At 37.2% G+C, this 248943-nt stretch overlaps 1 protein-coding gene, 3 long non-coding RNA genes and 2 other non-coding genes across 12 annotated transcripts; 3 read left to right on the plus strand and 3 right to left on the minus strand.

The window, feature by feature from the left end:
• The first annotated feature begins 61462 nt into the window (after nt 1-61462).
• TRNAA-CGC (transfer RNA alanine (anticodon CGC)) lies at nt 61463-61534 on the plus strand. Its single transcript has one exon. It is a non-coding gene; the product is annotated as a tRNA-Ala (tRNA).
• Nucleotides 61535-61868: 334 nt separating this feature from the next.
• Nucleotides 61869-61939, minus strand: TRNAG-GCC (transfer RNA glycine (anticodon GCC)). The gene has a single exon. It is a non-coding gene; the product is annotated as a tRNA-Gly (tRNA).
• A 14516-nt stretch (nt 61940-76455) lies between these two features.
• Nucleotides 76456-81165, minus strand: LOC143676339 (uncharacterized). Its single transcript, XR_013172016.1, has 4 exons — nt 81075-81165; nt 77775-77890; nt 77463-77690; nt 76456-76520 (listed from the first exon to the last, which is right to left on the minus strand). It is a non-coding gene; the product is annotated as an uncharacterized LOC143676339 (long non-coding RNA).
• Nucleotides 81166-81263: 98 nt separating this feature from the next.
• On the plus strand, nt 81264-86055 carry LOC143676338 (uncharacterized). Its single transcript, XR_013172015.1, has 3 exons — nt 81264-81335; nt 84983-85092; nt 85877-86055. It is a non-coding gene; the product is annotated as an uncharacterized LOC143676338 (long non-coding RNA).
• Nucleotides 86056-90859: 4804 nt separating this feature from the next.
• On the plus strand, nt 90860-243256 carry GPD2 (glycerol-3-phosphate dehydrogenase 2). Of its 7 annotated transcripts, none has more exons than XM_077153874.1 (17): nt 90860-90985; nt 123380-123489; nt 155298-155469; nt 172856-172980; nt 174258-174355; nt 175390-175553; nt 213129-213293; nt 214098-214242; nt 220523-220716; nt 230254-230388; nt 230619-230794; nt 231368-231499; nt 232901-233059; nt 239566-239678; nt 239764-239842; nt 240050-240148; nt 242992-243256. In XM_077153874.1, the coding sequence occupies exons 2-17, from the start codon at nt 123388-123390 to the stop codon at nt 243115-243117; spliced, it is 2184 nt and encodes a 727-aa protein (XP_077009989.1). In that variant the 5' UTR covers nt 90860-90985; nt 123380-123387; the 3' UTR covers nt 243118-243256. The 7 variants fall into 7 exon arrangements, with proteins under 7 accessions (XP_077009989.1, XP_077009985.1, XP_077009984.1 ...); XM_077153870.1 differs by lacking the exon at nt 90860-90985 and adding an exon at nt 91524-91701; XM_077153869.1 differs by lacking the exon at nt 90860-90985 and adding an exon at nt 121287-121417.
• On the minus strand, nt 230252-239014 carry LOC143677640 (uncharacterized). Its single transcript, XR_013172770.1, has 3 exons — nt 238798-239014; nt 238014-238120; nt 230252-230930 (listed from the first exon to the last, which is right to left on the minus strand). It is a non-coding gene; the product is annotated as an uncharacterized LOC143677640 (long non-coding RNA).
• Nucleotides 243257-248943: the final 5687 nt, after the last annotated feature.

The raw sequence follows: 248943 nt of genomic DNA on the forward strand, positions 1-248943 counted from the left end.
CTGGACTTTAGCAATGGCTTCCTATGTTGTCTTCTGTCACCAGTTGCTCCTTGTTCTGGTCAGTTCCTTCTTGGCGCCATCTCCGCGGTAGTCTCTGTAAGAAGCACTGGCTCGTGTCCTTCCCCAGCACCCTGCCCCTCCCACTGAAGAAAAGCCTTCCTTAAACCTACATTTGTCCTCAGGATTTGTGTTGAAAGCTGTGCCTTTCATTTGAAGACTTGGGTATTCAAAGCTAGTGAATCGAGCCTTTTGTTGAACCATTAAAAATGTGTAATTGTGTTCCATTTAGAGGTGCCATTAAAGTAATTTGCCATTTTAAGAGTATTCCACTGACTATCATTTAAAGATTACCCACATTTTTAGTACTGAGACATATGACACTACAGTGGAAGCAGTGAAGTCCTTGAAAAGATGTTGATTTTGTTTGGGAAATTAAACACCCACGTAGTGATTGATAAGGCTTGTGGAATATACTTCTTTAATAATTCTGTAATTCCAGTATTTATGATCCTAGATGAATTTGAGTGGGGAGAGATGGTAATACTGCATGTGACTGAGAGCATGCTGGGATCCATGAACACAGATTTTGGACACAAGTGGACTTGTTCTGACAAGTGGTGGAATTTAGGGGTATAGCAAGCACTTCATTTCTCTGCATGTCATCATTATCATGTTATATCAGGGACTTTATGGCATACATACAACCCATTTAATTTCCTAAAAGTTAATAATTTCTAGCATTTTCAAAACTCTTCTATAAAGTTAATTTCATGCCCCTAATTTCTAAAATCCATAATGCACTGGGTTTATAAACACATGAAGTGAAAGTAAATGCCTGAAAATATCCCCCTCTCTCCATCCCAGTCAGTCATGCATTGAGCATAGGACTTGGGCATAGCTTTGAAGTCCAGTCTGAAGTTCCTGTTAACTCTGTCTTTTCACATCTTTGGACTACCTTGATTGAATGGAGAGCACAAAGCTGGTATATGGAGCCTTACCCTTATCTATATCATTGAAAAGTATAACACTGATATCTCATATATGCCATTGATATAAGATTTCCCCTATATCAACAATGACGTTATAATACATTCAACTTTGGTATTTAGTTTATATGCCTTTATTCAAAATCTCTTCACCCACTGCTGCCCACATATACTGACAACTGTTCTGATCCCAGCAGGAGTAACAGATTGTATTTCTTAAGCATTGCAGAACTACAACCGGAGTGTTATTATTAGATGAAAGACCTCATACTGGCTTTATGATAGAGGAAGAGAAAAAAATTAGATGAAAATAATCCAGACTATTTCAAAATGCCCCACATTTTCAAAATTGTTATTCAGTTTGGTTTTTGAAGGTAGCATGTTCACATGGCTCAAAATTCAAAAGGTACGAACATGTATAAAGAATTTCTGTCATGTCCCGGTTCCCCTACCATTCAGTTCTTTCCAGACTAAACAGTGCTGTACCATGTTTGTATTTTCTCCCAGAAATAGTCTATCTTCATACAAGCAAAAGTTAAGACACATATGTGCTTGGACTTGCATCTTGTCTATTTTCCCTTAGCAGCTTATCTTGGAGATGGTTTATCAGTACATAAAGAGATTTTAAATTATATTTTTTGTTGCATATTATTCCATTTCAGGAATGTGCATAATTTTTTTTTTACCAATACTAAATTGATAATCACTTAAGTTGTTCCCAGTATTTTGCTAGCACAAACAATTCCATAATGAGTATCCCTGCACTTAATGTCATTTTGCTTATGGGTTGGTATTTCTTTAGTATGAACTCCTATAAGTGGAATTTTTTGGTTAAAGTTATGTGTTTTAAGGAATATAAGTTATACACGTTTTAATTGTTATAAAAATTCCACAGGAACTAAAAGGATAGATTTTGAAAAGTAAATCTTCTTCATACCCCTTTTGCCCTACATTTCCTCTCCACAGAGGCAAATATGTTACTAGCTTCTTTATGTCTCTTTCAGAGATAATAATCCTTGCTCCCAAAGATAGGCATAGAGAATCACTGGAATTATCACTTTAAATGATTATAGTGTATGAAAGAGTATGCTAATTTAAATGGTTACACTAACTCCTTTCAGCCAGCATCTTGGCAAGAGCCTTCTTAGCCTGATGCAGAAGAAAATACATACCTGCCTAAATAACTTAAATTCTTCTTTAGGTACATTCTTGTGCATATGTGCCTGTATTTAGGGGGCGTGGGCGGGGAGGGAGGCTATGGATAAGGAGCCCTTCACTCTCCTTAGACAAAAATTTTCTAACTAGATCCAGTCTGGACCATTTGCCCTCTCTCTCTCCCTGCCACCCTGTAATCCTCTCTTCATCTAGGAATTCTCTCTTCCTTTTGACTTTTGTTGGATTCCCTGTTTCCTCTACTGCATGTAATCTTATTTTTCTTAGTGTACCCTCTTTGTCTCCCTGTCACCCTACTCTCTCCTTCCGTCCCTCCCTCTGTTTCACTTACCTCTCAGAATACTTCCTCCAGAGTGGGCCACAGTGGCTCAGCAGGTAGAGTTCTTACCTGCTGTGCTGGAGACACGGGTTCAATTCCAGGTACCTGCCCACTCGAAAAAAGAATACTTCCTCCACTAGTCCCCAAACAAGAATGACTTGGAAGTAAAATTTTTGAGAGATTACAATTCCGAAAGTTCTTTATTTTTCCCTTCCATCAGATTAATGGTTTGGTTGTTAACAGAGTTCTAAGTGAGAAATGATTTTTTACCTCAAAATTTATAAGTATTGCTTCAGTCTGTTAAGAAATCCAATGCCATTGAGATTTCTGACCCAATTTTTTCCTCTCTGGAAACTTTCATGATCTTTTCTTTGTCCTCAATATTCTAAAATTTTCCAAAGATATGTCTTGATGTGTATTTATTTATTTATTTTTACATTGTATTGAGCACTGAATGGACCCTTTCAATATGGAAATTCATGTCCTATGATTGTGGCGAATTTGTTAAAAGTTTTTCACCAATGATTTCCTTCTGTATTTCTTTTTTCTCTTTCTGGAGCTCCTATTTATTCGTTTTTTAATTGATGATGGACCACCTGGACCAGTCCTCTGATTTTCCTATTCCTTCTCTACTTATTTTCTTTTTTAACGTGGGCAGACTGTAGAAATTGAACCCGGGTCTCTGGCACAGCAGGCAAGTAAATTCTACTTCTGAGCCACCACTGCACCACTCTACTCTTTTTTATTTCTATTGTTTTTGTTCTATTTTCTGGGAAATCTCAACTTTATCCTCCAGTTTACCTCCTTACATATTTAAAAAATTTCTACTATCATATTTTAAAATTTCATGATTTCTCTTTTGCTCTGTTTCACTTTTATAGTATTGTGCTCTATTTTCAAGACTGTAATATCTTCTTGTGCCAGTTTGAAAGGATATACGTACCCTAGAAAAGCCTAATTCCACTTTGTAAGGGGAGCTGCTGCTTCTAATCCCTATTCAGTACTGTATATTTGAAACTGTATTTAGATCATCTCCCTGGCAATGTGACTCGATCAAGACTGGTTGTTAAACTGGATTAGGTGGAGACGTGTCTCCACACATTTGGGTGGGTCTTGATTAGTTTACTGGAATCCTATAAAAGAGGAAATGTTTTGGAGAATGTGGGAGATTCTGAAAGAGCAGAACAATGTAGCCAGAAGAAGCAGAGTCCACCAGCTAGTGACCTTTGAAGATGAAGAAGGAAAATGCCTCCCAGAGAGTGTCATAAAACAGGAAACCAGGAGAAGAAGCTAGCAGATGACGCAGGGTTTGCCACGTGCCCTTCCAGCCGAGAGAGAAACCCTGGCTATGTTCGCCATGTGCCTTCTCACTTGAGAGAGAAACTATGAACTTCATCGGCCTCCTTGAATCAGGGTATCTTTGCCTGGATGCCTTTCATTGGACATTTCTATAGACTTGCTTTAATTGGCACATTTCCATGGCCTAAAAACTTGCAACTTATTAAACTTCCTTTTCTAAAAGCTGTTCTCGCAATTTGGTATATTGCATTCCAGCAGCTAGCAAACTAGAACACCTCTCTTATTGTTTGAGAATATGAAAGTTAGTATGTATGTGTATATACATATACACTTATATACATATTACATATGTATATATGTGTGTATATTTAAATTTCTTTCTCTTGGCAAGCTGTTTCCTCCAAGTTGTATTTGATTGCTTATTTTGGTCTTTTTCTCTTTTAGAGGTTCTCCTCAGATGTCTTATAATGCTTGACTTTCTGCCTTTGATTAAAAATGAGGACTAAAAAGTTGATTGGAAGGTCTGCTGCATATGGAGCTCACTGATCGTGAGCTTTACTGCAAGGTGATCTGGGAAGGATGTTTGCTGGGATTCCTTAGTCATATTTTTAGGTCTCTCTAGTCATTATCTCCTTCCTGGACAGTAGAGATCTGGCTGCCACTGTCCTGGAAGCTTATTATGGGGAGTGGACTAAGAAGATGTGTTTCATAGAATAATTAGGTCTTCAACTGTACTTAGCTTCCCTCAGTTCAGAAACACTCTGTTGTATGTTTTTCCAGAAAATAAAGCTGCAGACATTTGCCAAAATGGGGAGAATCAGCTTCTCACTGGCATGTAGTTGGGAGCAAGATGTAAAGAGATCATTGCTTCTCCATCAGCTTTCCCACCATCCTCCTGGCTTTCCCTCCTTTGCTTACAGTTCCAGAATTATCTGGTGCCACTATTTTAGGAACCTTTTGAGAATTCTGTTTTTTTTATTGGGGCTATTTCTCGTCTTTTCCCATTACTAGTTTCTACTCTCTGTAGTCTGCTAAGTCAGTCTGGTTTCATCCTCTTATTTGCCAATTTTCAAAACTTTGTTGCTCTTATTTCCTCTCTCTTTCCCCATCTTTTTGTTTCTTTAAAAAATGTCTTTAACATCATTTTAATAGGATTTCCTGAAGTGGTGACAGGTAATATGTGTGTGTGTGTGCTCAATCCTTATTTTAATCCTGAACTGGCAGAGCATATTGAATGCTTGTCTGGGAAAAAGCAGAAGGATCTTCTGAACTCACCAAACTTCTGAAGGATTAAGGACTTAAAATTTAATTTCATGCCATTAACTTAATGTTGCTTTATGGAAAATACTATAATTTCCTCATTTTTAGGTAAGATTTAGAAATTGGCTTATTTACTTCATAACTAAGGCATTAAAGTTTGGACCTAAATCAGAAAAGGCACTTTCCTGAAAAAGTAATTGACATGTCACCACGCACATATTATTTTTACAAAAAATAAGGGGAAATTTGCCTATAAATACTCTATTAGAAGGAATCACCATTGAGAAAATTTTATTTACTTGTGATAGTCTTTAAATTTTAAGTGAGTTAGTTTATTTGATCCCATTTATAAAAAAAAGTGAGGGACTCCTCAAGTTGGGCATTTTGGAGATTTTTCACTGTGTCTTTGAGGTCATTGCAATTGGGCAAATTAAAATTGTGATTCAGTAGTCAAAGTGAATCCGCAAGAAAAAACATAAAGTTAAAAATAAAAATGGCACCTGTTTATTACCCAGATATATCTGTTCCCTCTGCTTCATTTTAGTCATAGCTATTTGATTTCCTGAAACAAAAAATAAACAGATTTTTCACTAATGTCAGTACTGCGGAGCTAACATAGGACAGAAGAGCCAGCTGTACTCTATTTCGTCTTCTGCATCATCAACAAAATTGGCAGCTAAGTTATGATTTCAGAGGCTTTATGGTTAATGATGAGGTACAAGCTGTGCTTGATTTTTAGACACAAGACTGATCTTGCTTTGCTGACAGAAAAATCTATTTTTGATTTGTAAATTGAGCAAATCTGATGTAAAATTATTGATGTAGGATAAACGCAGATCATTTTTAGACTCACATCCTTAACCCTAAAACTGCTTCAGTTTATTGTTATCCTCATCATTATCATCCTTATAATTATTAGCATTTAGGTGATGGGAAGTAAACATTTAACTAAAATTGCCATTAAGTTTAATGAACGAGTCATATATTGACCAGCATTGTACTAAAATGAAAAGGAGCAAAACAACCATATATACAAAAGAGCAATAAATTTCAAAGCACATTGCTAATATATTAATAATTAGTAATTAATTATATTAGCATCTCTGTCCTGGGTATAATCTAATTAAGATTCAGGTGATCATACAGGTGTTCAAGGGTAAAATCTTCTGATATTATTTAAAGAATAGTGGAGCAAACAGATGTGAAAGAGGGAAAAAAAAGTTTCCTTAATTATAAGCTCCTTGACAGCAGGAATAATTTCTCAGTCACTGCTTAAAGCAGGTGCTATATTGCTGTAATTCATAGAAAGGGATTTGATCATATTTGCTAACAGTGCACCAATAGATTTTTTGTTGATGGCAGCAATATTGGCCTTTTGTAAAATTATGTGCTGTAAAATTTTGTCCTGGACGTTTTCTTTCTTTGCCCAATTTGGAGTTACCACCACACAAGAAAAGTACTTTCATGCTGCCTGTTTCCTAAACAGTAATACCCCCACTCCCTACTTAAATTGGCCGTTCCTTTGATTCATACCTGTGACTCAATAAGCCTATCAAAACATACCTGACTTTTATCTCATTAGATTAAGATTTTGCAAGGACAATATAATTTACCACACATGTTGAAAGCCTGAAAAGACTTGTTGTTTAATATGTTATTCTTTTTAGGAATACAAATTTGCTTTTTTTTCTTTTTTTTTAAATTAGAGCTGTTGTAAGTTCACAGAAAAATCATGTAGAAAGTACAAAATTTCCATATACCCTGCTCTCCCACTCACATTTTCCCTGTATTAACATTTTGTATTAGTGTGATAACTTTATTACAGTTGATGAAACAATATTATTATTATTAATATGCTATTTTTAGCCCACTGTCTACATTAGGGTTCATTCCTTGTGTTGTACAATTCTGTTTTTATTCGTTTTTAAAATTATTTTTTATTGATAGATATATTTTCACATACCATGTAACCATCCAAACTGTATAATCAATGGTTCACAATATCATCATACAGTTGTGCATTTAACATCATAATCAACTTTTCTTTTTTTTGTGAAAAATGACATATATACGAAAGAGCAATAAATTTCAAAGCACATTGCAACAATTAGTTGTAGAATAGATTTCAGAGTTTGGTATGGTTTACAATTCCACAATTTACTTCTAGCTGCTCTAAAATACTGGAGACTAAAAGAAATATCAATATAATGTTTCAGCAGTCATACTCATTTGTTAAACCTTACCTTCTCTGTATAATTCCGTCATCAACTTTGATCTTTCTCCCAATCTTTAGGGGAATTCTATGTTTTCTTGTGTGTGGTAAATAATATCCAACCTAAAATTTCACTTTTTTTCCTTTCTCAAATATACTATCCATTGGTGTTAAATACATATACAGAGCTCTGCCTCCATCACCATCATCCATTGACAAAACTTTTCTATTTCCCCAACCAGAAACTCCGCACCAATGAAACATTAACACCCCATTCCTTTTCCCTACCCAGCCACTGGTAACCTGTATTCTAGTTTCTGAATGTATGAATTTGCATTTCCTGCTTATTTCTTATAAGTGAGACCAAACAGTATTTCTCCTTTTGTGTCTGGCTTATTTCACTTAACATGATCAAAGGTTTGTCCATGTTGTAACATGCATGAGAATTTCAATCCATTTTTTGTCCAAATAATATTCATTGCATGAATATCTAACGTTTTGTTTACACTTTCACATGTTGATGGACACTGGGGTTGCTTTCACCTTTTGGCAATTGTGAGTAATGCCACTATGCACATTGATATGTAAATATCTGTTTGAGCCCCTGTATTTCCCATTTCCAAAAGTGAGAAGCTATATGTATACAGAAAAATCATGCATAAAATACAGAGTTCCCATATGCTACCCTACTATTGACATCTTGCATTAATGTGGCCCATTTGTTGTAATTGATAAAAGAACATTTTTATGATTCTACTATTACAATCCTTCCAGTTTTAATATTCTTGCTGCTGAAGCAAGCCCCAATTCAGTTTTGATTACTGTAGCTTTGTAACAAGTTTAAAATCAGGAAGTCTGAGTCTTCCAAACTTGTTCTTTTATTTCAAGATGAATTGGCTATTCAGGGCTGATTACCCTTCCATGTGAATGTGATGATTGGTTTTTCCATTTCTGTGGCAAAGTCTGTTGAAAATTTGATTGGGATTACATTGAATCTGTAAATTGTTTTGGGTAGAATTGACATCTTAACAATATTTAGTCTTCCAATCCGTGAACAAGGAATACACTTCCATTTATTTAGATTGTCTTTTAATTTCTTTTGCCACTGCTTCCTAATTTTCCATGTATTAGTCTTTACATCCCTTTAAAAAGTTATTCCTAGGTAATCAACTCTTTTAATTGCTTTGGTAAATGGGATTTTTTCTTGATTTCCTCTTCAGATTGTTCATTACTGGTTTATAGAAACTCTACTGATATTTGTCTGTTATCTTGTACCCTGCCACTTTCCTATTTTTGTTTATTAGCTCTAGTAGGTTCGTGTGTATTTTCAAGGTTTTCTGTATATAAGATCATGTCATTTGAAATAGGAAAGTTTTTCATTTCATATATAGATTTATTTTATTTCTTTTTCTTGCTTAATTGTTTTGGCTAAGACATCTAGTACAGTGTTGAATAATAATAGTGACAGTGGGCATCCTTGTCTTGTTCCTGATCTTAGAAGGAAGGCTTTCAATCTTTCACCATTATGATGTCAGCTTGTAGGTTTTTATTAGGAAAGGATGCTGAATTTTGTCAAATGCCTTTCTGCCTCAATTGAAATGATCATGTGGTTTTTATCCCTTCCTTCTATTGATCTGTATTACACTAATTGATTTTCTTTTGTCAAACCACCCTAGGATACTTGGGTAAACACCCATTTGATCATTATGCATAATTTTTTAACATGTGCTGTTGGATTCAGTTTGTTAGTAGTTTGTTAAGGATTTTTATATCTATAGTCATGAAGGATGTTGGTCTCTAATTTCCTTTCTTGTGGTACCTTTATCTGGCTTTAGTATTATGGTGATGCTGGCCTCACAGAATGAGTTGGGAAATATTCTTTACTCTTCAATTTTTTGGAAGAGTTTGAGTAATATAGATATAAATTCTTAAATGTTTGGTAAAATTCACCAGTGAAACCATCTGGTCTTGGGCTTTTTTGTTGTTGTTGGAATGTTTTTGATTACTCATTGAATCTCTTTACTTGTTATTGGTCTATTGTCATTTTCTGTTTCTTCTTGACTCAGTATAGGTTGTTTATGTGCTTCTAGAAATTTGGCAATTTCATCCAGTTTATTTAATTTGTTGGCATACATTTAATCATGGTATTTTCTTACAATCCTTTTTATTTCCATGGGGTTGGTGGCAATGCCCCCCCCCTTTTATTTCTGATTTTAGTTATTTGCATCTTCTCTTTTTTTCTTTGTCAGCCTAGCTAATAGTTTGTCAATTGTATTGATCTTTTCAAAGAACAAACTTTTGATTTTGTTGATTCTTTCTGTTGTTTTTTATTGTCTATCTCGTTTATCTCTACTCTAATCTTTGTTACTCCTTCCTTTTGCTTGCTTTTCTTTTTCTAGTTTTTCCAGGTATGTGGTTAGGTCTGTGATTTGAACTGTTTCTTCTTTTTTTAACATAAATATTTAGGACAATAAATTTCTGTCTCAGCACTGTCTTACTGTGTTCCATAAGTTTGATATGTTGTGCTTTAATTTTCATTTGTCTTAAGTTGTATCCTAATTTTCCTAGTGATTTTTTACATTGACCTATTGATTGATTGCTTGTTAGTGTGTCGTTTAACTTTTTGTACTTGAGGATTTTTCAGTTTCCCCCTGTTATTGAATTCTAGCTTTATTCCATTGTGTTCAGACAAGATGCTTTGTATAATTTTAGTCTTTTTAAATTTATTGAGACTTATTTTGTGAACCAACATATACTCAGTCCTGGAGAATAATCCATGGGCACTTGAAAAGTATGTCTTGCTGTTATGAGATGCAAAGTTCTGTATATGTCTGTTGGGTCTAGTTCATTTATCATATTACTCAAGTTCCCTGTTTCCTTATTGATCCTCTGTCTAGATGCTTTATTCATTGATGAGAGTGGTGTATTGAAGTCTCCAACTATTATTGTAGAGATGACTATTTCTCCCTTCAGTTTTACCCATATTCACCTCATGTATTTTGGGGCACCCTGGTTAGGTGCATAAATATTTATGATTGTTCCTTCTTCTTGGTGGATTGCTCCTTTTATTGATATATAGTGTCCTTCATTGAATCTTGCAACAGTTTTGCATTTAAAGTCTATTTTGTCTGATATTAGTATAGCTACCCCATCTCTCTTTTAGTTGCTATTTGCATGGAATATTTTTTCCACCTTTTCACTTTCAACTTATTTTTGTCTTTAGTTCTGGGTTGACTCTCTTATAAACAACGTATAGTCAGATCATGCTTTTTTATCCAATTATATATTCTCCCAAACTTTGTATTTTGATTGTGGAATTTAATTCATTACATCCGGTGTAATTACTGATAAGGCAGGATTTCAACCATTTTGTCCTTGGTTTCTTATATGTCATATGTTTTTAGTCCCTCTTTTCCTTTATTGCAGCCTTCTTTTGTGCATAGTTGATCTTTTATGATATAGTTGATCCTTTTCTAATTTTTATTTCTCTGTATATTAAAAATACTTCCTTTGTGTTTACCATGGGTTTGTATTAAACAACCTAAGTCTATAACCTACTAGATACCAACTTAACTTCAATAGCACACACAGTGTCTGCTCCTATACTCCTCTGTTTCCCTTGTTTTTGTTGTTTTGTCACACATTACCTCTTTATATTTTGCATGTCCATAACGTGGAAATATCAATATGTCTTATTCAATTGTATTCTAAATCTTCTAGGAAATAGAGTAGAATTAAGTATGAGGATACCATAACTATTGTGTTTTGCATTTACCTATGTACTTGTACTGAGGTCTCTTTCACATGCTCCAAGCTACCACCTCCTGTCCTTTCAGCCTAAAGAACTCCCTTTAGCATTTCTTGTAGGGCAGGTCTCTTGGTTACATACTTCTCAGATTTGTTTACCTGTGAATGTCTTAAACTTTCCCTCATTTTTGGAGGATATTTTTACCAGATATAAAATTTTTGGCTGGTAGGTTTTCTCTTTAAGTACCTTCTTGCCTCCATGATTTCTGATGAGAAATCAGTATTTAGACATGTTGAAGATCACTTTTTGTGATGAATTGCTTTTCTCTTGCTGCTTTTGTAATTCTATCTTTCTCCTTGGCCTTCAGCATTTCAATTAGTATGTATCTTGGAGTAGGTCTATTCGGATTTGTCCTTTTTGGAAGTTGCTGCACTTCCTGTACATGTATATTTATGTATTTCTTAAAATTTGGGATGTTTTCAGTTACTATTTCCTAAAACATTCTTTCTTCCCCCTTTTCCTTCTCCTTTCCTTCTGGGACTCTCATATTATTTATTTGGTATGCTTCATCTTATCTTACAGATCTCTTAGGCTCTGCTCACTTTTTTTTCCTTTCTTTTCTCAATGTGCTCTCTGACTGTATGATTTTACTTGTCCTGTCTTCTTGTTTGCTGATTCTTTCTTCTGCCTGTTCAAATCTGCTGTTGAATACCTCTAATGTACATTTAACCTCCATTATTGTGTTTTTCATCCCTAGCAATTATTTTTATTTCATTTTAAAATTTCTAATTCTTCTTTTTGTTCATGTATCATATTTTTATCCTTTAGTTCTACATCCATATTAAGTTTATTTCTAGCCACACTTTCCTTTAGCTCATTGAACTGATGTAGGAAATTTGACTGAAAGTTCTTTCATTAGTTATTCCAATATCTGTGTTTCATCTGATATTTTAATTTATTCCCTTGAATGAGCCATCTCTTTCTTTGCATGGTGTTTGATCTTTTGTTGCTAACTGTGCAATTTCATTAATTTTTAAATTCTTATTAATAAAACCAATCAACATATAATATGAACATTCTTTTTTTCATCACATAGTTGTATATTCATCATGATTGTTTCTTAGAACATTTGCATCAATTCAGAAAAAGAAATAAAAAGAAAACAGAAAAAAATTCACCTATACCATACCCCTTCCCCTCCTCCTCCCCGATCACCAGCATTTCAATCTACTAAATTTATTTTAACATTTGTTCCCCCATCATCTACTTATTTTCAACCCTTATGTTTTACTCATCTGTCCATAAGGTAGATAAAAGAAGCATCAGACACAAGATTTTCACAATCACACAGTCACACTGTGAAACCTATATCATGATACAATCATCTTCAAGAAACATGGCTACTGTAACACAGCTCTACATTTTCAGGCAGTTCCCTCCACCCTCTCTGTTATGCCTTAACTAAAAAAAGTGTTAACTATTTAATGCGTAATAAAGAACTTCAGGATAACCTCTCGACACTGTTTGGAATCTCTTAACCATTGACACTTTATTTTGTCTCATTTCTCTCTTCCCCCTTTTGGTTGAGAAGGTTTTCTCAATCCCTTGGTGCTGAGTCCCAGCTCATTCTAGGATTTCTGTTTCATGTTGCCAGGAAGGTCCACACCCCTGGGAGTCATGTCCCACATAGAGAGAGGGAGGGCAGTGAGTTTGCTTCTCATGTGGGCTGAGGGAGAAAGGCCACATCTGAGCAACAAAAGAGGTTCTCTTGGGGGTGACTCTTAGGCCTAATTTTAAGTAGGCTTAGCCTACTTTGCGGGGTTAAGTTTCATATGAACAACCCCCAAGATTGGGGCCTCAGCCTGTTGCTTTTTTTGTCCCCACTGCTTGTAAGAATATCAAGAATTCTTCACTTGGGGAAGTTGAATTTTCCAGTTTTCTCAACATTTCCCCAAGGAGACTTTGCAAATACTTTTTTATTCACTGTTCAAATCCTTCTGGGATTTATCGAGGCATCACCCTGGACAAACCTACACCATGCCCTACTCAAGGTTCCATGTACTTATGGTGTTCAATTAAGCTGAAAACATAAGTTATATTAGGAAATGCACTTGTCAAAATATAAGTTTTGTACCAAATAAACATTTTTTGCGTTGGTCTCACACATAAGTTAAGTTTTAAAATATAAATTACCATCTATTTTCAATACGCTGCATTATTGACATTCCTTTGTTCTTCCTCATGCAGAAACATTTTAAATTTGTACATTTAGTTATTATCATTATACACTCTAGGCATTCCTAGATTATACCATCTCAGTCTTTATCATCTATCTTTCCTTCTGATTTCATTTGTGTCCCCAGCCCTCCTCCCTCTATCATTATCACATTCAGCTTCATTCAGTGTTCTAACATTATTGTATTACAGTTAGGTAGTATTGTGCTATCCATTTCTGAATTTTTACAATCAGTCCCGTTGCACAATCTATATCCCTTCAGTTCCAATTACCCAATATCTACCCTATTTCTATCTCCTGATGCCCTCTGTTCTTAACTGAAATTCTCCAAGTTCATTCACTAATGCTAGTTCATATCAGTGAGACCATACAGTATTTGTCCTTTTGTTTCTGGCTAATCTCACTCAGCATAATGTCCTTAAGGTCCATCCATGTTGTTACATACTTCATAACTTTATTCTTACAGCTGCATAATACTCCATCATATGTATCTACCATAGCTTGTTTAACCACTCTTCTGTTGATGGACATTTTGGGCTGTTTCCATCTCTTGGCAATTGTAAATAATGCTGCTATAAACATTGGTGTGAAAATGTCCGTTTGCATCTTTGCCCTCATGTCCTCTGAGTAGATACCTTGGGATGGTATTGCCGGATCATATGGCAATTCTATACTTAGCTTCCTGAGGAACCGCCAAACAGCCTTCCAAAGCGGTTGTACCATTTGACATTCCCACCAACTGTGAATAAGTGTGCCTCTTTCTCCACATCCTCTCCAGCACTTGTCGTTTTCTGTTTTATTGATAATGGCCATTCTGGTGGGTGTGAGATGATATCTCGTTGTGGTTTTGATTTGCATTTCTCTAATAGCCAGGGAAGTTGAGCATCTTTTCATGTGTCTTTTGGCCATTTGTATTTCCTCTTCTGGGAAGTGTCTGTTCAAGTCTTTTGCCCATTTTGTAATCAGGTTGTCTGTCTTTTTGTTGTGGAGTTGAACAATCTCTTTATGTATTCTGGATACTAGACCTTTAACTGATATATCATTTCCAAATATTGTCTCCCATTGAGTAGGCTGTCTTTTTACTTTCTTGATGAAGTTCTTTGATGCACAGAAGTGTTTAATTTTGAGAAGTTCCCATTTATTTATTTATTTATTCAGTGCTCATGTTTTGGGTGTAAGGTCTAGGAAACTGCCTCCTATTTGTAAGATTTATAAGATATTTCCCTACATTTCCTTCTAACAGTTTTACGGTCTTAGATCTAAAGTTTAGGTCTTTGATCCATTTTGAGTTAATTTTTGTATAGTGTATGAGATATGGATCCTCTTTCATTCTTTTGCGTATGAACATCCAGTTCTCTAGGCACCATTTATTGAAGAGACTGTTCTGTCCCAGGTGAGTTGGCTTGACTGCCTTATCAAAGATCAACTGTCCATAGAAGAGAGGGTCTGTATCTGAACACTCTATTCTATTCCTTGGTCAGTATATCTATCTTTATGCCAGTACCATGCTATTTTGACCACTGTAGATTCCCAGTACACCTCAAAGTCAGGGAGCATGAGGCCTCCAACTTCATTTTTCTTTCTCAGGATACTTTTAGCTATTCGGGGCACCCTGCCCTTTCAGATAAATTTGGTTATTGGTTTTTCTATTTCTGAAAAGTAAGTTTTTGGAACTTTAATTGGTATTGCATTGAATCTGTAAATCAATTGAGGTAGAATTGACATCTTCACTATATTTAGTCTTCCAATCCATGAACATGGTATACCCTTCCATTTATTTAGGTCTTCTGTGATTTCTTTTAACAATTTCTTATAGTTTTCTCTGTATAGGTCTTTTGTCTCCTTAGTTAAATTTATTCCTAAATATTGTATGCTCTTAGTTGCTGTAAATGGAATTTTTTCATGAATTTCCCCTCAGATTGTTCATTACTAGTGTATAGAAACACTGCAGATTTTTGATTGTTGATCTTGTAACCTGCCACTTTGCTGTACTCATTTATTAGCTCTTGTAGTTTTGCTGTGGATTTTTTTGGGTTTTTGATATATAGTATTATATCATCTGCAAACAGGGAGAGTTTTACTTCTTCCTTTCCAGTTTTGATACCTTGTGTTTCTTTTTCTTGTCTAATTTCTCTGGTTAGAACTTCCAACACAATGTTGAATAACATTGTTTTTCACAATGTTGAATAACAATGGTGATAGTGGACATCCTTGTCTTGTTCCTGATCTTAGGGGGATAGTTTTCAGTTTTTCCCCATTGAGGATGATGTTAGCTATGGGTTTTTCACATATTCCCTTTATCATGTTAAGGAAGTTTCCTTCTATTCCTATCCTTTGAAGTGTTTTCAACAGGAAAGGATGTTGAATTTTGTCAGATGCCTTTTCTGCATCAATCGAGATGATCATGTGGTTTTTCTGCTTTGATTTGTTGATATGGTGTATTACATTAATTGGTTTTTTGTGCTGGACCATCCTTGCATACCTGGGATGAATCCTACTTGGTCATAGTGTATAATTCTTTTAATATGCTGTTGAATTCAATTTGCAAGAATTTTGTTGAGGATTTTTGCAACATATATTCATAAGAGAGATTGGTCTGTAGTTTTCTTTTTTTGTAATATCTTTGTCTGGCTTTGGCATGAGGGTGATATTGGCTTTGTAGAATGAGTTAGGTAGCTTTCCCTCCCTTCAATTATTTTGAAGAGTTTGAGTAGGATTGGTACTAATTCTTTCTTGAATGTTAGGTAGAAGTCATATGTGAAGCCATCTGGTCCTGGACTTTTCTTTTTGGGGAGCTTCTAAATGACTAATTCAATTTTTTAATTCTGATTGGTTTGTTGAGGTCGTCTATTTCTTCTCAAGTCAATGTTTGTTGTTCATGCCTTTCTAGGAAGTTGTCCATTTCATCTACATTGTCGAGTTTATTAGCATAAAATTGTTCATAGTATCCTGTCATTACTTCCTTTATTTCTGTGGGGTCAGTGGTTATGTCTCCTCTTCCATTTCTGATTTTATTTATTTGCATCCTCTCTCTTCTTTTTGTCAATCTTGCTAAGGGTCCATCAATCTTATTGATTTTCTCATAGAACCAACTTCTGGTTTTGTTGATTTTCTCGATTGTTTTCATGTTCTCAATTTCATTTATTTCTGCTCTAATCTTCATTATTTCTTTCCTTTTGCTTGTTTTGGGGTTAGTTTTCTGTTCTTTCTCTACTTCTTCCAAGTGGACAGTTAATTCCTTGATTTTTGCTCTTTCTTCTTTTTTGATATAGGCATTTATGGCAATAAACTTCCCTCAGCACTGCCTTTGCTGCATCCCATAAATTTTGATGTGTTGTGTTTTCATTTTCATTTGCCTTGAGATATTTACTGACTTCTCTCGTAATTTCTTCCTTGCCCCACTGGTTGTTTAAGAGTGTGTTGTTGAGTCTCCTTATGTTCGTGAATTTTCTGGCATTCTGCCTGTTATTGATTTCCAACATCATTCCCTTATGATCTGAGAAAGTGTTTTGTATGATTTCAATCTTTTCAAATGTATTGAGACTTGCTTTGTGACCCAGCATATGGTCTATCCTTGACAATGATCCATGAGCACTTGAGAAAAAGGTATAACCTGCTGTTGTGAGGTATAACATTCTATAAATGTCTGCTAAGTTTAGCTCATTTATTGTATTATTCAAATTCTCTTTTTCTTTATTGATCCTCTGTCTAGATGTTCTGTCCATTGATGAGAGTGGGGAATTTAAGTCTCCAACTATTACAGTAGATGTGTCTATTTCTCTTTTCAGTGTTTGCCTCATGTATTTTGGAGAATTCTGGCTCAGTGCATAAATATTTATGATTGTTATGTCTTCTTGTTGAATTGTTCCTTTTATTAATACATAGTGTCCTTCTTTGTCTCTTTTAACTGTTTTACATTTGAAGTGTAATTTGTTGGATTTCCTGCTCTTTTCTGATTGTTATTTGCATGAAATATCTTTTCCCAACCTTTCACTTTCAATGTATGTTTATCCTTGAGTCTAAGATGCGTTTCCTGTAGACAGCATATAGATGGGTCCTGATTTTTAATCCATTCTGCCAGTCTATGTCTTTTGATTGGGGAGTTTAATCCATTAAGATTTAGTGTTATTACTGTACAGGCAGTGTTTTCGTCTACCATTTTGCCTTTCGCATTTCATATGTCATAACTAATTTTCCTTCTTTTACCTTTAGTGATATTCTTCATTTCTACACTCTTCTCCACCCCTCTCTTTCCTGTCTTTTCCTGTCTGTCTCTAGTGCTCCCTTTAGTATTTCTTGCAGAGCTGGTCTCTTGGTCACAAATTCTCTCAGTGACTTTTTGTCTGAAAATGTTTTAATTTCTCCCTCATTTTTGAAGGAAAATTTTTGCTGCATATAGAATTCTTGGTTCACAGTTTTTCTCTTTTAGTATCTTAAATATATCATCCCACTGTCTTCTCACCTCCGTGGTTTCTGCGAGAAATCTATGCATAATCTTATTGGGCTTCCCTTGTATGTGATGGATTGCTTTTCTCTTGCTGCTTTCAAGATTCTCTCTTTCTGTTTGACATCTGACATTCTGATTCATAAGTGTCTTGCAGTAGGTCTCTTTGGATCTGTTCTGTTTGGGGTATGCTGCACTTCTTGGATCTTTAATTTTAAGTCTTTCATAAAAGTTGGGAAATTTTCAGTGATAATTTCCTCCATTAGTTTTTCTCCTCCTTTTCCCTTCTCTTCTTCTTCTGGGACACCCACAACATGTATATTTGTGTGCTTCATGTTGTCATTCAATTCCCTGAGTACCTGCTTATATTTTTCCATTCTTTTCTCTATATTTTCTTTTGCTAGTCTGATTTCAGGTGTCTCGTCCTCCAGTTCACTAATCCTATCTTCTGCCTCTTAAAATCTGACATTGTAGGTTTCCTTTTTTTTTTCATCTCTTCTACTGTGCCTTTCATTCCCATAAGTTTTGTGATTTGTTTTTTCAGATTTTCAATTTCTTCTTTGTGTTCCTTCCTTGCCTTCTTTATGTCCTCTCTCAATTCACTGATTTGATTTTTGATTGAGATTTTCCATGTCTGTTTGAACATTCTGAATTAATTGTTTCAACTCCTGTATCTCATTGGAATTGTTGGTTTGTTCTCTTGACTTGGCCATATCTTCAATTTTCCTAGTACGATTCATTATTTTTTGGTGGCATTTAGGCATTTAATTACCTTAATTAGAGTGTTCTTGAGATTGTTTTCACTTTTTTTACCTAGGATTTTCTTGCTGGATGACTTTGTTGTCTATCTGTACTTTGACATTCCTTTCAGCTTATTCTGGACCTCTAGCTTATGTTTTGTTTAACAGATCAGAATTTTTCAGTTCTTGTTTTCTTCTTTCTTGCCCTGCCTGTATGGTGCCTTTTCCCCACCTTAGGAGGGTCTACTTAGGTATTATATACCCCAGTCAGATCTTCCCAGACCAAACTGGCCTCCTGTCAGGAAGAAAGAGTCACCTACATCAGTTTTCCCTGAGGGTGAGACCCAGCAGATTGAAAGGCTTTCCTATGAAGCCTCTGGGCTCTCTGTTTTTCCTATCCTGTCTAGTATGTGGCATTTTTCTGCCTGCTGTTCCCACCAGCGTAAGGTGATGTGGTACCTTTAACTTCAGCAGACTCTCCCTGCTGGGGGCATGGTGGAGACAGAGGAGAGGTTGTTGTCTGGTTTTAATTGCTTCCCTTTTCCAGACCCTGGGGTCTGAACTCCTTGAGGGAGGGATTCCACCTGAGCTGGGCCCCGCCCCTCTCCTGGGAAAGGCACAGACTCCAGACAAACACTCAAACAAGCTTAATTCTTCCTATGCCTGGGACAGTGGAGCTTGAGAAGCCTTGCAGCTGTATCCAAAGGGCAGTCAAGCCATAGAAACACAACCACCAAAATGAAAGAGAAAAATTCTCCTCAGAGCTGGACTCCCATTTTTCAGGTTTGCCAATCAAGAGCTTAAGTTGGTTGTTGCTCTGTGTATCTTCGGGTCCTATGTGCCCCCTCTTTTCCTTCAAGGTCCAGACTTTTTCAAATCCAGAAAAGACTCTGTTTTTTTTTTTCTTTTTCTGTCAGCCCTGACCCCTCTGTGCTGGGGCAAAACCAGCGACCTCAGCTTTTACTCGAGGTTCAGCTGAGCTGGGAGCCTATTTTTAAATAGTTAGAATTTGTGAATTAATTCCACAATTGAAGCTTAGTTGTGCTCAGCCTCTGCTACTGGTAAAGTTCCTTTCCTTTCCCCCCTGGGAAGCAGCCTGTGGGGGAGGGGTGCCAGCCGCTGTGGCTTGGGGAACTCTGGGGGGGCTCGCAGTTCTGGGGGGGCTCGTTGCCAGTCCAGCTGGTCCAGACTGGTATATGCTGTGTGTCTGGTCACTGACATGGCCCCAGCTATTGTTCTGTACTGTTCCTAGCTATTTATTAGCTGCTCTGGAGGATGAACTAAATCCCACCCCTTGCTAAGCCGCCATCTTGTCCCCTGTCTGCATTTGATTATTTTGATGTGCTAACTCTGTAATTTAATTTCTCCCTTTTGCCTAGGATTTTAGTGTAGATTGGCTGTGTGTTAAGGTTCTTTTTCAATGGCTGGTCCAATATTTACTGAATCATTACAGCAGCCATATTTAACAGTGAATTTTCTCAAGTCTTTTTGTAGCTGCCCCTTATCCTGGGAATGCCCAGTTACCTTTTAAGATTACCCTATTATGTGTGACTGTTTCCCCTACAGAAGAGGATTTCCTTTCCACTGTTCCTTCTCTGGGAGTCCTAACCATTCTCTTCATTTCTATATAAATTTTCCTCTCAGCAGCTATAATTTACTCAACTACTCTTCTGCATTCTGGGTCACCTTTTCACTACAGCTTTCAGCCCTGGCACACCCAGCATCAGGCAATTCAGTTTCCCCATTTTAGATAACTTTCACATTAAGGGATCCTGACCCATGGAGCCAGATGAGGTCAGTGTTCAAAAACATCTGAATTTTTCATTTACATACACCAACAATTAGGACCAGGCTGGGAGTGTACACTGCTTGCCAATAGTTCTGCCACTGGTTGCTCTGGTTTCCAGGGGGCCATTTTGTATAAGCATGCACACTGACAACCAGGGTCCTGTCATGGGTCTGTGTGGCCCTGGGCCCCCATGCCCCATGCATGTGGCTGGCTTTATGGTCAGCCAACATGGCTGTAGGTGCCCAGTTGGAGCACTGCCCCTCTCTGTCTCTTAAACCATGTGGGACTGAGTGTGGGTTAGGGACCCAGACTGACAAGTCAATGCTGCTCCCTTAACTTTTTGTTGTGTCTGGGTTTTTGTTGTTGTTGTTGTTTCTTTCCTTGATGCAGCATTTGTGGAGTCTTTCTCTAGTTTCTATCATCCCCAAGTTCCAAGCCTGTTGGAACTGTCTTTTGTTTAGCTGTCTCTAAGAGAAAATATTTTGGGGAATGTCTAAAGCTGCCATCTTGATGATGTCACCTCACAGCTTTGCTTTTTTAGGAGGAACTCTTGAAGACCTATTGCTAGTAGTTAAAATATCACATCTTTCTGTCTGTAAACAGTGGCAAAAATCCATCTCCTACAAGAACCAGCTTTTAGTCCTTTATTCTGCCCAGTTTACAAGATGTTTTTCTGAAGCACAATGAGATAGAGATTAAAATCAAGGGCTTCGCAGTTAGGACTTAGTTTTGAAACAGCTCTGCCACTCAGTTTTGAAGCTTAGCTTGCCACTTATTAGCTGTTAATCACAATTCCCTATCTTTAAAATGTGGTAACAGTACCTATTGCACAGAGCGTGTGAGAAGCAAGTGAATTAGCATGTAAAGTGGTTACCTCATGTTGTATATTAGTAAAGTTTCAATAATCCTAAACTGCTGTTATTATTTATATAATTGATATTGCATCATTCCAAAATTCTTTCATAATTTCTGATTTTTCTCAGTCTCATATATAACAACATATATAGGAACATTTCTACCTTATACAAAAGGTTGTATAAACTTAATTACACCAAGGATATGTAAGGCATCAAACCATATTCAACTTTGTTTCCCCAACAGAGTATAGCATGAGACTTTACATGTAATAATTGCAAAATGCATATAGAATTTTATTCTGAATTTTTTCTGCCATTAAATGTCTTCAAAAAAATGTATGTTTTTTATGAGGCAGATACGGCTTAAATAAAGGTAGGTTTGTACACTAATGCACATTAATTAAATTAAATTTTTTGCATGTGTTTTTCATCAGTTAAGATAAAATTAAGCACTTTCTTAAAAGAAAGGCCATCTCTTTTGTCATCAATAGAGCAGAAATCTCACAAGTTATAAGCAATAAACCAGTATCCCAGGGCCTAATTTATTATTAAGAAGGACATTAGACATCTTCAGATTATTAGCAAAGTACTCAAATTATACTCCAGGGATCTGAAAAAGTTACTATCTTCCTGTAAAGGGCTACCTAGTTTATTAGGAAATAATTTAAACATTTGAAGAGCCTGTTTCAATAATATCAACAAAATATAACAACATCAGTGATGTTTAGCCCAATTCTGTAGAGCATAGTTATGATCTGGAAGGTAAAATCTTTCAGAAATAAAGGTAAAAACCTGTTGTTCAAGAATCATTCAAAATGAACATTCTAGAAACTATCTCTGGGTACAGAGTTTACTTACCATTTGCTGTGATCTCAATCTAGGGATCTTTTAAATTTTGTTTCTATAGGTTGAGTTCAAGATGCTGTCATAATGAGTAATGGGTAATGAGTCTATGTATGTCTGATGCAAAAAACTACAGACCTCAATAGACAATTTGATAGCTAACATGCTATAAAACTCTGCTTGATTGGAAATTGTTGAATCATTTATAAACTTATTCGAGAAACCTGAATGAATCTATTTACTGATTGTGTTTTTGGATATAGACATAACCTGAGTAAGAAAACCCTGTCATTCCCCTATTTATCAATGCCTACATCTTCTACTATTTCTTTAGAAATTCAGTCAAGGTGGTTCCATGTATATAAAGCCTTTCCTAACTCTTTCCTCCTGAGTTGGCTGAATGGATTTTCTATACTCCCATAGAACTTATCCTCTCACATAGAACTCACCACTCTGAGAGAAGAGACAGCAACTTAGGACACTTCTCTCTGAGCATCTTGAAAGGAGGTAGTCACAAGCCCTTAACTCCAGATGAGAGCCCCTTACCAACCTGTGTTACACTGGGACCACACAAAAGCAGATGCTCTCACCAAATCTGATTCTCCTTTTCCCTTATCCCAGCAGTTCCATGTCCAGGTCTACTCTCATACCAGGTTGTCATATCTGGGAGCTTCTGGGGCAAGCAAATGCTTGGTTGCTTCACCTCTCCCATCTTGAACTGGTTATCCTTCATACGAAGATATCAGATACTCATATCTTCATGCTTTGTTAAAGATTGAATCATGCACCCCACAAAAGGTATGTACAGGTTCCAATCCCTGGTCTGATGAGTGTGAAGCCATTTGTAAACAGGACCTCTGAAGATGTTATTAGTTAAGGTGTGCCCGAACTGAAAGAGTATGGGCCTTAATCCAACATAGCTGAAGTCCTTATAAACAAACAAACAAAAAAATGAGACATAGATGAGAATCCATGGGGAACAGCCAGAAGCTGGAAGTCAACAGAACCTGGAAGAGGAAGAAGATGCAGCCATCTGCATTGTCTTGTGATAGAAAAGCCAAGGACCAAAGATCATCACAGCCAGCTCGAGAATACCACTATCTTTCAGTGGGGTGGGGAGGGGGAGGCATTGTCTTGCTGGCATCTCAAATTTTTTACTTCTCCTAGCCTCAAAACCATGAGTCAATAGATTCCTGTTTAAGCCACCCCATTGTATAGTATTTGTTTAAGCAGCTAAGAAACTAACACACACATTTCTATTTACCTCACTCATCATTAGAAGCCCAAGCTCTTTTTATTACTAGCTTTCTGTTTATTATCCATGAACCAATTCAGAACACTGCCTGTTTTTGTTATTAAAGTTTTATTGGAACATTAGCCACAACCTTTCATTTACATATTGTCTATGGCTATTTTCATGCTAAAAAGGCATTGTTGAGTAGTTGCAATGCAGGTCATCTGGACTGCAAAACCTAAAATACTTGCCATTTGACCCTTTATAGGAAAAGTTTACTACTCTGTACATCTACTCATCTGATGTGCTTTTTCATTTTTCCTGCCATCTCAAGCCCTTCTACACTGCAAACTGGTGCTAATGGTTCATCATCAGTAAACATCTCTTTCTCCTCGACTTCACCTCTGATTCTTCCCTTTGCTTTCTTGCCAGGTGAAACCTGGTTGATGCCATCACTCCTGATTTAGTCATTGTTGGTGGAAGCTGTTTTTTAATTTTACATCCTACATAATTACCAGCCTGACCCTGGGGTGGGGGTTCTTGCTCTCTAGTGCCACTTCTAAATCTATTATCTTCTCTCATGCTTCCAAGCCTCCGGCTCCTTTGAAGTTTGTGACATTAGACTGTCACCTACTACCTCTCCTTGTTGTTGTCATTTAGAGATCACAGTTGCCTTCATTCTTTGATAATTTTAGTACCTGATACCTTGTCTTTTTATTATTCTGCTATGATTGTTACTAAGTTCATTCTTGCTACTTTAATACTCACACGGATGATACATCCAATACTTTGGGCTCAGATTCTGGACCTCCCACCTCACATTAGAATAACATTATTCAGTATCCACTCTCAACAACCCACTTCTGTGTTCATACTTTTGGCGTAGTGATCATCAGTAAGTCCATCGTCTCCAAAATCTCATATTCAAGCTTAGCACCCTCTAACTACCATCTCCTATTGTAACAGCTCATTAAATCAAATACCTCTACACAAGCAACATCTGGACTTCATGAAAACTTTCGAATCATTTTAATTTATGTCCTTCTCACTATCAATTTGCCCTCTTTGGGGCCTCTTTTCCCTCTCTACCCAGCTTAGATTTTATGATATATTATTAAATCACTATTTGAAAACACTGTTCACTCCCCTGCCTCTGTCTCTTTCACCTGACCAAGATACAACCCTGATGGCACACAGCAGTCCCTTTGTATCCACACAGCTGAACATTGATGAAGACACAAGAACTATGCTGATCAGTGCCACTTTAAATTCTGGATACAAAACCCAAATGAGTATTCAAGAGCAATCTTATTACTTGCATAGAATTTTCACATTTCCACTTTCCAAAGTGACAATTTCATACCTTTCTACCCTTTAACCTCCTATCCTGCTTTTACTATCCATACTCTCAGTTTATACATTGCTTCATAAATCATTGAGAAAAAAGTAGTACAACAAGAATTCCATCATTTTTCCACCCTCTAACTACCTATCCACCTCAATCCATGCTTGTTGTCTGCCTGCCTTCGCTTTATTACAGATCAAGTGTCCCTTCTGCTATCACTGAGTTACCCCTCTATTTTTGCTCTGGATCCCATTCCCCTTCGCCTTCTCAAGAGTTTGATTTCTCAATTATTTCCTCATCCCTTCCTGAATCATCACTTCTCTACTCAATTGTCGTAAATTCCTTCTGGAAGTTCCTTTCTTAAACATACCCAACAGCACAACAATAGCAGCGGCAAAATACCCATCCTTAATCCTACAGCCTCCTCCAACAATCTTTTGCATCTCAGCTTAAATGTTTTTATCTCAGAGGAGTCTTCCCTTCTACCCATTTAAAAGTAGGCACCTCGTTAGTCTCTATCATTATTCTATTTTAAATCTCTATTGCACATATCACTGTCTTATATGCATATGTGTTGTTTGTTTATTATTTTTCTTCCCTTAATATTGCCCAAGGGCTGTGAGAGTAAAGATTCTGTATTTCACCTCTGTGTTATTAGTACGCATGGTCAACATAGAAGGTCCTCAATAATTATTTGAATGATTGGATGAATGAATTATTTCCTTTTTTTTTTTTTTTTGTCCACTACTAGACCATAGAGTTCTCAATAGTAAGGACTTTGTGTCTTTTATGTCTTTGTAGTTGTGTTTAACAATTATTTATTGAATGAATCATTGATATAGATGAGCAATAACCTAAAGAAAAAAGTTGTTAACGAGATGTTGTGCTTTTAAGATTTGCACTGGCATTTTTACTTTAAAAAAATCAGGATGATTTCTTATGAAGTATACTAATGCCTTTTAAACTAGTGCTAATTTGTGTCACTTATCCATGTACATCTTAAATTAATTTTTCTAATCTTAAATAGAGCTTATAAATAAATAAGTATACATATATGTATGTGGATGAATGGCTATATATACACCTACCCACACATATATAAAACATATGTTAGTCCTTTTCTAAGACTCTGCCAAACTTTCTGGGTGAAACTTGCCAATTGCAGTCATGTGACAAGATGACAGTTCTCTTCCCTGGGAGAAGTCCAGACTTCCAGTGTCTGGGACAGAAATAATATAGACCAAGAAACATATATAGCTGATGATGGATAATTTTTGGCTCCCATAATTTAAGGTTTGGGCCTTTTATTGGCCCAAATCATTCGACCAGAAGTTATTTTTATTTAAGTCAACTGAAAGAAGTTGTCCTTCTTGTATTTCCATATGCAGGCATACTGCAAAAATAATTTGCCTGGTCAACATAAGTTTATACTAAACTCTACCACTCAGTGATAGCTTGAGATCTTTTTTGCCAGTGCAGCTGCCTTACTTTTATTGGCAAGTAAATATATGTCCACATATTCAAAATTACAGATGGTTTCCTGTTGTTAATAGTCCAAGATTGCTTAAGAGTGAAGATGACAAAGAGATTTCAGCAATTGTGTTTATACACACAGAGTTTGTGAATGTGATGCTTTCAGCTGCAAGTAACAAAATAATCAACTAGAAGAGGTTTAAACAAATTGAGGCTCAGAGGCTCAATGACCTTAAGGCTTCCGTCTGTGCAATTTGCTAGGCTTTCCCCTCAAAGTCAAATGGTGACTGCAGCACAGAAGTGTTCTTACACATTTATCCTAGAAAAAAGGTATTCAAAGGCAGGAAGCAGGAGGTAGTGTCGGCAAGTGAGTTTCTCCTTCTGTACTGATCTCTTATCAAGGATAAGCTCTCCAATAAGCTTCTCTTTATGTCTTATTGGCTAAAAATTGATACCATGATAGTCCCTAGACCAGTTGCTGGAGCTACTTCTCTTAAGATTCTGATATTGTTGCCTGATTTCTGAACAAAATCAAGGCTCCATTTGTAAGAATTTAAAAAGGGAATGGCTTTTGAGTTCATAAGGAATAATGTCTGCCACAGGAGACTACCAAATTCACTCATGAGGTTTTGAGGAGGTGATCGTGCTAAATATTAAATACAAGTAGAAGGTGGCCAGACGAATAAAGTTTGGAAAGATCAAAAAGGCAGAGAGAGCTGGTATACAAATGAATGGAACAATCAGAGAACTACAGATAGCTGTAACTGAGGCAATATCTAAGTGTGGGAGAATAGTGAGAGAAGTGATCGCCAAGGTTGGCAGAGACAATGCCATGAAGTCAGGGAGTAAATTTCTCATACCAACAGCATTCATTCTGAGTTTGTTAAACAAGAGCAAATAAATACTTATGTAGGCTTTCCCTTCATATAAGACTGAAAAAAAATCTGGACATTTAAAGAATATTACTGTCATCTCTATATAGTAAAGAAGAAAGGGGAGGGTAGTCATTGTTCATGATACCTTGTTGCTGTCTCTCCCTAGCTAACCTTACCCAGGGATTTTCAGCTGTTTTCTAAAACAGATCGTATTGAATGGATTATGGGACCTTAGCGAACTTGCCAGCTATACCTTATACCTACTGAAACCAAGATGCATTCTTGTAGTGAAAGCACTCCTTCTATGTTGATCATTGTTGATTGGGCCAAAGGGTCAGAAGCTGAGCAGAAATCAGCCTCATAGGAATATAACATATTGAGTAATGACCAACCAACATAATTAGATCTTCTCGGCTTGGAGAGGTTGACACAGTGAAGGATGGATCCAGAAACATCGGAAGCAGAGGCAAAGAGCAGGGCAGGGAAAAGAGACGGAGAGAAAAAAGCTAGACAGAAAATAAAAGGAAGAGAGAAAGTGGGTAACAGTTGAGCTTTAAAAACTAACACAGTAAATCTCTGATCTTGGAAACCGGAGGAAACTGGAGGGGAAAGCCTAGAGAATTGCACAGATGGAAGCCTTGAAGTATTAGCTATTGAACATTTCTTTAGAAAACTGGATTGTATCACCATCATTATTTTCATCAGATCATAGGAATCATTGAATCTATTCTCAAAATGTAATCTAATCCTATTCCCCCAAGGGCTATAACATGTTCAGATAAAATTACTGATGAAGGTTGGCTATCTTAGATTATTTTGTTCCCAGGCTGAAATACATCTCACCTTCCAAGGTAAGTGTCTGAGGTTTGAGGTCTTTGGGAATAATCTTGCCATTGTTTCCTCTCATGAGTTTGGGGATGATGGTTCATAGAGAAACCTTCCTTTCTTCCATAGATTGTTCTGCATAAGGAAACAGCAGTCAAAATGGATCCAGGTAATCACTGAGGCAACGAGAAAAAGAGGAATGATGTTTAGTTATTAGAAACTGAAGGCCAGAAGAAATATAATACTCGAATCCCCCAGGCTGAGTACAGCCTAAAGTGAAAATAGAAGTAGAGTGGAGAAAAAGAAAGAAACTTCTGTGGAAAGCAGGGAAAAGAGACCTGTTCCAGTTGAAGGATATGTTATGTTTCCCAGAACAGTGGTTCTCAATACTGGCTATATGTTAGAATTACCTGGTGTGCTTTTGAAAAATCACATTTCCAGACCTTACTCAACTCCTATTAAATCAGAATATCCAACAGGCAGGCCCACGAATTTGTATTTTTAAACAAACTTCCCTTGTGGCTTTTTATACAACTGATCTGCACCCACACATGATGGAGATTTCACCCATCCATGGTAAAAATATCCATGTAATGATGTCTTTTCTTCCTTAAGAAGGATTGTCTTTTGTTCTGGGACCATGACCATCTTAATTCTGATTAAGATGGCCTTAATTTCTGATTAGAATGTTCTTCCTTATATGAATTGTTATAATACATATGGTAGGGTGGGCCACAGTGGCTCAGCAGGCAGAGTTCTTACCTGCAATGCCAAAGACCTGGGTTTAATTCCTGGTGCCTGCCCATGCAAATAAAGAAAGAAAAACATATGGTAAAGCTTTGGTTTTTTAAAAACTGTTCTTACTGAGAAAAATTAAAATAAGTGAAAGTCCTATAAATTTGTAATCTTGGGTAGATTACCAATATCACTATCCCTGGTATTATATGAGTAATAAAAGCTAATAGGATGGTTTTGTGTAGATCAAGTGAAATAATTTGTATAATATGCCCAGGACATAAGTAACACTCAAAATTTTCTCTTGCTGTGTTATCAGGTAAAATACTTTGGTTTGAAAAAGAAAAGAGAGAGAAATTGGAACTTAAAAAAAAATTAGGTTTGCTGAGTTTAACCTCATTTGTACAATAAAGGTGATTTATAGTCTCAGGTAGTGGACCATCTCGATCTTGTAATGGACATCAGGTATTGTTCAAACATGACTATTTTCTTATGATTATTTCTGTTTTTACCCTCCTTTGTGTTTTGATTTTTAGCTTCCAGCTAACTTCTTAAGATGGCTGCCGAAGTCCACAAAGAGAAAGAGAGAGAGATAATGTGTAATACTGTTCCTCTAACCAGGAAAACAGTTCCTTCCCTAAGGTGACAGGGCCATCCCCGAACCAAGGACTATGGCCAGGGATTGTCATGCACTGATTGGCTCAGCCCTGGATTAGAATAAATCCTGAACCAATGACTGTGCCAAGGGAAATGTGATTAATCTAATCTGTTTAACACTTCGTGACCCATCTCTGAAACTGCTTGTCATTTTATATTAATTAAAGAAAAAAAAAAGAAATTAACCCAACATACTGCTTGTCATTTGAGATGCTTGTCAACTCCTTCAAAACCAAAAGTCTGCTACATAATGGGCAGGGGGAGAATTAAAGTTGTAGGAATGACCACAATTTTCCTTATCCCTGTTATTTCCAAATATATCCACATATAGCAGCTCCCTTCACATACCCTTGCTATCTATAGTAAAATAATTTCGGTTAAATTTAAAGAAGCTGCTAACACTGTATTTAAGGAAAACTTTACTTGCTTTACCTAACATCTAGAAATATTAAAATGTTGTTACTGAACTTTCAGAAATATAGAAAATTAAAAGAAAACCTGCTTATCCCATCAGAGAACATAACTACCATTAAAATGCAACATATTTTTTTCTTTATATTATGTGTGTGTATAGTTATCAAGTTACATAAAAAATTATGTTTATATTTTATTTTAAATTGTGTTTTAAACTAATATCTGCATTTCTTGGTTATAAATACCTATTTAAGTTTTAAAAATGGGAAAATACAGAAATGTAAAGAAAAATAAGAAAATAAAAGTTACACTGAGATATCTTCACTATATTTCCATATACATCAAATATTTGTTTCATGTAGTTGAGGAAAAGCTATTTATATTGTGTTGTAAGTATAATTAACAAAGGAATGTTCACTTGTCTTAGATGACAATGCCTACAACTGGATGGTTTTTAAATCTTTTTCCATTAAAAAAAAATGACTCAGGTAAGCAAGATGAGTTTTAAAGATGTAGAAACTCATAGCATTTCTTAGCAATAAAAATGACTACTTATGTCGCTCTGTTTTATGGAAGGGTGAAAGGGGCTTATGTGTAATAATTCTCTCAGTATAGCTCACAATTTTGTAAATAATTAAGATGTTTTTCATTTTAATTTTATGCAAAAGTAAGTATATGCTTATAATTTTAACAGCCAAATACAAAATGAGGAGTCCTTTTCTCCACCTTCCACTCCCTCTAGTCCCTTTCCCCACGTTTTCTGGTCTCTACCGTTATCCCTTAATGCTTTTAATTTCATTTGTATAGTTATTGATTTTAGACATTACTCATTACCTCCCTTTAGTACTCTTGCCCTCCTCTTCACCCTCCAAATATTTTTATATCAAAATTTTTGGTTAAATCAACGCAAATTGTTTCTATTTCTATGTTTATGTAAATGTTGTTTATAGATGAGTAGGTAGCGCACTGTGATTATATGTCATTTCTTCTACAACTTTGCTTTCCCTGCATTTAATTATTGCCTATTTTTGTTGTTGTTCACTTTACTGTCTGTATACTAACCTAATTAACCCCTGACCCCCCCAAAAAAGACTTCCTCTTAATTTTTTTTGTATCAAATTGTCATACTGAAGTGGAAGACATAATAATGGAGAAAAACATATCAAGTTTCTTTTTTTTTCTTTTCTGTTCTGTCTTTTCTCTTCTTCCTTCTAATCCCCCACCCCGTGTGTGTGTGTGTGTGTGTGTGTGTGTGTGTGCGCGCACGCGCATGTGCATGCATGCGCACACATGTGCACAACTTCCCTTCAAGCATATCCGTTCTCTTGTTCCAGTCACACAGACAGATTTGTAAGTCCTCTGCTGTTGTCCTTAGAATTTTCATTGCCATTCCTCCGTGTTGACGATTTTCTGGATCCAAGACTCTCTCTTTTTTTATGTTCTCCTTCATTTGTATAGAGCAAATCATACATTGAGAGGTCATTTTTTAAAGAATTTGTTTGTCTGAAAGATTTTTTTATTCATTCTGAGCTGATAATTTAAGGTTAAAAGTTATTTTCTCTTGGGACACTAAAGGCATTTCTCCCCACTTATGGCATTCTGGGTTTGCAGTGACACTTCCTTGCATGTGATACACTGCTTTCTCTCTAGAAGCGCTTACCTTTAATCACAGGTGTTCTGAAATCTTAACATCATGTGTGTTGATGTCTTTTCTTTTTCGTTCCTCATACCAAGTATTTAATGGGAATGTGTTCTTCAGTAATAGGATGTTTTCTTATGTTATATCTTTGATCATTTCTTTTTACCCATTTATGTGCATGCTGTTTCTCTCTTTTCCACTTTCTGAAATTATTATTGATCTGATTTTCGATCTCCTAGGTTGGTATCCTTAATTTTCTTATTTTTCCTCTCCTATTGCTACCTTGTTTGCCTTTTATACTACTTTTCTGAAGGATTTCTCCAACTTTACATCACAACAATTCTATTAATTTTTAAAATTTATGCTGCCATGTATTTATAGTTTCTTTGAACTCTTGGTCTCTCTACCTTCCCTTCTACTTCTTTTTCTTCAATAATATGCAGTTCTTGATATATAGATGCAATATCTTCTCTAAGTTATTTTATTATATTAATTGTAGATTTTAAGCACATTTTTCTGCCCCTCCCCCACTTATGTTTCTTCTGCAATCAATTTAACTTTAGTTTTAATTCTCCTTTTTCTATTTTGGAGGTTTCATCCACATTTCTGGAAATAATTGGGCTGTCTGTCTAGATTCAAGAGACAAAATCTGTATGCCAATTTCAGGCTCTGTTCTTGTGTATGTGTGGGTTGGAGCATTGCAGTATGCAATGGGAAGGAAGTTTGTTGAATTTAGGCTTTACAATAGGGGGAAAAGAGAGGGACTCATCAAAGTATTCATAATTCTTGGCTCTTTATTTTTCCAGACTCTATTAGTTTTCAATGGCTGTGTAAAAAACTACCACAAACTTAGTGATTTCAAACAAAATTTATCATCTTACAGTTCTGTAGTTTAGAAGTCCAAAACAGGTCTCACCTAAAATCAAGATTTTGGCAGGACTGTTTTCCTTTCTGGGGGCTCTAGGAGAAAATCAGATTTCCTACCTTTTTCAGATTTTCCTTGGCTCATGGCCCCCATTCCATATTTATATTCAGCAACGTGCTGGCAGTGTTTTTCTCACATCTCACCACTCTGACTTTTCTAGTACCTCTTCTACATTGATGGGACCCTTGTGATTACATTGGGGCCACTGGGAGAATTCTTGATAATGTCTTCTTTTAACATCAGTTGATTAACAACGTTAATTACACCAGCAAACTTAATTGCCCCTTGTCATGTAACATAACATATTTCCAGATTCCAGGGATTGAGAAATGTACATTTTTGGCGGCACACTATTCTGCTTACTATACACTCCATTTCCTTCCTGATGAGTCCTTCTAGTTGCCAAGCAGGGAATGGGGCTGAGATGTCTCAAAATTCTGTAGCAGTTTCACATACTGCTTTCAGCAGGGGGCTAACTTCCCATTCTCTGTTGTGCCTTGTCTCCCCAATTATGGAGATTTTATGGTTTAATTTGTCTGGATAACAAATCTCTGGTTCTTTCTAAAAACAGAAAGAAAACCAGGAGCCTGAAACCTCAGGAAGGTAATATTTACCTATATGGAGGCTGTGCTGGTTTGAAAGGAAGTGTGCCCCCTAGAAAAGCCATGTTTTAATCAAAATCCCATTCATAAAGGTAGAATAATCCCTATTCAATACTGTATGTTTGAAACTGTAATCAGATCATCTCCCTGGATGATGTGATTTAGTCAAAAGTGGTTGTTAAACTGGATTAGGTGACGACATGTCTCCACCCATTTCGGTGGGTCTTGATTAGCTTCTGGAGTCCCATAAAAGAGGAAATATTTTGGAGAAAGCAATTCAGAGAGAGCAGCACCACAAAGCAGAGATTCCATGAGCCAGCGACCTTTGGAGATGAAGAAGGAAAACGCCTCCTGGGGACCTTCATGAAACCAGAAGCCAGGAAAGAAAGTTAGCAGATGACACCGTGTTCACCATGTGCCCTTCCAGCTGAGAGAGAAGCCCTGACTGTGTTCACCATGTGCCTTCTCATTTGAGAGAGAAACCCTGAACTTCATCAGCCTTCCTGAACCAAGGTATCTTTCCCTGGATGGATGCCTGTGATTGGATATTTCTATGGGCTTGTTTTAATTGGGACATTTTCTCGGCCTTAGAACTGTAAACTAGCAACTTATTAAATTCCCCTTTTTAAAAGGCATTCTGTTTCTGGTATACTGCATTCCGGCAGCTAGCAAACTAGAACAGGGGCAGAGGAGAGGATTATAGAATGGTTGAGCTGAGTGGGTAGCTGCTTGGCTGGGTAGTGTGGGGTGCAGGAATGTGATTGCCTAATGGCTCATTTTTCAGACTTCCAATTAGTCCTTCCACTTTCAATTCTAGCCACTATCTCACCTTTTGAGATACATGATGTCTCTAATATCTGAACTTTTCCAAAGTTCATCTCTCTGCTTTCCTTCTTCCACAGATTTGTGGCCTATTGTCTCCTATAATTTCTTCTCACATTCTTTTTTCTTCTTGGAAATTTAGGCCTTATTTTATTATTTTATTTTTATATTAGGGATATTTGAAGATTGATCAGAGATAATCATGTGATCATTAATTGAAAGTAGTTTATGATTTTTAACAATAGATAAAACTAAAGAACATCTTTCCAATATGAAAAATTTATAATGACCATTGCCCAAATACCCCTAAAGAGAGGGATGGAAAGATCAAAGATGATGGTGGAGTTATACAATGAAGATAGGGTTTAGCAAATGAATATGAATGCGGAATCATTAATTTGATATCTCTTTTAGTCTCCAGTATCCAAGAGCAGCTGAAAGTAAAAACCTAAAATAGTAGAATTGTAACCTATGTCAAACTCTGAAATATGTTCTACAACTAATTCTGGTGCTGTGCTTTGAAATTTATTGCTGTTTTGTATATATGTTATTTTTCACAAAAAAAGAAGGAAAAAAAGTCGATCATGATGATAAAAAATATCTAAACCATCTAGCCTCCCATATTCTGGAGCATCTAGAAGAAAAAATCTGAGAGGATCAGTATAATAGCCCATGACAAACTCTGAGGTCTGTCCTGTAACTACTTGTTGAAGATTGCTTTGAAAATTATTGCTTTTTTGTTTCTTTGCTTTGAATATATGTTATACTATACAATAAAGAAGTTAAAAAAAACTAAAGAACAACAGATAGTACTTAAGTTGATATTAAATGCGATGAGAGGTTTTATATAAATTGAGAGGTAAAGATTTTCAAATAAACATCCATGTTCATGTAATGGAAAAGTTAAAAAAAAATAACAGCAAAAAATAGATTAGGAAGCAGTGCAGATTAAGATTGTCCCAAGGATGAGCTGAGACCCAGCATCAATGGATTGAGAAAACCTTCTCGACCAAAAGGGGGAAGAGTGAAATGAGGCAAAGTGTCAATGGCCGAGAGATTCCAAAGAGAGTTGAGAGGTTATCCTGGAGGTTATTCTTATGCATTAAGTAGATATCACCTTGTTATACAAGAGGAAATGGAGAGGCTGGAGGGAACTGCCTGAAAACGTAGAGCTGTGTTCCAGTAGTCATGTTTCTTAATGATGATTAGAAAATGATATAGCTTTCACAATGTGACTGTGTGATTGTGAAAACTTTGTGTCTGATGTTTCTTTTATTTACCTTGTTGACAGATGAATAGAACATATGGAATAAAAATAAATAATAGGGGAACAAATGTTAAAATAAATTTAGTTTGAAATGCTAGTGATCAATGAAAGGGAGGGGTAAGGGGTATGGTATGTATAATTTTTTTTGGCTGTTTTCGTTTTATTTTTCTGTTGTCTTTTTATTTATTTTTCTGAATTGATGCAAATGTTCTAAGAAATGATCATGATGATGAATATGCAACTATGTGATGATATTGTGAATTACTGATTATGTATGTAGAATGGAATGACCACATATTAAGGATGTTTGTGTTTCTTTCCTGTAATTTTTTTTAATTTAAAAATTAATAAAAAGAGAAAAAAAAAGATTGTCCAAAGGCTGTAGAATTCATCTGATATCATATTTTCAAACAGATTAATGGGAGCAGTCCAAACTGAAATCTGCAAGTTCTTTCATATTACTACTTCTGTATTCTTAAATTAGAATCATCTCATTGGGTTATCTGACTATAACTACAGGATACTATATTTCTGTAGATAAACCATACCTAAGAAAGTCTTTCTTTTGCCCTCATGCCTGAAAGATAGCTGTTTAAGTGTAAAATATTTTAGTTATTTTTTTAATTTGAAATTCTTAAGATGTTTTTTCCATTGCCTTGGAAAGATATTGTTGTGAAGTGTGTGGCCAGCTTGGTTTATATTCCTTTCTACACCTAGATGTTTGCAAGACATTAAAAAAATTCTTGAAATCATAAATGTAGGAAAATTTGTGTTATATGCTATTGGCAGCCTAAAAATTATAAGCCAGAAAAGTTACTTTAACAAACATATTGACACATAACTAAGATCAGGGTAAAATATGAAACAATATAAATAATCAAGAGTTCTTTGAATCAAATACAGATTGTCCTGCTTAATGATCTGTCCTAATTAAAAGCTGTCATAATTTTTAAATCAGATCTTCTCTGGATACACAAGTGGGGTTATAAATTAAAGGCATGTAAAAAGCTACATCACTTAATTGTCTGGAAATTTCTTACTTTAAAATCTGTGTAAATCTGTTCACTCTCCTTATTTCAGAATGTCAAAGTCTTAAAGGCTAGTGTTTACCCTTTTTGTTGGTGATGACAGATGTATGGAGCTTGAACTTTTATTACCAAGAGTGGACCTTACTACATTGCTACAATCATACTTGGTCACTTTATAGGCAAAAACAAAGACAAAACAATTTCAGCTGGTTCTCTCTTCATTTTAATATTTACTTTTTTTTTTACGTTTGAGAAATTCTCTATTCAAAATACAAGTATTGTTTTGTGTTTTCTAACCTGTTATCTCAAGGTATGATTTTTATGAATTATTAGCCCCTTGATGATAAGATGAAAAAGGAATATCATCTATTTCTATATTTGCAGAGCTGAGCCCAATGATCAGCTTCAGTGTTGCTGAGTGAATTTTAAATTCTGTGCATTTACATGGGGTGTCCACATTTAAGGAAGGAGTCACAATGACCTAACTCCCATCACTGCATACTCCTCTCAGCCTCCCACAGTTGTTGAACCAAACTCTGGCTTTAATTGTGAATTTCCCATCTGGAGGCATGGGCTGTAACTCAACACACACAAGATATTTGCCTTTAGGGAGTCTATTGCCCATTCCACCCACCCAGATTAACTGAGCAGTGGTTCTGCCAACAACATACTGGGCAATATCTTGAGAGTTTGAGATCAGGGCTAGGATCTCTGCTGTGAAGCTATAACATATTCGAATAAATAGCTCAATCAATGCAAATGCTGAAGGAGGTGAGAGAGAAATGAGAGTCCTGAATTCTATTCAGGAAGGTGAGATTTACCTGACAGATCTAAAGAACAACATGAAGCAGAAACCATTAATTGCTAAATTACTTGGCATAGAATGTAGTGCATTTGGATTCATATAACCCAAGAAAGTCCTAGTCATTATTTTGGCACTGAATTTTTTGGGTACATCACTATTCTCTTCATGTTCTCAGGACACATATTCTATAGGTTATCCCCACTGAAGAGTCAAATCTACTTACTCTCCAATCTCGAATGGAGAATTTTTTATCATGTGCTCTGCCCATTCCTTTAACAAACAAGTAAGGCCCTGTCAATAGCTAAAATATTTCAAGCACGCTTGTAGGCAGAAACTTGTAGCTGGGTCATTGCCAGTAGAACTGAACTTTTTTAAAAGCCAAAACAAGATAATTCAAGAATTAATCATCCTGAATTACACTCCAGATGTTTGTTTCAGTTTTTGGCCTTGCCACAAGTCTGTGAATGATTGGGATAGAGTTTATGAACAGTCATCCTGGTGGGTGGGAGTGTGCAACCCTCCCGCCCTCTCCTGCATTACACCCCTGCATAATGCTCCAACCATTTATTGTACAGTTGTCATGGTAGAATTTCAGGATCATGATGGCTCAGATTAGTCAAAACCATGTCGGAGAAAATGTCAATCAAATCTTAACTCCATCATGAAACGGATATCAAAACTCATGTAATCACAAATCCCTTAAATACTACATACTACATAAATCCCTTAAATACTACATATTATATGATTATTTCTTTATAAAGCAAATTGAAATTCAAGGCAATATGTGAGATTCTGCAAAGGAACTTTTGTCAAATTCCTTCTAGAATTAATTTTTTTATGTATCCTAAGGATCTCTTAATATGTAGCTTCCAAACTATGGTATCTGTATTCCTGATAATTGATTTATAGAATTTAATCTCTTTAATGCAATTAGACAGAGAAAGTTAACATTTATTGCTTCTGTGCTCCAGGCATTGTTGTAAGTACTTTGCCTATATTAGCAACTCAATCCCCATTTACCTATTGTTATTCTGATATGGAAACTGAGGCACAGAGAGGATAGTAACATTCTCAAGTTTGCACAGGTAGGAAGTGGCAGAATTAACACCCAGTTCCAGAAGGTCTGACTCCACCATCAGTGTGCTTAATCACACAACAATGCTGCTCTAAAATTCCTTAGTCACTATACATACTTATCAAATTCTTTGATTGTCAAATAAGAGTTTTCTGAGTGGAAGGGGGAAGCAAAGGAGAACTGCTCAAAAATGTTAGAATCAAATTTTTAATGTTGTCTTCATTTAAAAAATATCTTTCACTGTTCTCAAGAGTGCAAAGAAATATGGCCCCACCCAGATGTGCATCAAAATGGGTGTTCCAGAAATGGATTTGAACTCAGAAACTTTGATATCCATAGATAAGATTCATGGAAGAATCTAATATAAACAAATTGATTTGAGCTAAACATGGAGCTCAAATTAATTGTACAAACTAGAAACACCTCTCTGAAAAGCTAAATCTTTGCTTTAGCTAGATTTTTATACTATCTGGAAAAGAAGTGGATTCTGTTAATAGGACAGACTTCATGCAACATATGTTAAGAAAAAATTTGGAAGCACTTAAAAAAATGCAAACTTGGAAGCTTAATTCTGCAAAAAAAAAAAAAAAAATCCTTAAAATATTTTAGAGCTTTTAGGAGAGAGTCAATATTAAAATTAGTACTGTACATAGAGACGAAGGGCTTCATGAGTCAAGTGACATTATTGTTTTTCTAAATGTTAGCATGGAAACCCAAAGGGAAGGAGGCGACTTGGGTCCCTGAAAGACTGACTGGGAAAGCTGAGCGTTAAGGTTGTGACTCGGTTGATGGCAACCAAAAATTGTCAAGTGCGTGATGAAAAAATATTTCCTGTTTCTAGGGGCTGCTTTTAGGTAATGCTGTGGGGTCATTTGTTTTAAACCATGCTTGGATATATATGTAGTTTGAACAATGTTCCCAGACAGTACTCTCTGGAATTTGGAAACCATTTATAGATAGTTGGAGCTAGGCTTTAACTGAGTCGACAATTTTTGGATAGAGCCAAGGAAAATAGCCAGCTTTAAAACATAACTTGCACTTTGCCTTCATTTTAACGTCATGATCTTGAAAATATATTACTTGGCTCTTTACAGGGGGTAGAACTTAATTATAGTTTTTAGGGTCTCATCCTGAAAATCGTATTTGAGTATTTACATTAATTAATAACTTCCTCTAAAGGTACAACTACCTTTTCTAGGGAAAGCAGCAAAGCGTGTGCTCTAGTTTGGTTACAAACCCCTTTAGGCCTTGCTTTTCTCATCCAGATTGCTCTAAAACTTTTATAAGTGTGTATGAGTTTTGTTCTGGTTGTCATTTTCCTCCTCATAATCAAATTCAGATATTGTTGATATGACCCTGTCCCTAGAGTCACTTTCAATTCCAGTGGAAGAAAACAGAGGCCTAGATTTGTGTGCATGCGTCTTACATGTACATATATATATATATATATATATATATATATATATATATATATATATATATATATACACACACACACACATATACATATACATTAGGTGCACCTCTGCACTAAATATGCACAATGTATTATATATATATCTCATAAATGAATATGGTGTTTAAAAAATTTACCATATTGAAAGTTAAAATAAAAAATTCTTTCTGTGAAAATCTGTAAAGAATCTTATCTACCTTTTTCAAAATGTTCTCCCCAGAACATTTTCTCCTCACAGAGTAGGAAAAGCATTTTGCAAAATATATTAAACATCAGCCTAAACAGAGTATGACTCTTACAAAAGCCTGGAGTGTTTTTGGCTTATACCTTCCCATTTCTGGGACCATGTAAGTGTTTTCATTTAAAAGTCTTTCCCTTCAAAGCAAACAGAAATGGAACTGAGCGAACAATGGCATTCTAGAAGGTGACAAGCTGAAAATGTCAATAAACTACTGAAGGACAAGCTCTGTCTAGAATTATTTGGAAGTTGTATTGATCCTTAATTCCTAATTAGAGTAAAAGACCATTAGATTAGATGAGCCTTAGTAGTAGCTGAGGAACATTAGCCAAATCTTGATTCTTTCCCCTTACAAACTCTCTGATCACAGGTGGAAAGAGAAGACCAAGGCTTGCCTGATTTTCAGGAAGGAGGAAAATCACACGCTACTTTGGCAATGTGGCCAATGTTTTCCCCTATAGTGCCTCCTAACACATTTGTAAAATGGAGGGACTTTTTTCAGTAGGAGGCCACCAGCAATAAAAAGCAGACTAGCTGGGTGACACGCAATGTTTTTTTGTTTTTCTTTGTCTATTATTCGTTATACTTAGGCTTGGGGTAGGGCGTTCTTTATAGATGGACCACAGAGCAGCCCTAGCTGCCATAAAAACTTTAACTAACCCCATAGTTCTCAAATTTTGTGGTGATTGTTGCACAACTTTGAGAATAAACTAAAACCATTGAATTATACATTTTTAACTTAGTGAATTGTATGATACGTGAATTATATATCAATAAAGTTATCATAAAAATTAGCATAAATTAGGATGTTTGTCTAAAATACAGATTCTCAAGTCTAAGCCAAAAGGCTGAGGAAACTGCATTTTAAACAAACAACTTAGGTTGTTACAGTAGGATGACCCAAGTTCACACTTTTAAGGAAATCTAAAAATGTATTTTGGAATTTTCCCTATGCAAAAAAAAAAACAAAAAAACCCTAAAACAACAACAACAAAAAAACCCAACCCCACAACATATAGTAATCAATAAACAAATCAATAACCTTCAGAAAACATACTGTTCAAATTCCTAATTCAGCATTATGAATGTGAATATTATCAGTATTATAAGGGCTTCGATAAAAAAATCTTCACTAGTTTTAGATCAGTAGTCTCCTCAGATAACTTAGATGAGCATTTAGACCTTATAGGAAATTTCTGGCTGTTTTCTTACTGAGTCCTTGTAAAGACCCCTTGAGTTGTAGGAGTTATAAAGTTCACCTGTCTTCTGAGATAGAGAGATGGAGATTCAAGTAAGGTTAAATGTATTTCCAACAATACCCGACTGAAAACTAACCAATGGAATTTGGAAACTAAGTCTTCTGACTACTAGTTCAGCACTGTTCTCACAATAAATATCTTGTCATTAAAAATGCTTCTCCAGCATGTACATGCATGGACTACCACCTAGACTTTTGAAACTATTGTTTGAGGACATTTCTGAAGTTTCTGTTGTTAATGGTTGCTCTAGTCTGCTAGCTGCTGGAATGCAATATACCAGAAACAGAGTGGCTTTTAAAAAGGGGAATTTAATAAGTGGCTAGTTTGCAGTTCTAAGGCCGGGAAAATGTCCCAATTAAAACAAGTCTATAGAAATGTCCAATCAAAGGCGTCCATCCAGGGAAAGGGACCTTGGTTCAAGAAGGCCGATGAAGTTCAGGGTTTCTCTCTCATCTAAGAAGGCACAGGGCAAACACAGTCACAGTTTCTCTTGCATCTGGAAAGGCACATGGTGAACACGGTCAGGGTTCCTCTCTCATCTGGAAGGGCACATGGCGAACACAGAATCTGCTAGCTTCTCCTGGCTTCCTGTTTTCATAAATCTCCCCGGGAGGCATTTTCCTTCTTCATCTCCAAAGGTCGCTGGCTGATGGACTCTGCTTCTCGTGGCTGTGATGTTCTGCTCTGCTCTCTCTGAATCTCTCATTCTCCAAAATGTTTCCTCTTTATAGAACTTCAGAAACTAATCAAGACCCACCCAAATGGGTGGAGACATTTCTTTACCTAATCCAGTTTAACAACCACTCTTGATTAAATCACATCTCCAGGGAGATGATCTAATTACAGTTTCAAACATATAGTATTGAATAGGGATTATTCTGCCTTTATGAAATGGGATTTTGATTAAAACATGGCTTTTTTAGGGGACATACATCCTTTCAAACTAGCACAATGGTGCTAATAACTCTCCAACTTTTTGTTTGTTTGTTTGTTTCTGCAGCACAAAAAGAAAATGCACAATTTGATATATTTCCTCCAGATTCTCTGCAACATAGTTTTTGCCTAAACAGGATATGCCTATGTCAGAAGGGTTTGCATATGTGAGTGAGTGTGTGTATGTGTGTGTGGAGAGAGAGGAGATAAGGAGAGAAAGAAAGAGTATATAAGTACATGTCTCCATGCATTTGCAGAGAGAAGGATAAGTGAAATTACATATAAAATCATATGTAAGTCAGGTTAAATTATTAATTTGTTATGTGAACTGTCTGACATTTATTGGATATTTACTATGCTGTAAGTCTCCCTCCCTCTTGTCACTACCATCTCCCTCTCCGTTTCATTTGTTGAAGATTTATACATCTGGCCTAATTCATGTCTGCTCCTCCCAAACCCTTACCATCATCCTCCTAAGGTGGTTTAAATTTCCCTATGCATATCTCAGGTCTCTCAGTTCCTTGAATTTCCATTTTTAATAATCTTCACCTCCACTCCTGTTCAGGTTGCCACTCTTGGGCCCTATCATCACCAAGAAACTCCCCATCTTTGAAATAATAATTCCATCATTCCCCACCAGCCACAGCTGTCATTTATTTGACCTCATAAAATACGTCAAACATCCTGGTCAACCCATTCCTCTCTTTATCGCCTTCCCTTCCCATTTTAGATTTTTATATTCATTTCTTCATTCACACTCCTGTCAATTCTCAAACTTCTGTCCCCATTATCCTTTTGCCAAAGGCAAAGGCAAGATGTAACTGACTCTGCCCAGGCAAGCTAGCCATCCCCTTTCTGTGAGCGTAGCCCGATCAGTGGCTCTGTGCTTTCCTCTCTCCAGTCTCAGCTGGATTTCAATGCTTCCTGAAAATCCAACCAGCTCTTTTAGAACTTTTATATTTTCTTCAAATATTTTACCCAATAACTTGGCACTTGAAAGCCAGACAGATGAACTCTCTTCTTTAATGGAAAATATAAGGTTTTTTTCAAGGGAACCTCTTTAATTTAGTATCAACAAATCTATATCCCCCATAATAATTGGTATGTAAGTCCTGTTAGACTCCTCTTCTCAATATTTCTTTATTCATCCAACTTTCTCCATTCCCAGTGCCAAGGCTCTAGATAAGCACTGTCCAATGGCTATACAATGTGAGCTGCATATGTAAAAGTTTAAGTTTTCAAGTAGCCATAATAAATACTTAAACAAAAATGAAAAATCAGTGTGGGCCATGGTGGCTCAGCAGGCAGAGTTCTCGCCTGCCATGCCTGTGACCCGGATTGGATTCCTGGTGCCTGCCCATGCAAAAATAATAATAATAATAATAATTTTGATATATTTTATTTAATCTAATATATCAAAGAATGTGGTCATTTCAACATGTATTCATCATGAAAAATTATTGAGATATTTTATATTCTCAGTTTACATTGGCTACATTTGAAGTGCTCAAAAGCCACATCTTGCTAGTGGCCAGCATAAGGGACAGTGCAACTCTAAATCATCATCTCTTATCTGACTCTGTTGTCTCTTTCATGAATACCAGGAGGAAGCTTCCAGTGGTCTCCTTGCTTCCTGTCAGGGTCCTCTCCCATATATTCTATATACTACAGTCAAAATGGTTTTTCTAAACAGAAAATCTCTTGTTGTTTTCATCTGCATTACCCTGTGTGGTTTCACAGTACTATAAATTCTTAAGATAGTTACAAAGCCCTGCATAAGCTGGACCCTGCCCACTTTCCTCTCATTTCTTCCTTCTCATTCCATAATATAGTTGCCCCTCTCCCATCTACTTAATATATTTTTGGTCCTAAACCCATCATGATCTGTTTGGCTTCCGGGTCATTGCATATTCTGTTCCTTCTGTTTAGGATACCCTTCTGCATCCTCTTATCCCCATTCATCCTCAAAAGGCTAACTGCTCCTCACACTTCACATCTCCCCAGCAGTCTTCCATGATGCCCCATGTGGCAATTTTTGGCATTTTACCTGACTTCTTAGTTGCCAGCCTTTTGAAACTTAGGTCTCTCTATTTTCAAAAGGTAAACTTTAAAAATAATTAACTAGAATAATGTTTACTAAAGATATAATCTTTATGCTTAGATAATAACAGATATGGTTTACTGATAGATTTAAGTAATTCACATAGCTGTAGGTGTATCTTCACATGGATACTGTGCCATGTGAAAAGTGTGGTGAAACTCTGACATTTTGAATGAAGATTTCCAACTGAGGGACTACTATACAGCAAACTACAGGGTAGAAGTAGTCAAGGATCTGAAGTAGTGACAACTTTATAATGGCAAGAATTTTATTTTTGTTTTTGAAGTTGTTGGGGTTAATGGTTTTCCACTTTTTTTTTTTATTAGAGAAGTTGTGGATTTACAGAACAATCATGCCTAAAATACAGGAACACCATGTATCACTGTGTATGGGTGTGTTACAATTGATGATAGCACAATTTGTAATAAACTATAGTGTATGGTTTAACTTAGGCTCACTGTGTAGTGTACTTCCACAGTTTAAAGAAATTTTTTTATTCTGTACCATATACACTTTATACTTAGTGTACTTTCCCCTTTTAATCACATTCAGATAGATATTTCAGTGCTATTATGTTCACAATGTTATGCTACCATCACTAAACTACCTCTGTCATGGTCAGGAACACGTGTCAACTTGGCCAAGTTGTGGTACCTGTCTATCTGGTTGGGCAAGTGCTGGCCTGTCGTTGCAATGAGGACATTTCATAGAATTAGATCATGATCACGTCAGCTGCATCCACCGCTGATTCCATTTGTAATCAGCCAAAGGGAGTGTCTTCTACAATGAGTGATGCTTAATCTAATCACGGGAAGCCTTTTAAGGAGGATTCAGAGGAGGCAGGTTCCATTCCTGCTTTGGCTGGTGAGCCTCTCCTGTGGAGTTCATCCAGACCCTCCATCGTAGTCGTCAGCTTCACAGCCTGCCCTGCGGATTTTGGACTCTGCATTCCTGCAGTCACATGAGACGCTTTTATAAATTTTATATTTGCAAGTGTTCCCTGTTGATTCTGTTTCTCTAGAGAACCCTAACTAATACATCTTGGTACCGGGAGTGGTTCTTAAGACACAGAATCTTAAAAATGGGTTTTTATGAATGGTTTTCTACTCTGACTGGACTCAGAGACACTAAGGACTCTGATTCCCGTAATCAGAATGACACTCCCAATCCATGGAGTGAGTTGGCAAAAGAGATAGTCAAAATGTCATCATTCAATTCTCCTAATGCCAGACTCTGCAGGATAATGTTTTTTACACCTTTACAGAGTTTTGTAGAAATAAGAGGTATAGAGATATTGCTTGGTTGTTCTTAGATACACTGGCTACATTAAGGGGTGAAAGGGATGGGCTTAAGGCTTCAAACGAGAAGCTTAAGTGCTGTCTGAAAGATGAAGATGTTTCTATGAGTATCCTGAAGGAAAATCTTATTTTCTGTAGCCGTAGACTTGAGATCTCTGAAAATCAGACTCAGAATCTTATTGTTAGAGTAGCAACTTTACAACATAAACTGAAATCTCAATCTTGTATGGTGTCTGCCATTAAAGTGAGGGCATTGATTGGAAAGGAGTGGGACCCTGAAAAATGGGATGGTGACATATGGATTGATAATGATGTTGGGGGTGAGGTTGAAACCCTAGGTCATTCTGAGTCTTCTCCAGATAACCCTGTAATATTTTGCCCTGAGGATATAAGCGCTCCACCTCCAGCCTGCCTTGAGGAATTGGCCACCCAACCTCCTCCTGAAGGGATTAGCCCTAGAGTGATTAATCCTGTTTCACCAGATGAAACTGCAAATGAAGGCTCTGAAGCAAATGGCTTGGAAGATATTTCTAATTCTTTTCATGAACCACCCCCACCACCCCTCATTTCTTTCAGACCTATAACTAGACTAAAGTCCCAACAAGCCCCTAAAGGTGAGGTACAAAGTATCACACATGAGAAGGTATGTTATACTCCAAAATAACTGTGTGAGTTTTCCAATTTATATAGACAGAACCAGGGGAATATGTGCGGCAATGGATTTTAAGGGTGTGGGATAATGATGGGAGGAATATAAGGCTGGATCAGACTGAATTCATTGATATGGGCCCACTAAGCAGAGATTCTGCATTCAATGTTATAGCTCACGTGGTTAGAAAAGGTATTAACAGTTTTTTTGGATGGTTGGTTGAAACATGGATCAAAAGGTGGCCAACATTACCTGAGGTTGAAATGCCAGAACTGCCCTGGTATAATGCAGATGAAGGGATCCAGAGGCTTAGAGAGATTGGAATGTTAGAGTGGATTTATCATGCAAAGCCTGCTCTTACACCCCAGGAATGTCTGGAGGATGCACCTTTTACCAGAACAGTGAGAAATAAATTTGTGAGGCTAGTACCATCATCCCTAAAAGGGTCTGTGGTTGTATGTCTTTGTAGGTCAGATATTACTGTAAGGACTGCTGTCACTGAGCTGGAATCCTTAAACACAATGGGAATGACAGGATCCCGAGTTGGCAGAAGCCAGGTGACAACACTTAATTGCCAAAGTCAGGGTAGACGTGGCTATTATAATAGACAGCAAACTCAAAGCAGGCGTCAAAATTATATGACACGCATAGATTCGTGGCATTGGCTAGTAAATCATGGGGTGCCTAGAAATGCAATAGAAGGGCAGTCTACAAAATTCTTGTTCAAGCTGTATAAACTAAGAGTTCTAGGTCAAGTGAACAGAAGTCTAACCTGAATTACAAAAACACAGAGTCACGGTCCCTTAATCAATTTCCAGACTTGAAACAGTTTACAGACCCAGAGCCCCTTGAATGAAGGGACACCAGGTCCCTTTGGGGGAGAAACCTGTTACACTGCCGCAAATTTATACTGTTAATCTTCCTCCAAGCCTTCCCTAAGGAGACCGATGGCCTTTTTCCAGGGTAACTGTGCATTGGGGAAAAGGAAATGATCAGATATTTTGGGGATTATTAGACACTGGTTCAGAAGTGACATTAATTCCAGGGGACCCAACACTTCACTCTGGACCACCAGTCAGAGTGGGGGCTTATGGAGGTCAGGTGATCAATGGAGTTTTAGCTCAGTTCCAATCACAGTGGGTCCAGTGGGCCCCTGTACCTATCCTGTAGTTATTTCCACAGTCCTGGAATGTATAATTGGTATAGACATACTGAGCAACTGGCAGAATCCCCACATTGGCTCTCTAACTCATGCAATGATTGCTATTATGGTGGGAAAGGCCAAGTGGAAGCCACTAGAACTGCCCCTCCAAGCAAAATAGTAAACCAGAAGCAATACCGTATTTCTGGAGGGATTGCTGAGATTATGCCACTCTTAAGGACTTGAAAGATGCAGGGGTGGTGATTCCCACCACATCCCCATTCAACTCTCCTATTTGGCCTGTGCAGAAAACAGATGGGTCTTGGAGGATGAGAATGGATTATTGTAAGCTCAACTAGGTGGTAACTCCAATTGCAGCTGCTGTTCCAGATGTGGTATCATTGCTTGAGCAAATCAGTACATCCCCTGGTACCTGGTATGCAGCTATTGATCTGGCAAATGCTTTTTTCTCAACAGCTATTAGTAAGAACTACCAGAAACAGTTTGCTTTCAGCTGGCAAGGTCAGCAATATACTTTCACTGTCCTACCTCAGGGGTATATCAACTCTCCCGCCCTATGTCATAATCTTGTCCGCAGAGAACTTGATCATTTCTGCCTCCCACAAGACATCACACTGGTCCATTATATTGCTGATATCATGTTGATTGGACCTAGTGAGCAAGAAGTAGCAACTACTCTAGATTTACTGGTAAGGCATTTGCGTGTCAGAGAATGGGAGATAAATCCAACAAAAATACAGGGTCCTTCACCTCAGTGAAATTTCTAGGTGTCCAGTGGTGTGGGGTATGTCGAGATATCCCTTCTAAGGTGAGGGATAGGTTGCTGCATCTGGCCCCTCCTATGAACAAAAAAGAGGCACAACACCTAGTTGGTCTTTATGGATTTTGGTGACAACATATTCCTCATTTGGGTGTGCTATTCTGACCCATTTATCGAGTGACCAGAAAAGCTGCTAATTTTGAGTGGGGACCTGAACAAGAGGAGGCTCTGTGACAAGTCCAGGCTGTTGTACAAGCTGCTCTGCCACTTGGGCCATATGATCCAGCAGATCCAATGGTGCTGGAAGTGTCAGTGGCAAATAGAGATGCTGTCTGGAGTCTTTGACAGGCCCCTATAGGAGAATCACAATGCAGACCCTTAGGATTTTGGAGCAAAGCCTTACCATCTGCTGCAGATAACTACTCTCCTTTTGAAAAACAGCTTTTGACCTGCTACTGGACCTTAGTAGAGACTGAACGCTTAACCATGGGCCACCAAGTTACCATGAGACCTGCCTTTCATGAGCTGGGTGTTGTCTGACCCATCAAGCCATAAAGTTGGGCATGTACAGCAGCACTCTATTGTAAAATGGAAATGGTATATACGAGATAGAGCCAGAGCAGGTCCCGAAGGCACAAGCAAGTTACATGAAGAAGTGGCCCAAATGCCCATGGTTTCCCCTCCTGCCACATTACCTTCTCTTTCCCAGACTAGAGTTATGGCCTCTTAGGGAGTTCCTTACAGTGAATTGACTGAGGAAGAGAAAATTTGGGTCTGATTTACAAATGGTTCAGCATGATATGCAGGTTCCACCAGAAGGTGGACAGCTGCAGCACTACAACCCCTTTCTGGGGTGTCCTTGAATGACAATGGTAAGAGGAAATCTTCCCAGTGGGCAGAACTTCGAGCAGTGCACCTGGTTGTTCATATTGCTTGGAAGGAAAACTGGCCAGAGGTTTGTTTGTATATGGACTCATGGGCTGTTGCTAATGGTTTGGCTGGATGGTCAGGGACTTGGAAAGACCATAATTGGAAAATTGGTGACAAAGAGATCTGGGGAAGAAGTATGTGGATAAACCTTTCTGAGTGGGCTAAAAACATGAAGATATTTGTGTCCCATGTGAATGCATACCAGAGGGTGACTTCAGCAGAGGAAGATTTTAATAATCAAGTGGATAAGATGACCCATTCTGTGGATACCAGTCAGCCTCTTTCCCCAGCAACTCCTGTCATTGCCCAATGGGCTCATGAACAAAGTGGTCATGGTGGTAGGGATGGAGGTTATGCATGGGCTCAGCAACATGGACTTCCACTCACCAAGGCTGACCGGGCTACAGCCACTGCTGAGTGCCCAATCTGCCAGCAGCAGAGACCCACACTCAGCCCCCTATATGGCACCATTCCCCAAGGTGACCAGCCAGCTACACGGTGGCAGGTTGATTACATTGGACCACTCCCTTCATGGAAGGGGCAGCGATTTATTCTAACTGGGATAGACACATACTCTGGATATGGGTTTACTTTCCCTGCACGCAATGCTTCTGCCAAAACTACCATCCGTGGGCTTACAGAATGCCTTATCCATCATCGTGGTATTCCACATAGCATTGCTTCAGATCAAGGAACACACTTCACAGCAAATGAAGTGCAGGAATGGGCACATGCTCATGGAGTTCTCTGGTCTTACCATGTTCCCCATCATCCAGAAGCAGCTGGATTGATAGAATTGTGGAATGGCCTTTTGAAAACTCAATTATGGTGCCAACTATGTGGCAAAAACTTGAAAGGCTGGGGTAATGTTCTCCAGGAAGCTGTGTATGCTCTGAATCAGTGTCCGCTGTATGGTGCTGTTTCTCCCATAGCCAGGATCCATGAGTCCAGGAACCAAGGGGTGGAAATGGGTGTGGTACCACTCACTATTACCCCTAGTGATCCACTAGGAAAATTTTTGCTTCCTGTCCCTGCTACCCTGAGCTCTGCTGGTCTACAGGTTTTAGTTCCAAAATGGGGTGTGCTTCCTCCAGGGGAAACAACAATGATTCCACTGAACTGGAAGTTAACACTGCCGCCTGGTTACTTTGGGCTACTTATGCCATTGGATCAACAAGCCAAGAAGGGGATTACATAATTGTCTGTACTATTGACCCTGAGTATCAGGAGGAAGTAGGACTGCAACTAAATAATGGAGGTAAAGAAGACTTTTCTTGGAATATAGGAGATCCCCTAGGGTGTCTTTTAGTACTACCATGCCCTGTGATTAAAATCGATGGAAAACTGCAACAACGCAATCCAGGCAGGACTACTAATGGCTCTGAAACTTCAGGAATGAAGGTTTGGGTCACCCCACCAGGCAAAGAACCACGGCCAGCTGAAGTGCTTGCTGAGGGTAAAGGGAACATGGAATGGGTAGTGGAAGAAGGTAGTGATAAATATGAACTTCGACCACGTGATCAGTTACAGAAATGAGGACTGTAATGCTGTTTTGTTCATTTTATACTATTTAAGTTGTAAGATATCAAGTTTAAGAATGAATGTTGCCCAAGGATTTGCACCCTATTCTGGAGAGATTTAATGTGTTTCCAGTGTATGCAGGACAATTGAGTATTGTCAGGAAAAAAAAATGTGTGTTTTATTGTTTTCATTTGGAAATTAAGTATGGTTTAAGGTGATACATATATAGCTGCCAAGTTAACAAGGGGTGGACTGTCATGGCCAGGGACATGTGTCAACTTGGCTAAGTTGTGATACCTGTCTATCTGGTTGGGCAAGTGCCGGCCTGTTTGTTGCAATAAGGACATTTCATAGAATTAGATCATGATCATGTCAGCTGCATCCACAGCTGATTCCATTTGTAATCAGCCAAAGGGAGTGTCTTCTACAATGAGTGATGCTTAATCTAATCATGGGAAGCCCTTTAAGGAGGATTCAGAGGAGACAGTTTCCATTCCTGCTTTGGCTGGTGAGCCTCTCTTGTGGAATTCATTCAGACCCTCCATCGGAGTCATTGGCTTCACAGCCTGCTCTGCAGATTTTGGACTTTGCATTCCTGTGGCCACGTGCAACACTTTTATAAATTTTATATTTTCAAGTGTTCCCTGTTAATTCTGTTTCTCCAGAGAACCCTAACTAATACAACCTCTATTACCAAATATTTCCATCTTTCCAAATGGGAATTCTGTATATTTTAAGTCTTAACTTCCCATTCCATAATTTGAAGTATTCTTTTCACTTTGGTACCCCTAAAACCTTATTCTTCTGTTTTTCCTCCTATGTCTCTGGCAGTTATTCTTCTTTGTAGAATCATCCACCTATTCTCAATCTTTAAATGTTATAATTATTACCCAGTGCTAGGCCTTAAGTTCCTTCTTGACTCATTATCCACTCTTTCCTTAAACAATCCCATCAATCCTTGACTTTAATTATCTTCTCCATACCAGTTTCTCTCAAATTTATATCTCAATGCCAATTCACTCTGCTCGATTCTGGTTCCATCATCTAAATATTGACTTCAGGTATCCTCTTCGAGAGAGGAAACCCAAAATAAAAATGGAATTAATGGTCACCTGTCTCCAGTGTTTTCCATCTCAATAAATGACACCACCATGTACCTAATTATACAAGTCCGAAAACAGAGTCATCCTAGACATGTCCTTCTTTCTTAATCACGATTTCCGATATTTCCTAAGCTAACAGTATTTAGTGAATGGATATAAGAAATGTTTTACCTTAATTAAGATGTGCAGAGTTCTTAGGCATATATGTTATTATATATTATAATTATATAATTATTTATAATCAATTTTTTTACGTAACTGTGAGATTTGGTCTGGGATTCCACTCAATGTTTCTTTAAATGCTGTTAAGTGTTGGGAAATTTTGTTATCTTTACACCAGTGGAAAATTCAGTTTCCTGAGTGAGGATAAGGGGAATGTCATGGTGAAATTTTCCTTGTTAGTCAAGATGACAAGAAATATGAACACTTTGGATATCAGTTAACAGTCATATCCTATTTGCTATTTATAGGAGTTCATAAAATATAACAAAAGCTTAGAATTGGAGGGCACCAGTCTGAGGTACAGTCCTTATTTAGTTATTCTTTTTTGTATTTCCCATACCTCCTATCCCATATTATTTATTTATTTATCGTCTTTATTTCCTTACTCATCTGTCCATACACTGGATATAGGGAATGCCAGTCTCAAAGTTTTTACAATCACACAGTAACACTATAAAAGCTGTATAAATTTTACAATCATCTTCAAGAATCAAGCCTACTGGATTACAGTTCAGTGGTTTCTTGCATTTTCCTCTAGCTACTCCAATATACCAAAAACTGAAAAAGAATATCTATATAATGCATAAGAATAACCTCCAGATTGACCTTTTGACTCTATTTGAGATCTCTTGACCGCTGAAACTCTATTTTATTTCATTTCTCTTCCCCTTCTTAGTCAAGAAGTCTTTCTCAATCCCATGATGCCAGGGCTAGGCTCATCCCCAAACGATGTTGCCGGGGAGATTTATACCCCTGAGAGTCACGTCCCATGTAGGGGAGAAGGCAGTGAGCTCACCTGGAAAGATGGCTTAGAGACATCTGAGCAACAAAAGAGGGTCTCTGGGAGTGACTCTTAGACATACGTAGGATTAGCTTCTCCTTTGCAGGAATAAGTTTCATAAGTGCAGGCCCCAAAATCAAAGGCTTGACTTGTTAAATTGGTAGTCCCCAATGCTTGCAAAAATAGCAGGTCTTCCTCAGGTAGTGAAGTTTAATATTTCTACATTTTCCCCCATTACTTCAAGGGAACTTTGCAAATATTTTTTTTTATCTTTTACCCAAATTATTCTAGGATGTCTTGGGGCATCCAACCAACCTGTACAAACCAACAAGATTGCACTACCTGTGCCAGTTTGAAAGGATTATGTACCCTAGTAAAGCCATGTTTTAACCCTGATAGAATCTTGTGGGAGTAAGTGGTCCTTTTAATCCTTATTTGGCACTATAGATTAGAAACTAGATTAGATTATCTCCATGGAGATGTGACTCACCCAACTGTGGGTATTAACCAGTTGAGAGAGAAACCCTGACCTTCATCGACCTTTCTTAAATGAAGGTAACCTGTTGTTGGTGTCTTAATTTGGACATTTTTATAGACTTGCTTTCATTTGGACATTTCCACAGACTTAGAACTATTTATTAGAATACTCCCTATCTAAGGTTTCATAAAATTATGGTGTTTGAATATACTGACCATATAAGTTAAATTAAATAGTGTGCTACAGAAAATATAAATTTTGCACCAAAGAAACATTTCTTCCTTTGGTCTCATACAGAAGTTGAAGTTTTAAAGTACCCTTTAGCCTGATTTACCTTAATCATAACCAAATCAGTTTCATTCATATCTCTAATTGAAATCTGATCTCTTTTTCAGCTTTTTTAACAGATGATATATAGGATAATGCTGACTCTCTTAGCTGCAAAACTCTAGCTCTTAGTCTTAGGTGTCACACAAATACCCAAAGTTTTAGGGTACAACCTGGTTATACACAAAGAGCTCAGTATCTCAGAATTTAGAAATAAATAACAGTTACACCTCAGGAATTTATGTGACTGCTGTTAGAGTTTACAATCTAGAAACCTTTACAATAAGTCCTCCCCTGATAACCCATACTCATGAATTCAATCCTCAGAGTTTACACATTATAATTAGTCCATATTAGTGAGACAATAGAATATCTTTTTGTTTCTAGCTTATTTCTTTCAACATATTGTCATCAAGTTTCATTCATCTTGTTGCATGCCTTAAACTTCATTTCTTCTTGCAGCCACTCAATATTCCATTGTATGTATAAAACACAAGTTCACCCTTTCGTTCATCAGTAGCTGTACCCTTCCGGCCACCTTCATCCATTGCAACTCTTGAATACTACCACCATAAACACCAGTGTACAAATATCCATTCAAGTTTCTGCTTTCAGTTCTTCCAAGTATGCACTTATTAACAGGATTGCAGGATCATATGGAAAACTATGTGTCTTGTAGAACCATTATATTGCCCTCCAGAGGGGTTGCACCATTCTATTTCCCTACCAACAGTGAAATAGGTACCTCTTTCCCTCTCCATATTTTCTCCAGCACTTGTATCTTTGTTTACTTAAAACAGTTTTATTCACACAATTCATACAATCCATCCTAAGTAAACAATCAAGGGTTCCTGGTATAATCACATAATTAGGCATTCACTGCCACAATCTATATGAGGACATTTGTTATAGTGTCCTTTGTTAGATTTAAAGGAAGAATTTACAGTGTTTCTGTTAACAATAGACCGTAGTTCGCATTGATTGTATTTTTACCATATTCCATCCCATTCTTAACACCTTGCACTGTTGACATTCATTTGTTCTCCCTCATGTAAAAGCGTTATTATATTTTTATATTTAATCAACACCACTGTCCGCTCTAGGTTTTGCTAAGTTATACAGTCCTGGGTTTTATTTGTTATCTTTCCTTCTAGTGTTATACATGCCCTTAGATTCCTTTTTCAACCATATGCATATTCAGCTTTGTTTACTGTACTTAAAATATTATGCTACCATCAGATAGTATCATGTTATCCATTTTTGGATCTTTACAATCATCCCATTGAACATTTTGTACTTATTTGGTATCCAATGCTCAATCTCTACCCTCTTTCTATCTCCTGAAAACCTCTGTTTTCAACTTTAATTTTAAAGTTCACTCATTAATATTAGCTCATATCAGTCACACCATATAGTATTTGTCCTTTTGTTTCTGGCTAATTTCACTCAACATAATGTCATCAAGTTTCATCTGTGTTGTTGCATGTGTCATGACTTTATTCTGATATATCTTATTTTTTCTCTCTTTTTATCCTTACTGATAGTCTTCACTTCTATACTTTCTCCGGACTTCTTTCTCCTGTCTTTTCCTATCTGCCTGTAGTGCTCCCTTTACTATTTCTTGTAGAGCAGATCTCCTCTTCACAAACTCTCTCAGTGTCTGTATGTCGAAAATATTTAAACTCTCCCTCACTTCTGAAGGGCAGTTTTGCTCATTCAATATATTAAATATATAATACCATTGCCTTCTCACCTCCATGGTTTCTGCTGAAGAAATCTACACATGGTCTTATCAAGCTTCCCTTGTATGTGAAGGATCACTTTTATCTTGATGCTTTCAGAATTCTCTCTTTGTCTTTGGCATTTGACAGTCTGATTAGTAAATGTCTTGAAGTAGGTCTATTGAGAGCTATTCTGTTTGGGGTATGCTGCACTTCTTGGATCCGTAATTTTATGTCTTTCATAAGAGTGGGGACATTTTCAGTGATAATTCCCTCCATTATCCTTTCTGTCCCTTTTCCCTTCTCTTCTCCTTCAGAGATACCCAAAACATGTATATTTGTGTGCTTCATGTTTTCATTCAATTCTTTGAGTCCATGCTCATATTTTTCCATTCTTTTCCCTATTTTTTCTTTTGTGTGTAGGATTTCAGGTGTCCTATCCACTAATTCACTTATCTTTCTTCCTCTTCAAATCTGCTGTTGTAGGTCTCCGTTATGTTTTTCATCTCTCCTATTGTGCCTTTCTTTTTTTTTTCCAGTTGCATGATCTGGGAACTGAACCTGGGTCTTCCACATGGAAAGCAAGCATTCTACTACTGAACCACCTGTGCACCCATGCCATTTGTTTTTACAAGCTTTTGAGTTCTTCTTTATGTTTGCCCAATATCTTCCTTATATCCTTCATATATTTTGCCATATTTCCCCTCAATTCATTGATTTGATTTTGTATGTTTATTTGAGTATAATTTAGTTGTTTCAACTCCTGTATCTCTTTTAAAGTGTTTGTTCCTTCTACTGGGCCCTATCTTCATTTTTCCTAGTATGACTTGTAATTTTTTGCTGGTGTCTAGGCATCTAATTTCCATAATTTGGTTTATTCTAGAAGTTATCTTAACTCTTTTACCTAGAATTTTCTTGTTGGTTGTCTTTGTTCTCTATCTGTTCTTTGGTATTCAGTTCAATTATTCTTACCTCTAACATAGCTTCTGTTTAACTAGTCAGAATTTTTCAGCTCTTGTTTTTCTGATTCCTGACGTACCTATGTGGAACCTTTTTTTTTGAGGAGGATTTCCCAGGTATGATCAACCCCTATCAGATCTTCCTGGACTAGGAAGGCCCAGGCCTCAGGAGGAAGGTGTAATCAGGATCACATTTCCCTGAGGATGAGACCAAGCAACTTGTCTGATTTCCTGTGGAGCCTATCAACTCTATACTTTTCTTATCCTGCTTGGCTGGTGGCACTTGTCAGTCCACAACTTTCCACCAGTATAAATTTTTGTGGTACCTTTAATTCTCAGCCTGCCAGGGTTGAGCATAGCCCTTTTACAGTATTCTGATCTTGGTCGCCTCCATTTTTTTTTTTTTTCCATCAGTCCCGTCTCCTCTCTGCCACTGTTACTTCCCTGCTTTCTGTAGGTTTATCAGTGCTTGGCTTGTATTCAACAGCCCAAATTTGTTCATTAAACCATAACTAAAAGGTTGAGCTGCCTTCCCTTGCTCCCAGTAGAGAGGGCTCCTTTTTCCCACAGGGAAGTGTCTCCAAATTGAGCCTGCCATGCCAGTGGGCAAGGGTTGCCAGCCTCTGGAGATTGGGAGCTTTACTTATAGTTCTGTGCTAAGATCTTGGCACTTACACCCATTGTAGACTGGTGTATGATGTGTGTCTGGTCACAGATGTCCCCCAAACAGTTGTTCCAGACAGTTCCTGGCTATTTACTAGCTGCTCTAGAGGACTAACTAAATTCCACATCTCCCTACACTGCCATCTTGCTCTACATTACCTGAGGTACAATCTTTGAAAGCAAAATTTCTGAATCCAAGGAAAAAGTTGTGGCTATTTTTTTCCCCCTTCTAATCAGTTATTGATAGCTAAATACCAGAAATAACATAGAGAAAAAGTGTTTCCTTATGGCTGTAGGTGTGGCCTTCCTCTTTAAGTTTCAAATGGTGCTTCAACCCTTATTTTGCATCTAGATTTAGCAACAAGACAGTTCTGGCTAGTGAGCTATGAGGAGATGTCATGTTCACAACTTCTAGAATATGTCCTTAAAGGAAGAAGATGTGTTCTTCCTTCACACCACTACTTGGCAAGGTAGGAAATATCATTATACCTGGTGGCCACATGTCCAGCTAAAAGTCAATGAGGGATTCTATTATCATAGAAGGGTGAACAGGTATTGGGAATAAGCAGCAGTCTTTGTCACAGACTTAGGAAGCATTTCTTCTAATTTATGCTAATGTAGCCTAGAGGGTAAATTTTAGGGTAAGATAAACTTGGTTTGAGTTCTTTCAAAATATCTGCCTGGGTGAACCTGGAGAAGTTACAATGCTTTTGCATATTTATTTCTGCCTTTAATACTCAATGCAAAACACCATTGTAGAATTTATCATGTTGTGTTGCAATTTATCTTTGTGTCCCCATGTGTCTAGCTCAGCATTCTACTTGTAATAAGCGCTCTCTATTTCTGTAACAGTTATTTGTATATCCCTGTTAGTGGTTTCCCTACCTATAACAACTATATGTTCCTTTCATTCTACATTCAAGGAAGTAATTTTCTCTTTGATTTCATCCTCCATTTTCTCTCTTTGATGTATCTTTTTTACATACAGTTACCTATTCAGTTTGCATGTGTAGCTTATCACTGTTAGGTTAAATCCATTCCATTGTTAACTATTCCATCCCCTTAAATGCCCCTTTTCTTTTTCTTTCTTATTTTTAAACTTTATTATTATTTACAAATCACAAAATTCACCTATTTTAAGTGCTTAATGAAGTGATTTTTAGTAAATTTACCAAGTTGTGCAGCCATCACCATAAACCAGTTTTAGAACATCTTCCTTGTTTGTTTTACTTTCCTAACTGCTAAAACAATTGCAATCGGTTGGCTTAAACAACAAGAATTTATTGGCTCACAGTTTGGAATCTTGGAAAAGTAAAAAATTGAGGCATTAGCAAGGCGATGTTTTTGTTTAGAAGACTGCGGCATTCTGGGGCTGGCTGCTGGTAATCCTTGGTCCTTGGTTTTTCCATCACATGGCAGTGCACATGGCAACCTCTCCTGGCTTCTCTCTCCATCTCGCACTCACTCTGCCTATAAAGGACTCTGATAATCCGGAGTACAGGCCAACCTATTCAGTGGGGTCACACCTTAACTGAAGTAACATCCTATTTACAATGGGCCCGTGCCCATCATAATGTGGACCAAGACCAAGAACATGTCCAAACTGGGTATACAATTTGATACACTACTATTATCCCAATACAATACCCATTTACCCTTAAACATCTTAATTTTTTTTAAACTGATAACCCATATGAAATGTAAGCCATCATGAATTACATGCCAATTGAGGTCCAGTGACTGCTTAGTTTCGAGGGGAATTCATATAGAACAAACTACAGTACATAATCTCAGGGCCTGGCTAGTTGGCAAAACAAGATCTTAGAGATGACCTTAAGAAGATCCATATCTAAATTCCCACTTTTGTGAATGGGCTAGTACTATTAGACTATAGAAACTCCTTGTGATTGGACATATCATCCACATTTGGAAAAATCTTTCATACCTCATATAGATAGCTATTTTTTTTCTCCATCCAATCTTAAAATATGTTTCTTAAACTGACTGACCATTGACAGTTTCCAGAAGTATGGGCTTTTTGTAACATCTCTTCCCTCTTAAATGTCATCTTAAATATGTACCTCCTTCTGCTTCCATCTATTTGTAACCAGAATCTAAATTATAGAATTTGCATCTTTCCAAGTAGGATCTAGCTTGCTGTTCGATAAATACTTCTAATTCTAAATGCAAATTATGATCGCTATAATTTTTCACTTTGGGATACTTATTGAAAAGAGAAATGTTTGTTAACTTTCTCTAAATTAAATATAACTGGACGTTTTTTTGACCCTTAGGTTGTTGTGAGTGATAATTAACTGTGGTGACAAAAAGCATTATTTGCTCTGAGGAGCAAAATAATGTATTTGAAAGAGCTGTCTATTTCTGTAAATGTTGAGTAAAGCAACCCAGTCCTTTTTCACCCAGGAAGCCACAAGCACTGGGCAGTTGTAGGAACCAAGTGCAGATTAGTCTCCTCCCACTCTACTTGTATCTCCTCTTAAGCCTTTCTAATGACAAGCAAATGATCAAGGACACCCCACTTGAGGAATCCATTCATGTAATAGGGGATGGGGTAGAGGAGATGGGATACATGAAGTTTAAAAATGCTTGCTTTTAGCATTCAAACGCCTCTTCCACTGGAGAAGAAGTTGGAATGAGTCAGCTGCTTTCATCCTCTAGTAACCCTAATTCCTGAGTGTGGGGAGCTTTGGACAATGAGCCTTGCACTTTAAGAATTATGGCAGGCTAGACTGTTTATACAACTGAGTAGAGAACTTGATAAGTATAGGTTCATATTCTATATCTTGGCTGCACATTAGAATCATCTGAAAAGTCTTTTAAAAATCCCATGCCCAGACCACCCCTCGAACAATTAAATCATTATCTTTGGGGATGGGACCCAAGCATCAAGAGTTTTTTTAAAGCTTTCCAGGTGTTTCCAAAGTTCATACAAGGTTTGGACATTGGACTAGTAATACTGAACACCATTCCTAGAGAGTCTGGTTTAATTGGTCTGGCATTAGGCTCAAGCAAGCATCAGGATTTTTCAAAGGCTCCCCCAGTGATTCTAATGTGCAGTCAGGATTGAAAACCACTGCTCAGCCTGGGGATAAATATCTCTGAGGGAAGGATGATCAACACATGTTGAACAAAGATATCAGGAGGTAAAGCAGGAAATTTGACAGGAAAGGTAGAAAAGTACTAGTGGTAAGTATGACCTGCCTCAAAGGAGCACCTGAGGTCAACCCTTTAAATGGGTGTGAGATGGGGGTAGGGGGGACAAAGAAATGGGGACATTTGTCCCCAGTCAAGAGAGAAGTGGAGAGGGCAGAAGCCAAAGCTGGCAATTTTTTATTTTTCATAATTTTGGCTCTTTGTCAGCCTATTTTCATCCATAGATAGTGCTGGGTAGTTTTATTCGTATCCAGAAGAGATGTGATCTCAGTTTCCTTGAAAAGCCCTGTAATCCAAAAGTGTGCCTCCTGTTTATTCTGTCCCATTAACCACCCGGCTGAAAAAACCTGCTAAATTAGAGCCTTTCTTTTGGGTTACAGTAGGCCATTAAATCAATTTTACGTCCCCCCTTTGGCTTTAGAACTGAACTTCATTTTGCTCTTCAGATGCATATAGTTAGGCCTCAGCTCATAGGATACGAGAAGAGGGTATTAAATGAGAGGGGCTAGGGTTAGCTCTGGAATTTCGGGTTTGCCTGAAAAAGAAGGCCCAGAAAAGGAGTGCCTCAGGTGATACAGAAATAAGCTATAAAATGTTAAAGGGGGCTGAAAAATGTGTCAAAAACAAGGTCACCAGAGATAAGACTTGCTTCCTTCACAATGAAAACTATAGCTTCAACTTGCGTTGGTGAAAACTTTGTGGTAGGGAAAGGGCTATGCTCCTCTGACTTCTTACTCAGAATACATTGAAGATGTTCATATTTCATGGCCTCCCGATGGAGTGCAGAGGTTGATTTGGAAATGTTCCAGCTTGGAGCAATTTTTTTTCTTTCGTAACCTCTTCCCCCTCCCTCTCCTCTTTTTTTTTTTTTTTTTTTGACATTCTGTATTGTAGTTGTATCATTACATTGGCATGTGGCTTGCTCTGGATAAGAACAAAATCTGATTATGAGCCATTATTTGTTTAAATTACGGTAAGCAGACACAATTCCTTTTTTTTTTTTTTAATCCAGGCATTGATCATGAAGGCTGTGGTTTACCCAGAATAATACTGAAACTTCTATTTTCTGTTCTTGCTTTCGTCTGCTGACCCTTTATTTCATTTATTTGGGTGCCCTGCAGAATTTAGAGTGGGAACTCTAGGCCCTGATTGTGCAAGGTGTTGGAGTGAGCCTTAGAACTCGACTGGAAGTAATTCTGTGCTCCTAGCCCCAAATCTCTCCCCTGCTCCCCACAGGGTTGTCTGGAGCTTCTACCACCCAGCCTTCGCCTGCCTGGGGTGGTAGCTGCTAAAACTGCATCCAGAAAGGTCACTCACGCCCCATTTCACTATAATGCAAGTTAGTGCATCATATTACCTAGCATTCAACCAACTGCAGCGAGGCAATTTCCAAGGGACCAAGAATCAGGGTACGTGTCTTAATTTGGGGCTGCGGGTAGGATTAGTGGTTAGGGAGGTTTCGGGGACTTACATTTACAATCTTAATATATAAATTAGTCAGATTGCCCCAAGATGTAAATACCAAACCGGGAGGAAAATCCATTTTGACCTTGTTCCCCGCCGCGATTTTTATAACAATTTGTGTATGATTAAGCTGCAAAAAGGGTGGCAGTCATTTTCTTTTAGTTTAGGCCCATCAAAGTAAAGAGCATGTGGTGAAATCTTTTTCACTTCCAAGGGCTGGCCGTGACCCCCACATAAAGTTAGTGGGGATTTGGAGTGAACCGGTCATTTTTTTGAAATGTGGGTTTCTTCTGGGGTGGAGGGCGGTGCCTCTCGGATAAATAAGCTTTTCGGGCGCAAATAGAAGGTCTCCACCGCTCTGCTTAAGGAACAGTTCCCCTGGAGGACCACCCTCCGCCGGGGATCCCGGGGAGGCGGAGCCGCCCGCACGCACCGCGGCGCCGGGACTTTTCAGCGCCAGCAAGTAACCCGCGGAGGAGTCGAGTGGGGGTTTAAGCAGTAACGTAGTCAGGAAGAGGGAAAGTGTACTTCAGAGGCGCCCTGCAAACTAAACTTCTGAACTTTTAGCAGTTAATTTGACTAAAAGTAAGGAAATGGAATGAGTATCAATACCAGAGGCTGGTTGCTGGGCTGGGGGATGTAGCTCAGTGGTAGAGCGCGCGCTTCGCATGTGTGAGGTCCCGGGTTCAATCCCCGGCATCTCCAAACAGCCGCGGGTGACTTTTTTTTTCCTTTATTTTCTTGTCTTGAAATCCTAAAACTCCACACTGCCAATGTCTTGAATGATATTCTCATAAACTCTAGAACTCCCAAAAACAATATAAAAGGAAGTTTGAAAAACGTAACGACATACAGGGAAGCAGTTCTCTCGACTTCTGTAAGTAATTTAGTCTCAAGTCGTAGACCCTCATTTGCTTATAGCCAATGTTCAGACTTGGTTGATTGACTGTTATTGAACTTGCTTTGGGCACTCGTAAAAGAAAATTGACTTTGTTATTGAACTTGCTTATTTAAGCACATGAAAAAGAAAAGTTGTACGTGCATTGGCCGGGAATCGAACCCGGGCCTCCCGCGTGGCAGGCGAGAATTCTACCACTGAACCACCAATGCTTGCATGTAGCTGTGGCTTGTTCTTTCTTACTACTCTTACTAAAAGACATCAACTGACTATTTTCTATTAATTTTATTTATGTATTAAAAACTAGAGAAAACAATGGCATTTAAAAATAATTACCGTAGAATATTAGAAAACAGTATTTACATAAATTTGCATCATATTAACTTCTTCTGAATTTTGTGAGATTGTGCTGAAACTGTCCTTGAAGAAAGGCAAATGAAAATTTTGTTTTGTCTGTACACTATTATACAGACACCAAGCCTTATCTTTAGACATTTAGATTTAGAAAAAATGCCTCTACTTCCGTTTTTTTCTTTTATCATTTTAGCTATTCAGACAAATACCTGTTGGAGATTTGGTTGGGATTGGGGGCAGGGATTAGGGATTAGGGAAGGTTTACTTGGAACCTGATCCCAATTATAAGGGTAACTTGGAGCTGTGTGATCTGCACAGGCAACTTTGAAGTATTAGTGACTTCTACCAAGTGACCTAATTTCTCTAAGATGAAACTTAATATTGGGATGCTCTTTCAACTCTAAATGTATAACTCGGATCCTTTAACCTTGGTTTCCATAGAAGGTTGAAATTTCAAAGAACATGTGAAGCAGTGAAAGTAAAGTAAAAGAAATGCATTTATGGAAATGCATCTAAACATAAAATAGAAGGTTCTGGCATTTAGACATCATTAGCCCATTATATCTAGTAGGGAAATTCCCCCAAATTTGCAGAATCTTTGCCAAGCCAGGAAGGATTTTGGAAAAGATATGACAGAATAGCCTTTAACAACCTAGCAGTTACTATGTGTTTATAATTCATTATACAGGGACTTAATCCCAGTGACATAAACATTATAATTATCCCAATTTAATAAATGTGGAAACCAAAGCACTTATAGGCAAGATTGGAACACATGCTGTATTATCCTCTGTATTTGGTTGCTTAGCCACCACTAGTGTTCAGCCAAGAACTGAATAAATCTCTGTATTTACACCCAAAATACTACATGTTAACTCAGGCCAGGAAATAGAAAGAATAGTAGAGCAGAATTAGAGAAAGATCTTACAAGGCTACTGAAATAATGGAAGGACTTCCACATTAAGATTTTTTAAAAGCCTTTTTAATATATAGCTAAAAAACAGCATCTGAAAACAAAAACATTACAGAATTAGAAAGACAAGAAAGATATGAAGGGATTAAGAAATCAGGAAATCTAAGTTACAGTCAGGTAATTTGTGGAAGAATAAGATCAAATCATTTTACCTCTCTGGGCCTAGTTTGTTCCTTCTGAAATTGAGAGAACTGGAGAAGATACGTAGTTTTAAAACTGTGTGCTGTACTTCCAGAAGTGCTTTGGGGATAATGGCTGACTACACTCCACCTTCCTTGCCCAGTCCCCTCACTTCCATCAGCTTCTTTTTAAACTTCCTTAATTGTTTACACTCGTTTGATGGGACACAAGGCCCAAATAAAATGAAAATCCCTGGCCTACATGATCTAAAACCCTTTAGCACTCAGAAATGTTATGATTCTATGGCTTAAAAAATCAAAATGTAAAACAATCCAAAAGCATCTCAGAACACTAGAAATATTACCAAACGTTTAAAACAGGTGGAATAAATAAAATAAAATAAAACGTGTGTGTTTTTGTTTGTTTGTTTGTTTGATTTTGTCAAACATTATTAGTGGCCTATCCCAATGGCTATTTCACATTCTTGCTTCCTGAAAGCCCCAAAGATTTTACTTACCCCAAGGGACAGATGTGGTGGGCTAAGCTAGTCACCCCTCCTCGCTTTCCAAGGATTGATCTAGGGTGGGTTTGTGATTCAGTTCTTGCTAATGGGAGGTAATATGGTCTGCTGTGGGCTTCTTGAAAACGTGTAAGAACTCTTTGGCCTGTTCTTTCCTGCTTCTAACATACCAGTAACACATATGTGTGTGTATCTGTTTGTATATGTCCTCTCCACCCCTTCCAGGTAAAAGAAATTCTCTATCCTGTAGAGAATCAGCACCTTAAGATCTGGGTGAAGATAACTCTCCCCCCGACCCCCTATACACCCCGCAACCTTTATTTCTCTGTCACAGTGGTAGGTATGTGAAACAGGTCTTGCCAAATACTTTTCCTCACTGCTGTACTTAATTTAGCGATGGGCATGTGACCACAGCACATAGCACAATAGACAATCAAAGTCCTTGCCAGAACTTTCTTGCTAGAACTGTAAGCAGAAACTATTGTTGGCTGGGGTAGGCAAGCAGAGTGAACATAAAGCTGGGATGGCTGGTGGTCATCTTGCTTGCCCCAAAGAGCAAGAAGCAGGCATATCCCTAATATGACATTGAGCCCCTAGAAGCAGACAGGCCCAACTAGACAAATTCTGGGTGTTTTGTTTAAATAAGGCAATAAGTTGTCTTGAATCGATATGTTGTCTTTTTTTTCTTCTTAAGTTAGTATGAGTAGTATTTATATTGCTTGCATCAAAACAAAACAAATCGAGAAGCTAATTTTACTCAAACATTAGTGAATTTAGGGATCTCATTGCCCCAGAATGTAACGTAGGTTGAAAACATGAGCATTTAAGAAAGTCTTAGAGAAGTTCATCAATGAAAAACCATGAAAAAAGTTTGTAGGACATATCCCTAGCTTTTGGAAATAAGATTAATTCTGTAATAACAGAAACCACTGAAGGTTTCTTGAGCAGGGAAAGTATCTGTGCATTTGAAGAGATGATCTGGTAATAATATGTCAGAGAAGTAGAAATAAGGGAAAGTAAAAGGAGCGGAATGGACTCAGGAGATGCTTACAATGGGAGTGGACAGGCAATGAGGTTTTGAACCAGAGTGAAGATTCTAGGATAAGATGGGGTGGAGGATCAGGACAAGGCAGAGGGAGGAATAAAAATAAGTTTAGGAATCTGGCCTAAGAAGAATAGTGATGTAGAGAAGTCAGGAGTAGAAAAGACTGGAAGAAAAGGGGGTGGAGTGGTGTTCACTTTTGGAAATATTGTCTTTGAAGTGCTTGTGGGAAACTAGGGCAAGATGCCTACTAAGCAATTGGAATCTAATTCTGTAGCTTTAGAGAAGCAAGGACTATAGAAGTGGATTTGGAAGTCACCTACACAGAGGTGAAAGGCAAACATGTAGAAGTGGAAGAAATCATGTAGCGAGAAGGATGCTGGGGTGAGAGCCTTGGAAAGGCCTTGGGTAAGGAGTGGGAAGAGTTGGGGGAGTCAAAGAAGGTGGAGAAGCAGGGAGAGAGGGCATGTCATGGAATCTGGGGATTCTTCAAACAGGCAGAGCCCTGCTCTTCTGCAATTTGGAGTAGCGCATCATAACAAATACATTTATTGTTGTATTTCTTAGATATATTCTATATTAATTAATCTTGTTTCACATCAAAGATGCTGTGACAGGGGGGATTTCTCTATCTGTGTAGTCAAGCATTTAAAAGGTCAAGGGACAGCCACCAGGGCCTTCTGCGTGGCACACACTAGCCCTTTCCCTAGGCTGCTGAGCTCCCAAGCTCTGGTGATCACCCCTCATTGATGTTTGCAGACAGTTTTGAAGAAAGCATTGGGGTGCTGTGGAATTTTGCAAAGTCACCTCTCTTAGGCAAGTCTCGTCAATGTGACACCCCCATGGGGCAGTCAAGGGCATCTAGAGTTGTATCTTAGCACCTTGGAGCAATTCCTTAGGCACAAAGTCCCTGATTGGTGTTGGCTCACTGTGGAAATGTGGCCAGGTTTACATCATCTGAAGAAAGTAAACCATTAAGATACAAAAATGGATTGTACAACACATTGTCACTAAAGCAATACTTTTTCTTTTTTTCACTTGAGACTGTATTGATTTAATACACAGAGCTTATTTCTGTCCCAGGTTACAAACTAGCCCTGGGGAAATGGTGGAACCAGTCATTTGGATTGCCCTTTACTGACTGGGAATTAAGTCATTACTTATTCCATTTCAGAATCACAAGTAGTACCCCAAGGCCTAGTTTCCTAAGGATTAAAATCAAGGCATGGAAATGAAGAATCCAGGTGTAATTCTCAGATGCTTGCAGATGCTGAAAATACTGCGCTTCTTCCTGGAATGCTGTCCCTGAAAAATCATCTGCTCAGGATATGTTCATTCTTAAAACGTCTGGCATGTCCAATTTGTCAACAAATCTGATTTTCTGCCTCTAAAATGGCATGGAATCCTGTTCTGCCTCCTAAAGCCCATTGCTCCAACCTAGTGCATGCCCTCTTCAGCTCATTCTCTAGGCCATCTGGGAAATCTCTTTGCTTCCCTTTTCCATCCTGCATGCTGTTACCAGGTGAATTTTCTCCCCCACTCCCCTTTCCTTTCCTCCTTCACTTCTTCCCTCTCTTCCTTCCTTCATAATTTTTGAAAATATAAGCATTACTTTATTGCTGGTTAAAAGATGGAATTAATTCCAACCCATACAGAGTCTTAAGGGTGGAGGAAATGTGGATGTGATTTCTTTACCCTTTTCTTGATGCTCATTTCTGGGTGTGATATTTATTCGGATATTCTTGAGCTGTCCCACTAGCCACCCACTACCTTTTGGCAGAAACAACTTTCCCATCCCTTCCCAAGTGCCCTTTCTTCCTCTTGCCAAAGCATTTGATCATATATATATGATCATATATGATAAAATTACATATAATTTAAAAATAAGTAACCCATGTATATGGTGCAAAGTTCAAAAAATGGTAAGCTGACTAAAGAGACATGACAATCAAATGCAATGTGTCATCTTTAATTGGATCTTGGATAAAAACAAAAATGCAATAAAGAACATTCTTTGACAATGGGTATATATTTAAATATGAACTGTGTCTTAGTTCTCCAGGGCGGCTGTAACAAATACTGTGGACTAGTTAGCTTAAACAGCAGGAATTTATTATCTCCCAGTTTTGGAGGCTAGAAGTCCAGAATTGAGGTGTCAACAGGATCATGCTTTCTCTGCAGTCTGTAGTATTCAGTGGGGGCTTGCTGTTAACCCATAATTCCGTCTCTACCTCTGTCATATGGCCATCTCTCTAGCCTCTGTCTCTTCCGCTCTTACTACTGTGTACAAATTTCCAAATCCAAAGTATTGAATCAGTTTGGCTTGAACTTACCAAATGAAAATTTCAAAGACCCTATTTACAAATGGTTCACATCCAAAGGACCAGGGTTAGAACTTGCACATACCTCTGTGGGAGGCATAATTCAATCCATAAGAGCCTGTATATTAGATAAAATTATTGTATCAATATCGAATTTCTTATATGTGATAATGGTATTACGGTTATTTAGGAAAATGCATGCATGCTGATTTAAGAGATGAAGTGGTATTTAGAGATGATGTGTCATGACATATGCAACTCACAAATGGTTCAGAGAAAAAATACATACACACACATATACATATATACATACAAATACATTTGTGTCTGAGAGAGAGATGACCAATCCATGTGACCCCAAAACGAGAGATATAAAGAAGGCAGTTGTGGTCTCTCATGACTTCCCAGTATCTGGTTCCACATCACATTTGGGTCCACATCACATTTGGGTCCACTATACTTCCTCCTTTTCTTCTGTATCCTTATATTAATATCAACTTTGATATAAACCAGAATATACAGCTCTCTGAATTCTCCAAATCAAAAGAGCCCTCATAAGGCCAATAATCCTTGTCCCAGGAGCCCTTTGAGAGCTCTCCCACAGCATTCTTAACTGGGAATTCTGTGAGCTGTCTTCTCCATTTAGGCCATGTTCAGGGCAGGAGTCCCTCAGCTACCATCAGACAGATTGGGCCAGATATACATATACACAGTAGGTGCATAAGGGTTTCTCTGCTCCCCCTCTGGAACCAGGAACAGTGATCCACACTGGAGTGTGGGCAGTTCCACACCAAGCTTTTAAGTAGCCTTTTTCTTGATTTGATGCTCACCTTGTTTCTGCAGTCCTTTAACTTTTTCCTGGAGCTTTGAGAAAGATGCGTCTGCCAGTTCTTACTGGTTGTTCAAAACTTCTATGGGCGCATAGAGTTCTGAAGCATCTCACTCCACCATCTTAGGCATTTTTTAATTGGGGGGTTTTATTTTTCAATATTTTTTCATAATTCTACATGTATTACTTTTGTAATAAATAACAAGCACATTACTTTAAAAATTACTTGAATATCTTTAAGTCAGTGGATGTGCTGGTTTGAAAGGATTATCTGCAAATGCCATGGTTTTATCCTGAGCCATCATGTGGAGATAGGTGTTTCTTTTAATCCCTATTCAGCACTGTAGATTGGAAACTTGATTAGATTCCCTCCATGGAGATGTGACACACTCAATTGTGGGTATTAACCTTTGATTAGAGGAGGTGTGACTCCACCCATTCCAGGTGGGTCTTGATTAGTTTACTGGAATCCTTTAAAAGAGGAAGCATCTTTGAAAAATCCTCAGAGCCATAAGAGAGTCACGAGAACCAAGAGAGCCCACACCTTTGATGATGAAGAAGGAAAATGTCCCTGGGAGAGCTCCATGAAATGAGAAGCCTGGCGAGAAAGCTAGCAGATGTCACCATGTTCTCCATGTGCCTTTCTTTCCAGTTGAGAGAGATACCCTGAACGTGATCAGCCTTTCTTGAGTTAAGGTAACCTCTTGTTGGTGTCTTAATGTGAGCATTTTTTATAGACTTGCTTTAACTGGGACATTTTCATGGGCTTAGAACTATAAACTTGCAACTTAATAAATTCTCCCTTTTACAAGCCCTACCATTTCTGGTATATTGCATTCCAGCAGTTAGCAAACTTGAACAGTGGGTAATTATCAATCATTAATGTTAGAGTTTGATAAAGACAGGTCTTGAGGTCAAAGTCAGGGTAGACATTTTCCAAGAGTGTATGCCATATGCATTTTCCTTGTGACCTCAGCAACTGAGAATCTGGTCCTCAATTTTGCAAGCTCAGAAGGTTCATTTGTTCCACATCAAAATAGAGCCATCTCTCTAAGACAGATGCACATTAAACAGAAAGACAATTATTTGTTTTCCAATTCAAAGTACACTAATCTCCTTGACCAGCATTATTTATATGTGACCAGTGCATTTTCCTTCTTATGGTCAAAGTATAAGGGAAGTCAGATTGTTATCTGATGGATATTAGTAAACATGGAATAAGAGCATGAGTAGTTTGTTGTAAATACAAGTGTTTAATGGCATCAATTTATGAAGCGATCGATGTTTCCATCTTCGCAAAGGATACAAATCCCTGCTCAGAAATTGAGCACAGCCCTTAGGTCTCCCTTCTCACCCTTGGTTGAGCTATGCATAGTTTAAGTGTGCCTATCTTGTATCCCTAACCCCTTCCCAGAGACATTTTTTAAAATAAATATATTATTTAGGATCAATAACATTATAGTTAATTCTGGCCTTCTGCTGCTTGCTTAGGAGATCATTTTTTTGTCTACAACATATCTTCCTGATGATTAAAAACAATTGAATGGCCAGACTTGTGTTTTCAGGTTACATTTAGAATGTACATAAATAATGTGAAGTAACAAGCCAAGCTTTCCTGTCTAGGGGTGAATTCTTTTCCTAACACCTTCTTTTATTCACAATGAGAAAATATTAATGACAAATTACATTATGGTGTATCATTAGAAGATCCTCATGATCCATCCAGCCTACCCAGGGCCCAATCTGCTCAAGCTGGCATTCCATGGAGTTTCTACTTCCCAACTTCTGGCTCTTTTTGGGTGTGTTCTCTGCTTCCCTGTGGCCCCTGGACTTGCTCTTGGCCTGCTGCTTAGAAATGATTCCCAACTTTCTTTGCTTTCTTGTACTCCTTCTTTTGGGCATTTGTCTACTTTAACCTAACACTCCCCAGGCTCAATTCAGTTTAACTTTCAAGGCCCCAGGCTAGATGTGATAGGCCTGGGGAGGAGGACTGAGGTGATGTTTTATACAAATTTATGTTCCCCCAGAATCTTGCACAGGGTTAGCTTTCCATAAGTATATGCTAATCTAATGGATAAATTCAGCTTCTGAGTTGTTTATAAATGCCTTGAGCCTTAAGCATTCGGATATGAGTAAAGGATAGCAGTGAAGAAGTGGCCAGTGAATAAGACATTTTAGTTGAATATTAAGAACCATTAACATATTTGACTTTATTTTGGAGTTACACTCATTTACTCCAAGATGCTGCATGCAAAGTCATATATCGTTTGGCTTTGTTTTGCTCCTTAACATTTATGGTCCCCTTATGTTAAATTTATGCTTAAAAGGCTAATACTGCTATCAGTTACTTGGAGACCTCTTCTCTCTTTCACTTCTTTCCTCTATTATATATATATAGATATGAATATATATTAATGTATATAATATATATATTAGATATATATAATATATATATTAATTATATATATAATTTCACCTAAAATGGTTATTTCACTGATGAAAGAAATATTCCATTTGGTCACTTAACTGAATGTCTAACACAGGCAAATTATTTCCAATTTAGTGTGCTTTTTTCTCTACCTCTAAAATTAATTATGTTTAGTGAAAGAAAAATAATAGGGTTGATGAAGACAAATAAAACTACATATAGTATTTATAAGAAACCAGGCTTTTTTCCACTGGAACTAACAGCAAAATGATTACCATAAATTAGAAAACTTCCAGCTAACAGATGAGGAAACTAGGGCTTAAGTAATTTCATTAAAATATTTCAAAATGGCCAGCACAACAAGCAAACTCACTGCCCTCCCCCTCTCTACCTGGGACATGACTCCCAGGGGTGTGGACCTTCCTGGCAATGTGGGACAGAAATCCTAGAATGAGTTGGGACTCAGCATCAAGGGACTGAGAAAACCTTCTCGACCAAAAGGGGGAAGAGAGAAATGAGACAAAATAAAATGTCAATGGCTGAGAGATTCCAAACAGAGTTTTGAGGTTATCCTGGAGGTTATTCTTACACATAATATAGGTATCATCTTTTCGGTTAAAGTGTAATGGAAAGGCTGGAGGGAACTGCCTGAAAATGTACAGCTGTGTTCCAGTAGCCATGTTTCTTGAAGATGATTGTATAATGATACAGCTTTCACAATGTGACTGTGTGATTGTGAAAACCTTGTGACCGATGTTCCTTTTATCCACCTTATGGGCAGATGAGTAAAACATAGGGATTAAAAATAAATAAATAATAAGGGGAACAAATGTTAAAATAAATTTAGTAGATTGAAATGCTAGTGATCAATGAAAGGGAGGGGTAAGGGGTATGGTATGTATGAATTTTTTTCTGTTTTCTTTTTATTTCTTTTTCTGATTTGATGCAAATGTTCTAAGAAATGATCATGATGAAAATACAACTATGTAATAATATTGTGAGTTACTGATTATATATGTAGAATGGAATGATCATATGGTAAGAATGTGTTTGTATGTTGGTATGTTAAATAAATAACATAAATAACATAAATTTATATATATTTATTTATAACATAAATAACATAAATTTATAACATAAATAAATAACATAAATATATATATATTTATAAATAAATATATTTATAAATATTTATAAATAAATAAGTAACAGAATAAATTAAAAAATGTTTTTCAAAATGTAAGTAGAGGACTGTAATTCTGCCTCTAAAGTTTATACTCTTGAGAATTAATCTTTGCTACATAACAGATTTACTCTGTACTTGATCTATGCAACTTTCCAATCATAGTAAATTCTGTATATTGAACAGTTCAGAAATAGAAATTTCTAGAAACTTTCCCTTCAGGACCAAGTAAGGTGCGAGTTATCAAGCTAATAAGATGTCTTCTATTATGACATAAAAGGACATTAATCTGAACTTGTTATTCAGAAGGGTAAAGCATTCCAAATATAACTGCCATATTCTGACTCCATATCCTGTCTTATAGAACCAATATATATTGTAAATGTAGCATTTAAAATGTTTGAATCATTGAAAATAATTCTTCTTAGAGAATCCATTCTGGGCTTTAAAAGAATAATGCCCGGCCAGAAAAGCTAGGCCCACTCAGATATTAAGTGTAGTTTCCTTACACAGTTTACCATCCTGAGTGAGAGTGCTTGGCCAAGTCTCAACTAGCAGTACTGGGTATTAAAGAAGTAGGCCTTGTTAGTCTGTTTCAGAAAGTGCTTCTAGACTCCTAGGGTAATGGTTAAGAGTTCAGCATCTGGAGTCAGGCTGCCAAGACTTGAAACCTATCTCTATCTTTCGCTGGCTCTGTGAACTTGAGAAAGACATGAAACCTCTCTGTGACTCGGTTTTCTCCTAAAATGGGCATACAATTGTACTTACCTCACTGAATTGCTGTGAGAATTAAATTGGCTAATACATATAAAGTTTTTATGCAGTGTCTGGTACATAATAAACTTAGCTAAATAAATATTAGTTAATAATAATGAGAATCAATATTGTAAAACCTACTTCAATTAAATACAAAGATAAGTATTATAGTCATAAGGACAAGTAAATATGAAACTGAGCAAAGAGGCTACATAGTAGCCAAAGTATATTTTCTGAGTTTGCAAAAACGGCGCTTCATAAATAGTTCATAGTTTTTGCTTATATTTTAGAGGGCTATCTTTGTAGGGTGATGACGGAAGTAATTATCATAAGTCTTTTATGTTTATGGCAAACATCTGGTCACAAAGTACTCTCACAGATATTTTGCCATGTAGCAATGCTGTGCAAATCATAATATTTCCCATTTATAGGTGAAAAACTGAGGCTTAGTAAAATAAAGGCACTATTTTTAAGTGGCCGAACTGGGACTCCAACAATAAGTTTGTTCATTCTGAATTTCTGAATGATCTTTCAAGGGAGTGTGGAGAATGTGGATATAGTGATTTTTATGCTCAACACAATTAGTGAAACAACAGAAATTATTCATTTGGATTTAATTTGCCTCAAAAACCAGTCACTTCTGCATAAATAAATTGCAATGTTAAATTTAAAAGAATTTATGAAAATGCACAAGCCACTTTTGACTAAGCTTGATTTTCCTTATTAATGAAGGATAGGGTCTTGATGTCATTTTTGCTGTTATTTAAATTTTAAAAATCATAATCCAAATATAGAGAACATATAAATTAGTCTGTTTTCATTTTATTGTACTAAATAGAAGTGCTTTAAGATTTTTTTTAAGTGGAGCAATATTTCTTGGACATAAATACTTGCTATCTACTATGTTTCTTATTTTCAAATCTTATACAAATTGAAGGATAAATTTTGTATAAAATTTATCCTAACCTTTCTATAATAATTGATGGTGTGGCACAAGGAGAGAGAGAATCAATGTGAGGTCAAACATTCACAACAAAATTTAAAGAACAGGTCTATTATCTGAAAGTACTTATAATGTTCCTTATAGATACATCTAAATGTGTTTCTATCAAAGAAATATATGGATCCTGAGTAACTTAGATATTCACCTAGTTTATGGAAAAGGCGTGAACCAAATGATCTTTTTTTTTTTTTTTTTTTTTGTGCATGGCATGAACCAAATGATCTTTTTTCTTTTTTGTACATGGCCCGGGAATCGAACCTAGGTCTCTCACGTGAAACGTGAGCATTCTACCACTGAACCATCCATGCACCCTACGAATCAAATAATCTTAACTTGCTTTCTAGCTCTGTAACTCTGACAATTCAATGGCTTTAAGCAACACTGTAATTTTGGTGAGCTTTTATTTAAAAAGAAATCAACTTTTTACATTCAAAGTGGCTGAGTTCTAAAAAATATTTCAAAGGTTATTTATACTAGCATTACTTTAACAAGTAGTTACTTTTTAATTGATTATAATTTCAATGCCATTTACATTAAAAATTGGATACATTCTCAGTTATTCATATATATTCTAAATAATGACTGTCCCAGAAGGGATGAATAGGCCTTTAATGCATGTTGTTAAATAAGGACATAAAGGTATTATGTAATATCTAAATAGGTTGGGAAATTATATTATGATGATGAGTTAAACAAAGTGTTCTTATTTCCTTTGTCTTTTAGACAATGTAATGACAACATCTGCTATTATTTAGCTGTGAAAGAGAACAAGAAGGGAGTCTAAATTCCATTAATTAATCTAGTTATACATTAAATATTTATGTAGAGCTTCTATGTGCCAGATACTCTTCTAATTGCTGAGGATGCATTAGTGAACAAAAATACAAAAAGGAATCCCTGTCCTTGTGGCACTTATATTCTAATATGGGGAAATCCATGATAGATACATTCAATAGGACAGAATGGAAAAGCTCTGGAGATAAACCAGAGAAGGGGGTTAGGTAACTCTGGTGGGGGCTGAAGTTGTAAATGGGGTGCTGAGGGGAGGCCTCGCTGGGGAAGTAACATTTGAGTTGAAGACCTGAAAAGGGAGAACAGTATGTTAAGCAGAGGAAACATCAAATGCAAAGTCTCTGAGGTAGGAGGTGCTTTTTTAAGAAACAGTGAGGTCATTCATAAGGTTGGAATGGAATGAAGGAGGGAAGGTGGTGGAAAATGAGTGACAGGTGAGTTCGGGGTCCGTAGTGAGGACTTTCTCCATGGAAACTTCACCTTGGCTGTACTCAGGAGCTGTTGGATTGGTTACCCACTCCTTTGCGCTCCTGTAGACAATTGATACATTCCTTTGTTGTAACATTTATCATCTTGAATTGCATTTATGTGTTTACCTGTCTGGTTTTCTCACCAGATTATAGGCAATTTGAACATAAAATTAAGTCTTGATTATCTTTATATTTTCAGAAACTAGCACAGTTCCTCATGAGTAGCAGGCGTTCATTGAGGGGTGAATTAGTTAATCAATTTTACTCAGAAATATCTGTTCTGGAATCACTTTCTGTTTTTCCTTTGATCTCATTCTTTCCAAGGTAGGAGATCAGAGAAAGAGACTTAAAGAAAATTTACAATATTATTTTATTAATACTGGTAATTAAACTGAAACTTTGACTATATAAAATTAAACATCTGCTAGGAGATGAAAATTATGGTTACTTTGGTTTTGGGGGGCAAAATCTTAATTAATAGGTAATGATTATTTTTTTCATTTGTTTATTGTGGATTCAAGTTCCTAGACAAAATACTAAAAATAAATTAAGATTGATTCATTAACTTACTGAATATTTATTGAGCACCTATTATATTATGATTTTCCAAACACTGCTGGTTCAAGAGATGCATTTAGGTGGCATATGAACTTTTTATTAATTTGAAAAATATTTATTTATATAAATGTGTAATTCAAGAAAATTATTCCTTAGGAAGAAGTTAGAGTTTGAAAGAAATAAATTAATTTGAAGATAAATGTTAAATTAATAAAAAAGGAAGCAAAACTAGTGAGGGACATGTAAAAATATTAAAAGTTGGAGAAATATTATACTGTAAACCTGAATTCTGCAGTAGCAACCAAAAGATTCCCACAGAGATTTAGTCTGCCTGACTAGCCAAATGGACTGTGAAGTATTACAGCTGGTAATAAAGCTAGTTTCATGAAGAAATAGGTGTTTCTTTCTAGTTTAAGGAGAAAAACTATCAGCATTCCAGTTCTTTTTCTTGCTGTTACTTTGACTGTTGTCTTTAAATTTATGGATCTGATTGATATAAAACCTCCTTTCTGATATTTCTCATCGGGAACTCTTTCACATATTTTCACATATTTCTTTCCACATATTTTCTTTCCTGCTTTCTTTTCTTGGCCATGCTTGTCTTCTTTTATCTTCATTATCCTTCTACCATCTTCTTAAATTTTACCTAAGTATTTTACAGTGAAATAAGCATCAAGATATATAATTCTGGGTACTAAAAAGCAAACCACACTTATAAATGCTCTATGGCTAATTTATGTCCTTTTCCCCTCCTGTTAATCAAAACCAACTATTGCCTTATCTAAAAAATGAAACTTAAAGGATGAAACCATCTAAAGTTACATTGCATTTTTAAGATCTAACAAACCTAGAACCTTTTCTTTAAGTATATTTGGAATATAGGAAATGGTGGGATATAGAAATGTCCCTTGATCCAATATAGCTCTTCCCTTCAAGATTTATTCCAAATCTCAACATGTCTGTCTGAAATATTTATTTATTGATTGAAAAAAATCTGATATCCTCTGAAATGTTTAGATTTGAGTACAAAGTGATTATCTCCAGCCAGTTTCCTCTAAGAGACTAATACTATGAGGTTTTTTTGCTGAATAAAACACATTTCTACCAATTTCACAGCTCTTCAAATATCAACTAGTAATGTTAAATGAAAGCTCTATGATGTCCCCAATTTGTTTTTATTTGTGGTTGCATAATTTTACCATTCAAAAGGTTGTTCAGTACAGGCCATGGTGACTCAGTGGCAGAGTTCTCACCTGCCATGCCAGAGACCCGGGTTTGATTCCCCGTGTCCGCCCATGTAAAAAAATAAAAATATAAGGTTGCTCAATAGAAACTGACAAGAGATATAAAACTAAAACTAATTTTATTTCATTTAGTACCTATTGATCACTCTTCGAACTGTTGAAATCTTCTTTGTTACAACCTCCTATGAAGTCATTTCTACCTAGAAAAGAGTTACAAATTGATATATAAGCAGAAGGGGGATAACTAGTGAACTATTAAAGAATCATTTAGATCTCATTTCTCCTCATTACATTTCCTGGAATGTTAGTGAAGGAGTCTTTTATACCACAGATTTATCCCTCTGGGATTTTTTTCCCCTTTCTTCCAGATTACTCAAGTGATGCTGAAAGAATTTGAGAAACAAGGCTCCTTGCTACATATTCTCAGTATATAATATTATCTGGATTCTAGGCCCCCCCCAAAAAACAAATGGATGGGACTTCTACTTTTCACTGGAATTATTTTGGCATTGGGTCGACTCGCAGGTTATTGACATTTAACCTACAAAACAATGCTGATCAAAATTTTAAATGTATACAGATCACCCAGGAAACTGGGTTTAAAATTTATTAAAATGCAGATTCTGTATAGTAGGTCTGGGCTGAAGTCTGAGATTCTGCATTTCTAACAAGCTGGTAGCTGTTTTCACTACTTATATAAGCACCACCCTTTGAGTAGCAAGGTTCTATAATCTCCACTTTGTAAACTGAGGACTACCTGCATCTGAGAGAGTGGGGCTGCCCACTTGAATGCAAATCTTCCGTCACCACCTGTTTTTTACAGACTTAAAAATCTCTGTATGTGCTCCTTAGTTCTTGGAATAAGCATTTTCTAATAAGCACTCCTGGTTATTTTTACATACATTAAATTAAAAAAAAAACACAACAAACTTTGCATCAGGCAGCCTGTAAATTTTGGATTTTTCCTGCCGCAGAGAGAAGGTAGAGTTGGCATTGGAAGAATGAGCTAAGAATTAGTGGTGTTTTGCATTCATTGAAAATTCTACCTAGTGTCGTGGGCCATGGAAATGTACTTTTCAGCATTTCATAATGTACACCAACTCTTTAGAGTCCCGTTGAGAGAAAAAAAATAACAGCTTTACCTTTTATGTTCTTTACCTTGGATTCTCTTAAGGTTCCTTCTTAAAGTTACATGTTCTTATAACTAGCTCAAAAGATGCCTTGCTTTAGATTATGACCTAGGAAGAACCTGAAGATAGCAAACTACTCCCTGTTGGTGCCGTTCCTTCACTTGTCTTCACAGCTTTCTTCTGCTTTCTTAAATATCCATCTCTGACATCCTTTCCTTCTGAAGGCTTTCCTTGCACAAGCTAGTGGCATGTGTTAAAGTTTTAAAAAATGTTCTTTTATCCTTGACTCAATAATATCCTTAAGAAACAATTGGAAAAGGATACAAAGATATTCAAGGCAATGCTGGTAATAATACAATTGGAAGTCATCTTTTTAGGTCCTTGAATAGGAGATTAGCTGAATAAATGATGGTACATCTTTGCATTCAAATACTATGTAGCTGGTACAAATGAGAATATAGATCCATATTTATTGTCGTAGAAAGATGCTCTCACAAATTTTGTTAAATGAAAGAAGATTTAGAGAACATTATACCAATATATACAGTATTTCTTTTTATTAATAAAAAGAACAAATAAAAAGAAATACTGTATATTTAATTCACTGATGTGTTCTAAGTGCCTAGAATAGAGAGCTCCTAATAATTATAAGTCTGACGAATGAATATATGACATAGGGATTGTTCTAAGAACTGTACTTCTACCATCTCGTTTATTGCTATAAAAATCCAGTGAGGTGGGTTTTATTATAACATATACCATATGTTATAAGTGAAGAAATTAATGCTCAGAGAGATTAAGCAGATTGCTCATGGCCATGGAGGGAGGAAGTGATGAGACCTGGCTTCTATTTATGTGACTGAAAGCCCATGCCTTCATATATATATATATATATATATATTGGCCTTTACTGCTTTCTAAAAAATTTTTACTACTTTAAAGAATTGTACATATATATATATCCATTAAAAAATCCTTAAAATATTATAGAAAGCTTTTAACAGTGGTTAACTGTGATCTGCATGCTGGGATTATAGTAAATTTTTTTCTCTTTTCTTTGTGTCTCTATATTGTCATGTTTCCATAATGAACTTGGATTACTTCTGTAATAAAATCTCTACAGTAAAAAGAGTCTTTTCGATTGGTTTCACCACCATCACCACCAACAAAAAACCTTTTTGGCATTTTAGTTTCTAGAAAGGATGAATCATTCCCTTTGCTGTGCTGTCTCAAAATCCTGTCCCACATCTACTTTTTGTTCCTTTTGCATTCTAATAGTTATTGTTTCAATGTTGTTTTCTCCAACTCCACTAAACTGGAGAATACTTTTTATTCATCTTTGTATTTGGGGGCCTAACACTGTGCCTGGAATACCAGAGATATGTCCAAAGAGTTCTAATTAAAAATACCTTAAACAGGAAAATCATAGCTTGCCATTCCATTTTTCTTTGCCTCTTTCCATATGCAGTAAATATTATGTGTTTGTTCCTAGTCTCAACTGTGGCAGAGCTAGTCTCCACCAACCTTTATCTGCTACTGCTAAGAGCAGTAGCCACTAAATATAAAAAAAAATCAAAACAAAGCACTTTCCCATCTCCCTGACGGAGTAAAAGCTGTGAAGCCCAAATAATGCTTAGTTACCAAAAGCCACGCCAGGTGTCTAATCGAAAGGGTATTGATTTTAGCTAGTAAATAGCCCTTAATATAGTTGGAACCTGGGTTGAATATGCAGCCTGATAATTAGCTAATAAAGCAAACAGGAGCTGGAGAGAACGGGCACAGTTGGATAAACAGCAGCCTGTCATTCAGGAAGCTTGCCTAAGTCTAATACCTTCTCACACCAATGACTTGAGTTACCTTTAGGACTCTATGAGTAGCATTTTCAGTCATTAAATAAGGAAAAAACTATTAACTTATCATAGGGTATTATATATAACTAAAAGCAGTTGTAAATGTCTTGCAAATATTACAGGCAATAGAAGTACTTCCTGAAGACAGATGTTGCAATTTAAAAATCTCAAGTGGGGGAGGTTTAATAACTATTTTAGATCCTTAGGATAATGCTTAGGACATTGTTTAATTATTAAACAATTCTGTTTGTTAAATCATCTGATATTCCCGAGAAATCCACAGGCTGATCAGTTCTCACATTATTCTCCAACTGCTCGATGCAATGCAAAGTAGCAGAGGCCAGTTGGAAGTAAAACAAGGGAAAGAATGAGAAAAGGATTAGGTTAGCCAGATACCACGTTAAGAAAGAAAAAAAAAAAAGCCTACATGGAGGGTCAGAGAGCTAAAGTATAACTGTTACTGTAGATAGGGTCTAAATTGGAGATAGTCATTCAATGTCCTGGAGTTCAGCTCTGGCATGCAAAATGCATTGTATGTGGCGTGCACAGTATTAAAAAAAGGAAAAAAAAAGGTTTGGTTGCCAATATGTTCTTAAAAGCGGAAAAAAACCTCATAGATTTCCAATTTCTTTTGAAAAAATTAGAGTAACTGGTAACACTGGGTCCAATTCCCCCATGAAAACAATGGACAAGAGCTGAGTAGAGGCTACTCCTTTTGCTTATTCTAAAAGCATTGGTTATGAAAATCATAAAGCTTATTAAAAGTAGAAAAAACAATAAATATCTATTGGTCTACCTCTAAATTCAACAATTGTTAACATTTTGCCATCTTTATTATAAGATTAAATACTTGTATCTGTACATTTATATATATATATATTTTAATTATGAAAAAGTTGTGATATATTTAAAATATAGACGTACTATTACATAGTCCAATAACAAGGCATTTGGAATAGATTCACATACTTTCACTACATCTTTTGAGTAAGTTTTGCCTTTCTTCTGTGGGTTTTCCCTATTATAATCTACAAAATTTAGCTTATTATCATTTTGCATTCCATCTTCAGACATGTTATCTTCTTTCTGCATGCTTTCAACTTCAATCAATTCTTACATTTATATTTTTGATGAACCATTTTAAAGTATGGGGATGTTAGCTCATCCCTAAATACCTTAGCATGCATTTCTAAAAATAAAGACATTTCCCACATAATATTATTAATATCACACTGAAAAAATCTGCTGTAATTCTCTGTAATTTTAAAATTTTTAATTGTTAAAAATAATTTTAAAACTATTTTTATTGACAAATCTTCACACACATACAGTCCTTACACGATGTACAATCTAATGGCGCCCAATCATCCCATAGCTGTGTATTCATCACCACGATCATTTTTAGAATATTTGTATCACCTCAGGAAAAGAAATAAAAAGGAAAAAGAAAAATTCATACAGCCCATACCCCTTACACTTCCCTCTCATTGACAACTAGTATTTCTATCTGATTTACTTTACCCCTTTCTCCCTATTATTTATTTATTTTTTATTCATATTTTTTTTACTCATCTGTCTATACCCTGGATAAAAGGAGCATCAGACAGAAGGTTTTAACAACCCCAAAGTCACATTGTAAAAGCTATATCTTATACAATCATCTTCAAGACTCAAGGCTACTGGAACACAGCTCAACAATTTCAGGTGCGTCCTTCCAGCCACTTCAATACACCATAAACTAAAAAAAGATACTCATATAATGCATAAAAATAACCTCAAGGATAACCTCTCAACTCTATTTGAAATCTCTCAGCCACTGAAACTTAATTTTGTCTCATTTCTCTCTTCCCTTTTTTGGTCAATTCCATGATGTCAGGTCCTGGTGAATCCGAATGGAATTCGGGAGTTCCATTCCATGTTGCCAAGGAGATTCACCCCCCTGTGAGTCTGTCCCATGTAGGGAGGAGGGCAGTGAGTTCATTTGCCAAGTTGGCTTAGAGAGACAGAGAGAGGCCACATCTGAGCAACAAAAGAGGTTCTCTGGGGGTGACCCTTAAGCATAATTATAAGTAGGCTTAGCTTCTTCTTTGCAGGGATAAGCTTCATAGGGGTAAGCCCCAAGATTAAGGGCTCAGCCTATTGAATTAGTTGTTCCCACTGCTTGTGAGAATATCAGGAATGCCCCAGATGGGGAAGTTGAATATTTTCTCCTTTCTCCCCAGTCCTTCAAGGGGACTTCACAAACACTTTTTTATTCTCTACCCAAATTACTTTGGGATATATCGGGGGCATCTAACCTGTACAAACCAACAAGATCTCACACCTTATTCAAGAGTGCATGTAATTATGTTGTTCAAGTAAAATGACCATACAAATTAAATTAGATAATGTGTTACCCAAACCCTTGCTTCTTGATGTAACACCTGATGGAGTGGTAACCCCATCCTTTCCAAGTACTTGGGCAACAGCTATGCTCTCCCCAAATACTGGGGTGAAGGCTCCAACATCTCAAGCATTGAGGTGGTGATCAGACTCTGTGCAATCCCTCAGACATCTGAGAAACCTGGGATGGTAACACTCTTCCTGAACTGGACAGAAGGCCTGCCATCTCCAAGCTCTGAGGCATACTTACCCTTTCCACATGTCTGGATGGGACTGCATTCTTGGCCCAAGAAGATGTCTTCAGTCCAAACCTCAGGATCCAAGCTGAAGATATAAGTCCTGCTTGAAAGGAGAGCTGGGTGATACAACTCTGGGTCCACCAAGGATCCCGTGTGGCTTGGATCTACATACCCCAGAAGAAACATATTCTTAAACTTAATCCATTACTGTGGGTGTGAACCCCTTACAAGTAGGATCTTTTGATAAGGTTACTTCAATCAAAGTGTGCTTAACTGATTCAGGAGGGTCTTAATCCTATTATTGAAGGCCTTATATGGAAGGCCATGAAGGGAGAGAGGGACGGAGGGAGCATTCAGAAGCTGGAAGTCAACAAAATCTGAAAGAGAAAGAAGATGCTGCCACATTCATTGCCATGTGACAGAAAAGCCAAGGACCCTGGATTGCCAGCTGCAGGCCCCAGAATGACAGTCTTTTAGGAGAAAGCATCACCCTGATGGCACCTTCATTTTAGACTTCTCCTATCCTCAATACCATGAGTCAATAAATTCTTGTTGTTTAAACCAGTTCACTGCATGGTATCGCTTTAACAATTAGGGAACTAAAGCAGACTCCAAATTAAAAATTTTGCTCCTATTTTAAAATGAGGCTATATGGACAGTTACTGACATATTTCTTGTGTTAAGTACTAGTAGGCTAACTATATACATTCAGATTACATCACAACTTTTAAAACTTTGTTTTAGCATTCTTTTATTAGGAAGCTTAAAAATAAAATAAAGGGGTCCAGGCATCTCTCATATTTAACAATGCTCTAATATTGCTCCAATCTTCCACAGACTAGAGCCCTCTTTAAGTAGTTGTAAATTGTGAGAGCCTGGATTAGAAATATCAGTGATGTACTGAAGGTCTTGCTCTACAAAGATACACAAAAGTACATCAGCTGCCAAAACATACATACAAACATAATCTGGCTGGGATAAAGATAAACACATTTCTATATTTTCCTAACTCACATTAGCATCAGAGCAAAAGTGTAGTAAATGGAGGAAACTATTAGTTTCCTATTGTTGCTGTAACAGATAACCACAAACTTCCTGACTTTAAACAATAAAAATTTATTCTCTAACAATTCTGGATGCCAGAATTCCAAAATCAGTTTTACTAGGCCAAAATTAAGGTGTTGGCAAGTCTGTATTCTCTCTGGAAGCTCTAGAGGAGAATCCCTTCCTTGCCTCTCCTAGCATCAGGTGACTGACTGTCAGCATTCCTTGGTTTATGGCCATATCACTCCAAACTCTGCATCATGGTCACAGTGCTTCCTCATCTTCTGTATTATCTCCCTCTTGCCTCCCTCTTATAAGGATACAGGTGTGTTTAGGGCTCACCCTGATAATCCAGAGCTATCTCTCCATCTCAAGGTAATATTCACAGGTTTCAGGGATTAGACTGTGGATACCTTTTGTGCTGGTTTGAAAGGATGTGTGTCCCCTGGAAAAGCCATGTTTTAATCCTAATCCCATTTTGTAAAGGCAGCTGTTTCTTCTAATCCCTATTCAATACTGTATGTTTGAATCTGTAATTAGATCATCTCCCTGGAGATGTGATTTAATCAAGAGTGGTTGTTAAGCTCGATTAAGTGACAACATGTCTTCACCCATTTGGGTGGGTCTTGATAAGTTTCTGGAGTCCTATAAAAGAGGATACATTTTGAAGAATGAAGGTGATTCAGAGAGAGCAGAGAATGCTGCAGCACCATGAAGCAGAGAGTCCACGAGCCAGTGACCTTTGGAGATGAAGAAGGAAAATGCCTCCAGGGGAGCTTCATGAAACAGGAAGCCAGGAGAGAAAGCTAGCAGATGATGCCTTGCTTGCCATGTGCCCTTCCAGCTGAGAGAGAAGCCCTGACTGTGTTCGCCATGTGCCTTCTCACTTGAGAGAGAAACCCTGAACTTCATCGGCCTTCTTGAACCAAGCTATCTTTCCCTGGATGGATGCCTTTGATTGGACATTTCTATAGACTTGCTTTAATTGGGACACTTTCTCGGCCTTAGAACTGTAAACTAGCAACTTATTAAATTCCCCTTTTTAAAAGCCATTCTGTTTCTGGTATCTTGCATTCCGGCAGCTAGCAAACTAGAACACCTTTGGTGGTGTTGGTGGTGGTGGCGGTGGTGGTGGGGACACTATTTAGCCTATGAGAGAAGATTTTAAGTCTTTGCTTTAGATCAAATTAGGCTGGAAACCATGCCCTTTTCACCTAGCCCCGTTTTTGGAGCAGGAACATAAATTGTGTCTTAGGTGACAAAAATGATGGAAAAGTCAAAACCTTACTTTGCAGCACTTGGGAGGACCACTTTAGGAAGGACACCTTATTGAGGGCTGAACTTTTGCTCTATTTTAAAAAATACCAGAGATATAGGCTGATAGTGAAGAATACGTACTCAGGAAAAAATTGCTTTACTCCATATTTGACTATTGAAAGATACTCTTTACAATGCACATTACTCTAAATACAGAAGGGAAAAATATTTTTAGATGCTCCAACACCAATTCTCTGGCTTCTTATCACATGTCAACTTGCATTAGTTTTTGGATACTTAGCCAGTTTTAAAGAGTTAAGCAGGAAGGGAAGGGAATTATCTGTTTACAGTGTGGTCTAGAGAACTTTAAAATAATAGACTTTCCATTAAATTGTAAAATTTTCCCTTGAGGGATGTTACATTGGGCCATTTTTCTCGTTTTTTTTTTTTTGTTGTTGTTGTTAGTTGTTTGTTTATTTTGTATGCTGTATGGTGGGGTCACATTTCATTCTTTTTCCATGTAAGTATCCCATTATTGTAGCACCATTTGTTGAATTTTTTTGTTTGTTTGTTCTTGTTGTTTTTTGTTTTGCTTTGTTTGCTTGTTTGGGAAGTGTATGGACTAGTAATCAAACCTAGGTCTCCCACTCTCCTTCTGTTTTATACCCACTCCTAAAGAGCTATTCCAAAAATGAACTTCAATTTGTAGTCCAGGAATAACAGAACAAATATTCTCTACTTCTCTGTCTTTCATTTTAAGGATTTAAACATGATTTTGTTGATAGAAGAAAGAAGGAGATTTGCTTTTGAGGCCAAGGCATTTGCTGAGGGAAACAGCACCTGTTCCTCTCCAGTCTACACTTATTCTGGGTGAGTACCTTCCTCTTGACACTGAAGAAACTAGGTCGATGTCCACAAATTTCAAGGCTGCTGAATTAGGACACAATGTTTTCATTTTAAAGCCAATCATGTACAAACATAAATCCCATCCATTGCTATTATGTTATTCTGTTTTTCTGTTCAGATTCATTAATGTTTTTTATTACTTACATTACAAACAGTGGTCAAGTTTATTTTAAGCATTTGCTGCTGAGATTTAAGCGATCTCCTGGTTACATTATAGATATTCAAATGTGTATCTGAACACATTTCCACTTTCTTGGGCTGTTTATACTCAGCAGAGCTGCCACTTTCATTGTTCTGGTAACTAGCTTACCTCTGAAGAGCCCAATTCTCCATTTTTGTTGCAGCTCCATATCAGAACCTGATACTTACTCATATTCCCTGCATGAGGTTCTTGGGACATTTTTGCTTACCCACAACGTTCCTGTTGTGATTAAATAGGAAGGCTATCTTCAAAGACAACATTATTTAATTTATATCATCAACATTTGCAACAGCTTGTTTTTGGCACCGCCCTTTCCTAGGAACACCAGATTCCTGCCGAAGGAAGGAATATGCATTACCTTTACCCTCAAGAACTTTAAATCTAAATTTCTTGGTACTATTTTATATTGGGCCTTTAAAACTTTATTTTAAAAATACTTTCCCAAATTCTTATAAGGCAGAAATAAAACTTAAGTACCTATTTAAAAATATATTTGGTATTTTTATTTCATCTTCTCAAGGTTCATGTATTTTCACTTGATTCTAGTTTCTAACTCGAAAATCGCTGATACAGGAAGATTTTCTGCTGGATACCTTTGGATATCTACAACTCTGCATACAAGAATTCAAGTAACAAGTAGGTGGAGGCCTATTAAATAAGCGATTGTAATCTTAAAGTCCCCAAATGACTGATCCAGTCCTGTTCAAGACTGCTAATCTTTTAGAAACAACATAACTTTTATTCTTTAAAGTAGTAATTAAACTTGCAGTCTTTACTTAACTTTTGGTTAGCTTGTTAGTGTTTGCAAATATTGGCAACAATGGATAAAATTGCATGTGCATACAGTACTTCCTAAATCATTTAAACCATTAAAATACACCAAAAATGAAATAATACAAAGGAAAAAATATGTAAACACATGTACCAACCAATGCTCAAACAAATGGGTCTGGCAGGATATTGGACAAAGAGTTAGATCTCTGGGGTTTAGGAGAAGTAACTGATATTGGTGACACTTTTATTGAAGACCATATGCCAGGCATTTTACTTATATTAACCCATGAGGTCCCAGTTTTTGCCATTTGCTTGCTGTGTTATCTTGGACATGTTACTTAACTGTTCTATATCTCAATCTCCTCATTTGTAAATAACAACAACAACCACAGGTTTATCCTGAGGATTAAAATTTATGTGCTCTTTGTTAAGAGCAGTACCTGGCATGGAGTAAAACCATATAAGCATTAGCTATTGACATCCCTCACTAATGAGGAAATCGAGGCTCTGGGAAGCAAGAGAACCAAAGCAAGGTTCAATAATTTTTAAGAGGTTGGCTTTGAGGCCCACATGTATGGCATACTAAGCAGTTTCTTCTTTTAGTCTTGGCTTGATGTTTAGCTACCTCAGTAATTTTAGGAAGTCATTTAATACCTTTGGGCCTCAGTTTCCTCAGTTATATATAAAATCAAAGAGTGGAAGCTGATGACATTTATGGTCCCTTTCAGTTATAATATTCCATGAATTTTAATATATGTTCTTTAGTGACCAATGGATATTTGGTTATGGAGGAAATTTGTTCCTCTCTAGAAATGGGCAGAGCCTAAAGGGGTTGCCCTCTGGGCATGTGTTGGATGGTCATTAAAGACATGTGAAAGAATCACCAATGGAAGGTTCCCTCATGCTGAGGAAAGGTCATTCCTAGCAGCTGCGTTTAAGCTGTTTTAGCAAGTTTGGTAAGGGAAGCATTTCTTGCTCATCTTGTCGAACTAGAATATATGCAATAATCTAAATTCACCTGAAAATACTACGAAAGTAGACAGGAATGAATGAAAAGAAAGGGGAAAGCTTCTCAGATTTGTGTAGCCACATGAGGCTGAAAACCCATTACTGTCCTCAAGTTTTCTTAGGCTTAGGAGAAAAGAGTTATTTGAGTGCAGGAGTTATTTGACACCCTCAATCTGAAGGACAGTAAACATAGTTTCATTCCAATGCTTAGTCATGCTTATGATGACAAAAAATACTTAAGACTAACTTCCCCGAAGTCCTTATCTTCAGTAGATTGCCTTCTGCTGAAATAATTACTTCATGTTTTTAAATTTGGTTTTAGTAATGCTTCCCTGCCCATACACCATTCAGTTTCCCCCCTTTTCCCCTTTTTGGCCTTCACCCTGTTGATTTGATTGGTTTTGGTTTAATTCCATGAAAAAAAGAAAGCACGAACAAGTGTGTGTGTAAGAGGTGCTTTTTTTTTTTTTTAAATACATATGTATATTTTATGGATCTAGTGTAATACTTAATTCTGAAGAACAATTCCTAAATTAATGATTACTTCTCCCCACCCTCCTGAAAATTATCTTAATAATGAAAAGATATTGCTTAGGCACATGCAAATTTGATGCCTTTAGCTACCCAATCAGCAACCAAACTATTTCAGTGAGAATTCTGCTCATCTCATAATAGGAGCAAGACACAGGTGCAGAGCCAGAAAGGCTGGAAGTTACTTCAGATCCTCACTAATAGTAACCTTTAATGAGTTATAAAATCTATTATTAGGTTAAAAGGAAATTTTTATTTTTATATTTCATTCCCTTTAGAAAAGGAAATTTTTATTTTTAGATTTCATTCCCTTTAGAAAAATGTTGATGGAGTATATGGGGATGATTTTTTTATTTTGTAAATTTCTGTATGGTCTTAAAGCAAAAGTATCGTGAGGCTTATTTTGAAATCATCTAGTGTTCATCCTTAAAAATAACTTTTTTAAACCACTTTTGCTGTGTACTCTTAATAATTACATACTAGCAATGTTTTATCCAGTTAATGGAAGTAACCATTTTACAGTAATTTCCTAGTTATTTTATTCAAGTCATACTTGAGATTGGATGTATGTATGTATGGAGAGTGGAGAGGTGGAGGGCAGAGGTGATAGCTTTTAAAATGAAGATCCAGACCAAATTGTAGGCTGATCATGTTAGCGTCCTTATTTCTCCTCCATCGCTTCCTTTTGTACACAACGTTTTTCCTTCTGTATCCTTCCTAAACTCCAACAGATGCCTAGTGTCCTTCTGTTTCCCTTTGGTTGCCTCAGACCCCAACTTTGGCAAGATAAACCATGTCCAATGCTTCTGACTTTTCTCTCCCTCTTCAAAATGTGCAAGATCCATGTCCCATTCCATCAGGGTCTGACCTGGCCTAGACCATCATAAATGGTCACGAGTTATTGATGAAAATCCGAATCCCTGCTGGCTTGTTGGCTAGCAAGTGACTAGGACTTGTAGGCAAAATAAACAGCAGAGATAATGGGACCTGGAACAAACTGTTCATCTAAACATTCAATTTCAAATCAATAAACACTATCAAACATCTATTTAGTATCAGGCACTGTGCTAGGCACCAGAAAACAAAAGTTAGTTACACACGTTCCCTGTTTTCCACACACTGAACTGTTGTGACATTTGTTGGAAGAAAATTCAGGACTGTCAGATCATTCTTTTCAGTTTTACATGTGCTTCTCAATAAATAAATGGGTTTTGACAAAATGTGAAAAACGGGTGTATATCACAGGAGTTCTCAATGGTGTGTGCACATTATAATCACCTGGGGGAGTTTCTTTTATTAATTAAAACATTTTTTTTTAAATACCAAAAAACACCAAACAAACGCAAACATTCTTAGCTTTTGATCATTCCGTTCTACATATATAATCAGTAATTCACAATATCATCACATAGTTGCATATTCATCATCATGATTATTTCTTGGAACATTTGCACCTACTCAGAAAAAGAAATAAAAAGAAAACAGAAAAAAATTCATACATACCATACCCCTTACCCCTCCCTTTCATTGATCACTAGCACTTCAATCTACATTTATTTTAACATTTGTTCCCCCTATTATTTATTTTTATTCCATATGTTTTATTTGTCTGTTGCTAAGGTAGATAAAAGGAGCATCAGACACAAGGTTTTCATAATCATAGTCACATTGTGAAAGCTATATCATTATACAATCATCTTCAAGAAACATGGCTACTGGAACACAGCTCTACATTTTCAGGCAGGTCTCTCCAGCCTCTCTATTACATCTTGACTAACAAGATGATATCTATTTAATGCATAAGAATAACCTCCAGGATAACCTCAAAACTCTGTTTGGAATCTCTCAGCCATTGACACTATTTTGTCTCATTTTGCTCTTCCCCCTTTTGGTTGAGAAGGTTTTCTCAATCCCTGGAGGCTGAGTCTCAGTTCATTCTAGGATTTCTGTCCCATGTTGCCAGGAAGGTCCACACCCCTGGGAGTCATGTCCCATGTAGACAGGGGGAGGGTGGTGAGTTTGATTGTTGTGTTGGCTGGAGAGAGAGGCCACATTTGAACAACAAAAGAGGTTCTCTCGGGGGTGACTCTTAGGCCTCATTTTAAGTAGGCTTGACCTATCCTTTGGGGGGTTAAGTTTCATATGAACAAACCCCAAGATTGGGGGCTCAGCCCATAGCTTTTGTTGTCTGCAGTGCTTGTGAGAATATCAAGAATTCAACTTGGGGAGGTTGAATTTTCCCACCTGGGGGAGATTTAAAACAGTGGTTCTCAAACTTTCCTGTGCCTCAGAATCACCAGAGTCAGATAGCTTGTCACCTACTCCAGAGTTTAAGAATCAGGTAGTATGGAGAGAGTCTGATAATTTTCATTTCTGTCAGGTTCTTAGGTGATGCTGCTGGCCCCATGGTTGCACTTTGCCAGTCACAGTTTTAAAACAGAAGGATTTCCAGGCTCTTCTCACCTCCCCCGCTCTGTTGGTTCGGGGACGAGAACCTGCCATTGGACATTTTAAAAACACTTAGATGGTTCTAATGTGTTTAGAACCAGTGTTCTACTGGATCAACTTACGGCTGGTTTCCTGGAATTATTATGAATTTGGGGCACAAAGAATCCCAATGGCTCTACACATTCCTCTGGGTCAATTATAGGAATTCTGTGGTATTTAGAGAAGTTAAATAAGTTACTTAATGAATAATTGACTTAGGAAAAAAAAACCTCACCACCAAGATTTTGGTTCAAACTAATTTGACTGCTCTCCTCTGGTAAGGCCTTTCCTATGATACTCTGGGTATTTTCCAATACCATGGTAGAAATGTTATTTGTACAGCACCCAGAACTCTTCCGCGGAAAGGTCTTTAAAAGTGGGGGGTCCATTTGAACCCCATCTTTGCCCTCCCAGGGTCCATTTGGTCTCGCCTAGCAGTTGCAGCTCTGTCAAGTGAGCTGGGCATGCTCAGTGGGCAGGGTCGGTTTTAGGGGTTGGGGGTGGGTGCAACCGGGAAGCCTGCTGCTTTGCTGCCAGGGCTCTCTTTCTCACCCCTCACGCCTCCCCCCTCCCCACACCCATATGAGGCTGGACCAGAGGAGTCTGTGCCCAGCATCCCACCCCCTGGTGCTTGGGTTTCCCTGCGGGTCCTCGCGCTGACATTCAGGCAGGGGTCAGGAGGCCCCGCGCGCCTCTAGAGCGAGCTGGGGAAGAGGCCGAGGGCTTTGGCCTCTGACGGCGGGGTCCCAGGGGTCCGCCTGCCTCCTAGATACGTTTCTTGGCCTAGGGAAGCCTGCCTGCCGGGAGGTGCGGAGTAAGGGAAGCCAGATTCCGGGGCGGGCGACGAGAAGCCAGGTAAGCCAGTCCCCACCAGCGTGCAGCCGGGCGAGTGTCTTCCCTCTCCAGGCCAGATGGCGAGGACGGCCCGCGTGGGGGAGGGCAGAGGAAATCCGACACTTCCACAACCCTGCCCGGGTCTAGCCCAGCAGAGGCCTTCCCGGCGGTCCTCCGGCTTGGATGGGGATGGAATGTCTGCAGTCCGGCATGGCGAAGGCGCAAAGCGGAACCCGCAGCTTGGCGCAAGGGCCGTCGCGTCCGCCGCGGCACTGCCCCGCCCCTCCCCCCCCGGGACCTGTGTCCCGATGTCCAGGTCTGGTCACGTTCACTGGGCGGCGTTTAGACCTCGCCAGCCCGCCGCCCGCGGGACCGCGACTCTCACCACCTCTCCCCACCCTCGGTTCCCGTCACCACTTCCGCGTTCCCCGGCTGGGCCGGAGGCGCCTGGGCCCGAGGCGTTCTGGCGGGGTGGCGGCCTCGCGGCGGGGATCTGTCCTCCGGAAGGGAGGAGGAGCTGGAGGGGGAGGAGGAAGTCGCGGGGGAGGGTGTTGCGCGGGCGAGTCGGGTTACACTAGCTCAGCCTGCCGGGGAGTGACACCCGCGCGCGCCTCGCTGGGAGCACCTGGGTCGAGTCTCTGATTCCGGGGGAGGCAGAGGCTCCGCCCTGGCTGGAAGAACTAGGAACTAGGGTGCTTTCTCCTCTCTGCCCCCTCGCGCGAGACGATCAATCTCAGGTGTGTGCTTACTGCGATCCCTCCCCCCACCCCCAGGGGAATAGTGAGAAGTGGCCTTCTAGAGCTCCCGTTTTTGGGTGGGTGGTGGCGGGAATCTGGGGAAAGATTTAGAATTTCTTTCCAACAACAGAAGATGGACTGCTTGCCTAGGGTTTAGCTGCTTACACTTTTCATTTTCGGGGGTGGGTGGCGGTAATACATTTGCCTCCTTCGTAAAGTCACTTAACTTCTGGGTTGGGGTTGGTATCTGGTAAAAGTTTACTTTTAGTTTGGGGGATGTCGCTTGTGTGATAAGTACTGTTGCTGTCTTCTGAAGCAAAGGTGGGAAAGGGGGCTGAGGCTGCTTTGGGAACGTCAGCTGCTGGAGTGCGCCCGTTCTCGGAGGAAATGTAAGGTGTACACACTGATGAACTTAAAACAGCCTTCACTCCCCCACGTAGTAATTTCAACGTGCAAAAATAGATTGAGGCGTGAATGTGCGAGCCGGGTGAATGAAGTACTGCTCTCAGCAGATGGATGGTCTCTGGACCGGCTTCCACCGTGTGCGGAGGAGGGCTCACTCTCATTAACAGTCTTCCTCAGGAGTTGCAAAGTAATTTGCAAACACAAAGTCTCACAAAGTCTTAGTGACACGGGCCAAACCAAATTACACAACACATTATAAAAAATCATAGAGGCAGTTATAAAATTGGTCATTAAAAAAGCTTTTTAGCTAATAGCTAATTTAATGAACATACTTGTGTAAATAATTGAAGGAAGGACGTGGGTAAGCCAGGCTCTACTGCTTAAAAGAAACTGTTAGTATTTGCGTATGTTCCAAGTTCCCGGTGCATGCCCATGTGAAAAAAAACAAAAAAAGAGATGTGACACTTCTTTTTGGAGTGTGGCAAACCACTCTGAGTCCTATTCTTTCTGTTGGCCATCCTCTGAGAACTAGATTCCATTGGCCAATGGATACCACTTGCAGTCTCTGAAATCTTATGATGTGGATGTTGAAATTCCCCTGTTTCTCAAGGGGAAATCATGTCAAGTTACACCACTCCATTGGTTTTTACCAACCAACTCTTCAACAAGACAGTAATGAATAAGTGAATATGGACAAAAGATGGAATTGTGCATTTGAGCACCTTTTTAGTGCCAGCCATTCTGATACCTCACTTACTTTATTTTATAGAGAAATGAAATTCTAGCAGTAGTAAAACTCTACTTTCTTCTTAATGTCTGATTTATTTATTAAAAGATGCAATGCCATGGACAGGGCCACAGTGTTACCAACTGTTAGTAAGTTTTACCACCCGGTTTAGTTTTTGTGCTGTTGAACCTCATTATAAATATTTAAAAAGATTTGATTATCATTGTGGGTAAATCATATTGATAAATTATCCTAACTCTGAAATATTCCTGTTTGATTGTTTTCTGTCTTTCATTACTAGAAGGTAAGTTCTCTGAGCATACAGCTTGGTCTTGCTTATATACTTTTGTGTCTGTGATCCCTAGAGTGGTGACTTGTAATGAACACTCAGTAAATGTTTTCTCAATGAGTGACTCAACTGTGGGTCAGACTCTAGTTGAGTATAGTGAGAGGAAAAACCAAAGACTTTCCCCTATATGGGGATGCCTGTTCATATTGCTGATTACTCTATATGACTTTAAAAAGTGAGCTATCTAAACTCACTGAACACCAATTTTCTCACTGGTAAAATGTGGATAATAATATATGCTATAACACATGCAAAATATCTGTATGTACATAGCAAATTGTAGGCTTCAAATATTAGGTTCCTTCCTTCTTACTTTTTTCCTTATATTTAAAAGCAGAATTGTTTAAAGAATTCAGTTAGCCAGATAATTCACCTTTGGCTTGCTGTCCATGAATTATCCAGTACCCTCCCCACCATTAATTTGATGCATGTTGGGGAGGGGTGTCAGTGGCCACAATGTTGTAAGAGAAAGGAGGCTATTTCCAGGATCATTATCTAATTTCTTTTCTTTCATTTTTAGTGTGATAATTCTTCCTTTTGAGTTTTCCAAAACTTGATTCTTTCTAATTGTCAATACCCAGACTCATGGGGTTGTTCTAAATGCAGAAACAACCTTCAGAAAGAACACTATACATCAAACATGTGTAACACTTTGCTTCTTAAATGAAGTTTTCTGTAGGCTTGTGTAGCAGGTAGATAAAAAGTATGGTTATCCTCCTTTTGAGAGTTTTGAGTTTAACAAGGTAAAACAATTAGAGACCAACATAGATTTTGCATAATTATATACCCAATTGTAGGATGTAGGATGTTGGATTTCACTTTTGTGTTTATGGAGAAGAGAGATAGGATTGATACTGATCAAATACAGGGTCTCTGCCCAATGCGATAATAGCTAATCTATGACCCCAGGGTTTCAAAGAGAGAAAGAGTTTATTGGCAGGGGAAGCAAGGAGATCTGAATAGTCTGTCGGCCTAAAATCTGTCTCCCCGAACTGTAAAAACTCTGACTTTATAGTATCAAAAGATGGGCAAGCTTTAGGATAATGAGCACAGTGGCTTGAGATGATGAGTTAAAGATGATCTATTAAGCACATGTACGTCGATTACATGCTTAGTCACAGAACCTATGCAAGAAAATGGTACCCTATGATGAAGGGTGTAGTTTTTAGTATTATAATGAGGTATAGGTCACTTACAGTTAAAATTTAAGCTACTGTGCTTGTCAAGTGGGCAAATTTTGGTTAGGTGTAGCTTGGGCTAGTAAGACAGTCTAGTAATTGGGGAGGGTTAGTTCTGAGCTGACTCAAGTTCCTTCATTAATGAACATTAAGGGTTGACTTTGTTATCATAAAACTCTGAAATTGTAAAACAGGATAAAGGAATACAAGTGGAGGCCAATAATGAGGTTTTCACATTCACATGATAAAGGTTATATAGTTAAACAATCATTAAAGATCAAGGCAGCTGGATTACAGTTCAGTAATTTCAGATATTTCCTTTTGGTTATTTTACAGTGTACTAGAAAGTAAGGAAAAGGCATCTATATAATGATTCAGTCATCATAATTATTAGTTGAATCTTAATTTCTTGGTTACAGGTTTAAATAGAGATAGTTTTGTGGTGAAAGGAGTGTCACTTCAGTAACAGATTTAAAGTTTCTTGAAGATTACAGCAAAAGGAACCATCTTTGAAGAATGTTCACTATTTTGTACTTCAGTGAATTAGAGAGCCAGAATAATCCTGTACTTAAAAAGATGAATCTTAGGTGTAAAAGTATATTAGAAATCTTAAGTAAAATTTTGTATGTATACTAAATAATGTTTTTTAATATAGCTCTGAAGTTTTAAAGCCCAGGATTGGAGTTAAAAAATGTAATTCCTCATTCTTCCACTTTTAACACATTTGTTTAAAAAATGCGTCAGATGGTAATGGAAGTCTCTGCCTGCCCATAACTTATCCAGTTGTGCACTATGGGTTGTATTTTTCATCTGAAGTATCAAGGAAAAATTACTGGTCATTAGGGTAGGGACCCACCACAACTGGGTTAATTTCAGTATTGTTATCTTAGGAGAGAGGAAAGAATGATTAAAACTGAGGAGGTATTATCAAAATAAGTTTTAGTTGCTGGTCTAGATTGCTAGCTGCCAGAATGGGATAAACCAGAAATGGAACAGCTTTTAAAAGGGGGAATTTATTAAGTTGCAAAGCCCATGATAATGTTCAAATTAAAGCAAGGCTATAGAAATGTCCAATGTAAGGCATCCAGGGAAAGATATCTTGGTTCAAGAAGGCCAGTGAAGTTCAAGGTTTCTCTCTCAACTGAAAAGGCACATGATGGACATGGTAATGTCTGCTAGATTTTTCTTCTGGTTTCTTGCTTCATGAAGCTCCCCCAGTGACATTTTCCTTCTTCATCTCCAAAGATCTCTGGCTGTGTGGGCTGTCATGGTTTTTGTGGTTCTTTGCTCTAAAGGTTTTTCCAAAATGATTTCCTCTTAAAGGACTCCAATAGCAAACCCACCTTCAATGGGTGGAGACATGCCTCCATGGAAATCATCTAATCAGAAGTTACCACCCACAATTAGGTAGGCCACATCTCTGTGGAGATAATCTAATCATGCTTCCAATCTACAGTAATGAATAGGGATTAAAATAAATGGCTGCTCCATCAAGATGGATCAGGATTAAAACATGGTTTTTCTAGGATACATAATCCTTCAAAACCAGCAAGTTGCTCATCAGAATATTGAGGTAATTCCAACATGAATCATCACCTTTGTGATAAGGAGAAAATCTGGAAGTTATGTCATAGGGGAAGAAGAAACTAATAAAGGTCATGTTTTACATTTACTTGTTTTAGAATGGTTGATGTGATGGGTGAAAGAAATCTAGAATGGAGAGATGATGAGATTCAACCTCAGTTGAGAGAGATAAGGGCCAAAGTGGCTGCAAGCCAGGAAATCTCAACTTTAGAGTAGCTAGGGATCCATCTCAGGAGCATTTAAGAAAAAGGAAGCAAGAGGAAATTGTGATTTTCTGAGGCTATTTAGATAATGCTTGAGGTTAGAGGTTGTCCAGAATTCAGATTTTGTTTCCTGACATGATCGAGGCCAAAGTATTTATTGCTTGTTTTTCCAGGACTTTCATTTTTTGTTGGAGGTTCTTACTGGTTCTTTGGGATGTGTGTTTACATCTATATGATATCTGCGCTTTTGTTTTCCATTTTTCAGTTGTGGTTATTATATTGATTCATTTAAAACCGTATTTCTGATTTATTTATGGTTTCTGACTTTAATTAGTTCACTCTGAGGTTCTATTATTAATTCACTAAAATAGTGGGAAAAAATTAGCTAATAGATTTTACCCCTCCTGTCTTAGTGTCTGTGCTAGTTTGAAGCTGTTATGTACATCCAGAAAAGCCATGTTATAATCCTAACACAATTTTATGGGGACAGCCATTTCTTTTAATCCTGATTCAATATTACGGGGCTGAAACTTTTGATTAGATTATCTTCGTGGAGATATGACATGCCCAATTTTGGGTGTGACCTTTTGATTATAATGATGGAGATGTGACTCCACCCATTCAAGATGGATCTTGATTGGTTTGCTGGAGTCCTTTAAAAGGGGAAACACTTTGGAGAAACCTCAGTTGCAGATGCAGATACAGATGTTTGGAAAAGCAGATGCAGATGCTTGGAGAACAGTTGCTTCAGAGCTAACAGAGACAACACAGGACTAAGACGTTTGGAGGTGCAGGGTGCAGCAGATGTCACCATGTGCCTTCCCATGAAAGGTAAGCAAGCTAAAACCCAGAGTTGTGTCCCGAAGGAGCTAAGTGAAGGCCCACAGATGCCAAGTGAGGAACACACTACAGGAAAGAGAGGCTGAAAGCAACAGGGGCTGAAAGCAATGGAGCCCAGGCTCACAGGACCAGCAGGTGCCATCCACGTGCCTTCCCAGCTGACGGAGGTATTCCAAACGGCATCAGCCTTTCTTGAGTGGAGGTGATATCTTGTTGTTGCCTTAGTTTGGACATTTTCTCAGCACTAGAACTGTCAACTTGGAACATATTAAATTCCCTTTTTAAAAGCTGTTCCATTTTCTGGTATATTGCCTTCTGGCAGCATTAGCAACCCAATGCAGTTTCCCTTTTATTAAAACAAATACCACGGAGTGGGTTGGCTTTAACAGTGGAAATTTATTGTCTCACCCTTTTGAGGCTAGGTAAGATCCAAAATTGAGGTATCAACAAGGCAAGGCTTTCTGAATACCATGGCATTCTGGGGCTGGCTGCTGGTGATCCTAAGGTTGTTGGTTTTTCTGTCACATGGCAACGCACATGGCGATGTCTTCTTCTTTCTCTTCCTGGTTCCCTTGACCTCCAGCTTCTGGCTTTTCTGTTCCTGTGGTTTTCTCTCATTGTTACTGAACTTATTCCTTTTATAAAGAACTCCAGTAATCTGGATGAAGACTGAACCTCATTAATTTGGGCCATACCTTAACTAAAAATAACATCTTCAAGAGATCTTATGGTTCATACCCACAGGAATGCAGATTATAACGTGGATTTTGGGGGGGATACACATTTCAACCAACATGCTTCCCAAGTAAAATTTTAGTATGAAATATATATTAACAAAATTTAAAAATATTATCGGAAATATCTTTTGATTATTCAGACAAAATGAAATTATTACTAGTATACTTTATTTTTTAATAGTGAGGTGCTATTAGGGTGAAAGTACTTTTTTTTAGAAGAGTGACCTTGTTCAATTTTGATTTATTGAAGCCTCATTTCTTTAAATAATGATATAGCCTCTGGAATTTCATTTTTGGTTATTTACTATATCCTTCTGTAAAGGATTTGAATATACCGGGGATGGGGGCAAGAACCAAACCCCACAAATGATGACAGATAGGATGTTTTCTGAAAATGAGATTTCTGGAGGACACTACTATCAAATGAGATGGCCTCAGAGTATGGTTTGGTGATGAGGCAGTGGGGAGGGGGTGTGAAACACAGAAGACTTTGGTACTTGCCTGAAATTCCCATAATGACCAGTAAGGCCTAGTGGAATGTTTTGGTGGTCATATATATAAAAGCAACAAAAGTTGATGTTTGAGGGGAACATTGAGGGAAAATTACAGCATTATTATTCCAGTAAAATGCAATATATTTCTAACTGTTTCAAATGTGATGAAAACAATATAAGTCAGGGTCCTAGGTTCTCAAAAAATGGTTTTCCTTTTATTTAATCCAAATAAAGAATGTTTTATTTCATTGTGGCAAAGCCAACATTGCTTGATCATGTCCCTTTCCTCCACCCTTCTATGGGGTCACTCTGTTTATTGAATCATGTTCCAGGTCTTTATCATGGAATTCATGGACCTCCCCAAGCTTGCCCTCATACTAAGGTTCTGCCCTTATCTTCTATGTGACCTAGCCAAATAGGATGACTTAGAATTCCTTAAATAGCTGTTATTCCTACTGCTGCGCCTATGTTAATGTTATTCCATTTACTTCTCCATCTTGAAACCCTTCCAGTTCCAAAGGCCCCGATGATTTGCTACCAGTTTCATGACACTTATCCACAGTGCCCCAGTCAGAAGTATTTCCACACTTCTTAAACTGTTTTTATTCCACTCAACAGCCTCGTCTTCACTCCTGCCTATTGGAATTATTTGGAAACATCCATCATTTCCTTTCCTGCAGAAGATCGTGCAGGGCAGGGGCTGGATCTCACACAATTTTATGGACTCCACATGCCTAACTCAAGTGCCTTGCACGTGTTTGACTCCTAGTAAATAGTTTTTAAATGAATGAGTGCCTCCTAATTCATTCATCCCTTCATTACTCAAGAAATAAGTGATAGGAATGGGTTGGGTGTGATTGGACAACAGAGTACACAGAAGCAGATGCATTTCAGATAATTAGTTAAGCTGGATATTTTAAGCTTAATTTTTTCCTGGCCTCCCCTTCCTCCCCACACATTTGGCAGTATTAATATCCAAAGGATATTTGGGGGTGGGGGAGTGGGAGAAAATCACTGCATGTGAACTGATGCTAAAAAAAAAAAAAAAAAAGCAATATCTGGAGGAAATCTAAATGAGGAGTCTTCACTCAACATCCACCAAGGGCTCCCTTCTCTTTACTCTTGTCCCTTCTCCCCAACCTTTTCACCTAATGCAACTGTTAAGAAATAATCTGGAAAATTAATTTTTATCGAGATGATTGATAAAATTATCTTGTCACCTGTGACAAAGCTTTCTGGATTCTAAGCAGACGAAACCCTGGGGTCTGTTTATGTCCAGGGCTGGGTTGGAGGAGCAGTGGTCACTAATGAGCATCACCGAAGTCACGTGATAGAGAATGAGGTGTGACTTTGGCAGGTCTCTTATACCTTTTAGATTCCTTCTCTGTAAAATGAGGCGGCCGGGTAGCATGAATTTAAAGCCCATAAAAAGCTCGCAATGTTTTGTGATACTTCCCTGCCTAACGGGAAGCTGATCTTGGCCAAAGCGTTCTGTCCCACCCACCCTGGACCTGGGCCTCACTTTCTTTCTGTCTTCTGAGTTCGGGATTTCCTTTTTCTCTGCCTCTCCAGACTTAACATTCACATCAGGGGGATGCAGCATTCCTTGACTCTTCCTTCAGGCTTGTGCTCCTAGGATCTAGTATGACAAGTGTATTTTTGCTTTTTCTTGCATTATGTTTGCTAATATTCAAAACCCTTTCCATGTTCCCAGCTCACACTAAATAATGAAAAAAAAATGCAGATTCACAGAATTTTTTTTTATTTTTATTTTTTGCATGGGCAGGCCCCGGGAACCCGGGTCCTCTGGCATGGCAGGCAAGCATTCTTGCCTGCTGAGCCACTGTGGCCCACCCAGATTCACAGAATTTTAAAATAGAAAGGGGTGTAAAGCTCTAACCCAATCCTGTCTTTTTGTTATTAATAATAGGTAATAATGATGGCTGCTGTCATTTATTGAACAATTGCCATTTTCTAGGCTGTGCTAAGTATTTTGCCTCATATATACAGACTATACCCTCCTCTAAAGATGGGGAAACAGAGGTCCAGAGAAGTTCAATGACTCAACCAAAACCACACAGTTATTTTCTGGTATAACAAACTTCCTTGAAAACTTTGTCAAGAAATAATAGAATCAAGAGGTATTGCCACTCCTCTTTCTGTATTGTATTTTCTGCTTTTCTCTACTTTGGATTTCCATGCCCAACTTTTTGAACTTTGCTTCTTAATGCACATTTACCCTGTCATACAATAGTTTCCACCTGTGTTGATGCTAAAACAGAAGGAGAACAAAACTCCTTCTGTTTTGGCTTCTGGGAATCCATGGCATTGTTAAAATTCTCTTAGTAACTTCGTATCTATCTGTTTTTCCATTCCTATACCTGGGTTGCTGAATGCTACAGGGAAAATGTAAACAACCATGCAAATTGTAGTTACATACAAATTTATGTTCCATAGCCTTTGTCACATGGCAGTTCCTTTGCCTGTCTAGAGACGATTTTCCCCATTTCTTGCTATAGTTTTTCCATATCTTCTGCATTTTCTTTTACTCTATTTCTTTATCAGAAGATGTTTGTAGTGGTTAGGGCAACTAAACTATTATAACAGAAAAATTCAAAAATAGATCAGCAGTCAAACATAATAGAAGTTTATTTCTTGCTCATGTCATAGTCCTCGTTGGTATGACTCAGTTTTTTTCTCTGCCTGCTGATTCAAGTACCCTGGATCCTTCCATTTTGTGGTTCTGCCGTCCTTTAGTTTTCAACTGAATCCAGCTAATGGGTGGCAAAAAGGAAGGAGCATACCAAATTTTCTGGAAGCTTAGTCTTGAAATGAATATCTCGCCTTCACTCACAACCATTGACCAGAAATCAGTTGCTGAGTCACACTATCCACAAGGGTGAACAGACCAAGGTAGTCTAGCTGGGAGTCCAGGAAGAAGAGGAAATGGGTTTTTCTGTGAAGAGTTAGCAGTCTCTTTTGAAATGTCCTTGCATCTTATTACACTGAGAAAACAGAGATACCGTGTCAGCTCTTAATACTTTTTCCTCCTTCCACATTTTCTTGTATTTGAATTCATCAACTCATTCATTAACTTCCAAGCCCAAAACACAGAGTTATACAAAGTTCTCCAATACCCTGATAACCTATCCCATTAGGTACTGTACTTGGTTACATTTCTTCATGTTCACTTGCATTTTCAAAAATTTATAGGAATGCTGAAGATTTTCTCATTACAAAAACAAGCAAACCAGGAAAAAAACAAAACTCTTCCTCACCTTCCACTTTCCTCTAGCTACATGTTCAATTTCTCCTTTCCTTCAAGCTGAGCTTCTTGAAACTATAGTTTATACTTAGTTTTTCTACTTCTTTATCTTCTATTCACTCCATGATTGTTGGAAATCTGGCTTCCACTACAGATGAATCTGAGTTTGTTATGATTATTGGTGCCCTTCCAACTAGCAAATCAATAGGAACTTCTGACTTGAAATTTCTGTGATTTTGGTCATCCCCTCCATGAAACTGAGTTTTCACTAGTCTACTGTGACTAGTTGTACTTTTTTTTTGCACTAGTCCTTATTGGTCTCCGTGCAGTCCCTTCTTTCTATACCTGTCCCTTAATATTGGTGTTCCCAGGGTCTGTCCTTAGTTCACGGTCTTCTCACTGTAGGTGCTCTCTTGTACCAAATTCATCCATATCCCTGATTTCAGTGATTCCCAAATTCACATCCAGACCAGATTTCTTCACTGAGTTCAGAATATCTACTTGTCTTGTCCTCTTAGGTATCTCATAGACCAGACAGGACTCCTTATCATCTCTCCCTTCTCCTATTATGCCCATCTCTCACACCTCAATTCTGTTTCTGTTCTCAAAAATGACATCTACTTTATGCCACAATCCAGAAGAGGGTCACCTTCTCGTTTTTATTTTTTCTTACCGTCCCCAACTGTTCATCATATGCCTTTCCAGATAGGTGAGAAACCCTGACTGTGTTCACTATGTGCCTTCTCACTTGAGAGAGAAACCCTGAACTTCATCAGCCTTCTTGAACCAAGGTATCTTTCCCTGGATGCCTTTGATTGGACATTTCTATAGACTTGTTGTAATTGGGAGATTTTCTCGGCCTTAGAACTGTAAATTAGCAACTTATTAAATCCCCCTTTTTAAAAGCCATTCCATTTCTGGTATATTGCATTCCACCAGCTAGCAAACTAGAACAGATTTTGGTACTGGAGAGTGGGTGCTGCTGCAGTTTGCATAAAACAAACATGTTGAAACAGCTTTTTAAATGAATAAGGGGAAGATTTAGGAGGAGTTGTAAGAAGCTTGATAGAGAAGGCCTAAAATCCTTTGAAGAGACTGTTGGTAGAAATGTGGACTCTAAAGCTATCTGTGATGAAGCTCTAGACAGAATGAGGCATTTATTATTTCAGACTGGAAGGAAGACGAGCCTTGTTTTAAAATGGCAGATAATCTGGCAAAATTGACCAGTGAGTTTGGCTGGGAGGTAGATTTTAAAAGCCATGAACTTGGATATTTAGCAGAAGAGCTCTCCAAATTAAATGTTTAAAGTGCAGCCTGGTTTCTTCTCACAGCTTATAGTGAAATGCAACAGGTGGGAGAGAAGCTGAAAACTGAACTCTTGAGTACAAGGAAACCAGAAATTGATGTCCTGGAAAATTCTGGCCCTCCAGAAAAGGAGACCGCAGAGAATAGTGCCCTGTGTGAGGATTTAACCAAATGCGGAACCAGTCAGCCATTTCAGAGAAAGCCAGGCTCGGATATGGAGTTATCTAGGAAGGATTTGTGGAAAGTCCGTATGTCTGATGGGCATAATCTAAGGCTACTGCATAGAAAACAGCGAGAGTGTTGTGGGATCTATATAAAGAGAACCACTGCCAGTCGGGACTGAGAGGGACAGAGAAAGGACACACTGGAGGAAAAATAACTTCAGAGGCACAACCATGGAGACTGAGGTCTGAAGTCAAGACCCTTCGGACCAGGAGAGCTGACTCACCCAAGCCCCTGGAGAGGGTGAGTTTGCCCCAGAGGCAGAGAATGGGCCTTTCACCTGGTTGCAGTGGAAGAGTCATGCCACTTCAGACCTTGGAGAGGTTGAAGTACATTCCTTGGGATTTGGGGAGAGCCTGGCTGCAGCCACATGGTAGGGTTGAGTGTGTGCCCTGAAGATAGCAGAGAGCCCAGGTGTAGCCCCAATACTTGGAGAGGGTACAGCTGAGAAAAAGGTGGTCTCCGTAATGTCCCCCAAGTTTGCGTTTGGAGAGAGGCAGGCTTCTGTGTAGACCCTTGGAGAGGGTGGGACTGCCACTTTCTGAAGCCCCGAGGATAAATGATTCTCAGACTTTGAAATCTAATGGACTTTGCCCTTCGGGTTTTTGAAGCTGTATGTATCCAGTGACCTCTGTGTTCTTTCCTCCCTATAGAAATATGTATATGTACCCTGTGACTGTTCCTCCTTTGTATGTTGGCAGCAAATAACTTATTTTGAGTTTTTATAGGTCCAGAGCCAGAAGAGAATTTTTCCTTAGGACAGATCATGCTTGTAATTAACTTTGAGATTGCATTTGATTGTTACTGAAATGCTTTAAATTTCTCTGATATTGTTATGGAATGAATGTATTTTGTGTATGGGAAAAACATGTATTTTTTAGGGTCCAGAGGGTGGAATGTGCTGGTTTGAAAGGATGTATGTCTCCTAGAAAAGCCATGTAGTAATCAAAATCCCATTTCATAAAGGTAGAATAATCCCTATTCAATACTGTATGTTTGAAACTGTAATCAGATCATCTCCCTGGATGATGTGATTTAGTCAAGAGTGGTTGTTAAGCTGGATTAGGTGATGACATGTCTCCACCCATTTGGGTAGGTCTTGATAAGTTTCTGGTGTCCTATAAAAGAGAGAACATTTTGGAGAATGAGAGAGATTCAGAGAGAGCAGAACAGAATGATGTAGCCATGAGAAACAGAGTCCACCAGCCAGTGACCGTTGGAGATAAAGAAGGAAAATACCTCCCAGGGAGCTTCATGAAATAGGAAGCCAGGAGAAGAAGCTAGCAGATGATGCCATGTTCGCCATGTGCCCTTCCAGATGAGAGAGGAACTCAGACTGTGTACACCATATGCCTTTCCAGATGGGAGAGAAGCCCTGACTGTGTTCGCCATGTGCCTTCTCACTTGAGAGAGAAACCCTGAAATTCATCAGCCTTCTTGAACCAAGGTATCTTTCCCTGGATGCCTTTGATTGGACATTTCTATAGACTTGTTGTAATTGGTAGATTTTCTCAGCCTTAGAACTGTAAACTAGCAACTTATTAAATTCCCATTCCATTTCTGGTATATTGCATTCTGGCAGCTAGCAAACTAGAATACCAACAGTTACTCATTCATTAAATAATCAACCACTGAGTAGTAGTGAACAAAAGAGATACAGTCTTTGTTCTTGTAGAGTTTATTTTCTAGTGTGTGTGTGTATGGTGTGTGTGTGCAACATAATGATTAAATAGAGGAGAAATTTGAGTTAATGAGAACTATATGACTATTTTGGATTTGCATGGTTTGAGGAGGCCTCTCTGAGGTATCAAGTAGACAACTGGATAAATGGAGTTTGGAGATTCTGTGACAGTTTTTGCTGAATATATGGGAGTTACTTGCATACAGATTGTATGTGATACTGATTGGGGTTATCTAGAGAGAATGTAAAAGATAGTGAAGGGGGTCATTGGTGCACTGTATTGTTTAGAAGGAAAGGAGGAGTTAGTTGCCAGTGGAATAGGAAGGAAACCATTAGAGTATGTTTTACTTTGTTAAAACTGCCAAAGTGCAATATACCAGAGATGGAATGGCTTTTAAAAGGAAGTTTAAGTTACAATTTTTCAGTTCTAAGGCCATGAAAGTGTCCAAATTAAGGTACCAAAAAGAGGTTACCATCATTCAAGAAAGGCTGGTGGGTCCAGAACTGCTCTGTCAGCTGGGAAGGCATGTGGCTGGGTCTGCTGGGGTCTTTGGCTTCTGGACACCTCTGTCAAATTGTAAGGCACATGGTGACATCTGCTAGCTCTCTCTCATTTCATAGGGCTTCCCTGGGGGCATTTTCCTTTTGCATCTCCAAAGGTCTCTGGCTGTATGGGCTCTGTCAATACTAAAGCTTTTCCAAAAATGGTTCCTGATAGGTTTTTTGATTGGGAGGGAACAGAAGAGACCAACACTCCTTCAAAGGAGCTTTATTATGAGGCTTTGAGCAGGCAGGCTGAAGCCTAAGATGGAGACAGCCCCGAGCAGGGGTAGGGGTACCGATCATATAGGATGGTTGGTGGGAAATAGGAAAAGGAAGTCATGGATTTTCATTGTCTAATTCTGATGTGGGAAATTGGCACATTCTCATTGGTTGGTTTAGAAGGTGGTATGCGGGAATTTGGCAGTGTTTCATTGGGGAGGTTTAAAATTCAAATGTCGCCATTGTCCTTGCAGGGTTGCTGCTGCCTGAGGGTGGATATTGGGTAAAGGGAACTTATCTCAAGATTGCAGCTGCCCAGGGCAAGAGAGTGTGGGCTGGGGTGGGTTCAGTGGCTTTCCTGGAAATCATGGGTAGGGGAAACTTCTTGGGATATTTGCTAGGTGTTGTTCACATCATCAGGGGAAGAGGTTCTGCCTAACAATTCCCTCTTAAAGGATTCCAGTAAAGAATCCCACCTTGAATGGGTGGAGATGCATCTTCATGGAAACAAACTAATCAAAAGTTTCCACCCACATTTGGGTGGGTCACATCTCCATGGAAACAATAAAGTAGATCCCACCCAGCAATCTTGAATGAAGTTTAAGAACATGGCTTTTCTGGGGGACATGACAGTTTCAAACTGTCATAGTGTGATATCCCTGAAGTTTAGAGTTCAAAATGATTTAAGGAAATGGATTTACTGTGTAAAATCTTGCCAAATGGAGCAAGTTAATTTTAGAGAAGTGACTATTGCATTTGCTGAAATGAGGTCATTTGTGATTTTGACAAACTGACATAGAGAATTTAAGTGGAGAAGCCAGGACAAAGGTTTTTGGATTGAGTTGTGAATGTGGAGACCATGCTTATGGATAACTCATTCAAGAAATTTTGTTGCGAGGTAAACCAGAGAAATGGAGCCGTAGTTGGAAAGGAATATTGAGCTACAGGGTAATAGTATACATTTTTTTTTTTGCAGATAGAATGATTAAGTAGAGAGGAGAAATGGTGAAGGAGAGAGTGATGGATAATTGAAGAAGTAAAATTCCTGAAGGGCCACAAAGGGAGGAGATCCAGGGCACAAATGTAAGAGTTGGCCTTTGCTAAGGACAGAAGCATTTCATTCCTAGTAAAAGGAAGGAGAGCGAAAAGAATGGGTGTGGGGCTAGTAGATCATAATATAGGTAGTGAAAAGATAAAGGAGTTCTTATCTGATCATTTTTTCCCCCCTCAAATGGAGTATGATGATGGGGAGGAGAAGGGTGAAGCAGGTAAGAATAGAGGAGATTTGAAAAGATAGTGTGCTGGTTTGAAACTGTTACATATCCCAGAAAAGCCATGTTCTTTAACTCTGATTGAGTATTACTGGGTGGGATCATTCTATTGTTTCCATGGAAATGCGATGCACTCAGTTGTGGGTGGGACCTTTTGATTAGGTGGTGTGTTAGTTAGATTCAGTTGTCAACTTGGCCAGGTGAGCATACCTAGTCTTGTTGCTGCGGACATAAGCCAACCGTACGTGAACCTCATCTGTTGCCAATTACATCTGCAGTTGGCTAGGAGGCGTGTCTGCTGCAATGAGTGACATTTGACTTAATTGGCTGGTGCTTCAATGAGAGAGCGCAATGTAACACAGCCTAAGCAGCTCGGCATTCCTCATCTCAGCACTAGCAGCTCAGCCCAGGCCTTTGGAGATGCAGAAAGAAGTCACCCTGGGGAAAGTTGTTGGAACCCAGGGGCCTGGAGAGAAGACCAGCAGAGACCATCCTGTGCCTTCCACGTAAGAAAGAACCTCAGTGGAAAGTTAGCTACCTTTCCTCTGAAGAACTAACAAAATAAATTCCCTTTTATTAAAAGCCAATCCATCTCTGGTGTGTTGCATTCCGGCAGCTAGCAAACCAGAACAGGTGGTTTCCTGGAGATGTTGTCTCCATCCATTCAAGGTGGGGTTGCTTGCTGGAGCCCCTTAGAGGGAACCATTTTGGAAGAGCTTTAGAGCCAACACAAGACCCAGATGTTTGAAGATGAAGAAAAAAACGCCCCTGGAGAAGCTGTTTGAAAGGACCCCAGCAGATACCTTCCTAGCCACACATGCCTTTCCAGCTCTCAGAGATGTTGCGTGTTCATTGGCCTTTCTTGAGCTAAGTTATCTTTCCCTGGATGCCTTAATTTGGACATTTTCATGGCCTTAGAACTGTAAACTTGTGACTTAATAACTTCCCTTTCTAAAAGCTGTTCCATTTCTGGTATATTGCATTCTGGCAACTTTAGCAAACTAATGCAGTCATTTTCATACATCCAGTGGAAATATCCTAAGATTGCTGGGCATGCATATTGCCCATTAGAGATATGTGGCCATGAATTTAAATTGAGACCATTCAACATAGTAGTGCAATTTTCTCCAGGCATTTTCTTCATCTGCTTGGGTGGAGGTATTTGAACAGGCAGATAGTTGGATTTAAATTTGGGTATTACATAATGGGGATTTTTAGCAAGGAAGTTAAGGGTACTTGCAGGAGGGAAATTATAATGATGGACATTTATCCTAGGCTAGCCAGGAAAGGAAGTGAGAGTGTGATTGATAGTGGAAAATAATAGAATAGGGTCATAGAATAGGGTCAATGGATTGGAGAGCCAGTAAATGCCAAAGGGATGTTGGAATGGAAATACCTATGTACAGGAGCTGGAAAAAGAGTAGGTAGTACTCACAGGATGGGGAGCTTGAAGTTGAAGTCTTAGAGCTGGAACAAATACTTATAATGCCAAAACCAAGGGCTGTGACCATGAGAGTGCATGCCTGACATAGGTCCTGCCCCCCCCTGCCCCCAAATGATTGTTGGAGGCGAGGTGGTTGAAGAATTGGAGACTGCCCTAGAAGACAACAGGAAGGAAGACAAGTGTAAGATTGGAAAGGAAGACAGGCAGGTGCTAAGTTAACAAATGAAGAGGAGATACCAGTAGATGGGTAGATGATAGCAAGAAGCTGTAAGGGGTTCTAATAGCATGTATGTCATAATAGCTATAATTTTTAATAGAAATAGAGGTAAAATTGGAAGGTGCAATGGAGAGACACTTAATCCGCCTCCAGGCTCCGGAATTTTTGGGTTGTGAGCAGGGGTGTTACTCAAACTATTTAGCCACAGGCATGGGATCGGAACTCAGATACAGGTGATTCCTCTGGGAATAGGAGTCCTTTGTGAAGCCATGCATAGCTCTTTATTTGCATTATCATGGGAAAGTACTACACAAGGGGCTTATTATCAACTGATTCAGTCATGTTTCAATATTTTAACAACCGGTACAGCTGTTCCTATTTAAACTGACTGTAAATGAGACTTGAGGGGTGTTCTTGAGGGAATGCTTATGAAATGGGTGGTGCTCAGAGGTTTGTGACTGAGCCAGAAAGCGTGTCCTCACCTTCTCTGATCTAAAAATGGCTACCAATTTGAACAGAGAAAAAAAAAACTCTCTTGTGGGTCAAAGTTGTCCCAGTAACTTGCGTTAATTCAGGTCACAAACCTTTGATCAGGCTTCTTACAGGAAATGTTTTAATTGCACCCACCAACTTCATTACCAGAGATAGAGTATAAACATTGTACTCCAAGTGATTAGATCCTGAGCAAATGTGAATGAGAACCTGTTACCTCCTTTGGCCCTCTGAAACAGGCAACCTGTGACCTGGAGTTAGAGCTGCTCTGGATACTTGGCATAATATGGATTTGTTTCTGATAGAACACTCCATAAAACAACAGTATCTGTTCTGTTTGAAAGAATGTTTACTTTGGGGAGAGATGCTGAAGAAATGCCTGAAGAGGTCTGCCTACTTCCCCCCCCCCCCCATTATTTATTTATTTCTAATCCATATGTTTTACTCATCTGTCAGTAAGGTAGATAAAAGGAGCATCAGACACAAGGTTTTCACAATCACATAGTCACATTGTGAAAGCTCTATCATTATGCAATCATCTTCAAGAAACATGGCTACCGGAACACAGTTCTACATTTTCAGGCAGTTCTCTCCAGCCTCTCCATTACATCTTAACTAAAAAGGTGATATCTGTATAATGTGTAAGAATAACCTCTAGGATAACCTCTCAACTCTGTTTGGAATCTCTCAGCTATTGATACTTTATTTTGTCTCATTTTGCTCTTTCCCCTTTTGGTCAAGAAGGTTTTCTCACTCGCTTGATGCTGAGTCCTAGTTCATTCTAGGATCTCTGTCCCATGTTGCCAGGAAGGTCCACACCCCTGGGAGTCATGTTCCACGTAGAGAAGGGGAGGACAGTGTGTTTGCTTGTCATGTTGGCTGAGAGAGAGAGAGAGGCCACATCTGAGCAACAAAAGAGGTTCTCTTGGGGGTGACTCTTAGGCCTAATTTTAAGTAGGCTTAGCCTATCCTTTGTGGGGTTAAGTTTCATATGAACAAACTCCAAGATTGGGGCCCAGTCTATTGCTTTGGCTGCCCCCACTGCTTATGAGGATATCAAGAATTCTCTACTTGAAGAAGCTGAATTTTCCCCCTTTCTCACCATTCCCTCAAGGGGACTTTGCAGATACTTTTTTATTCACTGCTCAGATCACTCTGGTATTTATAGGGCCTACTGTTTTATCAAAGCAGTGATGGAATACCTTTCCTCAGCCTGTGAGTCTCAAATTCACTTGGATGGCTGGAGCCAAGTGCTGTTTAGGCCAAAGCGGGTTGTGGCCCTGTATAGATTGGCTGCCTTTTCCCTCCCCTATCAACTAGTCTTTTATATCATCCTAATCCAGCATTGCCAGTGTGGGCTGTAAGTGACCCGGTATGAAAAGTGCTGAGCCTCTAGCAGGTGCTCAGTAATGCATGGCAAGTATTCCCAAGGGAGTTGTTGAAAGCAGATGTGATTGTTACTTCATTTGCATTATCTCAAATTCTCACTATAGCTTGTGACCCCACTATAACTTGTGAACAAATTCTCATTTTGTAGATGAGAAAACTAAAGCACACAGTCACACAGCTAAATGAGTGGCTCAGTTGGAATTCAGTCTGGGTCTTTCTGTCTTTAATGCCCACTACCCCTGCTGGCTCTTGCAGTGAATGTTCTGTTGAGCGGTCAGTGGTGTCATTTGAATGAGTTTAACTGAGACTTAAATAGTTATTGTGTCAGATGCTAAAGGCCAACTCATTCTCAAAAGTCTATGAGTATAGACTGTTCTTCAGAATAAGTTAGATAATCTTGTGACCTTCCGCAGTTCTTGTTCCAAGATTCTTAATACAGTGTAAAGGCAAACTGTCTTTTCTTACTCTATATGAGTCTCCTACTCTAGTCCAGAAAAGATGAGAACGGTTGAGTTATACAGGAAAATAACTCAAGTAATGGTCAGATGATGTGGGAGTTAGTCAAATGTCAGCTATCCGTCTGTCTGGTGCTCTTTAGAGTTCTTACTCTTTTTTTCCCCACCACACACACACGCACACACTTTTTTTTTCTTATTACAAGCATAATACATGTTCATTTGATAAATTTAGAAAATGATGCACACAGGAAGAAAATGAAAACGATTTACCTACCATTCAAAGATGAAATATTTTAACATTTTGTGGTATGTCTTTCTGGTTTTCACTTGTGTGTTTTTGTGTGCGCATGCACATATACATTCAAAAAGAAATATATATTTTTCTTTATACACACACACACAAACCAAACCCATAGATACTGTTTTATCTACTTTTTCCCCTTCATAATTATTTTCTACTTGCCATTACTGCATCTCCATCAGAGTGTAATTAAAAATAATTAAGTCCTAAGTATTGAGGACAATTCCATAATGTCTAATTTATTTAAGGCTGGTTCCACTTATTTCTAGACCTTTCTTTATTATAATTATTAATAGTGTAAAAATGTTTCTTTTGCAAGTGTGGCAAAAGGATATGGATGACAGTCCTTTAGGCATGGTGAATGACCCATCTCTGCTGTCCAGTTTGGATGGGAAAATAGCTGGAGGCCTTGGAGAGTGAAAGGTCAGGGTTAGGGGGTCCAGAGTCATGAAACAGGAAATGTGCACATAATCTCCATCTTTAATGTGAGGAAAACTGAAGTCCAGAGAAGTTAGGTTTCTACTCAGGCTGAACAGTGAGATTGTCACAAGATGCAGGTAAGTAGGACTCAGGTCTTTGACTGCCCATTCTGTGATCTCTGCAGAACACATGGCTTCATCAGAGAAACAGAAAAATAATGTTGCTGGCATTTGTGCCAAACTAATGGTGCAGGGCTTGGTTAGGTACAACTGCACTGCATGAGTTGGGCCCTAAGGTCGCGGTGTTGATATCGGAACCTGGAGTTTTGACAGGAGCCCTACTAGATAATGCCATTTTGTGAGTCACTTGCCTCCTGATAAGAAGAGAGGCTAAATTTTTTTTTGATTAATTTTGGATTTTCTCTTATCATCTCAGAATTTAAGGTTAAGGGAAGTCTGTTGAATATAAATTGCTCATGTACTTTGCTGATTTCCACCAGCTATGTGATTTGACTGACAACAGTGTGAGCCTCGCCCACTGGGGTCTGGTGAATTGCATCCTCTCAGCCGGAGTGTTTCTTGAGCTGGAATTGAAATGCACGGCCCTTTAGTTTCCAGTGTGATGCCAACACTCAGGCAATTGACTTCTGCTCTTCAGTCTCCAATAGGGGGAAAATTATATAATAAAATGGGGATAGGTCAGGCATCCTCAAGATTCAAACCCATAAATATAAATAACTGTAATTAATCATATGCAGTCTCTCTTGCCGATTAAATCTTGATTCAGCTGGGTCAATAAGTTTCACACAGCTCTTCGACTTCCCAGCCTGTGGTTAGTGGGGAGTGTTCCGGGTGTCTTGGCTTGTTGAGAATTGACCCAGGGTTTTTTTTTCCAAGTGTGGGTCCAAGATCAGTTCAGGAAATAAAGGGTTGTGGGAAGGAAAAAAAAAAAAAAAAAAAGCCATCTGCGAACAACCGCAGCCCAAGGGGAAGTAGACGTGTAAAACAGACTCCTGCTGTTGGCATTTGAGAGGCTCTCTCAGTTGCTACTCTTTGTTCTTTGTTACCAACTTGTTAGACTGAATGGGGTGGAGCAGGCTTTTAAGCATGGAAGTTCAATAGATATTTATATTCAAGATTATCCTCAAATTGTTTGTGTTTCCAGTACAGAATCCCGTTTTTGATTGTGGTTTCCAATCTTGACTGTTTTTTCCTGTGACTTGTTCTTTTAACTCTGTCCTCATTTTGCTCTTTCTTGTCTATGGTTAATGGTGTCGTAAGGAAAAAAACACCTGCCTCTAATATAGTTCCCCTTAAAGAATCCTCTAGCATGCAGCTAGAGTGGTTTTTAAAATACCATAAATTCCATCTCATCATTACACTGATTAAAACCCATCATTGACTTTCTGCTTCTCTCCTCTCAAAATAAAAACCTTGCCAGGAGGAGACTGTGACTTGGTGTCTGCCTGGCTCTCTGACTCATCTGGAACCCACTACCCACATTGTTGACAGTACTGCCTCCACAGTGGTCTTTCAGTTTCCAGAAGAGACCATGCTTGTACGTGCTCAGAGCCTGTGCAAGGGTGCTCCCTCTGGAAGACCATGCTTTCAGATAGATCCTTGTGGCTCTTGCTCATCAATAAGTGTTGTCAAATCACCTCCATGAACTTCCTACTAAAAGTACATCCTTCTCATCCCCAGTTGCTCTTTATCCTGTTATTCTGTTTTATTTTCTTCCTAGCACTCATCACTTACAAAGTGTTCAATTTTTAAATTGGTTTCCATGTTAATTTTCCGTCCCCCTCCATGCGCCAGAGCATAGAAATTCCCAACTCCTAGAGCAGCGCTCTGTAAATCTCTCATAAGTGCATGTTGTAGAACAAATGCCCCTACTTTCATCTTCTTTACTTTCTGTGGGTCTTTCAGTGATACCTTCCTGAGTATTTGATTAAACTCTTGGTTTGGTTGTTAGTGTTACAAATTTTACTTTTCCCACGCCTAATGGTAAGCATGTGCTTTTCTAAGTTGATTTTCAACGAGGCATTTTGGTTTTTTTCTTAAAAGTGGCAGATAGATTTTTTTATCTGTAAACTTTTCTTTAAATCTGAGAGAGCACAGAAAAATGTGCTCATTTCTTGGGCAGAAGCAGACAGTTTTGTCACAGTTTTAAGATAAGTGGATTTGCTCTGGGATGAGGCAGATTGTATTAAGAATTGTGAGTCCTTCTGAAGAAGAAAAGAAAAATCTGAAAAGGAGAGACTTGGGAGGATGCCTCATTCAGGTGGAGAGAGTAAGAAGGCATGTCCTGGACTGTTTGTAGTAAAATGACTGGGATGGATACAGCTTTGCTCATTATTTTTGCGTGGGTGAAAGAAGATGTACTATCATCGCTTTACCATCTTTATGGTGGTGGGTTTGGAGCATTTAGAAAATGTGTTATTTTCACGTATTTTTGGATGGAATAAAAAAATGAATTATTTCAATCTGTCTGTCTTGTTGTCTGATTCTCATTTCCTTAGGGGTCAGGCATTCTTGGAAAGTGTGATCACAAAGCTAAATGAAACAATACACAATTATTTTGAGTATAGTACATCTCAAATTCCGTTTGCATGTATGTTTTGTTCATGTAATTTGGTCCTCTCTTGAGCGTTACATTTATACAAGCTATGGATTATTAGATAAACAAGGGAGTGAATTTTAAATGCAAATTTCAACAGCCTAGAGGGGAAAAAGCTACAAAATATAAAATGTGGCTAGCTTTATTTTCTGGGACTCTTATCAACCCCAAGGCAGCAGAGTTAACAGGTCTCCTCACCCTTGGTCTCCTGACCTGATCCTCAGCTGTGGCTTTTGTAAATTATTTTTGTAATGCTGTTTGTTAGTGAAACTGTATTGAAGTATTGAAGTTTAGAACTTTCTTTTTCTTTTTTTACAATGTCAGTTCACTGAACTGAAATTATCGTGCTATAACTAATTAAAATTATCACAGTTTTTTAATAAGCTCAGAGTTTTATAAACTATCTTCAATAAATATTTTCTAAAATGCATTTGTAATGACATATATGATACAATTGGAACTTTTGAAAGAAGTGGTCTGTTTTCTTCTCATTCTGTGATAAAAAAAAGTGAAACAAGAACTTAGAAAACCTGTTGGCATCAGCATTTTGAAGTTAAAATAAAATCAGCTTTCCAAACTTTTGTCTCTGCTTATTACATCTGAAGTCCAATTATCATGCTGTCCATGTCTGTGCTATTTCAAAGAGATTTCAGAATTATGATTTTGAGACTTTTTGAGTTTTTTTTGAGCCTTTAAAGGAAGATGCCCATATATAGGTCTTTGTTAATTCATAATAATACCGTATTTCATAAAAATAAAAGATATTTAAAACAACAGTGGTAATCTCTGATTAAGCCTCAGGCACATGTAAGCTTATCTGAATGAAGACCCCTTTCTCTGAACATGTTATTTAATCGAAATTTTCAAGTAGTGCTTTTCTTTGGACTGTAAAGTTAAAGTTAATTATCACCCATATGTGTTAAAATCCTTTCCACTTGATTCACAGTGCCTCTGTTATTTTATAGCATCTAAGCCTGTTTTGAGTACATTTATTGATATGGTAAAATAGATGTTTCCTTATGAAACTTTTTAGGATGTGTTTTAACAACCATGATTGTCAATAACTTTTAAAGCTTTGTTAGAGTTATAATAAATCTGGATGAGAAGCTTAATGTATTATATTTCAATGTCAAGACAGACACTTTGAACACTGTTGTTTGGTATGCAGTTTGTGCTATAACAAAGTAAAGGACTTTTCTTGTCTTAATTACTGAAGTAGATTCTATACCAGCATGTAAACTCTAAAAAAGGTTCTGTGCTGCCAAAGGAATGTTAACCATTTTCCTAACTCAATAATAGGATTTGTAAAGGGGCAGAGAGACTGAAAGATGCACAGAACTCTAGTGTGGTCTGTTTGATGAACTTTCTTTGTGATTCATTGGTAACATTCCTTCTTCCTCAGAGCAAAACTTAAGTTGTTTTTTTTTCTCCCCAGTGTCTGCTGTACTCTTTTTAAAACTAAGCAAGGTATTTCTTACTTACTGTTATATAAATGCAAGTTTAACTTCATACTAGGCTTTTTAATTTACTCAGTTTCTTAATTCTGGCTTGTGTTTTTGTAAGGGTTGGGCATTTTAGGGAGGGAGTATTTCAGGCTTCATGTGAGACGGGTATTTTGTGTATCGCTTTTCAGGGTTACTCTAAATTACATATATGGTAATAAAGAAAGTAGAAATATATTTTTGTGAAGGATTAAAATCAGGCTTGTCTGACTCTAAACAAAAATCCATAATGTATTTAGGGTGATAGACTTCATATTAATTTTGACTTAGGTGAATTTGAAACGAAAAATAAGTTCACTTGCATGAACTAGCTAGTTCTTTGTGGCTTTTATAGCAATTCTTAAAGCAAATATAAAAGAAATTAAATGCTGATCATTTTGCATTTCTTAAATGTAAATCAACTATCAGCTGAGATAGGCTTCATTTCAGTAATTCTACTGTGAACCCCTTGAAAATAGGGAAAAAGGGTCACCTGTATTGCAGAAGCCCGTGTCTATAATACTAATGTGCATTTTAGAAATGGCAGAAAGCAAAAATACGTAATATGGGAGTTGCCTTAGGAAACAGTATTTTTAAAAAATCTAGTCTTCTATAATAAATGACTGGTAAATGTATCCTCTTGCTTCTCTAGAGCCCCCTCCCTTCTATTTTATTTCAGATGACTTTGTAAAATAAATGATTTAATTGGTTGTGGCATTGCATATTAAATGAAAAAAAATTGCACATTGAAGGGATTCATGTAATAAAGTTTGAGACAAATTTTTTTATAAGCAGACTTTTAACTGGCTCACTATTAAATAGATGTTGGCCTGTTTTCTCTCTCTCTCTCTCTCTTTTTTTTTGCTTACATTTCTTAAACTCTGGAACATTTGGAAGCAGCTCAGCTCTTCCCTTTGCCAGCTCCTTTTTCTGTCAGGCTCTCGGGTTCCTGCCCAGGAGCCTCTGGGCTGAGGAATGGTCCTGAGCTAACCTCTTTCTCAGTCATCCAGAGTGCTGTGTATGCTTCTAAAATGATAAAACTCACCTGTGGAAGCCCCAGAGAGATTAGCAGGAAGTTTTTCCAAAGAACTTTCTGCGTTGATGCTATATAAACCAGTACAAATATAGTATTTATTTTCTTTTAGTTTCTGTTTGTCTCTTGCTTTTTGGTTCTCTTGTCTTTATTAAAATAATACTCTTTTAAGGGTCCCTCTCCATCTGTTGGGTTGGACCCTCTGACAAGAGCTTTCCTGGGACGATCCATTGGAAATGGTAGAGCATGACCTTCCCAAAGGCAGCCTATCTTCCTGATAGGGTATGAAAAGCAGACGAAAAGGAAGGGTTTGGATGCTGTGCCAACAGTGTGATTATGTTGCTTTAGCTTCTTCGTCAGCCACAGGCCAAGATTCTGGACACCCAGAATTGAAGGATTCATTGCATTTCTAACGTTTCTGTTGACTTTTATTTGGTTCTACATTTATCCTGTAGTAACAGGAAAATACTTCTCTTGAGGAACTCAGTAAAACCTTTTTTTTTGGTCCTTTGATATCCTGTTCAGTGAATATATTCCTCAGTAGAGGTTGCCGTTGTTTGGTGTGTGTGTGTGTGTGTGTGGGGGTGTATAATAGAGGAAGGGCTGGGGAAGAAGGTCATTGAAAGTGTCTGATGTCTTCCTAGGCCTTGATCTGATCACTTATTCCCATTGGGTTAATCTTTTGTTGATAATTGTTGGGTGCATTTCTTATCCAGGCTAGGGTCAGAATTGGCCTAAATCCTTTTTAAACACGTTTAAAGCAATAAAAAAAAAATAAAAAGACTGTTCATTTTCAGTTTATGGCCCAGGACTCTGGCCTGTTTCTAGAGAACAGACTGACGTGTCTCTGACATTGACTATTTTCTTTTTTAAGTTCACTTCTATCTGACAGATTTCAAAAAGCATGCTCGAGGACTCTCTGTTTCTGTAGGGATCACATGCTGCTGTGTAAGATATGTGTGTAGAAGCACCTCTCAGCTTGGCTGGTGTGATGGTTTGAAGTTGTATGTATCCCAGAAAAGTATGTTCTTCGTTAATCAGTTCCTGTGGGTGTGGATCCATTTTAAGTTGGATCTTTTGGTGAGTAAGATCTTAAGATGTGACCTACTTCATTCAGTGTGGACCTTAATCCTCTTACTGGAGACCTTTGGAAGAATGAAATTCAGACAGAGAGAGAGCGCCACAAAAGCAAGGAGCTGAAAGCAAGAAAACCTGGAAGAGAAGGGAGAGACAAGCAGAGGCCACCATGTATGTGCCTTGCCATGGGACAGAGGAGTCCAGGGTCACAGCAGCCAGTCTTTGGGGAGAAAGCATCACCTGATAATGCCTAGATTTGGACATCTTTCTCAGCCACAAAACTAAGCTTGTAAGTTAATAAATTCCCACTGTTAAAAAACCAATCTGTTTTTTGATATCAGTTTTTGGGAGACCAGCGGACTAACTGGGAGGAAACATTTACAGGTGTTAATGTTACCCTCACTGAGGTTAAACCTTCAGGAGAGAGTAGAGATTGTACATGATATGCTTTAATTGTTACTTGTCTCTGTAAGCCCTTGATCAGAATATGTTTGGTATGTCTGAGCCGTGATGTGCTTTCTTAGAGGGAATTAGAAACAGCTTTTGCTATCAAATTAATTGACTTACTTGGTTGAAACATGTCTGGCTTGACTTTTATTGTTACATCTGGGCTGCAGGTTTGAACTTGCTTTTGAGTTCTCTCCCTCTTTCTCCATTTTGCCTTGGGATTTCCCACCAATTTCCATCATAGGCTTGCTTTCTAGGACTTCCTCTGGTGTGGTCCTGCACCCTTATTTTGCAAGATTCATGCTTCTCTCTCCTGTAAGTCACTGAATTTGTTTGTGGATAGGCTTTGAGGCCTTGCTCGCTGAGGTGTGCCCTTTGTGGTTTTGACAGCATGTCTAACTCAAAGTAGGTGACAGGCCCTTTTCCATGCACAGCTACAAGGTGGATGGCTGTGCAACTGAGTGTAAGGAGCTTATTGCTGCCTTTGGACCTGTGTATGCTTAGGTAAAGGGCTTGGTAAAGCAGCACATGCTTTGTCTAGATTACGTTCTGGGGGTTTTATTTGTCCAGTACATCTGAGTTTCTCAGTGTAGGTTATGAGTTGGTCATTGTAATGCCTTTATATCTTGGTACAGAACACAGATTCCAAAGACCACAAGGATTGTGGTTGAAGTCACGCTTCTGAAAATGATCTTTCGGCTGCACTGCCCCTCCGGTCAATCTCTTCCTCTCCGCCCTGCAATCATGCTTGTCAAGGGATGGGGAGAAATATGCCTACTCCTTTGCTGGAATCAAAGTCCAGAATCAAAACCCTGATAAGTTTCTTTTTTTTATTAAATTAATGGAAAACATGGATATTGGAAAGGTACATATCTATACAAGAGGTCAGAAGCCTAAGAAAGTTTTTAATGAGAAAAACCTCAGGCTTCCTTCCATAGAAGAGTGACAAATGCAATTGGATGGATTTTTACTTGTGCTAAATTTACATTTTGATAAGATAAGCTAATGGAGAGAAGATGAAGACAGAGTTTGAGTATTTCTCTAGTACTCATTTAGAGAATTCAAGGACCAGGAAGTGTTTCCCTTGTTCTGTAATAAATTTGCTCATATGTGGTTGCTGAAGAGACCCTCTGCCTTTTTCAGAGGGTGGTTATTTCTTGCTTTTAAAGTCTAAAGTATATGGTTAAATCATTCAAATGTGCAGTTTATCTGGGAGAGTAGCCTTAGAAGGAAGCAGAAGTGGTGAGCATTCAGAGACCGTTTGAAATAGTATCTCAGCAGTTGCTCTCACTTGTTGAAGTCACTCTGTCTATAATGGGAGTCCCAAAAGGACAGCTAAGAATTCAGTTGAATCAGATGAGTTGCAGTGTCAGCCAAAAAGCATGGGTCAGCAGAACACCAAATATATAGACAAGGTTTTTAAATCTTTCAGAGAGGGAAAGTCATGGAATGTACAAAGAAGAGAGAAGTCATAACGGCATGAGGCTTTTGCTTTTTTTTTTCTGTCAGTGATAGTGAATATTGGGAGATAATGAAGCAGTATTATGGGGAGAACTATTTTCAACCTAGAGCTCTGTATACAACCAAAAGATTTGTCAAGCGCGGATAATACAATAAAAAAATAGTTTCAGACATACAAGGAATCAGAAGAGTTCTCTTCACACTGGCAAGTGAACAGAAGTCTTCAAGTTCCAGCTTTGCAGCAGTCCTAGAAAACAAGTGCAGACTGAACCCAAGGAGGGAAAATAAGCCTGTAGTATATATGATGCTAATTATTGAAATATTCAGCCATATGGAATAGTTTAATAAATCGTGGCCCATCCATACAACCTGATAAAATAAATGTCATACAAAACTATTTATTGACCTATTCATGGTGTCTTGATTAATAAAAACAGGTTATAAGACAGTAATTTTCCAATAAGTATAGTGAATATACATATATATATGTATTTGCTAAGTATATATATATATTTGCACATATACTTTATACACACTTTTTCATGCGTAAATTGGGAAGATTGTGCCTTAAAAATTTTTTTTTAATGCATGGATCAGCATTGAGAAGGGGCAGACCCTATTTTTGTTTCTTAGCAGTAAAGTACATTGTAATATGCAGTGGTTATATTTGTCACTTCTAGGTAGAAGATTCCCCAAACCACATCTTTAGCTAGATTACTCTTGTGATCTGAGTTTCAGAGCCACATATCATCCTGTTTTCTCTAACTAGGTTTTCTGTCAGTGCCTCAACATTACTTTAATCCATATGGAGCTCCTCTTCTCCCTGGAATCTGCTTCCTAAATCTTAATGTTGTAATGCTGAGGCCAATCCCCAGCTACCCAGGCTCCACCTAAGTCTTGGTCTTTTCCTGCTTTTGTTTCTTAGCAGTAAAGTACATTGTAATATGCAGTGGTTATATTTGTCACTTCTAGGTAGAAGATTCCCCAAACCACATCTTAGAAAGGCACTACAGAATCACACGGTGGTTAAAAGCGTAGGGTCAAATCATGATTCTCCTATATACCAGGGACTGACCTTGGGCAGTCCCCTATTCCTTCTGAACCATAAGAGCATCTTTTATGAAATTAGGATGCTATTAGGGTCAAATGAGCTGATATATGTGAAGAAAAACATGATAACGATTACCACGCGAATACTCAATAATGGCATTTATTGTCATAATATTCATAATAGTAATAATCATTCATAGAGTCAGGTGATACTGACTGACTCTGATTTTGTTTCTGAATTATTTGTAAGTGATTTATTCATTACAAGTAGGTAGCTGATCTGATGGATGAATTTGGTCACAGTAGAAACATTGATCCCTTAAGTATCGGTTATTTTATGAAATTAACAAAAAAAGCAAACTATTGATTATAGTCAACATCTCTTTCTAACTCTGCAAAATAATATGTTAGTGCAGTTTTGTTTTATTTTTTTCAAAATAGGAATAGTGATTCACAGAAAAAACCCATGTAAATATCACCCTTCACAAGTTTTGGCCTCAAAAAAGTAAATTTAGAGCAATACAATAAAGTGAGCAAGAAACTCAGTGCTCTATACATTTGGTGAGACTCACTCCAAAGTGAACTGGGATAATGGACACCTCTGATGCTAGGACATTTTTAATGACTGTGTTATGTAGCACCCCTCAGTTGGTTCTGTTGATGTTTAGTATCCTTTGTGAAGTCATCAATGACATTATCAAAAAGTCGGAAGCAATGATGCTAAGCTTAAGTCAATCAACCACAAAGCTCACATCCAATGGACCACCACGCTGCTGTCTATATGGGGCAGGCACATGCATTGTTTAGGTAAATAGAACTTGAACTGTATTCTCTGTTCCTGATTGTCAAGGGAACCCAGTTAGCCTGGAGATAGCACTTTGGGTGAGTGCTTGAGATCAGGGCCTCTTTGGGGGGCAGGTACAGCAAAATATGGTACCTACGTGTACCTTTACAACAGTACTAGGTATGGTGATGGTGAGTTATGACAATTGTGTGCCTGCCGATTAACTAAGTTGTGGCATTTCTATCAGAACAATCTTGGACCTAAGTCTTTGCTTAGAGTTTATTGAAAGATGAATGGAGGCCCTTAGCTAGCTAGCATCCACCAAACATCTTGCATAACTTGGGAGAGAGGGGATGTAGATAGGATGGGAACGAAAATCCTACAGCAACAGAGTATGTGTGCATGTGAAATATTTTCCTGGGGGAGTATCTTTGTAAAAGAATCTTAAAATTTAAGAGTTTGCCAGAAGAAATGAGATCAGAGGAAAAATGTGTTTTAAGAAACCCCAACCCTTTGATTTTATTATGTAATTTATAGTATTCTAAAATGAATCCATAATTATCAGCTGCACTGAAAATTCTTTGATTTTAGATAGTTTTCTTTCTTTTTTGGTATGGGCAGGCACTGGGAATCAAACTTGGTTCTCTGGCATGGCAGGTGAGAATTTTGCAGCTGAGCCACTGTGGCACCACCCTAGATAGTTTTGCTAGATAAATTTAATAGTTACTATCCATTCGAGTCTGGATCTAAACATTTAACAGCATCTTACTTTATCTTGAGAGTCTATGTATTCTTTAGCATCCTAAGTCAAAACTGCCTTTATAATAAACAAGTTCTTGAGTCATGAGATATCTGTAAAGTAAAAGATGTGTTGTCCAAACAAGTTAAACCTCCACCCATACAGGAAAATAAGGTAGTGGCTTCTCTAAGAAATGGGTGTGTCAGCGGCTATTATGAAAGAAAAGTGTTAGGCTAATAGAATTACTTATTTGATAAAGATATTAATTTTAAATATGAATGTATTTTTAGGTGATCACACAATGTTATCTTCTGTTTAACTGAATAAACCTGGCAAGAGGTTTTTTGGTAAATTTTTCACTAATAAGTTTTTTTTTTTTAAGATTTTAGAAGAGTTAAAGAATAATTTTAAGTGCTCAAAAATTGAAAAGAAATCCATTACCCCAATAATGGCAATATTTTTTTTTGAACGAATGAGAGGAAAGAAAGTCAAGTGACCTACATTGTGAAATTTTATTTAGAAATATACTGTAAGTGTGAAAGAGGGCTGGATATAGAGGATTTTCTCCTAGAAATTGTGGTGTTATCCTATTCTGACCAGGAGAAACATTTTTTAAAATTCCTCTACCAAAAGAAATTACAACAGTGTTGTTTGTCCCTTTGTGAAAGGAGCAAGGCATGATTTCCTTTAGCTTTTTGACTGTAAATGTAGACTCTTATATTTTAGGGATAGAAATATGGAAATGTGTGTTGGCTTTCAACTCTGGTGATAGAACTTCATTAGGGAGGCAAAAATTGGCATGGGAGTTGTACCATAATCTGAATTAAAACATTTGCCAAAGAACCAATGTTATGTTGAGTAACAGAAGACTTCTACCATTTCTTCTTGTGAAGGGAATTAACTGTTGAACAAATTTGCAAGTACAGCATGTAGTTTTGTCAAATATAAAATGACATTTCTTTTCACGGCTCTCTTGACTTTATTCAGCTTAGATATCCTCAGTTGTTTCTTAGTTTATCTTTCTTTCAGTCCCTTGGAAGGTAGCTTTTATATAGTCAGTTTTGTTGTTTAGACTTCTTGTTTCTGATTTTGAATTGTGGTGTACAAATTGGCAGGTTAATAACCTCCTTATTGTATGTTTACTTTTCTGCCTTAACTTTGGTAATCTATACAGTCTCTTTTTACTATTGGGATTGTTATTTGATAAAAACAACAACTTCTTTTTGTTTCCTTTTTTTCTTTGTAGGCTAAGAAATGGCATTTCAAAAGGCTGTAAAAGGGACCGCTCTTGTTGGCGGAGGTGCTCTTGCAGCTGTTTTAGGGCTTTCTCAGTTTGCTCAGTACAGAAGGAAGCAAGTAAGTAATGGTACATGAATCGATTATTTTATTTGATTTGATTTTTTAAAATACAAAACAAGCCAAATTACATGAGTTGATTATAACAAAATACATACATCTGCTGAAGAACTGTGTATGGGGCTTGTGTAGACTAATGTTTTTGTTTAGCATTACTGTCAAAGCTTCTGTTTTATTTGAAAGGTACTCATTTGGAATACTGCATTAATGATACTTGAGAACTGTTCCTCTCTTTTTTTTTTTTTTAAAAAAAAAGAAAGTGAAATGCTTTATCAGAAAAGCATTATATTATTTTGCTCCTGTTTTGGCTCTTTGGTTTTGAAAGACTGCTTCATTTACAAGTGCCAAGGTTTGTTCATTTAGTCTTTCCTTGGCTACTTTAGCCGAATGTTCCAGATACCTTCTATACTCTTGCCAAAGGTTTGTCTTTATTAGAAGGCAAGCGAGTGAGAAAGGAAATGGAAAAGAAAGGACCTACACAAAGGGCCCAACTCTGAATCCTGGTTTTATTTCTTAAATGTGTAGTTACATATGTAGTATTACCTCATTCTGAGTAAAAATTTTAGTAGGGGAAGCCATGAAAATGGGATTGGTTTGAAGATTCTAAATAATTTAAAGTTTTCGGTTTATTTTCATTTTCTGTTTTTCCTTTGCACTGCAAATATGCCTTCCCTTAGTCTACATTGATTCTAGGAAGTACTTTTACTCAATGGTTTTGTTCTTTACAGGCTTGAAATTCCTTTCACCACATCAGGAGTTAACAGTGGTCTCTTGTTTGCCGTCCCCCATGTCATTGGGGATTTGGTGATCCTAGCCAGGTGGTATGTTCCTGAATCTTTTGAAGAAGGATTTTCAAAATCCTTGAAGGATTTTGAGGAAGATATATTTATGTGGTATGCTTAGGCAAGCTACCTTTTTGTGGGTATCTTTAAGCCATTTTTGTCTTGCACTTGTCGTATCAATTTCTCTGTGCTTCAAGTTGGTGGAGCACTGAATGGGAAATGCCACATTAAAGACACACATTAAGAACCAGGCTTGTAGTTAATTAAAGAAGCAGCTCATTTTTTAAATATGCTTCCTTCTAAAGGTGGACAGTATTGAATAAAGTTGGGTTAGTCTTTCTTTATTCTAAACTGTAAGCATATTTCCCTCAAGGTTTCCCAAGAGTGTGTGTAAGTGTTATTGACTGAATTGATATTGAAACTCATACTTGATTGTGCTTGATGTACTATTTCTTTTAAAATATCGCCTTGGTTCCTTTAAAAGTAAGTGTGGAAACCAGGGTTCCAAGCACTGGTGTAGCTTTCCAGAAGCATATAGTCTCCAGAAGGGTCCCTGGACCAGATACATCCTGAACTTTAGAGGGCCCAGCCTCTCCAGAACATCAGATAGTACCATCTCCCTACCCCATATTAGTGACAGACCCTTCCAACGTCAAAAAGTTGGGATAGCCATAGCCCAAACATCCCTAAAGAGAGGGATAGAAAGGTCAAAAGTGATGTTGGAGTTGTACAGAGTATTTTGTTAAATCCAAATGAATATAATTGCTGAATCATTAAATCGATATATCTCTTTTGGTCTCCAGGATCTTAGAGCAGCTAGAAGTAACCACTGAAATTGTCGAATTGTAACCCATGTCAAACTCTGAAATATGTCCTACAATGAATTGTGGTGCTGTGCTTCAAAATTTATTGCTTTTTTGTATATATATTGTTTTTCACAAAGAAAAAAAAGTTAATTGTGATGATAAAAGTATTTAAGCCTTCTAGCCTCCTATATTCTGGAGCTGCTAGAAGGAAAAATCTGAGATGATGGTATGGTAGCCCATGGCAAACTCTGGGATCTGTCCTGTAACTATTTGTTGAAGAGTGCTTTGAAAACGATTGCTTTTTCATTTCTTTGCTTTGTATGCATGTTACATTATACAATGAAAAGTAAAAAAAAAAACAAAACACAAATTAAAAGTAGAAAGATGTTGCTTCTGCTGAGGCAACTTTAGAAATGCAGTTCTGTTTGGTGCATATGCGTTAAGGGGTTAGATTACTTCCATCCTGACCAGTGCTATCTGAAACAATGCTGGAAATGCCAAGGCCAAATGTCACGATATCTAATATGATGTGTTGTTACTAAATTTGTATGTGGTTTATGTTAATTAACCCCAGTAAGCATGTTCTATTTAGAATTTATAGCTTAACTTTGTGCCTAGTTAATATCATTTCATAATTGTTTGTTTGATTTCTTTTTAATAAGTTGATTTCACAGAATAGAATAAGCAGATGATTCAGCCCCAGATAGTCACATTAAGGTTGGACTTTAGTCAGTAAGATCAAAGGCTTATTGATTCCTGGGACTTTTTGTAATTTTCTCTTTCCTAAGTTAGACGTTCCGCCCATCATAATCACCATTTGAAATAGATCCCAGCAGTTTCAAGTCATTTATAATTTGAGCTGACAAGTTCTATTGAGAAATCACTATAGACAGATTTTTCCCCCCAAAGGTAGAAAGTATTTAAGTTTCAACTTCTAAAAGCTAATTGTTTTTTTTGTTTTTTTTAAAAATATTTTTATTGACAAATCTTCACACACATATACAGTCCATATATGGTGTACAATCAGTGGCTCCCAGTGTCATCACATGGTTGTGTATTCATCACCATGATCATTTTTAGAATATTTGCAGCACTCCAGAAAAAAAAAGTAAAAAGGAAAAATCTCATGCATTGCATACTCCTTACCCCTCCCTCTCATTTACTACTAGTATTTCAATCTACACAGTTTATTTGACCCCTTACCCCCCCTATTATTTATTTATTTTTTATCCATGTTTTTTGCTCATCTGTCCATACCCGGGATAAAAGAAGCTTCAGATATAAGGTTTTCACAATCACATAATCACATTGTAAAAGCTATATTGTTCTTCAGTTGTCTTCAAGAATCAAAGCTACTGGAACCTAGCTCAACAGTTTCAGGTTTGCCCATCAGCCACTCCAATACACATAAACTAAAAAGGGATATCTATATAAGGCATAAGAATAATCTCCAAGATAACCTCTTGATTCTGAAATCCTTCAGCCACTGAAAATTTTGTCTCATTTCTCTCTTCCCCTTTTTCATCAAGAAGGCTTTCTCAATTCCATGATGCCGGGTCCCAGCAAATCCTGAGAGTTCACTACAGGCGTATTTAATCAATGAGTTGAATAAGATGTGCATGCAATTGTGTATAGTTCTTTGTGGTGATTCTTGTCCTTTTAAGCCACTGCTGTGAACAAATATTTTGGGGTAGCACGTGGGATGTAGCCATAGGGATGGGCAAAACAATAAATAAACCCAGAAAAAAGAGAGAGAGAAAAACAGAGAGAACAACTCATTGGATCCATTGATGTAAGATCAAGGTCTCTCTTAACCCAGCTGTCCTCTCTTAGAAAATATCTTTCAATTAAAGCCATTCTAGAATGGAAAATTTTCCTGCTTTCAATAGTCAAGAAAAGTCTGCCCTTGAAACACTAACTTGGCTACATTTTGTAGAATCTGCAGCCTTAAATGTGACTAGGTGTACTCCATTTTGTCTGCAGAGTGGTGCTTAAACTATAGGCTTGTTGTACAGGTATATTTATCTACTCTGTTTTTTTTTTTTTGCATGGGCTGGCACTGGGAATCGAACCCAGGGTCTCCGGCATGGCAGGCGAGAACTCTACCACCATGGCCTCCCTTACTCTGTTTTTATATTTTTTCTAATTTTCTAACATGATTCCAACTGATACACTGTCCTCCTTTAAGGGTAAGTTGGTGTCAAAAGCCCAAGATACTGATGTGCAGAAAAGTTGTGTGTTGACCTTAGGTTCTGGCACATTTTGCATGCATTCCTACACTGACAGCTCTTTCTCCCCTGGCTCCCAGCTTGTGCTCATTTGACTACAAAATTTCTTTCTTAAAGTATAATCAGTTCTCAGTTTATAAGGCGTTGTATTCTGAATCTTAGTAAATGAGTGTAATGTGTTTGGGTGATCAGGTAGTGCTGTAGGAGTGTTTAGGCACCAAGTCCACTCAAAGATATCTTCCAAACAGTTCTTTAGTTAAATTAGCTTGTATTTGAAAGGAGAAGAATTTAAGGAAAACTATCATTATATACTTTTTTTTTTGATGAATTAAACAGAAAACACAGCAAAATCTAATAAGTTATATGATTTTATTTATCTTTAATTGAATTGTTTTTATCCAGCTGCTACTAGAGGGTAAGGAAATAGAGATAGTTGTGGGGTTTCTGGAGGTAAGAGTGGGGTTTAGAAGTAGTAACACTAATTTTTTGGGCTCACTTTACTTCATAGTGTGGCTTTTCTTCCCACAAGCATATTATTAACATGAATTTTAGGTTGATCAACAGTGAATAGTCCACTGTTGACCCAAGTGAAATCTAGAGATTTTTTTTTTCTTTTGAAGTAAATAGGTCAGATTTAGACAAGTTACAGGAATATCAGGGCTGTGATGTTCTAAGCAGAAGGCTATTATTTTTCTTTTGGAGCTGGGACAGCCTAAATTTTAAGTTCTGATGAAGAGAAAGAAGACCACCATCTTTTGAGTGTATCCATCTGCAGGAAAAAGATTTAGAAGACCTGGGGCCATAAATGGCATCCACATTCCAGACCCCCTTCAGTTATGTGTATAGGGCTTTTTAGAATGGTCTAGAAGTGGTTTCCTATTCAATACTTTTTCTTCCTCTTTTTACCTCCTCACTCCCAGGTAGGTCAGTAAGTTTCCACAAAGTCTGGTCAATCTTTGCTTTCCCCAGGCCAGCCCTGGGGAAAGCAAAGGACAAAACACCCCAGTGGCGGTGTGGAGATTTTAGAGAGCAAGATGACTCTGATTCACTATTTAGTTTTTAAATTTTAAATTCACTATGTAGGTTGGTTTAATAATAAACTTCCAATTGGAGAAGACTTAAAGGACGTATTAGCCAGTTTTCCTCTCTGGACCAGATGCTCTTCTAGTGATGCGTTGGTAAAAAGGAAGTACCCCTTCATGGGAGTGCCATCTTCTCATTCCAAGCTGACAGGAGAATGGAGTGTGTGAAGAGGGGAATTCAAATTTGGAGAGAAGGCCCTGGGATACTTTCAGAGTGGGCACACCTTGGTGGGTAAGGCGTGGAGGTGGAGTGTGTGGAAGTCAGGGTCATGTGTGGGTTCCGAGGTAAATGGAAGGGGGGCAGTCAGGGAGAATGGGGCAAAAATGTGGTAGGGGTACAAGAATTTAAACTAGGGCTGCCCGTATCTCTTTTCCTTTAGTTATAGGCCAAGGGCACTTTTTGAAAAATTGATTAAGCTCAGCATTCATAACTTCTTGGTCCTAACTGGAAAAATTGGTGTGATGTGTGGGCTTTTTTTTTGTTGTTGTTAACCCGAGTAGTGTGACTGATGTAGTGAAAGTCTGTTGAGGTCTGAGGGTGGGTCGGCTCATGTAACACATGCAGTTTTTTTTTCCTTCCATTAGCCTCCCTGACGGCCTAGTGGGTTGTGAGATGACCAAGGTGAAGCCTGATATACACCAAGGGCTTCTCAAAGCCCGGATGTGAAAGTGTTTTCTTTTTTTGCTGCATTATTTGTAGGTAAGGCGTGGACTTTACAGTATAGAGATCAAGATCTCTTTTCAGTGTGAGAGGTTCTCTTATTAGAATCAAGGAATGGAGAGATTCCCATTGATTGATGTTTTGTTGTTAAGCAACATAATAGACTGTCCAAGAGCATGATCTTTGGCATTCAGCACTTCTACTTTTTTTTTTTTTAATTTTTTTTAAACATGGCAACATATAAACACAAACATTCTTACCATATAATCATTCCATTTTTGGTATATAATCAGTAACTCACAATACCATCACATAGTTGTATATTCATCACCATGATCATTTATTAGAACATTTGAATCAATTCAGAAAAAGAAAAAAGAAAAAATTCATACATACCAAACCCCTTACCCTTCCCTCTCACTGACTGCTAATATTTCCATCTACCCGACATATTTTAGCCTTTATTTCCCCTACTTTTTTCTATACCCCTTACCACTCCCTTTCATTGATCACTAGCATTTCAATCCACTAAATTTATTTTAACATTTGTCCCCCTATTATTTATTTATTTTTAATCCATATCTTTTACTCATCTGTCCATACTGTAGATAAAAGGAGCATCAGACACAGTCACACAGTCACATTGTGAAAGCTATATCATTATACAATCATCTTCAAGAAACATGGCTACTGGAACACAGCTCTACATTTTTAGGCACTTCTCTCCAGCATCTCCAATATACTTTAACTAAAAAGGTGATATCTATATAATGCCTCCAGGATAAACTCTCGACTCTTTTTGAAACCTCTCAGCCATTGACACTTTATTTTGTCTCATTTCTCTCTTACCCCTTTTGGTCGAGAAGGTTTTCTCAATCCCTTGATGCTGAGTCTCAGCTCATTCTAGGATTTCTATCCCACGTTGCCAAGAAGGTCCACACCCCTGGGAGTCATATCCCATGTGGAGGGGGGAGGGCAATGAGTTTGCTTGTCGTGGTGGCTGAGAGAGAGATAGGCCACATCTGAGCAGCAAAGGAGATTCTCTGGGGCTGACTCTTAGGCCTAATTTTAAGTAGGCTTAGTCTGTCTTTTGCGGAGATAAGTTTCACATGAACAACCCCCAAGATTGAGGGGTTGGCCTATTGCTTTGGTTGTCCCCACTACTTGTAAGAATATCAGGAATTCTCCACATGGGGAAGTTAAATTTCCCCCTTTCTCACCATTCCCTCACTTCTACTTCTTAATAGCAAATGACTTGAGCAATTTTTAAAAATTTTTGGCCTCGCTTCCTCCCATTCTGTAAAATGGAAAAACAGTAGTACTTGCCCCATAGGACTGTTGAATAGCATTCGAGCGTGGAAGAGTTCCTGGAACATAGTAAACTTTCAAAAAGTGTTATCTGTAGATTTCAGGTGATATGGATTTCATAAGGAAGTGGTTGTAATCAACAAAGTTACTCCTGTCACTTGCAACCCTTGCATTCAAGGAAACCTTGTCAGGACTTTGAGGTTAACAGCAAATTCTCTCACCTTAACCTGAGGTTGTAGGGGAATGGCTAGAAATTGGGTGTACAAAAACCTTTCTGTTTTCTCTTTTCCTTGTTTCCTGATAGAAAGATGGGCCAATAAAGAGATTGGCAACTCCAATTATTGACTAACCTCTTTTGCTATTGTAAGTAATAATAGTGCTTGTATGTAATAAATTCCTTGGAATTCCCATCATTTCTTCTTTTTCCTATTTAGGTTTATATAAATTATAGTTTAATATGATATATATGTTCTTAAAGAGTTACACAAATATAGTCTTTTATAAGTTAATTAATACATATTACATTGCTATTTATTGGAATTCTATGTTGAAACACTTTAAAAAAATTTTTAGAGTTCTAACTTTTTTGTAAATCTTAATTGTCATATATAATTTTAGTTTGAAGTGGAGTGCAAGTAATTTATTTTTCCTTTTCTAAACTCATTGATACTTGAGCATGTGATATATTGAGGTCTTAATGACAAGATCTTCATGCTTTGCAAGATAACTTCTCATTTTGTAAGAGACAGTAACTCACTATACTTGTGAGTAGCTTATTAAGTGCAATAGCTCACTTTTAGTTATGTGTGCTAATTAAGGAAACATGAAAAAAATGGTAACAATGACGTTTCAGGTTAGTTGAATTACAGGTGAACCTGTACTACCCTTTCTGTTAGCATCATCTAAACTCAGGAGGAAAAGTATTTATGCTAATGAGAGATATAGTTATGCCTGGGTACTTACAATCTGCAGGGATTTTGAGAACATTGTTTTAACTTAAAATTTCAATCTCTCCCTCTCAATACTTTATTTGTAAGAGATTCTAATAAAGCACTGCCTTTTAATCAATAGTACCAATGACTAAAAAGTTTGTGGGAAAAAATAAGATTGGAGAGGATGCAAAAAATAGAACCATTATTTTTAGTCAAGTAAGCTCTACTTTATGATTTATTTTAATGGTCCCTAAAATGAAAAGCCATTTAGTTTTCTAAATGTGTCTGTTGTAAAATGTAGCTGGGTTTGGGTGACCTGTTCTTGAGCATAGGCTACGAACATTTTCAGAACCTTAGTTTGTTCACGAAGGAAAGGTCTTTACCCCCAGTCTTATTTTTTTCCCAGGGACTATATGGAATCGATGATCACAGTACCTAGACAGCAGATAATTGGCAAATGTTAGTCTTCCTTTCCTTTTCCCCTAAATTAGGGTATGAAAATGTGAAATGAGAACTAGCATTTTTAGGCAAAATAAAGATATAACCTCAGATTTTTTTTTAATAGTTGAGCTTTTGGTTGGCATAATTTTGTTTATATTGACTACTTGGGCAAGAAACTGGCAGAGGATACAGAAATTTAAAGTGCAAATGAGTATTGGTTGAAGACAGACTAAAATCATAAGCATAGTCTCTAGGACATGATGTTAATTAAGAAAAAAATTTAAATTACAAAAAACTTTGCTTAAGCATCATGGTTCAGCATTGTCTTTGATTGGAGATAGCACTTTATTTGCTGAACATACTTAATATCTTTAAGGATTTGTCTAACCTTAGTTAAAAATGTTTTTCTGGTTCCCAAATTAAGGAGTATGTGGAGATTTGAAATCAGTATCAATCTTCCTGACAGTTGATGTAGCTGAAATGATCGTGTGACTCGTTTGCTTTTTTTGTTATTATTTTTTTAATTAGAGAACTTGTAGGTTTATAGAAAAATCATGGCAGAAAATGCAGAATTCCCATTAACACCCTCATACACATAGTTTTCCCTATTCTTAACACTTTGCATTAGTGTGATAATTTTGTTAGAATCAATGAAACAATGTTATTATAATTACATTATTAACTATATCCCACAGATTATATTAGGGGTCACTGTGCTGTACAGTCTGTTTTTAAAAAATTTTAATCTTCTAACATATATACCATTCAAAATTTCTCCTTTTAACCATATTGAAATATATAACTGCGTGATAAATACATTGACAATAGTGTGCTATCATGACCACCATCTATTGACAAAATTGTCTATCACCCCAGCCAGAAACTCTGCATAAATTAAGATTTAAATCTCCATTCCTTACTCCTACCCTGGCTCCTGATAACTTGTATTCTAGTTTGACACTATGAATATTCTTAATCTAATTATTTCACATCAGTGAGGTCACACACCACACAGTATTTGTCCTTTTGTGTCTGGCAGATGTCACTCAAGATATCTCTTTAAAGTTCATCCATGTTGTTACATGTGTCAGAATTTCAATCCTTTTTATGGCAGAATAATATTCCACTGTAAGTATATACATTTTGTTTATTCATTTATAGACAACTAGGGTTGCTTCCATCTTTTGACTATTATGAATAATGCCACTATGAACATTAGTGTGTAAATATCTATTCGAGTTCCCGCTTTCAGTTCTTTTGGGCATGTACCTAGAAGTGAAATGTCTGGGATCATATGGTAATTTTATACTTAACTTTCTGAGGAACTACCAAACTGTCTTCCACAGTGTTGCAGCATTTTACATATCCACCCAAAATGAAGGAATGTTCCTATTTCTCCGTATCCTCTCCAATACTTGTTATTTTCTGTTTGTGTTTTTAAATAGTAGCCATTCTAATGAGTATGAAATGATATCTCATTGTGGTTTCTGTTTGCATTTCCCTGATGGCTAATGATGTTGACCATCTTTTTCTATGGTTTTTAGCCATATATATCTTTTTTTTTGAGAAATGTCTATTCAAATCTTTGGCCCATTTTTATATTTTATATTTTTATATGTTTGTCTTTTTGTTGTTGAGTTGTAGAATTTCAAAATATATTCTGTATATTAAACCCTTGTCAAATATGTAGTTTCCAAATATTTTCTCCCATTCTGTAGTTTTTACTTTCATGATGAAGTCCTTTGCTGCACATAAGTTTTTAACTTTGATGGCGCCCCATTTATCTATTTTTTTCTTGTGTTACTTGTACTTTCAGTGTAAAATCTAAAAAAACATTGCCCAAACACACGGACCTGAGGATATTTCCCTATGTTTTCAAAATGTATATACTTACAGTGGAATATTATCCTGCCATAAAAAGGACTGAAATTCTGATATGTTTTCTTCTAGGCATTTTATAGCCTAGGCTCCTATAGTAGGTCTTTGATCCATTCTGAGTCTGTATATGGTTGGAGATAGGGGTCCAGATTCATTTTTTGCATTTGGTGTTCTGGTTTTCTAGCAGTACCATTCGTTGAGGAGATTATTTTTTTCAAATAGATTGGACTTGCCACCTTTGTCAAAAATCAGTTGGCCATAAACATGAGGATTATTTTCTGAACTCTAAATTAAATTCCATTGGTCCATATATCTGTCCTTCTGACAGTACCATGCTGCTTTTTAAAAAATATATATATTTATTGAAAATAATAAAAAATGTATTAATGTACAAATACATTTCATACATGGTGTATATTCAGTGGCTCAAAATACCATCACATAGTTGTGTATTCATCACCATGATAATTTTTTAGAACATTTGCATCACTCCAGAAAAAGAAATAAAAAGAAAAAAGAAAAAACTCATGTATACCACACCTTACTTCTTCTTATTGACCACTAGTATTTCCATCTATCCAATTTATTTTACCCATTTTCCCCTCTCTTTATTTATTTAATCCACATTTTTTACCTATCTATCTATACCCTGGATAAAAGGAGCATCACATACAAGGTTTTCACAATCACACAATCACATTGTAAATGTTATCATCTTTATACAATCATCTTCAAGAATCAAGGCTACTGGACCACAGCTCAAGTGTTTCAGCTGCTTTCCTCCAGCCATTCCAAAACACCATAAACTAAAAAGTGATATCTGTGTAATGCATAGGAAAACCTCCAGGATAACCTTTCAATTCTATTTGAAATCTCTCAGCCACTGAAACTTTATTTTGTCTCATTTTGCTCTTCCCCCTTTCAGTCAAGAAGACTTTCTCAATCTCTTGATGCCAAGTCCCAGCTCATTCTAGGATTTCTGTCCCACATTGCCGGGGAGGTTTGTACGCCTGGGAGTCATGTCCCATATAGAGAGGGGGAGGGCAGTGAGTATGCTTGTCGTGTTGACTGAGAAAGAGAGGCCACATCTGAGCAAAAAAGAGATTCTCTGGGGTTGACTCTTAGCCCTGATTTTTAAAAAAATTTATTTATTTTTTATTTATGATACATAACCACATACAAACACAAACATTCTTATCATATGATCATTCCATTCTTGTTATATAATCAATAACTCACACTATCATCACACAGTTGTATATTCATCATCCTGATAATTTCTTAGAACATCTGCATCAATTCAGAAAAAGCAATAAAAAGAAGACAGAAAAAAAATTCATACATACCATACCCCTTACCCCTCCTCTTCACAGCATTTCAGTCTACTAAATTTATTGTAACATTTGTTCCTCCTGTTGTTTATTTACTTTTGATCCATGTATTTACTTGTCCATCGATAAGGTGGACAAAAGGAGCATCAGATGCAAGGATCTCACAACCACATAGTCACACTGCAAGAGCCATATCATCATTATCTTCAAGAAACATGGCCACTGGAGCACAGTGCCACATTTTCAGACACTTCCTGTAGCCTCTCCATTACATCTTGAGTAACAAGGTGATATCTATTTAATGTGTAAGAATAACCTCCAGGATAACCTCTCGACTCTGGAATCTCTGAGCCACTGATTTTGTCTCATTTCACTCTTTCCCCTTTTGGTCGAGAGGGTTTTCTCAGTCCCTCGATGCTGAGTTCCAGCTCATTCTAGGATTTCTGCCCCATGTTGCCAGAAAGGTCCACACCCCTGGGAGTCATGTCCTATGTAGAGAAGGGGAGGGCAGTGGGTTTGCATGCTGTGTCAGCTGAGAGAAAGAGGCCATATCTGAGCAACAAAAGAGGTTCTCTTAGGGGTGACTCTTAGGCCTAATTTTAAGTAGGCTTAGCCTATCCTTTGTGGGATTAAGTTTCATATGAACAAACTCAAAACAGCCTGTTGCTTTGACTGTCCCCACTGCCTGTGAGAATATCAAGAATTCTCCACTTGGAGAAGTTGAATTTTCCCCCTTTCTCAGCATTCCCCCTAGGGAACTCTGCAATACTTCCCTATTCACTGTTCAAATCACTCTGGGATTTATCTGGGCATCACTCTGGAGAAACCTACAAAATCTCATGCCTTACACAAGATTCCAAGTACTATGTTCGATTAAGCTGTCCACATAAGTGGACAGTGCACTAGTCAAAGTGCACAAAGTGACATACTGCACTACTAAAAATATAGATTTTGTACCAAATAAACATTTTTTGCTAGTCTCACACATAGGTTAAAGTTTTAAACTATTAATTACCACCTATTTTCAACACCTGCATTATTGACATTCCTTTCTTATTCCTCATGCATAGACATTTTTAAATTTGCATATTTAGTCACCATCATTATACACTCTAAGTTTTCCTAGATTATACCATCTCAGTCTTTATTGTCTATTTTTCCTTCTGATTTCATTTGTGCCCCCAGGCCTCCTCCCTCTATCTTTCTAACATTCAGCTTTATTCAGTGTACTAACATTATTGTATTACAGTTAGGTAGTATTGTGCTATCCATTTCTGAATTTTTACAATCAATCCTGTTGTACAATCTGTATCCTTTCAGCTCCAATTATCCAGTATCTACCGTATCTAGCTCCTGATGGTCTCTGTTACCAGCTTAAATTCTCCAAGTTCATTCACTAATGTTAGTTCATATCAATGAGACCATACGGTATTTGTCCTTTTGTTTCTGGCTAATCTCACTCAGCATAATGTCTTTAAGGTCCATCCATGTTGTTACATGCTTCATGACTTTATTCTGTCTTACAGCTGTATAATATTCCATCGTATGTATATATCACAGTTTGCTTAAGCACTCCTCTGTTGATGGAAATTTTGGCTGTTTCCATCTCTTGGCAATTGTAAATAATACCGCTATAAACATTGGTGAGCAAATGTCCATTTGTGTTCTTGCCCTCATGTCCTATGAGTAGATACCTAGCAATGGTATTGCTGGATCATATGGTAATTCTATACTTAGCTTCTTGAGGAACTGCCACACTGTCTTCTAGAGTGGCAGAGTGGCTGTACTATTTGAAATTCCCACCAACAGTGGATAAATGTGCCTCCTTCCCCACATCCTCTCCAGCACTTGTTGTTTCTTGTTTTATTGATAATGGCCATTCTCATGGATGTGAGATGATATCTCATTGTGGTTTTGATTTGCATTTCCCTAATAACCAGGGAAGTTGAGCATCTTTTCATGTGCCTTTTGACCATTTGTATTTCCTCTTCTGAGAAGTGTCTGTTCAAGTCTTTTGCACATTTTCTAATTGAGTTGTCTGTCTTTTTGTTGTGGAGTTGAACAATCTCTTTATGTATTCTGGATACTAGACCTTTATCTGATATATCATTTCCAAATATTCTCTCCCATTGAGTAGGCTGTCTTTTTACTTTCTTGGCGAAGATCTTTGATGCACGAAAGTGTTTAATTTTGAGGAGTTTCCATTTATTTTTTTCTTTCTTCAATGCTCGTGATTTGGGTGTAACGTCTAGGAAACCACCTCCTATTATAAGATTGATAAGATATTTCCCTACATTTTCTTCTGAAAGTTTTATGGTCTTAGATCTAATGTTTAGGTCTTTGATTCATTTTGAGTTAATTTTTGTATAGGGTGTGAGATATGGATCCTCTTTCATTCTTTTGCATGTAGATATCCAGTTCTCTAGGCGCCATTTATTGAAGAGACTGTTCTGTCCCAGGTGAGTTGGCTTGAGTGCCTTATCAAAGATCAATTGTCCATAGATGAGAGGATCTAAATCTGAACACTTTATTCGATTCCACTGGTCAGTATATCTATCTTTATGCCAGTACCATTGCTGTTTTGAACACTGGAGCTTCATAATATGCCTTAAAGTCAGGTAGCATGAGGCCTCCAACTTCATTTTTCTTTCTCAGGATATTTTTAGCTATTTGGGCACTCTGCCCCTCCAGATAAATTTGGTTATTGGTTTTTCTATTTCTGAAAAATAAGTTTTTGGGATTTTAATTGGTATTGCATTGAATCTGTAAATCAATTTAGGTAGAATTGACATCTTAATTATATTAAGTCTTCCAATCCATGAACATGGTATGCTCTTCCATTTATTTAGGTCTTCTGTGATTTATTTTGACAATTTCTTGTAGTTTTCTTTGTATATATCTTTTGTATCTTTAGTTAAGCTTATTCCTAAATATTTTATTCTTTTGGATGCAATTGTAAATGGAATTTTTTTCTTGTTTTCTCCCTCATATTGTTTATTACTAATGTATAGAAACACTACAGATTTTTGAGTGTTGATCTTGTAACCTGCCACTTTGAGATATTATTAGCTCTTGTAGTTTTGCTATGGGTTTTTCAGAGTTTTTGACATATAGTATCATATCATCTGCAAGCACTGAGAGTTTTACTTCTTCCTTTCCAATTTTGATGCCTTGTATTTCTTTTTCTTGCCTAATTGCTTTGGCTAGAACTTCCAACACAGTGTTGAATAAGAGTGGTGATAGTGGACATCCTTGTCTTGTTCCTGATCGTAGGGGGAAAGTTTTCAGTTTTCCCCTGTTGAGGATGATGTTAGCTGTGGGTTTTTCATATGTTCTCTTTATTATGTTGAGGAAGTTCTCTTCTTTTCCTATCCTTTGAAGTGTTTTCAACAAGAAAGGATGTTGAATTGTGTCAAATGCCTTTTCTGCATCAATTGAGATGATCATGTGGTTTTTCTGCTTTGATTTGTTGATATGCTGTATTAATTGATTTTCTTAGTTGGACCATCCTTGCATACCTGGGATGAATCCTACTTGGTCACGGTGTATAATTTTTTTAAGGTGCTGCTGGATTTGATTTGCAAGAATTTTGTTGAGGATTTTTGCATCTATATTCATTAGAGAAATTGGTCTGTTGTTTCCTTTTCTTGTAATATCTTTGTCTGACTTTGGTATGAGAGTGATGTTGGCTTCATAGAATGAGTTAGGTAGAAGGTATTTCCCTTCTTTCAATTTTTTTGAAGAGTTTGAGCAGGAATGGTACTAATTCTTTCTTGAATGTTTGGTAGAATTCACATGTGAACTCATCTGGTCCTGGACTTTTCTTTTTGGGAAGCTGCTTAATGACTGATTCATTTTCTTTACTTGGGATTGGTTTGTTGAGGTTGTGTATTTGTTCTTGAGTCAATGTTGGTTGTTCATGCCTTTCTAGGAAGTTGTCCATTTCATCTACATTGTCTAGTTTATTAGCATAAAGTTGTTCATAGTATCCTGTCATTACTTCCTTTATTTCTGTGGGGTCAGTGTTTATGTCTCCTCTTCCATTTCTGATTTTATTTATATGCATAAATAAATTTGTCAACCTCGCTAAGCGTCCATCAATCTTATTGATTTTATCATAGAACCAACTTCTGGTTTTGTTGATTTTCTCAATTGTTTTCATGTTCTCAGTTTCATTTATTTCTGCTCTAATCTTCATTGTTCCTTTCCTTTGGTTGCTTTGGGGTTAGTTTGCTGTTCTTTCTCTAGTTCTTCCAAGTGTACAGTTAATTCTTCAATTTTTGCTCTTTCTTCTTCTTCTTTTTTTTTATGGAACTATTAAACTTTTCCACCAGGAAAACCCTGATACTATCTCAAATATTAGGGACTCCCAAGTTAATAGGTCAAGCCCTTGATCTTGAGGCTTGCTCTTGTGAAGCTTATGTATATAGTCCAGAAGCTAAGTCTACCTATAGTTATACCTAAGAATCACTTCCAGAGGACCTCTTTTGTTGCTCAGATATGGCTTCTCTCCCTCTCTCTAAGCCCAACTCTGCAAGCAAAATCACCATCCTCCCCTCTATATGGGACAGGACATCCAGGTGTGAATGTCTCCATGGCAACATGGAATATGACTCCCAGGGATGAGCCTGGCCCTGGCACCATGAGACTGACAATGCCATTCTGACCAAAAGGTGGAAAAGAAGTGTAACAAATAAGATATCAATGACTGAGAGAGTTCAAATAGAGTTCTGAGGCTACTCTGGAGGTGACTCTTACACAATCTTCAGCTAGATATTGCAATTTATCATAGTTTGCCAACCTCCAACTAAAATCATTCCTTCCAACCCTAAAGAGCACCTAGGGCTTTTTTTTAAATTATTAATTTAAAAAAAATTAACAACAAACAAACAAAACATTAAGATATCATTCCATTCTACATATATAATCAGTAATTCCATATATTTGTGAATTTTCGGACACTCTGCCTATTACTGATTTTTTGATATAGGCATTTAGGGCAATACATTTCCCTCTTAGCACTGCCTTTGCTGCATCCCATACATTTTGATATGTTGTGGTTTCATTTCATTTGCCTTGAGATATTTACTGATTTCCCTTGTAATTTCTTCCTTGCCGCACTGGTTGTTTAAGAGTGTGTTGTTGAGCCTCCATATATTTGTGAATTTTCGGACACTGTGCCTATTACTGATTTCCAGCTTCATTCCTTTATGATCTGAGAAAGTCTTTTGTATGATTTTAGTCTTTTTAATGTATTGAGATTTGCTTTGTGACCCAGCATTTGGTCTATCCCTGAGAATGATCCATAAGCACTTGAGAAAAAGGTGTATCCTGTTGTTGTGGGGTGTAATGTTCTATATATCTCTGTTAAGTCTAGCTCATTTATTGTATTATTCAAATTCTCTGTTTCTTTATTGATCCTCTGTTTAGATGGTCTGTCCATTGATGAAAGTGGCAAATTGAAGTCTCCAACTATTTTGGTAGATGTGTGTATTTCTCCTTTCAGTGTTTGCCTTATGTATTTTGGAGCATTCTAGCTCAGTGCATAAATATTCATGATATGTCTTCTTGTTGAATTATTCCTTTTATTAGTACATAGTGTCCTTGTTTGTCTCTTTTAACTGTTTTGTATTTGAAGTCTAATTTATTGGATATTAGTGTAGCTAATATCCTGCTCTTTTCTGATTGTTATATGCGTGGAATGTCTTTTCCCAATCTTTTGCTTTCAACCTATGTTTATCCTTGGGTCTAAGATACGTTTCCTGTAGACAGCATATAGATGGGTCCTGTTTTTTAATCCATCCTGCCAGTCTATGTCTTTTGATTGGGGAGTTTAATCCATTAACATTTAGTGTTATTACTGTATAGGCAGTACTTTCTTCTACCATTTTACCTTTTGGATTTTATATGTCATATCCAATTTTTCTTCTGTTTACCTTTACTGATAGTCTTCATTTCTATACTCTTCTCCACACCTCTCTCTCCTGTGTTTTCTTATCTATCTCTAGTGCTCCTGTTAGTATTTCTTGCAGAGCTGCTCTCTTGGTCACGAATTCTCTCGTGAATTTTTGTCTGCAAATGTGTTAATTTCCCCCTCATTTTTGAAGGATAGTTTTGCTGGATATAGAATTCTTAGTTGGCAGATTTTGTCTTTTAGTATCTTAAATATATCATCCCACTATCTTCTCGCCTGCATGGTTTCTGCAAGAAATCTACGCATAGTCTTATTGGGCTTCCCTTGTATGTGATAGATTGTTTTTCTCTTGCTGCTTTCAAGATTCTCTCTTTCTCTTTGACATCTGACATTCTGATTAGTAAGTGTCTTGGAGCGTGTCTATCTGGATCTGTTCTCTTTGGGGTTCACTGCACTTCTTGGATCTGTAATTTTAAGTCCTTCATAAGATTTGGGAAATTTTCAGTGATAATTTCCTCCATTAGTTTTTCTCCTCCTTTTCCCTTCTCTTCTCCTTCTGGGACACCCACAACACATATGTTCATGCACTTCATGTTGTCATTTAATTCCCTGAGTCCCTGCTCATATTTTTCCATTGTTTTCTTTTGCTTGTCAGATTTCAGATATTCCGTCCTCCAGTTCACTGATCCTGTCTTCTGCTTCTTGAAATCTAGCATTGTAGGTTTCCATTGTTTTTTTCATCTCTTCTAGTGTGCCTTTCATTTCCATACGTTCTGTAATTTGTTTTTTCAGACTTTCTATACTCTTCTCCACACCTCTCTCTCCTGTGTTTTCTTATCTGTCTCTAGTGCTCCCTTTAGTGTTTCCTCCCTCAATTCATTGATTTGATTTTTGATGAAGTTTTCCATGTCTGTTCGAATATCCTGAATTGTTTCAACTCCTGTATCTCATTTGAATTGTTGGTTTGTTCCTTTCCATATCTTTAATTTTCTTCCCGTGATTTGTTATTTTTTTTACTGGTGCCTAGACATTTAATTTCTTTAATTAGTTTATTCTGGAGATTGTTTTCATTTTTTTGCCTAGAATTTTCTTGCTGGAGGACTGTGTTGTCTGTCTGTTCTTTGACATTCATTTCAGCTTATTCTAGACCTCTAGCTTAGGTTTTGTTTAACAGATCAGAATTTTTCAGCTCTTTTCTTGTTTCTTGTCCTGCCTGTATCATGCCTTTTTTTTTTTTTTTTTTCTTTAGGAGGGTCTTCTTAGCTATTATAGATCCCAGTCTGATTTTCCCATTCCAGACTGGTCTTCTCTCAGGAGGGAAAAGTCACCTGCATCAGTTTTCCCATAGGATGAGACCCATAAGATTGAAAGACTTTCCCATGATGCCTCTAAACTCTGTATTTTTCCTATCCTGCCCAATATGTGCACTTGTCTGCCTGCGGGTCCCATCAGCATGAGGTGATGTGGTACCTTTAACTTCAGCCGACTCTCCCTGTTGGAGGTGTGGTTGAGACAAAGGAGAGGTTGTAGTCTGGCTTTAATCTTTTCAGTTTTCCAGACCCTGGAGTCTGAATTCCTTGAGGGAGGGATTCCACTTGAGCTGGGCCGCACCCCTCTCCTGGGAAAGGCACAGCCTCCTGGGCATTACTTCCTTCCCCCTGAGCAGCCTCTTTGCCTCTCAGACAAGTTTAATTCTGCCCCCTTTCCTGGGGCATTTGGACCCTGAGAAGGCTTGCAGTTTTATGTAAAGTGCAGTCAAGCCGTAGAAACACAGCCACAAAAAACCAAAAAACAAAAAAACATCCTTTCTGAGCAGGGCCCCCATTCCTCAGGTTTGCCCATCAAGAGCTTAAGTTTGTACATTGCTCTGTGTATCTCCAGGCCCTTTGTACCCCATCCTTTCCTTCAGGGCCCAGACCTTTTCAAGTATTTTGTGTTGTCCGATCCAAAAAAAACCTCTGGTTTTTTATTTCTTTTTCCTTCAGTCCTGCCCCCTCTGGATGGGTGTGGTGGGGGGTACCAGCAACCTCAGCTTTTACTCGCAGTTCAGCTGAGCTGGGTGCCTATTTTTAGTAGTCAGAATTTGTTAATTAATTCCACAATTGGAGCTTGGTTGAGCTCAGCCCCTGCTGCTAGTGAAATCTCTTTCCCTTCCCCTCTGGGAAGCAGCATGTGGGGGAAGCGCACCAGCCATCACTACTTGGGGGACCCACGGTCCTGGGTGGGATCACAGCTGCTGCATCTTGTCCAGACTGGTGTATGCTGCGTTTTCGGCCACTTATGTGATCCCAGCAGTTGTTCTGTATTGTTCCTGGCTATTTACTAGCTGCTCTGGAGGGCAAACTGAATTCCACACCTCGCTAAGCCGACATCTTGGACCTCGATCATATCTATGTTTTCTTGATTCTGCGCTTGCCCAGTTACTGCAACCCTTCAGTCTTTTTCTGGAGTTTTTAGGGAGATGAATCTTTCTGTTTTATGTAGGTGTTCAAAGATTCTGTGAAGGAACAGCACCCTGGAGTGTCTTACACAACCATTTGGTTGACTGAAAGCTTGTGGTTTGCTTGTAACTTGGTGAGTCAATTCAGACTATCAGATTTGTTTGTTCTCTCTGAGTAAATAATCTTCCATTTCCAGAGGCATTTTTCATAGATTCATCAATAGCCTTTCTCTTAAAAAAAATCTTACAAAGTGCTGTAAATATAACTGTTCTTCTTTTTTTTTCATCATGGGCAGGCACCGGGAATCAAACCCAGGTCTCGGGTATGGCAAGCGAGAGCTCTGCCACTGAGCCACCATGGCCCGCCCAATGTAACTGTTCTTAATCAACTTTCATTTTTATTGATTTTAATGTTAAGATGTGAAATACAGCATTAGATACCGTTTGAAGAATGTGTATGAAAGTGGGGAAAGGACCACTTGTTGAATGATAAGACTTCTTGGTTCCACCTGCTTGCTGTCAGCACCAGCATTACGTTATGAAGGCAGAGCTATCTCTGCACTGTGGTGTGTGCTAGGCCTTGCATTTGATAATCTGTCCTTTGGGAACTTTATCTGTATGGATGTGTTTTTCTGTAAATGATGGTGCCTTATCAATCAGAGAAAGATCAGAATCATGTGTGATCTGTATACAGAAAAGGCTAGTTATGAGTCTTGGATTGTAATGGTAAGCATATATTAGTTCTGTATTTATTGGGGCAAGCCACAGTTGGTGCTATAAACAATCGCTTAGGATCAGTGGACTTTCACAATGAAGGCTTTTTTCATGCTCATATTATAGTTCATTGTGGGATAATACAGTTTGGGGACATCATTAGGGACCCATTTTCCTTTATTCTAGTGGCCCTTCCTTCTTAAAGGTCTTTGCTGTTTCACTGCATCCTTTCCACTTAATTGTAATTGAGGGTGGGAAATGCAATACAGTGGTGTTCTCAGGAAGAAGGAAAATGTATTATTAAACACCCAGCCATTACATATGTGTCTTGACTTTAGTTTCGAATCCAATTGACAAATGAGCTGTATTGATGAGAGTTTCATTGTTGGGGTTTATGCCAAAGAGTAATAATTCGCTTTCATTTGCTTCCCAAACATGTTTATGGTCCTGTATAGAGATTCCTGCAAGAACTGTCTTTCTCCTAGATATGCAGCTAAATTTGTTGGGGCTTTGTCTGATATCTAAACTTGATGAGAATTCAGAATACGCTGTATTTTGGATAAGGCCTTTTGAAAGTATTCTTAACTGCCTAGTGTGGTTAACCGTTTCTTCAGAGGCTTATTTCATCAAAGCACAGAAATTGTGCAGACAGAGCTGGAAATGTCCTCTTAAGAGCAGCCTATCATCTTCCATATAATTTTGGTTTTTATTTAACACTTAGCCCCCGAAGTGGGGCTGTCGCAGTATCTTTGAGTTATAATTCACATCAAGCTTTCGAGGAGTTTGTGAAGCTATTTTATTGCTGGCATACAAAATCAGAGAGGTTAACTGTACTTCTATAGGTCACACAGTGTGTCAACAACTGAGCTATGATTAGCGTTGACAGCTGGTGAGCTTCTAGGCTGTTGCTAACTGAGCAACATTGACATTCACTTTGGTTTGACTTTGAATTTCATTTTCAGTTATTCATTTTAAGACCTCTTTAAGAAACTTTTTAGGGTTATGGTAGGACTGAGGAAACTTTGTTTCTTTTGTGGAGAGTTCTTTAGTTTTCTTCCTTCCACCCCTCATTTTCCAGTTTAATATAGTTAAATTATGTTCATGCTAAGGAAGCTTCCTCTTGGTAAAATTTTGCCAATTAAGGAGAAAATTGATGCTTTGAAAAGAAGTTCTGCAAACCCTATTTTATCCACATTCTTTATTTGAAAAAAAAAAGAATTTTTGAGATCTAATTTATATGCTACTGAGTACAAACTAGAAAGTTATTCACAGTTCTATGTTTAGTAAAACAATTCACAGAGAATGAAGAGTTTCTATTACAAATTTGACCAAAATCTATTTTGAAACATAAGGTTAAAATGTAGTTGAAGGGCATCAGGATGTAAAGATCAAAACTGTTTTATAAATTAATTTAGTGGGTCAGCATTTTAGTCACCTGAGAGAGGAAGTGGGAAGAATGGGATCCCCCTTCCAGGTGTATATTTTAAGGAGACCTTAAGAAAAAATGCTGCCTCAAAGGACCCTGAGTATCAACTTGGCTGCCCAGTGTGGATGGCTGCAGGTGGAGCAGATGCTCTAGGACTTCTGATTTCACTGCTCTGCTATCAATAGTTCCCTGCATTGCTGGTGTCAGAGAGGTTGGTGAATTTAGGGTCCTAATAAATACACATATATAAACAAAGATAATTTAGCAGAACTGAGACCACAGGGTTTGGAGTCAAACTTGGTATGAAATTCTGATTCTCTATTACTTGTCCAAGGACTAATGAAACTCAGTTTTTTCACTTGTCAAAAGATATGTCTCCTGTGGTCCTGGAGACCTAAATGTGCTGCACATTCGGGAGCATGGGCACAGCGGTGGCACAGGAAGTGCGGCAGTTCTTTCTATTCTTGCCTGTCTTGTCCGAGAGGTGGCTGACCTTCTCTTACTCTCCAGATCCTCTATTTTTCAGTAAACTCTGAGAATTGAAGAGTAGTATCAGGTTCAGATACCTTCAAACACAATTCATGTTTTTGACGTATTTATTTGAAAACCAGTAAAACATACCTTTCAAATTTGTTTGCATAGTCAATTGTGCCGGTTTGAAAGGAGGTATGTCCTCTTAAAAAGACATGTTTTAATCCCAATTCCAATTTGTAAAGGCAGCCATTTCTTCTCATTCCTATTCAGTATTGTATGTTTGAAACTGTAGTTAGATCATGTCCCTGGAGATGTGATTCAATCAAGAGTGGTTGTTAAGCTAGATTAGGTGGAGATGTGTCTCCACCCATTCCAGGTGGGTCTTGATTAGTTTACTGGAATCCTATAAAAGAGGAAACATTTTGAAGAAAGTAAGAGATTCTGAGAGAGCAGAACGACATAGCCATGAGAAACAGAGAGTCCACCAGCCAGCGACCTTTGGAGTTGAAGAAGAAAAACGTCTCCTGGGGAGCTTCATGAAACAGGAAGCCAGGAGAGAAAGCTAGCAGATGATGCCGTGTTCACCATGTGCTCCTCCAGATGAGAAAATAACTCTGACTGTGTTTGCCACTTGCGAGGGAAATCCTGAACTTCATCAGCCTTCTTGAATCAAGGTATCTTTCCCTGGATGCCTTCAGTTGGACATTTCTATGGACTTTTTGTTTTTTTTCATTATATTGATGTTTCTTTTTTATTTTTTTATTTTTTCAAAATACCAGAAAACACCAAACAAATGCAAATATTCTCAACTTTTGATCATTCCGTTCTACATATATAATCAGTAATTCACAATATCATCACATAGTTGCATATTCATCATCATGATCATTTCTTGAAACATTTGCATCTATTCAGAAAAAGAAATGAAAAGAAAACAGAAAAAAATTCATACATACCATACCCCCACCCTTCCCCCTCATCAATCACCAGCATTTCAATCTAAATTTTTTTTAACATTTGTTCCCCCTATTATTCATCTTTATTCCATATGTTTTACTTGTCATTGATAAGATAGATAAAAGGAGCATCAGACAGAAGGTTTTCACAAGCACGCAGTCACATTGTGAAAGCTATATCGTTATACAATCATCTTCAAGAAACATGGCTACTGGAACACAGCTCCACATTTTCAGGCAGTTCCCTCCAGCTTCTCCACTACAGCTTGACTGATGAGGTGATATCTATTTGATGCATAAGAATAATCTCCAGGATAACCTCTCGACTCTGGAATCTCTCAGCCACTGACACTTTATTTCGTCTCATTTCACTCTTCCCCCTTTTGGTCGAGCAGGTTTTCTCAATCCCTTGATGCTGAGTCTCAGCTCATTCCAGGATTTCTGCCCCACATTGCCAGGAAGGTCCAAATCCCTGGGAGTCATGTCCCATGCAGACAGGGGGAGGGTGGTGAGTGTGCTTATTGTGTTGGCTGGAGAGAGAGGCCACATCTGAGCAACAAAAGAGGTTCTCCTGGGGATGACTTTTAGGCCTAATTTTAAGTAGGCTTGACCTATCCTTTGTGGGGTTAAGTTTCATATGAACAAACCCAGAGATTGGGGGTTCAGCCTATAGCTTTGGTTGTCTGCACTGCTTGTGAGAATATCAAAAATTCAACTTGGGAAGTTAAATTTCCCCCCTTTTATACACTCGTTTTAATTGGGACATTTTCTCAGTTTTAGAACTGTAAATTCCCCTTTTAAAAGTTGTTCTGTTTCTGGTATATTGCATGGTGGCAGGCAGCAAACTAGAACATCAATTATGATGTTAATTTATTTGAAGTAAATTCAAACAAAGCAAAGGGTTTTTCCCATTTTTCACCTATAAAAAGAGGTGTATAATTTAATGTTTTGATATACCATGGGCACTGTTAAAACAGTGCTTGTGTGATCTCTCAAAATAATTATAGCCACTTGGAGGTAGGGCAGCTCTGTCCAGGTGAACTAGCACTTTGTCCTCAGTGACCTGAAGGACGGGCCTCAGTTGTGGTGAAGCTCTGCAGGAGGAGTTTGGGTAGTTGCCAGAAGGAGAAAGTCTCCTGTTTTCATAGCTTTGTAGGCAATTAGTTCTTTCTGACTTCAACCAAGACTATTTCTTGTTGTGATTTAGGCTGTTTTCCTATTGTCTCATTTCTAGTGGACCTGACAGCACCCCCCCCACCCCCCCACCCCTTGCATCCCATTCGCATCTTTTTGTTACGGAGTAAGCATGAATCCCTCACCAAGTGTGTTTACACTGAGAAATGTTGCTCACTGTCATGTCAGCACAAGAAAAAACATCAGTGTTCAGAATCACAAAGTGATCAGGAGGTGAAGGTCATTCAAACGTCTTGAATTTCACCGTAAAGAGATGTTTGTTACATTTTACTTCCAGGAATATACAAATATGGTTAATCTTTTTCAGAGATAACAGAACACAAAGCAATTTCCTTTGAATCTAAAGATTCCATTGATTGAATCGTATAAAAGGGGAGAGAGAGAGAGTTGTAATATGAAGTGATTTGCATGAAACGCTACTTTGTACTCCAATTATTACTGTACATGATTACAGGACAACCTGGTTGTTAATTGCCTGTGGTCTTTAAATATGCACTTCTCCCTCAGAAATAGACACTAATTATTAGATCTTGTTTTTGGTCTCATCCAAAGTTGAAAATGTCTAGGATTTTTTTTTTTTTTAATTTGCAAGTCTAATGGTGCACAGACATAGGAAAATTGATCTCATTTTGAATCTTGTTCAGGGTGGATATACTCTGTGATATAAGTTCTTCAAGATTCCGAACTTGGCTTTCAACCCCATGGACATGTTCAGCGTGCATGTCTCTTGACAAAAGTTCTGTTTGTTATCAGAATGATGGAGGAATTTTATCTTTTCAAAATGTAGATGAAAATTGATTTTCGAGTTACAGAAAACCCTCCTATCTCCCCATTGCCCATCATAATAAAATATGATAAAAAATAACAATGTCAAAGTAATTTTTAATTATTAGATATTCTCCCAATTTCTCCAAATAAGAATATTTTTTTGGAGGGGAGAAGCTGTGTTTCGCTAGGTGAAAGGGAGTTTGCTTTGTGTCTTGGGCTCTCCTTTCCTCTAACTTTAGTAGCTGAATTTCAGGTCATTGATCCTGAATCTGGTGGTGCTGAACTTGTTCCTGTTTCTAGGTCAGGTTTGACAAATTCCTGTGTCTACAAGGGTCAGACTGGTGAGGTCAAAGTGTGAAGCCCCTGGAAACCCTCGGCTAGCAAGAGAACACAAGCCCTGCCTAAGGGCTGTGGCAGTTACTCAGTTTCAACAGATTTTTCTCAGACAGGAATTCCAATTTTTATGTGAAATATTCCAGTTCTTAAGTCTTGGACATGTAACTCATGTTTTTAGGAATGTATTATGTTGACCAAAGAACATGGCAGTTTGGCTTCTGATTTTAGCCAAAATCCCACTTCCTTTCCCTGCTTTTGTCACCCAGCGAATGCCTATTACGTCTTTTGAGGAAACTTTTTGAGGTCTGGATTGGGGTTCTTCCTGTGACTTCAGTAGTCTGTTCTCTATCATAAATACAATATATAAATTGCTTCTTTATCTTTTTGTTTTGTCCTCTTCTCTTTAAATCTTTGAGGGCCTCCAATAAATATTGATTGAATGAGTAAATCATGGTCGGTTAAGTGTCTTCTGTGGACTCCTGAGGGTTTTGTTGTCTCAGATGACTTTTAGTACTTGTTGCCATTCCAGGGACCTGCCCAGAATCTCTGAGTCAATCCTTTAAAGGACCCTATCTCTCACAGTCCTGTTTTATCAAGTTGGCATAAAAAGAAGGAAGGTAGGAAACGGTACATCTAGGAAGATTTGTAGCATGACGGCCTCTTTTCTTACAGGGTGCTATTATGTACCACCACTGTTTTATTCGTTTGGCTTTTCTCTTCTTTATTTCCAATCCATCAACATATTCTAAGAAAGGTAGAGTGCAGATGTGTTTTTGTGATTCAAAGCCATATGAAGCCAAAATGAGTCTCTTGTCATAATTTTAAGTAGGGCCTTAGGCTGTGTTTACTGCCTCTAAAATAAGCTTGGTGCTTAGCTTCTCAGTTGCAACACTTCCCAGCTTTTATGAAAAAATAAACAAAAATAAAATGTTATTTTAAATGTAGTGTAAGAAATTGAATAAATTACCCTCAGTAGTGCTGTACATTAAAAAAAAAAAAAAAAGTGGGGAGGGGAGAACCTTTCACTGAAACTTTCCATAGCAGAACTACACCAAATAAAACCTTTCTGCATTTGGCAACTGATTTTACCTCATCCTATTGCAACTATTTAGCCTGTTTTGAATTATTTCTTTGTGAAATCATATATAAAGTTTAGTAGAATGAAGCTTAGTCTCTGTTGCCAGGCTGTTTAGCTTCAGGTCCCAGCTTTGCTGTTATGCTGGCTGTATAGTCATGGGAAAATTAACTTCTCTGTGACTTACTTTCTTCTTCTGTCAAGTAGAGATTGTGGTGATGTCTAACTCATAGGGTTACTGAAAAGTTGAAATGAGAAGTAAATTTTACAATGCTGCCTGGCACATGTTTTTTTTTTTTTTTTTTTTGCTTATTGTTTAAAGTCAAGTTTATTAGAGGTATAATTTACATTCAACAAGAGCCACCCATTCCAATATGGAGTTCATTTTGATAAATGAATGCAGGCATATAACCAGTATCACAATCAAAATAACGAATATTACTATCATCCTCAAATGTTCCCTTGTGCCCTTGGTCAATAATCCTTTTCTCCTATCTCCAGACTCTGACAATCACGGAACTATTTTCTGTCTTCTCTACTTTTGCTTTTTCAGAATGTCATGCAAATGAAGTCATGTGGTCTGTAGCCTTCTGAGTCTGGCTGTCTTCACTTAGAACAGAGATTGACAATTTTTTCTTCTAAACGGACGATAGTGAATATTTTATGCTTGCAGGCTACACAATCTCTATTGCAATTATGCAACTCTGCTGTGGCAATCATGGACAATATATAAATGATTGGGTGCGGCTGTGTTCCAGGAAAACTTAATTTACAAAAACAGTTGGCAACCAAATTTGGCCCACAGGCCATAATTTGCAAACCTCTGACTTAGCACAATGTGTTTGAAAGTCACTCATGTTGTGTGTATCAGTGGGTTGCTATTTTTTATTGCTGAGTAATATTCAGTTGCATAGATATACCATGAGTTATTTTTCCATTCACCAGTTGAAGGACATTGTCGGTTTTTTCCAGTTTTTGACAGTTATCAATAAAGCCACTATAAACATTTGCCTACAAGTTTTTATGTGGTCACAGGTTTTCATTTCTCTTAGGTAATTATTACCTAATGTAATCTATGGCATTGCTGAGCTGTATGCCAAGTGTATGCTTACCTTTAAAGAAAGACCCAAATTGTTTTCCAAAATGGGTGACTTATTTCGCATTTCCACCATCCATGTAACATAATTCTGATTTTTAAAAAAATGTGTTAGCCATTCTGAAAGACTAAAAAGTCTCGAAAACCAGAGTGAAGATGCTTACTTTTAACCTAAAGTAACTTAGAAGCTCTTGCAGGGTTTTACGCATGGAAATGGCATAATTTGGGTTTAAAAAGGATTACTCTGGGTGCTGTGTGGAAAATGACTTGGAAGGGGGGCATTGTAAATGTGTCAGCCCTTTAGGAGGACGTCACATTAGTCCAGGGGAGAGGTAATGATCCCTTGATTAGAGTGGTGGTAGGGGAGATGGAAAAGTGACTAGGTGTGAGAATTATTTAGAAAGTGGAATTGATATTTTGTAATTGATCAGATATGGTACTTAGAGTAGGAACTATCAAGGATGCCTCAATGTATTTTGCCAAAGCAAATAGATGTATAATGGTGCCCTTACTGAGAGGAACACTGACAGAGAAAAATATTCAAAGTATAAAGTCGTCAGATTAATTTTGAAATCTATGTGAGATATCCAGGTGGAGGTGTTAAGTAAGCAGTTGAGTCTGGGTTCTGAATGGGGAATTGGAAATCATTGTGGTATAAATGATATTTGAAGATACAAGGGTAGATGAGATTCTGTAGGGAGAGTTTTGAGTGATCAAAGAGGGAATGGGACAGGCCCTAGGGGAACCTCAGTGTTTAATGTTGGGCACTAGAGGGATCCGAAGGAAGTGAAGAGAAAATGGTTTAAAAAGTCTGGAGAGAGAAAGAGAGTTCAATTCAGTGTTATCCCAGAGGCCAAATGTCAGAACAGCCAGTTGTATTGAGTGTTAAGCTGAGGTGTCAGTTAAATTAAGAGATAAGTGCTCATTGGATTTATCATCATAGCGGGCATCAGCGGTGGTCATTGTGATGGTAGAGGTAGAGATAGTGTGTGTGTGTGTGTGTGTGTGTGTGTGTGTGTGTGTGTGTGTGTGTGTGAGAGAGAGAGAGAGAGAGAGAGAGAGAGAGAGAGAGAGAGAGAGAAATTTCAGATTAAAGTGAGTTGAAGAGTAAATTCAAACAGTTGTGTATAATATTCATAGTTGTGAACAATTAGTTGAGTAGAATAGGGGGCTTTTAGTGTTAGCATGTTTTAATGAACGATATCATAAGAATGGTCCTTAAATTTATTTCTCAAGTATTTCTAGAAAACTTACTAAGCAGAAAATGTCAGCAATTCTTTTGATGTGTGAAAACGCTCTGACAGTTTAGTTGTCAGTCTCATGTCCAAGTCCTACCCATCTGTCATAGCTCAATTGAAACCCTCAAAGGAACACTCCCTCCCTCATCTGTATGGTCACAGCCTGGCGTTTTTAATCTCTATTTTGGCATTCGTTCTTTCAGTATATTTGTAGGAAAAAAACCTATGTAAATATATGTTATTTTCCCTTGTTAGATGATGGAGGGCAAAGACCATGACTATTGTGTTCCTCACAGCACTTAGTAGTTACATTTACTTTTTTACCTTAAGTTAATTTGGATGTATGTAAAGGTAAACATAGGGAAGACGTTATGCAAATAATTGGTAGAAAAGTTATATGAAGGAGAATAAAATTTTTTTTGGCATCAGATTTAATAGTCTGAAAGATGATGGTAACTGATGATAACCTTTTTTTTAATACTTAGTAAAATATGTTTTGAAATTTCCCTTTTATATGCTATTAAGGAATCATCATCATAATAATAATGACGGTAACGACTTTTTGATGTTACTTTGTAGTTTACAAAATGCTTTCGTATCATTATTCCATTCGGTCTGAGGACAACCCAGAGATGGAGAGATACAGATATCACAGGGGTTTAATCCCAGTTTCTCAAATGAAGAAACCAAGGCCCAGTGAAGAGTCGCTGATAAAAGGGGGTGATGGGACCCACACCCAAGCTGAGGCCCTCTAACCCTACTCCCCCTGACCCTTCTTTCAGTGTATACCCGATGGCCTCCAGATTTATTACTTTTCGTAGAAATCCAATTGACCTGATGTTAATTAAATCCAATTGTTAGGGGTAATTTCGTTTATTTCATTTAAATGCAAAAAATCAGTTATCTCAGGTGATGAGAATAATCTGTTTAAACGCTAGCACACCCTCTTCTTGAATAAGCTTTGGCGTTGTGGTTCAGAGCTTCATATGAGGCTCCCACAGCAAGCATGGGGAAAGCCCCAGCATTATAAATGGTGGTCCCTACATAAAAATGGTGTGAACACTACTATTATGGATTGTGTTGATGCTATGAGTTAAAGAAAATAGAAGTCAAATGTCTGTGGATAACATATAAAGTATTGCTGGCCAGCACTTTACAATATAATAATGCACCTAGTATTAACATTTTTGGGAAAACAGAAACTCAGATTTTTTTTGGTTGTTTGACTTCTGAAAACTACTATGTTTTTTTTTTCTTGTTTGTTTGTTTGTTTTAAGATCAGTATCATTTTTGACTTAGGAACTAGGTTCTAATGAAAGAACTAGACATAGGAAAGATCCCTATCCATTAGGAGACTATACCTGGCTTTTAATTGTTAGTCTTTGAAAACTGGAAAAGTGAAAACTATTTAATGGAAAAACCTCTGACTAATATCTTTGGGAAATATAATTCCTTTGCCCATAGCTGATTATTTAAATGAAATAGTAACTTCTTTTGGGGTATTTTTAATAATGCCAATTAAATTTATAGACCCTAAACTCTAGAATGTATTTTTTGTCTAGGAACTGAGGAATAAGAACATTTAATGTTAAGAAATTGTAGAAAGGCCTAAAGTGCTTTTTCCTCCTCCTGTAAACACCTTTAAATGATGTTATTGGTACCGGACAGAAGTTGTGGATTCTTCTGCCCTACACGCTCAATAACCAATTCCTGAGACCCAAGGTTTCAAAGAGAGAAAGAGTTTATTACTACGCATGTAGTAGGAGAGCAGATGGCCTAGTGGCCAAAATCTGTCTCCCTGAACTGCAGTAGTTTGGGTAGCTTTATTAGAGAAAAGGTGGGCAGGGTTTAGGGTAATGAGCATCGTGGTGCCAGATGATGTCATTAGAGGGGTTATGATTATTGAGCATGTGCAGATTGATTACATGCTTAGTCACAGAACATATGAAAGAAAAATGGTGGAATGAGGTATAGGTGACTTGTAGGTTAAAGTCGAAGCTACTGTGCATATTAGGTGGGCCCACTTAGATTAAATCTTGGTCAACAAGTTAATTTGGGACTTGGGGTAGGTTAGTTTTGGGAGGACCCAAGACCCTTCATTAACAAACATTAGGGGCTATCTTTAGTAATTACAAGACTCTAAAGTTGAAAAATTGGATAATTAGGTATAGATAAAGGTTAGTCCTAACAGGATTTTACAATGACAGGAGCAGAAGATAAGGGCTATGCAACATCATCGTAGATCAAGGCAGCTGGATTACAATTTAGAGATTTCAGATATTTCCCTGTCTACTCTAGAAGGCCAGAAAGCAAAAAGGGATATTTATGTAGTGAATCAGTAATCAAAATCATCCCTTAATCCTGATTTCTCAATTACATTATCTTTGAATTGTGGCTGTTGGGTAAACTATTTCCTTATGTTTTTCCTATAAATTATCTTAGATAAAGTATTCGGGAATTGCTGTATAGTGTTTGAAATTACAAAACCTGGCTTTATATGCTATACAAGCAATTGAGGCAGTGAATCTGATATTTAGTTCCATGACTAAATAATTGCGGCTAATAGAAAAAACATATCCAGAATTTAAGTATTTTGTTTCCCCACGAGTTAAGAGCTATGTTACAGCTCTGGCATTCCTTATCTCCATTACAATCTCTTCTCAGAGTTTTGTAAACTATTTAAGTGGTGTCCAGAAGAATGACTGAAAATGGCCTGCTTTTATATCAGGTGAACCTGGCCTACGTTGAAGCAGCAGAGTGCCTTGCAGAACCTGTGAACAGGGAACCTCCTTCCAGAGAAGCTCAGATACTGACTTTGCAGAACACGTCTGAGTTTGACGTCCTTGTCATTGGAGGAGGAGCAACAGGGTGTGGCTGTGCACTGGATGCTGTCACCCGAGGTAAGTTCTGATGTTAGTGGATGTCATGCAGAAAAATGCTTTATCCTCCCTTCCCCAATATACATATCCAGTATGGACACAGTATGGCTAGTGAAGTCACATTTCTGTGTGTTCCCTAATTTTCCAACCTTTATGAGGTACCTTCATTTTTTAATATAGGCACTTAGACTATTTTTTTATTAAATATAAATCAACCTTGGGTGGGCCATGGTGGCTTAGCAGGCGGAGTTCCTGCCTGCCATGCCGGAGACCCGGGTTCGATTCCTGGTGCCTGCCCATGCAAAAAAAAAAAAAAAAAAAATATATATATATATATATATATAAATCAACCTCAAATTAACTTGTTCTTTATAGTTAATATTTTTTAGTAAATATGAATCAACTTCAAATTAACTTGTTTTTATACTTAATAGTTTATTAAAGAATTTTATATTTCTCTGAATTTATTGATTTAATATTATGGTTAATTTTTTCTAATATATAGTAAAGATATCTATATGAAATAAATGTTTGCATATTACCTGAAACCATGTTCATGTCAGTCAAGGGCAGAAAAGTTTATTAAAATGAATTAGTCTATTAAAATAATTCTCTTTATTCATGTGTGTCTTAAAATCGTCTTTTCCCAGTGAAAGATGGACTGCAACTTGGGAAACTCAAGTTTATGTGAATAAATATTGGAAAAGACTACTACTTTTATTTCTAGCTCACTCTGTTCGCTATTAGTCAGCATAAGGAAAAGTCTTTTAAAAATGGAAATATAATATATAAAAAGAAGGAATTTTAGTTTGGAACACCAATACTCTTACATTTGAGGTATTTAATAATAAAATCTTTAGTCAACAACTTATTAGCATGAAGTTTGGTGACAAGGAAATCTGTATATATCCTGGCTCAGCTACTTCTCCAGGCATATATAGGTACTTGGACAAATTACCTAATTTCTGTGTCTCCTCATCTTTCAAATGAGAAAAAAAAATATGTTCTTTGAATGCTTGCTATGAGGACTAAATATGCTAATTATGAAGGGGACTTAGAACAGTGCTTGCCACACAAAGTAGAAGCTTAGAAAGTTATAAATAGTATTATGGCTGCTGTTAGGTACATGAAGGTAAAAGACTTTTAGAACTGATTTCCTGTTCTAGAGAAATAATCCTGTGGTATCCTCAGATGTATCAAATTGGACTGGATACTACTACCAACGATTTTTAACTTTGAGTTATTTGAGTTACTATATAAAGCTCAATAATTATTATGGTTTCTTCCTCAGTGATTAATTTATTATGAGAAATAGTTCCTCTCAGACCAGTTAAGTTCCTAATACAGGCACCAAGATTTGGTTACTGTTATGTCCCTGATAGAATTTACTCTTACAGAAATGAAACAAATTTAACCAAGAGATGGGTCCATACAAATCAAAATGCACCCTGATTTCTATGACTGCAGAGGACCCATATTTAGATTTTGGTTCATGTAGACTTGACTGCTTAGGTTGTTTGTCATTTCTCAATAATGGTAAATAAAAATGTAGGCACTGTAATCTACCTTTCAGGCTAACCGCAGTTTTCATATAATTCCCTATCTCCACCCATTGGTTTCATAATTTAAGCCATATTATCATTGGACATGATAATAGAAAGAATGATTCCTATTATCACTTCCTATCCACATGATAGATAGGGAGAGTGATTATAATTATCTCAATGTATTTGAACTCAGTTCTCACCACTGGAGACCTAGGGAAGGAGGATGGAGGGAGAGGACACACTCCAGAGGTAATGGGAGACCCTTTTTGGGATTACCCCTGCCCTGAGTTAGAATTTACTAGGTGACAGTTTTCTATGTCAAAGAGGATCATTTCCCCAGTGAGATTCAGGAACATATATTTTTTCTATCTCCAGAATCATTTTCATGCCATACTCTGAAATATTCGGCCATTCTTTTGATTTCAGTTCCACAAATATTTACAGAGTACTTGCTGTTTGCATGGTAATATGCAAGGCACTGCATGAGAATACAAGGATGATTGATAGAGTTGATGCCTCAGGGTGCTCAGAGCTCTATAATGCTTGCAAGACCAAATTACATTACAGAGAATGATTTGTGCCCTAAGAAAAGTTCAGAGGCATTGTGGAGCTGTGAAGGTGAGGTTAGTCACATCAGGAGTCAGAATGCTGCTATTGCTGCTGTTGCTTGGGTAGAACTTTTAACAGGCAATCGTTGCTTATTGAGTGTGTTCCAATCTGAGGGAACATGCAGAGGGAAAAAGGCATGAGGTCAGGTATGTGAGAGACAGCGCATATTTCCATTTGGAGCATTGAGTTTATTTATGGGAGAATATGAGAAGAGTGGAAAGGCAGAACTTTATTGAATAGTCCACTTTTCTGTACTGAAGTCCATTAGGTTTAGTGATGGATATTGAAGAAGCATTGGGCATGGCATAAACTTCCAAGAGATCCGGAGACCAGTAAAATAGGAAGGAGGTAATTTAATGGTATAATAAAATATAAAGAGAGATAGCTTGTCCAAGGGTTTTTCCTTTATCTTTTCTTCTCCTCCCCTTCCCCCTGCCCCTCTTCCTCCTCCTGCTTTTTTTTTTTTTCAAAGGTAGGAATGACTTGAATATTTCTCTAGACTCAGAAAAAAGCCAGTGCAGTGTGAGAACCTTAATATGCAAGCAATAGAAGGCAAACATATGGGGCAAGGTCATGTGAAAATACAAGGAACAGCATATCAAAGGCATATCTTAGCTTTGGCAGGAAGGAAATAGACTTTTTTTTTCAGAAACAGAAATACAAGAATTCTAAAGTCTAAAAGAAGGGAGCTTGGGTGAGATGCTCAACTAATGGGTGTGAGTCAGGGATTTGAAAGAGAAAACGATTTACAACTGCCTAATGGAGAATGTGATAGGAAATAGTGGTTGCTTTGCTGAGGTTAGAAAATATAGCTTGTTATACATGCAGGAACAGGTTTTTTTTTTCTTTTTTTTTCTTCTGTCTCCAGGATTGTTGAGTGGGGACAGCAAAAATAGTAGGGTTGAGTGCAGAATTGAGAATTCACTGGGGTTCAGTGATAGAAAGAGAAAGAAAAGATTCTGTGAAAGCAGAGGAAATTTAAATGGAGACCTAGAGCTAGTGTGGGAAGTTAAGGGAAGCTGGAAAGATAGGGTTGCCCTGAAGGGGATGCGAATATGACAGTAATGATGATACCAGCTACCACTTGTTAACCTCTTGTTATGTGCCCAACACTACAGTAAGTACCTAAGATACATTAACTCTTTTCATACTTAGAACGCTTCTGTATTCCTATCCTTATTTACATTTGATGAAACTGAGGTTCAAAGAGATTGAATGACTTTCCCAAGTTACATACCTAAGGTTCTAGTTTGCTAGCTGCTGGAATGCAACACACCCGAGACGGATTGGCTTTTAATAAAAGGGGGTTTATTTTGTTACTTCTTCAGAGGAAAGGCAGCTAACTTTCCACTGAGGTTCTTTCTTACATGGAAGGCACAGGATGGTCTCTGCCGGTCTTCTCTCCAGGCCCCTGGGTTCCAACAACCTTCCCCGGGGTGACTTCTTTCTGCATCTCCAAAGGCCTGGGCTGAGCTGCAAGTGCTGAGATGAGGAATGCTGAGCTGCGTAGGCTGTGCTACGTTGCGCTCTCTTGTTTAAGCACCAGCCAATTAAGTCAAACGTCACTCTTGCAGCAGACACGCCTCCTAGCCGACTGCAGATGTAATTAGCAACAAATGAGTTTCACGTATTGTTGGCTTATGTCCGCAGCAACAAGACTAGGTATGCTCACCTGGCCAAGTTGACAACTGAATCTAACTAACACACCTAATAAGTAGGAAGGTTAGGATTTAAAAGTCATTTTTTTTTCCTGCAGTGATAACCCTACACATATCATATCAGTTTTCTTGATTTGTTTTATTTGTGAAATGGAAGAGATAACTCAAAATAAATTTGTAGGACTAAAAAGATTTTATCATTTTATAAAGTCGTAAGTTAAATATTTTAACCCAATGCTTTCTTTTACTTAACTTAATTCAGTGGAAAGCCCTTGTTTAAAAATATTTGATATTTTATAGAAATTTGCTTAAATATCTATTTTACTTCTTTATATTATCATAAATATTTACATTAAAATTAAATGTTTATTATCTTTCCAATGTGTTTAATACTGAGTTGCATTAATTCTTGAAATTTCATGAAAATTACCTTCTGACAATACCAAGTGAAAAAATTAGCCAGTTTTTAGAAAACCTATAATGCATGCACAGGGTCAAAAATTTAAGCTGCAAAAAAAGGGTAAATAATAAGGAAACTAAGTTTTTTTCTTTATTCTCTACCTTCCATATCTGCCCCCCTGTGGCAACCACTATTTAGTGCCTCTTATTCCTTTTCTCCCTTTAAAAAGTCTCACTTAAGTTCACTTTGTGTACTTAATATCTTTATTTAAACATAGATAAGATCATACTGTTTACTCTTTTGCAGTATGTTTTATAGCTAATTAAATAACAGCATATTTAATCAATCTTTACATGTGTATTGTTTCAGTGTTTTTAATGACCGAAGAACTCATTTTAAGAATGTTTTCATTAATGATTCTTTAGGTTGTTTCCAGTTCTTTTTTTTTCTTTATTAGAGAAGTTGTGGATTTACAGAACAATCATACGTAGGATGTAGGAGTTTCATATACCACCCTGTTATTAACACCATGCATTGGTTTGGAGTTTCTAGTTTTTATGCTACTAAAAATAATACTGTTTTTTAGTCAAGGAGTGAAGTACTGAGTCAGCTCTGAGAATACAGAGACTAATAAGATGTGGCTTGCCCTCAAGGGGCTTGTAGTACATTGATATTTGTCGATCAAATAGCATTTTTCTTTGGGCAGTGAGGAATGTTCAGTAGTGATCAGGGTTTACCTAGTGCAGTTGTAGATAATTGTGTGTGCTGCTGCTGATTATTAGGGGAAGGAAAAGTTTCTGAAACTTGAATGTTGACCAAGTTTTAACTTTTTATAATTAGTAATAGTTAAGAAAATGTACTTTGAATATCTTTTAGCATTGCTGTCTTTTATAATGAATGAATATATTATTTTATATACATTTAGATTTACAGAAGTGATGGATACAGCTTAGTTTGTATTTCTTTTATTATGCCTGCAATACTGTGGGGTTAGGATTTATAATTAAAATGCACAAAGAATTACTGAAGGTAATCTGTATTTATCCTTTTACTACAATTTCTGATCATATCAGTAGTCCCCTGAAGTGTGAAATAATCATGGGCATTTGGTTAATGAATTGTGCACTGCTGCTGTTCATTCATGGAATTTGCTCTTTTATTATATTTGATGCTTCACTTAACAACAAATTTTGCTTTCTCTGTGTTTGATATGTTTTTACTGAATTATTCCTGATTGTATCCATTAATCTTTAGTCACATTTGACAAAAATAAATTACTGTGATCTTTTAAAGTTACCAGTAATAATTAGATTTTTCAGGACATCAAAGTTTTGGGGGAGCCACTAGATGTTAAAGGGCTTGTATAAAAATATCTGCACAAGCTTTTTGACAAAATACAATGCCCAAATGCAATTTTGATAATGAATAAACAAAAGACCTCCAGAGGGAAGAGAAAAAGTCATGAAATCTTCCTAAGGAACAATTATTTTCAGTCTTACCACTTGTATTTTCTCCAAAATCAATTTTTGTTTGACAATATTATTTTATAAATAGAAGATGCACCTTTCTCCTCACGTCCTCCTCAGGTCTTTAGGATCCGTAGAAATTGCTTCACATTTGACCACCTCCTTGTCCAGTTCGTGGGCAGTGGCACAGCCCTCAAGCACAGTTTTAGATACTTGCTCCTAGAGGGACCTCGAACAAGAAGAATCTGATAAATTTACTTCCTCCTCCAGAGCTCTCCAAGCAGTACTCTTCAGTTCTTTATGTTCTTTTTTGTGACTTCACCTGCATCTATCAGGGATCATCTCATACATTTTTGCTTTAAAAACTTAATGTATAGTTAACCTTTAAGACTCCATTCCAAAAGAAATCATTCCAAGACTACCTCTTGCTAGACGAAAATGCTAGCTATAGTTTTCTTTTTCCCTAACCATGACACATATATATATGTAAAGTATGCTATATTCTTGTAGTTTATAAATGTTATCTGGATGGCAATTCTGATTTCTCGTTACAATTCCTTCAAGTCTAAGGCAGTATAGGATAGTGATTAAGAGTACAAGTTATGGAATTAGAGTGAATTGTGATCAAATGGCCTCATCACTTACTAGCTCCATGACCATTGACAAATGTCTTAACTTTACAGAGAACCTCAGTTTTCTCATACATAAATGGAGATTAATAACGACACTCTTCTCCATAAGTAAAGGTCTAGGAAAGGGAGAAGGTTTGTGTTTGCAGAAGAAATGCAGAAGGGGAGATCTTGCTCATAGCACATCTGGGAATCTACTCCACACGACGACACCTCCCATATGAGGATAGGAGGAAAAGATCTCATTTTAGGACAGAGGAACTGTAGTCCATGAAAGTTTGCTATTGGTTGAAATTTTATGTAATTTCAGCTAAAATAGTGGTTTTCGTTGGTGGTGGTGGTGGTAGGGGAGAGGACTTAAGAAAATGTGCCAAAATTTATCTGGAACAAAAAAACCTTTGAGAATTACTAGATTGCTTTTGAAAAAACGATAATGATAAGGGAACTGGAGCTCAGTAAGATATTAAAGTTTATTGTAAAGTTACTATAATAAAATAGTTTGGTAAAGGAATAGAAAGATCAGTGGAACAAAAATAAGAATCTAGAAATAGATATAAATACATAAAATTTAGAATATGGCAAAGGTAGCATTTGAGATCTGTCGATATTGGTTTACTAACAAATAAGTTTGGAGTAGCCATCCCCCCAAATTATATGTGTGTGTGTGTGTATATATATATATATATATATATATATATATATATTTATGTATATATATACTTCTTATTCCGTTTTTATCAAGGATTTAAAATACCATACAACTACTAGAAAAAAGCTTAGTGAATTGAGAAAAGATGGGGTAGGAAAAGTGCTTCAAAGTTTGGCACCAAATCAGTTTAGTTGAATACCATAAATACATGGAATCTTGAATAGGGGGTGTTGGTTTGTCCAGGTTAGGGACACTGATGCCCTGATATATACCAGAGTAGTTTGGGCAGTGAATACAGAAGTATATGTAAGGTCCCCTTGGGGCACTGGGGAGAAAGGAGGAAATATTCAGCTTCCTCATTTGGAGTATTTCTGACATTCTCACAGGCAGTGGAGACAACCAAATCGATAGGCTGAACCCTTGATCCTGGGGGTTGCCCCTGTGAAACTTATCCCAGCAAAGGATAGGCTAAGCCTACTTAAAATTAGGCCTAAAGGTCGCCCCCAGAGAACTTCTTTTGTTGCTCAGATGTGGCCTCTCTCGCTAAGCTGATGAGGCAGGTGAACTCACTGTCTTTCCTCCTATGTGGGACATGACTCCCAAGAGTGTAAATTTCCCTGGCAGTGAGGGATGGAAATCCCGGTTGAGTCAGAACCCAATATCAAGGGATTGAGAAGACCTTCTTGACCAAAAGGGGGAAGAGAGAAATGAGAAAAAATAAAGTGTCAGTGGCTGAGAGATTTCAGAGTCGAGAGGTTATCCTGGAGGTTCTTCTTGCATATGATATAGATGTCCCTTTTTAGTTTATGGTGCATTTGAGTGGATGGAGAGAAGTACCTGAAACTGTAGAGCTGTGTTCCAGTAGCTTTGTTTCTTGAGGATCATTGTATAATGATATAGCTTTTACAGTATGGCTGTAGGATTGTAAAAACCTTGTGTCTGATGCTCCTTTTATCTAGGGTATGGACAGATGAATAAAAAACATGGATAAAATATGAGATAATAGCGGGACAAAGGTTAAAATAAATTGGGTGGATGGGGTATGGTATATGTGAGTTTTTTCTTTTCTCTTTTTTATTTATTTTTGTGGAGTGAAGCAGATGTTCTAAAAGTGATCATGGTGATGAATACACAACTATATGATGATATTGTGGGCCATTGATTGTACACCATGTATGGAATGTTTGTATGTTAAGATTTATGAACAGAAATATTTTTTTAAAAGTTTGGCACCAAAAAAAAAATACATAAAGAAAAGTCTGCTAAATTTGACTCAAAAAATTAAGATTTACCAATGTAAAAATATAATAAAGTAAAAACATATCTGAAATTGATATATTTCAGTTTTCATGAATTCCTTTAAGGAAAGAAAAATTTTCAATTCGATTAAACAAATAAGTACTCAATATAAAAAGATTATAAATAACAGTAACCAGAAAAAAGAAATATAGGTAGCTAATAGAGGAAAAGTTGCTCGATCTCATAAATGATGTGTGAAATGTAAGTCAAATCAATAGTAAGATGAAAAAAATAAACCCTAGTGTAGGTAAGGATGTAAGGAAATATTGGGTCTTGTAAACTATTGGTGAGAATGCAAATTGTTGAAATCTTTTTGAAGGGCAATTTGAGAATATTATGACATACTATGTATGCAACAATTCAACCTATAGGATTTTTCTTAGACGTGCATAATTATATGCATGTATAAGATATTCTTAGTGGATTGTTGCAGTTTTTTAAATTATTAGATATTTTAAAAATATATAGAAAATACCTAAAATAATGCAACAAATTTAAGTACTCACATCAATTTAACAAATGTCAAAATATTTGCTTCATATCTTTATTTCTCCATAATCCCATCCCTTCTTCTCCCTGGAGGCAACAATCTTGGCAGTAAACTTCCTACCCAAGCTTTTGTACTTTCACTGTGAAGGTACTTTTACTCAGAAAATATCGTGTTGCTTTGCTGTCGAAATTTTATTTGCATATCCTGTGTCATTATTCACCTTGTTTTTTTTTTTAACCCAATTATGTATTCAGTGTATGTTCATGTTGAATATAGCTTGATTTCATCTTTACATTGAATAGTATTCCACTATATTTATGTAATAAAATGTGTCCATTCTGCTATTGATAAATATTTAGTGCCAGTTTTCCTCTTTTAAATGATGTACCATGAACACACTTGTGCTTATATCCTGTGCATATTTGGAAGTATTTCTTTAAGATATATATGCCTGGAAGTAGAATTGTTTAGTATGTGTACATTTAATAATACGAGATATTGTTAGATTATTCTACAAAGTGATGATACTAATTTATATTATCCATACCAGACTATGAGAATGTCCTTTGCTCAGTGTCCTTACCAGTGTTTAGTTTTACCAGCTGTTTTTACTTTTGCCAATTTAATGGGCTTGAAATAATAAATTTTAATGTGCACTTCTCTTATTTTTAGTAAAGCTGAGTATGGATTCAAATTGTTATGCTCACTCAGATTCCCCACTTTCCAGTATCCATTTGTTTAGGTCTGTCTATGGTAAACAGCATATAGCCGGATTCCATTTTTTATTAACTTAAAAGACTTTATTTTTAATAGGTGAGTTTAATCTATTAGCATTTACTTTAATTCCATGTGCATTTATTTTGTATTTTTCACCTTCCTGATTTTCACTTTGCTTTTTTCCCTCCTTTCCATCTTTAAAATTGAATCAATTTTGTATCACTCTCAGTTTCTGTGCCCTCAGCTCTATAGATATAGTTGCTACCGTCCGTAAGCCCCATGGGGAACTTTGTCCAGAATCAAATCTTTACTCTTGCCCTATATTGAAATACGGGACCCTGCAGCCACCTGCTTATCCAGTCGGTGCCTTGGCTCAGTTGCTGGTCTCCAGGCTGGCTCTACCTCCTGCCTTCAGGCATATCGCTGCATATAGTCCACGCTCCCGGGTTCTGGCCGGAAGTGCTTCGATCTCATTTCACAGGAGCTGGAGCAGTTGTTGAGTCCCCAAGCGTTCAAGCAGCTGGTCTGGCTTCTTTACTTTCTCCTCTTAAAGGATAGTTGTATTCCTGTCACCCTTTGGAAACTGAAATCTTAGTTGTCTCTCCTTGTCTCTAGGTCCATAGCCCTGCAACGACTGAGGTTTTTGATCTTAACTCTGCTCTGAGTTTCAGTTACGTTTCCGGTCCTTGCAGTATGTTTATTTTGTTTCGAGTCAACCATGTCCGTTAAAAAAATACACAGATGATTTTCCCTGTGTGTGGAGAAGAGAAAGAGTTCAAAGCTGAACTTACAATGCCATATTGATTTCAGAAGCTTATTTAAAACTATAGTAGCAAAAAATTGATGTCTGCTTAAATAAATTGGGTACATTCAGCTCTTGATAAGTGGTAGATTTGCAGGTGTTCCCACAGAAAATGCCCGAGTTGTCTTGAAAATTGGAAAAACAAGTTGTAATGAGTGAGTTTTTAAAATAATTTTGTGTTTCAAATAAAAAGTTAGCCAGGTTGTGTGCTTTCATAATATAGGAAGTTTCTGTATACATGGGATACATGGGATAATTTTCAGTGGTTAACATTGTATGTTTGAAGCCAGTGGTATGGTATTTTCTCTTTTCATCCTTTTATATCATTTGAAGATTTCTTTTCTTTTGAACATTGACTGTGTTTATAATGAAAATAGCAAAGAGTGAAAGCACTTCCTTTAATCCCCCAAATAGTGCCATATTAATACAATTAAGGTCATAGCTTAATTCATTTTTATGCCTTCATAATCATGTGATATTTAAGGAACACAAACTATGTTCATGGAATGCTCTCATATAACATAGCTCTATTAGTTGTTTTTCTGTTTCCTAATATAAAAATAGATATTAAATAGCCAATCTAATGTTATAAAATTCTATAAAACTCTAACATTCACTGTTAGGAAATACCAGGCTAAAGCATAGGATTCTGATCCTAAGGATTACCAATCCAGGATTATTTGGCAACTTTACAGAAGTGTTATTTTTAGAGAAATTGATCCTTCATATTAAATGTTCAGCCTTTGGGTTGGTCACTTTTCTTAGCATTGGCAATGGCTTTCTGAAACCCAAAGGTAAGTGCCCAAAGCTTTTCTAAAGAAAGTTAAACCCACCTTGCCTTAAATGACACCACTCTTCCTTCATGGAACATTTGGCTTTTTTTTTTTTTTTTTTTCACATGTGCAGACTCTGGGAAATGAACCTGGGTCTCCAGCATGGCAGGTGAGAATTCTGCCACTTAACCACCATTGCACCACCTGAAGCATTTGGCTTTAATACCCATACTTATGGTGCTAATATACAGTGTCTTAAGTTTTCTGATTAGTGCAGTATTCTTTACCTTGGTGCCTCTGACATTTATTTTGTAAAGATACTCTCTCATTTCTATTTTAAAATATCTAAATAATCCCATTTCTGAAAATTTATTCTAATGAAGTAGTTAAGCATGCAGTGTTTAAATGAAACTATTATCTTGTGGTACTATCTGTAATGGTGAAAATAGGAAATAACCCAAATGTTCAACAATAGGGGATTGAATAAATTAATTGTTGTAAATATTCAATGTAACACTATCCAGGCATTAAAATTGAAATTATAGAAAATATTTATTGACATGGAGAGGTGTTTGCAATAAAAAGTGTTAAATGAAAAAAGAATTAAATTGAAAATATAGTTACAAAGGTGTTATTTTTGTAAAAATGTACATATGTGATTATATACATGCATAGAAAATGTGAACATTTAGACACCCAAATGTCAACTCTGGTTATCTCTGAGTGGTGTGATTACAGGAGAGTTTTATTTTGTTCTCTTTGCTTCTCTGCATTTATTATATCGAGCATGTTTTCATGCATAACAAGATAATCAGTAAAAGGTATTAAAATGTACTTCTGTTCTGTTTCATGTTGTGAAAGTTAAATGTCGCACCAGTTCTCCTCTTAGATTGTAATTATCCCTTTGTATTCATCCAACTTTCTTGATCCACGAATTGATTTAGTTGGAAGTACATGGTAGGTAACTAGACATTCTCAGCACAAGGCTGTAAAGAGCTGCATTTTATTCACAATTTTCTTCAGATTTTAGAGATCAGTACCCTCTGTCCCCACCCAGAAGTTAGTTTTTAACTTCCAAAGAGATGGGATGAAGATGAGTGAAATATTTTCACTTGGCTTTATTCTCTTATTATATATATAGTAGAATATATATATATATATATGTATAGTTATTCAGTCTAACATTTTCAGAGTAATTTCACTGCACACATTAGCATTTTACCACTCTCATGAAATTCCCTAGGATACTTACTAATAGTAACTAACAATAAAAACAAAATATAAAACAACGATAATTCCACTCCCAGATGTTCTGGTCCATCTCAGCAGTGATAGAGCCTACTGCTTCCCATAAAAAGTAACTGCTAAAAGGGGGAAGGAAACCCACAAATGATTCCACATAAAATCTTGAGCTAGTTTAATGAATTATCTTAAATACACAGACACCTGGCATTTGCTTTCCAGCATGTGGGGAAGTCCTTTTTTCTTCTCTGAAGGAAGATCTTCCCTCAGCCTCTTCATATCCAGAGCTAGAAGTTACTGCTTGAATCCTGGATACATGACTTTCAATGTATGCAGGACATTTATTGTCCTTCAGACTTAATTATTTTACCTAAGAACACAAACATTAGCATTGAATGTCACTTAAAAATGCTATTCACTCTGAGAAGATAAAACTTCACTCTGTTGTCACTTTTTTGCTTAGACTAAGCTTGAAAATATCAGAAATAAAGCCTCTAATATCAAGATGAATATATATATTCAAAAAATAGATATTTTGGCATGGTTAGGCTCCGGGAATCGAACCCGGGTCTCCGACATGGCAGGCGAGGATGCTGCCACTGAGCTAGCGTTGCCTCCCATTGCCCACTTACAGAATGAATATTTTTTTAAGGGAGAAGAAAAGTTTGGGTTTTGAAAAGTAAAGCAGAAACATTGGCTAAAAGACTGAATAAGAACTTTTTTTTATTAAAGAAGTGGTGGCTTTGCAGAATAATCATGCATAAAATACAGGATTCCTATACACCACCCCACCATCAATACTTGCGTTGATGTGGAAAGTTTGTTACAGTTGATAACACTTTTTTTTTTTGTAATTCTGCTACTTTTAATTTACAATTGATGAAAAGTTATTAAAGTAGTACTATGACTGTTGCCTATAATTTACATAGGGGTATTTTCCCCCAAATTCCCAACAGATTGTTATTTTTTTTTCTTGCATGTCTTTATTTTATTGTTTATCTGCCATAAACTGGATATAGGGTGTGTCCATTACAAGGTTTTTACAATCACATGGTCACACGAGAAAAACTATATAGTTGTATAATCATTATCAAAGATCAAAGCTACTGGATTATGGTTCACCAATTACAGCTATTTCCTTCTGGACCAGACACTAAAAACAATCATTTAATGAGTCAATGGTCATAATCAGTCATAATCATTTGTTAAGTCCAATTTCTCAGTTATACTACTTCGCTCTCATTTGAGCTTTCTCTCAATCTCAGGGATGTCTGGACAGTGACCATTTTATGTCCTCATGCTGGAAATGGGTGCTGACCTTATGGGATAGGGAAGGAACCTGGTTGATGTTCTTGAGAGACTGGTACCTCTGGGTTTCAGGGCTTACCTGGCATAGAAAAATCTGGAGGCTTTAATTTCTGAAAACATAAACTTACTAAGTGGAACTTTTTAAAGAGTCTTAGACAGAGCCCAGGGTATTCTTTAGGGTTTTCAGGAATACTGCTAGTTGGGGCTTGGCATACTGTGGCAATTAGCAATATCTGGCTGAACCTTGTAAGAGTAACCTCCAGAATGACCTCTCAGCTCTGAAATCTCTCAGCCACTAAACTTTGTTTTGTTTCATTTCTCTTCCCCCTTTTGGTCAAGAAGGTATTGTCAGTCTATGAATAAGTTTTAAAAATTTTTATTGTCTTGGTTACAGAGAGTTAATCAGTTAGAGATATAATTGTATCAGTTATAATTTCTTGCAATGTCTTAATTTTCAATTCCTTTCCTCCTCCTTCCTTACTCTCATCTAACATAAATGATGTTCAGAGCCATTTAGCATATAATAAAAAACTTTCAAATTTTAAATTCTTAATTTTTATATTTAAAATTTTAAATGTTCTAAAACATTTAAAATTTTCTCTTTTTAGAGTACTTTTTTGTGGTTTAGAAAATTTTGTTAATACTTTTAGTTTACATTGTGCTTTTTATCAATCTAACTGTGGCTTTGGAAACTGAATTTTTATTTTTTTGCTTTGGAAGGAGCTGTATTTCTCTATTTCCAGAAATTCTGGTGAATAACATGGGAAGTAATGGGACCAGAAAAACAGCCTGGCTTGACAGAGAGGCCATTTTGACTTTTGTTGGTATTCACTAGGGTTTCTCACATGAGTACATGTGAACAACTTTTAAAATGCCCAGTACTTGCAAAAGCAGTTTTGAGGCTTTAAAGTGTTAGCTCTCACTTAAATGTCCTAGAATATCCTCCTGAGATGGCTTGATAATTCTTTTACTAGTTCCCTGCCTCACGCTATTTTGGAAAGCAAAATCCATCCTGACAGCTCAATCCTTAAAATCCTCTCTTTGAATGACTCTTCAAAACCAATCTTCTGCCCTTGTGAGTCCAGAGGACAGGGTCCACATGCCCCTTTGTGATCTGCCGTGCCCGTTTCTCCCATTGGATCTCTTTCACATCACATCACAGCCCCCTGAGAGTTAAGCATTCCCTGAGTAAGCAGGGCATTTCAAGCATTTAATCTTTCTCTTGCTTAAGCTGGTCTTTGCCAATGACAACCCTTCTCTCCCCTTCTACTCACCTTGAACACATACTCATCTTTCAACAGATTTCACCGAAGACCCCAACCCCAGGCAGAATTAAAAACTCCCCCCGGCTCCAGTTATTGTTCACACAGGGTGCAGTGTCATGTTGCATTCCGTGGTCACAGAAGCTCTGATTTAATTATTTTTTGCCACACAGCAATTTAGTGGCTTAAAACAACGTTGACTGTTATGCAGCTTTGGTGGGTCGGGAATCTGGATGTGGTTTAGCAGGGTCCTCTGATGCCGAGTATCTCCCAAGGCTGCAGTCATCTCGAGGGGCAAGGACTTTCCCGGCTCACTCCTGTGGTTGTTGGCAGGACTTACTTCCATACGGGGTGTGGAACTGAGGCCGTGGTTCCTCATGAGTGGTTGGCCAAAGGCCTCGCTTGGTTCCTTGTCTCTCAGCACTGCAGCTTGCTCCTTCAGAATAAGCCAGTGAGGGGAAGAGAGAGGGTGCCAGCCAGGGAGAGAGCACTGGCAAGGTGGAAGTCACAGTGCTTTGTAACTTACTCATGGAAGGGCCTGAATTCCCAGGAAGTGGGAATCACTGGGGGCTGTCCTAAAAGTTCACTCACCACAGCCTCCAGAGGCTGGGGGTGCCTTTGGTCAGACCACCGTGAGGAAAGCACTGGCCACATGGGAGCTGTTTGTCCTCGCTGTCCTATTTTCCTGCCTCAGTGGTGAGAGCATCTTGGTGCTATAACTGTGATTCCGAGGTTTAAAAGTGAGTTGTAAACTGACCCTGAAATGCCATTTGAAAATCAACTCCCTCTTCTGATCTTAAGTTGAAGAAAAAATAGTCTATTTCAGTTCTGGAGGAAGAACTGTTGGTGTTAGACTTACCAAGAAAAGGTGATATTAGCCCTCCAAGACAGTGCTTTCTGAAGACATTTACAAATGTAATTTTGACTATATGCGATCTTGGGTTCATGTTCTAAGTTTACCTTCTAACTCTAAGATGAAAGTTTTGTATTTTCAAAACTCTGTTGCACCTTTATTTGCCTTTCTTTGGGCTGGGGAGGGGTACCTGAAAGCCTGAGCCATTTCTAATTCATTTCTAACACCACTACTTTGCCTAGCACTCAGGCTCACAGTTAATATTCTTTTCAAAAACATGTCCTATCTTGATATATTTTTCTGTGCTTTTAATACATCCATATTAAATGTACTATGCATCACTGTGGTTTTAATAGTTGAGGATTTTACAGATCTTTCTTTGGCACACATGCATACAGAGAATGGCGCTGGTCTATAATAACATAACTTTTGTGTTATTTTGAGAGTTTGCCAAGGCATTAGCAGTTTCTGCCATTGAATCAAAGTTCTCTACTTTTCTTTCTACAGTTTCCAAATATTTTGTCCTTTTGAGTCAAGAGAATTGCTCTGATTTTATGATGACATTTGGGTACGATATTTAAAGTGTTAAAAGTTATAAAAACGAACCTTTGGTATTAAATGTAATAAATGGCTCTGAATCGAATACATGCACAGGTTCTCTTATATGAGCTTTGTGAGTCCAAACTGCTCCAGTTACATATTTTCGTTGTAATTGGATTCTGTGACATTCTTTCTTCCCTCAAGATTGTGCCAGGCATTGCCTGGCCATGAAAATTCCTCGTGGTTTGGTTTGATATATACTTTGGGTCTACTGAGGTTTTGGCTTTATGTCTCAACAAGTGAATGGGACTTGTAGAACCACTAGTCCTGCCCAGTCATGAGAAGGCAGATTTGTCTCTGCAAGGAAAAAAAGGAATAGCTAATTTTGTCCCTACGAGATTTATTTCGACTCCCCATTAAGGGGCGGCTTCTAGAACTGACCTGTCTTTGCTTAGCCTCTCCTTTCCAAGAATAATTTTCCTTTACCATGGATACTCTGCATTCTATTCATTTGTCCTGGCTTGTATTTTTCTTTTTAATTCTAAAATATTATCTTGCTTGTATGTTTTGAATTAAACTGTGAATTCCTCAACATTAGAGGTTATTATTTTCTTCCTCTTTCTGTTTTGATATCTTCTGCCGCCCCTTTTTCCATATTATACCTTCTTCCACCCCAGACACCTTTCTAAGTAAGAGACAGCACGTAGAGGTAGGTTCTGGTCTGGATTTACTGAGGTTAAATTAGAGTAGATCAGAGATGAGGGGCTGGAATGTAAGTGGATTCTTTTGAGAGATGAATGCAAGTTCTAGAAAGCATCCTAACACTGAGTTAACTCTGCACAGGTGAAGATGGGTGCCAGGCTCAGCTTTGGCCCTCTCAAAGCACTCGAGTATTTACTGCCATGAAATTATACTCTGTAATATTTTCTAGTTGTGATTCATTCACAGTTTAATATGCTTCTAGTTCTGGTTTGACTTTTCCCCCAGGAAGAGACTAAAATCTCTTCATTATAATATAGACAGTGTACTGCACTTTGAATACAAATTTATCCATGTTCAGAGTAATTTTTCTTGTGATTTTCTCTACCCTGGAGAAGTGCCTTTAATGAATTACATACAAATTGTGTAATTTAAGAAGTTAATTTGGTTTTCTGGTTACACAGGACTAAAAACAGCCCTTGTAGAAAGAGATGATTTCTCATCAGGGACCAGCAGCAGGAGCACTAAATTGATCCATGGTGGAGTGAGATATCTTCAGAAGGCTATCTTGAAGTTGGATATTGAGCAGGTAATTGTGTATGCTGGTTGTTAAATAAAAATTGCGACTATGCTTTTTTTCTATCCAATTAAATCAGTTTTTTTTTTTAAATGGCTTTTCACATTTCTTCCTGTTGGAAATACCTATTTAGTGTATTCTGCCGTTAATGTCTTTTGGGAGAGGTGTGTCAGTTCTTTCGGGAGAGTCACATAGTATTATGTTTATGGGTAATCAGGGGCTTTTCTACAAAGGTATATTGAGGTAGCAGTTTTACAAAATCCCATTTGGATATTCTGCCTTTTAACGATTGTGATTGCATTTTTGCCAATGGCCACCAAATACTACTGCCCAAGAGATTTTAGGGGAAGCTGTGGGGGGTGGGTGGAGAGGGGTGTCAAGCTGATCCTCATAAATGTGACTGTAGTCATACGTGCATGTTGCCACTGACATATTCTTAAAGAAAAGATGATCTGAGTCATGCTATTCTTATGTCATATTTTATCGTGTCCAGTCTGCCACCATTTGAAAACTGCCGAGGCAGTGTGGAAAATGACATTTCCCTAAGGGGTAAAAAATATCAGCCGAACTCTCTATCTGCCTTTCATACGTGAACAACATAGCAGCACTGACTTGACACTGTCAGTTTTGAATCTGTTCCCTTTTCTGCCGTTTCTATTCGGCATCATAATGGATAAAAAGAAAAGAGCATAGGATTTAGAATCAGATGACTTATGATAGGCCTGGCTTATTTACTCAACTTCTATGCAGCTAAGTTTTCTTATGTGTAAAATTGATATTATAATAGTAGTATTGCCTCTTCTGGAGATAGCACGAGGACAAAAGGCGTTGGTGCGAATGCTTTTTTTTATCATCTATAAAGTACCATGCAGCTATTAAGAATCATTCTTGCTTGGTTTAGTGGAGGCAAGAAGGAAACTTTTAGCATGAATTTGAATAATATGTTATCTCTTACCTGGGGAAAATATTACCTAGAACTGAGGAATGGGACAATACAGAGACTGCAAGATAAATTGTTACAATAATCTTGTAACTCAAGTCAGGAAAATATCTTACACCTGGGAACTCTGACAGCATGTTTTTCTCCTATGCAAATACAGTTAGGTTTCTAAAAAATCTTTCAGGTTGACAGCATGATATATTATTAGAAATTTGATTAGGAGAGAACTATCCTCGCTCAGAGGTAGAGAGGTTTCTGTGTATCAATCAGTTGGCAGGGTGTCTATTTGCCATTTGAAAATATTATGATCTGTTACTGCCAAACTAATTTTCTCTGTTTTGCTTTTCAGTATAGGATGGTAAAAGAAGCCCTTCATGAGCGTGCCAACCTACTTGAAATTGCTCCCCATTTATCAGCTCCATTGCCTATAATGCTTCCCCTTTACAAGTAAGCATTTTGATATCACCTGTGTACTGTTTGCTTATCAGAGGTCAATAGAACAACATAGTTTTAATGGAAATAATCCCTCAGTGTGTATTTCTTAACATGGCTTTAATTTGTAATAATCTTTAATCCTTTGTGGTATTTAACGGTGTTTTTTTTTTTTTTTTTTCTGAATTACTCTCTACCAACCCACTTCTGAGGGCTGGATCTGAAGACAAAGGGTGTTGTATTCTACATTTATAATTAGCAACTTCTTATTCTGATTTCTGAGGGTATATGGATGAGCAGTTGCATTTAGTAATAGGGAGAATGAGAGGGTCATTTGCCAAGTGACAAATAGAGCCCCAAATTATACTACTACAGAATCTGATCCTGTCTTGTACCAACTTCAAACCCAAACCACTTCAAAGTATTTTAAGTTTCTGAGTTAACCTTAACTGAATTTGCTTTGCTTAGCTTATAAATTCTAAACAGCAACTTTCCTAATGTTGTTAGAGTTATCCATGAAGTTTCCTTAAATTGGAATATAGGTGATATGAAAAAGTAGATCATGAAACTCTGTTAGCTGAGTATTATGGGAGCCTGCACCTAGATTTTCTCATTTCTGTCCTCCTCTTATTGTAGATTGCTTACGAATTCTTAGACCAGTGATTCTCAAACCCGGATGCACCATAGAATCACCTAGGCCCCCACCCTAAGCTAATTAAATCAGTCTCTGGATGGGTGAGGCCCAAGCATCAGTATTTTGTTTTTTATTGTTCCCCAGAAGATTCTAATATGCTGCAGGGTTGTGAACCACTGCCTTAGAGATTATTTATTTACTTAAAGTCTCATTTACTGTATATATTTAAAGATTCATTTGCTTACATAATTTACCTGTGTTGGTGTCAGAAGCAGTTTTGCAGTGCTCCTGATTGTTTAATACACTTTAGGTATTCTTGACTTTTCTTAAATGAAAAGTATCTTTTAATTTATAGTGGCATTCTATAATGCAGCACTCTGTTTTTAAGAAACCTTTCCTCCTATTTATGTTGTAGGTGGTGGCACTTACCTTACTACTGGATAGGAATCAAGCTGTATGATCTGGTTGCTGGAAGTAATTGCCTGAAAAGCAGTTATGTCCTCAGCAAATCAAGAGCCCTTGAACATTTCCCAATGCTCCAGAAGGACAAACTGGTAGGAGCGATTGTCTACTATGATGGTATGTGATTTTTGTTTGTTTTCTTTTACCGGATTCTTTTCTCTCATTCATGAGCCTTACAGTATATTTTTAATGAGAGAGGTTTGCATCCTTACATTTAATGCTAGCTTACACAATACACAAATGTACATGCATGCACAGTCACCATTTTCGTTAGTACTGGCTGAAAGGCTTCCCATAATGTTTTACATTTAATATTGTTTGTTCAATCCTTTTTCTCTTTTTATTTCTACATTGAAACTCATGGTTGGTTTGGTCCATTCTCCATCATTATGAATTTGGACCCCACCCTCATATCATTCAATTTGTTAGGTGCTTTCCAGTGAATTCTTGACTTATGAATATATTATGATGTTGAAAGCAGCTGAGGACCTGTTAGGTTTTCTCGATGAAACCTCCATTTTCAAGGGGTTATAAACCGAGGGAATAATGCCCCCTGGGCTGAAATTGACATGTTTATACTTTGCACAAGACAGAATTCTTGAACATGTAATTTATGTGATGTTGGTAGATGAACATTGCATTTGCTAGAACAAAAACCCTTCAGTTTTTATTACTCATTTCATGTTTTTTAGCAGTGACATTACCTTAGTGTCCATTTACTGTATGAATGTCCATTTCTTTCTGTGTGTGTATGTTTTTGGAAGCTTTTGTTTGAAGGAACTGATGACTTAATATATCTCCAGATGAACCACAAACACAAAACAATAGAAAGCAAAACAGGCTAAGGCATTTGTGAGGTTTTATTAGCATTTTTAAAAAATTAGGGTGTGTAGTATTTAGGAAGTAGTCCAAGGACATTCGCTTTTATAGAAATAGCTAGAGACAGATCATTGTATGTGATCAAAAAGTCTTAGACATTTGTAGCACAAAAGACAGTTTGGCCTCTACAGTTCAGTGTGAGTTTCCCTCCATTGTATGATCTTCTGTATTTGGTGTTGACTATCTAAACTTTCAGCATGAAGAAATGATTTTTTTGTTTTCAAGAGGCTTTGCTATTTATACTTTATGTTAATGGATGTCTTCAAGGCCACTCACACGTTTTGTTCTTCTTCCTAGTATCACATTTCTTAATCAATTCAGCTGTCAGGCTTTCATATATGAACACAAAATGTGTATGTGTAGAAGGAGCAATGGGGACCAAACGTAAGGAAATGACCTAGCAGCAACAGTATAGAAAAATCTTAAGGGTCTTAGACAAACCTTAAAAGCTAGAAAATTCACAGTTTGCAATGCCTTCCAACATCTGAACACCTCAGGGGGCCCACTTAAGTTCTTTTTAGGTGTTCTCAATTGAGCCTTCATGTTAAAGGACAACTTTAACTGTGAATTTGCTTTCTCTGCTTCAGACCCTTAATGTTAATCCACTGTAGTTTATTGAGTGATTATATTAAAGGGGTTTTTGTTCCAGGCGGAGCATGAAGCCATTCTGCAAATTGCGTTCTACCATCTTGACACGGAAATGTTTGTGCCCTTTGCTTCTTATCAGTAATCGCTCCTGCACAAACCCATCTCAAATACTTATTCATTTTCTCTACCATGTGATGCATAGAGCACCATTTTAATGTATTTATTTAGTTCGTGCACATCTGACTCTCTTTAAGAGGAATATTAGTAGATGTAATATCTGAATTTGTGATGTCTTGTCTTATATTGGTTTACTATTGTTATGAATTATAGATTCTTAGTGATTCCACTTGGAGAAACTTAGGAAAGTCTATATTGCATAATGCAGAAGGCCCATTATCTTATTAGAATCAAGAGGAAGAGAAGTTTCCTTAATCTAATTTTGGCCTTTATGGCTTGGCACATGCTATAGAATTAGGATCTTAGCAAAGACTATTGCAAATTTTAAAAATTATTATTGAGAATAATTAAAAATTACTACTTGAAAATTGTAAATTCTTGAGTCTTAAATTGATGGGTAAAAAATAATTATATTCTAATCATTTGAAGTAAATAGTTTTTAAAAATATTTTCTGAAATAATATAGGCCCAACTATGTCACACCTGAAGTGATATAAAACGAGAATGTGAAGCAAAGCATAGTTCTGTGCTTTTGTAACTGTATTCAAAGATAGGGGCAACTCATGTTTTAAAAATGGTGTGATGAGCAAATTAAATATCAGTGTGAAAATAAGAAAGGTAGAGAGAAACATGTAAGTAGAATAATTAAATGCAGCAAATGCTTTGCCCAGTAAAAGAAAGGGAATGCCTTACCCCTTGGCTAGAAAAAAAAATCATCATACTGCTACCAAAGTGTTTCAGAGGGGAAAAACACCTTCCTGAACATTTACCATTGCAATCTCAAACCTACAAATTACAATTTATAAGATAAACTTTTCTTAAGAAGAAAAAGTACTCTTCTCAGATAACCATTGAGAGTATAATGGTAGTCATCCAAATGATTTCCAGATGCATTTGAACTGCTTGAAAAACTATTTTTAACCCCCCACCTTGGGAGAATCTTGATTATGATGAAAAAAAAACAGTAGCATAAGTAATCAAATGAACTCTTAAATATTGCAGGAAGTTTTGCTAACTAAAAACTATTACTAGTAATACATTACACAGTCACTTCGGCTTAGTAGTAATATATTACACAGTCCCTTAGCACTAGCTTAGAATGAAATATAATGGTGTGAAAGTAGAGTGGAACAAACTAGTACCAAAGTTTGCTACTCACTAAACTGCGCCAGGGACTGAAACAACCTTTATAGTCCTTTCAACATTGAGATGTGTAGCCTAAAGAATGTTCCCTCTGAAGTATAAAATATGTAAAAGTTAAAAAAAAAAATTCTTAATAATTCATAAGCGCTGTTCAATCTAAATAAATACTGATGGTCATTACATATGATTAAGGCAAAATGGATTCTCCCACAAATGTAAGGAGATTTACATTTAAATCTCTTTACACAGCTAATATTTAGTTCCATATACTTTTGGATGTGGTTATTATAGTGGTTATTTTGTGCATGACATATGTATGATTCATTGACATGTTTTATTGTTTACTGCTGAACCACAAGCTCAAACATATGGAAGAATAACTGCCATCTTTATTCAATATGGGCAGAGTAAATGTCAGATTTCTTAGTAAAATCCATATGAGATGAAAGTTGTCATAGGAAGTGACATACCAGGTTTTTCTTCAAGGTATGTATTTTTTGTATATCCTGTGAGGTAAAACATACAGTGAGCTCACTGGTTTTTCTGACTGAGACATGTCCTGGGCTCTTCCTCTCCAGCCTCTTGCCCTCTTCTAGCAGAGATCCACCATCTGTGCTCTTGGCCTTGACCGTTATGACTAAGGGTAGAGAGGAATGGCCATCCCAACCCTCCCAAATCAACAAGAAGTATTTAAAGCACTACAGGTTTGAATGACTTGACAGGCAACGAGGTTGTGTGAACCAGCTGCTGGGGAATACCAGTTTCCTCAGGACCTTATTTTGTCTCCCTCTATCCTCTTTATTTCAAGTTCCCAGAGTAGATCCCTAGTTGGACAACAATCATCCAATCCACTGCACAGGAAATGAGAGATAATCGAAAATTATTAATATTTAAGACCATTAACTATCTCCATTAAGCCTTCTGTATGATGACGCCGAAGAACAAAATGATAGCTTTAAATTCTTCCTTTCTGAAGAGTCATGGCATTGACAAAGCGATGTGTGTTATTTTATACCCAAAGCTACCCTTAAGTATTCCTTATGCACATATGAAAATAGCAACCTACAAGAAATCACATTGGCTTTCCTAATGTAAATAAAAGTTGGCTATAGCCATGTTTCAAAGAGGGAATTAAAGCCTAGGTTTCACTAGAATATTCATTTTTATTCCAACCTAAAACTCACAGCATACAAATAGATGAATTCAGCTCGTGAAAGAGCAAAGCCAATTTAATCTCTGCCTCCCCTGAGGTAAATGTAGTTCACAGTTCTGCCCCCACCCCAACCTCAGCTATAATCCCTGGCTCCTTGAGGTAAAAATGCACTGAAGTGAGGAAAATTCTGCAGCAGGATATAATGATCCAAAATGACAGGGACAATAATGACAATGAATTTCATGTCTCCCAGTCATGAGCTGGAGATGCTTGACTAGGCTGACTTACACAATTAAACTGTTACAGGTACAGCAGGAGATGCAGTTAGCTGTATGCTTTGGGGAATGATGCCTCTGGCAAAAGGCACCTTGTGGTATTTGAACTCCTTTGTTAGGAACAAACTATTACTCCTCTAGGCATGTGCCCACATTGTGCACTTTAATAAAGAAGGCCCGGGTTAAAGACAGGTCTTTTAAGGTGTTGATTTTATTTAAGTTGAAAGCTAAAAAACAGTCAGTTTCCCAGGAACACAGGTGATTCTTTGCTTGTTTTATTTTTCCTTTTAGATTTTCCGTCAAGTACCTGTGTGACTTAGGTCAAATCTAAAAATGATGCCTCTAATCCTCATCTAGACTATTTGCAAACCCAGTTGACCTAATGGTGTGTTATCTACTTTAAATCTGTCTGACAGACACATGAATTTCTTCAGACCTGTAGAAATAGGTGGAATAAATAACTGAACAGTGTGCATTTACAAACAAAATAGTGGTGCCATTATGCAAGTTTGGGCTGCCTGCTCCTTAATGAAATTCTTCTTGAAAGGTTGGAGCAGTAATTTCCAAAGGGGAATGTGTGGAACCCATAGGGTATATGAGACCATCCACTGGCGTGTAGAAAGAAAATATCAGATTCTATGTAGGTTTATTTTTACCAAATTCCTTTATTTTTCTTGTTTCTTTGTTGTTGTTTTTTTTACCAAATTCCTTTTAAGTGTCTATTTTTCGTACATTGTTTAAATGTATGAGTATGTATTATAGTACATAGTATATGTATATAATGTATAAATAAAATACATATTGGGGATACATGCTGATATTTACTGTTCGAATACATAATTTAGTTTTTTCTTTTTGACCACTAGGTTAGTCCTTAGACATAATTTTAGTTTGATATTTGATTAATTTGAGTATTTTCAAGATAGATACAGTCAAAAAGGGGAAAAATTCTTTGGGGAGAAAAACCGTTACTACATTCTTTCCTTTCTTTCTTTTTTCTTTTTTTTTTTTTTTTTTAATTTATTTTTTTATTAATTAAAAAAAGAATTAACAAAACAATTAGAAATCATTCCATTCTACATGTACAATCAGTAATTCTTAATAACATCACATAGTTGCATATTCAACATTTCTTAGTACATTTGCATCGATTTAGAAAAAGAAATAAAAAGACAACAGAATAAGAATTAAAACAATAATAGAAAGAAAAAGAAAAAAAAAAAAAGCTGTACCTCACATGCAGCTTCATTCAGTGTTTTAAAATAATTGCATTACAATTGGGTAGTATTGTGCTGTCCATTTCTGAGTTTTTTTTTTTTTTTAATTTTTTTATTAATCAAAAAAAAGAAAAGAAATTAACACAACATTTAGAAATCATTCCATTCTACAAATGCACTCAGTAATTCTTAGTATCATCACATAGATGTATGATCATCATTTCTTAGTACATTTGCATCGATTTAGGAAAAGAACTAGCAAAACAGCAGAAAAAAATATAGAATGTTAATATAGAGAAGAGAATTAAAATAATAATACTAATAATATATATATATAAAAAGGAAAAAGAAAAAAAACAAAAACAAACGATACAAACACACAAACAAACAAACAAAAAACCATATTTCAGGTGCAGCTTCATTCAGTGTTCCAACATAGTTACATTACACTTAGGTATTATTGTGCTGTCCATTTTTTAGTTTTTGTATCTAGTCCTGTTGCACAGTCTGTATCCCTTCAGCTCCAATTACCCATTATCTTACCCTGTTTCTAACTCCTGCTGGTCTCTGTTACCAATGATATATTCCAAGCTGATTCTCAAATGTCGGTTCACATCAGTGGGACCTTACAGTATTTGTCCTTTAGTTTTGGGCTAGACTCACTCAGCATAATGTTCTCTAGGTCCATCCATGTTATTACATGCTTCGTAAGTTTAGTCTGTCTTAAAGCTGCATAATATTCCATCGTAGGTATACACCACAGTTTGTTTAGCCACTCGTCTGTTGATGAACATTTTGGCTGTTTCCATCTCTTTGCAATTGTAGATAATGCTGCTATAAACACTGGTGTGCAAATGTCCGTCTGTGTCTTTGCCCTTAAGTCCCTTGAGTAGATACCTAGCAGTGGTATTGCTGGGTCGTAATCCATTCTGCCATTCTATGTCTTTTGATTGGGAAATTCAGTCCATTAACTTTTAGTATTATTACTGTTTGGATAATATTTTCCTCTACCATTTTGACTTTTGTATTATATATATCATATCTGATTTTCCTTCTTTCTACACTTTACTCCATACCTCTCTCTTCTGTCTTTTCGTATCTGACTCTAGTGCTCCCTTTAGTATTTCTTGCAGAGCTGGTCTCTTGGTCACAAATTCTCTCAGTGACTTTTTGTCTATAAATGTTTTAATTTCTCCTTCATTTTTGAAGGACAATTTTGCTGGATATAGGAGTCTTGGTTGGCAGTTTTTCTCTTTTAGTAATTTAAATATATCATCCCACTGTCTTCTAGCTTCCATGGTTTCTGCTGAGAAATCTACACATAGTCTTATTGGGTTTCCCTTGTATGTGACAGATTGTTTTTCTCTTGCTGCTTTCAAGATCCTCTCTTTCTCTTTGACCTCTGACATTCTAACTAGTAAGTGTCTTGGAGAACGCCTATTTGGGTCTATTCTCTTTGGGGTGCGCTGCACTTCTTGGATCTGTAAATTTAGGTCTTTCATAAGAGTTGGGAAATTTTCAGTGATAATTTCTTCCATTAGTTTTTCTCCTCCTTTTCCCTTCTCTTCTCCTTCTGGGACACCCACAACACGTATATTTGTGCGCTTCATATTGTCATTCAGTTCCCTGATCCCCTGCTCAAGTTTTTCCATTCTTTTCCCTATTGTTTCTGTTTCTTTTTGGAATTCAGATGTTCCATCCTCCAGTTCACTAATTGTAGCTTCTGTCTCTTTAGATCTACCATTGTAGGTATCCATTGTTTTTTCCATTTTTTCTTCTTTGTCCTTCACTCCCATAAGTTCTGTGATTTGTTTTTTCAGATTTTCTATTTCTTCTTTTTGTTCAGCCCATGTCTTCTTCATGTCCTCCCTCAATTTATTGATTTGGTTTTTGAAGAGTTTTTCCATTTCTGTTCGTATATTCAGCATTAGTTGTCTCAGCTCCTGTATCTCATTTGAACTATTGGTTTGTTCCTTTGACTGGGCCATATCTTCAATTTTCCGAGCGTCATCCATTATTTTCTGCTGGTGTCTGGGCATTTGATCAGATTTCCCTGGGTGTGGGACCCAGCTGGTTGAAAGCTTTTTCTGTGAAATCTCTGGGCTCTGTTTTTCTTTTCCTGCCCAGTAGGTGGCGCTCGTGGCGCTCGTCTGTCTGCACGGCAGTCGCCCGGGAAACCGCGCGTGGAGGTGGGGGTCGCTGGCCGCCGCGGCTTGGGAGAGTGCTGGTCCTAATTGCCCAGCTGGCCCGAAACGCCAAGCGTGACGGGAGGGCCCCGCTATCCAATGTTCCCAGTCAGACCGGGGAGCCACGTGCGTGGAGGGGACCCCAGTCGCCAGCCGCCCCGGCCGGGAAAACGCGCACCCCTCGGGTAGCTCACCGCAGCAGATTCTCCCTTCCCGTTCAGCTGTTCCAGAATGGGGTACGCTGTCTTTTTGGTCTCTGTCGTGACTCCGGGAGCTGTTTCGTATTGTTTCTGTTTCTTTAGTTGCTTTTCTGGAGGAGGAACTAAGACCCGCGCGTCTTACTAAGCCGCCATCTTCTCTATACAATCCCTTTATTTCTTGAAGTCCAATTTCTATAAACTTTTATAGAGGAAGTTTAAAAAAAACAAAATGCAGACTAAGGAGGGATATGATCATGGGAATATCAAAATTACCAAAATATGACATGATACACTAAAAATCATTGTTACTTTGATTTTTATTTCCATTTTAAAATGAAGACATAGTAAATTTATTTTTAAATGTAAAATATCTATTTGCCCGCAGTTCCCAAGGTTCCTAACCCTTTTCAGATCCCTATTATTGTACTCACTATGGTTTAAAAATTATGTAAAATTGATAAATAGAAAATAATGCGTATAGTACATAGTAAGTGAATTATAAGACCCTGGAACCCACAACTGACCTTAAAATCTAGACTATTACCAATACATTGAAGCTATTTGTGATGATTCCCTATTTCATCCTCCTCCCTTGCCCTGAAAAAAACTGCTATCCTGAATTTTATTAAGGTTCTCTCTCTTCCTTTTCTAAGTCTTATCATGTCAGTCTATATACTTAAGTGATACAATTTAGTTTTGTTTTTGAACTTTGTAAAACTATTATCCAATGTTTTACATAAATTAGTATAAGCACTTCAGAAACAATTTTACCTTCAAAATATTATCCAATGTTTTACATAAATTAGTAAAAACACTTTGGAAAACAATTTTACCTTCTTAATAAAGTTGAATATGCACATACCTTGTGATTCAGCAATTGTACTACTAGGTAGAGGCCAAAAGAAACTCAAATGCCCAATAGCAGATAGATACAAAAAAGTATCTACCTTTCAGAAAGCCCTCTCAAAAAGGGAAGCAATTCATATATCCATCGAGAGATAAATAAGTTATGGTGTAGTATTCATGTAATGGATTTAAAATATAGCATTGAAAGCGAATGAACTATAGCTAAACTGAATGTGATGGGCCTAAGGAAAATAGTATGATAAATTGTCCACAATTGTAAGCTTTGCAATCATACTTGAAAACTACCTTCCAAAGTATTGTAATATAGTTGAAACAGTTATTAATATGGAAGTAGAAGACAGGTTTGCAAACTTTACAGCATTTTGAACCCCACACTACTCCTCTGTTTTCACGCCTATAAATTTAGGCTTATAATGTCTAATATACTTTTGGAAAAAATTTGCAAGACATTCTTAAGAGAAAGGAAATAATATGCATATAAATGTGTTCCAGGTAAATGTACAATCTTTGAAATTTAAGGATAAAAACCCATTTTAAAAGGCATTTCTGTAACATTACCCAACATTATCTAACATTGGTTAGAATATCAAGTTTAAAACATCTGTTTAAATATTTCTCCCTATCCTTATGCACTTTAGTACAGATAAATTAAATGAATATTTCTCATTCTCGATTTACTAATGTCATCTCCATTGTATTTCTCCTCTTGTTTTCTGTGAGTTACATAAATGAAACTGACATTATTGCTCATATATATATATATATATATATACATATTTTTGCCCTCTAATGCTGCCTTTTTGCTGTTCACTGTATCGGGATACCAACTAGTGCTAAATGAAGTTTGACATGTACCCCTAAGAAACAAAACTTAGAAATTGTGGCTTCAAAGGAAAGGAATAAATAGGACACATTGTGTCCACCCAGGCTAACATCCAACATATGCTTTAGCTCCCTCGTGATGAGACAGAGCAAAATAGCCCCTAGAAGTATTTGCAATTATTTATTGCTCACTTCACCAGCTTGTATTATATGCTAGGCTTTCATTCTCCTATAATTAGTTTTAAAACAAAATTCAAAACATACAAAAGTTGATTTGATCACATGTATCCTTCTGACATGGCAGTTATCCATATTCATATGTATAAAAGTATGAAAACTGTGCTCAAAAGTTATCAGTAATGGGATATATGTATATAAGTTGTTTGAACAAATAGTTCTGGTGGGTTTACAGTTTTTTGACCCTTTCCAAAAAAATTTTAGTCCCGCATCAAAGGCAAAAGTTACTGCATCAAAAATCTCCACCCTACTTCTCCTGGGTTTACTCATTCATCCCAGAAATATTTATGGAGCTTCTACTATGTGTCAGTTATTTTGCCTGGCACTAGGGCCACATATATTGAGGACAGAATTCTGGGCCTGCAGGCTTTGGAGAGGGCTCACTGCGTATCAACTACATACTGTGCCAAGTGCATGATCACTGTTACCAAGAATGTTTTTTATTTGTCAACACATTTTTTCATCAGTTGTCTTCGTTGACTCTCAGAACAGCTCAGTGACCATCACAATACTGGGTTGGGATATTATGATCTCTATTATACAGAAAGAAAGAAGAATCATAGCTGAATAATCAGGCTAATATTCTATGTCTGTGTGTGTTTTAGTTTGTAAGCTGCCGGAATGCAGAATACCAGAAACAGAACTGCTTTTAGAAAGCAAATTTATTAAGTTGCAAGTTTACAGTTCTAAGGCTGTGAAAATGTCCAGTTAAGGCATCCAGAGATACCTTAACTCCAAAGAAAGGGTGGATGAAATTTTGGGTTTTTCTCTCAGCTGGGAGGGCACATGCTGACATCTGCTAACTTTCTTTCCTCGTTTCATAAGGCTTTCCTGGGAGCATTTTCCTTTTGCATCTCCAGAGGTCCTGGCTGTGTGGGCTCTGTTGGTTCTCAAGCTTTTTCCAAAATGTTCCCTTTTAAAGGGCTCCAGTAAACAACCCCACCTTCAATGGATGGAGTCACATCTCCTTGGAAACCAACCAAAAGTTACCACTCACAATTGGATGGGTCGTACCTCCATGGAAATAAACATAAAAATAAAAAAGATCCCCTCCAGCAGTATGAGTATTAAAGAGCATGGCTTTTCTGGGGTATACAAGAGTTTCAAACCAGTGCAATGGGGATGTTGAAGTAAAAAATTTTGGGGGGGCTAAAGTAAAAAAATATGCATCTTAGCTACACTTGATTTTAAGTATATCACTCATACATTCCACCCCCACCACCAAATTTAGCCAAGTATAAACTTTTTTTTTTACATGGGCAGGCACCAGGAATCACACCCGGGTCTCCGGCGTGCAGGCAAGAACTCTGCCTGCTGACCCACCCTGGCCTGCCCTACACTTTTTTATTATGGTAAATTTCAAGTATAAGTAAAGGTAAAGAGAATAATAAAATGAACTTCCATAATTAACACATAAATTAATGGCCAAACACATCTATATTGCTATCTACTCCCCCCATCACAGCATTATTTTCAAGAAACTCACAGATAACATAACTTTTTATCCATGCATGGTTCACTAGGTGTCTTTAAAGTTAAGGACTCTATTATTATTATTATTATTATTTGCATAGGCAGACCCCGGGAATCGAACCCCGGTCTCTGGTATGGCAGGCAAGAATTCTGCCACTGAGCCACCATTGCACTGCCCAGGACTCTAATTTTAAGCAGAACCATATCTCAAATGTTTAATGATAATTCCTTTATATCAAATATCTCATCATGTTCACATGTTCCCAGTAGTCTTATAACCTTAATCATCTCTGTATTTAAAAGATGACCATTAAAACAAAATCCTAGTTAATGTTTATATATGTCAATTTATTCTTTTTAACCTATAGGTTTCCCATACCTTCCTTTATTTCCTCATGATTTCAATTAACAGGTTTCCTGTATTTCCTATAAATTGGAAGTTAGATTTTTTTTTTGGTGAATCTGTTGCTGTGTAAAAAATGGCATCAACTTTAGTGGCTTAGAAAAACACAATTGATTATTAGTGTCACAGTTCTGGGGGTCAGTGCACTCAGCCGAGTGGCTCTCAGTTGAGATCTTCATAAGGTGTTGTGAGATGTGCTGAGGCTGGAATATTCTGACAGCTTTTTTACTTTACATGTCTCGTGCCTGGGCTGGGAGGGGTAGAGCAGCATCTCTCTCTCTCCCTACCTGGCTAGCTTGGGAGCTACATTGCGGCTGGCTTTTCCCAATCAGTGTAACAAGAGACTAAGGCAGAAAAATTCAGTTTCTTCTGACTCTGACGTGGAAACTATATGATATCACATTTACCACATTCTATTGATTTAATTCAGTCACAGGGCCAGCCCAGATATAAGGGATGGGACCTCACAGAGATGAGAAAACCAGAGGGTGACAGTTTATTGGGGAGAGTTGGGCATCTTTGATGACTAGCTAATGTGAGGTTTAACCAGATTTTTTTGGCCAAAAAATCTAAGTGTTGTGAACTTCCATCACAAGTCTTACTCTTTATAAGTCATTGTGATTATTTCCCACATCAATAATTTTGTTAAGGATTACAAAGATGTACCTTTCTAATTCTCTCATTCCTTCTTCATTTCTTAGCTGGATTACTTATTTCCCTGGTGTACATTTTGTGTGAAAGGTCTGGATAAATGCTTGATTCTTTCCATTTGTTTACTAGTTTTCAAAATAATAATTTTTTTAGCATCCCCTAAAGGTGACCAGATTTTTTTGTTGGTTTTGTTATCAGAACAAGCTCAGGAGTTGTGGTGTTTCAATCCATTAGAGTTGTTGGTGTTCAGATTGTACCATCTCTGGCCCATGGGCACCTCCTCAAGTTGGTTTTTAGGCTCGTTTGATGTGCCCAGATATCTATGATAACTTCTTTGCTCTCTACTATGATAAAGTATCCTGGGGTCATATTGAAGTTTTACTGCCCTATACCTGGGGCCACCCATTTTTCCAATTGGTTCCTTTGTGTGGGAAATGGTAATGAGGGAATATAATCTAGTTGCCATGTATGTTCATTGCTATTGTGTTGTCATAATTTCCAAGCCTTTCAATAGAAAGAGTTAGGAGAAATTTTTTGTTTGTTTAAAGAAGAAGAGCAGGAATTCTTAGACATAGTTCTGCTTCAAATTTGGGGGTACAAGGTTTGGTTTAACCTCATCATTTATACCTCTCAAAATATATTGCTGACAATAGTTTGATTTGTTTTGCCATTGTTGCAGTTTTTCTATTTGTGGTTGTTCTTAGGGTATCTGCTAATGGAGATATTTGGAAAACTTACTGTCTTTTAAAGCTACTTAGCATAGTGCCCGTGGATATGATTGTACTCCCAATTCAATACAACAGATCGGTTTCATTTTGCTTTAGCTCATTAGGGATTTCTTTTTTAAGCCTGTGCTTTTGTTTTATAATTATGTAAAATGCAGAATTTCAAAGTTAAAATAAAGCTAGTTTTCTTTTGAACTTTGTTTTTTCCTATTATTGTGTGTGTGCATGCGTATGCATGTATGCATATTATATACACTTGTTTTTGCTCCTCTTACCATTTCTTAGATAATAGTAGTACCTTGTTTTTTTTCGTCTAATATAGTACGTATCTCAATCCATTGTAGTATAAGAGACCATGAAATTTTAAAAAGGTGAATTTAAAAGCTCCAGGGACTAAATTTCATGGAATTTAATTTTATGTCTGTGTTAACTGTTAGGTCCCAAATATACTTATGAAGAAAACTTATTCACTAGTAAGCCATATTTTCAGGTTATTTTTTTCTTTTTAAAAGTGAAAATGAAACCTTATTAACTTTCTTTGGACAGCACAGAACAATGGCGTATCCACCGGTTTTATCTGTACAGAGAGCTTAAAATTAGGTTGGGAATCTCAAATGCTGTTATTATCATTATGTAAAATATGCTCTGATTTGTTTAAATCTGCTAAAACCTAGTTCATATCATCTGCTCGCCTTGAATGCCAATCTACTTAGTCAGACTAAATGCTCATGCTAATTATAGTCTTTTAAATAGATGGGTCTGTCTTATACTAACTAATATATGAAATTATATGCTTCTTGGCAAAATTTTATTTTATATGCTTCGTATTAATGATACATTAAAAAATTTAGAGATGAAACTAATTGTAGTTTAAGGTGAAGATTTAAAAGTTTGAGAGACTTCTGTTTTGCTTTAGAGACATTGGGAAAACACATGCCTAAGAACTAAAAGCTGTGTTTCAATGTGGTACATTTGGAAGCTTGATGTAACTGTCCAAAGGGTTTGTCTCAAAATAACTGTTCCATCCAAAATAATATCTTATAGGTCACATTTAGAGAAAAGGGAGGGAGGAACTAGTTTCCATTGGAATATGGGGACATAAATAGGAGATAAATAATATAATTGGTCTTCAGGAACTGATTTTATTGCAGCTTTTTTGTATGATGATAACATTGCCTGCACATCTGATGACGGTGCTCTAGGAGCCACTGCTGTACTCCCTCTACTATATTTTCTAGCAACCTATAAGAGTCTTTGCTTAGTTAAATGTTTAAAAAACGAAAGAGAGAAAAACAGTAATCAAATCTACTTTGGCGTTGTTCTACACATGATAAACAGTAGTTTTCGTAATGCAATGGAAAACTGGCCTGACATTATGCATTTAGTCTTGCAGAAAATAACAGTAATAAAAATACCCCTTCAATAAAAAGTCCCACACATTAGTTTCAGCTACCAATTCTACAACTAAGGCCTGGAAATAAAGAAAAATAGTGTAAAAAAAAAAAAAAGTCATTGGAACATAGTTCTTGTAAATAAACTAACCCCTTGGCAGATTTTATTCTCTGGAGCCAAGCATACCATTTTTAGAAATGTAGATTTTCAAACTAGTTTCATTATTACTGTTAATACCAACTTATATCACACTTTACATTAGTAAAACACTCTTTAGATCATTATATCCACCCACAGAAAGCATGTGCCACACAGCACCTACGTTTTCTTTTTAAACTCAGCTAGGCTCATTAAAAACACCATACCACACACACACACACACACACACACACACACACACACACACAACTAAATTCCCACAGAACTTTTATAACTAATGCTACTTTACTGTCAAAAACCGAATAGGCATTTTTGAATTTACTGGAAAAGTGTTTCTAATAAATTTGCTGTCTATTCGGAAGAATAGGACTTTGAGAAATGTGATAAAAGTATACAATAATTTTGGGAAACCAATGATTGAATTATGGACAGAATCAAATGACTGGAACTTTCTTTGTATCTTTATGGCAAAGATGATGAAAATATAACTCCGCATTAAATTGAAATCAGTTTAATTGATTCCTCCATTGGAAGTTATCAATCGATAACTCCAAAGAGTACCAATAAACCAGAAACTTTGTATTTCCCCGGAGTTTTAAATTCTTCTAATTTTTAGCCTGAGGAATACTATAATGAATGGATTTGGTGGTTCATTCTGTTTTATTTTCCCTTATGGTGAACAAAGGCTGAATCAAAGGTAATGGGAAAGAGGCTCTCTTAGTTATTTCTATGTCTTGATAATTCTGTGTGCAAAGTACTCTACCTCAATAGTTAACTCAAATCCAATTTGGTAAAGAGACAGTATCTTAGTTTACCAGGGCCTCCTTGACAAATTCCACACAATGGGTTGACGTAAACACCAAATTTATTATCTCATGGTTTTGGAGACTTAAGTCCAAAAATTAAGTTCTCAACAGCCTCTCCTTTCTCCTGGAATCTCTTGTGGTCTGGTGTTGGCTTGCCACAAGCCTTGGGGTTCCTGAAATTGCATCTCTGCCTCTGTCACATGGCTTTTCTGCCTCATTTTCTGTCTTCTTCTGAGTTCTGGCTTTTGCTGATTTTTGACTACTTTTTCCCCTGCTTAGTCGTCTGTCTAAAGTTCCTCTCCTTATAAGGTCTCCAGTCATATGGATTAAGGCCCAGCCTGATTCAATTTGGCTTTTACCTAAATCTTTGAAGATTCTGCTCACAAATGAGTCTGCACATAAATTAATGAGTTATTAATTTAACTAATAATATCTTCAAAGATCCTATTTACGAATGAGTTCATACCCACAGGAACCCAAATGGATGTCTTTAAAAAAAAATATATATATATATGTATATATATATATAGTGAAATATATATATATATGTATATATATATATATAGTGAAATATATAAAAAAAGTGATAAATTTCAAAGCACATTTTAATAAGTAGTTATAGAACAAATTTCAATTTATGGTATGGGTTACAGTTCCATAATTTCATGTATTTCCTTCTAGCTGCTCTAAGACACTGGAGACTAAAAAGAAATACAATGTAATAATCCAGTAGTCATACTCAATTGTTAAATCCTACTTCTTTGTTACAACTCATTCTTCTCCTTTGATCCTCCCAGTCTTTAGGGATATTTGGGTAAGGACCATTCTAACTTCTTCATGTTGAAAAAGAGTGTCAACACTATTGGGTAGGGGAATGCAACTTGTTGATGCAACTTGGAGAGACTGGTTAACTCTGGGCTTCGGGGCTTATTTGGTCTAGGAACCATCTGCAGGTTTTAGGTATCTGAAAAATAAACTTAGTGAGTGAAACTTCTATAGAGTCTCAAATAGAGCCCTGGGTATTCTTTAGGCTTTACAGGAATACTGTTGGTTGGGGCATGGCATGCCATGGCAGTTAGCAATATCTAGCTGCAGCTTATATGAGCAACCTCCAGAATAGCCTCTTGACTCTGAAATTTTTTAGCCACTGATACCTTATTTTGTTATATTTCTTTTCCCCTTCTTGGTCAGGTGGGCATTGTTGATCCCATGATGCCAGGGCCAGGTTCATCCCTGGAAGTTATATCCCATCTTGCCAGGGAGACTTACTCCCTGGACAGAGGTCATGTCCCCCTACATGGGGTAATGATTTTACTTGCAGAGTTGGGCTTAGAGAGAGAGAGGCCACATCTGAATAACAAAAGAGGTCCTCTGGAAGTAACTTTTCCGCAAAATAATAGGTAGGCTTATCTTCTCCACTACAGAAATAAGTTTCATAAGAGTTAAGCCACAAGATCAAGGACTTGGCTGATTGACTTGGGAGTCCCCAATGTTTGAGAGAGTATCAGGGATTTCCTAGGTGGGAAAGTTTAATAGTTCCATATTTTTTCCCTTGTCCTTCAAGGGACTTTGCCAATACTTTTAAATTATGTGCCCAACATACCCTGGAATGTATCTGAGTATTACCTTCAGCTATACAGAATTGCAAGACCTCGTTCCCAATTCTAGGCTATGTATGTTTAGGTTGTTTAACTGAAATGGCTAGATAAGTTAGATTCTGTGTTACAGAAAATTTATGTTTTAGACAAATAAACTTCTCTTCCTTTGGTCTCATATAGTAGGAGAAGTTCTAAAAAACAGACACTGTCATCCTTTATCTTGTATTCTGATATACCTTAATCCTAACCAGACTGGCTTCATTCTTACCTCTACTTGAACCTGATCTCTTTTTTGGCTTCCCTTTAGCAGTTGCTGTATGTAGCACTGGTGACTTTCAGAGCTACAGAACTCTAGCTCTCAGTCTTAGATATCACACATATACCCAAAGTTCCAGGAAAATGCTAGGTTATACACATATAGCATTCCATCTCAGAATTTAGAAATAGTACTTAAAGCTCAGGAATAAATGTGACTACTGTAAGAGCTTACAGTCTAGGGCCCAATTATCTTAAAAGTATTTTCTAAAAGAGACCATATAATAGTTGTCCTTTTGTTTCTGGCTCATTTTGTGCAACATAATTGGACATTTCTTTTGTAGGCTCAACCCCAGCAGAAGGGTTTAAATACATTATCTTTTTAAAAAATAAGTTGAATACAGTCAGAATTTTAAAATCAAATAAATTCAGTACCTCTACCTTCAAAAAAGAATAAATTGAACCCAAATTATCTTCTTCAATAGTTGCTTCTACCAACAGCATCTTAAAAACAGCATTACATGATAGTTAGAAGAAATAATTCAACTGTGTAGCGCAAGAGTAATCTATATTTTCATATTTCCCCCCTTGATTTTCTACTTGTATATTTCTTTTTGTGACCACACATTTGGGTAAGACTGTTGTTGTCATAATCCTTAAGCATGAATAAAGAGAGAGAAACAAACTTCCCCACTCAATTATGTCTATTTTTTTAAAGATAGAACTAAAGGTCCTAATTAAAAGAAACTGTGCAGACATTATTAACAAACAATGAAAGAAGCATACGAGTAATATTTAAAGTAATAAAAATACCTAGATGCAATAAAATCCCTCACTCACTAAAGTTTATTATGATTTGCTACATTTGTTGCTTAATGTAACCTTAGCCCTCTTCTCCCCAGAATAGAACTAATTTGCCCCATACATTTTAGTTTAAACAGCGCTTTTGAAGGTCTGTTCTTCTTCCCTTTCTACTGTTAAGTATCTCAGTGTCCCCCCCCCCCCCCCCCCCCCCGTCGTTAGTTGCATCTGAGTGCTTTCTGTGTGCAGGTGTCTAAGGTTGGTCTCTTCCTCCTCCTGTCCTCCAGAGACACCCCTCCCCCATCCGATTTTGAGTAGGAGCTCTTCCTTTGTTATCCGCACTTTCTGACCTAAAATTTCAGACTATCCCTCCCCTTAATTCTCATTCAATTATGGCATTTTCATTATTTTTCACAAATATTGAACTTTCCTGAAATTTTAGACACATCAGGAATGGCTGATCCAAGCAACCCCTTTGTTGAAATGATGCTCCTGGCTGCAACAGCACTGACGAGGACAATGCCACTCAGAAACCAGATGAATCCAAATCACAGAAGTTCTGAGCATAACCAATAAAGTGGCAGGAATTTAGCAGCCTATTGAATACTAGGTGGCTCTGGAGAAAAAAAAAATCTGAATATCCTCTAATTTCCACCATATAGAATGTATGTATTGTCAAGTATTTGATAGAGTCACACCATAAAGCGAGTTTCTTAGCGCGAAACTAAGAAGAGCTGCAGGAGTCTGCACGTGTTAGAACTGTGACAGGAGAGGAGACCCTTGCCTGCTTCGAGGGGGATTAGAATACCCCAGAACTTAAAAATCTCTCTTCAGATGCCCCAAGAAAGAAAGTTTCCCAGGGCTGCAGGAGCAGCAGCCACTGAGCATGGCATACTTCTGTTCTATAGGTTGTGACCATATCCATGCTTTCAATTTTCATTGTTGCCAAAATAAAATAGGCATGTGCCAAGAAGTTCTGTGGCATTACAGCACTGAGAAACACATGGATAGATCATGGTAGTCTGTATATAGATTTGGGTAATCTCCCAAAGGGAAATAATGAAAAGCTGAGCAGCCCCTTCCCCTACTCTGTCAACTTTTGAGCCCTCAGTTCTTCTCAAGAACTGTTGTAGAACATCTTGAGAGCGCTACTGAAACTTTAGCTTCATGTTTGTGCTGCTAAGGCTGCTGCACCCCAAACTGCAGGCCTTCTTGACCAGGCTGCGTCTCACCATCCAGCCTTTTAGGCCATTAAACAATCTGATTCTGTCAGTAGGGTCTCAGGCTTGGATCTCATGATGCCTAGTTGGTTTTGATAAATCTGCCCTCCAGGAGTTGGTGAAAAGTGTTAAATTGTGAAACCAGTTTCCCGGTAAATACTGCCTAGCTTCCAGATTGTTACTTTGGGATGCAGTTGACTGAACATTGATGTGCTACTTCTGCATTGAAGTGTGCCTGCTGTAGACACACGTGTGCCCTCATTTCCGTATCTGTGCAGACTCTAAAAATGATTATAAATACTGTCTAAGAGTTTTTTTTCTTGAGCTCTTTACTCTAGTCCTTATTGAGATTGGCCTTAACTTCTTAATCTTGATATGCTTGGAATAACTATTAAGGGAGCAACATATTGTACAGCAAGTTGAGATAATATGTAGTTTCAAATCTTTCTAGATAGGATATGATTACAGTTGTGTTTTTTATGTGATGGGCCATTTTAATTGGGTATTTATTCAATAATCATATATTAGCACTATGTATAAGCCAGGCAGTATAGGTACTAGAAATGCAAGGGAAAACAAGCCACTCTTCCTTCCCTCAAAAAGCACTTTGACTCTTAGAGCAAGCAGGAAAGCAAACCTGTCATTTGCAGTGCTGTGTGAGAAATTCTTTGAGAGGTGTTCACAGAAGTTGGGTGTGGGAGGATCTAGAAAAGCTTCTTTCTGTAAGTGATGCTTTGCTGGATGATCTAAGGCCAGATGAAATCAGTAGGGGAGGGTTTTGAAGGGAATACTGTGGCCAAAGGCGTGAAGGCACATGGGATACGATACAGGAGCAGTTGGGTAGAGCTTGAGTGCAGGGTAAGTAGAAGTGTGGAGATGCATGCCAGGCCTACATCATGAGGGACCATGCATGTTGTGCTAAGGAGTTTGTTTTGAATTCTGTGGGCAGTGGGAATCCAATGAAGGATTTCAACAATGTCTCAACATGATCTGCTTTATGTTTTAGAAAATAGTTCTCGAAATGGGGTTATAATTGGAGAGGGGCGTGATTCAACACATGGGTCAAATAAGCACTGTTGTGATGATAAAAAAGGGGTGAGAATATGAGGTAAAATGAGGGTGCCAATAAAATAGCATCAGTTCAAGGCTGTAGCAAGTACTTTGCAGTATCGAGTCAAGGGTTGGCGACTAACTGGAAGTACAGGCAATGGAGAGGGCATTATGAAAAGGATTCCTCAGTTTCAGCTTTGGCAGTTTTGGTAAATGGTCTGCACTTTCTCTAAGATAGGAAATAAAGGAGAATGAATTTGAGATGATGGAGGGAGAGCAGAGAGAGGTGTTTAAGATATATTTAAATAGTTTGAACATCTGTAGATCATTTGGGTAAAGAGCTCCTACCAGACAATTAGGTACATGGCTCAAGATCTCAAGAAATGCTAGGAAAGGAACTTGGAATCTTTTAAATTTATTTTTTATTATCAAACCAAAACAATGTACAAACATGAACATTCTTTTTTTTTTTTTTTTTTTTTTTTTTTTTAAAGGATAGACAGAGAGAAGGAAGGAAGGAAGAAAGGGAAACATTTTTTTTAAACATTTTCTTGTTTTATTGTATTCTGTTTCTCCGTTTTTGTTACATGGGCTGGGGCCGGGAATCGAACCGAGGTCCTCCGGCATAGCAGGCAAGCACTTTGCCCGCTGAGCCACCGCGGCCCGCCCTACATGAACATTCTTAACATACAAACGTTCCGTGCATGGTGTACAATCAATGGCTCACAATATCATCACATAGTTGTATAGTCATCACCATGATCATTTTTTCGAATAGTTGCATCACTCCAGAAAAAGAGATAAAAAGAAAAAAAAAAAAAAAAAAAAACTCATATATACCATATCCCCTTACCCCTCCCTCTCATTGACCACTAGTATTTTCATTTACTCAGTATATTTTAACCTTTAGAACTTGGAATCTTTAGCAAGGCATTTAATTGGAATTGTAGGTGTGGAACATTCTGGCAGGGAAATTCTGTCTCTTTATATCTTTCTCTATCTCTATATCATCTGTCTCTCTCTTTACACACATACAAACATACATATATACACATAGTCTTTCTCTTTATAAATCCTCTTTAGAAGGAATGAGTGAAGAAAAAAGACGACTATTTAAAGAAATAGAAGAAAAAGAGCCTGGGGTCCTAGTAATCCGGAGAAGCAAGCTTGAAGAACAAGGGAATGAATGGTCAGACTGAGGAGAATGATCATGTACTTGGAAGACCAGTGTGTCCCCTGGATTGCAATTAGGAAACCTTTGACTTCATTAGGCGGGAAGTCCTTTTCAGGGGAATGCAGGAAGGATTCAGATCACAGTGGGTGTGACTGTGGGATGAAAGAGGACAGCATGAATGCAGTTTAGTTTAGTTTTTTTTTTGTTTTTGTTTTTGTGTTTTGCATGGGCAGGCACCGGAAACTGAACCTGGGTCTCCGGCATGGCAGGCAAGAATTCTGCCACTGAGCCACCATCGCACTGCCCCCAGATTTAGTTTTGCAAGGAGTGGTTTTGAAGAGAAGGAGAGAGCATTTGATACTGGGAGACCTAGGATTCTGGGGAACATATTTGGATTATTCATGGGAGAGTCTTCGATAAGATTTAATTCTGAGTTGAAGGAACCCAGGGAAGAGAAAGAGAGAGAGAGGAGAGGGGGGGAGATGAACATGTAGGAAGGAGAAGGTGTAATAGTTGGAGCAGTATCCATCTCTTTGTTCACATTTCCTGGGCAACTTGCAGTATCTCCTAACTAGATTTTCTTACTTTTCGCAGTTGTCTTTGTGGCTCAGCCTTTTAATTTGTATGTCTTTTGTTAAATCTCCCTCAATTTTGAAGTGAATTAATAAACTAATGTCAAGTGTTTTCCAAATTCTGTTTCAAGGATAATCTAGATCTTTTCAAACTTCAGTAATTTGGGTTTCAAAAATCTGTAATTGCCCAACTGGCTTATGTCAGCATTTTGGAAAGAATATCAGTCTTTAAAGTGGTATTAGAGATACAAACCCGCTGGGAGTGAAGGATGCCTGGTGCATGCTAATTTTGTACTTATCCAGGTGGAAGAGAGAGATGAATAGCCAAAGTTATAGATAGAACAAAGGGATGTCAGTTACAACCTGGTCTCAGTTTGGGCTTAGCTCTCCTCACCAATCACATATCAGAACTTTAGTGGCTTATTTATTTATTTTTAACCTGTATCATATGAAGATGTTACTTTGACAAATCACGTTTTTATTTGTAGTCTGTGCTTTTGGCATGTGCTTCCACGGTATTAGCCAACTCTAGACACATACTGAATTCATTATGTACCTGATGTATGTAAGCAGTAATACTTCCTTTTAATGAACATACGGTCACATCAAAGTGTTGTAAGTTTGTTTTACAAAAACGTCTTTGCGCAGTGCTCCTCATAAGCTTTTGAGATGTGTGTTAAGTTGAAGACTAATGTGCTATATTTTAAATTATATTTTAATGGTATAATATAATCTCACCCTCTCTTTAAAGTGAATACACTGTTATAGCCTGAGAATCAAACAGTGATCAGACAGGTTTTCAATTAGAATTCAATATTTTTGGCGTACAGATTTTTTATTTGCGGCTAGGTGAATCGATGAACTCACAAAGTAAAATTGACTTTGAATTTGCAGTCTGAATTATAATGTTGATAAAGAGAAGATGTGTGACTGTCATTCTTATTTTCTATAAATAGTAAAATTCATCATATCTGCTTTTATACATAGCTATATGTGGCAGCACTAAACCTTGCTTATGGTTGCTAAAAGTGTTCTTGTATTTTATATATGGGACCCTTCAACAGTTTTTGAGGTCAGGCTCTCCCAAGGCAGGTGACAGAAGCAGAGAAGTGAACCAGGAACAGGCAGAGCTTGGGATCTAGTCAGACTATGAGGCAGGCTGCCGAGGAGGATGGCTAGTAGTCTAAACCACATGGCCCAGTATATGTTTGGCAATCTTAGCACTCATCCCAGGCCCCCTCAGTTTGTGTGAATTTGATCAGGGGTCTGAGCAGCGTGGCTGCAGCTCTCCTAGTGAAGTAATGCTCCATGGGGTCAAACGTATGGCAGTATTGTGGGCATCGTTAGGGAGAAGGGCATCTGTGCAGGACAGCAGGCATCCTTTTTGAGATGTTTGGGGAAAGGAACAGAACCATGTCAGGGCTCTGGCTGGGTAAGCTGGGAAGAACGCGGAGTTCTAGTCCAGGTAGGAACAGAGTGTGCAAGCCAGAGGCTGGGCTATACCTCAGGCTTGGTGTCCATCGTGGGAGGAACTAGAGCCTAGTGAGCACCAGCAGTTTGTGGTTAGGAGTTCTCTGTAGGTAGATAATAGTTTGTGGGCAGACTCTAATTATTGGTAGGTGAGACTCCTTAAATATTGCTAGGTATGGTCAGGATTGACTCAGGAATGACTTGAACTGAATGGAGCGGAGGATTGCAGGCTCAAAGTTATCAGCTGGGTAAGGACATCTGGATGTCTAAGGTTGAAATTAACAGGATCTTTCAATGACAATAATTGATGACTGATGTTTCTGGGAAGACTTTGAGAATAGTTGGAAATGCAGGCAAGAAATCCTATTCACTGTAGCGTAGTATTTTATTCTTTTTAGTTTTAATTATAAAACAAAAATAAGATCAAAAGTAATAGTCATTGTGTCTCCCGGCTTTGAATTTCTGTCTGTCTGTCTGTCTATCTATTAGGTATTTATTTGCATGGGCAGGCACCAGGAATTGAACCCGGGCATGGCAGGCGAGAACTCTGCCACTGAGCCACTGTGGCTTGTCCCCAGCTTTGAGTTTAATAGTTGAAAGTAAAACTAAAAAAATGTTCAGTTTTGTGTAGCATTGTATGTCTAAATTTATTAATCATTTTTTAAAAATTAGGAAAGCATTAGAAGTATGAGGGTATGGTTAGTTTTTTGCTTGTTTTTGTTTTACATTTATGTTTTGCTTTATGCTACCTTGTTGCAGTGTTTCAGGGACAAAGGGAAAATATTTGACATTCATTAAAATTTATTTTTGGTGAAAGAACTGTTTTTATGGTAGTAGGTAATGTTGATTTATGTGATAGTAACCTGGATATGAGCCTATTTATTGAATCAGTTCATTTGTTAAATTGTTATGTATTTATTGAGTAGATTCAAATGAAACTGTCTGTAATATTGGAAGTGTTCTCAAATGCAGAGGGCACTGAGATATGGAATAAGTGTTTTCTCCCTAGAGAGGAAGTTCTTAACAGCCGTGTTTACATTTGACAGAGTAAAGGCAACTTCACCTGATTCAAATTTACTAGATTTGTGATTGGGTGTCATCTATCAGCATCAAAAAGTCATCCTTGGAAAAAAAGTGAAATGTGACCCTGCCATATAGCTTACAAAAAAAAACCCATCCTTGGTGGTGGTGGCAGCGGAAAGTCTTCCTTCCTTCTTTGCCTTTTTAGAATAGTAACTTTTACTGTCAAAATTTACAAACATACACAAAAGTAGAATAGAATTTTGAATCCATATGTACGTATCACCCAGTTATTGCCAGCTCATGGATACTCTTATTTAATTTGTTTTCTCTCTTGCTCTCTCTCTCCCTCATGCTTTTTTTTTTCTTCTCAAGCAAGGGTTGGCAAACTAAGGTCTTAGGGCCAAGTGTGGCTTGCTGCCTATTTTTATTTTTGTTTTTGTATATAACTGGCTGGCTGAGAATGATTTTTCACAATTTTTAAATGGTTGAAAAAATCAAAGGAAGAATATTTCATGACACTTGAAGATATATGAAATTCAAATTTGTGTCTATAAGTTTTGTTGAAACACAGCCATGCTTATTCATTTATATATTGTCAGTGGAAAAGTTGTGCAGTTCATTAGAGACCTTATGGCCTGCAAAAGCTAAAATATTTATTTCCTTGCCCTTAATAGAAAAAGTTTTCTGCCCCTGCCCCTAGATCATTGTAAAGCATATTTAACTAAGAACCTTAAAAAAAAAATCAGCACATAAGTACCATGCCATTATTTCATCCAAATAACTTAAAACTATTTTAAATAATCTTTACATTGCCCATATTCACATTTTTATATTAGGTGTAGTTTGGCCACTTAGAAGTTGAAGGATCATTAAAGAGTAGGACAATTGAAGCAAAAACTTGTTTTTCAAGAGTCAGGAAGTGGATTTTTTGTTGTTACTTAGAAATATGCATTCCCAAATTAGCTTTAGAATGCATATATGTATTTTATTATTTCACCCTTTTGAAAAGTATGTATAGTTCCTGAACCATCAACAACTTGCAACTGTAGCTACTTTCTCAAAGGGGTAACTCCTTTTTTCTTAAAATGGTCATTTTGTTTCTCCTTTGTGCTCTTTTTTTTGGAAGAAAACACTAGTTGGCTTTGAAATTTGCTGGCATAGCATTTGATATATGTGGTTTCAATATTAACATAGTCATACTGATAACTGTTTTGTGTTAAGCTTTCTTTTCGTATCTTTTTAACTGGGAGATAACAGATGTTTTACTAGGTTTTAGGAGAGTGGTGGTAAAATTAAGGAAAGCGCTCTCTTAAGCTGATTCTCAAAGTATTTGTGCTTCAGTTATCTGCCTCAGCTTGCTGACCTTGGCTTTAAAGCTTCAGAAAATCTATTTTACCATTTCTCTCAGGGGGTTTGTGCTCTGGTAAGTTGATTGGCACTAGCCAAACTCATAGCCTATTATTAAATTGCAAATTGTTTACTTCAGACAATAAATAGTTTAGCACCTTCCTACTTAGGCACTGTGGTCTTTACTGGACACAAACTGGTGGTAGAGAGTGTGTGGGAACAGAATTAAATTCCTGCCCTTATTTTATTAATTTCTATGAGAAGCCAAACAAACATCTATGTAGATTGGATGATTCATGATTGATGTTTAAAAAAAAAATTCCACAGACGTCTATTTGAATAACCAGATTAAGATCAGAATCTCGTTTAATGAATATAAGCTAAAGCAGAATGAACTGGATGTTCTCACCATCGCTTGAAACGATGTCAAATATATATTTGAATGTTTTGCTTTTGTAGTTAAAAAGAGAATTAAGTTTTTCTTTATATTTCTTTTAGAGTTTCAAGTCCCAAATAAAGTTTCCCAATAAATACTGTATGTGTGTGGCTAAGAGATATTATGATAATGAGACTGAAGAATGTTTATGATTTGGATAGCAAATAAAAGACTCCTTCAAACAAAAGGAGAGTGAAGGTAAAATTTAATGAAAGGAATTCTTGGTTAACAATAATAGCTTCCATTCTTATAATGCTTTTTTTTGCAATTTGCAAATGCTTCCATATGTGCTCTAATTTATCATTTCAATGGCTCTGGAAGATTGATAGAGAAGTTGGTGTTTACCTTACTTTATAGATGGAGAAACAGCCTCTGACTGGCAGTGATGTGCCCAGAATCTGAGTCAGAAGAAGGAGGAGCTGTGTCCCGAACTCAGGCCCTCTGAGTCCCTGGCCCCCGCCCCCCCCCCCCCCCCAGCTCTTCCCTGCAACCCAAGATCAAGTTCGCTTTTCACGTTACTGCACTAGTACGAATTCTTTCCAGACAATCAGGACATTGGACTCTGGTCAGACTGATTTGATAACAATTCGATAAGGCGTAGAATCTTCCTGTGATTAAAGAGAAAAATCTGATAAGATTCAGGACTCATGAAACAGATAAGGATTCTCAAAAGACTGCTTACAGTTAGAATTCCCCTCCTGGTCCTTTATGCATGGTTCCTTGTACTTATTATGTCGCTCACACTCAGAATCATCCCTGGGGGCCGGTTGAGCCATTCCAGTGGTTTTGTAAAAAGTTGTGTGTATGCGCTCCCACACAAAAGAGGGAAAGATTGAAACAACAGTTCTGTATAGATGAAAGGATTCTCGTACTCACATCTGCCAGTCCTTTTATGAGAGGTTTATTAGTATCATATTAAAGGGCTTCTTTTGTCTTTGTCATATTGATTCTCAAGTTTTCAGTTGGTTTATTTGAAATTTTGTGATTGCAGTTTATAAAATTAGTAGAGCTGGGAGAGACCCGAGAGATCATCAGCTTCCATTCCGCAGCACCAGAGATGAAGAAACTGAGGCCCAGGGTCTCTGGGCTTGACAAGGTTATTCAGTGTGTGAGATCAGGTTTTAGTTTCAAGTAAAGGAAAATAAATCTGGCTGATTTAAGGGAAGAAGGAATTTGTCGAGAGGACCTTGAACAGCAGGCAGAATGGTCAGGAAGGCTAAAGACCCATGCTTAAAAAAAAAAAGGGACCAAAAAAAATTTGCAGCAACCAGAGTAAAATCTGGTCCCTGGACTAGAGCTCTAAATACCTGATCGTGTCTTGCCCTGTTGCTGCTGCTGGACATCCTTCTCACTGCTGCCCCTGGAAAAGGAAGGCTACCGCTGCCATTGCCTGCACCTACAGATTGGATTCGCCATGTCCACTTCTTTGGGTCACTAGATGTGGATTGAAATCTGTGCTGAGCACATCTGCTTGGAGGAGTCGGGTTAGAGGTCTGTGCCCCAGCAGACCTTTCCTACTTCCTCTGCCTCTCTCTGCACGTCTTAATAGGTGAGGAAAGGTGTTTAGATTTAAGCAGCAAAATGAGAGACAATTATATAGAAACACACCCAGTTAGGGGGACTCATTGAGGGATTAGAATTTGAGTCTTCTAATTTTTCTCAGGATACCACATTTATAGCAGGTGTTGCTTCCCTTTGTAAAAACTGGCAGGACCTTCCTAGTTTTTAGGAGAAAATGAAGTGCCCTGCATTAAGATTTGGTGGTTCTAGTATCTTGACATTATCCCATCAACACTATTTTTCTCTGATTGAAAACCATTTTTCTGTCTTTTTCTCCTTTGTGACACATGGAAAGAAAATCCTTGCTTGTCAATGATGAAAACTGGAGAGAGAAAGAAACAAAAAGAGTAGCTAGAAACAAAAAGAACAACTAGTATGCATGAGGTGCAAAGATTACAGTTTGGTTGTCACATTTCAGGGAAAATTTGCCAGACTGATGAGCACTAAGCCATTTAGAATTTGAAAATATTGAGGGCTTTTTTTGTTTGTTTGTTCATTTGTTTTTTTAAAAGGATTTTAGGCAGGAGCCATATTATTTAGATATAAAGTTTTGACTTTCCAGTAAGTTTTTTTATATCTTTTAATCATAATAGTTAATATTTATTGAGGACTATTATGTTGCAGCATACATTACCTCTTTCACTTTCCCCCCCTATAACTCTGTGCCATTCCCATTATATCATCCCCTTTGTTTCGATGAGAGGGTGGTGCCTTAGATGAAGTATCTAGTGTTACTTCATTGGAGTCAGTAGTGCTGGGGCTTATATTTAAACATATACTCCTATGAAAGAAGCCTTCACAGATCTTCCTATAGCAGAAAAGAAAAAAGGAGATGGATCTGGAGCACTGTCTTTGGTGATATTTTAGGAAAACTACAAAGGAAAGAGAAAGAAAACTTTTGGAAACTTGTGACTTTTCCAAGGTAGACTGTAAACTTGCTTTTGTTGTGCTTTGGTGTCCACATTCCAAGGTGGCTTATCAGTGAATTTAGTGCATTTCTCAACCCACCATGATACTATAAAATTGTATGGTCTGTAAAGCAGTTTTGCTTCCTCACGTTTCAACTTCATAAATTTCAATTAATTTTTGCCACATTACTCCTTTTCTCTTTTTTGCCCCTTAAAAAGAATTGAAAAAAACAAACAAAACAAAACTATTTTTGGCTTGTGCTAGACAGAGAATTGATTGTACAGAAATAGTTAATGAATGCCCAAAGCAGTCTGTTGTTTGCAGTTTAAATGTGATTTCGTTTTTGTTCAACTCTAGCTAGATTCCTATGTGTCTAAAATGTATACATTTACTCCTCATTAGATTCATTTAAAACTTTTTCAAAAAAAGGAAAGTCCTGAGGTTATAGAAACTTATGTATTTAAATATATCATGTTAAGGCACTTAAGGGTGTTTTGTTTACATGGGTGAAAGACCACATATGAACACTGATTACTAATTATTTGGATTATAAATAGCTGATTCGAAAACTTTTGGTGAGACAAAAGAAATATGGAAGGAACAAAAGGCCCACAATAATGAAAAAGATACTGTGAAGAGATGCTGGGCAGAATTATCATGCAGGTCACATCCTGTGCCTGCATTTAATTGTACGTTTGTATTTAATAATAAAAATGATTGCACACTAAGTGCTAATAGGTGTCCCTTCCTGAGAACTGTAGTATGGATAGGTGACAGCAAATTACTCCAATTCATAAACTTTGAATATTATGCTTTTATTTTGAATTTCACCAGTCTGCACTAGAAGACAAGTCCTCTTGCAAAAATGTACATCAACCGTGGAAGACTTTTAAACTTAATTCTTGGTAAATACATATAAAATATGTGACTAAAGTTTAGGTGACAATAATCACTTTGCAGGTACTATTTAATGAATTGGGGTTGTATTAATACCATTGTCACATTTCTTCTAGTTTTATGCATCATATACGCATTAGATGTAATTGAAAATTAACAGTGATTTAAGTCTGTAGGTGGTTCTGCTGTTAGAACTTGTTTTTCTGTACATTTTATAGTCCCATCTTCAAAGAGTTGCTCTCTCTGCCTCTAATTTTTCCTTCTATTTTCATTATTGCAATTTATAATCATCTTATAATTTTTTTTTACTTGTTTTTTAAATCTTTCTTCCTTCATTAGAATGAGAATTGTAGAAGAGACTAGGGCAGTCTAATTCTCCCTGCTCGTCAGTTGATCCCTAATGCACGTAGTATGTACTCAGTAAAACATCTTTTAAAGGGACTAATGCATCTGCCACTTGCTGTCCTACTCATCAGCCATTAAACTCTTTCTTATGTTCCCTTTATCAGTGCTTCCTTCCTTTGCTTATGCTTTCACCAGAGATTTTGTGACAAAAGACATCCTACTTCCATTGTCTACTGGGGAGCTGGGTAGAAAGACAATAGTTCTTTGGTCCCTTGGTTGTCATTGTTATAGTGGGGGGTAGGGGTGGGGAGTGGGAAGCTTTGGGATCATTCCTAGAAATATCTAAGCCTTCAGTGTATTTCCCTTATTAGAGCAATTCCCACCTGTGGCTGTTTTCTATAGTCATGCTTATTCATTCATTTATACATTCAACAAGTATTTGAATATCTACTTTTACTATGTAGCAAGTGCTATAGGTAGGGGTACTGGGGATGCAAAGTTGAAAAATTGAATACTTCAGTCGTTTAGGAGCATATCACTAGACTCGAGGCTTCCTAGGCTTGGAACTGTATCTATTTGGGTCTCTTGTAAACCCAGTCCCTAACACGATCCCCAGCACAGTACAGGCATTCACTACATAGCTGCCCAGCAAATGAGTAAATGTTGACTGCCAATATTCAGAAGACAGTTTGCTAAGTGCTGTAATTGATGTATACACAAGGTGCCATGAAAACAGAAGTGTCGGGGAAGATTTAATGAGAGAAGGATTAAAAATCAAATAGGGCTTTAACTGGTAGTATAGGATATTGATTGACATAGGGACAGCATGGGCAAAAAGATCAGAGTTTTCTTTGAGGATGAGCACATGGGCAGCCTGGAGGTTGAGTGTGAGAGCATTGAAGCTATTGGAATCATTAATTCCCTTATCAGGTACCCTATATGCTAAATAACTATGATATTATAACTTATCTCATAGTGATTCTATGGGGGAAAAAAAGTTTTAAGTAACCATCTTAGAATACAGTTTTGAATTTGGAAGCTGTTTTTAAGTCAGGACTAACTTTAATAGAAACTGATTGCATTACCTGTATAAGTTATCTGGTATCACAATAATTCCACATAACAGATAACCACAGAACTTCGTTGGCATAAAACAACAGCAGCAAAGGGTGGCCATCTAGGTGGCTCTTCTGATCTTATCTGGGCTGGGCTTGGCAGTTCTTCTGATTTCTACTGAATTTGGTTCGTGTGCAGGTGTTGGCTCTCAGCTGATGTAAAATAACCTTGGCTGGGCTGATGGGAGCTAGCCACATCCTTGTCATCTTTTTCTGGGAACTGGCAGATTAGCCTGGTTAGCCTGGACAAGTCCGTTTGTGACAGTGGCAGAGGATAAGAGCACAAATAGAAGCACACTGTGTGTTTTTGAGATTCTGTGTTTATCATGTCTATTAACATCTCATTATCCAAAATAATTTCACATGGCTGAACCCAGAGTCTGCGTGGGAGCAGACATTATGAAGACTCATGGCATATAGCCCAGCTTAGGGAGGGGTGAAGAATTGGGGCAATTTTCACAATATGCTCTATAGCCCATAAAAGCTAATCAAATCAACATTTAATTGTCATTCTAGATCAAACGGCAGAGTAAAAATAACTGAATATAACAATGAAAACATTATAGCTAACCTCCTGAGTTCTAGTCAGTCTGATTTCTGATTTCCTTCGTTGAAGCAGCTGTCTTCTGGTCTGGATTAATACTCAGCCTCTTTTTAGAAATCCTGGGGCAAAGTCAGAGAAGCCAGAAATGAGGAAAATAGTAAAGTGAAATTTTGAAAGAGGTAGATAACTTTTTTTGTTTGTTTGTTTTTTGGATGCATGGTCCAGGAATCGAACCCAGGTCTCCCTCATGGAAGGCAGGCATTCTAACCACTAAACTACCTGCGCACCTGGTAGGTGACTATTAAAGATTAGCCATTACGTGCATTGTATAATTTTAGATATGCCCAGCCCAGCCCCTCCATTTATAGGATTCTGAGGCCCAGAAGTATAAAATGCATCACCCACATTCTTGCACAGTTTGCAACCCAATTATTCCAACTCAGAGCCCTTCTTTATTATATCTTATAAGGGACATTTTCCCTCCTGTCTCCCTGGCCCCCATTTTTCCCCATATAAATAATCACTTTTATAAATAATTTACTTTTGGAAATTGCACTGTTGTCACAATTCCCTATGACAAGTAAGTTCTCATTTTGAGCTTTTCATTTTAAGCTTACTCATCATGTGAACTAAACCAGAATTTAATAATCCTCTCTAATACACACACACACACATATGAGCACCCCTCCTTGCTTTGCCTCCCCTTCACTCAGAAAGAGAAATTTTAAATATAATTATTATATTAAATCAGCTTACGTTTGGTGGGTTAACCTTTGAATGACCTTTGTCAGATTGTTAAGGGGGAGCTGCCAGGGAGGCCATTGTGACACTGTCAGTCTGAGGCAGTGAAGCAGGCTGTCTGGGTTTTGTTAGAGATGGAATTAAAGCTTTAAGGAGGTGTTTCTTCTTCCAAGCATCTTTTTCCCTCTTCTAAAACTAGGCAAAATGGTTGCATACGACCCGGGTCAGGGCACAGGAAGATGGGAGAAAACAGTCTCAGCATTTCAGTAGTGGCAATTGCTATTGATGACAGAGGGTATGGGTAAGATTTTGTTTTTTTTAATGAAGAAGCAGTTTTTTCTAATAATTAGAATTTCTGCACTGTCTCCTGGCTCCATAGATAGGTCTGTGCGCTGCAAATGGCCATTTAGAAGTATTAAAATGAAAGTTATATGTAGGATTTGAGAGCATCATAGAATTTTAAATATGTAAGGCCAGGTAATTCTTATGTGGGGTTATTTAATATTTACTCATTCTTTATATCCTCTACATATTCTATGATTATTTTAATTTTTTCAGCTATTTTCCATGTTAACTTAGTTGCCCAACTTTGAAAACGCTCTGAAGAGAGTGATTTTGCTATATTGCCACATTATTTATCTTTGAGTCCTATCTTTTAGATGGCTACATCCTAAAATATATGTGGTCATGTTTTTTTCTTTTCACTTACAATGTCTCTTGCTATCCTGTGTGCAGGTCCACTGAGTAAGGCAAAGCCCTCCTCTGCCACCACTAATCTTGGTTCTGTTCAGCGCATTGATTTTTTTTTCTATTGTGGAATATAACGTATGTACAAAAAAGCAATACATTTCAAAGTACATTTTTTTGGGTTTGTTTTCCAAGATGTATTTATTTATATTTTTAATGGAACAAAATTATTCCCAGTTGTGCAATGTTCTCACTGTGCCTATTATTTTTTTAAACATTTTTTTATTGTGAAATATAACATATATACAAAAAAAGCAATAAATTTCCAAGTACATTTCAACAAGTAGCTAAGAACAGATTTTAATGTTTGGTGTGGGTTACAGTTCCACGATTTTTTGTTTTTTCTTCTACCTGCTCCAAGACACTGGAAACCAACAGAAATACCAATGTAGTGATTCAGCAGTCATACTCATTTGTTAAAGCCTATTTACTCTGTTATACTCCTCCTTCCCTTTAAATAACGTGTATACATAAAAGCAATACATTTCAAAGTACATCGCAACAATTAGTTGCAGAACAGATTTCAGAGTTTGGTATAGGTTACAATTCCATAATTTTAGGTTTTTATTTCTAGCTGCTCTAAGGTACTGGAGGCTAAAAGAAATATCAGTATAGTGATTCAGCACTCATACTCATCAAAGTACATGTTAGCATTAGTTATAGAACAGATTTCAAACACTGGTATGGGTTACAGTTCCACGGTTTCCTTTTGGCTGCTCCAAGACACTCGAGACTAAGAAGAAATATCAATACAGTGATTTCAGAGTCACACTCATTTGTTAAATCCTAATTTCTCTGTTATAACTCCTCCTCCTCCTTTGACCCTTCACCCAATCTTTAGGTATATTTGGGTTATGCTCATTCTCTAACTTTTTTCATGTTGAAAAGGGGTGTTGACAATATGGGATGGGGGGCGGGGGATGGAACTGGTTGATGTTCTTGGGGATACTGGCCCCTCTGGGTTTTAGGATTTGTCTGGCCCAGGAACCATCTGAAGGTTTTAGGTTTCTGAAAAGTAAACTTAGTTGGTGCATTGATTTTTATATTTTGTTTTTCTAAACAAGGGAAAACAGTTATAGTTCCACCTCTTATGTGCTTCCTCTCTTGTGATTTGTAAGTTCTGTATGTGCACATATGTAAGATTTCAAGTGCAGAGGAGAACAGAGTAGGAAACAGATTTTCCCAGTCTCCGTCTGGGTCCTTGTGAAAGTGCCAATGTAAAGCTATTCACTCATCAGTGAAATACAGTATAATGTTGTCTGGCTCTAAAGAAACAGATTTGCAAATCCAAACTTAATAAGTGGATCAATTGGATAGGGGAGTCGAGATTATCATATCACATTCAAATGACATAGTGTTGTAAAAAACCTTCTTTATCCAGATATAAAATTATAGGAAGCATAGAGATCCCTTTCAAATGTCAGGAAAGGGGGTTGGGGGAATTTATTTACAGATAATGAAAATGATGAACTTATGGCAGGAAGCCTACATTGTGAGCATCGGGGTGTCTCGGGGTAAAGGATGAATTCTGTGTGGGTTGGGGAGGAGGAGGTCCAACGTGAATGCAAGGAGGTAAGTGGATTAAGCCGAATCCACTGGGAAAAAGGGATTGCTGGTTCGAGGTGCCAGCTGCTGGGCCAATGGGGATGTCAAAAGACCTGTTTCTCAGTTTTAAGCGCTTGTGACATCTCTGCCTTCATTTGCTTGAGCGCATCACTGAGAATAATTTCCTCTTACCTCCCACTTATTCACCTTAAATGGAAGGGCTTGTTTGAGTTTGGGGTCAGATCTTACACATTTCTGGGATTTCCTGACCTCCACAAATTTCTTGCCATCAACTTACTGTTGTCTGAAATTTTTTTAACAGGAAACAAAGTGTTCCATTCCATAGTTAGAGATTACTTTAAATCTAAATACCTGTTAAAGCACTTTGTTTGGAATTTGACTAAACACAACTTTTTCTGTGTACCTATTCTGGGCTTGGTACTAAAGAGGGAAAACAAAACTATGAACAAGGAGTGCTTCCTGCCTTCCCATTACAGAGACGAGGAGACGTGAAATCATACAGTAAATGCAGTGGGTTGTAAACTCTATGGGAGAGCGCCTTGTAGTTTTTTCATCATTGTGTTCCCAGCATTTGTCAAAATGCCTGTTATTTTTTTTTCAAGTGGATGGATAAATGGATGACTATAGAATCCTAAATACTATAAAAAAGGTATATCCAAGATGGACTGTTGATCCAGAGGAAGGAGTTCGCAGCGTGGCCTTGGAGGAAGGAAAGACCTCATGGGGAGCTATTGGAGCCACGTGGTGAGGGATGACTAGGTATTTTCTAGAACTTCGGGAAAGGCATTCAGACAGGAAAATTAGTATGGACAAAGACAAGGTGTGAAATAACGTGGGTGTCCAGAAGTTATAAATAGTTTAATAATCCTGGCTAGTAAGAGCAATGGAGGGAGGAGACCTGGCTCAGCCAGGGGTCCTTATTGTGAAGGCCCCTTCCTAAATAGGGCACATGCCAGCAGGGCGCCAGGGGAGGGGATGGAAAATAAGGGCCTTAAGAACTTGCTTTTTCCTCCCATTTTAAACTGAGGTTGATCTTATTTACCTTCAGCATGTTGGGATTTAGAAGCTAAGTGGGGATGCCTTTCTTAGTATAAAAGAAACAGAGCTTAATGAATTAAACTAATGCTGTTTCAATGATATATTTTAAAAATATATTAAATGAGATTTTGTATTTTCAAAATTAGTTTAGAAGTTTATTCCCAGCTGACTGTGTGATAGAGACACTACTTTGCAAAGGAATCTGTCATTTAATAAATGGGATTTCTGCCTGGTTCCTTTTAACAGTGACTTCATTTAGTATTTAAAATGGTTGATTACACATGGCATTCCAGAGACTTGTCCTGTCTGTAAATCTGAATGGGGGAGCGATTCCCTATCATACTGTCAAGTGTTTCCCTCTAGAGTGTTTCATTGTTTTGTTTTTAAATCTATTGAAAAGATTCGATGGCTTGGATACTGGGTAACATCCTTAGTTTAAAGAGGTGATCTGTAGTGCAGTTTTTATTTAGGATCCTTGGATTCTGCATGCATTTCACTGTGTGGAGTATATAGCTATTTTAAATAGGGAGGCCCTACATTAATAAAAGTGGGTTTCTTAAAGGTAGCTTTAAATATACCCACAGACTATTTTAACAGCAATTTTAGGGTCATGCTTAGTTGGAAACTGACAGGAATTGCTCTCCTTCTTTCCTCCTCCTTACAGCTCAGCCACTGTTGTTGTTCACCCCCCCTTTGTTTCTTTTCCCAATTCCATTCTTTTTTGGGGGGTAAAATAACTCCTTATTCTGAAGGTGGAGGTTTAATGTATGTTCTCCACTTGAAAGGTTCTCAGCTGATTGTATTAGTTCTGTGGTTTTGGAATAAGATGTTTGTGGGGAGGGGCAGCCAAATCTTCAGTCATTGATTCTCTCTTTATAACTTTGCCCTTTTAGCTGGAACAGATTACTTGTGCAGGGTTTCTAGCCCTGCACAGGCTGAATTACAAAGAAGAAACTTTACATAAACCATTTATACTAAACGTTTGGTATGCTGGCAACATAAATCAACAATAATATCCATTACAAATTCATCCTTTTATCAGTATTATCTTGATAGAACTGATCCCAGTGTGTGGGAATTTGAACCCTGCTTCTATGCATCTAGCCCTGGGTAATTAATTATTCAGGACACAGAGAATCTGGCCCCTGCAATGTAGAGTAATTCTTCCTGGTCAGCGTTAACTCCACTGGCAATAATAAATAGAAAAGTCTCTGGTGATGCCAGTATTTTAAAGTGATTAATCATCTTTCCCCCCCTTCTCCTCCCCCTTAGTTTTCTTTAACTAGGATTTTTCAGCCATAAATCTTTAACAATACAGGTAGGAATTGTTCTGTAATTAAATTTTGCCCTGCTTAATTTCTTACCTTTTATGCACGATTAAAAGAAAATGTTACACTTTAAGAAGCTCTTATCAAAATTCAAACCAAGAAAACTCCTTTTATAGAACACTGAGAGAATCTCTATGGAAGCGTGCGCTCTCGATTTTGAATGTTATATAGAGCACATACTCATAAAAATTGTTAATCAACACCAGTTGGGGTGTCAAATATTCTGAAGTTTTGAATTGCTTCACTTTCAGGCTTATGGGGTGTCTGGATTAGGAGAAGTCTGACATATACATATGTTCCAAAATTGAGAGAATAATTATCTCTCAACTGTCAGATAATTGATGTCAGCTTTGTAGCAAAGAGATGTTTTTCACCATTTTTGAGATGCACAAAATGCATTTGCTGGGGCTCAAGTGGCAGGTGAAGGGCTGACTGATAGTGACCATGTATTCTCAAACGGTCCCCTGTCGAGCTGACCAGCCATCGTGTATATTCTGGGTGACAGGGCCAGATGTGACATATCTGTTGTGACACACTTCTGTACCGCCAGTCTGTGGCTCGAGGTGACTCCTGTCCTTCCTCTGGTGCTTTCCCCTGCTGCAGGACAACACAACGACGCACGGATGAACCTTGCCATTGCTCTCACCGCTGCCAGGTATGGGGCTGCCACAGCCAATTACATGGAGGTAGTGAGCTTGCTCAAGAAGGCAGACCCCCAGACAGGGAGAGTGCGCGTGAGCGGGGTCCGGTGCAAGGATGTGCTCACAGGTATGCCACGTCTCTGGGAGGGAGGTGTCTTTCAGCATCTTGCCTTGCTTGTGTAATGAATGAATTACTTCTTTTTCATTTAAGTCGTACGTCAGAGCCCCATTAGTTGTATTCCTTATGTCAACAGAGATTGGTTTTCCATGAAAATTTTCCCCTGTGGGACTTGGCAATTTTTCCCTTTGTGTCAAATAATGATAATAATAATAAATACTCACAAAATACCCATGGCAATGAATGCCTTTTGTTTTCTTTACCAAAAAAATACATGCTATTAATAAGGATAAATAAATGTGCCACATTTCAAAGTGTCCTTCAGGTGGCATAAGCAGTGCATTTCCATGTTGTGAAAAATCCATCACCGTTAACTTTGGTGATTTCCGTATTTGTCCTGGTTCTGTGAACTTGTAGGCAAAGCTTTAAAATTACATTATTGTATTGAACAAAATCAACACTTTGAAATATGTTGTCTCACAGCAACGCTGTTTCGAATTCCAGTTTTAAGGAAAAAGCTGCTCATTTGCTCACCCTCTCTTCATGAGTGGCATCCTGATGCTGTATGCTTTGCAAAATAGACTGAGAGCCGAAATGACAAAGTGGCATGCTATTCTTTCTTCAGTTTGGACTTGATTTTACTCGGATATGAACTTTTTTTTTTTTTGAGCTCTTCAATAACTCTGGCTGTTCATGTCACTTAGTGTAGTATAGAGTGTCCTTCGCCATATGTTAATAGATGCGTTAATAATCCACAGCATCAGTGAGAAGAGAAACAAATGGGTGTGTGATTGATGGTGCTTTCTTTCACAGGGCAGGAATTTGATGTGAAAGCCAAGTGTGTTATCAATGCTACGGGACCTTTCACAGACTCGGTACGCAAAATGGATGACAAGCACACCCCTGATATCTGCCAGCCAAGTGCTGGGGTACACATTGTGATGCCTGGCTATTACAGGTAACTGTTTTCATCTGCTGGTTCCAGCCAGAGAATGGGGGCGCAAGAGACAATGCATATTTGATTTATTCTTCTAGCATACCTTTCTTGATAATAAATAGTCTAGCTTGATGTTCAAAATCAGGAGAAAAGAACCCTTCCAAGACATAAAATTCAAACCAGGCTTGGAAATTTCTTAGCCGTTTATGGCGATACTCATTTCCAGGGGTTAATGATTTAGGATCTGTCCATCTTTGTACTTTGTCTAATGCAGTCACCTTTGGAGATTAAGCACTCAGTTTATTGAATTGTAGTTTTAAGTAAAACATTAAAAATTAATGTAGCAAAATTTGGGTATTCTGCTTCTGAAGAATCTGAGTGAGCCATTCAGATATTCCTAGTGTTATAACTTTATATTGTGTTTTTAAAAAGATTATAACAAGTAACAACCAGATATAAATTCTAACTGATCAAATTATAAGGATAATTGGGAGTAGAGAAATGGGTAGGGATAGAGATGAAATAAGAATACCTATTAATTGAAAATCTTTTAAGCTGGGTGATGGGTACATAAGGGTTCATTATACTAATCTCTATTTTTTTTTTGTTTTTTTTCAATTGCTCTATTTTTATACATATTTTAAATTTTTAATAATTTTAAAAAGAAATGTTTATATGGTTCTAGCTAAGAAAATAATGATAACCCCTAATGACCATTTTAAGACAATTTTGACAATTTCTATAGCAGTGTTTCCACTAAATACACTTTTACTGAGAAAAATATTAAGAACATTTTTTTATCCACCTACTTCCAAAGCCTCTCTATCTGATTTTCTAAATGTCTATATGAGATAGGTAGGTAATCCCTATTAATTTTACTCTGGACTGGCAAAACCAAGGACTTTTCAGTCTTGATAATAAAAATTTATGCATTGGTGCCTAATAGATTTAAAAAACTGTTAACCAGAAGAAGTTCAGTTCAAATGAAAAGAAGGTAAGTAAATATTTGTAAATGTCGCATATTTTTCTTGTGTCTAGAGAAGTTTTTAACAATTGTACAAAAAATTTATACATTTATTTTATGCTGGGTTAAGAATATCAGATGCCAGCTAGTTTATAAGTTTTGTTTTGTTTTTCAACATCTTAAGACTAAGGTATAGATATAATACCTAAACTGTGGACACATACATCAACATAATCGCTTATATTTTTTAGATCCATACTAGATTCAACATATTTTCATGTGTGTTGTGTGCCACGTTTCCTTCACTATCATCCTGGAACATCAGGGGATACTTATTATTCCCCATTATTCCCTAGGGAACTTATGTAAATTGTCACTTAATTGCATCCTTTGAGACAAGCCATTTTCCCCATGAGCCTCAGTTTTCTCATCATTAAAATGGAAGACAGTTTGTTCTTGAAAGACACACAGACAAAGGGGCAGTGCTGAGTAGCTTGAAGTGAAATCTCGGTATAAAGCTTCCTGGGTTTGTTCATCACTTTATTCCTGCTAACTGTGTGACCTTGGGCAAGCTACTTTGAGCTTTTCTGATTACTTACCTTATGATAGTACTTAAGTTTTATATATATATATATATATATATATATATATTATTTTTTGGAATGGTAGGCTTTGGGAATCAAACCCGGGTCTCTAGCTCAGCAAGCAAGAATTCTTGCCACTGAACTATAGAGATATATTTTAACAAGGTTCTTTGTTGAAGATCCTTTGACAGCTCCTGGGATAGTATCTGGCACATGATAGTACCTAATGAATATTTTTTGAATGACTTCTATTACCTTGTTGTATTCACTTGAACAAACTAGATTGTGCTTTTCTTAATGAAATTTTTAATATAACGTGTATAAGGTTTGTTTTTTTAAAAAAAACACAGATAATTTCAAAGATGAAAACAAAAATGTTATTCTTTGTCTTTACTGCCAAGATAACCTCTGTAGATAAACAAAGATAAATACAAGTAATATAAGTGCATGGTGAAAAAATTAAATCACTATAGAAATACATAACTAGAAAAATACAAAGTGAAAAGTGAAACCTCTTTCATCTTCCTCATACTCCCATGGTCTCCCAGGTTCTTCTCTGTTAATGGTAACATTTTCTTTTGATTCCTTCCATAAAATTTTTTGTTTCTACTTATACAAATGTATATCCTTTAAAACTTTTTACATGAAAAGGATCATGCAGTACACCTTGTTATTATGTATATGTATTATATTTATATTCATTATGTATTATATATATTCATTATGTATTATATACATTATATTCATTATATATATTCATTCACCTGGGTATAACATTTTAAAAATCAAATCCCTTTCTTAAATCCTAACAAATCATCATTAGCTTATACTCTCCCCATCAACCATGAGGTGTTTGTAAATGATCTCATTCTATGTGGGAGAATTAATATCCCCATTTAGTCCCATGAACTACAAGTACAGATCCGATTGGAAACCTTTGAGGAGTAAACTGCAGCCCCGTTACCCTCAGACTGTTTCACACGAGCGCCCTGGCATTGGTTCGTGGCCCGAATTAAGGGTTTACACCCTCTTTCCACATACCCTTCAGGTATCTGTAGCTCTGGCATCCCGTAGGGATGTTTGTGCTCTCTTTATCAGGTCATTCTCTTGGGTGACGTTAGGGGATTAAGGCTGAAATGACACTTTGCACTCCTCAGTCGATCATACTCAGCAGTTAGAGCTCAAGGGTTTTGACCAGGTCCTTGGGGATGAACCAGAGCTAGTCCTGTCCTATTGGGGTTGCTCTAGAATTGGCTGGTGATTTAGGACCAAGCATTTCAGCAAGAGCCTGATCAATTTGGAAATGCAGTGAGTTTAATACCCATTGAGTTATTGCATGTAGTCAGCTAAATGAGGAGTGAGGACCATGTGTGCAGTATATTTTGTTGGGCTGGTATCAGAAGTATGTTTGAGGCATTTATTAAGTTTCTTATGATCTTAGCTAACATTCCACATGTGGAATTATCTGATCCCATGGCAGTGCCTATTGTGGGGCTGTTTTAATTTCAGAAAAACAAAAATATAAAAATAATTTTATAATAAAGTCACTCTTTAGTTTACATTAAGAACAAGTCTAGAATTTTCATCAGGGTTGTAGCTAGATGCTCTTGCAGAAACAGCAACAGTGCACCAAATGACTGAAAATAATCATGTCCCCACTGATGCCTTTTACTACTGACAAGAGGTCAATTTTTTTCTCTATAAAGTGTGTGCCTACTATTAGCTCTGACACTGATTGCAAAGTAGTTAACAATAAATTGATTTCAGTTTAAATAAGGGTACTTCAGGAGAGCGATAGTCTACATGAGAAAGATGTTCATTGACTTTAATCCTAGATGCACACATAAACGAACAGCAAACTTTTCCTCCTGATGTTGAATGAATCATGTGCATACCGAAGAATGCATCACCACATTGTATATGCCATCAGTATAGTTGATACCCAATTTCAAACTTTAGCGTAATCTTGTAGAACTAATTGTAAGAAAACAAATTTTGATTTAAGGGAGAATATGCATTAGAAGATTTCAAACTGCTGAAAGGTATTTCCAAGAGGATTCTTAAATTGTCGTATCATTCATTAATGGCTTTGTCTTCCCTCTGTGCTCGTTAATTTTATGTTTGACACATAGGTCTTCACTTAAGCAGTTGTTTCTCTAAGTTTCCAGATATGTGTTTGTTGGTAACCATCACCTTCACCCTTTAAACTGCTTTTATTGGATTGAAAGTTTGTAAAGGATTCTGGAGGTTGTGCTTTTCTAACAGTAGTTCATATCTAGGTTGCTGAATATTGCAATTTTATGCTCAAGTTTATTGAGTTATTTAGGCGCATCATACAATATCTGGTCGGTGAAATGATCATATGTAATGTATATTAACATATAATTCGTTCCTTAAGTCTTGCACTGTGAATTTATCTGTTTGTTTCAGTAAGTGCATAGTTAATCAAATCGAACGCTTAAACTCTTGAATGAGTTAATTTTAAATCTCAGAGCGACTGATTTAACTTAAGGGTGTATCATCCAAGAAACAAATCAGATGTTTACAAAGCACACGATAATCAGTTTCTCTTAAGGTTTTTAGAGAATTTTATGACAAATTCAAAGAAAAAAATAGTCATAGGGGACCAAAAATATTAAGTACTTTTAGTTTTCAATATATTAGAGCGAAAGTTAATTTCCTCTATGTAACCCTAAGTGAAGGTGGGATCTTAGCTCAATGTTTAAAGATGCTTTTTGCATTTGCTGAGTGGAAGCACTATGGCCCACTCTCTTCTGTGTCTCTCAAATAGTCTGTAAACTGTGGTTTCTTTCTGCGAAGGCTGAACAGGCATGGCAAGCATTTCACGGGGCTACAGAGACTTTGCAAAGAAAGATGCCTTGTGGTTTTAAGTAAGGAAGGTTCACTAAGCCACTTTAGATTTCTTTTTTTTATTAAAAAAAATTATTCTTGGTTTGCTTTAAACAATTCTTTGTCTCTCATCCTTATGCTTTGGAATCAATCAGTTGTTTTGCCCCCCAAGTTATATTTTTTGGGAGAATAATAAGCAAATTTGTCTGTATGCCCCCCCTTCTTTATTAGAGAAGTTATGGGTTTATAGAACAATCATGCATAAAATACAGATTTCCCATATACCCACCCTCTCGTTAACACTTTGCATTGGTATGGAACGTTTGTTACAATTAATGAAAGTACATTTTAATAATTCTACTGTTAACTACAGTTCATGGTTATAGGGTTCACTGTCTGTGTAGTACAATACCATGAAGTGTTGTTTTTTAATTTAATTTAATTAATTTATTTTTTGTATGGGCAGGCACAGGGAATTGAACCCAGGTCTCTCTGGCATGGCAAGCGAGAACTCTGCCTGCTGAGTCACCATGGCCTGTCCTGAAGTGTTATTTTTTAAAAATTCTATTCTGTTTCCATAATACAACTTAATATTTCTCCTTTTAACCACACTCAGTGCCGTTACTTACATTCACAGTGTTGTGCTGTCGTCACCACCATCCATTACCAAAACGGTTCCATCGTTCCAAATAGGAGCCTGCGCCCTTTTAAATTAGTGTGTGTAAGAAAAGATTTCTCGAAATTTGTTCAAACCAAATAGAACTGTGTTTCTTATTTAAGAACTTGTATTAATAGAAACTAAAAATATATATTTACAGCAGAAAATACTTTTAACATTTGCATAATATGAGAATTCAGTCAAATTGAAACAGCTAACTGAAGGTTTGTAGTGTTCTTTTTGAGTATGACACTTTCAAGTTCCTTCTACCCCCTTTATAACTTCTTAAAATTTCTTTGAGTGTTTAATAAACACATTAAAACAGCATTTTAAAAACAAAGTCTGACAGGTTTTGTTAATGTTTATTTTCAGTTACCTATTCAAATGTGCTTTATAATTTGGTTTTGTAATGTTAAGTATGTGTCAATGAAAGTTCTTGACTAATATTTTGGATGATTTAATATAATCTGTCAGGAAAGCCACCCTTGAACCTTGATTTAATAGTGTAATACACTAGTGTCTTCTGTCTAGTTAAGGATTTTCACTGCTGAGATACTCCTCTCCATTTTGACCTTATCCTAGCACATTGTAATTTAGGCAGTAGTAGAAAGCTGAACCCTTTTCCCATGGATGCACTTCTTTAGATTTCTATAACTTTGAAATAAAGTAAAAAATCTTATATTTGGTGAAGTGGCACAAGTTCATTTAGGCACAAGGGAGTAAAGAGCTTTTTGATTACATTTCATTTTATAGAAACTTAGTTCATTTTCTCATGTGCTTTGGAGACCTTCCACTGAAAGACATGCCAAATGTCAAATATCCCAGGAAAATACTTTTCATAGACTTGAAAAAGTTTGAAGAGATAGCCTTAATTGACCATCATAAAAGAATAGACATTTATCCTGCTGACATTATCCAATGTGAATGGTCCAAGGGGTTTAAAAACCAAAACCACTGGAAATTGAAATCCAATTTTTAAATTAAAGTTACATTATTGAGGTGAGAGGGGTCGTTTTGCTGGGAAATATTATTATCGCCACACTTGTTCTATTCCTTTTGTTTTTTTTAAACCCAAATTTCTGTTTTTTTCCTTCAGGAATTTCTAGATTATGGTAAGGACAGTAAGAGTAATAATTCATGTTTTCTTGCTTGCTTCTTTGAGAATTAGTGAATATAGTAGTTTTGATAATGCAAATTAAGATTAAACTTTGCTAATTAAAAAAATAATATTTCTTTTTACTTCAGCCCAGAGAGCATGGGACTTCTTGACCCAGCCACCAGTGATGGAAGAGTTATTTTCTTTTTACCCTGGGAAAAGATGACTATTGCTGGTACTACTGATACCCCAACTGATATTACAAGCCATCCAATTCCTTCAGAAGAAGATATCAACTTCATTTTGAATGAAGTGCGTAACTACCTGAGTTGTGATGTTGAAGGTAACCTATGCGTTTCTTTTAAGTTTTTCCCTTTCTCTTTTATCTTCCAAACGATTCCAGCTCTTACTGAGCACATGTGACTTGAAAAGAGCCAATTTTCTTTCTTCCTTAGGAATTTACTTCTTATCTGGGCATTTTAATTTGGACATATCATCATATAATGAACATGTCATACAATGAGTTATTTTATACTCAATAGTTCCCAGAGTTCTCCAACATTATCCTCTGTGTTTCCTAATCCAGTTAATAACCCCTTCCCCCCCTCCATCAAGTCACCTTAGCTAGTAACAGCATGGATATCTTTGGCGCTTCTTTCTCTGTCCATGTCCAGCCTAATTTCTATCTGTTCTCCCTCTGAGGAGTCATGTGAATCCCTCCTGCTTCATTGCCCTAGTTCATATCTGTGCCATTTCTCATTTGAATATTTGCATTAGTCCTCTATTTGGTTACCCTGTCAGGTCTCTTTCCATCAGAGCTCTCTTTTTAATGTTCAATTCCGATCATCACTTCCCTGTGCGAGAATAACCTTTTGATGTCTCGTCATTGACTTTAGGAAAGTTCTAAACTATCTTCCATGGAATATAAGACTTTTCACAACTCTATATTCAAATACTCCCCCTCCATGCATTCTATGGTCTACTGTATTGCTTTTCAGTTTCATATCAAGCCATTCTTTAAACCTTCATCCAGTGTTTAGATTAAAGCTTGCTTTGGCCTTCCCTTTCTCACAGCTTCTCATCTTGGTAAACTGCTATTTATATTTCAGAGACCACCCATCATCTATACTGCTATAGGACATTGGACATACTGCTAGTGTGTCATATTATAGGTAATAATGTATTCTCCCTTGAGAGTAAGGATTCTTATTCAGCTGCAAAGCTTGCCATCTAACTGGTATACCACTTGTGATGTTTTTGAATTAAAATGAATTATTAATAGGTGCTTACAGGGTTTTTGAGCCTGGTAGCAGTTTGAAAATCTTGCTGTATTAATCAAATAGACAAATTTAAGATTTTGAAAATCTGATTCTTCATCTGTTTATATCAGGAATCTTCTGTAATCTTGTGCAGACACTGTTTTAAGCTTGATGTGATGTACTGGCTCCTGAATCTTTTTCCCTAAAAAATTTTTTTGATGTGTCATCACATATTTACAAACAGAATGCTTTAAAAAAACCAGTTTAGGTGAATCTTCTAGTTTGATTGATCTATACTGTATAGTTTTAGTTGCTTCTAACATAGAATGATGAGCATAATTTCACTCTTTTAGTAGAGTCTCTTTGGATATCTACTAAAGTAGTATAAATATATCAAATACATATGGTTGAAATCTATGTGGCTAATGTTTATACTCATATACACACTTACTAGGAAAATAGTCACGTCTTATTTAATTATCCATATTTTCCATATTTAAATACTCAGGGTACATTGCAGTTTAGTTTGATAGCCTTTTTTTCCCCTTTGCAATCTAGGAGGAACATCAGCATCTGGGTATGATTGTTTTTCAGTGTACTTATTAATGTAAATTAATCCTACTTCATTTCACATTCATTGATAATATTTGTTAAAACTGGATTTATATGTGGACCCTAAAATCAATCTGAAAGTTTAGATTGTTGGAGTAAGAAATAAAATTAATCCAAGAGCAAAGAGCTACATGCTGACAGTTTCCAAATTCTTAAAGTTCAAATGTATTAAGGATGAGTAATCTAGCTGCTTGTACATAATGAGAGGCTGGGTGTGCTGGAAGCAGGCGGGGGTTCCAGAAGGCTGTTGGCACCCACATTGTGGTGGGGAATCTCCATGGCTGACATGAGCCCTGAGCCATAAGCAGATGATGGGTGCTGTCCCTTCACTTTCCTTCTATAAATGCATGGAAGACAGAAATACATGGTGGAACCTGGCTGGTCCATCAGGGTCTTTTCAGTTAGTCTGCCTTTTGGTAGTCAGGGAATTAATAAATTAATCAATAGTTATTGTTGATCCTGATTTTTGAGAAAAGTGTTTGAAATTAATAATCTAAGCATTGCTAATCAGGTCTTTCTCCTGGTTGTTTGGGGACATTTTGAGATTAAGAGCTCTCCAGGTTGTGAATACCCAGGGTGAAAGCAGAGACAACAGTTCTTTCATATACTTCATTTTATTTCCCTGCACTTACCATCTATTACACCTTTCCAATTTATAAGCGTATCCTTTTAAAAATATATATATTAACTATGTTTCTTTATAGTGCTTTTCATTCTTATTTCTAATTGACTGTTTGAGGAAATATCCTGGTTCCTGATACAAAGTGTCAGTCAACTGAAGTATGTCAATATCTCAAGAAAGGACTTTGAATTTTCATAATTTCTGTAAGGATTTTGGTGAAATTTGATATTCCCTTCTACATGAATGAAATGTGAGAGGACTTAGCTTCAGGCATTTGGCTATATGCCATTATTATACATAATTTAATATTTATGTTTGTCTAATGGATTAGGCATGCTTTGTTTTTTAAAACTCTACTGTTTTTGAGCACTTTTTTGTATCAGACACTCTGCTAAGCACATGGCCTGCATTCTCTCCATGAATCCTTTTGAGGTGTATTGCACGCTTTCCACTTTACAGATGAAAAAACTGAGGCCCAACCACTTTAAATTTTTTGTCGCAGGTCAGATAGCTCACTAGTGTTGGTGCCGTGATGTGAACAGAAGTCAGGCCGGCTCCAGCGCCTGTGCTGCGAATTCTGGGCAGTGCTCTGGCAGTTCTGCATTTCATGATGTGATATTATAGCCACTAGGGAGTGGATTAAGTCTATCAATTCATTTCATGGAAGCTGCTCGACAGCTTCAGAATGACAGTGACCTTTCCTCTCAACAGGCCTTATTTGGATTTGAATGTTAAACTAGAGGAGGTTTCATATCTCATAACTAATCCCTTGGGCCATCCAGTTTTCTCTACAGATTATAAAAAAAAAAAAGAGTGGTTTAGATTCTAGAGTAATAGGTTTTCAGATGTTTTGTTTTCAGTGGGGCTGAAATAATGATTTTGAAAGGCTTTATTAAATAGATGAATAAGTAAAATTCTGACAACAGTTTCTGAGCTTCCCCAAATGGCTATACCCTTAAGAAAAAAAAAGTGTCAAATCTTAACACTTCATGCTGTTCACAGCAGCTGCCACACTTCTGCAAAATGCGCCAGAACAATTCTGAAAAGCATTTTGCCTGTTGGGAATAGGACCATGTCTTCTTTTACAATTTAGAAAGCTTTCCATTCACAGGCTGAATTTTCTAGATTGCTTGTTTGTTCTTTTCTGAAATGGGTAATTGATAGTTCTTTGGTTTGTACTGAGTTAGGAAGAAAAATGATCTTTTGAAAAATGTATCATTAAGTCTGCTGTGTGGAGGTTAATCAGAAGGATGCAGTGGCTAAACTAAGCTATGACTTTACGGGATTGAGAGAGACAGAAGATTTGCTGAGTGCTTTATCCATGTAGTTTTTTTCTTTCTTTTTCTTTTTTTTTTTGGAGTGCTTCTCTAGCACTTTTTCTAGTTGTACACAGGTTTTCACATGTGCAGTTAGTAGTGTTTATAGATTGCCTGTTATTCAATTAACAACTGAGCTGGCCATATCAACTCACTGCAGACCTGCCTTTTCCCTGCCAGAGATTGTACCAGGGCTATCAACTTACACAGGCTTGGATGTCTTCCAGCTGTTTAATTATAGTGTCATGCGCTTTGCTTTTTCTAGTTTCATTAGTTTATAAATGTAATATAGTATCTTATTTCTGTGATTAATACTTCATTTCAGTAGGCTAAACATGCTGGTAGAGAAGTATTGATTTCTGACACTATTTCCCCTGTGTTCATTTAGATATTTTCACTCCCTTTTATTAATTTTTTTGAAAATGACAAACATGAGAAAAAACTCCCCAAAACATGTGCCCAAATAGCTAATGTGAAGCAAAGCCACACGTATTTAGCTGTTGTCATTTCCTGTGAGCTTCGTTTTCTATTGATATTAAAACAAAGGCTTGTATTGCAAGGTTTTTAAGAGTAGAAATATTAATTATAATTTGAAACAACTACCATCACACATAGTTTTTCAGTCACCTATGAAAAATGTCTATTAAACTTTACCATTTATATTTTGCTGTTTATATGTTAAATTACATCTGTGTACTAAATTTATATATATATATATCTTAAAACCTGAATGAGTTATTAGGAATGCAATAAGAATGATTCTTAAACATGATGGTAGAAGGACTATTTTCTCATTATTCTTTAAAAAAATATTGCCAAATAATGTTCTATAAAGTCCCTGCAAATGTTAAACTAATAAATGCTGGAGAATACAGGGGTAGATTCTTGCAAAACTCTGGTCACAATATTTTTGTCAACCAATCAATATATAACCTTATTTTATGTGTTTCTGTTTAAAGACACCTTAATATATATTGTTGATTCAGTAACATTGAACTCAAAGGTGAACAGCATGATGATTCATGCCTGAATAAAGCTTATCTGACACATGTAATTTCTCCATAAGGCTTCTTGCGTGTTTGGGACACTGGACAGCACTTCAGCACTATGCTTGGGGGCCATTTTATACAGCAAAATCATCCACAAAAAGGAAAAAAATTGGAAAAACGTGGCACTAAATGTATCATGAAAAGGATACTTGATTTCAATATGTGAGCAGAAACATGAAGGCAGAGTATTTTTGCCTTGTTTGACCTCAGCTAGGAATTTGCATTTTGGGCAATTCACCATTTCTACCACTCAGCACATGTCTGTAGATGACCACGAAACTGCTAGGAGTATTGATCTTGGGTTTACAATAAATTTTAGCAATTTATGGAATTTGCAAATCCAAAATCCATGAATAATAGCAATCAGCTCTATTTTTATACACTCTTGAAGTACTCCATAGATTTCTTAACACCTGGGGAATTGGTCCTTAAAAAGACAAAAGCCAACTGGGTGTCCTAGGGGTGAGTCACTGTAATAAGTGTTATTTAATGATAGATTTTTCTCAATTTTATTTAATGGTAGCTTTTTTTTTCACTTCATTTTGTTTTATTTTAATTGTTCCTTTATTTTGAAAGGAAATATACAATTATGTAAATGTATGGTCATTAGAAACCTTACACAAAGTCTAGCATATTGGGTCAAGGGGCCAAGTATTACTGCTTTTGATTTTGTAATGTCAGGTCTTAAAGTTTGATTTGAAAGTACAGAGAACACTTTAATATTTATTTACTATTTATTGATCACTATACTATTTATTGTATCTACTTGATACAGTATTTGGGATTGAGGAAAGAATTAAGATATATTAGAATTGATGTTGCTGAAGACTTTCACTTGATGAGGAAGAGATGAGGCAGTAATGAAATCTGGTTTAGCTCTCCTGGTGGTATGAGAATTAGAAAAGTCAAGAGGTAATATGCTACTCTGACTACCCTATGTTTCAGCTCTGAAACATAAAAGCTCTGAGCTGTGCTACTTTCTTCACATATTATACTATGGAAAGTAAAAGTAGTTGAGACTTACTGCATACTCTAGCTTATAACTTGCATGATAGAACCAGTTTCCGGCTAAGAACTTAAGGATAAAAGTGCTTAATTTAATAAAAATATTTATCATTTCTTTGAGCTCATGAGATTAGTAGGGGAGGAGTTTGAAACGTTAAATGCAACATGGTATGGCAATAAAGACTTGGAGGCAAAGGGTGCTATTATAGCAAATTGGTTTCACTAGCAAAGGAAGTTCAGTCAAATTTCAAGGAAACAATGATCCTTTAGAGATACGGCCATGTGGGAAGAGACAGAGCTTGACAGTTGACCAGGGCAAGGTCTGAGAACTACTGCTTGTGGGCTTTTGCTCTAGAACTGAACTGTATAGTATGAGAGCCATTAGCCACACGTGACTATTTAAGTTTAAGCCAACTAAAATTAAATACATTAAACCATATTAAAAATTCTGTTCCTCAGACACATAAACCTGATTTCAAGTTCCTAATAGTCACATTTAGCTAGTGGATAGAACAAGTATAGAACATTTCCATCACTGCAGAAAAGCCTAAGAGATAACGCTGCTCTAAAAAGTCTAGAGGTATTCGTATATCTTTAAAGAAGGAAATTATAGATCGAATAGCCATCGAATTAGTTGTTGTTTGTTTGTTTGTTAAATATTATAAAGAAATTACCTTACAAAACAAGAACTGCAGACTGTAAGAAGGCTAGTTGCTGATTAGTTTAGTGATTCAGTAATGTCTAGGGCCCGTGGCTCTTATTTCTCTTCACTCTGCTGCCCTCCCAGTTGACCTCACCCTAAGGTTGGTTCTTCCATGGTTGCAACATGGCTGCAACAGTTCCAGGCAGAATTCGAAGGTATCTTAAGGATTCTCTGCTCTGACTACCCTTCTGCTGCTTTTGAATGTCTTTCTTGAGAGAACTTTAGGGCTTAACAGTATTCAAGGTTTCTACTGTGGGTGAGTAGTTGATAAGGAGAGAAACCATTTAGCTCAGTTAGTTTCTGTGTTTTATACATGAAGGTAGAATTAATGTCTCATGTGTATAGTATTCCGATGCTGTGACTCATGGAAATCTTATTTAGACCAATGGCCCTGACCAGTCGTTACTTAATTTAGGTGGTGGGGAGGTACATGTTCCTTATTCTTCTGCTGCAAATAGCATTTGAATAATCCATAAAATTCATTAAATCATAAGTTTGGAAGGGAATTGATAGATAATCTATCTGGTCCAGCCACCCTCAGTCTAATAATATAAAAATCCCACAGGCCATAAAGACTTATTCATATTTTAGATAAAATTTGATTATCTTTAAATGTATCTTTTTCAATAAAGAATTTCAACTGCAACATTGGTTTAATATAATTCTCAGACTAAAAAGCTGAATGCTAAGATCCCCCCTCCCATCTCTTCCCTCTTTGCCTTCCCCTTCTTTTCCTGTCATTTCCAGAAGTACAGATTTAAAACATTATTAACATATACAATGTTTTTCTTAATAGTCCTCTATCAAATTAAAAAAGAAAAGGTAAAGCATATGCCACGAAGATTATTTGCATATGCTTCATATTTTCTTAGGAAAATCTAAATTTTCCATCACATATTTTAAAAATCAGTCAGAGGGCTTTAAGAGTTGAAACCAAATTCCTGACCAGTGTGGCTACCTAAGGAATTTCACAGATAAACTCTAGGAACTGTGTGGTAACCACAATGACGTTGTGAGGGGGTTAGCTAGGTTTTATTTTTGACTCAGAGGGCGATGTGAACTCTAATGGAAAATATTGGTAATTTCATAGCTAAGTTTGTTTTGTAAAGACTAACATACTTTGCATGATTTGTGTTGAGGTTTTCCAAGACTTTTAGAATTGCATGGAGCAGGAATTAAGTCCTGTATTACAGAAGTCACTGGGATCAAACATATTTAAGAGAATGCACAAATCAGAGGGACAGGTCGAGGAGGGAAATCTCAGCTGTGAGACTCCCAGATAGTCTCCAATCACTTACCAAGTCTGAGAAGCCTCAGGCCTTCCGCACCAGTTAATTATGGTTCTTTGCCCTTTGTTTTAGGTTACGCTGTTTGGTTACGAGTTTGATTAAACATCCCCAAAGATAGAAGTGGGCATTTCTTCCTTCAGATCACAGTTGTGTTGTATGTGATTCTTAAGGAGCTTGATTAAAATATATTAGATTTGCCCTTGATTTAATTCATCTTTTCCAAAAATGTTTTTGGATTGGAGATGAAGATGGAGGGAGTATCTTCATCCAATATAAATTGTTTTAGACTCTTTTCCCTAAACTAAGTCAGTCTCCTGTTGTAGGGTTATTCTGATCATTTCAAGTAGTCTGTATGATTTTTTATATAAAGATTCTGCTAGATAAATACCTAAGACCTCAAGGATTGCTGTGTATATCTATATACAGGTTGTCTACTATACAAGGGCACACGACCGAAGAAGGTTGAGTGAGAGTTAAAACCCAGCCTGCCCTCTGCTCACAGAACTAGGATCCCTGCTTGGGATTTACTGATTTGAACCAAGGCAAGATATGGGCTGATAGAGGGCCTGATATTTCTGTGTTATATATAAAATATTTCCTTAACCTTCCCATAATTTGAAACCCAAATTGTATCAATTTATGTTTTCACACTGTATGCAATCAGTTCTTCATACCGTATGGGTAATGTCCGGGAACAGGAGGGAGGAAAGGAGGTCACAGGTGACCCAATCTTGGCTGAAGCAGAATTGCCCTCCCTTCTCTGTTACCCAGAGATGATGAACTGGTTTTGCAGGTTGGGTGCAGTGGGGACCAGGCGGTCGTTGACTCTCTGAAGTCTCTTAGGCAGCTCCTGGATTGGAGCACAAGGCTGGCTCTCTAGGGGGAGAGGAAAAGCGTGTGCTGTCTTTCCTGTTGATGTGCATGAGAAAGGGTACATTCGGAAAACTCTGCCCTGGGGTCTTGCCTTTGCCTCTGATGGTAGACCACAGAACCACAGCTTGGCTACTCTCCTCAGCCGTTATTAGACCAGTAATGAGTACTGTTCAGCAGCTGTCTAACTCTCTTATAAACTTCATCAGTTCTTGATATAGATGGGCAATTGTATTTCGGAAAGGATTGTGAAGAAAATGTACATGGTTCCTTAACTTGAGTCTCGAGAGAACTTAGACACAATATTCCCAAAGTACTATGTACCTGCAGGGAGGAGTCAATATACCTGCTTCGGTAGCAGTTATAAAGTAAGGAGAATGAGAAATGGAAAAGGGTAAAATATGGAAATTGTCAGCAGGTGAGAAACTGTAATTTAGTTGGTAAGAGCATGGACTTCAGAGACAGAAGTAGATTCCAGTCCCACTCCATCATTTATAAGATGTGTGTCCCGGGTAAGTTGTTTAAACATTTTCAGTCTGTTTTGTCACCTACAGGGAAAATAATAATACCCAATCTTATGGGGCCTTGTGAGCTCAGTGAAACGAGCTGTGCTATGTTAAATGCTTTGCAGGGCGCTGGGCCTGCTCTGGCTGCTCACTGGTCGACTGGCGGTAATGATGAGGCGGGAATATGTCTCATTACAGGTCCGTGTGCCTCTGGAGGCTTGTTTGCTTAATTTTATAAGAGTCTTTGTCTTCTCTGAGATAAAAAAGATATGTTCTAAAAGGAAACTTAGCAGGTCATGACTCTTTTTTTTTTTTTTTTTTTAATTTATAACTGTCTGATCCAGGTCACCCCAATGCTGGAGGATTCTAACATTTGTTCCTTTTGCCTTCTCTTTGGGATCAGTGTTTCAAAAACTTTTTTTGCTTCTTTCATGGAGGATAGTTTTGTAATAAAACAATTCAATCTTTTATCAGTTTTCATCTATCCACTTACGTAATTCTTATATTTAAAAATATTTACTTTCCCCCTTTCCAAGTACATATGCAGATGTTCCTCTTTCTGAACTCCAGTCTGTTTCACAAATATTTCACACTTCTTTTGGAATGTTTTTGAATAATCCTCTTATCCCTGTGCCTTGATCCTGGCCAGTGAGAAGAGGAGATGTCCTGGCCGCGTGGAGTGGGATTCGCCCCCTCGTGACAGATCCCAAGTCTGCAGATACTCAGTCAATCTCCCGGAATCACATTGTTGATATCAGTGAGAGTGGCCTCATCACTATAGCAGGTACGGGACAGTAAAGTGTTACTGCCGTGTGCCTTAGATAGGGGTTTGAGGTTAACTCTTAACTCTAATGAACAGAAATTTTGCCAGCACTAATAAACAAAGACTTAGACATTGTTTTGCCATGATTTTATAAACAATGGTTGCATTTTGCTTTTTGTAAGTTAGTATTATGGTAAATGATGACAAAAATAAGGGGTTGCAAGCAGATGGATTATTTATCAACTTTTTAGGTGGAAAGTGGACAACATACCGCTCTATGGCAGAAGATACCATAAATGCTGCTATCAAGACTCACAATTTGAATGCAGGACCAAGTAGAACAGTTGGGCTTTTCCTTCAAGGGGGTAAAGATTGGAGCCCCACACTCTACATTCGGCTTGTCCAGGATTATGGACTTGAAAGTGAGGTGGGTATGCATTATTGCCACATCTTCTTTTTCTTTGCTTCGTTTCACTGTTGCCAGGAACAGAATCGGCAACCCTTTGGCCTGCCTGATAACAAAGCTCCTTTAGTTGGTATATTTCTGTCTGTGTACTGAGGAACTAAAAAAAAAAAAAAAAAAAGAAAGATGATTATGATTATACTTTCCTTTAATCATCTAAAAAACATGTGTATTTTAGTCTCTATTTTAAAATCTATGCTTTAGTTGTTTTATTCCTAGTAGACAGGGCATTCCGAATTCTTTCTATCTCAAGCATAAGGGAAAACTGTTCTTCAAAAGTAATATAAAGGAACAGAATGCAGCTGAAGCGTCATTAGTCACTGATACAGTGATGCATGTGTAGTAGAGTTAGTGCTGGCCTAAGCATTTGAAGTCCAAGTGGTTTCCTCCCACAAAATCAACCTAATATTCTGCTAGATAGTTAGTTACAGGCTGTGGGAAAATTGACAAGATAAGCGTGAACATTTTTTTGCTTTGTATCTAGGAGTTATTCATATACATTCAATGTACAAACCTAATGCAGTTTTATTTCTCCAGGTAGCACAGCATCTTGCCTCCACCTATGGTGACAAGGCTTTTGAGGTGGCCAAAATGGCAAGTGTGACTGGAAAGCGGTGGCCCATTGTTGGAGTACGGCTTGTGTCAGAATTTCCATATATTGAAGCTGAGGTATGTGAATGACCACGTGTGAATTTCTTGTTTCTCATGGTGTTTCAGTTTCTTAAAGATGCCAGATTGCAACACAGCAGAACTTGGTTGACTTTTACAATGGGGTTTATTAATTTATAAGCTAACAGTTCTGAGACCTCAAAACGTTCAAATCAAGGCATCATCAAGGTGATACCTTCTTCCTGAAGACAGGCTGCCAGTGATCTGGAACTCCTCTGTCACATGGCAAGGCACATAGTGGCGTCTGCTGGTCCTTCTGTCTTGGGTTTTGTCGTGTTCAACTTCTGGTTGCTCAGTCTGTGCCTTTCTTTCTGAGCTTCTGTGTCTTCTCTTAGTTTCTGTGGCTTTTTTCCTCTTTCATGGCTTATAAAGGACTCCAGTAAGAGGATTAAGATCCATCTGGGACACTCCTCAATTGAAATAACTTAATCAAAAGGTCCCACCCACAATAGGTCTACACCCACAGTAATGGATTAGCTTTAAGAACATGATCTTTTCTGGGGTCCCTAAATCCTCCAAACCATCACACATGGAGTACATTCCTTTGTTCATTTTTCATTTTAAAAAATGATTCATAGCTCAGATTTAAGGCACATATAGCATCTATTAGCTAAACTCTGGAGTAAAATATCTGTTTAGAACAGATCCATTCCTTTGTAAAATTTTAATTTTGAATGAGATTGGTATTGGTAATAATAATAATAATAGTAGAATATATAGATTTCTTTTTCCTTTATGGAGCTTACCCAAGTCTTATCATTTCTCAGCTGTCTGTCCCTCTTTTTGAACTCATAGCTTGTTTGCACCACTCATATACTGCCTGATGATGTGTCTTGATCTGAGTCTAAACTTTCAACAAGGTTTCAAGCTTTATAAAAATAGGGACCATGTTTTTTATTTATTTACCCTTCACTCTGCCATAAAAAATGAGTCTCCAGGAAGCATTTGTTTGTTGATGGAACTCAGGACTTTAATCATTTGGTTACTCTAAGACAGAAAGTTCTGTAGAGCCTAAAGATATGAGACCATGACTTTGTTATATTTGTCCTTTGCTGATTCAGCTATGTGAATTAATATCCATATTATGTATAAGGAAAGAAGAGGTAAGTGATTACCATAAATGGCAAATGACAAATAGTACAATCTGCATGTTTCTGCCAGATTCTATTCAGGAAGAAGCAATTCACTTTTGTCCAATTTATCCCATTTTCTAAACATCCTATGGCAGGCAGATGGAGGGCATGTGTGCCGCTGCTACTTGTCTCATGCCTACTGGGTAACCAGAGACTGTAAAGAAAAATGTCACCTTTCCTAAGTACTAGTTTTATTTTTAAGTTAAACTTTACTTCCTCTTTTGGAAAAAGGTTCTAAACTAATAGTTTTTCTTTAATTCAAATACAGGTGAAATATGGGATTAAGGAATATGCCTGTACTGCAGTGGATATGATTTCACGGCGCACTCGACTGGCCTTTCTAAATGTCCAGGCAGCAGAGGAGGCCCTTCCTAGGATTGTTGAGCTGATGGCTAGAGAACTGAATTGGAGTGACTATAAGAAAGAGGTACTAGAAAGTTTTAAAACCACAGTCCCCATATAAACATATCATGACTTGCTGTGGAGAGGCTTACATACTTTCTGATGGTGACCTTAGATTTCTTGCCAATTTGTGTTTCTGTGTCTGTGTGTTGGTTAATACCGCTAGTCCTTAGGGAAGTGGAAAAAGATTCTTGTACTTAATATCAAAGTTTAGTTGTTACTGGAAAATCCTTTGGACGAAAATACTCTTGTAATGCCTAAAGAGACTTGGTGATTGTGCTAGAACTCCTTCTGGTTTTCACTGTAAACACTCTTAGAATGTATTTTGTGGTGAAATTCATACTCTTGCTCATTTGTCTTTGATAGGAAATAGTGCTTTCACTGCCTGACCACCAAGTGCTTATTCAGTTGCATCATTTTAGATTTTATATTTATGTCCAAATTAAAAATGATGCTCAAGTAACAGGCATGGACTTGTGATAAAGATGAATCTGATGAAAGGACCTTCAGTTTTTGATTAAGCCTAACTCTGATTATATGCAGAACTTTTTGAAACATTTTCATTTATTCATTCAAAAAGTCCTGACTGTACTCACTGGGTCAAATTCCTTCCCCCTAGTCTTTCTCAGACCCATTACCATTGAGACCCTTTCGCCACCACGTACGTGTACCAGCTCTTGTCAAGCTCACCAAGAACTCTGTGTCGCTCAATATACTTGTAATCTCTCAGTCCTCATTTTACTTGACCAGTTAGTAGTATTTGACATGGTTGATTCCTCCTTCCTCCTTGAACTACTTTATTGCTCTCTAGAACATCATCTCTCTTGGATGATGTTTCTCCTACCTTCTCCAAACTACTCCTCCAGTAGGCTTCTCTGTGTCAGAAATAGCAAATCTGCTCTTTGGTTGTTCAGACCTAAACCTAAATGTCTACTTAATGCATTCCCTCACACCCTATATCTGAATCCATCAGCAAGCCTTATCATATTTATTTTCAAATAGCAGTTTGAATTCTGAACACTCTGAACTGCTGTCACCCTAATTCAGGCCATTGCCATCTCTTACATGGATAATAGTAGCTTCCTTCTTCCTGCCTGACTTCCCTGCTCTACTAACTTCAGTGATTATATTAAAATGTAAGTTAGATCTTTGGCTATGTCATTCTGAAATTTGGAGGGAAGGTCTGGGCCAGAGGTATAAATTTGAGAGTTGTCACCATACAGGTGGCATGTAAACCATTAGATTAGAATACATAATATAGGGAAGTTAGTGTAATCAGATAGCAGAAGCAATCAGAGCACTCCACAGTTTAGAAATTGGGGAGAAAAGGAAGAACCAAGGAAAATGAGAATGATAGCTACCGAGGTTAGGAAGTGGGAAAAGACTCAAGAGGAAACGGTGTCCCAGAGGTTAAGTATTTCAAGAAGAAGGAAACGATGTAGTACATCAGTAAAAGGGGGATGGATAACTCCTCTGCTAAATGTTGTCTTTCATTCAGAGTAAAGCCAGAATCCCCACAATGGTTTACCTGAATGAATGAATTGACATTATTAAGCACCTGCCTTGTGTCAGAATTAGGCATATGCTGACAGTTTATGAAAGGGTTGGGCATAGTTCCTGACCTTAAAGTATTCTTATTTTGGTGTAGAGTCCCCAAGATGGTTACCTCTCAGAATCACTTGGGTAATGTGGAAGGAAAGGACAGATTTCCAGACTTGACTTTAGAACCAGCAGAGCCAGAATCCTCAGGGCTGAGACCTTGGCCCTCTATTTTTAAAACACCCCTCTAGTATTTGTGTTGTAATCTGTACAGATCAGATGGTAGGAGATTTAAAGACCTTTTAAGGTCAAAAAAGCTTCCTTAATCTTGACCCTACCACTCTCAGGGGTTACTCTACGCCCATTTTATGGTTGAGGAAATAAGCTTTCAGAGAGTAAAGTCCCTGTTGGAATTCACACTACCAGTGAATTGTGGAACTGGGACTGAAACCAGATATTCTGATCCCATAGCGTATGCTTTCTCCACTTTGCCCTGTTGTCTCTGCATTAGTAGCCCTGATTTACTGCTCTTCCAGATTTGAGTTTTTATTTCATCAGCTAAAGCTATATACAGAGGCAACACAACAATGAAATTTACTCCTATGCTACTGCTGATCATTTTTACCATATCCCCAGAAGGACTGGGGATTCTGTGTTCTGCAAAAAATTATGGTTGGAATGATTTGAATATGCAGGGGTCGTAATTTGTGCCAGGAACTCAGGTTGTAGGAATTAGTAGGAAGGCAGAAGAAAATTCTGTAAACTGGTTGTATCTCGCCCTCCTGGGAATCTAGATTTAACTTCAGTTCAAATTTTATATGCAGATTTGTTTGCTCAGAAATACTTTCCTACTCCCTTCAACAAAGTAACAGAAATAAAAGACCTAAAGTTATTACTCAGTTATCTTGAGTCTAAGGAGTATTAATGAGAATGGTGGAGAGGCTAGAGAGATCCAAGGAGAGGGGGAAAAAAAAGAATTAAAAGGTTAGAAAGTTGGACTTCTGAGAAAAGGTTAAAAGCAGTGGGATTATTTAACCTGCAGAAGTGAAAGAGGAATGAGGTGATAAATAATTCTCTATAGATGAATTGTGGCTGTTTTTAGCAGTCAATACTTAATGAGTGGCTTGTATACTGAGCATTGTTCCAAATATTTTAGGGGAATAATAAATAGCTCACAGTGTCAAGGATTTTGAAATCTAAAAAGGTTACAACACAGACATACCCCCCATGTTGCCCTTCCAAAAAGCATGCATATTTTCTAAAATTTAGAGAAAGATTTAGGAAACTGCTAATGTCCAACTAACTTGGAAGAACTGACTAGAGAGGGAGGCAGGGTCTGTGGGAGTTGAGGATTGACAGAGGTGTTGGTGGGAACATTTAAAGAGAGTGACATTCAAATTGTGTTCCATAGGTGCTCATTAATATGAGTAAAAAGATGACTCCAAGTTCAGGAGAGTTTAGGAAATTCTGAGTTAAACAAATGAAACCATTTTCTTTAGTGCAAAATAATTTGGAGCCTTTAAAATGCTATATTCATTGTCATTTCTGAGAGGGCTGTGTTACTTGTCTATAGACAGAACCAAACTCTCGTTTTTTGGGAAGGCAAATGGGGCGTTTCTAATATTGCTTACAATGTGTTTTGGGAAATGCTTCCATAGGATTTGGTAAGATAGATTTTATAACATTCAGAAAAAAGATAACATTTTACTGAGAGCCTTTAGAGAGAAGTTCACTCAAGTGGATTGAATCTCACAAAGAGAAATTATTCGAAATTGATTCTAGAGGGAAAGCAAGTAGAGCAAAAGTGGAGCAAGTGACTCTGGACAAAGCAAACTGATAAACATATTTTAAACAGATGGAAGATAAGTGCTAAATAATGAAAGGGTATCCAGGACTAATATTGATATATGTTAGTAGTGTCAAGAATTGGCTTAGTGTTGAGAAAAAAAATGCTGAGGACATCAAAAGTAATTTTAAAAATGGAAAAGAATGCTGGTAAGACCTAACCTAGACCTTTGCTTAAGGTGACAGGCACAATGTCATTGAATGCTAGAGAGAAAGCAGAACTTAAAAACTCAAAACTTAATACCAACTTTATTTATTTACTTTTTGGTTAAGCAGAATGATTTTCAGTGTGGAAAGAGCAAAATAAATATTGGTAAAAGGAAATAGACATTCAAAGAGATGGCTGCTCTAAATGAATTTGTATGCCAGCCCAGAAAAATTATACCTCAGGGTACTCAGAGAATTTGTAGATGGGATTATTTAACTACTGTTGATCTTTAAAATACTGTGGAAAATAGGAAATGGACCAGAAGACAGAAGGTGGGCTAATGCAGTACTGATTTTCAAATGGGAAGGGGAGAGAAAAGTGGAGTTTTTAGCCTATAAACTGGTGATCTTGGCATTGTTCTTGGACAGTTTTGTAGATTATGGCATTTTAGGTGTGTTTTATAAACATTTACCAAGCAGTGGTGATCACTGCATCCAGTACAGAATAATTAGGAAAAGTTATTTCAGGCATCTCATTTCCATTTTGGATAGAGTAATGAAATTGTTAGGTCAGGAATATGTTAATGGTAAAATGTAGTTGGATTCTATAGAGCATTTTATGAAACCCGATGTAATATCTGTGTAAAACTGGAAGGCTTATAACCAGTTCAGGAACCAGTGTTGTCCTTAGAAGAGGTCTCTAGCAGCAGGTCAAAGGGACTCTGTCCTAGGTCTTGCCCTAGTTTTCCTTGGTTCGAGTATCATATGGATGCAAACATCAGCTGCATTAATAGAAATCATATATCTGGATTGATGAAGCTGGTAGGAACTCCCTTCTAGGGACTTGTAAGATCTCTGTTGGAATATTGTACAATTTTGTTCTGATAATGGTATTATTAAACAGACCAGTTGTGGTCTGGAGGAAATTATCTAGCATGGTGTAGGGGTTTCAAAGAGTACTTCTAGACTAAAATAGGGATACCTCTAGGGAGGAAAGTATCTATCTAACTGTATCTGTCCACACACACACAGCCTTACATATTTTATGTATGTATTTTTTTATTTGCAAGAATTATTTAGCGTTGTCAACTATTTTTTTTTCTATGTGAGAACATTAAGGAGAAACATTTCTAGCATCTCTTTCCTAAGATAAAGGAAAATAGGACCAGAATAATCTCAGAAAAAAAAAAGATTTATCTTCCCCCCAAAAAATGGTAAAAGAATTTCTCACTGCTTTGTGTGCACGTGCATGTGCCATTGTTTTATTTTCCTCCTTTTGCTTTGCACTGGCACTGTTCTACAGACCAGAATTTGGGAACCACTAATTTAGTAAGATCCTTTGTTGGACAATCTGGGGAATTTGTATTCGCTTTAGTGAGGCTGTGCTATATAACAGGCAACTTCAAAATCTCATGATTTAACCCAGGAAACATTTATTATTCACTCACATTACGTGAAGGCTGCGTGTTAGTGGCTGTGGCTCTTCTCCAGGTTGTAGATTGGCTCCAGGTCTCACCTGGGACATGCCCTTCTCTTGGCACAGGAGCAGGAGTGGCTAAGCAAAATTGTGTTGTTACTTTTGAAGCTTTTACTCAAAAGTGCCATCTACTCCTATCTCATTGGCCAAAGTAAGTGACATTGCCAAGCTCAAATGAAAGGAGTTGAGAAGTGTACTTCTTCCATTATCCCCAAAGAGAGAGATTTGGGGATAATATAAAGTACAATATACTATCAGAGTAATTGGGGGTGGTTCTTAGAATTCTTAGATGAAAATGTTAAATGATGAAAACTAAGGAAAACTGTTCGCAAAAACAGTACCAATTGAAGGTTGAGACACAGAGCGGGAAGAGTAACTATTCAGGACAGTGTTTCTTCCCATGATTCTGTAACTTCCACCCAACTGTCAGAATCCAACTGACAAAATTTCAGAAGCGCTAATCTCATGCTGTCTGCCTTGGCATGGCATGCCACATTATGGTAATGAAGGCCTAAATATCGACTTCATTTTTATTTGCTTTTTCTTCACCGAACCATGTGAATTAAGCCCTATAGATTTTGCTGGACAATACTATGGAAGAATACTCAACAATATAAACAAACAAAATATGAATATATGCAGCAACATGGATGAATCTCAAAATCATTAAGTGAAAGTGTATTAGTTAGGATTCTCTAGAGAAATAGAATCAACAGGAAATACTTGTAAATATAAAATTTATAAAAGTGTCTTACATAACTGTGGTTATGTAGAGTCCAAAATCTGTAGGGCAGGCTGTGAAGCTGACAATTCCAATGGAGGGTCTGGATGAACTCCACAGGAGAGGCTCGCCGGCCGAAGCAGGAAGAGAGCCTGTCTCTTCTGAATCCTCCTTAAAAGCCTTCCAGTGATTAGATTAAGCATCACTCATTAAAGAAGACACTCCCCTTGGCTGATTACAAATGGAATCAGGTGTGGATACAGCTGACGTGATCATGATTTAATTCTATGAAATGTCCTCATGGCAACAGACAGGCCAGCGCTTGCCCAACCAGACAAACAGGTACCACCACCTGGCCAAGGTGACACATGAACCTGACTATGACAGAAAGCAATCAAGTAAAAAAGACTACATATTCTATGAACCCTTTATATGAAATTTTAGAAAAGGCAAAACTCTATTGACAGAAAGCAGGTCAGTGGTTGTCTGTGGCTGGAGGTTAAGGGAAAAGATTAACTGCAAATGGACATGAGGGTGCTTTTTAGGATGATGGATATGTTCTGCCTTTTGCCTGAGGTAGAGTATGTAGCAAACTGCATATCCAACTTTTGTGAATTTTATTACATGCACACTATACTTCAATAAAGCTGGAATTTTTTTTTTTTAATATGGTGGTCAAATAAACAAGAACCAGATTCCTTTTTGAAGATACCCTTACCCACCCTCTCCAGCAACCCCACCCCCACCCCACAAATCTGTACGTCTTTAAATCTTTGAATTTTGTGTGTTGTCTGTGTTTTAGGAAGAACTTGAAACAGCCAAGAAGTTTCTGTATTATGAAATGGGCTATAAATCTCGATCAGAACAGTTAACAGATCGCTCTGAAATTAGTCTGCTGCCTTCAGACATTGACAGGTACTTCTCATATGTTTTCATCTTGTTCCTCTTTTTCAAATCCTATGTCAGTGTATTTTTTCCACTGATCAGTGTTGTATTACAGATACAAGAAGAGGTTTCATAAGTTTGATGCAGACCAAAAAGGCTTCATCACCATAGTTGATGTTCAGCGTGTATTAGAGGTACTATTTTTTTTTTTTTTGGTTTCAGTGTTAGTCTTTAAAAGCAGAAGATTATAAAGATAATAGATAATTTTTTCTCATCTAATGCTTTCTAATGTAACAAGTATTACATTATTTAAATTTTTGAAAGCTTGATAACATTAATACAAGAATATACTTAACTCTTAATTAAACCTCATGATTATTCTATACTTTTCATTTACTCAGAGTATCAGTGTCCAAATGGATGAAAATACACTGCATGAAATTCTGAATGAAGTAGATTTGAACAAGAATGGACAGGTTGAACTCAATGAATTTTTGCAGGTAAGTTGTGATGAAAGGAAAGAAGCATATTTCCCTTTATCTTGTGGTTGTCATGATAGTAAATGAGTGTTCAAGTATAGATTTTTAAGTTTACCCAGCTGTCACTTTGTTCTGAAGAAAGAAGAAAGCTTGAAGCCAGCCAAAGTTGAAATGTCTTTCCTCAAGGTTAAGGCTCTACTTGGTGCATGTTCTTTTTTTATTTTTTATTTTTTCCTTTTATAAGAAACATTCTGTTGTATGGGGCAGTTTATAGTATCCAAGTTAATTATGCTATGCAGGGCTGGATAGGATGCGTGCCTTTTAAAGAAGTTTGCCATGGAATGCTGCTGCCATTCTCCATCCAACTTCTAAAGAGGCAACACAATATTTCTAATGTAGAAGGTACTTTTTAAGGGAGGAAGTTGAAAATACACATTTGTATTCATTTGAGAATGTAATTATTAGTTTCTTATAAAGAACCTGAAAAGCAAAAGGAAGGAAACCTGTTTTCTGAGTTCAAGGTCATATAGTCAAAATATTTCCATTTCTCAATTTTAACTTACTCAAGGCTGCACTGTTTAATCGTTGTACCATTGAAGGAATTTTTGTTAAATAATTTCAAACTGGATGCAACCCATTATTCCTTAAAGGTTCCTTAACAGAGAGCCATTAAACAAACTCATACATTATGTGTATCTGCCCATACAACTCTGATCGCATGAAGAATGTATTGGTTTCCCAGCAGCCAGAGTTATCCTGTAGTGCTTCTTGGGCAGGTATTTCAAATGAATGCCAGGTCTTGCTTGCACCATGGCAATGATGAATGCTGAACATGAAATAAATTAATGCTGGGGATTTTGGTCAATGTCAGCCCTTTCTTCACTGTGTCAAGTTAAACAAACAAGATCAAGGCAAAGGAAATGGTAATTGTCTCTCTGGAGATGAGCTGCAGATAAGAGCATTGTTGAATCTAAATGCAGAAAATTTTCACAGGTTGTGTCTAGCATTACAAAAAAGAATGTTTGGTTCTTTAGCTTACAGTTTAACTAAATGCACATTTTAAATTGAATTTAAAATTTGTACTTGGGAATTCAAAACCATTTAATACATTTTTACGTAGTTTTCTGAAGTATATTTTATTATGTCTTAGGATTTTAGAAAAATTTCTTCAAACAAATGGCTTATGCTTTATTTCATGTGTTTTAAAATAAACAGTATTTAGGGTTGAAAGATCTAGAGGTTTAGAAACAATAAGAATCTAATTTTATGGATATACTATGGTTTTAAGAAATTTTCTTGAGTACAGTAGAGTTAAACAGAAATTAATTAATCCATATGTAGGTTTTCTTGTAGAATATTTTAATGATTATTTCTTGTCCATTTATACATGAAAGAGACTATTCATGCTTCTGCCAAGAACAAACACAGTGTAACTTTCAACTTAAAAAATGCTGACTATATTTCTCATAAAATATATTCATGCTCATATGTTTTTCTTTCCTTGTAATGTGGTGGTGTATAGATACTTTTAATGTTTAAAGAAAACTGAATTTTTAGAGGTTGCTGTATCATACTGTTTATGCTTGAAGAAAACTTTAGTTCTATCACTTCTGTATGCTCTGACAAATTTTCTGGGACTTCATGGCATCAGAGACAAAACAATAAACAGTAAATTATCCTGTCGTTAGATATCTGCATTCCTTATTGTTACACCATTCCTCATTAGATGTAAAGTAGGTTTTAGTGCTTTTAAAAATAAAATATTTTCCTTTTCTGAAGATTAAGAGCCTAGGTTTATCCCGTTGAAATCATTTTGAATAGAGATAAGAGTTTTCCATAATCCTCATGGAAGGATCACTGTAGATACTGCATGGTTACATGACTTTATTTTTAGGTTTGGGCTTTAATGACATTTCTGCATAGAGAAGCCCATCCCTAATAAGCAGTAGCTTGTGAATCTGCTTTTAATAAGGTCATGAAATTCTGATCCTGCCCCTTAGCAGATGCTTCTAACTCTTATTTATCTCTATAGGCTAAAAATTGTAACTCTAAAAATATTTTGAGAGTTTATATATACATACATTTTTTCCTGGTGAATGGCTTAATCCATTCTTTTAAAAATAAAGAAATTAATAAAACAGATTTGGGAAGTGAGATCAAGAGAAGCAAATAATTAAAACCACATGCTCATAATTGCAAAGTGCCTTTCAGGTTAAAGGCCTTTGCCCGCTGATGGTATGTAATTTCAAGACTAGTCTAATGTTATCCATAGGATAAAAATGAATTAGCTAAAATCTGGGCTGTGGAGTGCTTTTAATTCTTAAAGTAGATCTCTGGGTCCATTTCCAAGGACTTAAATGTAAATTACTTAAATATAAGTAATTACATAAATGTAAAGGACTTAAGTTGTAAGTCTTTAAGGAATTTGGATTTAGGAGACTTTACGTTGTCAAGTATAGTAACATTAAAAAAGAGTAGTTAAATACACATCATGGTTTGTGTTTGTTCAATGCCGAGATTCCTTTTTAAGATTTTTAAATGAAATTAAGAGCCAATATTTGAGTAGTCCCTACCACTCCCTGCTAAAAAATAAAAAAGTGTCTTGAGTACATTAAGGGGTTTAAAAAAAAAAAAAAAGTAGTGTGTTAGATTTGCTTTTAATGGCAAGTTGATTAGCTACTAGATTTGTTACTGATTTGCTGGTTTTTACAACAAGGGTGAAATACCAGCCCCACCTCCTTTTGAAATGTTCAAAAATTGTATTCTTCTTATTTGATTTGTAGTCCCTGCCACAATAGTAACCATTAAAATGCCCTGAAGCAGAAAGTAAGTCCTCTGAATCTGTGGCATCTTTTCTCTTTAAGCTGATGAGCGCTATTCAGAAAGGAAGGGTATCTGGGAGCCGGCTTGCTATCCTAATGAAAACCGCAGAAGAGAACCTCGACAGAAGAGTTCCGATTCCCGTGGACCGTAGTTGCGGAGGATTGTGAGTCTCAGCTGTAAACCCACAGCCAGCAAACGTAGAAACAACATATCGCCATGTAACAGCCAGAGATGACTAACAGCACTCCAAAATTGTGATTATGGATAGCTGCCTTTTTAACACTGGGAAACATTCCAAAGCTCTAAGATGTTGGTGTATACCCTTTATTTGTATTTGCCGTTCAGTCTAGCTTCTAAAAAGTGCTTTATCTTTTTTTTCACATTTTTAGTGCGCACCGATTTAATGTTTTAGATCCATTTTGTGACCCATTAGAGTGGACATGCTCCTTTTTTGTTCGTGTATTCATTTATCCCAAGTCAGTTCTAGAGGCAGAATATTTTGGCAGAAATTGAAAGAAGAAGCTGGGAAGAAGCCTCTGCACATTAAGTTTGTAGGTGGCATTTGTTCTTAAAATAAATGGAGTGGGAAATGACCACTACTGAAATGATAGCGTTTCTGGAGATCTCCCAGCCCCTTCTTCTTTCAAAACAATTTTGTACAATTTTGTATCTAGAATATGACTGGCAAAACTGGAGAGGGAAGAAGCTTAGATATGGTTACAGGAGCAAGTCTCAAAGAGGAACTTTGAAAGCTTCCAGAATCACAGGTATAAAATAAGGATAGCATTGACATTTGCTGGGAGTTACAGTGAAAGTTTCATCCCAGCAGTTCATTTTTATTCCCAGTCACTGCTGGTTTTCTTTGACTATTATAGTTGCCAAGAAGATCCTTGTTTTTCTTACTTGAAAACCAGCATTCAAGTGACAGGTTGGATGTAATGACATGAGTCCAAATTTCTCAAATTTTTACAGTTGTGAAGATTTAAGGGTTAAAAATACACTTATATATATCCATTATGATAACATAATTTTCAATCCCCCAAATCCTGATTTTTGGAGCATGTGGTATTGTTAAATATGGTCTATTTTAGTTAGTTTACAGCATCAGTTTGGGGGGATATTTGCAAACAGCACAAAAAAAACTATAGAAGTAGATTTTAGTTCATTCTAATTACAATTGTGTAAAAAAGGCAAAGCATTCAATAGGTCATTTTTTAGTCTTTCCGTTTCTGTCCTCAGTTGAAAATTTCTCAACCAAAAATACAACTAAAAAGAAGTCTCACACACACAAATTCTGCATTAAATTTAATAAATAATATATTGATTTTAAAAGGAAAATTTTGGATGCTTTTGCTGTGTTTTGTTGGTATTTTACCTGGAGTCATTTGAATATATATTCTTTGTGCTTGGTTTTGTATCGTCAGCTACTTATTTTTTAAGATCAGGTTCTGTACATAATGGGAAATACAACCATTTATTTCGCAGCAGATTTCCATCGTGCAGACTTGAGGTCTTAGTTTTTGCCCTGGTACATAAAACACTTTTGTGCTATTATTTCTATTTATGTCAACATGGTAGAGAATCTTTATGCCTTCTTCAAGTGGGACATGAGCCTGTATGTCACGATGTAAACACTAGAGATCACTCACCTAAGTCCCTAACCTCACTCCCAGAACAAACCAACCACAGGGAGAGGCTGCATCTTAAAGTGGGGTTAGATACCTAAAGGAAAACCTAAAACAGGTATCACTGTGAACTTTATTCTTTGAAGGTGTGACTTTTTTACTCTGGCTTTATTTTTTTAATAAATGGACACACGTGGCTTTGCAAGTTACTGTTTTTCTATTAGTACAATAAATTTCACTGTTGAGAACTCAGTGACACTCAATAGATGGAAGATCTGTTTTCTAAAACATCTTAGATGATGTACCCATAATATTGTACCTTTGTGCTCTCTCTCTCTCTCTCTCTTTCTTTTTCTAGTTAGAGCAAGATAACGATGGCTTGTATCCTCCCCGAATCAATTACAGTAGGGCCCGGGCTTAGAAATCCTGACTGGCCCAGGCAGATCTGTTTGTGAAACAGGCCTTGCTTATGCACGCTTTGCTATGAGTGAAGTTCCTTTAAGGAAAAAGAAAAATGCATTTTTCTTCTTTTGAGCATATCTGCTTTTGCTTAAAATCTGCTAATTCCAAAACAGACGCTCCTTCACCAATCCCAGAGACTCGTCTTGGAAATGAGCTGGTTCTAAGCCTTTACTGTGAATTGAGTATCCCGACATTTTAGTGCAAGTTCTTAATTAAACCGTTATAGCTTCTTAACCTGATTTAAGAAAAGGGGAAAATGCAGGGGAATAAGCCCATTCAAAACCCATTCCATGTGCAAAAGAATATATATAATTTTGCTTGTCATATAGATGTGATAACTCTGTTGGGGTGATGTGTGGTATATAAGGATTATCTTTATCATCAAGTGATTTATTTTAAGAGCCTTTAAGGGGATTCAGGTGAAGGAACTCCCATCTGTGGTGAGAGTTCGATACTTCTTTAAATAACCCCCCACCACATCATAATAATTATGATAATGCTGGATTATTTCTTAAGCCAAGGTTGTCTGCCTCATATCCATCATGCTGTTTGCAATATTCTTGCTTTCAATCAATTTATACTGAGAACAGAACAATTGTAGGACTTCTGTTAAATGCATGCTCTTGTATTCTGCTTTGGTTTCTCTAGCTTTCTTTTGTGTGTTTCACAATTTGTTGCTTCCTTTTTTGTACAACAACGAAACTTTCATTCTTTTACTAAATATACTGTAAGGGTGATCATTGATTTTATTTCTCTCTTTTTTACACATTTGTAAAGATTTTTGGTGTTTGAATGTAATAATGTTGAAGTCAATTAAGCTACTAACTTGCACTGTTTTTCATTATATCAATCCTTTTGAGGGAGTAAAAAAGCCCTGCTGTGTTTTTAAAGAATATCAAGTACAAGCCCAGTACTGGAGTGGATAACGCACTGCATGTTTTCATATGTGGCACTTTTATTGTTGTGTTGGGTTATTGTACTGTTAAATACTATGTTTGAGGCTGGGTTGTCATTTTTATAAGTCTTGGTGTTTTATTGCCCTTATTTATTACTTTTGATATACAGAATGAGCTGCATGCATTTATAGAGCAATAAGGGGATGTATTTAATGTGCCTTGTTTTTAACTGAATAAGAACTGAAAGCATGAATCAATAAAACTGATTAAAATGGTCCATTTGCTGGCATTTTGATGTTACTTGTATCAGAGAAATAACTTTGATTAGTGTTGAAGTTTAAAAAAAAGTTTGAAAATATTTTCACAAATTGTATGTTTAATGGCACTTTCGCATAAATTCTTTCAGCTTGGAATTTTGTAATTTTATCTTAAAAGTAGAATCTCTGCTTGGGCAGATGTAATTTTATAAGCCTGCCAGAATTATTTGGATTAATTTGTTATTGGAGCCTTTAGGGCACGGCTTCTGTATTTGTGAAATACTGTTCTAAAATTACATTCATTACAACTCTGTTGAACCCTTTTTTTTTTCCTTTTTCTTTTTTTTTTTTTTTGTCAACCAGAGCCTTTCAGCGTAAGCATTCCCAGGCACGCTGATGAATTTTATCATAACTAAAATCAATAGAAATGAATGGGAAAGATTACATAATCCATTTTGATCATCTTACATGTCAGGTTAGTGCAGGCTTGCCAAGTGTTGATAAATGCTCTGACAGAAAAAATGCTATATATTTTCATTGTCAGTAAATCAGTAAAGCTGTTATTGGTTTTAACACAAATTTTATAATGCCCATGTTATTTTATAGGTTTTAATTTACACACATATGTGGACAGTACTCTCCATTTGTAGGTTAGATACGCTGCCTTCTGGTCTTGTGTGCTCCAAGACATGCATGAGGTTCTGAAGGTTCTTTGAGATTGTATAGAACACCCCAAAGCAATGGCTTCCAGCAGACTTGTGCCAATTAACTGTTTGTTCAGAGCCTGGAAAAAATATATAGCAGCTCAAAACATTTTTCATTGATCTATCTTATCTAATGTGATAGCATTTAAAAATTTTTCAACATAAGGTATGTCAAGATACATTGCTCTCCATTTTCAAAATGTATAAAATTTATGGTAATCAAAGATCTGAAAATATGATACTAACATCAACATTTTGTGATCTTTGTCAACACAGCATTATTATCACTGGTGTTGGATTTCACCTGATGACATTTGACTTATGAAGGAAGGAAACAACAGAAGTTTTAAATTGATATGGCACCCTCATATTAAGGGAATTTTTTTATAGGAGGTAGAGAAATAAGCTTTGTGTGCCTGTAATTTGTAGTTTAGAGCTCTACATAGCTACCTAACTTGTGAAATTAGTGCACATAATATAATATATATGAACCTTGATGACACCAGAAATAGTCATGAAGGTCCCATGCTAAAAAGGTGGTAGACCCTTTTTCAAAATCAATAAATATTTTTGCATTTTGTTAAATGCTTGACCTACAAAAATGAAATTCATTTGACCTTAGCAAAATACTGATGTAGCAGAATTATCAGGGCCATCTTCATTCTACACATTTGGCGTTGAATTGCATTGCTTAGCAAATTCTTTCATAGGGCCCTGTTTCCTTTTACACATTGGGGTTGCTTCAGTAGAGGTGTGAAAGGAAGGTTGGAGGTAAGTATCCTATATAAACTCATAGGTAAGATATCATATTTAGGGGAAGAGATGGTAGTATTGAGTCTCCTGTACCAACCTAGAATATTAGAACATGGCACAAGGTTAACTTGTTCCAGTGGCCTCTGATTCCATCAAATGCCCTGGCTTGTGCTGTCAGCAGTCCTGCTCTCATTCTCCAGGTACAGCAACTGATTTAGAGTCCAGGCTCATTTTTCTTTGTTTTCACTGTTTGCTAGATTTCCTTTAGGAAATTTAGGGATTTGGAAAGTTTTTTTTTTTTTTTTGGCCCAGTTGCCTATAAAAGAACGGTTTGGATTAAGGAGAATCTTTAATTGGGGGTTGCTTTTCATAGTCAATGAAACCTTCTACTTTTAAAACCTTAGACTCCAAAATCGGGTAAAAAAATTTTCCAATTATTTCTAATCCAAATTAGGCGTATCTGCTGTTGCTTAAAAAGCTAACTTGTTCCATGTTTCAAAGTGATGTAAATGTAATAAGCTCAATCACCATATCACTTTTCTTTAAGCTGACCTTAATACTCTTTTAAGCAAGCAGTTCCTTTCCTTCTCCTTCCTCCAGAGGTCTTAGAGTATAGTTGCTTCTCCTTCCCTTTTAATTTGTTGTTTGTTAAACTTTCACTCCTTTGCTTAAACATCAGCTTTTTAAAATCCCCATCATTAATTGATTTACAATTCATTTTTATGAATATGGAGTTTTTCCTATCCAAGTTAAGAAGCTGTAAATATTAGAGTCATTCAGGTGACAGTGAGAAATATTTCATTTTATCCCATGAATCATTTGCCATACGTATTGCAGAAAAATGGCAAAATTATGGTGTACTGTGTTTTCATAAATTACTCTGCAGCTCACACCCCCCGCCCCCCACCCCACTGCGTTCATTTCATTGTTTGTTTGGAAAGACTGCAGGAGTCAGAATCCAGAGACTTGTGGTCAACAAATCTGATTTTATAGCAGGCTATTCAAAATTTCCTAACATCACAAATTAATTCCTCTGGTAGTGTGAGGAATTTAATTCATGTACAAAATATATCATCTCTTTTATAACTCAAATATAGCTTGATATTAAAGCACATTCTGTGATTTGCTAGTATAGCAAAAGAGGAAGAGTGCTGAATTCCTTAAATAATGTATATAATTTTCATTGGGTTTCATATGTCAAAGTAGTCATTTATGTCCTGAAAGGTGTGGGCTTTGCACCATGTGTTTGAACACTATTAAAAAATCATGGCTTCTTCCAAAAAGGACAAATCATAG

Source organism: Tamandua tetradactyla, chromosome 3 (assembly GCF_023851605.1).
Source record: "Tamandua tetradactyla isolate mTamTet1 chromosome 3, mTamTet1.pri, whole genome shotgun sequence".
NCBI classification, from domain to species: Eukaryota; Metazoa; Chordata; class Mammalia; order Pilosa; family Myrmecophagidae; genus Tamandua; species Tamandua tetradactyla.

Bases quoted from the DNA above. Each gene is read 5' to 3' on its own strand.
- GPD2 (XM_077153874.1), top strand. From the start codon at position 123,388: ATGGCATTTCAAAAGGCTGTAAAAGGGACCGCTCTTGTTGGCGGAGGT. The intron at 213,294-214,097 runs GTATGCCACGTC...TTTCTTTCACAG, and splicing joins GTGCAAGGATGTGCTCACAG to GGCAGGAATTTGATGTGAAA. The intron at 214,243-220,522 runs GTAACTGTTTTC...TTTTTACTTCAG, and splicing joins GTGATGCCTGGCTATTACAG to CCCAGAGAGCATGGGACTTC.